The sequence below is a fragment of the Argiope bruennichi genome, chromosome X2 (genome assembly GCF_947563725.1).
Source record: "Argiope bruennichi chromosome X2, qqArgBrue1.1, whole genome shotgun sequence".
In the NCBI taxonomy this organism is placed as follows: Eukaryota; Metazoa; Arthropoda; class Arachnida; order Araneae; family Araneidae; genus Argiope; species Argiope bruennichi.
In genome coordinates, this window is record NC_079163.1 from 73,654,563 (window position 1) to 73,889,874 (window position 235,312).

The 235,312-nt window shown below is 29.6% G+C and overlaps 3 protein-coding genes across 5 annotated transcripts; all 3 read right to left on the reverse strand.

Moving 5' to 3' along the window:
* Positions 1–38,721: 38,721 nt before the first annotated feature.
* Positions 38,722–40,638, reverse strand: LOC129959800 (PE-PGRS family protein PE_PGRS30-like). The gene is made up of 3 exons (XM_056072691.1): positions 40,572–40,638; positions 39,887–40,462; positions 38,722–38,807 (listed from the first exon to the last, which is right to left on the reverse strand). The coding sequence occupies exons 1-3, from the start codon at positions 40,636–40,638 to the stop codon at positions 38,722–38,724; spliced, it is 729 nt and encodes a 242-aa protein (XP_055928666.1).
* Positions 40,639–53,480: 12,842 nt separating this feature from the next.
* LOC129961029 (major facilitator superfamily domain-containing protein 4A-like) lies at positions 53,481–158,194 on the reverse strand. 2 transcript variants are annotated; one of them, XM_056074822.1, is made up of 11 exons: positions 157,256–158,194; positions 85,496–85,691; positions 79,926–80,138; positions 77,378–77,468; positions 71,309–71,412; positions 69,172–69,264; positions 65,859–65,939; positions 63,038–63,185; positions 60,931–61,001; positions 59,296–59,413; positions 53,481–58,348 (listed from the first exon to the last, which is right to left on the reverse strand). In XM_056074822.1, the coding sequence occupies exons 1-11, from the start codon at positions 157,639–157,641 to the stop codon at positions 58,155–58,157; spliced, it is 1,695 nt and encodes a 564-aa protein (XP_055930797.1). In that variant the 5' UTR covers positions 157,642–158,194; the 3' UTR covers positions 53,481–58,154. The 2 variants fall into 2 exon arrangements, with proteins under 2 accessions (XP_055930797.1, XP_055930796.1); XM_056074821.1 differs by having other exon boundaries at positions 71,309–71,427.
* An 11,771-nt stretch (positions 158,195–169,965) lies between these two features.
* Positions 169,966–226,463, reverse strand: LOC129960259 (mitochondrial 10-formyltetrahydrofolate dehydrogenase-like). Of its 2 annotated transcripts, none has more exons than XM_056073538.1 (23): positions 226,238–226,463; positions 202,361–202,502; positions 199,287–199,521; positions 196,233–196,398; positions 195,590–195,694; positions 191,856–191,948; positions 189,909–190,043; positions 188,736–188,867; positions 188,487–188,572; positions 187,565–187,709; positions 186,950–187,069; positions 185,928–185,990; positions 185,035–185,099; positions 184,670–184,891; positions 184,380–184,573; positions 182,508–182,601; positions 182,306–182,405; positions 179,876–179,974; positions 176,846–176,919; positions 176,158–176,249; positions 174,348–174,453; positions 172,245–172,444; positions 169,966–170,195 (listed from the first exon to the last, which is right to left on the reverse strand). In XM_056073538.1, exons 1-23 carry the CDS (start codon positions 226,283–226,285, stop codon positions 170,140–170,142), a joined length of 2,772 nt encoding a protein of 923 aa, XP_055929513.1. In that variant the 5' UTR covers positions 226,286–226,463; the 3' UTR covers positions 169,966–170,139. The 2 variants fall into 2 exon arrangements, with proteins under 2 accessions (XP_055929513.1, XP_055929514.1); XM_056073539.1 differs by lacking the exon at positions 226,238–226,463 and adding an exon at positions 206,603–206,724.
* Between the last annotated feature and the right edge of the window lie 8,849 nt (positions 226,464–235,312).

Here is a 235,312-nt window from a genome sequence, read left to right on the forward strand (position 1 = left end):
TTTAGAATGTATTTCTACAATAATTTTTATTATTGTAATAAAATTCATTTCATTCCCAAGACTATCAAAATTTAACTAATCAAGAAAAGATGAATTTATTCTTTTGTCATTAATTTAAACTTGTTTTTTCTGTCACTCAACATTACGCGTTTGTTTGTATGCAATATAGTGATTACAAAAAAAAAAAAAAAGTATGACAGCAATAATATTATTTGATAATAATAATCTTTGAAAAAAAATGGAATATTATGTTTACAGTAGTAGCTGAAAAATCTACAAACGAGGTAAACAATTCCTTATGACATCTTGAAACAACACAATTTCTCGTACCCTTCAAGATATTTTATTTGTTCAATAAAAATGCTTAGGTAAATTAACACAGCCATATTCGAAATTTTGTTAAAATACCATTTTATCATTCAGATTTAGTATTTAAAACTTCAAAAAATACATTTGGAAATTATGAAATTTTCTTCTGAAGCATTAACCAAGGTTTCTTTTATTCGCAAAATAATTATTTTTCTTCAAAAGTAAAATTTTCTTTTAGTGCGAGTTGATTAGTGATGGCATTCAGGTATCTAATTTTAAGGATAAATATCCACGATGGTTATTTATTTTTCAATTAATTGTATTCATATAAAAAAAACTGTATGATCTTATATGCTAATGTTATAAAGAGGCAGAAAAAGTATAAATATAAAAGATAGAAAGGGATTGAAGCATATAATTTTTTTTATTTCATAAAATTTTTAAAAAATTAATAAAAAAACAAAGAATAACACATTATACATTTAACATACTTAATTTAAATTCTTTTTAGTTACAATGAATAATAATGAGGTAGACGATTTTTTAAAAAGTAATTTTAACTAAATAAAAAAGAAAGATTTTTTTATTTTTTTATTTAAAATGATATTGGAAACAAAAGTGAAAGATACTGTTTACAGTTTTTTTTTTTCTTCCAATTTTCAGGCTGTGGTTTAAGCATTAATAAGAATCATGTTTTAGAGGTAGAATTTGAATTTTGAGAGGAGTTGCATAGATTATCAGCTTTGATACAATACCTTGAGAATATATTATATCATATATTCCAATTGTAAATAATTGTGCTTTCTCTTTGTTCATTAAGTTTTTTTTTTTTTTTTTCCTGTCAAGTTATCTTTATCTCTTTAGAAGTTCCCAATTATATGGTACATATCCAAGTTCAACTGCTCTTTCATATGCTAAAAGATTTCTTTTTTCTTCTTTTGTGAATACAATGGTCCAGGAAGTTCTTTCAGTTGCATTTAAAATGTACAAAACTACTTTGATTTTTAAAATACTGGTTTCATACAAACTCCTTCCTCAAAACAATGATCAGAACATATTTTGTGATCCTTCTGACATTATTCATTCTCTGTCCATCCTTTTTTCTATAATGAATAAAATCTGTCTTCAGTTGATTGCCATCTATTTTCTTTTATTGATCCAATTGATATATGTAAGTTAAACCACTCAGACAGTTTTAACCTACTTGTGTCAGTAGTTTAAAATTTTTACTGAAGGTGAATTGAATCAATATTAAATTATTTTTGGAAATTAGCCTTTCTTTACGTTTTTGTAATGGGGACAATGGAAGTTGATTTAAAGTCTCCAAGTGACTAAAGTCATATTCTCCAAGTTATTAAATTCCTATTGAACAAATGAATTTGCAGATAATTTGATTCAGAGATTATGATTATTTTTATTATTGATTCTAAATTGTAAATAATTTTTTTCAATTTAACATAAACAGTGTTAAAATTCATTATTCCATTATAATTATTCATTACTTTAAAACAAAAAAAATTATTTTCCCATTTTATTTTTTCTTTATCCTCATAGAAATTGCCTTTTTTAATAATTTAGTCAAAACCTTAATTCTAAAAGATAAAGTAGGTATATAAACTATATAAGTTTTAAGGATTTTCATCATCCTTTATAATTTTTTTACACATTATCTCAGAACTATTCATCACTTAGTATTTATCCACTCATTTGAATCAGTTAAAACAATATTAGTATAGCATTTTTTAAGGTGGAGTAAATGTTTATTTTGTTAATGGTTTGGTTAATTAATATACATTTGTATAATACAATAATGAATGCTTGTGAAGCAAATCATTTTTATTTCATGAATTATTATTGAAAATCAAAATGAGAAGAAATTAAGCTTAAAAAAACTAAGAAAAAGAAAAATTTCTTGAGAAAATGTAAGTGTCGAATAAAATATGACTTAAATATTATGCAAAAATTAACAAATGATATTTAACAATTTAATTGAAAATTCTATTGACTAATTTAGAATACACTAATATTTTTATATTAAATTAAAAAATAATTTTTATTTTTTGAGATTAAAAATTACATTCCAAATTTTCTTTAAAAGTTTTAACTTCTGTGCATTATTATAAATGTAGAAAATTCAACATTTAGAACAAATTTATCCATGATATTAGAATTTTTAATACAAATTTTCTTTTAAAATATTATTACACCAATCGTATAATTAGAAATAATTTATTCTATTACCTTTTCAAATTTAGTTTGGCTACTTTCAATCAAAATTCTGATTTTTAGCATTAAAAGAAGAATTAAATTGCTGTATGCATAAATAAATGTATTGAAAAAGTACTTTTTAAAATCATGTAATATTAATCAGCTTATGCATATAATTTTTAATTCAATATAAATCTTATTTTAACAAAACAAAAATTAGTTTTTATTAAATAGAAAATATTGAATATTTTGATGATTCCTTTGAGGATTTTTGGTTATCATACTTTCTTAACAGAGAATAAGCCATATTTTATCAAAAACTTAGCTAAAATTATATATATATATCTTTACAATGCATATTTTTACAAGTATGAATTATTCAATTTGAAAACAAATTTTAAAGAGTTCATCATGCACATTATCAACATTAAAATAAAATAAAAAAAAAAAAAAGAATGGACAAAACTGCAAGAAAGAGATTACAGATTTTTACTATTGCAATTTTTAGACCACAAAATATAAATGCTTTATTGCTACTATAAATACTAGCAAATAACAAAATTTTATAAAAAATGTTTTAAATGTTCTATAACACTAATTTATTACTTAATTAGGTAAAAATATATATAATTTTTTAAAAGCATCATTTAAAAATTTTTTAGCTAATTTTTAAAAAACATTTAGCTTTGTACAACAACAAACAAACAAAATATGGGCATTAAAATTAATAGTATAAAAAAACTAAAATACTTTCCAATGAATACAGCAAATTGCAAGAAATAAAATTAAAACTACATCGAATTTGTATTCCAAATAAAGCATCATTTTTAGCTTCCATTAAGAATTTAAATGAAACTTGTAAATTCATTCCATTACTTTGTGAAAACTTTAAATTTCATTTAACAAACCAATAGAAGATAGAATTTAATTATGAGTTAACATATTAGTTTCTTGCCATTTAATTAATTATAAATAGAAGGCGCCTGTAGAAAATTCAGCTTTCCCAAGTTCCCACTGTACTCAGCCACAGTCAACATTAATTTCTAGTCAAAAATTAGATTCCTAAAACGTAATTATGAGCAAAAATAAATATATTATAACACGGTATTATTCTTTTATTAAAAAAGATCGTGCATAAATAAGGTCTGCCTTCATCATAGATCCAACCGACATTCGTCCACACTCCACCCTATACATTCCAAAAATGCGCTTCATTCTTGGCGGGTAAATAAATTTTCAAATTTTGGCGAAAAAAGCTTTTCCGTAAGCAACCATACATCGATTCCCCCATTTCCATCACTACCGGAATGAAATCCGTCCTCCAGTGCTGCTTCCCCCCACTGCTCCCCCTTTCAACTTCAAATGGGGGGTTCAAGCGTCCTCCGGTTAACGAGTCTCATTAACATCAACTTTCCATAACAAATTCCATAACATATCACTGTTGCCAATCTGAATTTGCAACTATTTACAAAATAATATTTATAATTATTAAAATACTCGTGAGTTACTTTTAAATGAAATATTTATAATTTATGTCGCAACATATACTCCCCTACCAGTAACGAACTTTACGTTTGAAAATAGGAAGTAGTTAAATTTTGAATCTCAATGGAGTCAATAATTCTACCAGTTCGAGATTGTCTTAAAGCTGATTTAAGATCAGGTTGAGATTCCTTGGTTTGAATCTTAGCTGGCTGTGGCGCAGGCGTACTCTTCACAGAAGTTGGAATTGTAAGCTTCTCTTCTTCGGGATTTTCTTGTGGTATTAGATATGCTGGTTTCAATCTGCCTATCGTTACAGTCACTTCTTTATTCCTTATCCTCAGAGTAAAATATATTTATGTACGGCTGATAACAAAATATGGGCCTTCATATGAGGGGTTCGAGAATGTTTAATTATATAAGTAATTAATTTACTAATTAGCATATAACTGAACATTTATTATTCACTTTTATTAATATTCTTTTTTTATAATATTATTACCAAGTGGAAGCACAAAACCGCTTTAAAATGAGAGCAAAAAAATTAAGAACTATATGAACAAGAACTGCTTCACAAAAACAGATTATAACCCTCTCATGGAAGAAACGAATCGGTAGCCGACATCGATGAGCTATCTCTCGCTTTTTTACTACTTAGCGAGAACCTTTTGGCGCCTATCCATAGTAAGATAAGAACCCTCCCAACATTCATAGTGTCATTTCTAGTGAAAAATTAGATTCATAAAACGTAATTACGAGCAAATGTAAATAAATCATGTCAAGATATTATCCTTTTATTAAGAAAGAACGAGCATAAATAAGGTCTGTCTTCTTCGTAGAACCGTTACTTCCTCTAACCGACAGTCGGTCATACCATGCATTACAAAAATGAACTTCATTCTTGTCGTGTAAATATTTTTTCATCTTTTGGCGCAAAAAGTTTTTCCGCAAGAAACCAAATATTTAGTGCGTCTTTCTCTCATTTCCATCACTACCAGCATGAAATTCGTCCTCTAGAGCTACTTCCTCCTCATCGCTTGTAATGCCTCCCCCCTTTGGACTTCTAGATAGGGGATTCAAGCATTCTCCGGTTAGTGAGTCTCATTAATCAAAGAATTCAACACTAATCCTCGGAATATTTTTTTCCATAATAATTAGCCTTTAACACTTTAACAAATTTATGCTCGCTCTTATTTAAATTTAAAAAAGTGTTGAAAACCATTTCTGAAGTTAAATATTTTTCTTACTTTGAAATCAAATTGTATTTCTTTAATTAATCTTGCAGCATTCCATACTCAAAATAATACCAACACTCAACACAAATTATCTAAAAATGTTAAATAACTTTATGGAACAAATATTGCAATTAACAAAACAATGATTTTACATTTAAAAGTTGTGATGAAAAAGCTTAATGTTCTCAACTTTTAGCAGATGCAACTAGATGATTCAGTACCTAAAAAAATAAACGCATTTTGATTAGGCTCACATTATGCAACATCAGCTTCTTTTTTATACAAAGTTCATTCAAAATACCGTTGTTTAACTATTGAGAATAAGTAATTCGTTTAAATTATTGTTATTTCGTGACTAATAATTTATAAAAAATCATTGATAAGCAATTTGTCTTCCTAATTTAAAGTTTATATTAAAAAACGGTTCTATTTACCCAGGTTTCTTTAAATGTCCAATTGGTTATGAAGAATTAATCCCGTATTATTTAAAATTTAATCACTTAAATTTTGACATGGTGACAATATTTTGATAACATGTGTTAGAATTATCTCTTTCTAAATATACAAAAGTGAAAAACAGAAAGAATCAATTAAAAAAACAGGCTAAATTTGAATTGTTAATATGAAATTAATTGACTAATTTTGATTCTTTCATGCGAAACCTGGTGGCAAATTACTCAGAATTACTTCAGAAGTCTATAATAATTATAAAAAAAGAATTAGGAATTAAAAAATAAATGCATTTATAAAAACTTAAAACTGAGCTGAGACATTTATAAAAATAAAATGCACATTTACCGAAGACAATAAGTTGTAACAAGCAGAAAATAATAAACTAAAACATGCATTTTTTGTTTTGTTTTTTTTGTTTCCCGAAGGATTGTTGGATTAAAAAAAATTTGAATATAAATGTTTTATCAGAATCGTTGAAAATATCAATGGTAGAAATATTTATCTATATGGTGAAAGTTAAAAATCACAACAGAAATAAACCTACATCCACGATCTGCTACAACTGTTCCAAATTTCCTCACTCAGCCAGAAACTGTCATGCCAAATCCAGATGCATCAAATTTGAAGGAAGCCACCCAACTAGAGAATACCCCACCGAAGAGAAAATCAACAACCCCACCAGTATCAACTGCAAGTCCCCTGAACACATAGCCGCATGGAAAGGAAGCCCAGCTATCCCAAGAAAACAATTAAATCCCTCCAACTCCACCAGAATCTCCTACGCGCAAGTTGCATCCCCTACAAAACCAGTCCACATCCAAGAAAGACCGATTGCATTTCCCTCCAGACCAGCATCTACCACCAACTAGCTAATCTATTCAAACACGGAAGTTATACATTTTTTATGCCCAAACAAAACACATATTCTAAATTAACTTATTCGAAATCTTTTTCAGTTCAAAATATAAATGAATAAAAATTTAATTTTTAAACGTATTTGCTTTTTTCTAAAGGAATCCCGAATAACATACGTCCAGGTTTTTACAAACCGAGTATTTCACATTCTTCTTTCGACTTAAGCCTCTTCCATTTTCGTACCAGTTTCGCCGTTTGCATCCATGTCATTGTTTCTGGACAAAAAAGAAAAAAAAAAAAAAAAAAAAAAAAAACGAAAACACAAAACTCAGAAGAGAATAGAAACAAAATAGCAAATCTAATTGAAAAAAAAAATAAGTAAATGCAATATATATATATATATATATATATATATATATATATATATATATATATATATATATTAAAATGCAAAAGAGTAAGCAAAACAAATAATATTATTCTCATCACATCTCATTTCAAATGCACAGAGCAAGACTCAACAAGATATATCGGTATGATTTTAGTTTGTTGTTCTGAAAGCTGTAACTGGAGACCCTACGATCGTTTATCTATTTCCCTGAGGTTTATAATCGATTTGTAATTGTACTCGATCTCAACAAATTTGCACACTCAGGTACAACATTTTCAGCTCCAATGTTTAGGTATTGGCTTGAGTCGTGGTTTCCAGCGTAATGCAAGCAATGAACATGTCTTGCAGTCCGAAGTTTGATCTGCAAATTTCTTTCTCGAAAAAAGTATGTAACTAATTTTCTCATGCATTTTGTAAAACGTAGTCATGCTAAATTTTACTTTTTTTTTTTTTTTTGAAAAATGATCTAAAAAACTTATATTTTTGAATTTTTGCATAAAAAGCATTGCAAAAAATCTTTGAAACTAAAGTATATCAGTTGAACAATAAAAATTATTTAAAAATTAGAAAAAAAAGACCATTTTTTTCAAACTAAAGCAATTAGTTCAGAGATTTATAACTGAAGAGATATATTATCTAGTTCATGATCTAAAAATAAGCTGTATGTCTATCCACTCTTTAAATATTAGGGTTGGACTGATAAATTATCTGAAACTTTTAATTCTTCTCGCAGTTTGAAGCATTAAAACCATAATAAATCTATCAAAATAGATGAATACTGAAATATTCAAAGAATAATGAATATTCTGTCAGAATATAATATAAATATTTGAAAATTCAACAGCAACTGAAGGATAAGAAAATTAATATATATACTGATGCTAGAATAATTTTTTGAAATTAAAAAAATTATTCATTTAAATCATCTATGATAAAAGTTTTGAAATAATTTCAACCCAACATTGGCTAGAAGATTCGAATAGCAGGAGCAGAGGATTTCGAGAATAACAATTTTCTCTCCATATTTCATAAAATTTCTATACTATCAAAAGACGATACACGCAATATACATGCTGATGTCTACAATTTTCAATCAAAATAAGAACTTAGGAATGTAGTGCAGGAAACCATAAAAATTAAATTACGCACACTGACTATCCAACATGTCGTCATTAATAAAAATTTTCTTTTGGACGGCGGGATGTCCATACCAAATTCAATTCTTCTAGCTCAAAACTTTTTCGAAACATCGTGTTCACAAATAGACAGACATGAGACCAAAAATGCGTTTATAAGATTCGAAAGCTTAGAAACATGAACGTCATCGAAATCTCAAATTCGATTAATTTACTTAATTATTTAACCCTCTCGATTCCAGCGGGGCGGTTTGGGGCGGTTTGAGAATTTACCCTATAACATTCACGTGGGGCGGTTTGGGGCGGCTGCTAGCCGTTTTAGGGGAGATGGGTATTAAAAGTGGCTATTCTACTGAACACTCCAGGAGGTCCTCGTTATCTTCGACAATCGCGGCTTTTTCACAGTAGTTTCCCCTGTGCCTTCGGGCGGTAGGGGTTGAGGAGGAATTCACTAAATAGGTTATTGGCGTTTATTTTGTATTTTAAAAGGGTTTTAGTTTCTATTTTCACGTGTTGTTAGCTCAAAATTGGAAAGATTTTATGGCCATTTATAAAAGAAATTTTCCACTGAAGTTCTTTGGTAACGATGAATGATATATAAGGATACCGACACGTTGTTTATTTTTCGGACAAGCGTCAGAAGACCTTTCCAATAGTAAGACTATTGTAATGATATAAAGACAAACCATTGCATTGTCAATGCGGCCTATTCACATCGCAGTTTTCTCACAAAATGGGTAGCGATACTTGTTACTATGGTAGGAAGTCGTTTTACACTGCATCTTATTCTTTCATCAAAGGACTGTCGGAAATTCTGAGACCGTGTACAAACTACCGCTTTTAAAATAGAATTAAAGACAAAAAAAAAAAAAAAAAAGATTTGGAGTATTCTTTATCGCCCTCTTCAAAGAATGAGATAATTTAAATAAATACTGAGTTCCTTTTTAGAATGCCATTCTGAAAATTTCTCTTCAGTTGTGAATTTCTACTCTTTATTTTATGTACTGTGAATCGGGTGTTTGGATTATCAGAGTAATTTTTCTATTGAAACGCTTATTATTTCTTCATTATGAGTAAAAGAAATCCTGAACACACTGAAGAAGAAATTAAAGCAATTTTACTTGATTCTGATGAAAGTGACAGTGATCTATCAGCGAAGATGATGGTTGGCCAAAAAATGATACTTTAGCTGATCTCTCGTTTATTCTAAGCAAATAAGCAGGAGATGAAACTAACGAGGGTCAGGTGAACGAGAGAGATAGAGATGAGGAGTCAAAAAATGTTATATAATATACATATTATCAAAAATTTGCAAATGATTCCCTCGTGTGTAAATTTGTGGAAATTTAATATGAAGCTTTTGTTCAAAAATTTATCTTGTCTTAACAATATTATAGAAAACTTCACATAACATTTTAAAATCAGAAATTCAGCTTGAAAAATTCAATATGACAGTTCATACTAAAAAAGTAATATTTATGATTAATGTAATTTTAAATGTGTTAAATCTTCATATTTAGTTTATGAAGAATGTAATGTTTTAGTAAAATGTTCAGGCTGAAAACTGAAGGAATGTATTTTTGAAATATATTTAGTTGAGTAATTTTCCCCCCGAATTTTATTTCATAAATTTTTGTGTTTCAGCATTAAATGAAGTTTTAAAAATATGTTATCTCATCTATCGAAACAATTCGATAGATGAGATATATAACGTTTGACGTAATATATTCCCTTGGTTAGAAAAAAATTTTAATAGTTATATTTTAAAAGATTAGTAAAAATGAGTGGCAAAATACAGATATTTTTGGAATTTATCTTTACTCTACATTCTTTTTCCATTATTTAATGTAAAAGCAAGAATGCGTAAGGTTTTGGAGAAAAAAAATGTGAAAACTTCTTTAAAAATTTAATTAAAGTTCTAAAATTTTTCTCTTAGTATCACTATAGAAAATGCAAAATAATACTTTATATTTAAAAATTCAATAAAGATAATCGTTTATACTAAAAAAAAAATGCTAAAGACAATAAAAAAAAAAAAAAAAAAAAAAAACAAATCTTCGCTGAGTGTTGAAAGAACATATTATTTTCGAAACATCTTTCAAAAAGAGTAATAACATTTTTTTTTTTTTATCCAACGATTGTTTTTATTTCGGTATTAAATGAAGATTTAAAACATTATCTTGTTTATCACTGAAAAGCATTGACATCTATACTATGTAAAAAAAATGTAGTAATTGCATTGATATATGTATAATGTATGTTTTACATTACTATGTAAATTTTTTTTTTACATGGTAATATATGACATATTATTTAATTTTGGCAACAAAAAAATATAAAAGCCTATTGAGAATTAAATGAATTATAAAGATGTTTTTGAAATTGCTAGTAAAGCCAGTTTTTATTTAAATGGTTTGGAAGCCTAACATGAAACTTACGAAAAAGAAAACAACTATTTTTTAAATTATAGAATAAATTTCAAATTTTTTGTAAAAAGAAAAATGCCCCGCAAAGATGGTGAGCGAAACACTTCACACTAAAAAATATAAATACATTAGAATAAAACTCTTAAGCGGATGGAAAATGAATCTCGTTGTCGAAAACCGCAAGGCAATTATTCAAGGTAGAGCGTCGACAGTTTTATTACTTCAGAGTGCGGGGGGTAACTGCCCCTCAGCTAGGACGAGTCCATGTCTTTCAGAGACACGCTGAGAAAGTCTGGATGTTAAAGGGAGTGCCACTTGAAAAGTGCTTGGATGTTAAAGAGTTAATTTTGAGGATTAATGTATATCTTCGTTACATACTTCGTATATGAGAAAGTAATAAGAAATAATTTTTCAGAAAACAGATAAAATATTATCCAACAGATTACTTTCAGTTTTTAAGTAATTATTTTTCAGTGATACTTTCATTCGCTAATTCGGAGAACATATTTAGAGAAACGAAAACGAATCATAATTAATGGTAAATGAATATTTTTTATAATAGTTTTATAGAAATTTTAATGAAAAATTTAATGGAATAATAGGTTTTTCAAAATTTTATGTGTAAAGTTTTTGATTTCTAACGTCAAAATTACAATACACAATTTAAATTTAAAATATAGTAGATTCAATAATTTATAAGAATAATTTTAAAATTTTCTTTTATGTAGCAAAAGGCTGGTCAACAGCGACTATTGATTCAACGGTTTGTAGGGCGTTTTCTTTTTTATATTCCTGTAAGCCATGATAAATCTTATTAAGTTCCGATTGAATATGAGGATAAATAATCAGAACTTTTTGTCATGTTGAGATATCGATAGTTATCTCCATGACGCGGAGAGTTGCTACACGAGGCAGCACAGAATTGCCGTGGTTAAGCGGACAAAGACCACCGCCTGAAGCAGCCGATGCTAACCAACCTAATATTTATAATGTACACTTCGTATAAATATTAACAGATATGCATTAAATTTTAATAGTGGTATCTAATTTTTCTTCTTTTAGAAACTGATTTAGTTTGCGTCGTAAATTCCTACAATTGAAAAAATTCATCAATAAAAGCAGTAATGCTCAGGAAGAATTACGGTTTGCACAGGAAGAATATTTGATTTTCTTTGTATATAATAAAAATAATAATAAAAGATTCTGATAGCAGATAAGAGAGGGCCTCACACGTCATGCTGACACATTTTATGTAAATCAAGCAAGCCATAAAACACCTGGCTGGAAATATATTCGTCATTCAATGAAGGTACACTAGAGTACAAAATTTTCAGCTCCATTGTTTAGGTATTGGCTTGAGTCGTGGCTTTTAGCTCAATGCAAGCAATGAACATGTATTGCAGCTCGAAGTATAATCTGCAAATTTCTTGCTCGAAAAAAGTATGCAACTGCTTTTCTCGTGCATTTTCTGGGTTTCCCAATCACGAAGCTTATTATTTCTAGATTGTAGATGTTGTTTTCTATTTTAATTAAATGGACTTGAAAAATTAGTATTAGTTTTTTTAGTGTTAAATTGCCTCAGTTTATTAACAGCTGCTACTCTGATACCATTCTTCTTTATTTATTTGGGAACTAGATATTTCACTGGTGCAAGGTGCGATAAGAGACCGAAGCGCCCTCATCACTTTAAATTGGAACTAGCCGCTTTAATAAGAGTACTATAATTTTATTAATGAATATTATAGCGAATATTTTAATTGGGGACTACAGCCTACGGTGCTTTTCTACCGTTTTTCATCCACAGAAATTAAATCTTCTTAAGCGATTTATTATAATATTAGCAAATTATGACAATTAAGACGAAGTGTGATGGGAGAAGGAAATCGATATTACATCGACAAAATTCCTCGAGAGTTCCTTTTATTTAAGATTTTTCGAGCTAAGATTTGTAAAAAGGGCCCAAAATTCTTATGAAGGAACAAAACAATAAATTAGTAAATAAAATAAATTAATTAAAATTTTAAAATATTATTTTTGCTTTTGTATATAAGATAATGAATTTTTGTTTTATTATAATGTTTACTGTTATAAATGTTTAAAGCATCATGGAAAAATGCGATACAGTATAAACTATTCTTTGAATATTTTTGCAGTCCTGTATTTTGAAAGATTATTTGATAAGCAATGCGAATTAGCTAGCCGATGGAATATTTGAGTAAGAAGAGCCAGAGAATGAATGCCTAAGATCTCATTACCTTATCTGAAGTAATACCAGATATTATTGAAAGCCTATCTTGTTATTAATTATGAACAAAGCAATCGATATATGGACTGTTTATTTTGAAAGTGATGCAAGTCCATAAAAAAGAAAGGAGATATCACATAATTTATGATTAATTTTACGATATTCTCTTTAAATTTTAACTTGATTTATATCTAGTATTTTAAAAACTGTCAATATATTTTCATTTTAATATTGGATAATAAAAGAAACTACGTAATAAAGGTGTTCGGAAACCAAACTAAACATAGAATCTTTCAGAATTTAAAATAGGTTTGCATCTACCAGATGCGGGGTACTTAAGTCAAAATAAGTTAAAAAGGTTTTTCAGACACATAATGTTTATTGACAAATGGACGACACAAACACAGATACACTTATAAAATCACAGGGCTACGCCGAGATCACAATCCGTACTGAATATATCACGCAACTCGCAGCCTGACGTCACAACATCCCCCCCCCCCTTGAGACTCAGAGTCTCAAGTACATAACAAACATTATTCAAGAGATCGAGTTTTTCAGGTGCTTTCACACATCTGCCAGAGGAGGTGTATTTTCTCATAATTACATCATCAGCAGGTGCTGATTTGTTTTGATTATGACACACATCATGAGAATTAGATTCCTCTCCAGTAGGTTCCTTATGAATAGGTTGATTTGAATAAATTTCTAAAGAATAAATTCGCTGTAATTCAATAATTTTCGCCAAAACCCAAAACGAGCGCTTTTTGTTATCATCACCTGCTAAAACTATTTCTCCAACCTGAGGACTACGCGAATGCTTTTCATTATGTTTTTGCACAAGTTGGTCAAGGTACTCCTTTCTAAAGCGCTGACGTAGGTCTTTCAACAAGTTGTTGCGATATTGTTTTCGTTTGTTGAGACATTTCGAACTTAGCTCTTCAATATCTTCAGTGTTTGAGCTTTTGTTTTCGATAAGGAACATACTAGGAGTAAGAGGAATCAATTCTTCTGCATTTTCTGAAACATAAGTTAACGGTCTACAATTGATAATGGATTCACAGTCACAAATTATGGTATACAGTTCATCATATGCTAAATTAGATTTTCCTAAGAGGCGTTTTAACAGATCTTTTAGAGTGCGAACCAGAATCGAAAACAGCGCGAATTAATTTCTGCTGACCTTGATTTCTAATGAAAATACAAAGCGTTTGCAAAAAGATAGTTTCGCTTTTGCTCATGTTAGAGAGGGAATTCTCAGATTTTGGAGCAACACATTTAGATTCATTATTTCTATCGCACATTAAATCAAAATGATGGCTATTACAATGTGAACAATTCAATTGATTTTTAATATTACAAAATTTGCTTATATGCCCATATTTTTTTAAACAAGAAAAGCATGCACCTTTTTTCTTTAATATTAATTTCTTATCATCTAAAGACATTTTCTTAGCTGAAAAACATTTCTCACTAAGGTGCGGTTTATCACAAAAAATACAGTTTTGAAGATTCTTACCTTGCATTTGAAGACTTACCAACGCTGAAGCGGTTGTTGATTCAATCGGTTGTAACTGTTGATTATGGATTCTATAATTATCCCTTCTACGACAGCCTGGCTGGGGTCCGAATCCAGCTCTAGCAAGGTTGATCATTTCTTCACCTTTTACTTCCTGGCTTATGAAGTTCATTAAGAACTCTAAAGTTTGTGGATCTTTAGTCTCTGACAGGCTACGTTGATTCTGGCTCCTTTCCCAGGCCAATAAGATTTCTTCAGGCAAACAGGACTCCACAAGTGGACACAGGAATTCGCTATATTTTTCCTGGGTACGTCCTAGGTTTTCTAGGGCGCGTATTTTCCCTTCCAATTCGTCATATAATGCTGGAAGGTCAGCCTGGGAACGTCCGGTGGCCGCATTCTTCACCACCATGAACAGCAAGTCTCTCACGTATATTTGAACCAGTAAGTCTTTCTGTCCGAATCTTTCTTTTAGCTGAGCGATGGCTTTTGGATAGTTTTCAGCTGTAGCCGGGAAGCTTTCCACAACACGGGCTGCCTTCGTTTTTGGTACAACAGCTTGCAGTAAATACTGAAATTTGTCTTCATTCGGAATGCTTGCATCCTCATCGATTTTCTTAAATTGACTCCAGAAGATTAGGTATTCTTTAGCGTCTCCACTAAACTTCTTTAGCTCATTTTTCGGGAGTTTGAATTTGCGTCTTTCAGGGGATTCGTTAGTACTAACTTCCATCAAGCCCATTTGTTCGACTTGAGAACAAAGCTCAGAATACGTATCCCGATATTCCCCAGCCGACAAAAAGTCTTCTTCGTGAGCCGTTTCGGCATCATCCAGTTCCAAGATTCGGTTCGTAAGTTCGGTTTGGCATGTTTCCAAACGATGAAATTTGTCGCTAATTTGCGACTTCAAAATCGCAAGCTTTTTCAGTACAGGTACTTCCTTCATAAGCTCTTCTTCAAGCTTTTTCGCACATACCGTAAACGAAGTACGATACGATTTTCGCTGTGTTTTCAACTGTGTCAAATCCATTGTCATGAAAAGCAGAAAAATTCAAATCAAAAGTACCCGGTCCTGTCACGGACGCATACCCCGCATCTGGTAGATACAAACCTATTTCAATTTCTGAAAGATTCTATGGTTAGTTTGGTTTCCGAACATAGAATCTATCAGAAATTAAAATAGGTTTGCATCTACCAGATGCGGGGTACTTAAGTGAAAATAAGTTAAAAAGGTTTTTCAGACACATAACGTTTATTGACAAATGGACGACACAAACACAGATACACTTATAAAAATCGCACGGCTTCGCCGAGATCACAATCCGTACTGAATATATCACGCAGCTCGCAGCCTGACGTCACAACATCACCGCCTGGTGGCGGTTACATTTGTTTTATTTCATGCATCGAAGATTATCATAGTTAATTTGGTTTGAAAAATGGATAATTTCATATTAACAATACAGGTAAGAAGAGCTAGTAAATCAATGTTATTTATAGCTTTCAAAACCAAAAATGATACAATATCTTATATGAAGTTGAACAATACATAACTATAATTAAAGGCAAATGCAAAGAGCTTAATATCATCTCACACCTACCCATTGAATGTGTTTATCAGCTTTCGAAGGGCACAAACACTAGCACATACGGCTTTAGCAATAAGATGTACACCAGTGGGTTTCTTCCTCGTGTAAGAAAAGCATTCGTAAGAATATGGCACATATTGGCATCATTTATAAACTCACTGATTTCACAATACCATTCTGGCTTATAATCAAGTTTCCAACAATAGAGCATTCCAAATTAAAATAAACCAAAACAGCATCATAAAGTTTGTCTCTAACACTTCGACTAGTGAACATTGAAATCTGGAGCACCAGGTGGAATATTCCCATAAATACTGAAAAGATCCATGCTATCATGTTCAGGAATGGACAGCCAAAAAAATCACATGTACAAAAAAATTTCTTGAAGACGATCTGACTTGGCAAAAAAGTAAAATACCTAGGACTAATTCCAGAAAATAATACTGTCTTTTGAAGGGCATATCAACAAGAGCAAAGAAAATTTGTGGGCTAAAATTCACCTCATTTCTCATCTCATTGGCAGACGTTCCTCATTTTCTCTAAAGGATAAAATGCTGCACATTTTAAAATCCGTCCCAACTTATCGCCTCAAATTTCGGGACTTGCTACAAAAACCAAATGAAACAAAATTTGAGTCTTGAAAAAAAAGTTATTTTGTATCATTATGAATGCTCCCTGGATCATTTAGAATCATATTTTACACGGATATCTTGAAACTGTAAAACTCCATGATCTCAACAAAAAACTATAAAGAAAATTTTTTATTTAACTCAAAACTCATGAAAATCTCTCAAACAAGAAATAACTCAACAATGCTCATTGCAATTGAAAGCATGCTTTTCTTTACTCCACTACTAAATGGACTTAATCATTAAAACATCCATAGATTCCTTAAAACACATCGAAAATTTTTTTCTCTTTTCTTATCAAATATGCAATCTCTTTCTCGTCTTACATGGCATACCAATGATATATTTCCTACTGTTTTTTTTTAATTTGCTATTTGCTACTTCAAATTGACTAAAAGTATCTAGGCACTGAGGTTCTTCACACATCTTATTTAAATAATGATGGTCGTTACTGTCGGAAAAAAATTATCTGCTTTATCTTTGAGTTGTTATCACCTCAGTATACATTAGACTCTTTATTTGAACTCTGTTTGAATCTTTTTTTCCCTATTTCTGGTTAGTATAAAGGATATGTACCATTTACCCAACCTTTTGGGTTCCACCACTCTTGATGACATTGAGCATTTGATCAATATTGAGACACCAAAATTTCTGCGATATAGACTATACAACTTGATGGAAAAGGAATTTTTTGAAGACGAGGAAAGGAAACGAAAGTTATTTAAGCGCATCAAGAACATTGCCTCAGAGACAACCAATTTTGAATTTTGTTTTTCAGCAGTTGGATGATATTCTTAAATATAATCGAAAACTACCTCTTAATCTTTTTATCATCATCTTCCTATCTGCCTTTAACTAATTTTAACTCTAACGAAGACATCTAATCTTTCATAACATCTTGAAAAAAATTAATGAAGTCCACAAAATTAGCTGTAATACTAAATCTGATAGGGAATTTATGCATGTTCATTACAAATTTGACAATGGCCTAGAAATGCTACTAAATATCTCAGCGAAGAATCCATCGAATTCTACATGGTACCATCTAGCGCTAAGAAACTAACATCGAACTTGATATTTGAAAAATAATGATAAAAGTTCTGCTTATAGAATTTCCTGCAAATGAATTAAAAGCAGAACTATGAGAAAGAAATATACAATTCGTGATTTTACAAAGCTTAAAAATTTCAAAGACAAACAAACAAACAAACAATGAATCATTTATGTACTTTTAAAAATTGTGAATAGTGCCAGTATTTACGAGAGGAAAACGATCGGCTTCATATTTTTTTAAAAATTAAATATGTCATAAAAACTGTAGGTCAATGTTTCTTTTGTCAGAAATTTTTCCACCAGAGCTGAGTATGTGAAATTTTATGAAGTGAAAATCATGATTTCAGCAATGTCCAAGTAAGGGAGCAAAAAATTTTATTCTCAAATGGGCCCACAACAGCGGATCACTGCCTCATTTAGAGGATGCTACAAATTCCACAAGCTTTAATTCCATCATTAGAGAGCAAGAAAATTTTGCATCACTGTTCATTAAAAAAAAAAAAAAAAAACTGAAGAAATACCTTTAATTAAATCCAAGAAGTGGTTGACATCCCAACACGCAAAATGTAGCGTTCAATCTATTTGACCATAAACTAAGAATCATTGCAAAGCCTGTCATTCCTTCACAAATTACTTAATAACATTACAATGCAGCCTAGCTTTAAGCATAATTCTGCAGGTGGAAAGCCTGAAGGGGTTCAAGATGACAACGTACATTTGCAGATCGGCCTACTTCTGAGATCTTTTAATAGCTTCTTCAACAAATATTTTTTGAGCTCCAAATTCTGATAATCATATAATCTCCCTATAATAGAATTCTGAAACTGCTCTGTTCATTGTACTATGTATCCCTCTAATTTTCTATTTGAATGTTAATTTAAAGTGTGATTGATTAAACTTCAATTAATACAAAAATTTTTCGGCTGAAACAAAACATGTTTTTTTTAAAAAAAAAAAAAAAAATGAAAACATAATAGTTCGGCATTAAAATCTTATGTGCGCTACAGAATTATTTTCATAAATTATTCATTATTTCAAAAAATTATTCAATAAAAAATATTTTGATTCATCATAAAATTCCGTTTTTAGTTTTGCTTTCAAAAGGATTTAATGACGTAAATAATAATATTTTTATTTGTTTCGGTCAATAAATATTCTTTAAAAAAATGTCTAACTTTTATTCAATCCTCTGGTCCTATGGAATCCTATTTTGGAAAATATTCTTGACGTTTCAGTTTTTAAATTAAAAACTAAAGTTTTCTATCTTCTACAATCAAACCGACCGAATTATGAAATTTTTAAAGTTACAATTTTAGAACAATTACCTTTTCAATAATTTTAGGGCAATCGCCTTGGGAAAATTCCGGGCACTGTTTGATGTATCTTCTTTGTGACGGTCGATAGAGTGGTCTAAAATCGAGCGTTTTAATAAGATTTTTATATTTATCAAATTTTCATTATTCGATCAGTTTTATTGGCAATTGGATGGATCTTTCTTTTTATTTAAACCTATTAGCCTTTGGCGACTAGATGGTTCTCTGAAAATATTGAACTATATTTAATTTTCTTTAAATCGTGTAGATATAACTTCATTTCCATGGTTCCGCTAAATTAACAGATATTTACCCTCCAGCTGCGTATCCTGCGATTTCCGCGGGTCGGCAATCAGTCCATTTTCTGGTGCATTTCACGTTTTTCGCAGTTTAGAATGTTTATTTTTACGATTACAGATTTTTATTGTATTATTTTATTATGGTGTAACATATAGTATCAATTCACTTTTTTGAAAAATATTTTAACTTATTTGTAAACATCGCATCTAAATGGTGATTTCAAAGAATTATTCAGCCAGAGGGTTAAAGTCGTGTTATTTTTAACGACTAATCCGTATGTTCTTTTATTGTTTGCAAGAACGTTTCTAATGGATATTTATGACATCATGGCGCTGTTGAAAACTACAATATCTATTTCATCTAGCTTTTAAAATTCGCGATATTGTGGCTTTATTTCTTTTTTAGTAAACATAATAGGTATTAAAGGTAACCTTATTCTTTTGCTTTCAGTAATGGAAAAAATAACGCTATCGTATAGTTGAAACAATGGAAACGGTTTGAACTTCAGGGAACAATGTGATCTATTGTTGGAAATTAGAAAACATTTTTTTTTTTAATAATATCCAAAATTCATAAAATATTCCAGTGATATTTGATAATCATTCATGTATCATTACAAAGACACTTTTTTAAATTTTGAAACGGCGTGAAATTTATTTTTGGGCGAAATATTTCCGAAAGTTATATCGGATAAATGCCGAAATTCGGCTTAATTTTTAATTTATTAGCATCGAATAAAAATTTTAAAAAATCGCTTTCAGTTGCATATTCCCGATCTTCAAGGTATACATGTGCCAAATTTGGTAGTTGTAGGAATATTTTATGAATACTACTGAATGAAACACACACACACGCACGCACGCACGCACGCACGCACACACGCACACACACAACTTAGATATATCCTCAATGATTTATTTATGTTAAGATATAAAAAATTTTAAGGCAAAGAAAGATATTAATGAATATGCTGTAAAGGGTTTACGATAATTTATTAAACACATTTAGTGTATTTATTATTCTAATAAATTAATTATAAACATGTTAATAAATGTATTTTTCCCCCCTTCCAGTTACACCTTTTTTAAAAGATACAATGAACATTAATCTTCTTAATTCTCTTTCTTATGATACAGTAGTATTATAAATTCTTAGTTATTATTTTTAAGTATGAAGGTAATCAAATACATAAAGAGCTTCTTTTTCCCCACTCTTTGGAAGCTAGTGGGCAAATTGTTTCTTATTAATATATAAATATATATGTAATGTAATTTTACAGATGTGTGATTGAAAAGAAGAAACTCATGGAATAAAATTCAATTTATGCACATCACAGAAAGCACATTTTGCACAAGGGGTGATCAATGATAAAAAAAGAGGGGAAAAAATATGTGCCTGTTTATATTATGACACAAGAGCAAAGTGACAGAAATTAGTTTCTTTAGTGACTTCATTAAAATATTCTGATAGGGATTTCTATTCCTTCCCTCAGAGTGTGGAAAGCTGCAATGGTCAGCAATTTTTAGAGTACATGTTAAAATGAATTTAAAAAAAAGTAGGATTTGGCTCAGGAAATAACAGAACATTTTGGGCTAATTTAAGAAAAAAATTAGGAAACTTATTAGAATTTAACTTGAAAGATATATATGATTTTATATACAATAATATGTGTTAGTACTAAGGTTATAATGAAAACAAATATGCAAAATATATAATCAAAAACTACAAAAGGTGATAAAAGACAAAAAAAAAAAGTATAGTAGAAAATTTATGAAAAACTTTATATCTTACAACATATAATGATTTGTACTTAAAGCTTAGCAGAAAACCACAAGGACAATGTGTCAAAATAAGAAAGAATCAGTAGCATTTTCAATATTTTAAAACTAGAAGCATACAATCAGACATATTTATAATTCATTTCTTTTTGTCTTTTATTATAATTAATGCAAATGATGCATAATAATATGTTTAAAAACTTGTACATGTTAAAAAGCAAATAGTAAAAAGAATTAATTGATAGCATGGAAAAGATAAATACTTCAGTTTTAAAAAGATGTAAAATTATTAAAAAAAATTAGGCATAAGTTTTAATTAACTTCCAATAATCTATATTGTAAATAGCCAACAGATACATTGCTTCTGTTATTAATAGATATGAAAAATATAATATGACAATAAAAACATAATCTTTCTATCAAATTAATCATCTGTGCTCATAATGAGTATTTCAAATATTTTAAATTCCCATACAAGATTTTGGGCTAATAATATTAAACATAGAAAAAAGAGCATAACACACCCACATACATATATGCAAAAAGAAAAATGCATGAAAAGAATTTTGTTCTATATCAGACCATGAATAATGGTTAACATATAACTAGTAAACAAATTATACAAAAAAAATTGAATATAGGTGTGAATGTCTTTTATTAGATAAACAGATAAAGTAGTAGCAAAAAAAAAAAAAAAAAAAAAAAAAACTGCACTTAGCTATATAATACTACCAATAATAAAACACACTTGTGATATTTTAAAAACTGATCTTTCTCTCAAAGAATAAATAATTTCTTATATAGTTTATTTTTTCAGATTTCTATTGGATGATGATCTATGTTATATATGTAATATGAAAAAAAAAAAAAAAAAAAAAAAAATCAGTTTAATTAGTTTTACTAATTTTGATAGAATTATATTATTTTCCTTAATATTCAGCAGAAGTTGTTTTAATATAATGGATTTTGCTAGGAAAGTTATTGGGAATTTAAAAATGAAATCTTAATGATCAGATATTACCAGTACATTTTTATATAAATATTTGCTTGGATTTTCATTTATCACATTACAACAGATATCACTTTACATGGTTTTTTTAATACACAATATTGGAATAACATGTCTTGAGTCACAAAATCATATAATCAAACCACAACAAAATTTTAAAAAATACATCACAAATTTTATATAAGAAATTCTTCCCCACTTCAGCTGAACTTATATTATTTTGTACATATCCAATTTCAATAATATTTTGAATACAACAATATAAAAAATGTTAGATACAAATTGAAGATTGTTCAGAATATAATTGCACAAATTTTACTGTTATTAATTTGTAGACTGCAATAAATGAAATGATTTCATTTTCTATAGAATCATTCACTTTGCTGACCCTGCACATCTTTTTTTAAACCTGACATGTAGAAAATTATATGAATAACATCCAAAAATATAAAAATTGCACTGCTCACAAGAGAAAGATTACTGCTCACATATTTGCAATTTTAAGTAATATGCTGTTACTTACCTTATGAGGGAAAAATCAAATTAATGTTAAGTAATGCAGCTTCTACTAAATACTATTTGATACAAATTTTTATGTATTCAGACAAGTTGACTGAAATCATCTTTTCTTTCAAACTAAACAAAATGTACATGAATTTTATTAATACTTCTACCACCAAAATGTTGTCAAAAGAATATAAAGATAATATTAGTATATAAAAGCACATATTTTACATATGCAGTAAAATAAATGCATAAGGATAAAAATGACTTTTTAATTTCTTATATTGGTAGTATCTTTTTTTATACAATCTTTAAAAATTATCTCTTTTAAAACCAAATTTTATTACAGAAGAAAATGTATATTATATGAAAAGAGTTGTGGAATTTCTACATGTTTTTTTCTATTCACTTCAATAAAGTCTCTTCTATTATGTGTGAATGACAATGTTCCTTAAATGTAGACATACAAGAAAAAGGTTTATTACAAATCTCACATTTGTAAATGCTTTTCCTTTGATGAGATTTTAGATGCTGTGTTAATCTTAAATTATTTGTACAACTCTTACCACAAACTGTGCATTCATAAGATTTTCCTTCTGAATGCAAACGCATGTGATGGTCTAACGAATATTTCACAGTGAATGCCCGTTTGCATTTATCACATTCGTAAGGTTTTTCGTTGGTATGTAAACACCGATGATTAGTTAAAACCAATTTCTTTGCAAATCTTTCGTTACATATTTCACATTCATAAGGTTTTTCATTTGTATGAGAATTAAAATGGGCCGTTTGAGCAAATCTTTTACCACATACATCACACTGATATGGCTTTTCATTTGTATGAAGACGATAATGAATTCTTGATCCTTCCTTGCCTGCAAAAGCCTTATGGCATTTTTCACAAACAAACGGTTTTTCATTAGTATGAGTACGATAATGCAGAATCATTTGTGACTTTTTTATAAATGCATAAGAGCAAATGTCACATTCATAGGGTTTTTCCTTGTTATGAATATGAGAATGCTCTTTTAAGAAGCATTTATAAGAAAAACTTTCTTGCAAATTTCACACTCGAAACGTTTTATCTTTGCGGTATCAGTGACTGAAAACACCTCAGAAATCTCAATTTTAGCTGCATCCATATCCATGGTGTTTTACATAAATAATCAGAAGAGTAAAAATTACAATAATCTTTATTCCCGCTCACTTCTTTCATTTACTTTTTCCTACTATTGTCCACAAACAAGGAGAGGATCAGAGGTTTCAGATCAGCTTTTGGTTAACGATCGCAGCTCCATCTCGATCCTGCAATTCTAAAACTACAAAAGACAACACGGTGGCATCACGTGGGTGACATATTGATGATGGCCGTATTCACCAACCGTAGTTAAACATCAGCTGATGATTAAATGCTGCCCAGCGGTCAAATCGGTATTCTCGAAACCAAACTGGTCGTCGATCCCCCCCCCCCCCCCCGTTTTGCACCATTTTTTGACCATCCGACAGCGGATGATCACATTCATATCAACTGTTTTTCGGACGCATTGCTGAAAAAAAATTAAAATCCTGTTTTGAAGAAATAAATATTATGTTTGCAATGTTTGGATTTTATCTAAAGTAATCTATTAAACATTCTTACTTTGAAAAGAAATCTAGAATTTTATTATCAGTACGTTGTTAATTATAGAATGATTTTTTAAAAAGTAAGATTGATCCATAAAAAAGTTTGAAAGTTTTATTTAGTTCTATAAAATTTTGCTGTTATGTTTTGTTTAAAATTAATTTAATTATCTATCACCAAAGTAAAGTTAATATTTCTGAATTATATAAGAAATTGGTCAAAAATTTTAGAGTTATATATCATCATTAAAAACTGATGTGTTATAAAGTTGTTGTATAACAACAAATCATGAACTATACATAAACAAAACATGAAGTTATATTGATTTATTCAAAACTTTAAAAAATATTAATATTATTTTATAGTACTGTATACTTCAGCTATAAAATTTATTAAATATTTATCATGCTTTCAGTATAATTTTTAGTTTATCATTAGTAAATTTTATCAATGCCCATTGTTTTGGAGACATAAATCAATTTGTCTGGTGATGGATTTACAGGATTGATTTTTGCGCTATAAAAACTTTCCTGTATGATCTGTTCCCATGGCTATCTTCAATTATAATTTTTCTGTCATTAATAAATAAGTTCTTAGAATTAAATATCATGTTACATCATAGTGCATTTCATTGATTAGTGTTTTAAAAAATTATATAGGTCATTTTATGGAAAACCAATTTCTGTACCAGCTTTATTATGTATTTTTCATTCCCAATTTTTATAAAATTGCAGGAATTTTTTATTTTCAACTTTGGTGCTACATGAATATTTTAGAAAAGCTGTTTCCTGTTATGTATTACAAAATCTATATACTGTATCAACATATAATAAATATATTGTATTTATTATGCTCTTTACTTTGGGAATTAGACTTTTTATTTGTTGCTTCAGAGGAAAAAATATGCTTACTATTTATATTTATAAAAATTTGAATATGCAAAAAAAAAAAAAAAAAAAAAAAAAAAAAGGAAAATGTCTGACATCTGACAAAGCAATTATGCTTGATTACAGATCACATAATTAAAAGCTTTTACAATGTAATGAGGAGACAAATTGAAAGAAACGAGTTTAAATTTAATATACCAAAAAGATAAAAATGCAACTCAAGTAAATGTACAGTCATTTACAAGTGAGAAAGATAATATAGGAAAAGTTAATTCATGTAAGTCATCTGAAATTCAAACTCTTGACCGTTGATTGTGAAATGTGACTTTCATTAAGATTAATGTTTAAACCATAATCTAAGAATCCCAAAAGAATTATTAGCAATTCTTTGATTTTAGTTTTCATTATCAGCTCTTTATCATTTTAAAACCAAGTTCAGCATTTTCTTTTTTTAATTTAGTTAAAATGTTTCATTTCTTTACAAAATCACCCATTATATTACTATTCTTTTAATCTTTGTCAACTAAAAGGATTAATAATTAAATTAAATTTTGTATGAAAAATACATAGTGGCATTTATTTTTTCTGGTTAATTATGTAAAAATTTTCATAAAATTAAAACTGTATAGCTGCTTATTTTTCCATATCTCATTTTTATGCTCAAATGCATATAAGACTATCCTATTACACACTAATACAGGCATTTTATATAATAAATTGAAAAATAAACTCATTACAAATAAATATCCATCACTATTACTATTGTTACTTACATTTCTATTTATTATTGTCTTTAAAACAGTTATTTTTTTACAGTACTTTCTCTTTCAATATAAGCAGCTTTTGTTGATATTTGAAACCCTTCAATTATCAATGTTGCATTGTTATTATGTATGAACCATTCACAAAACATTTTAATATGTATTAGGGTAGGAAAAATTTAATAAAAACCAAGTTTTATATGATGGTTTTGTTAATCATCACATAAAACTCATCACATTGTTGAATCAATATGTTCCAGTAAATTTATCTATATCTATACTTATAATAAAGCTCAATGTGTGTGTGTGTGTTGGCGCTCTACAGGCCAGACCGTTTGACATACAGCTACCAAATTTGATACATGTATACCTTGGAGGTTGGGAATGTGCACCTGGGGTTCCTTTTTTCGAATTTTTAATTAGAATTTTAATTATTAATTAAAAACTAACTTTTCCGCCAAAAAAATCTTCCATTTTCCCCACCGCCAACTTTTCCGCCAAAAAAATCTTCCATTTTCCCCACCGCCAAACGAGAAAGGCTTCAGTTTTTTTTTCTCCCAACAGTAATGAGGCTAAGGTTGAAATTTTTCGGCGGATTATTTCAATCGATTCTGTTTATTTTCTTAATGTTTGATGCATTTAAAATTAAACATTGTTAATTAATCGATCTTTCAGATTCATTCTGAAGTACTTTTGAATTAAAATAAAACAGAATAAAGGAAATTAAAAATTTCTAATCCACATAACGTTACCCCAACTGGCGTAGAAAGAATCACGTATTTGCGTTACGTAACCGGCGAAGAAAATTCACGCATGCGCATTCTGTTCTGATTGTTGCCATGACAACCGTTATCAATGGATGATTTAAATTATTTTTGGGTTAGTTGCATGCTTTTGTAAGTAAATTGTATTTATGTTAGTTATATATTTTTTGTATATGCTTATAGTTTTAAGTACATCATTTTTTAAGTAGTTTTTTTAAAACCTGTTTTCAACCGTTTATTTTAAATGATTCGTTTTATTTTCTTAGTGTTTGATGCATTTAAATTTAAACATTGTTAATTAATCGATCTGCTCATAATGAATCTAAGAAAATTTTGTTGACCAACTCTTGAGATATTACATAAATTAAAAAAGATATTCTTTAGTGCCCATAAAGTTTAAACGCTGAGTGACTCTATTTTCAGTAATCAGATTATAAAAAAAATGCTTTGTTTCAGTAAAAAATATTATTATATTAATTGAAGATTAATTCTTCCCACTTTAATTTAAAGCATAAATTCTACGGGTGCTAACAGAAAATGAGAGAGATACATATTACGTTATGACTGAAGGCCTTTATAATATTATGAATGAATTATATGATATTCAAAATTTGAAGTTTTAAAATATTTTGATGAAGAAGCTATTAAAGTAGAAATTGCATAAAATATTTAATTATTAAAATTTTAACGAACATTAAGATTGGCGAACCGGCTGGTCGCCAAAGGCGGCTAGTTTTCAATAAAGCTGAATTGCAAACATATTTGTATTTGGATTTAAAAGAATTCAGATAGAAATAGTACTCATTTATCCTAAATTTTCATAGCTATTATAGTATAAGGCCATGATCATTTGTTGTCTCTCAGAACATAATAATTGGGATCAGAATTTCATTCATAATTTTAAGTGTGCAAAGTTTGTCAAAAATATCAAAAGATATTTTATCATTATGAAATTCAGCAAATACATGTTTTATATATTTTTATAATTGCATATTACTTTTTTAAAAGGAAGTAATAAATTTCCATAGAGCTTAGTTACAACAATACAAATGCATGTGCAAAAGTTTTCAACAACAGATAAAATTCCCTACAATATTAATTAACAGTAATTTAAATTAAAAATATTGGAGGAAGATTTCTCTTCCTCCAATATTTTAAATGCAGGTTTCTTTTCATTTTCTAAATATTCTTGGTAAAACCAAGAGAATCAGTTTACTCAGTAGTTTGGAAGATGTAAAATTTATTATGAATTCATGAAATAATGATTCATGAAAAACATAGAAGATCTTGAGAATGAGCAAATATGAAACATTACTGTTTTGATAAGGATATGAAAAAGGTTTTAATGTTAAAACAAATCACACACACATAAAATAAGTGTGTTATTTTGCATTCAAATACTAAAGATTGAACAAAGAAATTTACTTTCTTGATAATAATAGAAATGGTTCAAGCAATCACATCTCATTTTTTGTTTAGTATCAATTATCATAATTCATTGCTTATTTATAATACATTTTTATTTCATTTCATCCAAAACAATAAATACTTTCAAGAGGGAGTCAAGCAAAAAATAGCTCTTATACAGAAAATTTTATATTATCATTGGGAGTATCAAGTTTCTTGAAGTAAACTTGAATTATTATTTTTTTTAGTACTCATTGTACAGTATTTTCATAAAGATCTGGATGTTTATTATTTATGAGGCATGCATTTATTTGATATAACTATATCGAATCTGAAGTAACCGCAATTAATATCACTCTCATTCAAATTTATCAGAACTATATATCTTCAAGTTAACAACTATTTACTTATTCAAGTAAATTTCAAAATTTTACAAAAGTTTTAGATATAAGATACTAATAAACTCTCTTCTCTTGCAGAGTAAAATTTAAAAGTATTTTAATATTATTTAAATTGACATATATAATTATTTGCTTTGTGTTAGTGGATATTGATTTTCATAAAAATTCTCCCATTTTCATTCACAGTTTTGAATGATTTTAAATTACATCTTTTAGCCGGAACTTCATATATGTGTGTGTGTGTGTGTGTGTGTGTGTGTGTGTGTAATGATATTTTAAAATCTAATTTAAACTTAATTTCCTAATTTTTAGCTCAATTTAGCCCATATTAACTTTATTCTAAAATATTCTCTTATTTCCTGATCCCATTCCATTTTTTCTATCTAATTAATTCAACAGAAGCTATGTAAAACTGCTAAATCTGCTAAAAGCCGAAGCGTTCTGCCCCTCCGAGTGAAGGGATAGAAAATTGACAGCCAAACAAATTCTTTTAAAAGATCTCTGCGTTTTCCTTGCCTGGTTCGGAGCGTGTAGAGAAAATCCCTATCGAAGTCTCATTGTATATAAGCACTGTGAAGAAATATATTCCCTATCAATATCTCATATTATACAAGACCAGGGATAAAGTTTTCATCAGCTTTTCCTCCTTTTCACTCTGTGTTGTGTTTGTGTTCGTCGCTTTTGCTTGTTCATAAATCGTGCCTTCCGGAATGAAATAAAACGATGTCAAAAAATCGAAAGTCTCTTCACTGTCTTCAAACTGCCTTCTGATTCAAAAATTATATATATAACCTCTATCTTTTTTTAGTAAATAATTGAAGAAAACTTTCTATTTATCATTTGTTGATAGATAAAATCGGATACGTGGGGGATAGGAGTCTCTTAGACGGTTTACCTTTTCTGTTATTAAATTCAATAATTATGGCTTTATATCCATTTAAGGGATATCGCATTTTTAATTTATTTGAAGCATTGAATGTTTACAGAAACCTCTAAGAAAAATTAAATATTTTACTGTTGAAGTGTGAATGCGAAATAAATCTGGTTTATGCACAGTGAAATAAGTAGCTCATTGCTTCCAGCAGTAGTCAATATTATCCACGGTTCAGGAGAGCTTCCGTTCCTTTACGGATATGCCATCTGACCATATACCATTTGAAGATATAAATCTGCCATTTGACCCATTGTAGGACTACTCGCGCCCAGAGACGTAGAGCGGGAGCTTTCCGTACATTGTCGGTAAAATAGACACCAAACAACCCCGGAAAACCACAATCGAAGGAAAGGGGGGGGGGACAAAATGTTACATACTTTAAACGCGCACGGAGTTCTTTGTGAAATGAGAACTCTCTGCTCGTGATCAACAAGCCCCGCAACAACAATGGTGGGAGGAGGGAATCTTTTCCTGGAACGTGCGTCAGTGTGTAAAATACTTTCCCTATGCATGACTTTCTTGTTCCTTAGCTTTAATTGGACAGATCGTATCAGTTGTTATTTTCTATCGTCATCCAGTTCCTGTAATCGAAATATCACCAATAAAATCATATCAAGGATTTGAATCATACCTCACTTTGAGAGGTATTGGTTACTGATATTTCTGACTATTTGATATTGCTTACATAATAACTGTTCGTAAAATATTCGTCATTCCTAATATATATCGACATGTGTTCCTTTTCCACCAAAAACCTATACTTTTTTGTTTTAAAGTTCTAGTATTGTCTTGGATTGATCCGATACTGAAACCGACAGACAAATTGTAAGAAGCATCAGTTACCGTTTTGTAAATCTATCCCGCACAAACACTAAGTGGAAACTGCCATACCCAGGAAAAGAGCAGTACGTATAGCCTTTGAATCTTCATATCGTTTGCCTGTAACTGTAATGTAGTTTTTTTTACATATATTTGCTAGTTCTTTTGCATCTAATAAGTGCTTGTAAATGTTCCATCATTACATAAAATATTTTTCAGTGAAAATTATGTGCATTGGCTAATAGCGCTTTTCAAACATAATATAATTTCAATGTTTGTCCAGAATTTGAAAATAATTTTATCAACACCAGAATCATTTGAAAAACTAAAAGGGATTTCATAGTGTGGTATCTGGCAACGCTTTGTATGAGCGATCCATCATTTATTAAAGTTGCGTTGGCAACAGTGGGAAAAGATAAATGAAAGAAGCGAGCAGAGATAAAGTTGTAGTTTTTAAGCTTTTGATTGAAATTTTATTTTATCTAAAATTTTTTTTATCTATCGTTTCGGAAAAAATTCCAAACTTGAAAAATGTGTTTCGTCTTGCAACTTTCAGAGAAACGACATCAGCTGAGAATATGTGTTACGTGTTCTTTGCCGCAGACATCACATAGCTTCTTTCTTCATTAGAGAACGGAAATCAAATCTCTCTTGTGGTCGACACTGGCTCCGATGTTTCCGTACTTCCCTCTAACATCTATCAAAAGAGAAATGCTTCCCAGCAAACAATTTTCGCTGCTCGTGATCAATAAGCCTCAATTTTTACTGCATTTCTAGAGCATGAACAGATAAGCTAATTTCTCATATTTATAAACAGCGAAATGAGGCAACATTTCTAATTTGTCATGTCTATACTCGATCAATAAACTAGTAAGTAAATTCTAATGATAATCAGAAAAATACATATAATCACAATTTAATAGTTCTCAGACGATGTAGATGTATGTACCATCTTAAGTTTAGACTACGAATATGCTAGCAATGTAATTTCTAAAAATATTTGGTAATAATAATAATAATAATAAATGAATTGGAAATACATAAATTTTATTCGCAAGTTTGATGTACAAAAACAGATGGTTTACAAGATTGTTACAATATAAAAAGTAGAATATGAATGCATTTGAAATAAGAATTCATAACAAGTATTCAAGTAAATTATTTTTTTGTTATTTTATGTAAAATGCTTAACAAGAATTCATACAGTTCATTAACAAAAATTCATTCAAAGCATTTTTTTTAAAAATAAACTGACCCTTCAGTTTTGAATTCTGTTAAATGTAAGAAACTCTTAAGAATTCATTAAGTAAGTCATTGCATAACTTATGTAGCGAATTTAATTTCAACGATTTTTTTCTCAATTTTATAATACAATTCAGAACGAATTTAAATATTGTATTTAATTATTTAAGAAAATATTTTTCCAAATAAACCTAAGAATTCTGAATAATCAACTGCTAAAAAGTTTCATTATTGTCGAAAAAGAAAATGCAACCAACACTAAGTTATTTAAACATTCATTCACAATTTTTCTAATAATGTTACGTTTTATTCACAAAAATCTATTTCCCGAATAAAGAATCTTCCAAATTTATTCACTTGCGATCAGGGAGGAATAAAGAAAGTTAATTTAACTTTAAATTCGAATGAAGATAAATCCCAATTAAAGACATTGAAATTTCTATGAAAAACTTAAAAAGAACCAGAGAAAAACTGCAATTCTCCAAATTCTGTATTTTTAAAGTATGACCAGCATTCTAAATCAGACATCTACACTCGTATCAATAAACTAGCAAATTCTAATAATTTTTTTTACTTAAAATTAATAGAAGGATTTTAGGTAAAGGATATAAATAAATAGCTTAATTAATCTTATTCATTTCTACTTTTCATTTGAGTCAATTCAGTATTCTTCTAACGACTTAGATGTATGCACCGTCTTAAACTAAAATTCGTAAACTGAATTTATAAATTACCCGAGACGTCTCCCATCAAATAATTTGTCAGAGGAGCAAATATTCAGAAATAAAATACAAAATTGAATTCAAATCACATAAAATTTTATTTGCATGTTTGATATACGAGAACTGGACATTTACAAGATTATTACAACATAAAAAAGTGCAACTTATATGCATGAATAATTCAGTACAGGTATCAAAACGGCAAAAGCTTATTACAATCAAAGAAATTGGCTTAAGAAGAATTCAGTTTCATAAGCAAAGCATTCGTTTAACATTAAATTAACATACTTCAGTTGGAATAGTTTATGCAGCATGAATTGCTATAACTAGGGAAAAAACATTTATGTAAGTTAATGCATTTGACAGAATTTCAATTGAAAATTCATTATAAAAATTTCAGTGCTTAATGTAACACAGAAAATGCGAAAGTTTAATATTCTATTAAATTAAGAGTTTTTCTTTAGCAAATTTATTATTACCGAAAAGCTGATAGTTCAGAACCCTAGACTTTCTCATGTTATTGGAAAAAGAAAAAGCGACTTGTCCTATATTTAGAATTTTTTAACATTCATCGCATCCATTCACTTTTACCTTCAACAAAAGAGACGTATATTCGAGTAGAATTTTATGCATATTATTTTATATTAATCATTAAAGAGCATCGTATTCTTTAAAAGCATACTGATCACCGTGGTGATCAAGCACGATGATCAAATACTTTCTGAGAATCAAAGTATATTTGGATTGACTGGCCGGCCGAGCCAATCAAAATATACTTTATCCGCTGATGCAAGCTTCTAATTTTATGTAAAGTCGAAGTAGCGAGATATTTAGAATTTTAAATTTACTATTAATCTTACTGTAACTATTACTATTTTATTTTAAAATTTAACATAAATAAAACTAATTTAAAAAATAAGTGCAAATGGATACAATGAACAGATTTAATATATCTACACAAAGACTCAAATTAATATCTATTGACATTATGTCTAAATTTTGATTCAGAAACAATTAATGCGATGCATTAAGAAATTCGCATATGAAAGGTAGTGTAAAGAAACTGGAAGTTTATTTTATAACAATTTTAAAATATTTAGTTTCAAAAGTCAAGTATCAAATTTATAATATTACCATAAAATATCTCTTCAAAATACAAAACTGTTTCATGTGCGTGAATACACGACTGACGATTAATATTTATTGAAAATATTCAAACAATGTAAGACAAACATGCATGCTAACAGTACGTTTTGATTTATCCTCCATACACAAGACATTTTTTAACAAGAGTTACTATTCGTGTATTTTAAATTATCCGAACATGCATATGACGGTTATTATAGTAAATTTCGTAATTTCAGAGTTTACTTTGAGACCAAAGTTTAAAATTTAGATATCTTGGAAAACACAACTGAAACTAAACAGAAAACGATATACATATGATAGTAAGCATAAAATAATTTTGCACATGTAAAACAAATATTTGAAAGGCGAATATCAGGATCATTATGAAATGCAAGATTCCTTAATATACTAGATTCATATACATATGGTCATAAGAACATATTGAATTATTTGATAACTCATTTTATAATCAGAAAGCGAGTTCTAGAAATGGACAAGATAATGAAATTGTTTTCACGAGCATTGACATTCAGTACAAAATGATACCAAAAGACTAATTTAAAAAAAATATGTAGATAAAATAAAAACAGATCAGCTGACAAAAAATACTTGCATTTTTAAAATTTTTTTCTATGGTAATCAGTGATTAAAAATAATCTTAAATTTTCTAATGGCGAAAAGATTCATTTTCCACTCACAATGATGAAGTAAGGCACTATGCAATTGAAATTTTTAATTTCATAATAGCAATTGCGATTCCTGTCTGTATTACTGAGTCAACGAAAGCTCTGACTATACAGAAATTTTGAAGCGAAATTTATCTGAAATGTAAATCAAACATTCAGTCTTGTTGGAAAGTTCGTTTAGATTACTAGCAAAATTAAATACACAACCAAATTTTAAGTAATCCATATTAAAAAAAGCATTTCTCCAATGCAGATTGTTTTTAAGATACTCATTTCTCAAAGATTAAAAAAAGTATTACATTTGAAGCGAATGAATGAAGACCAATATTTTAGAGCTGGTATAAGAATAAAAAAGTTTCTAGACAATTTTAAGATGAAATATTGATTGAATTTCTAAACACTTGTTTTGAATCTGATATTTTGCACACTTCAAGCTTTGCAAAGTTAGAAAAAAAATATAAATATTCAGTATCTTGCTCTTAGAATAGAATAAAACATTTCAAAGATGTATTGATATCCTCAAGTAATGTTGACTACATACATAATCACATTTCCACTGTGCAGACCATTTATGTATTCATTATTTTTTGGCAATATAAATTTAGTGAGAAGCCAAAAATGAATTTTACAAACTCAACTGCATAAATTGGATCTCCATTCATAGTTCCATTGAAAAGGCTCCGAATTGCAAGGCACCAAATGGTCTCTTGTGCCGTGATCACTTGAGTTAAAACACGTAGACAGCTGAAAGATTAAATCAAACTATCGAGAATGCCATTAAATGCCAGAATATAAATTACTAAATTTTGATCTTTAAACCCACTCCAATAATTCACTAATCTGAAAAATTTGTTTAATTGCTATGAATAGAAGCGGAATCTACATCTAGGATTTTCCCACCAACAGTTCGAATTATAAAAATGTAGCCATTTAAATACAATTATAAAATAATTCAGCATTTTTTTTATTATTCCAGAATCTTCCGAGATACGCGTGTTTTTATTCTCTATGAAGTCAGAAATGGCAAATAACGAATGCTTTAATAGCTTCCGATAGTCATTTAGATTTTAAAATACGGTAAATTTTGCCAGGCTCTCGAAACTTTTACAGAACCGCTTAAAAGCACCGAAACCTTATAGAGTGGAGAAAAAAAGAAAAGCCCGATGTTGAAAAATGAGCACAATTCCTTCCTAGAGATTACAAATGAATTTCTCAGATTGCCGTTTATATATTTGAAAATCAAATGAGATCGCCTTACTGATTATTATATGCAGGTAACTGCGATTAATAAAGGATTGAATATTTTAAATATCAACTGCAATGCGTTTGGTTTGGCCACAAAATTATGCAGAAACATTTTTTGCTCATTTTTCATAGGCACACGTCTGAAGAAGTTTGACCATACATTTCCCCCATTGACAAGAAAGCATACATAGGCCAATTCCATTCTTGGGCAATGAATTACTTCGACATCTATTTACAGAAATTGATCTTCCAGTATAACACGAACGGCAATTCGGTTCTTATGTTCAGAGCCAGCTAAAACTTCAAGGTTTCCAGGAAACTATGGTTTATGTGTTTGTGCTTTCAGAATACTTTCTAGAGGGTTCAAATAAAATAGTTTCCGAATATGCTATTCTGATAATTTTATTACAATGATTCAAGAACTTACCATGAGAATTTGATACTTCAAATTATCTTATGGAAATTGTGAATATTTATGCCTTGTATATGGAACCGAGGAAGCCGTATTGCTGATGGTGACGGCACACTTTTATCCAAGAAAAAATGCGCATCCATAATGGTCGTAAGTTGTCTGACTATGAATACCTAATGAAATAAGAACATTTTTATAGATCTAATTATTTCATAATCAAAAGTGTCTGAATACAGTTTTCAATTCGATGTGTCAGTAATCATAACCCATGCAACTTACCGATATCACTTCAGTATCATTTTTTCCGCCAATCCAGACATCTCCCATATTTAGAATTTGCGGCAGGAGGCGAAATGGTATTCACTCCACAGATGAGCGTTAAGCCGTTGTTCAATTAAATGGTCTCGAATGTATTCTGTGCAGAATGCGCTGCTCTAATATCAATTGCAAGATATTCTGCCTCTTTCGATTCATAAAAAGTTCCTCATGAGTAAACACGAAGAATTCCGTCAGAATACTTTCAGGTGTAAGTAAAGTAATTTAAATTGATATTATCTCCAAAGTTCTTGCTATTACTCTAAAAACTGAAATATTCTCACTCGTTTTTTCCGCTCATCTCTTGAAAACAGCGTAAGAAGTAATGTCCATGGTTCTCTCCCTACCTCAGACTGAGAAATCCACGTAATTCAGACTCGTCACTTAGAAGCCACTTTCCTGGAATATGCAGGGATTATAAGCATTTCTTTCACTTTCAATCCACTGTGCAGGTTATTTTTAAAATTCTGGTAATTCTTTTTCTTACAAAGTTGATATATTAAGCTTAGTCTAATATTTCAGGTTTTTTTAAAATCATCCAATAAATCTTTGATCAGTTAGTCGGATTCTAAAGGATCCCAATTCTAATATGCGTTTGTTGAAGCTCCATATTATCTATTATGCCATGATAACTTGCTTCAAAACCTTTCAACATCTGAAAAGAAATTAATTAGATTAGATATGAAATGTATCAAGTATACTATAAAATGAAAGAATATACATCTTACTTGTGCTCTTATCTACATCGAAAGTTCTAAAATCTGACAAGAATTTGCTTATAACTTCATTGACAGAAATTAAAGGTTTCCCGTTTTAATCAGGAAATTTTTAAGCCCACATCAGTTCATTTTTTCTTTTAAAAAATTAGCTATTAGCAATATTTAAAATACATTTGTGAAACAATTCATCTAAATATTTGGTTTAAAAAATACTCCAATCTTTTCCGAGAGCTATAAACTTATATAGGAAAATAAGTCGTGTATCTAATTTGTTAATTGACAGTTAAGCATAATTGCTGATTATACTTAATATAACAATAAATTTACTCGCTAAACTCTAGAATACTCTTTAAAGCGACCCACAAAATGCTTAGTGGTAAATTATATGAAATTTCATTTAAGGAACATTCTATTTTAATTTTGGATGATTGCATTTCAAATTTTATGGAATGTCATTTAGATGCTTGAGAAATAGAAAAATGAATTTGAGGATCTTACCAAGAAGCATGTTTATTAACTACAACTTATAAAGGATCGAAAAACATTTTTTAAAAAGAGTAATACATTTATTCATTCTAGAAAGCAAGTTTCCCCCCGGTCCATATAGACACAAAACAATTATCTTTAGTCATTTTTTTTGTCCTGTTACAGGTGCGTGTTGGAATAAGTGATTTGAGAGTTCCTGGCCCTGTACTATTCAAGTTATGATATGCAAATAACCATCATAGCATAACATGTCTTTCAATATCGGTAGTTCTTACGTTAGAGGTATTTCAAAAAGTTGCATATATTTCAATAAATGTTGACCAGAAATTGTGTTTCACTTCTCTTCGCAGCTCCCAGAAAGCTTACTTTCGAAACGAATCAAATACAATTGGTTTCTAAACTCCACGCCGCTTTATCAGTTTTATTAATATAATTTGCGAACTTACCGTATCTAAATTTCTTGTACTTGGATGTCATAAAAGAATACTTCCTCGCATCCAGCATTGGTGCGGATGAATAGCATGTACATGGAAATGAGAAAACAGTACTGGTGATTGAGGTCGTGCCTTTGTCAAATAAAACGACATGTACACAGGTAAGTCGAATGAAAAACTAATAAATAAAAAGTACATTTTTTAGCTCTAATTACCATTTATAAATTATTGCATCCAATCTCCATTTCAATATGACAATTATAAATAGTTTAACTTACCGATATTACTTCTGTACTGAACCGAGAGGAAGTCCCTTGGCCATCCAGATGGCTGCCATCAATACAATTTTTCCAAGAGCTGACAAGGCAGTCATTCCACATATGCGGAAGGCGTTGTTTCATTGCTACAACCAACATCTGAAGAGTCTACAGACAGCTGCTCTAATAACTGCAGGATTTGTTTCGTTGTTAATTTCTGTGAGGTTGCATTTCTTTTAAATGAGTGAAAAATCGGATGAATCCAAAATCTTCCTGGTACGAGTAAGGCAGCTTAATGATCTGTAGGGGTATTTTAATCCCAGAAACTTATCAAATTAAATATTCATTCTGCATATTTTCAAAAACGGCACAAGAAAACAATCCCTATGGCTCTTTCCTATTTCATTAGACTATACCAAGTAAAATCTACATAATTAGGGCACTTTCGTCACTTGAAAGCCACTTTTGTAGAATATTCAGAGATTATTTCTTCCTTATTCAATCAAAACACCAAATGTTCAGATTTCAATGCGTCTTAGCTTTTTTAATGTTTAAAAATATACGAATAGGCAGCTAGCAGTTTAGTGTTTAATTTTAAATGACGAATTAGAGATTATCCCACTCTTACTTTTTAAAATAAAAATTTGCCCTCTAACGGAACAACTTCCTTTGCCTTAAAGCTGCAACCAATTGTTTAAGCATTATGAGAAGAATAAGGTTTTTTTTTTTTTATGCATCTAAGGATAGAGAAATGCAACACGAAAATTACCCATTTTCATATACGTTCAAAATAGCTGCATTTAAAGACAATATCTCCAATGCTTAGTTCGATTACATTTCTAAACCTTTTCCTATCCCTGATCTAGCTGATTACTTCCTTTCATTCAACTCAAAAAAGGTAATTAGAAATTCATCCGTATTCAATACACGAGATCATTCAAACTTCTGTTTTCGAATTTTGATATGGAACAAATTAAATTATTTCAAATTTCTGGAGCTGTGGTTGTTGAAATAGACTCAGCTACTTTATTCAATAGAAATTATACTTTATTGCACCTCAAAAATATCTAGACACTTTAGGATTAATTGATACGCGAGCACGAATTTTTCCGTACGAGGCGCGATGTTGTAACCTTAAAAAGGGGAATAAATTCATATATAGAAAGAAAAAAACGGCATCCACAATAGGTTGAGGATTTTAATTTGAAGATTGAGGGGGGGGGGGAAACGGGGTTAGAAGAACGAAATGCTTCATAATTTAAGATTACGTATACGGAATTAATACTGTCCAAGAAGGCAAGAACCACGAGCTGAAATTTAAAAAATAAAAGACAGCTTTTAAACGAGATGTAGAAATTTTGGAATAAATTGTTTAATTTCCAATACACGAACAATTTCCTTTATTGTCTACGAATAAGTAAATGTAATTCGAAAAAGTATGCATTAGGCATTTCAAGAAGTTACATTTTTTTAACGAACCAATCGATTTTTATATCGAGCTCATTCCTAAAGAAAACGCAGCAAACTAAAGACTCTGGAAATCAAATATCTAATTTCACCGCAATATGAATTCGAATCTATTCTGTTCATCAGTATGTTAGCCAAGTGCCATCTGTCGGTCCTTATTATACCATGAAGAATTCGATTATTCCTTAAAATCATAATGTATTTTAATTGTCATTTTCAGCACGGTTCTGATTATGAGAGATTCTCCGAAATATCACAAAACGAACAGCATCGATTTATCTGCTATTATTCAATCCAGTTCCAGCTTATTCCTATGTAAAATGGAAACTTCAAACAAAAAGAATTATTCTGCCAGATATACATACATATCTGTCAAATTTATGGGATTCAAATCCAAAAAAGATTTTAAAAACTATGAGGAAAGACCTGGTTTAATGTTAAACCTATTTCGGAGTCACCTAATTCTGTTAAGCATTCTTCCCTTGTTCTACTTCAAAGCAACGTTTCAAGCTCATCGCCGCTTATATCCCTACTCTCTATCTAAATAATGGTTGTCAACGAGAAATTAAAGAGTTGAGAATAATTAGAATGAGCATATCCCTGTACAACACACAAAAGTAGCCCATTTTTCCCATTTCCTCAATGTGTACACACACACACACACACACACACACACACAGGCAGGCAGGCATAACCCACGCCTCCATCACCAACCTCAAAGCCACAACTCGCACACAGACATTACCCACGCCTCCACCACCAGCCTCAAAAACCACAGCTCGCACACAGGCATTACCCACGCCTCCATCACCAGCCTCAAAAACCACAGCTCGCACACAGGCATTACCCACGCCTCCATCACCAGCCTCAAAAACCACAGCTCGCACACAGGCATTACCCACGCCTCCATCACCAGCCTCAAAAACCACAGCTCGCACACAGGCATTACCCACGCCTCCATCACCAGCCTCAAAAACCACAGCTCGCACACAGGCATTACCCACGCCTCCATCACCAGCCTCAAAAACCACAGCTCGCACACAGGCATTACCCACGCCTCCATCACCAGCCTCAAAAACCACAGCTCGCACACAGGCATTACCCACGCCTCCATCACCAGCCTCAAAAACCACAGCTCGCACACAGGCATTACCCACGCCTCCATCACCAGCCTCAAAAACCACAGCTCGCACACAGGCATTACCCACGCCTCCATCACCAGCCTCAAAAACCACAGCTCGCACACAGGCATTACCCACGTCTCCAACATTAAGCCCCAAAACACAGCTCAAGCGCTCATTACCCACGCCGTCTGCTCTACCTCCAATTCACGATTCTCGTAAATATGCACACCGCCAACCCCATCCTCAGTTCATAATTCTCACACCTACAAACAAAATACCCAACTCGCAAAACTCGAAATTACGTACAATATCCGATATCACGATTAGTTAAGACAGCCATGTCTTGTCTAACCCATGGTAAAGTAGCATGCATACTTCCTCAGACATTGACAATTTTCAAATTCCACAAAGCTGTCACTCCATTCACTGCCTAATGAAACATTGCACAAATTAGACTTCACATCCACTCCAACTCCCAAAACCAAACACATTAATTTCATTCCGTGAATCATGCTCGTACATAAGAGGTCTTTCGTGATACACATCACTACGGAATTTTCTGATTCGCATAATGCATCTCAACCTGATACTAGAATGCATGTCAGTATCCTCATTGCTCCGCGAAGATCAAGTATTTTGCATTAAAATTAAAAACGGAATTTGAAAATACTGAATCCAGCGGTTTTTACTCTAGTTCTGATTAACAAGTTGAGTTGAAGCAGAATAGAAACAGAGCATGCGATTTGTTCAAAGTTTTTATAAGTCGTATACAAATATTACCAGTATTCTGTACCGCTTCCTCGGTCAATTTATGAATTTATTAAATTTTCTCAGAGTTGGGTGCCAAATTGCCCAAACCCGACATCCAGCAATTCTCGATCATGTTTCTGAACAATTCGATTCACTACGATCATTATATATTGCGAAGAAATAAAATTTTAGTTGAAGCGCTATTTGTATCGAATAACGCAAGAATGATTTGATTCTCAAATTTAAGAATACATACTTGGATGAACGATTCTGTCTGAAAGCATACCGTAATATCGCTAATTTCTTTCTTGGCATTTCTTTAATTCACCATTTCATATTTTCAATCTCAATATTTCAGATTTCTTCGTGTTCATATCAGATGGATGCAGAACTAATTTTCTAAATTCCAGTTAATAAAATTTTAAAATGTTAAGTTAGCATGGCGTTTCTGGCCGGAAATGGTTAAAAACATCGCGATTGGATTGTTCCGATAGTTTATGTAATAGCTTGTGCAAGAATTAGTGATTTAAGTAAATAAAGAGACAATAAATAATGAAGCTAGATAATGCTAATTAAATGGCACTCCTTAAAGGACAATTAAAATGTAGAAATACCAAATACAAAATAGATTTATTCCATTAATGTAGATTACACGAAGGACGTTAAAATAAGCCAAGATTAAGAATAATCACATAATATAGAAAAGCAAAGCAAAGCAAAAAAAAAAAAAAAAAAAAAAAAAAATGAAATTTGTTTATGACATTAAAAACCTAACAAAGAATTTTTTCAAAGAGCAAGAGAATGTTTAGGGTACTAATCGGCAACTTCAGTACGAAATATGGTTTCCAAATACGAATTAGCGAGGAGTAATTCAGGCTTAATTAAAAAATGACGCCGTTTAACATCCTTTAAAATGGATATTAAAATTAGAATGTCATTAATTTTCTTATATCCTTCTGTCCTCGCTTGATTCGATTTTCCGTTACCACTCTCTCATTAAGAACTAATCACTTCAAAAAAATTTCGTCATTCCGACTTCATCCAATTCACTTTACTATCAGGAAGAAAAATTGTTTATATACTGTATATTTTAATCTCGATCTCTGAAATGTTTGTATTTAGCACATGATTTCTCTATATAGTAAGGAAATTTCTTGATATATAGCGTAAAAAATTAGTAGGCCGTGATGCTTTTATTTTTAGTACCTGAACTAACAGTTTATTCCTTATCTTGTATTCGATAAAAACCAATATCAAGAATTAACTGCAAAACTAATTTTTATTCGAAACACAGATGCGCCTCTTGATTGAGTAGTTGAAGATATTTTAACTTAAACTTCCTTACTTTAAGAATTTGATTTTTAATTCCCAATACGAAATAGGCCATATTAATTCATGCAGAAGTTTGAATAACAGCCTGAAGTCAGAAATTTGTTTACTTTAGAATATACCGACTGAAATAAGTAAACGCTATTAGAAATTTCAAGAATAGTCAACGAGTTCGATTAAGTAGTCCTTATAACTTCGTAATATCCCGAAATAAAGCTACACTGGAACTTAATTGAATGGCTTTTGACAAAGTTACAATCAATATTTAGAGAACGAGCTGATTTCTAAATTAACAATCACGAAAATTAATGAAACCAAACTGTAGTTAAATTGAATTTGGAAAATTTCTTAAGCTTTTTAATAGATTATTGCATCAAAATATTCAACTCCCGTTTTTAGTTTGAGAGGATGCACTTATTGCCAGGTTATTATTGGTTTGAGATTTGTTTTTGAGCGGGTATTCGATTTCGATATATTCTAGACTGTGGGCCTTTAAAATGTTTTCGACACTTCGCAAATTCGTGGAAGATACTAAAATCTAAACTTCTAGTATTCTGAAGGAATAGGGAAGAATTCATAATCTCCGAATATTCGACACAAGTAACCTCCAAGTAGCTAGAGTACCACAATTATGTAGACATACCTGGTTAGTCCAATACGATGCGACAGCAGGAAATTCAGGAGAAAATATCGCCCTCCATCCAAAATCATCAACACTAATAATGGTGTTTTCTTTAACCATCTTGGAACCAATATTAAATTTTGAGTCGAAAAGTTGGAACACTCTTGCAATGGCGATAGCTTCAAAATATACAGTCGAACACATAAGGAGAGTTGCGCATAAAGAGGCAGGTGTCGCTTCCACATCGTAGTTGATATCTTTTTCGAGATGACCTGAAAGAGAAATTGTGGTTACCTTGGCGCAAGTTATAAATGATCAATTAAGAATTTTTTAGGAAATGGATTGCGTTATCCTACTTTATATTGATTTCTGCGGAAAGTTTTATGCTTAATGAATATTTCACGTCGCGAATGAGATTTGTGGGAATTATGGTCGTTCAGATAGGTTCTAATTTCTCATAATCTAGACAGCCAAAAATACTGTTAATAGAATTGACAGTAACAAAAATTCTATCCTTGAGTCGCTTTATAATCACAGGAATAATGTTTTTACGGCAACAGAACAAGAATTAGATGAACTGCGTCAAACAATGATACACCATCTACGCTGCAAAAGCAATAGAATATCATTAAAATATGTGAACGCCTCATTGTATAGCAGAACACACGAGCGTGCCTTAAAATTACAGCTCTATGCTTTTATTATCATTTTGGTTAAAATGAAGGAACGCACCTTATTCAGCTCTCATTACTGTTTCAATAGAAATATTGCGGCACAAGTATGTTTTAAATGTTTCATAAGGCACTGAAAGCCTTGCAAGTTTAAGGCTTTTCCTGTGGTAGTGCAGTAAGTTTATTCTTTATTATGCGAAAAATATAAAGTTGAAGTATTACCTACAATTATGAAACCATGTATAATCATATTTTAATCATTTTATTTCATAATAATCGCCTGTGATCCCCAGCTTTAAGGGTGTTCACAAGATGTTATGATAATGAAATTTAAATTCACATTTCACCACATGAAAGATTTCCAAAAGATATAACACGAAATTAAAAGTGTGCGCCAATTTTGCAAAATGTGCCATTAAAATTCAAATAAACTAGGAAGGCAAAAGTTGCGAGCCTATATTTTAAGTATAAACAAACCTAATTTTATGTTTCATGTAGCATTCATTGTTTAGCCCATTGTAGTAACAATGTTAATCAAGAATTTATAAGTATTGGCATTTGTTATGCATTTCAAGAAATGTTGGCGCGCCAGTCATTTGCCCCACGGCGCCAAAGCCATGTTTAAGCACCTGTTCTCAGTAACCCTTTTGACATTCATTATTTATGACTATTAAATCTTGCATTGTCGAAATTTATACGCTACACTTCGACAATATTAAGAAATCGTCCTTTCAAGACAAACTTGCCATCAATCGCGAGGGGTATTATGCTCAGAATATTACGCTCTTTAGACAAAGATTTGGACCCTAAGTGTCAATTTTGGCAAATAGTGATTTTCGGGAAATGGCATTACTCGAGAGAGATTCACTTTTACAAAATTTGATTTTTAAAAATTAAATTCCTACCAAAATTTATTTCTAGCAATAGAAAATTTTACTTGACAATTCCAGAAATTATGATAAAAAGCTAACTTCACAGAAATTTAGAAGTTAACTATTCAATGATGGTTCTATTTGTGTGCATTTAATTTATTCGAAATTTAAAATCGGTAACAATGTTTATACGCTGTAATAAAACTCGAGACTTTAATTACGCATTTCAGTCGCATGCTTTAGCCAATGTAAATCTACAATTTAAAAGGTAGAATTTTATTCATTAATTCTAAAGCATAACTTGCTTCCAAAGATTTAAACTGGCATTCATTCTGCAAATCAAATGACTAAGATACTTCGAGTAGAATGCGTTGACTAATGAAATAGGGCTAGATCGACGATTCAAGCTTAAAATATCATGCTATTACGAGATGTAAATTTGCCATATTATTTTAACAATTTTTAAATCCATTTCTTCATTGGGTATATAAACCATCCTATTAAATTCAAATGCAACTTCTCGGATGGTCTAATTTTCACTATACTATAACTTATTCTATTCCGATGCAAAAAAGAATCTTTAGCTTTCAACAATGTTTTGAGTCAATTAAATATTTAATGAAATAACGAAGAGATTTAAATTTCTGAATATAATCTATTGTTGAATATTAATGAAATAAAAGTTACCAAAATTTGGAAAAATTCCCTTGACTATTAAATTGGCATTAGAAATTTGTGTCGCAGTATTTTAAAAATTATTACAAAACCCACGAAATTAAGCTTTAATAAAATTCTCGTTAACATCTCAAAAATATCCAAGAAGTTACATTACCACCTTTAAAATTATATACGTGTCAAATTCAGTTGCATTAGATCAAATGGCCCGTCTTGTAGAATGTTAACACACATTCATCTTTATTATAAGTAGAGATGCAGAAATTAACAAGCAAATTTGAATTTTGGGATGTATCAAATCCTTAATACAAGAATTTATTTATTGTTTTATTGCGCGAAAACATACTTTATATTTAGAAAAGAAATGTTTATTAAAGAAATATTAAAAAAAGAAATGTTTTCGAAGTTCAAGAGACTTGAAATGAGCTTTAGCTAAGCTCCGGAGGATTTTACAATGCTCCTATTTTACACTTAAATTGAGTTACAATCAAATTTACAAAATATGTTTTACATTCGTTTAAATGAGTAAGTAAAAGAAAGAAGTCAAACTACCGAAATATCTGCAACACTATAAAGGTGCTTTTTAACACCAACAGAAATACTGAATCGAGCATTAAAACTAACAGTATCTTAGTCAAACGACGAAGTTTTGAGCTTTTTCATGTGTGCCATTTTCCGTAAAAAGAAATTTCTAAATGTTTCTATTATGTATATAGATGTTTAATTCACGTAGCCATATTTGTAAAATATATCGTGAACAATTCATTTTTGGCTAGACTTTCTTATGAATGAAGTCTGGTTCACAAGAACTGAAATGCTAGACTACTTTTGTCGCAATAAAATAATATCGTGGTTTTTCCAATTGAATTCTACAATAAATTTGACGAAAAGTGACTATGTGATACTATGTTTTATAGCAGGCCATTTACATAAAATTAATAATCAAGCTTCGAAATTTTCAAATGGTTCATTCATTCATCTAGTAAATGGATAGCGTCGTTTTTATAGTAATGGTTTATTCAATAACTGCATAAATTCTGCGACATACTCTATTTTCTAAAAAGTTGTTTGAAATAATTAAAATAACCTTTTTCGAAAAAAAGATTGCGAACGAATATTTCAGTAGAACAATTCTTTGAATCTTCGATACGTAAAAAAAATAATAATTACAGTTCATTTTTATACTTATGCGAACTAAAAACAACTAAGTGACTTACCCATTATTATTTAATTCAGTATGAGTCAGTATGAGTATTTTTTATTTCTACTTTGAATATAGCACCAAAGAGTTGAAGACAGCTAAAATATTCCATTCTTATTAAGTCTCAGAAGAAACATTAATAGTTTACACAATGTACCCAGTTTAACATAATTCGTTAAATGGAATCTAACGCACACAACAGTAAAATAAAACCGATCAATTCTTTGAGTTTTTATCAGTTTATTGGGATCTAGAAATTTCTTATAAACCATCCTCTTTTTCTAAAGATTCGTGCAAGGTGGCTGTTCAGCTAGCGCGTACGAAGGGGAGTACGAGATATTTTGTAAAGGTTGCTCACTTTTTGGAAAGGATTCAAAAATATTTATCCAAATTCGAACCCGAAACAAGCATACTCAATAAATATAAAAATTATTAAAAAAAAAAGCAATTATCACGAACAATTTAAAAATAAATCTATCGTCTTTCGTAGAAAATTAGGATAAGGTGAAACAAAGGTGCCCTATCATTCATTCAATCAGCAATTATAGGTTATTACTTTATATGCTATAAGCGGGATTTTCGTTTAAGAAGCATCAAAAACATTATGACGCAGTAGCATAGGAATCAATGAAGGTACACCATGATATTGTTTGGCTCCGAATCCCAGCTAATTCTTGCTGAAATACTCTGGTATAGCTCCTTTAGATACTGCAAATAGAGAGTTATGTTAAGGATTGAATGAAACCAGATTTTTAAATGAAACCACGACGATACGTGCTGCCATCTAATGGACAGATTTGTAATAAATTTTAAGGAGTGTTTTATGAATTGAGATTCGCATTTTCTTAATAATAAAAACCGTAGAGGACAAAGGGATAATTTTTCAGAAAGAGAAAGAAGTTCCTATCCATCAAAAATTTGTTTTGGTTTAGATTTATATGCATTATCATAAATTTAATGGTAAATTAACCTACTCAATGCTATTAATTATAGCATTAAAAGTAGAATGTAAGTTACCCGATATCAAGAAACCAGAAATCTGAAATTATTTATTTGGCTCTTTATGTATAGTCAATGTCAGTTATAAATTTGTACTGGAAGAGGATTAAAAAATGTTGCGTCTGCTTGTGAAAAATATTTTTCAGTTCAGCATTATTTACAGGATATAATTAAATATTGGTTATCATTAATTAGATAAAATGTTATAATGAAAAGAAATGCTTCTTAAAAAATCTCCCGAAGAAAGAAGGGAAATTCTAATAATTCAATTAAAAAAAAACGTGATTAAACTAAAGTTTAGGTAATTCTTCAAAAACAAAATAATCAATTGAATATTTATAAGTGAAAAGAAAATGTTTTAATTTGATAATAAATATTACACAACTATTCAAAGACAATGCAATTTCTCCCCCTCCTCCGATTTTTTTTTTTTTTTTTTGTATTTTTAAGGTAATTTATTTTTGTGCTTTCTTATAATTTATAAAGGCTTTCATGCAAAATTATTCAATTTAAAATGAAGTGCAATTTAAATTTTAGAACAATATTCTGAAAGCATTTTTAAATACTTTTTCTTTATCTGACATTATGATATTCAAGAATTCTGAGAAAATAAGTTGCCTTATAACTAAAAAACAAAACAAAAAAAAAAAACGTTTTTGTAATTATATTTTTCATGCATTTTTTTCACTATTTTATTTCAAAAGTGCTTTTAAATTTATATACTGATTTTTTTAAAATTTTTTTTTTTTACGAGAGGGAGATACTGAAACGAGCTCTCTTGAAAATGACCCGCAATTAATGTTATGTTGTTAAAATTTGCAGCTTAAAACTGCTTATATAAAGATTAAATAAAAATTTAAAAAAAAGTTCTGGTTTTGAAAGTGAGCTTGGTGAAAGAAAGGAAAATATTTGAATTTCCTCAGGATCCTAGAAGACTTTATCTGACCTTGCTAATATGGTATGAACGTTTGGACTACTGTGTATATTCATAAGTGTCTCTAAACATCTAAGTACGGTTCACAATCGTAAATGCTTAAGAACATTTGGGTATTATTTTTTAAGTCGGCAGTAAAATTTTAAATGTGACAGAAAGTATCCATACTTCACGTTTGAAGTATAGAAATAACATAAAAGCCCATTACGGTCTAGTTGAAAATAGAAAAACACAGTTAAAATGATAAAACTGATATTGATGTCAACCATTTTCCAAGATAAGAAATTTCATTGTTCTACGAAGATCATTTAGTCTTTTTTCAAATGTTGACTATCGATTTTTTTGTTTTTTGCTTATATCAAAAATCATTATAGAGTGGATATGCATATTATGTCTACGTTCCCTCTTCCTTTCAAAGTCTTTCCTTTTTCCTGAGTTTATTATAGAGTTCTAGATTTTGTAAAAAAATATATATAGATTCCTATATGACAGTAAAATTAAATTATAGTTCAAGGAGGAAAATAAATCATTCGATTATTTGGAATTAGTATTTTTTTCTTATCTCATTAGAATTTGAAAATAGTTCTGATGTCTTAAATCTTCAGCATATTCCTTTTTTTTAATCTTATTTTATTTATATTTATATAATATTAATAAGATATATAATATTAATATCTTATGCATAAAATATTAATCTCTTATTATAATATTCCAGTATATATAAATTTTGTTAAATAATATTCTGCTGATCTGAAATTCAAGGAACTGATTTTGTTTTGCCCTCAAATTTATCTATAACAAGCATTATTTTCAGTGTTACCTGCATATGAACTTGAAATCTTGACTTTATTGCATTTATCCATTATCGAACTTGTATATTGGAGGAGGTTAAAGAGGAAATACTAGATATATGTAAATAATTAATTTAATCTAGTGAAGCATAACTTTCCATGTTTCAATTATATCATTTGCAAATACATTCAAGATCCCATTTCAGATTGAACGGCAAGAATGCGTGCCTCAGATTTACCTAAATCGAATAGATGAATCGACGCTATCAGATCGCAGGAAAGACGAGAAGAAATGAACGGATTAAATAGATTAGCGAATTCTTTTATGGTTTGAGAAATAAGTTGAATCAGCTACGATTAATGAATCCAAAACTAAAAGAAAATCAGAGGGCATGATCTTTTTGAGACTTTCTCGCATATTATCTAATACCCCCCCCCCCCCCCCCCCCCCGCACAAATTATGAGCATTGGGTAAGGCCGCGAATGCCCTGCATGGCATTAGTGAATAATAGATACGAAATATAGATCTTTGAAGTGCATTTAGCACCTAGCATTTTTACTGAACCCATTGTACAAATACATATTTTGTACAATTTTGCCAACGTATTGAAACCAAAATTTGACACGGAATTGCAGCTATAGTCACAAGATCACAAATCAAATTTCATTCGTTTAAGTCATTGTTTACGAATGACTGCATTGACATGCATGCGAAATTACAGACCGATAGATGGTCAACCCTTTGACAGATTTGGTTCAAAATTTCATAAGAATCTATATTTTAGATATTAAATCTGTGATCTATCTAGCTTTTTGTGTTCATTTCTACTCGAACAGCTAGTCAGACAGATTTCCTATGAATGAATTTAGTTCAAAATTTGATAGAACTTTACATATTTAGTCGTTAAGTCCATATACCAAATTTCATTCATCTGCCTGAAAGCATTTTTGAGTTATCGCGTTCATAGACAGACATAATGCCAGAAAGGAGTTTTCTGAACCCAGAAAGGTCTGAAAAATAAAGATTAGGCAAAATTTCGAGTTTACGTTTATTATTATTATTATTACAATATTTTCTCCATAATTCGTATAAGAGAAAGTAAAAAGGAGACCAAGATTGTAGCAGATATCTGCGTTTGTAAAATGATTTACGAGATATTTGCATGTAGCGTTACTTCCTACAATAATATGCATACGAATCTTCACAAGCAATTTTAAAATATTGCTAAGTACTTTGTTCCAAGATTTGAAGTTATTATCAAAATTATGATAGTTTCACGTGATTGAAAAGTATTTATAGATCAAATTTTGTTTTGCAAGTACATCCTCTCTTTATCAATCATTGTTCATGAGATGACTTTAATGAGATGTGCGTATCTCAAAAATAAGTTCCTAAGCTCCTAAGTAGAAAATAATTGCCAGTGTCCTGGCATACGGTAGCACGTCTTCCCAGTGATCTGAGCGTCCCGGATCGGGTATGGTTGTTCTTCTTCTATGTTCTAGCTGTGAGGTGTGAATGTGCCCCCTCCCCTGCAAAAAGGGGTTGTGCAAGGGAATGTGACGCATGAAGTAGCTAAGTCGTACTCTTGGCCCTAGTTGGCGTTACTGAAAAAACGAGAGAAGCTCACTCGGCTTAAATCGCTGACAGATAACTGTCAGCGGGCTTGTAAAGTGCCGTAAGTCACAACACAACAACACAGGAAATAATTTGATCATATTATAAATGTGTCATGCTTGTTTTCTATCTTCATTTTTTCTATGACTTTCGATACCAATGAAACTTGAGTGTTTTTCCCATATTCGTTTAACCTCAATAGATGTTTCGTATTTTTGGATTAAAGTATTAATACTATCCTCAAAGAAGACGAAAATGGGTTTGCAAAGAATTAAAAAAAAATCATTGTAATCATTTTTAAATAATCTTCCTCTAATACGAAATGAATTTCACTACTTCTCTTTATTAAATATTTTCAGAATTGAAAATTGGCACAGGAATTTTAGAACAATTAATAACTCTCATGGTTGAAACCATCTTTTTTCGTTATCTTAAACTGATCTAACTTTAAAATAAATGTAATTTGCTAATAATTTAAAAGCGAATGAATTGGAAAAATTAATAAGTCGTAACTATTAGTAGGAATATTTCATATAGTTTGGAACATTAAATTGCTTTACAATATGATACAATCAGCATTTTTCTTGGTTGCATTAAGTGAATTATTTTGCAGGCGATTATTCACGAAATATAGATCTTTGAAATATGAAAGATATATTCCTCATCCATGAAACTATTTCATAGATGAGGAATTTGATAATAATAAATTTAGCAAGTAAATTGAATAAATTCGAAGTTGAAGGTAAATGTAAAATGTTTCAAAATCGGTGTTAATCAGTTCAATGGAAAAATTCATTTCAATGAAGGTTCATTTTTTGATATTTATGTGTACTTTCAATATTACAAAAATTTCGTTTAGATTAATACTTTTCTTTTACTTTGTCACTAATTTCATTTGTCACCTATTTCACCCATTACTGAATTTTTTTGAGTTCGAAATTCACCTATAAGTTAAACTTCTTATTTAGAATTGGAAACAGACATTTTTTTTTCAGTTTAGTTTTCAGATGAGGAGAATTAATCGAAATAAGGTGAAATGACAAGTTATAAAATCAATGGAAACCACAAAGATATGAAAAAAAAATGAAATATAATATTTTGTTGTAACATTTTCTTTAATGAATTAATGTATTATTTGTAAGAATATTATATTTATTTTAGTGTTGTTAATATACAATTTTAAAAGTCAAAATTTCAATGAAGAATAAAGAAAAGTCAAAAGTAAGTGAAAAATAGGGATTGGATTTTTACAACCATTTACTTATGCACAGCTTTTGGTCGTACACTGATTTCACAAAATGTTTTTATTTGAAAATCTTGTAATTTTTTTCTGAATTGAAGTTTTTTTTCTGAATTGAAGTATACATTTTTTTTTAGAAAACTCATTTTATATACACTAAGCGGCCACTTTATTATGATCACCTGACAGTTTTAGGAAAATGAGCTGCTGTTGCCGTTAGAGAGCGAGATAGCTACAAAAAGCGAATGCAAGACAAGTGAACCATGAATTGCACCGTTTTCCTTGCGAAGACATGGCAATAACCGTGACTTAGCTCAGCTTGAAGGCGAGATAATTGTAGGAGCTCGGACCGTCGAAGCCAGTATCAACAAAACAGTTGCACTTGTAAATTGTTCGAGAGCAGCATTAATGTGTACTGAGAATTGATTACCAAGCAGAAAACCGGGTCTCAAAGTCAAGTTTGTGGTCGTCACAGGTTACCGAATGCTTGAGCTGAAAGGAGTCTTGTCAGAGATGTTCAGTCCAATAGAAGAGCAACAGCACGTCAAATAGCGGGGAATCTCAATCAAGGAGCAATTTCGAACATCTCTGAACGAATTGTTTGTCGCACATTACACCTAAAGAATATGGGAGACGGTGACCTTTCAAAAGCCTCTACTGTCTGCCTTGAACAAGAGAAGACGTCTGTATTTCGCAAAGGATTTGACAGTAGATCACTGGAAAAGGACCTGATGAATTGCGTTTTCAATGATACTATGCAGATAACAGGGGGCGAATATATAGAAAACAGAACGAAAGCACGAACCCCAACTGCACTGCCACAACACTTTAAGCTGGTGGAGGCAATATTATGGTTCGGAGGATGCTTTCTTGGCATTGCAAGGGTCCATTGATTCCTTTGAAATAACATCTGAATGCCCAAAGGTGTCTAAGTGTTATTGCATATCAAGTACATTCTGTTATGTTAATGGTGTACGTTGCCAGGGAGGAATACTTCCAGCAAGACAATGCTCCTGGTCATAAATCTGGCATAGTTGTTAGATGGTTCGAAGAGCCTGACGGAGCGTTTATCTTGCTTCGTTGGCCCCCACAATAAGCAGATATCAATTCAATTGAGTATTGCAGCTGGATCCAGTACCATAAAATCTTACGGAATTGGAAAATCATCAGATATGGTCTCAAATTCCTCCTACCACCTATCAACAACTCATAGAATCCATGCTAAGAAGAATTCAAACAGTATTAAGGGCAAAAGGTAGCTCAACATTTTATTGAAGGGTGGTCATAACAATTTGGTAATTCAGTGTATAATAAAACTTAAAAAATACGAATTAGTATATAGGTATACTAAGATGGGTAAAACTCAATATAAGATTTATGATGAAATCACTGGTTGCTGGTTAGTTGGAATGAACTGCATGATTCATCAGTTAAAGAAAAAAATAAGAGGCAATGCACATCATAAGATTTATTCAACATTTTTGATTAATTTTATTTAACAAACACATTTCTCAAGTTTTATAAATTCACAGTTAATATCTAAACATTCTATTGATTAAACATCACATTTCTGACTTTAAGTTTTATTGCCATAGCTGAAACAGTTCTATCTATGGCATTAAAAAATTAAAAGAACTGTTCAATTATCAATTCATATTATTCAAACAATAAACAAAGCTTCATATTTGCACAAAAAAAAACAACAACAACACCAAGACTGAGCATTTAAAGCATTTATCACTTTTTTTAGCATTATCATATTACAACTTTAACAAATGATAGAAATACGGATTCAGTTTAAGTGTGCAGTTGACAAACATGCATAAACATTTTAAACTCAAAGAACACGATATCTGCCAAAGAGTTTTCTTTAACAAAGTATAATAATGAGTTTAACAATTGAATAATACTATAGACAATATGATTATACAACAAAGCGGTGCAAAAATGCAGTAGTTACACATAATCCTCTGTGGCATTATCTGAATCTATTTTATTTCAAAATTAATTACAATATAAAGAACTTCAGGCTTGGAAGATTTTTTATACTAATTAAAATTATTAGTATAAAACTTATTATTGATAAAAAAAATTCAATACTGTGCAATACAAAGTTCACTTAATATACAAGAATGACATTTTTCACATTTTCAATTTGATTAGATTTTTTGGAAGTTTACTTTTGATTAATTTAGAGACTGGACTTAAGATATAAATACTAAGCATTATTATATTCAAGACAAATATCAATTTCAATAAGAACTTGTACCGAATTCTTCAACATTTCTAACATTTAAATATTATTTCAGTAGTTAGTGGAATGCAATTTCAGAAGAGCACTTTAGACAAAATACATTGTACTTCTCAAAACCGTTGCTTAAAATTTCGAGTAATCATGATTCTTCCATTCACTATAGACAGATAGTTTTTTACAATTATGCTATTCAAAATACGCACTTGAGCCTAGTTGTAATTTACTAGGCATTTTTAGCTTTAAATGGATTGCATGGAATAACATTGCTGGGGCTACATTTGCTCCTGCAATCCTAATTATAAATAAAATGCTTGAGTTAGAACTTTTGAATTATTTTTTAAAATTTTCCATTTTGAATTATTATGCGAAAATACAATAATGAGAATTTTAAGTCGAATCTTTTTTAATGAGGAAAGTAAAAGTTTAAAGCAAATAACCGTAAGTAGAAATAACTCTCTTGTTTGCACAAGAATAATGCTTTGATGATTGGTGGTTCAATCCTTAAATGTGATAACATTTTTGAAATGTTTCTTTCATTTAAAATATTTGCTTTGTTACTGTAGAATTTCTTTAAAGATTTGAATAAAATTCTAAAAAATTCAAAATTTTGAAAAAATTTAAAGAATTTTTGTATAATTTGATTTAAATATTGAATAAAAAATAATTATCTTTAAATCAATGAATTTCCTCCCCCCCCTTTAAATTGATTTCAATGGAATCTCAAAGATTTAAAATAAATTAATTTCCTTCTCTGAAAATAAAAATAACATTCTATCAAGATAATGAACCTCTAAAGGTATAAAATTAACCAAATGAATGAGAATTAACATTACGTGTTCATTACTAAATAATGCAACTGTTTAACGAATCAAATCTTTGAAGATTCCTGTTTGATCGTCTGATAACATTTTTGGATATTTCCTATTTGCAAATTTATGTAGTATTTCTAACTTTTCTGTCATACTTATAAATATATGTTCTTAGAAATCTGAATTAACTTAAGAGTTTTAATTTTACATTAATTAATCTAATCAAGTCAATATATCTCCAATTTATGGCTTCTCTTGTCAAAAATTTACCAATCCTTCAAAAGAACGATATAAATGTGGTGTATCTAATTTTTGAATGTGACGTATTCTTGAAAGGAAGAAACAGTATTATAAATATCACATGAATACCATTTACAAAACTACATTCACACAATTTATGACATTCTAAATGCCAACACTTTGAAGAGATTTAAATGACTACGAAAGAGGGAAGGAGTTACTAGAGATGAAAGTTAACACATTTGGGCTCACTATACATTGCCTACGTGCAGAATTGTTTTTATCATACTGATTGCAAAACCTGTGTTAATGGTATGCATCACATTTCAAGTTTTAGTATTTTATGAGCTCCTTTATTTACATCTTCGGATATATACATATCCAAAAGAATTCTTTTCTCGTTACATTGAAAAAACAACAACCCTAAATTAGAATTTTTTTTTTTAACAATCTGGAAAAAAAACTCAGGTATAATAGTTCTCACTTTTAATTTCTTGCTTTTTCCTTTGCTTCGGTCTGGCTTAAGTAACATTACAGCTGTGGAAGGAGATGAATTAGTGCTTAAATTAAAAATAAATTATAAAAGATTACAAGATATCTTCTTGATCAGTCTTTGATATAAATCTTAAAATATTTTCTACAATAAACTCTTAAACTGATCGCATAATACTGTGCTTATAATCTCAGATAGATTATATTTAACTACGCGAAAAAATCTGTAATCTGAGGCAATTCCAGAAATATTATAGGTTTTAGATACATTTTAGAATTTTATACGTATGATATTTGGTTTAGATTTATGGCATGATATCTGATTATAGTCCAAAAAGAAAATGAGGCCTAAAATATAAAATAACGCAGAGCACGGTTATTTTTAAACGGGCGAATTTAAAACACGACCAGAAATTCAGATGTATTTAAAGCATCCTGAAACATATAAAAATGCAACTTAAATATAAATTAATCATTTGCGTCGGATACTTAGAAATAGTATTTACATGCATTTATATAATAGCAAAAAATGTTCTGTTATTTGAGATGTATATTATATGCTGTATGCGTGCGCTGTTTTAATTTTTTTCCTTCTTAAATTTTCATATTTTATATTTCTCAATATTGTCGATTTCTTCAAATCTAATTATGCACATTCTAGTTTCTTTAGTAAAAAGAACGAGGTCTTAATGTATTAAGCTAGAATGAGCTAAGAATGCTCTTTGTTCTGACATGTAGCTAGCTCTATTTTTATAAACAGCTTTCACAGCGAAAGTTTTTCTCCAATCCTAGACTCCATTTATACAAATTACGGGCTAAATATAGTTATCAGAGCCAATGTTTTTAAAAATTATTATTTTCTTGGTATTGGCATATTTATATCCCCCTAATTCACTTATATCTTTGTACCTGTTTGTATTACCATCGTTTTCAAATCTTTTTTCAGAAATTCCGTTTTATAAGTAAAAAGAGTTGGCTCTTAGTGTTTTAAATTAAAATGAATTCGAAATAAACACTGTTCAGCAAAGTAACTCGCTTTGTTTTTATAAAAGGCTTTTACAACGAATGCTTATTTTTCATCAATCCACGACTCCATCTCTACTGATCATGGACAGTAAATGTTTTTTTTTTTTAAATCTTCCACATGAATATAATATTATTTTCTTCTTTATCACATTATTTATTTCTAGAGTTTTAAAATAGCCCGTTTTACTATCGCACCCTATATTCATTAAATTGTTTTTTTTTCCGAGTCAGAAACAGAGTTAAGTAACATATTTTATTTGGATTTTAAATACTAAAATTAGTTTAATTTATATTTTTGATTCCACACCTGTACGTTTAAAGTTCTACATACCTTTACAATTAAAATAACTTACGAAAGCTACAAAAATCTGGATAAAGCTCAGATCGAACGAACATGCCTTTTTTTTTGCGTCATGGAAACGCTCTATAGCTCATTTTGTAATGTTTCTGTGTGGGAAATCAAATATGACTTAGCCTTTCATTATACATCATCTCAAGCTTATGATGGGATTAATTTCTCATTTTTCTTGCAAAAGAATTTGAAATAAAAGATAAACTGAAGCCACCGAAAAATAACATGCATCTCCAAGAATTCATTTCCATAATTTTACCTAATATTTGCCAAAATATTTGATAGCATGGTGGATTTGAGATTTTGATGAAACAGAAATTGTTTCAATATAATAAATTTTTTCTGCAACTGTAACAAGTATTAAAAGTTTTCTCTTTAACTTTTAACGAAATTATAAACTCTCAATGAATATAATATTATTTTGATCTCTCCATGTTCTCTCAAACTTTGAGAAAATTAAATGCTTTTCATTGATGACAGTCATAAAGCATTGAAACAATTAGTTGATATTTTTTGTAACAAATGACCCAGATTCTCCTTCTGAACCATATACTATAACATTTAAAGCTGCCATTTTCTTTAGTTAAAAGTTTTGCTAACGTTTGAAATTATTTACTAATGTTAAAAAAACGGTTCCAAGTTTCCAAAATTTTCAGATTTTAAATGTATTACTTAAGTAGTCGTTAAATGAAAAACCTCATTAATGTCTTTTCTCTGTTTCTGTATTAATCCTTCGTCTTTAAAGAATGTTAGATTTTCAGAAGAAGCGAGGGGTACACACAGATAAAATTTTCCGCCTTAACGTTCCATCTTCTCTTTATAATCAACAACAGAACACGAATTATCTTCGACCTTGCTAATGAAGTCAAAGTAGTTTCAATATTAAGTGCAAAAACACTGCAAATGAACACATATAAAAAATTGCAAAAAAAGTGTATGAAACCGTTGATTGAAAATCAAAGATGCCTTTCTATCGAATACGATGATACTTGAAATCAAGCCAATGCCTTAAATAGGTCATTGCTGCTGTTGCCTTTGGCTATTCGATTGCTCAGTGAAAGACGATTCTGCATATTGTTGATCCCCCAAACTGTTTTGGGATGTCTCACTTCTCATTCGAGAATAGTAGCGAACATGCTGAGTTGTCAGACTTGTATCTTCACCATCCGCTGCTGGAAATCGGTGTGAAGCAAATCCAAAAAGACCACCTCCTGCAAAAAGTTTGTAAGTAAAATTACAGAAAAGGGAATCGATACACAAAATTAAAATGTGTGAAATGATTATTATATTATGGATTGAAAAGATAATTTTTGCTATGAATGTATTTTTAATTTTATGCAATTGAATTAAACTATGAAAATAATTATTTCCTATGTAGTGCCAAACTTTGCATGCAAGGTGTTTTCAGGGTTAATGTGCAAATTTTACGAGTTGCTCAGTCCAACTAGGACGAACTTTTCACTTGATTAAGACGATATATCCGACCGGCAACTGTTAAAAAGTGCTATTCGCAGCTTGATGGAGTGCTCGAGGGAGTTTAACTCCCTAAGAAGACGCTTCAAGTTTCAGGAAAAGGGCGCGATAACATCAGCTCACGCACCTAAAAGGTCGAGAGTGTCTATCAGTTGATGGAAGGGGAAAGGGGCAGTGCTAAAGAGGAAGGCTGTACAGACCTGATGGATTCGTAATTGCGCATATGATGCTGCGAATGTCAATATACGTTCATGTTACTGCTGCACCGAGTTTCTATGTTTCCAAACACAAATTCTCTTTAGTAAAAATCTACCGTTTAACTAATTAAAGTTTTACACACCACTAGTATTAGTATGGCAGTTTAACTACTACCACACTAAAGACTTTTTCGATTTTTTGAGACACTCAATATGTAAATTACATAAAAAACGGTGTTCGCTTTTATTACCGGCTGATACTGGAAGAAAAGGAAGTGTCTTATTCATGGCAAGGTCTTTCGATAGAGCACGAGTTCCTGCTCACGCATTGTGACGGGTTCATCAGGGCTGATTAGGCAGTTAAAAATACAATATATGGAGTATTTGATGATAACCGTATTAGTATAAATGAAATGAATTCATTATTAAATTAGGAAGATCAAAGGATTTATGTGTGAAGATTATCTTAAACATAGTAATCATCTCACCTGTTGAACGAACGATAGTATGACCCACTATCCAGAGTGCCATGTAGATAATAAGAGATAAGAAGCAAAGTACAACTCCTGTAACTAAGAAAGTTATAGGGCCGGTCCTGTCAAATTCCTGCAAAATAATTAAAATTTACACAATTAAAATATTAAAATATTTTTGCTGTTTCTCAAAGATAAAAACTCCTATCTAAAGTTAAGTGATTTATGATATTTTTTAATATTAACGTTGTCCACTCCAATCGTGACTTAATAATTAATTTCTGAGCCGTTAAAGATAAGCTTATACTTCTAATTAGAAAAATGTTCCAACAGATGTACAGAATTATATTTTTTTGCTGTTTGAATCAATAAATTACTACTGAAAAAATTCGCAAGTCTACATTTTTATGCAGTATCTCGGTATTATTTGTCATATTTTATAAAATATTCTTGACACTCTTTCAAGCAAGTAAGGTCTGCATTCCTGGGAACGAAACTGATCGAATTATGTAATTTTGAATTTTACGATTGTAGATCATTTCAGTGGGAAAGATCCCTTAATCAAAGCACGGCATTTCACTGAGGTGGCCCTTAATTCGTCTAAAAATAATATTTTGAAGCTTCATTATTCGATTAGTTTTGGTAGAAAACTAAGGATTTTTTTAAAATTTCAAATATTAATATTTTAAATATACTCTACGAATTATAACTAAATAGGAATGGTTTTTTAAAGTAAATAATTTTTAAATTTTTATACAGTGAATGACAATTTAGGTTTCGTAATTTTTTCAGCAGTACATTTATTGACTCAAGATATATAAAATATAACTCCTTACACAATTTAGAGCATTTTTAAAATTGGACGTATATGTCTAATGATTTAGAAATTAGCCTCTAGCAATTTAATACTACGCATCTTAATAATTTAGTATTTTTTTTTTTTATAACGGTTAAGAAAATAACTATTCGACCATGATTAGAGGGAATACCCTGTATATAGTCTCATGTCCCCAAGAAATCTTTGAAAACTTTTATTTTAAATATCCTAGATGCACGAGGCAAACGGCATGGATTACAAAATCTTTAAAATGATTTGCTTCTCATGGACTAAGAATTGTGAGATGGTAAAGGATCCAAATGGCAAAATTTGCATTTTGATTTTTGACAATTATTGAAAAATAACTTTATGAAAAAAAAATCGTTCCGTTTCTGTTTTAATTTCTGTTCCTTTAACTTTTATAACGAAACACATATTTTTGATACTTGTTTAACTTAATGAGGGAAAAAAAATTAAATTATAGACCAAGTTTTCACCTGTTGCTTTAACATTCCGATATACAACGGGCACTATCATTCATTGAATTTTAAATGAGGAAACACTTTAGAATCTTTAATTTATCTGATTATTAATATTAAAACATACATATTATCCTGATTTAAATCAATATTGTATATGTTAAGATAAACTGCTTACAATTTTTTCAATAAAATAGAAGATCCAAATATTCGATTAGATCATCACGATGAGCTTCAGAAGTTAGGCCTTATTAGGACTCAACAAATAAATCTATTTAATTTTATGTAGAAAAAAAATATTGAACAGAAACATTTATTGTGAAAAGATGTTATATGTTGACAAATAATACTTACATGTCCTAGAATGACTGGCATGAACATTTCACCAAAAGCAGCTCCGAACACCAGGAAACTTGTAATCGTGGCTGAAAAGAAAATATATTGCTAGGTGGTGATGGTTATAGGTAGGTGATGTAAAATGTAATCAAAATTGAGAGAAAAAACTTTCTTCCATAAAACGAAAATTCTTCTTCAAGAAAGATATTTATTATTTCTAAAAGGTCTATTTCTAAAAGTCTTCCCAATAATTTTTAGGAAGCTGCAAAATAAATAAATTACTTAAATTATTGTTCATTTATGAAATTACATGAGCAACGGACTTCTTCATTTTTAGCCGTGATTTCCTGAGATAAAGAGATGAGATGTGAGATGAGGAAGTCGTACAAATTTCCACATTTCACCTGCGAAGTGACGCTTTATCCCAAAGATTTTAATTTATTCTAAACAAGATGGATGTTCAGCAAAATTCGATCCTTAATTTTCGACTCTATTATAATAAACCAGAAGCTCTGCCACTAGACCATGACGAAGTTAAGAACAATGCTCAGTAAAAAGTTACGCGCGAAAAAAAAAGCCACATTAAACCTGAATTATGCATCATTTATTTAACATCTTGGCTGTTGCTTAACTAGCCTGTGATTAACATTTATCTAATTAGTTTATATCTATTATCTAATGAGATGAATTTTTTCTCTGCAATAGTTGAGGTAGGGAAAGAGTTAATCTAATTAGATAGATGACCACAATCACTGGTGTAAATCATGGCAGCGAATATGTGGCATCACTGTCGAAGAAAGAACTTTTAAAGCAGGAGACTCTTATGCATAGATTGGGAAATTAAGTTTGAAATTGGACATGAAATATTAGTCGTATACATTTAGAATGCTCACACGTTAAAATATTAAACCTCAATTGCCAGTCATTTTACGAGAAAATTTCCTTAATCTTCTGGCATAGCAAAATGTCAGCCAGGAGGTTAGGGTTCGGTACTGCATTATTTTTTAAGTAAATAATTAACTATTTACAAATATTTTTTAAAATATTCATTATTTTTATCCATAAAATAATTGTTCATTCATACGATGATGAATCATGGGTAAAATTTAATTTTTTCATTGTTAAATAATTCTGAAAGCAACCTTTATTGCAATAAATAATAATTATAATTATCATTAAAATTAAAATGGTTAAAGTAATGAAGAAAATTTTCTTCTAAATTTCTGGAAACGGTTGGTACCAAGAATTGAATAGAGAGCAGCTGCTGATTAATTGAATATATAGGGAGGGAATCCAAAACTTGAAATTTGTTTGTTAACAAATTTCTTAGAAAAACATTGCTCTTGTGAACAAGTAGAATCGCCACTTATTAATTGTACAAGATACTGATGATTATAATTTTGGCTCTCGAATATAATAAAAAATTAATAAATGAAAAAAATTCGATCATTTAAGGTTGAAAAAACATTTACGAATCTTTTTATTGATGAGAGAAATAGCATTATTTCTCACAATTAATGTTGTTTTTAAAATTATTACTATATTTAAAAATTAAATTTTAATTATGATTCAAGTATCATACAAATGATCTTAGTCATTTTATGGATAAAATAGACTAATAATTTAGTTTAAATATTTGTAAATTTTAATTTAATATGAAAAATTCCTATGCGGAATAGAGCCCTCCTCAATTATGTGACAAGCAGCTACACTACCATACATACTTTTTCGCCGCAGACCAACAATTACAACATAGTAATGCATAAGCGATGACGAAAGTTTTAAAGTTATTGTTGATACTGGAATTGACTGATAATTGCTCTTTAGTATTTTAATTAATGAGCATCTTAAAGGTATACTATTAATAAACCAAGTCCCATCCCGGAATGAATTTTCTTCTCCGTGTGTGACTTGTGTGACAGACATCCGCACGAGCAATGGCTGCAGCTGCCTGCAATAACAGAATTTACACGCTAGACGTTTAAAAATGTGGAAGATAGCTTCATGCTTTTAATCAATAGCTATAATGTAGAAAGTTGCGAATTAAATTCCATCAGCTCGCCGTACATGAGAACGGTGCACTCATGAGAAGAAAGGAGAGACAATATTTTAATAAAAGACTTACGCGTGACTTTGATATATTCTTCAGTAAGTGACAGAGTGGTTGGGAATACTGAACTCATGAATAGGCCGATAATGATCGTTCCAAATACCAGTACACCTTTACTATGACTGAATGCCAACATGAACAGCATGCCTAGAGTACAACCAACCTAGAACAAAAATGTTATCAAAATTTGTATAAAAGCAGCAAATTATTTATATCAAAAATTTTGAAGTCGGTTTTTAGTTTTTACTGAAAATACATTAGTCAGCCACAAAACTATTATTGTAGAATGCCAGGAGACCCCACATCTGTTTACTTCTAAAGAACATCTCATTCTCATACTCGTATCCCTCCCACTTTTCCTCGGTGGATCGACAAATTTAACTCTTTCCGAGTCGGTGATCGCAAAAGAGGACACCAATTTTAAAATTTTCTATTAAAAAGACTATTGGCTTTAAAATTCCAAAAATTTCTGGAAAAATAGTATTTAGTTTCCTTTTAGAAAAACAGATGGCAGCATGAGCAATTTATCTTTTATGGCACTAATTTTATGTTACTCTCCCCCCCCATTTTTTGCCTCAAATTTAAGAATTTTTTTGACAATTTAAGAAATGAAATTTTATCAAAATCAATCACAATACCTTCGAGCTTTTAAACAATAATTTTGTTTAATCTTAAAATTAATTTAAGATCGAACCAAATTGGCTGATTCACAGGTATCTTCACTTGAGGACACCGCTGTCTAGGACGTGTGTTTCTTCGTTCGACTCTCTTCTGTGCCGCCACCTCTCTTCGTGTGAAAGGTGTAATTTTGCAGAGAAGGATGTGATGATTCTGCGTTCAGGGGGAGGGGTTTTATTTATCTTCGGATTCGAGAAAAAGAAACCCATGTGTGAAGCCAGAAAACATTTCACATTTAAGATTTACCTTTTTTTCTGGACTGTTACTTATGTTCACTGTCTGGACTGTTATGTTATGTTTTTATGTTACTTGTGTTCTGCTTTATGTTTTGCTACCTTTTTCTGCAACTATTTAGTTTTACATAGTCATAATTTTTTATTTAAACTTTTTTTATTATTATTATTATTATTCTTGCATTCAGCATGTAAAAATTGTACAGCGAAAGATTAAAAAAGAAAAAAATTCAACATATGCCCACCAAGTGTCCCCCTCGATAATATTCACTGAGCAGTATAAAAAAAATATGCACAAAACACGAACAATGTGCAAAACAATAATTTCCCATTATGTGTTAGACAAAAAGATACCCCCACATGCTTTGAGAAGTTTCATGCCAAATAATTTTATTTTTATTTGATATTTTTCACTTTGTTAATTAATGAAATTAATACTTAATTAATAAAATTTAATAGTAAATATTTATTTTTAGCATTTTATCTAACAAATTTTTATTCTTAGTTGAATTAAATTATAATAATCATTATTTTTTTAATTATTTATATTTATAAGATTTAGTTTAGAATTTTTGTAGTAACTATATTATATTTTGCATATTTAATATTTTAAATGTTTCAAATTACCTAAAACATGAATAAAAGTGTCTATAAACCTTAAATATTCATAATTACTGCTGTCGTCATAAGGAATTTACGCTATAATTTCGAAAGATTTTCCTACACAGAGATTTCTCTAGACAGGCGATGTCCTCTTTTGAGGATACCGCCTCCTACGAAAAGAGGCAAGTAAAATAATATTTTGATTGTAAAATCCATGTGTATACAGCCTATTAATCATATTCAACGTGTTTTTTCATTATATTTCAAAAATTTTAATGACTCGCTCCGGAAAGGGTTAACAAAAATTTTCCTTCGATATTCTTTGATATGGATTAATTGTCTCAGAGATTTTGTCGTTAGTTTCCTGTTACAACAAATCTTACTAAGAACGCATCTTCTGTTTGCGAGCGATGAACTGAATGAGTTATATATCTCATTTCAGAAGAAAAGATTTTTATCATGATAAATTCTATGAATCCATCCTATGACATATTTGCGATGCAAATATTTTTTATATAAATATCTACACACAGGTTTCAATAGAAAGTAAGGCTTGGGAAGGTGAATAATGTCTGTAATTTGAATTTATCTTTTAAAATCCTGATCAATAACCGAATCAGTGTAATCTTGAACTTTTATCATATTTAACTACATTATATATGATATAATTTAAAATAAATAGCTATGAAACAATCTTAACTGTTTATCGCTGTTCTGATAATTTTGAAATTTTCTCCTTTCAATAACACCAGCTCATACCACTATATAGTCACCCGTTACTGATGAACGATAGATTTTTTAACTGTGGAAAATATATCAGTTCGGAATCACACCGCCTTGCCTGAGCATACGGGGTAATCTGAATGATCCTTGTCGCAATAGCATAGGGGAGGGAACTAAGGATGAGTCTATAACAGAGGTTATAATATAATAGAGGCTATAATGTAACACTTCTGATAAGAGGTACCTTCTGTCATGAATGTAGAAATAACTCAACCCCACCGCCTTAATGCATCCATCTACGGAGCGAGAACTAATCACCATATTTATCAACGTGGAAAGTAAAGTTGCATAAGGAATAACTAATGCAGCTCATATTTTATTTTAATAATATTTTATATAGGCACCTAAACAGTGACAAATACAAAATGGCAACTTTCTAGAAAAAGAGATAAAATATTTAACACTCTTTTATTCAGTATGAAGTAACAACTTTCTGCGAGAAGTCTAAAAATGATTTCCTGAATCCTTATTAAAACTTAGTCCTAAAAATGTGCGTTAAGGAGCGGAAAAACAAAATTGATCCAAAATATTGTACTTACTATGTTACAACCAAGCATAAAGGCGGGAGCCAACCGAGTTGCCAAAACGATAGATAACAATCGGCCCATAGCAAACATTCCCTGTAATTAAATACAATTATCAATGGGATTTTCAATTTTATTGCATGTTTCACACATATCAAACCCTTAAAAAATACTATCATAACTAAAAAAAAAGAAAAAGGATTTTCTCTTAAATTTACAGCAAGTTTAAAGTAACGAAAAAAAAAACAAAAAAACATTGTCACATTATGCGTCCCAGCAAGTGTCGCAAACAAATTTGTAACTTAGGTAGATATAATTTCAGGCTTACTATTCATGAATTAAACTTAAAAAGGCTTTTTTTTTTTTTTTTTTTTTTTTTTTTAAGTTACGACAGCGTTCTTCAGGGAGGGAGGGAGGGAGAGAAGGTGGTATTCCAAGATACTGAAAGAGGAAAATTTGTTGAATGTATAATCATACAGCAATATGAATAGAATTTATTGTATTTATAAAAAGAATGATCTAAAGGGTAAAATTTATAAGTTTGGAAAAAAGATTTAAATCATAATTTGTAATTTTTAGAAAATTTTAAATTTCTTTACCATACGAAAAAAAAAAAAAATTAATTTTCCTATCTTTTCATATTTCATTATTTTTTTAATACTTCTTATTCTTTAAAATCGTTTGCATCACTATAATTATTCATATCATTTCATAATTTCAGTTATTTAATATTTAATCTGTTGGATACCGTTGCGATGTTACATACTGTTGACAAGTCTATAAAATAAATTTTATCTGCCAATTTTGTTTCTCTCAAATATCATTTTCACAAAATATCTGTAGCTGGGATCTTTATCATTATTTCCTCTTTTCATTTATTAAATAAATATTAATTAATAATTCATTAAATGATTAATTTTTAAAATAGATTCAATATGTTTTTCATTATTTTCCTTGTAATTTTCAATATTTAACATAAATAAAAATTCATTTAAAATTCATTTAAGGGTTTATTCAGTAAATCTATACAAGTCTGAATCGAGCAAGAATTTAAAATGCTTTTTTTTTATATATATTTTCGAGTTAAGTTTCAGGCTTGGATCATATAAAGAAAACCATTATTTAAATGAAATGATTGAAAATGCTTTTATGAAAAGTATTAAAATAAATTTCAAGTTTCCAAATTTGGATTTAAAAAATTTAACACTTTTTACCTTTTATTCATTTTTATTTCCAAATATTTTCTTATAAACCAGTGTAAAAGATAAATAGTTCGGCATAATCAGATTTATAAAATTTCTGCTTCTAAATCTGATTGGGTTAAACTTTGCCATGGATAATAAAAGAATAGTAACTCCTCTTAGCGTAGGTCTTGTGGGGTTTTAATTGCATAGAAGAATCTAACTTACAAGAAATATTCACACTTTAGCAGAAAAATAGAACAATTTTTACTGTGTAACAGAAAATTAAAATTCCAAGAAATGGCAAAATCACTGAGAATATTCGACTTATTAATCTAAATGTTGGAAAAAAAATGGTGAAAATCTACTTTTTCACAATTTTATTTTACAGGATGTTCCCCAGGTATGCAGCATCTAATATTTACAGATTCGGGTAGAACACGCCAAGGCAAGTATTCTGGTATATAACATGTAGGGGCCTCGATTATAGCGTCATAGTCTAATTACACGAAGAACATTCATTATGAATCCAACAGTTTGTTTCCAAATTACGATACATAAGACGATTGCACAACATGGAAGATTCTTTAGGTGACTATGCAAATTTGTGGCAACCATTGAGAGGGAATATGGTTTAGATGGTTTAAGGTGGTTTGATTTTCCAAACACGATGATTAATAAAATTAAATGTAGCGAAATTGATTTTAATTGGATCTATTTCAGTAACGAGGCGCACTTGCACCTCCAAGGATATGTTAACAAACAGAACTAGAGGTTCTGGGCCACTGAAAATCCTCATCATGCAACAGTTCGGCCACTGCACCTACTTAGGCTTACAGTTTGGTTTGCGTTATCTGCCGAAGACATCATTTGGTCAATTTTTTTAATCGAAAATGTCACCGGTGCAGCTTATTTTGACGGTGTAGTTCCATTCTTGCATGGTATAGACAAGATAAGCCATTATTGGTTTAAGCTAGGAGGCGCTAGACTTCAAAGCACTCAGCGAAACTTCGATCTCTTAGCGGAACATTTTCACGATAGATTTATCGGGTTGGACTCTATTGCGAAAACAGGAGTGGCCACCTTACTCTCCTGATCTTAACCCGCGTGACATTTTTTATGGGGAGATCTGAAAGACGCAGTGTATCACACAGCCCTCAACAAATTGAAACCGAGTTCAAGGAAATTGGAACAGATGTTTTACAGAAAACGATTGCGAACTTCGATTCCAGACTTCGTCATGTCATTTATTCGAATGACCGATATTTCGCCAATCTATTGTATTGAAAGTTCTCAATAAACATTTATTTTCAATTTTTTTTCTCTCTCATTTCTTGAAGTTTTCATAAAACAAGCTTCACAGTTTAATTATACTTTGATGCTATATTCGGAGACCCAACATATCTTATATCAAAGTACTCGTCTTGATTCCTCTATCCGAATATATAAATATTAGACACTGCATACCTTGTGGGACACCCTGTACTTGTTTTATGTTTGAAAAAGTGGAATTTTGTAAAGAAACAGGAGAAAATAATTGTTAAAAAAAATTCGACTTCTAAGAAAAGTAAGAAAAGCGCATTTGTAAAACCTGCTTTTTCATGATTTTATTGATGCAATTCTTTTATAAAGCTAAATTTTTGTTTTTATTCTTGCTGTAAGGCTTTAGGCGCAACAGATAATGTTGGTTAAGCTGCGCTAAGCGTATGATAGAAAATTATGAAATAAATATTGATAAACACATGGGAAAAAAAGCAAGAAAAGCTCCTAGATTCGGATTATCAAGTTAAAAGAATAAAAAAAAAATTGCTAAAATGAGAACTCACTTTTAAAAAATGAATGGGAAATGCCGGCCTTATCAACAATAAAAAAATATTTTTATTGAAAAAGCTTAATTTTCTTTATTAATTCAAAAGACGACTTAAAAAATGTTTTTAAAATAAAGTTTCTATTTCGTAAGAGAAACAATTGCTGTGCTAATATATTAGCAGAGAACCTATGATTGAAAAATTACCAACTGAAATGAAAACACTCTTTTAAAAACAAAATAAAATAAACCAAAATAACTTAAATTATGCAAAATATTTCTCTGTATTTTTAGAGAAAAATATTTATTATAAGTTACATAGCATACATTCGATACTCACCCAAAATAGAGCATTTAGGTAAGCTGCATTCGATTTCCGTAGACTCACTGGACCTTTCACAGCATATGAATATAAATATCCTCCATAGACAGCCTAGAAGCACGATCCAATGAATACATTTTGAGATATTATAAATCAGTTAAGCAGGGAAAAAAAAGGTATGTGTTGCATACGAGAGCTTAACTAAATTCGAAGTTTCTTTGTTCGTGCAAACACATTGTAATGTAACATAATGCTTAATCTCACGTGCTTTGATTTTTTAAAAACTCAATACAATTGCAAATTTTCAAAAACAATTTGAATGAGAAATTCGTTAAACTTTCTAAGCCTAAGTAAAAGCACCAGGTCAAATAGAGGGTGATGGGGATGAAATAATTGCTTTCGGAGAATAATAAGACCATCAAATTCAGTGTATTTTCAGATAAAAAAAAGGGGGGGGGGAAGGGTATGGAGAAAAAAAATGCCACTTCAAGATAAGCGGTGGCCAAGTGGTAAGCCTCCGGCTTAGGGGTCTGACAGTTCGAAGTTCATCTTTTTCGATTCAACTAAATAAGCGTAACTTTATCGTATTATAAAAAGCACGTATAAGGAACTTCTATTAAACAGGCTCTAATATCATTTGGATTGGCTTTTTCTGCTCTATAATTTAGCTAATAGGTAGATAATTCACAACCACTACACATTATAAAATTAAATTAATAAATAAATCACCAGGTTCTAAAGATTCTATTAAAGTAAAAAATCATTTTTTAAACTTTAAAAAGTAATTTTATTGAGTGTAAAGCTATTGGACCATAATGTTACGGAACTTCAATTCCACTAAGTCTGTAAAGTCACCGGATTCGCTTGTAGTGGTATATGGTGTGAAAACAATCAGCAGGCCTCAATAACGAACGACGACTTTTTAGTAATAATCGGTAGTAATAACGACCACAGCACACAAAACGGTCAGATAGAATTCAGAAGAAGGAGGGAATTCGAGTAGCTTCACTCTACGGCCACTCCAAACGCTTGCAATTCTCCACTGTCTCCTCGCTTTAGCTATATCCAACGGCTGACACATTACTACACGACTGGCTACGCCTTTTCAAGATTCGATGCTGCTTCCACAATAAATACAAGGTCTCGGCACACAGCTTAATTCAGCAATAGCTTGAGCTCCACGTAATGCTTGTTCTTCACTAGACTGATCTGCCGTATACACGACTGACTACTCCTCACACGACTTGACACTTGATTACGACTCGTTTCAGAACTACCACTGACTGCAGCTTGAAACTGCCGGCCTTTTATAGTTTCCGGGAGGCGGACCAAGGAGGTTCGGGACCAAGCAGGCGTATCTCTATTATTATTTGCTGAATTGCTAAAATTCTCGAAGTTTCCAGTATTATCTATTTTATCGCCAAGTCGCCAAATGGTCGCCAAGCTCTGAGAACACTCATTCGGCATCCGACCAGCATCCAACAGAGCTGATCGTAAAACGGTATTTCCAGTGATTAAACTAACCGTGCTAGGAAGCAACGGTACAGGTTTGTAACAATATCAATTGATCACTAGAAGAGTAAAGAGTCATAAAAGTTTAGTGTCTCATTGATTTAATAATAGATACTGGGATTTGGGTCCTATTCCACTGTTATATAAGAGAAACGGATGCACGTCATGGGTCAACGACTTCCACCTGTTGTGGTGAAAAAATTTGGAGAGGTTGTGATAGCTCAAATGTCACCCTCATCTTCTGACTGCTGTTCAAAAGTACGAGATCCGTTCCAAAACAGCTGTCCTTTGCTTCAAAATGGAAGGTTAATAAATGTAGTTAAACCCAAACTAAATGTTCCAACCATTTGTAATATCTTTTATGGGAAAGAATATTGTTTTGACAAATTTTCTTGAAATTATTAGATGTAGGTAACTTATCCGTTTGCCAATTTTAGTCACGAGTATGAAAAATATTCAATATTAGCTAAGTTTTGCTAAGTGAAATAAAAGAACCCAAGCATCACAAGTAGCAATATTTTAATAATTTTTTTTCAGAAATAATAAATTTGGTCACATTATTGTCAGACGTAGTGAGTTTTGTAAAACATATGCTAAATCAGCCACTGAAACATAAATATTTTAAATAAATAATTTCTCTTACCTGAAGACCGTCGTACAGGAACATTAAAGATGCGCACAGAAGAGTAATGACAATAGTCTGGAATTTCGATACTGGACTGGTATCGTATTTTTCTTCAAAGGGCTCTGGAGGCAAATCAGCTTCAGTAATAACAAAAACAAACGAAAAAAAGAGAAAGAGAGAGAGAAAGAAAGAGAAAGAAATTTCAGAAATACTGATTAAAAATCAATGAGTAATAATTTTTCATAATATAGTCTAAATAATGAATAAGTGGTTTAGAGGTTAACTTGCAGAGTTGTTAAATTTCATACGATATAATATTTTTTATTAGACATAATTTATTAAGTTAACAGGAATATTTAATCTGTCTTTATATGCTTTTATTTAACTTGACTTGTTTTATGTTCGTGAAAATGGAATTCAGGGATCGATTTTCCCCTTATTTCCTGAAATGTTTCATTTTTGAAATTTTGTACTCTCAGGCATTTGTGATGATAATACACTATTTTAATACTTTCAGAATTTAAGTATTAGTTAATAATATAAGTATTAGTTACTATATAAAATTAAATTTTGATTTCATTCTCCTGGTTCTACTTATTTTAAATTTGATAACGTCCTTTTTCAAGGATCCAAAATATTTTTTTAAAAAATGAGTTATAAAACAAAGGATAAAAAGTAGAAAATAATTATAGAAAAAAATTCTTATATTATTAATATATAAATTAAAGCTTGTGTTTTAAAATTACACTTATTAAATATATATATTCATTGTTTTATAAAATAAAGAAAATGATCAATTATAATTTATTCTTAAGATTTAATTATTAAAAAGATAATTTAGAAAAATGCTATTCTTTACAGAAATGAATATATATGGATTCATTCGTTGAAAATATTCGAAATGTAGTCCTTTTCTTCTTACGCAAGCAAAAACTTAATTTTCAAAATTTGAAACGGTTTAATAGAATTAAGTGTGGATCTATTGTAGTGATTCAACAACAAGTAAGCCAGATTATGAAACAGACAAATTAGGTAATTGCCTAAGAGTACAAGAACTTTTTTTGGGGGGGGAGGGGTACAATGCCTAGACATTTTTCTGCAATATTTTCAAAGTAGTTCAATTTTGTGCTTTCTTTTTGATAATAAAACAAAAACAATGCACGCATATTCTAATTGAAATCAAGAATCTTTTGTACTTCAGAGTTTATTCATGGTTTCAAACTCACCGTAAAAGATTTTTTTTTAAGTTGCCTGATTGGCTCACAAATTAACAATTTTGACATACTTTGTGCTTGAGAGTTTAAAATGCCTTAAAAAGCTCTGATTTTTTTTACCATTTTGTTTCAAATTATTTTTAAACATTAATTTGAAATCTTTCATATGTAAATATATTGAAACTTATTCTGGTGAAGGTGACCTGCAATTAATTGTTTAGCTATTTTTGTCTTTCATAATATTTATAACTTAAAATCTGCTTATATAGATAAATTAAAATAAATAAAAATATTTTATTTTTGAAGGAAAAAAAGAGGTCTCTTAAATTTATGTTGCTTCAGAATCCTTATACAACTTAATCCATTCCTGTAAATACGTAGAAGCATTTCTTCCTTTCCTATGTTCTTTAAAACTTGGGGCTATGGTTTTAAACTAGGAAATACTTTATTCCTAACTATTTGTTGCGAACTTCACTTCCAACGTCCAGTCAATATGAATATGGGGGAATTTCATCTCTATGTATATACTATGAGAGATTCTGTGAATGATTTATATCTTATCTCCCCTTTTCAAAAAAGTGACGAGGCTAATAACGTATAGACCCCATCGAAACATAAACGTTTATAAAAGAGCTTAAAGAATTCACCTTTCTCAGATGGTGTTGTCAGATCTCAAAAACATAAAGCTGTTTACTATTTTGCTTCGAAAAACCTTACTTGAGTTGGTTCCCGATTTTAAAAAGAATTGTGCAATCTCAGACACTTGAATAGAGTCATCAGAAGTTTTAAGAATCTAGGGAATAAAAGTTAAAGAAAAATTTAGTTTCCTCCTAAAATGCTATGAATTGATTCTTGAAATTTTGTACCCTCTGATTGTTCAATGACGACTAGCAAATGACATGCGACATGACAGATAAAAGCCCATTATGTTTCATCCTATTAAAAATGTTTTGAAAAGCACCAAATCGACCAAGAAATAAGTGAGTCCCAATTTTCAATTTCTTTCATGCCAGAATGAAAGTGCGATGATCAAACGGCGATTTCTTTGACAGAAAAGTGACTTACTATAGTGATAACTTCTACACACTCATATAGAAAAACACCTAACGATTCAGATGGCCATGACAAGTTTTCCAACTAATCAATAAATATTTCTAAAAATCTATACTAGAAGGGCTTTGAGAGAAATTTTTTGACGTGAAAACGTTACATGTATTTTTTTTTAAATCATTTCAATATAAATTGGGTTTTTGCAAAATATTTCTTTTAATTGTTATTAATTTTTTAAAACATTAAATGCATTAAAATTAATGTTAACTTTGAGCTACTCTATCACAATTTTTTTTTTAAAAAATTCTGTTTTATTTTAATACCTATTTTTTTTACCATTTTTTCATTTGTTTTCAAATAATGATTTAATATTGCCTAAGAGCCAGTATAAGTGAATCGCTCAAACAGGGACAAGAAAAGAAAAGCTCTTACGATTTAACGAAATATTCGACGACTGCAACGGTTTCAGGCTATCAGAAGTTAGCCAATATTTTTCCCTTTTTTATTTTTCATAGAAACTTCGGTGGAAATTATTCCGAGAAAAATTTACATCATCCTAAAATTAAAAATTTTTCCTTTTCAAGAAAATCCCCAATTTCCTTTTTATGCGATTTTTCTTTAAATTGTGATTAATTCTTCAGATCATTTAACGTAGATGATCTTGAAATGGGAAGCGTATAGATACTCCTTTGCAAGACAATGTTAAGACTTTGGACTATACTACAACTATTTTTTTTTATTTCTTTTTTTATTTCAATATTTATTTGAGGGAAAAACGCTTTGTATATTGTAATATTTTATACTGAAACAGTTTTTGAGTTCAAATATTGTGCATGAAAGGATATTACTCCCAAGTTACACCAGATATATCAACTAGTGAGAATTTATATAACATTTAACTGTTTGCACAGAACCTAGGTTATCATAATTAGAGATGTTCTACGTTCTGTCTTAATATATTAATATGAATAAAAAAACTTATATATTTGGAAATGGAAAGTGGACTTCCCCCCCCCTCCCCGAATCCTCAGTGCCTAATTCGGTAGTGAAAGGAAAAGGGACCGGTGAAAATAGAAAACTGCAACCAACAGCTCAGATAATGAAGGATATGAAACAGTTGTGAAGATCAATCCATCAAGAGCAAATTTTTAAAAAAATATTTTTTTACGTGTTCAAAGATAATATATTGAAATTATAAAAAACTTGAATCTCAAGATTTTTATTCATCTGCAACTTTCAGATTAGCTATTTACTGATTTTACCCCCCCCCCCATTTCTGGAATAAATTTATCTATCTGTGACGAAAATAACTTAAAAATAGAATTCACTAGACCAATTAACTTTGGTATATGGCTATAATTCCTAAATTATAGAATTATAACAAATTTTAGCTGAAACCCAAGAGCAGAGAGCCAGTTTGTCTGTCGATCCATGTGAGTGTGAACATGAAAATTTAAGAATGCTTTCAGCTATAAAAAAAGAAATTTGATATATGCTTTTATCACCAGAATTGCGAATGTGTTTCAAATTTTGAATCAAAACCGTCCAAGAATTGCCTGTCTCTCCATTCCTATATAAAATAAATCAAAAACATGAAAAGCTAGACGCAGACAATCTTTACTCCAAAACTGTATGGATGAAATTTTGACCTCAATCAGCCTATGGGAAAAAATATTGCTCCTAATTGCATTCTCGGTAATCTTCACTGTACGACGAAGCTAAACTCATGCAGAAGTCAAGGGGAATACACTCCGGCTTATTTTTTTTATTGAATTGTAGATAGATAGATGCATTTACACTGATGGCATTAATATTGTTGAGTCGTTTCAAATTTAAAAGATGAAAAGAAAAGCTGGATATTAAATCAACGATGAAAGAGATTATCTAAATGCTGGTACAAATATTTGTATTTTTATAAAAAAAAGCACGAAAAAATGTTGCATGAAATTTTTTTTCTAGACGTTAACACTTTTTTTTGTCGTTTCTTTCAGCATTATAGGCTGGAGTCATCTAATTTTTAGTTAACAAGTAGAGCTGATTTTAAAAATGTCTTGAATATTTCATTTCGAAAATACCTGACAAAATTGTTATGAACTTGAAAGGAAAAAGAAAAATGAAAACCTTCTGATACAGAAGATAAGTTGGGTGAGTCAGAATTAAATTGTCAGAACAGGACTAAGAAAAATGCGGTTTCACTTTATCTTATTTATTTTATATTATTTGAACAGAAAAATTACGGTATTAATAATCTACCATATAAAAGACGAACTGTAATGTTGTTGATACTTTAAAGATCGAAAAAATTCCAAATTAAATATATATGAATATGAATATAAAGAGATATATTTCAAAGAATTTTATTTTGCAACAAAGTGTATTAAATTTATACATACATAGGTTTATTTGATATACATAAGAAATTATTCAAAAATAGTTTAAAAATAGAAGCATTAAGCTATATTTCCCCTATTGATCATTGATAATTGGCGTGCAAATAAAAATCTTGTAATTTTAACTCAAAATTTAATTTTTTTTCTCTCAAAAGAGTGCTACATTTCTCTTGTATTAAAAGTAACTACACTTTTTCTATATAAAAAGTGATTGTATTTCTCTTGTATAAAATTATTGATTGACCACCTTCATACAAATTGATTGCCCTTCTGTTATATGTTTTCAAATATGATATTGAATAATCTGAAACAAATTAGTATACTCCAAGGAGTAAACTTTAAGTTTTCATGCCTAAATTTCTCCACAGCCTAAATAGATGGGTTTTTTTTAACTAAAAAATATAAAATTAAAAAAAATATTTATGAAATTTAAGTATCAAATTAAGAAGGTTACAAATGAAATATTTTTAATTTCTAAATTTAAAAATGGATAATTTATGGTGATATGTTAATTTTGAAGCAGTACTAATATATCATTTAATTAGCATTTATTAATGTCACCGAAAGCAAATATCAATTCCTCTTTATTGATCTTGTTTTGAAGAAAGATTTCCATTATGTTTCAATGTATTTTAATAAATGCCACCTTGGCGGAAAAACAAAAGTCTGCGCTATTTAATAATGCTTCATTGTAAAAATGTTCCGAGAAATATCCTCTTGTACCCTTGGTGTTATCTCTCATCAAAATTTCATTTTTACAAGAGCTACCTATAATCATTTTAATATTAAAAAAGTTGATGTTAAAATAGTTCTCGGTAGTCGTTGCTCTAAAATGGTTGTTGGTAGTCTTCTTGGTAAAATGATCATCGGTAGTCAAAGCTAAATGAGTCAATTCATTCTCACGGAATATATTTCAAATTTTGGTATTCATTATTCATCTTGCAGCAGGGGGACTCAAAGCACAGAAAAAAAGAAACGTGTTGTGAAGTGTTACGAAATTAGATTCATTTCAGTCATTGTAGTAAAATGGTTATCTGTAATCGTTGTGGTAAAACAGTAGTGATCAGTAGTCAAAGTGAAATACAGTCAATTTTTTGCTCACAGAATATGTTTCAAATTTTATTATTCATTGTTCAGCCTGTTGGTGGAATATTGACAGCTCAGTAAAAAGGAGTAAGCCATTAGTTCTACGAAATTACATTTGTCATGTGATTGGGCATCATGTGATTTGTTTCGATTGAATTTCCTATCTGAAAAACATGTTTTGTTGTCTGTGCTATAATATCGTCAGTAAAGTTTTTTATTGCTTTTTAGCCGATCATTCCAAGTCACATGCCTTATAAGTAAAAGTTCATTGGATCATAGAAAAAAGTCTCGTTATTTTTAAAACAACTTTATTTTTCGAGATAATCAATATTATTTTAAAACCTCACCTTGTTTATTTTGATTAACATCGCCTTTTCCAATCATTCTCAAATATACATCCTTCCCCAGTAAAGTAAGACTCAGAAGTGCCACAGGTATCTGAAAATGGGCAAAATAAAATCATACAAATCTATTAAAATATCTCTAAAATGATAGAATAAAAGAAACTGATTGTCTTATTTAGTTGTAAATAATCCCACTTTAATATTTTTTTTATCTCTCTATAATATAATTCTTCCATTCAAAGTTAAAAATCAGACATATGTTACCACAGTATTAGAAGAATAATTCAGTAAACAAACAAATATATTTATGACTGAGCTTTGCAAATTCAAAATTCTTTATGGTTCTGTTTCAATTTTTGAAGGACAGAGCTTTGAAGAATTGAAACAGATTCAGCGATTTGATTTCACTAAAAATCTACTGTTAGAACACATTAAATTCACCCGGATCAAATGTAGTGATATGGTGTTGAAGGCTGAGGGATTGTTATAACTGATCATAGTTCAAAAGTATAAGTTCACTATCACAGCATTTTCCACCCATCTTCAAAGTAGAAAATTTACCTAATTAAACACAATTAATCTTTAAAAGTATATATAGGTATAAATGTTTATAAAATTACTGATGGATATTTATACATCGATTGCCGACTGTCGTGCATAATAAGTTAAAAAACATCAGTTACCGACTGATGATCACCGAAATGCACGACAGACTTGATAAATCGCTTATGGATGATAGATAGAGTTAAAAGATTAAATTCAGTACTTGAAATATGCTGAAATTTATACTTATTTTAATTCTCAGATTAAGAAAAATCTTTCGAAAACTTTTTTGAATTCAACAACAACAGAAGAACAATAACGGGCTAAGAAACCTCGAGTTCGACAATTATTTTTTCTGCTAAAATTTTTAAGCTTTGAATTCATTTTATCTCATAATCTGTCTATACACTCATGTCTATAAATTAAGGATAATGCAAGTTCATGAAAAGAAAGAGTCAGAAGCAAAACAAATGTGACTTATTTGTAAAGCCTATTTATTAAACAAAAGGTAAAGAGCAAAAGAGATGCTATATGTTTGATATCATTAATAAAAATTGCGATTTTTTTTGCTCCCTGGAGCAAATAACAAAAAAAAAACCCCTATTTACAAAAAACAATATTACATGGATGGTTAATACATAGTATGTCTCCCAGATGATGCAATACAGTCCATACAATGCCTAGACAAGCTGAGTATCAAATTATTGATCTGATCTTGGGGAATATTACACCACTCATCAAGCAGTGATTTCCGAAGTTCTAGTAGATATGTAGGAGGTGGTTGACGGGCTGCAACTCGCCGGCCAAGCATGTCCCACACATGCTCTAATGGATTCAAGTCCGGAGAGAATGCTGGTAAGTCCACACGGGTGATATCCTCCGATCGAAAGCACTCGTTTACGATGTTTGCAAGGTGAGGAGGGCGTTGTCATCCATAAACACGAATTCTGCACCCATGGCGCCCCGAACAAACGTACATGTTGTTCCAGAATGATGTCCCGATAGATTTGGCCTCTCATGGTTCCAATTTGAACATGCAGGTCGTTTTCTGGAACCCAAAATAATTCCTCCCCAAACGAGCAATCCTGTACCACAGTAACGGTGTCGCTCAATGATGTTCTCTTGGTGGTAACGGGTACCTGGCGCTCCCCATATGAAAGTCTGGCGAGAATCAGACTGCAAGCTAAACCTGGACTCGTCGGAAAATATAACACAAGCCCACTGTTGCGGTGTCCACAATGCATGCTCTCTACTCCAGGCTAACCGCAGCCGACAGTAAGTTGCAGTAAGTGGAACATATCTGACAGGCCTACGATCACATATATCAATCTGCCCTAAGCGTCTGTACACGGTCTGCCTTGAAACTGTCGTACCAGTGGCTAAAGATATCTGACGAGACAAGGCTGATGCTGTGTTCCTTCGTGTTTTTTTTTTTTTTTTTGGCAGTAACTGCCAAATACTGGTCCTCATTCGGCGGCGACCTGTAACTCGGGGGGCGACCTTTACTGTAACGTCTATTCAAGTTACCATCATCTTGAAATCGCTGCCAAAGCCTGGAGATGACACTCTAGGAACACTCTTGGAATCGATGTGTTAGACCAAATAAGATTAGAATCACCACCATAATGAAAGTTTACATTGGTCAATTTATTTATGTCAAACAATGCCTTCTAGTATGCACATGTGATGTTTGTGCATGTATATTTTCATAAAAAATGAGCTGGAATATTCCAGCGTATTTCTTATATTCATAAAAGCATTTTCCAATATCTTCGTTAGAATCCTGACTTTAAACAGATAGCTTATAATGCGACTTTTGCATTTGAATGACAATTTTTCTAATTGTGCGAATCTACGTAATAGATTTTGTTTTTAATTGTGGCAATTTAAAAATGTTGAAAATTCGATTTGAAGTAAAAAATACTTCTTATATATTTTCCAATACATTTTTTTTTCAAACACTCCTAATTTTAGAAATAACTTTATCGAGTCTTTGTTATCAACTTACCATTAAAGCAGCCATAATAAAGAACACATTATCTATGTGAGTCATTTTTTTGGCTTCTTCTAAATTTTTGGCGGGAAGCGTCTCATTTTGTTCCAGGATGTGAACTGGCACGGAAGTATTGTCAATGAAAGGAGAACAGTCCTCACTCAGTAGAAAGGGTTGGGCAATCATGGGGCTGATGAAAGCTCCGGCTCCATAAAAGAAATGGAGGGCCTGAAAAAAATTACTTATATAATAGTGACAGATAAAAACAGACATACAAAAAAAGTGAATTAAGGATTTTTTTTTTATATCAAATCTGACTTGTTGTGTTCAACCAGTTGGTTAAAATTACTGCATTATTGCTCGGAGAAAGTAAAAAAAGCATTGTAAAGAAAGTAAGCAGAAGTTCATTAGAATACCAGATCTCGAGGGTATACATTTCAGATTAGGGAACACCAATAAAAGAAACTCAATGGAGTGAAACACATAATAAAAATTAACATTTAAATTTTTTTATTTTTTATTTGTTTCATGGTTATTAAGATGGAACTTAGTAATCATTCATTTCCCGACTTTCCAGATTTATGAATTTCTGCATATTTGTTGCGTTCTCTGTGACTATACTTTTTTAATATTTCTGAACTAAAATATTTTTAATAAAACTTTATTTTATATCTTATTTCTACTGATAATAAATTTAAAAAAATGATTTCAAGGATCCATGTTATTTGTAACAATGAATTATAAAGCAAGGAGCAAAAAGAAAAAAAATTAAATTAAAAATTTCTGAAATACATACATTGCAATATATGACTTTCTTCCGCTTCATTCTTTTCTTTATCTGTATTGTTTGAATCGAGATATATCATTATCCAAGCTATCTTAATTAATTGGGACAAGACCTGCTCTGGATAATCGATTATACAGGTAATTGAATGACTAACGTAAAATGGTTATTTCTTACGGAAAATATACTTTATTATTCAGTTAAACTTGCTTATAACGTTATGTTACGAATATCCAATATTACTTTCTTGCAATTTTAGTCTCATCTGTGAAAAGAGTTATTTATAGATATTCTTAATGGAAGCTGAATAGATATCTGGTCAATGACTCCCAGCCTTGATGACGGACTTGGTGACCATATGACGGAAAAAAATGAGGTTCTGGAAAATGAAGGATCTTTGTCGATATTTCTAACAGTTATCGAGATATGGTGATTCTTTGAGAAAATTTGATGTTTTTTTTAGAATACTATATAAGCAGATGTGTTCACAAAACGTCAATTTTCTGCTTAGAGTGTTGATCGCAGAGAGAACTTTGTAGTTGCTTGAGATGAGTCATTTTCTATTTAGCATTTGTTGTTAGTATCTACAAGTACTTTTTTGTGTGTCTTGACTGTGTTTAGTACCGGTGCTTTTGGTATTGTGCTTCGTGTTTTTTGAAGAATAAAAGGCAGTTATTCGTTACTCAGTTTATAGGACTTCTTGTACTGTACACTTACCGGTTGATTTCCAGAATGATTTCATGATTATTTAAATTATGCTGATAAAATTTTGTGTGCGTACTGCTGTATTAAAATATAGCTTCGTAAATACATCAGTCAAAGTCAATCGTTTCTCTGACCTTTTTACCAAGAAAGACTTTTTCTACGGATTTCTTATCTTTCCCCCACATCAAACCAATCGAATAAACGAAATTCGGAGAGTGGAATTCTGTTGTATTTCAATCGGTTTGATTCATGATTCATGCACATGATGCACATCAGTTGTCTTTTGCTAGTTTAATTTTGGAATTTAGTGCACTTTTTGAAGAAGAAGGGAAAAAAAAAAGGACCTGAAGACGACAGTTCATTTGGATGAGAGGAGATATTTTCATTTATATTTGTATATATCTGTAACGCCACGTGAATTCTCTGTTTTATATCATATTCTTTTTTAGAGTTCTCTTGAATGTCAGCTTGAAATGTTATGAAAGATTAATAACTCCAAGCCTTAAGAAATAGATAATAATATTCAATGAGTACTAGTATCAGAATTTTTCCTCATTTTTATATGAAAATCAGCAGAAAAATTTTAAAAAGAAGCGATCAATATTCAGTATTAATAAATGCTGTGAAATATTTAATATTCTACTTTACAAAGACCTGAAAAAAGATTTTTTTTTCCTTTAGCTTAGAAATTTTTTGGGATACATAGCAAGGTAACTTTCATAGAATTTAAATATATGAATTTTTATTATAACTAACTTTAAGATCCTTAAAGGTTCTTTTCCTGTCGCATTTTGATGAAATTTATTCGTGACAAAGGATTATTTTTTATTTAGTACAACATTTTTCTAGAAGAAAAATTAAAGATATTTTTCTCAAATAAAGCAAATAAGCTCCTAAGAATTCTTTGTTTTAAAATATTTATGCTAGTAGCGGTACGCATTTATTTGTAAAAATTTATAATGGCTGCCACCTTAAGCCCTTATTTAAACATTTAAAGAAAAAGAGGCATAAGCCTTTAAAATAAAAGAGGTTATTTGAGAGTTATAAAACTCATAGCATTAGGAAATAATTATGTATCTAGAATTACACTTTGTTGATGGAATAAAAAAAAAACACCAGTCTAGACAAATATTTCTAAGAGGATTATTGGCCTGATACTTAAAGAAGAAAAGTAAGCTCTCAAATTCAAGGAGGAATCATATTGACTCTAAGTAATTTAATCAGTAAATTTATATATTTTTCACTTTACAGTTTTGTACTAAAATACATTTTTAATAATTTGTTCAACAACTGTCGAAGCGTGCTAATTTCTTTATGCCGTGCTAACTACTTCTTTTTTCATTTTACCTGTATGACTATCATCGTGAATGAAATGAAATTTCGCAAATTTTGGCTTCGTTCTCAAATGCTTATTTGTCACTTTTTTTAAACTTTTTGTTCGTTTCCACAATTAGTCTTTATTATTTCCTTTTACAAAGCATCAGAACCTAACATTTTGCATAGGAAATTATTTTTGGGTATCTTTCGTGGAATTGTAAATAGTTAAATAAAATCTCATTTAATCTTAATCTCATTTTTCTTCTTTTCATTTTAATTGTTATAGGAATGCCTTTGGCGGCACATAAAGTTTTCTAATGAAAGCTCTGACATCTGTTTGTTTTTGTAATAGCGCTGTTTTGAAACATATTTTTGTTTTCTTTCAGTTATCCATCTGAATTATATATATCTGTTTACTAAACTCCGATCTTAAATGTAATTATAAATTTAGAGAGTGGGGTTTCTTTTTTGTATTAACGAATAATTTTCTTGTTGTCCTTGTTCTCAATATCTTTCTTGCCTTATCAATACAAAGAAGCATTATATTAGCAAACATATTTCTTTACTTTTCTAAGTGAAGGTTTTGATTCCCTTGAAATTTTTATAACTTTACTACCATTTTTATCTTATGTCTTTTTAATTGATATCTCAAAATGAAGCGAATGTTCATTTCCATGGTTCTAAAAAACTGTTCTTTATTATTCCTGCCATCTTTTTTAAAAAAATTCCTTCATAAACAAAAGAAACATTATTGAATATTTAAATGGGATAAAGTTAGTTTAATATTTGATAAATAATACAGCGGAAAAAAAATATCTTCTCTGAAACTCATTTTTAAAGATATTTAATTGCATATTTTGCTTTTTATTCATTTTTCACCTACAGAGCCAATTTTGATATATATCTATCGCCACTTCTATTCAAGCATTTGTCATCTTAGAAGACGCAATTTGTTTTCAAATAAATATTTTGTTTTGTCATGTTATTAATTATATAATGCAATGTTATTAATTATAATATACGTGCATATATTGCTATAACACGAAATATTGTTTGTAACTTTCACTCCAAAGTACTTGAATTACCAATATAAATTTTCAAAACAGATTAAAATGTGTTATAAAATTGAAAACACATAATCAGAGATACATTCTTTTAAATAAAATAAGAATTTTAAACCTCATAATAAAGTTAAAAAAATGATAATGCTATAAAATGCTTTGTAATAAATAAAAAAATTTAATTGTTCTGTTAGAAAATATATACATAAATATCGATGCAGTATCGTTCTATTAAGATAATTCAATAAATAAGAACGGAAAATATACATCAAATTATGGATTATAAACATTCTAAAGAATGTTATTAAGGTATATTTTTCTCCCAATAAGATTAATTTTATTCCGAAGCATCAGTCGAAATTCTAGCATCATTATGTTTCCTACTTACATTAAAGCAGGAGTGAAAAAAAAATCTAGAACATGTGAAATATTTACAGCAAATTTATCTCTCAATTTATGTTCCTGTTCTCTTCATCAAATTAAAGGTTTGTTAGTCATATCGTGGCATGAGTTTTTTTTTCAAAGCTCTTACGTACATTTGATAACTATAATTGGTACATTATAACTACAATTTGTAATTCCTCATTTCCTCCGACCATGGTAGTTTGGCGGCAGAATCTCTAGACTAGATTTGAATGAAAAAATGTCAGCCTGGTACATGTTAAATCGTTGGAAATCAATTGTCCTTTCGCTGGTGCAGTACAAATGATGAGAAAGGGAGCCGTTATTTCAGGTATTGTCGTCGTCATCTGAGTATGATTCATAGTTACTAATTGCATCTTTAGATACTCCAATTGTAGCTTCAGTAATGGGACATCAATCTAACTAAGCTACATTAAACTAAGCATATAATGCAGATTAGTTACCGTACAGTAAAACACATGTGGTTATAAAATAGCGCCACCGTCTATCTTATGCTGAATTGAAAGTAGTTTCGAAATTTCGATTCAAAATTTTCAAAAATGCGGTTTTAATAGTAGACTAAGCTCGTCAGCAAATTTTAATCTAATGAAAAAGCTCTCAGCTAAAAGCAACTCTTCATATATTTTACTCTATATGTGTTTCATTCAAAATCACGGCTTACTTTAATGTTTATTACACAAAATATTTATCCTTTCAAATTATTCTATGGAAAATCAAACAGGGATTTTCCTATCAGTTTATTCCAAGATAGTACATATTTCAATATTAAGCAACATTCCATTCTGTAAACATCTTTGATCAGTAATTTGGATTTAGATAAACAATATGACTGTAAATATTTTAATATTAGTTTTCCCATGTATATTTTTAGTGGACATTTTAATGGCAGCTTATTTTCAAAATTCCATCGCCGATAAGATCGTTTTAAGTAACCTTCTATTTGGTCTTAGATCATTAGCTATAGGGGCAGCATTTCAGCTTTATAATTTGCTATCAATATCTCGAAATACCAAAAAAAATATCGAGAAGAATTTTAATTACATTTTTAAAAGCTGAATGAGATTCAAATTAGTATCAATTTAGAATTTTGGCTCTTAAGAATGATGTTAGGTTTTGTCCATTATACCCTTAGACCTGCCTTCGTTTTGTATTCAATTATAAAATTTTCTGGAACTAATAATAAAATATTTGATTAATTTAAGAGTTAATTGTAATCAAACATGATTATGTAATTTACTTGAACTTTCTGCAAGTTCAATTAAAATCTGTTATAGAAATGCAACAGAAGAAATTACCTGTAAAAACGGTGATACATCTTTTCCATAAATTCGTATCATGGAGACGTTGGCTACGGTATCAATTGTCCCCATGAAGAAGCCCATCACAGCCAGTACTAATGTTAGAATCCAAAGTGCCTCACAGAAGGGAATGATGGCCATTGTAATACCCATCATAATGATACTGACGACAAGCAGAATATATGGATTAATCCTGAAATAAAAATTTGGTTTCATTAAGAATAACTGCTTTATTTGTAAAAAAAAATCATATTACATTTAAAACAATCAACCTTAAAATTGAAAGGCACAAAAAATTGATCCATCTTTGTGGAAACAAATTATGTTTAAAATATTCGGAAAGTAAGTACAAAAAAAAAAAAAAAAAAAAAAAGAAACTTTAAAAGGAGTTTTTCCCCACGCATTTTGATCTTTTTTTCCCCCAAATTCTAAATAAGCAGGCCATTTTTAATTAGCTTGTTAAAAATTTATAAATTCGCTTATACTTATACATCTATCTATTTTGAGAAAATGTGATAGTTTTTGCATTGGAGTTCGTTTGTTCTTTTTCAACGAATAATTTAAGTTTCTATCTTTATGGAGCCAATGGAATTCATAACTCTCTTCCTCCAACATTTAATTCTTTCGATTTGCTTCTTATTAATATCATCGTTCTAAAGTTTCTTTGTGCTAATTTGCTTCAGAAAATCCAACCTCAAAATTATTTATTCTATACTCATTATTTTCCCAAATTTATCTCCCAATGATAATTTTTAACTAAGAGAACAGAAAAAAAATTGAGGAGTATTTGAAAATTTTCTATGGGGTAAAGGGCAAAATTTAAGAAAGATACTGTTTACTTATTTGTTTGAAACACATTTTCTAGCAATTATATTGAACTTTTGTTACTATCATATTAAGATATTTGTTCGGGAACTATATTCATTAAGGGTAGTTTCCTTTTCTCAGTCTGTAATATGAAAAGTCTGCGTTTTTATCCTATTTGTTCTTCTTTCTGTTATGCCCCATTTTCTAATATGTAGCAATCAGTTCTTGTTATTTAAAAGCAAAAAAATAGCGACTTCTCGATATCGAACAAAGCAAATACATATACGAGCGAATTTTTGTTTTGTTAACGGCAGTCATTTGTCAGCCATTAACAAACAACTGCAACAGTCAATGCTGTTTATTTTAAAGTTTCAAATTTTGATGTCAACATAAAAGAAATCAATCCCGCAACTTGGATATTTAATTGGCATTTAATTTTTTCTTTTATTTCTCATTATTTCAAAATTAGATTGCAACTAGTTTATTAGAGAGCATTGATATCAAAAACTATCTTTTACGATTATTTGGAAATTTAAAACATTTTCAGATACACAGCCAGAAGAATAAATTTGAAACCAGAATCTCTTTTTTTCTTATTTATTCATTTCTCATCTTTTAAATAAATGTATATTCCAAACATATTTTCACTCTAATCAAATCTACAGATGTGAAAGCAATCATATGGTTTGATTTATTACAAACTGTTTTAGATCTGAATAAGTTGCTGTCTAATATTTATCTGATGTTTCCAAAAACACAAGATAAAAATGTTACAATGTACCTTTATCTTATTATCTAGACCAAACGAATGAATATTTAATTTTGAATCAAGATTTACGGATTCAAGATTTTGTCAAAATTCAATAGTCAAATCGTTAAACCTTGTTTTGCCTACTATCAAAATATATCTTCTTTAATTTATTTTAAAATATTTTCTTATAACTTTCTCTTTCACAATCATTTGATATGAGTTTTGATATTTGGTATTCAGCTTTTAATTTCCTTTGTCTCCTTTTCATAAAAGATAATTTCGAGTGGTATGGACACAAAATTACTTTTAATTAAATTATTTGCATTATTCGACTCCATCAATAAATATTTGCGCCTCAACTTTAAACTCATATAAATAATTGTTTAATTTAAAAATTAGTTATTACTTAAATAACTTTAAAAATAATTATTTTCAAAATTGGGAAAACACAGTCGACTTAGAACTGCCCCCAAATGCGCGACACGTGCCCAAACACGTGAACACGTGTGTACATTACACGTGTCCCAAAACTGCCAAAAACGGCCCAAACACGTGTGAAAAATAAAACGTGTCTTTGGAAGGAGCTCTTATGACAGATAGACTTACAGATAGACAGATAGAAATAGCACACGTTGCTTCTATTTTAAACAATATAGGTCAAATATATTTTCGTTTTTACTGATATGTGTTTGCGTATTTTTAAAAGTGATATTTATATTTATATATATTTTACAAATAAGCTATATATTTTAAACTTCGCTTTCAGATATTTTCCTTTCATCCACATTTTTTTTCTTTTATTTAAAAAAAAATTTACTCCTTCCTTTTTTGTTACCTTGCTCTCCCCTGGCTGAGAATCACTGTCTCAACTTAGCATTTTTATCTGAATGGAAGATGAAAAAAACTTTGCTTTTACTATACTAGCATTTAACTTTTTTTCAGGCCCGACATACGAATGCCAACTCCGGAGCAACACATACGGTCATCATCCATTATGCCTGCGGGAAATTTTAAATCCTAGTTGATACAGAAGCTCACACCCTAACGGGATTCGTACCTTATTGATCCGTTACGGTGATGACAAGGTCTGGGGTTGTCCCGAGGGGCAGGCAATGCACTCTGGATTAGAGTCTATTACCAATTGATGGGAGAGAGGGACGGATGTTGTGACTGCTCCACTAATGGATCCTGCAGGTCATGGTAGGTCCGACCTTCGTACGTCATAGTATACCAACCGTCCTATGGATAAATGAAGAGCACATCATAATGGCCGGACGCTGTAATAAGATTGCGTGGTTCTTTGATGCGTGCTCTATGACTCAGTACCATTGAGTTCGCACCACTGCTTGTATGAGAATGGATAACGATGGGTGGAGTGAAATGAGTCGGAGTCGAGCTTTTAGATTTAATTGAATCTGTGGGGGGAAGAATCGTCAATATTGCCTGAAGTCGAGGAATTAAATTACCGTTTGAGGGCTAACTCGATACTAGTTGAATTTCCAAAGTCAGTTTGATGAACTATATGTATTTTTCGGGATGTTAGGTTAACTAGTTTCTTGAAAGAAATACTTCAGTAATGGAATTTGCTTTTAAGAATATTAGCGATGTTTAAAATTTAATTGTTTCTAGAGGAAATAAAGATTCAGCAATTATCGGACCAAACCGGTTGAATGCTAACTCTAAATTGGTTAAATAATCAGTTAATCAAGATTCAGTTAATAAGCTTTTGAAAGAAATAGTTAACTTATAGAGTAGTTGTATATTCTCTTCGCCAAATTTAAGGTGATTTAGACTTATTTAGAAATAAATAATGAATGTTAGCAATATCTGAAACAAAGGAGTTAGATAAACGCATTTGAAAATTAGCTTTAAACTAGATAAATTTGAGGATTACCTGCTATGTTTATAAATAATTTAATTCTGAGTTTTGAGAATCTTTACGCAGTGGTGTATTATAACTTCAAAACTTTAAAAAAAAGCATTGATGGTCAAATATTTTTTTTTTTTTAGTTCTGACTATTTTGTTTCTTTACCATTATGTTTTAAAACTTGATACTGATACTACAGATGATTGTTCCTTTAACAATTTACAATACACATGATAATGATATATAATTAGATAATAATCTTATATATAATTAGATAATAACTTATCTAATTATATATAAGATTATTTGATTTTAATAGACATTCTGAAAACATATCAGCCATTTCTTGTGAATTTAATAACGAAATATTCGCTTGTCGCGTACGAAAATGAAAACTTAGTTCAAACAATTTAGATTTCAAAGCATAAAAATTTAAAGAATTTTGATGTTTTTATTACTTTTTAATTTACGATCTCCTGTTTTTATTAGCTAATCGAGCATTTTGAATAAGTTTCATGAAAGTAATTGTTAATGCCATTTTCTTTCCCGAACAAAAAAATTTTTCTCTTCCAAATTTTTTGCTGGACCCAATTCTCCGAGGCTTCTTCTTCTTCTTCTTTTTTTTTTTTTTTTTTTTTTTTTCCTTTTATCCGATCATTAAACACAATTTATGAAGGGGAGATGGAAAGCTAAAAAGACGTTTTAAAGATTCCATGTGTATCTCTCCGATCAAAAGCAATTCCAATTTAAAATTTATAGATTCTTATTTCCTCCTCTATTCATAGAACTAGTTCACGTTATCACGTTGAAAAGTTTACAGAAGATCGACATGTAACAAATGCATATTTTTAACGCGATAGTAGAAATGAAGGGGAAAAAACGTATATAAATTTCTATCTGTTTTTCACTATACATATAAAAAATTCCGAGTATTTCATTTTTGATGAATTTTGATGTTTAAGTCCTCCGTGGCAAAAAAAAAAAAAAAAAAAAAAAAAAATTTAGTATATCTGGGCACAATAATTCAAAAACAAAACGCAGTGAGCCAAATAGATAGAATTTGATATGTAGTCTTAGCTATAAAATTGAACTAATTATTTAACAATTACATCCGCAAAAAGGTAAGAAGTATTTTTAATAAATAGACATTTAATTTTCTTCTCTTAAATCGCATGGGCTTTATACCAAATAACACTATCTATAAAAGCGTTTTTTCAGATAAAATAGTGTATGTGCCCCAAAAACAAAGTTTTCTCTAATGGTGACAGTTGTAACTCTACTTCGGTTATTAGAAAGGAATCCTGTCAGATACATAAGCAAAGTTATGAGTATTTGAAATCAGTAGACTTTTCAATTTCCAGGTACAAAAGTGCCTTATTTCAAAAGAAGTTCATTGCAGTGAGCATTGTTTTGTATCAAGCCAACACCATGAAGCTACGGACGAATTCACCATATCCACAAAGATGCTTTTAACACAGATGTTGTCTTTTGGGAAATATTATTCACATTTTTAAAAATTTACTTCTTTTATTTATTTGCACACTGGCATTCTTCCAAGCAAAATCATTTCATTCATTTTAAATTATTGTGTTTTTATACGCTCATTGCAACTCCGTCTAGTGAAAATATTTATTCCATTTTCTGCAATAAATATTTTAATTACAGACTTATATATAAGAATATACAAGTCTGTAATTAAAAATAGGTTTCTAAAGAATCTAGAAAAGAGAACGGCATTACTGAACAATTAATTTTTAATTTTAAAACGGCGTTTTTTAAAAATGTTTCCGATGCATTATTGAACTGTCTTTTTGCCTCACACACACGCCTTCCTTTTTTTCAAATATGGCGAGGATCCAAAGACTATATTTAAATATTACATTACATGACTTTTCGAACTTTATCAGTTTTTTTTAAATAGAGATTCATTCTGATATATTGAATGAAAGCTGGACTAGATCGCTTTTGGCAAGGCAATAAATTAGAGTAATATGAAATCTTACGTTCAGATGATATAAGATATTTATTATACATTTCTATCATAAACGTAAAACTGCTTCAACATTTATGGCAAATTTAAACTGTTAACATTAAAAAAGTTTGAAATTAAGAAATTTTGAACCAGAAAAATCAATTTATTTTCTTAGAAAATTAAATTAATCTTCTTGTTTCAAAAATTTCACACTCTTGATCTCGTCTTTTTCTCCTTCAATAAAGTCTTGATGTGATTAAAAAGATTCATGTTTAAATCCACTAAAGTATGGATCATAAATAAATAATTTAGGAACACATTTTTCCAGCTTCTTTACAATTCAAATTATTAAGATGATATTTTTATACCTTACAGCATTAAATGAAGGAATTTTTATTTGTTATATCTGCATATTATGAATAAACTCTGCATCTGTTATTCTATTAAATCTGTATATGCAAATTGAATTAAATGTTTTATTTTATGAAAACAAGTATGAAGAAAATATTCAAAAAAGTGAATGAAATCACACAATTCTTTTATTTTTGACATATTTCACTCAAAAAAAAAAAAAAAAAAAAAAAAAAAACGAACTCTTGGATGTATTTTACAATAATTTTTTAAAATCAGTTTCCCTTTATTTTTTAGTGTGAAATGCCAATTTTTTGCATTAAATCCATGTAAGAATTGAGTTTTTAGCTTTTTTTCACACCCTAATTTGCAAATAAGTAAAATTAGAACATAAAATATGAAACAGTATTCTTAAATTTCTAATACTAATAAGTATTCAAGATCATCATAAGTTATGTCCCGAAAACTTTCCTAAAAGCCAAGCGCCAATCTCAGCGCTCCTGTAACAGGAACCTCATGCTTGTCCTTTTATATAATAACGATCCAGTTTCCCCAGCAATCCTATGAATGAAAGAGTATCGAATTGTGTGAGTTGGGAGCAATCTTTCTTCATTCTGTGCAGACAGTGCGTAAATGGTGACGCAGAGAAATCGATGCGCAGGACGCTGTCTTAGACCCCACCCTCAAACTTGGTCTTGCATCAAGAGACCCTGCCTACACTTTAAACAGAAATTATGCATTAGAATGTCGCAAAAGAATTTGTTTGTTTGTAAAGTTTAGGGAACGGCGAATCAAAATATTTTATGTCATTCCCTAGACAAAAATTTTGACAAGGCATTTTTTGACAATAACGTTTTATAGCAACAATCTCCAAAATAATAAAACACCTTGGAAGATCCTTCCAACAGTAAGCTTAGGAACTGTGCATTAAATTATTGATCAGAAATTGGAGAATGTTTTGGAGACAATGAGACGAGTCTAAAAATACTTAGTTTCGTCCTCTTCCTCTCATTAATTTTGAAAATCAATTGAGAGAAAAAGAATGAAATGACATGGTCGAGTTCCCAAAATGTAAGATGAGTATCTTTATTGGCTAAATTTAATGTACGGAAATTATATACGTTCAGTGTCTTGGGATCCAAGACCTACATTTAGTTGAATATTCTGTACAGTATCCTATTATTACAATGACTCCAATTTATAGTTGGAGGAATAAATTGGTACGTTTGAAGCTTCTATTCAAAAATCGTAATTAAAAAATAAAAAATTGGGATAAATTTTATAGTTTTATTTAATTTAAAACTACATTCCTACTATTTAAAAAAACACGTGACTGACTAACATTTTATAGAACGTTAATTTTTGAAAACGAGCATGGAAAATCAAGTGACATAAGAAGAATTGTAGCACTGAAATATCCCTAGTAGAAAACTGTAATTTAAAATAAAAGAAAAATTGCATGGAGAAATTGAGCTGTCTTTTATATTAAAAAGGAAATATTACTAATATAGTTATCCTATGCATTAAAAAAGAAAATATTACTCGAAGAATTTGAAATGTTTTATGTATTAAACGGGAGTTGCTACTTAATGAAATAGAGCTATCCATCATATAAAAGAGGTAATATTATTTAAAGAAATTAAAATATTCCACGCATTGTTATTGGATGACATTTCATAGCATTCCGTGTCAAGCTTAGTGTCTTTTAACCGTTGTAATCTGTTAGTACAGCTCGGTTTAAAATCAGTGCCCATTTAGCACATCCTGTTGCAGAATATTATACAATCCTGAGCAATATTATATTATATAAATTAATATTCAACAATATTATACAATATTGCGAATATTATTTAATATCATACAATATTGTACAACATATATGTGCTACTAGAGTGAAGCGTGGGTAAAATGCTCGATTCCGCAAAGAACTTCCGTCTATGCGAGTCTGGCGCACATTCAGTCTTTGATTTTTTTTTTATTATGTTAAATTTTCTCATGTTGGTGAGATAAGAAAGTTTAGTTTCTTTTTTGGAAGTCGTTTCACACTATCAAGCCAAGGCTCAAAATTAGAAGACGAATCATAACATAACTTCGTGTAACTTTAATATGGGAAGCTAAATTTTAGAAAAAATATATAAATACTGTAGAATCTAATTATCTGAACAACCATGAATAAAAAAATTCACCAAAAAAAACAACGCTGAAGTCTTTTTTTTTTTTTTTTTCAGTCTTTCCTGCAAGAATACATTTTGTTTGTCCATGCGAGCATTTAACTCTGTCATTCCACTATGAAAATCTATCTCTACGTGTTTAGTAAAATAGAACAGAAAGCAATGCTTTAAAATGAATTAGAAACTTCCATAAATAATACTTTACTTTCATAAAAAGTAGTGGTCAAATTTAAAAACAGATAGTAAACGACTTTTTTTCCCCCAGATGTATATGAATATAAGTGACCCGAAAAGAAAAATAGCTATTGATGGTGAAACTTCATTACGTCAGAGCGGAAGAAAAATAAAACCGAAATGCAATTAGGTTCACCTCTAATTTCCACTTCATACCACTACAGGTAATTATTATTTACTAGTAACGCAACCACTTTAAAGGAGAAACGCATGAAATGAAAATTTGTTTTCAAGAAGAGGAAAAAAGGCTATACAGGATAATAGAAAGGACTTTTTCTGCTATGAGGAGAACAAAAGACCCGCCCCCCCTATTTTTAGAGAAAATTTATGATACAACCACTAATCTTTTTCAAGTTTCTAGTTTCTATTTATCTTCTTTAAGCTTGTTCGCCATCAGTCAGACAAAATGTTGAAAGAATTTATAAACCCTTGTAAAAAATTACAAGCATATAATCTATTTATTTCATTCAGTATGCAAATGTTTCAAATTTCAGACCAGTATATTTTTCAGTAACGTAGAGCATTATGTTAAATAAAAAATTATGAGTTTATGAGTTCTTTGAGTTTAATTAGGAGTTTATTGATTTATAAGACAAGTTAGATAACTGGGTAATATAAAATGGACGATTTTTTGAGACTAGGTCTTATAAACAGATAAATAAAATACACAACAGCGACATAATATATCTTCTTTAAACATACGAAAAGACACTGCAAATAGAAAACAAACGCGATATTTTTCTAGAAGTATTTTTTAATATGGCATGCATCTGATTTATCAAAATGAGCGCAGTAATTTTGCTTTGTTAAAGCATTTATTAAATAAATTCCAGGTATTGAAATGGTATATTTTACCATTTCAATATTCGTATAAATAAAATGAGTCGTAACACAGATGTTTCTGATACACAAATTTCGAACACATCAAAATTTTTTGATCGCATTTGATTCTTTGTCTACATTGTTCTACATCACCAATGTAATTGTTGAATCTCATAAAAACATAAAACTACCTTCTGCATATTATACAATGGCGCATAAACTCTCCCGTCACCTCCCGTGGCCTTTCTAATTTTTCATATCTATCATTCTTTATTTGAAACTGTGATTGCTTTTTGATGGCGTTGCGCCTGTTTGACAACTATAGAAGAGCGCTCTCTATAAGCGGCAGCCACATTTCTTTGTTAACAACCGTCTTCATTGTCAACAGCCTCCAGTTAATCTTCCATACTCCATCACGCGAAGGGTGTCCCCCTCAAACCCACGTGGGGGCAGGGGTCCCCATTCTCGACAAGCGTAAATAAAAGAGCTGCTCTTTTTCCCTCCCTTCATAGGAGTGAATGTTCTAGTATCGTAACAGAAGATGACTTTGTCTTTCTATTGTTTTCCATGGAAATTAATTGCCTTAAAAATTAAAGAAGAATGTTCAAGGAAAATGTTAATTTCTTCAAGGAAGAATGTTCAAGGAAAAAAAAAAAAAGTTGTTAATTTCTTCAAGGTGATATTGATTAACATCTACTTTTTCCATATTCCGAGGTAACAGAAAACAATTATTATATATCATAAAGCATTCTAAATTTCAAATTTGTCTGCAATAAAAAAAAAACAGAAATGAAAATAGGATGGAAAAATGAAGCCGAATGAAAAAATAAAGACTGGAAACAAAGTGTGAAAGAAGAAATTAGTTCAAATCTAAAGATACAAAATTAAAACGTAACCAGAAAAATTTTAATTTTTATTTGCTATTATTATCTTATATTCTAAATATTAAAATATCTGTTGTGGTTAAAAACTATAATTTAAGAAGCTTCGTTCTATGTATAAAAATTAACTGTTAAAATTAAATCACTAATTATCCGATTGCTTTTAAACATCGCCGATACTACAATCGCTATTTGACATATCAAACATTAAATATCATAAACATTCGTGGCCCCGATACTTAAGTACTTATCTACTTAAGTGGTCAACCCTTACCCGATTAATACTTAAATACTTAAGTCCTTAATTACTACTGAAATCAATTCTGATTCACTTACAGGATTGTGGGAAAATGTGGAATTGCTTTTAGCGAAGACGAGTTGCGAATTACGTGTTTTCATATAATGAATGAAAGCAGTTCCTCGACTTAATCGCATAAAAATGATCTTCCCAAATTTCCTTGAAATTAGTATCCTAAAGGCTTTTATGACGTGCTTCTAAAAATATGATAAGTAATTATTGTTGGATGCAAACCTACGATAAATGGGTTTGCATTACATAAAATGACCATCTTAAATCATCTAGTTAACATTATACTCTTACCCAAAATGAAAGAAAAAGGAATTTGGACTTCCAATGAGGAAACAGAGGGAAAAAACCCTATTTGTTTTCTAATACAATGCCAGTAAAGAGTGGAAAGAGCAAATTATAGAGTTTGTCTTCCTAATCCAAAAAAGTGGGAGTTTAATTTGAAGATGGCGTATAGATGGTATGATAAAGGAACCGAATTTCAGTGTTCGCTTGTGCTTAAGAGAACTTCTGGTTATGTAATCATGTTACCAACCAAATGAAGTTAGCTTAATATCCCGTTTTCAACTAAGTCTTCCTACGATTAGAAATATATATATAATTTGCTAATATGTTTCTTACTTTTTCTCTCCATGAGAGATTTGTTGGTTCCTCATGCAGTATATTTATATCAGTTATACATTATTTCAAATAAAAGTGAAGGTTTTTGGCCTGAAAGAGCAGGGCAGAAATTTTAATTGCAAAAGGAGAAACTGTGTCTAGTCGCTGAAGATAGTTGAGAACCATCTGCTTAGCTCAAAATTGCATTTTTTTTCTTTGCATTTAAAAAAAAAATTACAGTCTATGGTTTCTTTTCGAGTCACATTCTTATCTGTTTCATTTTGATAAAAATAACACAAAATCAGACTGATCAGTTTCCTTTAATTAAATCAATGTTCCATTTTGAAAGTACACGAGGGATATTTTTAATAGAACTTTCACTTTCAAACCGTGGTCTGTTGACTTGAAATACACTTGAGATGACGTCCTCTCTCCAAACCTCTGCACTTCAAATGATTCAATGTGCATAAGGGTTGTATATATATGGTCCAAATGAGAGAGGAAAATAAAGTGAGTTCAATAAAGGGAGAGAGAGAGAGAGAGAGGTTTTCAGGCTTGTAAAATAGAATAAAACATTAATTCTACGGTTTCAATCGATTCTATGGAAATTATTTCCGTAACATATCAAAATACGAGTTAATAAATAAGAGATTTAAAGACATAAATCTACTGCAACAAAAAAATATTAATTAGATCACTGACAAAAAGAATTTAATCTCACAAGGAAGCCGTTCCTGACTATTCAATACTCGCTTTAAGAAAATTCTTTGAAATGCTTTTAGGATTTATTTTTTCAAATCTCAACGTATATCTGAATGGCTCGGCTATTGTAAATATACGAATCGATAAGCTTCTAATGGAAAAAAGTTGGGGTATATTTCTGTGTTGGCGTTTATTTCAGATGAAACGATTGGCGACTGTGTTTGCTCTTTCTTCTGTCTGGTGCCATCGCGTCTAGCACACAAATAAGAGAAAGAGGCGCATCCCAAAGGGTGCAAAGACTGCTTTTCCAACCAGTGTTAATCGAATAAGGGGAAGAGTGGTATAAGGAGCTGTTTCCCTTGAAGACATAAGCAGATTAAAAATGCGGGAGATCTCAGAGACTTTATCCAAAATGAAGTTATCTCATTCTACTTAATGTAACATTTTCAATGGCGTTTCTGCAGAGATATTTTATGTTGCATTCCGCGTTTTGTTTACATTTTTGGAGTGGTTTCTTTTTACTTTAACATTTTCTTCTTTTGTTAGCAGATTGTATGTTTGCTTCTTAATTGATTCAAGATTCCCTGGCTATTTAAGGCGACCGAGACTTATAGTATTTTCTTTACTTATCTTTACTTTATATTTATCTTTCTGTACTTTATAGTATGTTTCGTCTCCACTCTAAACTTTCAAGTTTTCATTTCCTTAATTTTAGACACATTTTTATTATTTTATTTCTGCATGATTCTTTATTAAATGGACTCGTAACATTCACAAAATAAAATTGTAATGGTAATAAAATAATTAACTTATTTCCAAACTGTTCTCTTTCTATTATATTTACTTCCTCTCATTTCTTAGATGAACACTGAAAGTTAAGTGGCACGTAAAAGAAACAAATTGGAAGTGCTTATATTGCGTTTAATTTCTAATGTAATGCTTCAAATAATTTGAAGATCCTTTGATTTTGCTTTGCTTTCTAGATATGTAAAAATATTCCATTTACTTTGTAAAAATTAGAGTTTTTTAAGTTTAAAAAAAGGGCATTATATTTTTAGTAATTTTTTTTCAAATAAACCAAAGTAATAGTCATATTTTACTTTTCACTTTTATTTTAGTTACTTTTACTATCTTTATTTTCATGAGAAAGAAAGAGAAAAAAAAATTAAAAAGAGAATAAAAGGGGACGCATATTGTAGTTATATTGCCAAAAACAGTCAAAAAAGAATCGAGTTAATGTAATTTCTGCAAAGGATAAAATCATGCGTGTCAATCTATGTCATAATAATGTCAGCGCACATTATATACCGATATGCACAATTTTTTTCCACGGGCGTATACAATTTTCACTCGATTTTTTTTTGATACCTTGCATTACTTTCTTCGATGCAAGTAAATCAGTATTGTTTTAACTATTCTATTCTTCGCCATATGGGAATAATATCTATTCTTTGAATAATTTCATAGAATGACTATTTTTATATATATTATCCTCCTTTAATTGAAGAATTTGTGAAAGTGTTTAATTCTTTAAGAGTTTAAAGTTATAATATTAGTCGAGTTTTTCCTTTTTCTAGATTAAAATTTTCGCGATGAGCTATTGGTGGAGGCTCCTCTTTGGTCACAATGATCGCAATAAATGAATAGGATTAAGAAGAACAGAAATGCGAGATCACCGTGTATGTGGGCCAAGTAAAATATAAATCTTGCGACGGGTATAAAATGCTTTTATACTAGTGTGGTCTCGGAAAGATTAGGCAACGAAATGCTGGATAAGGCGTTGTCTTTATCATCTGACCACAGATTAGAATTGCATTAATCTTGTTTAGCAGATCTTTCATGCAGTTTCAAAATGGTATGTTAATACAACACATCTACCATATCAAATCAGATGGGATTGTAGGATTCACTGGTTCAGTTTATGTTTCGATGCTTGAAGAATCTGCGAAGACGTTGATGTTCCAGACGCTATGTAACTAATTATCAATTATAAAAGTTTTTCCTTTCATAGTTAAAAACCTATAGATTTAGGGGTAAAAGAAATGGGTAGAACAAAAACATTTTTTACGAATAATCAACATTATGAAGATTCTGAAAATTTAATAAGCCATTAATTATTTTCATTAATTTTCATAGTAATTTACGGACTCTCTGCAATAATTAACAATAATGATATTCTGGACGAAAAGATGATTAATTGTGGACAAGAAACTAGACACTTAAGTACTCAAAACTCCAAGAAAGTATTACCAAAATGCGTGGATCTTATACAAAAATTTAATATAAAATCAACAATTAAAAAGTAGAAATCATTTTCATTGGTATTTCACAAATTTTACAAAAGGAAAACGTTGGATGAAAATACTTTTAAATCTCATTATCAAAAAAATGGATTAAAAAAAGAAAAGACAAAGAGAGAGAAAGAAACCCCAACGTTAGTTCTTTAAGCCTTTTGTAAAGAAGCTCGGTTAACGGATGGCTTTGAAAACTCATCACCAGTATGTTCAAGGATAAGGGCTGAATCCTTTTAAAGCTCTTAAAACGCCGGGATGGAGGGATAAAATAGAGCTGTCAAAGCGATTTTCCGAAAGGCATCCGAAGCCTGACTCAACCGCGCCTTTTCAGTCAATCCCACCATCCTCCCCCGTAAAAAATTTCAACGCAAAAACGAATGCATATCCAAACCGATAAGGCTGTTACAATCTGATGACGTGGCTTGGTTACTTCATTTCACTTCTGTCCTCCCCTTTCTCTTTTAGCGATGGGGAGGGTCCGTCATATATGAGCGCACCCGTGGAGACTGTTAATAGCCCGAGATGATACGGGGATCCATTCCCTTTCGTTAATTCTGATAAAACGTTTTTCAGCGTAGAACGGCTACTTCCTCATCCAATTCGTGGATCTCGGAAGTGTTCCGGGTGAGGATTGATAATGTAACACAAAAAATGATATAAGAAGTTATCTTTGAAAAAAATCTCATTCGTAGTCTAAAATTTTTAAAAAAAATATGATTTAGTTTTTCAAAATTATTTATTCTAATTTTTAAAAGTCACATTGTTTCAATAATGTCTGGGTTGTCACCATTTCAGCATTAAAAAAATGTGGTGAATTGTAAGGTTATAGGTATATTATTTGTACAAAATTAAACGGCATGCGAGATAAAAATGGGTTTTTCTAAATAATAAAATTATTTTCTTATTAAAAAAAATATTCATTTCAGGAATAGATCAAAATATAAAAAGTTCTAAAATTTTATGAGCGCTTTCTTCAAAAAGTAATTCCAAAAATAATTCACATTACAAGAATATTTTTTCTTTTAAATAATTATCTTCTATTTGAATAATAACGCTAAAATTTACTGAAAATATTAATTGTTCAATTGCTTAAAAAATCTTAATTTAAAAATATAATTTTCAAATTCTGTACATACTGTAGTAAATATAAGCAGATTATAATAAACTAATTATGCATGAACTATTGCAAAAATTATACCATTAGCAATTTCGGAACTTTTTGAAAATTTCGTCTTATAGCGGTATAAATATAGGATTTTAGTAAAATCATAATAATTTATACCCAAAAGTAATGCTGTCCTATTAAATTTTGTTAAAGTCAATTTTTAAAAACATATTACGGTATTTCTATACCACACTTCTTTTTTTAAAATTCGATCATAGTCAGATTCTTTTTTAAAATATTGAACACAGTCGGATACTTCAAATGAACCCCCTCTCACCCAAATGATGTTTTATATTTAAAAGTATTCTATTTAAATTTTTATTTATTTTGCTTGGAAAATTATTCATTGACATTGGATTTATTGTACTTCGCATTTCAAATGTTGAATATGATGCACATGGCATTCATACACACCGTTTTCAATAATTACCCCCTACTATATAAATTAAAATTATTTTTATCATTTTTAAATGTAGTTTTGCTACCAAATTTATTTTTCAATGCCATAGAAAAAAAAATTTCACCACATTTTTAAAAAAAAGTAAATTGCCGGAGTTCTTGAATCCAAAGGTTCTTACCCTCTAGTTATTACTACTGCTGAAGAAAAAAGTGATATTATACATATAGTTACCTAGTGAATCAAAAATTGAAACGGCTTAGGATTATGCCATTTTTTTTAAAGGAAATATCGTAACTCTGTTGGAAATCAGCTCTAGAGACGGCGTAATCCCCATGTTAAGAAGAAAATGCCTCGTCTGCATTTCCTGGGAGGGATAAGCAGGAGGGAAATAACTCAACTCCACCACATATATTGCGTAGTATATCTCTGAGAACAATTCCACTATTCATGACTTTTTGTAAGAAGAACAGAAAATATTCAATACTTATACTTTTAATAACAGGAAACTCAATTATCTTATGATGGAAGGGATAATTTTTCAGTATTGAATATTGTTAAGGGTCTCGAAAGTTCAATGTCAAGTTAAAAAAGAGTGAAGATAAATAACATCAAAGGAGCATAAATTACATTTATAATATAGGAATTACTTTAAGTTTCTTTCAATTTAATTATTTATCCATACTAAAAAAATTTACCATTAAAAATATTACACAAAATTAACTATATAGTACTTTAACCCTTTCTAGGGCCTTGGGAAGTATGCTTCCCACCAAATTTATCAATCTTTGTATGAAATTATGTAGGTTGGCATAAGTTCTGACAAATTTTTTTAGTAAGTCAGAAACTTAGATGCTTCAGTTCTTTATCTCAGACAAAATGATGTGCCTTGATTTGTTACTTAATTATTAATTAACCAAATTAATTAGTTAATTAAATTAAATTTATCTAATAAGCTAAATGAATCCCTTTTCTTATTCTAATTTCAAGTCTAAAAATATTTTAACATAATATGACTAGAAAAAAGTGGCCCTTTAAAGGGTTAAATCAGATGTATTACTTTTATCACTTTTCTTAATTTGCACGATATCTTTCAAAGGCTCATAATTTTAGGAATCTTTAAAAATTTGGTCATTTTTCATTTTTCATTTTTCAAAATTTATTCAATATTTTGCTCCATAATCCTTTTTGATATAATAAAAAAACAAAATAAAGTTCAAGGTATTGTAAAAAACCGTTTATTACCATTATATTAAAAAAATACATACCGCGCAAATGATTTTATAAATAAAGAGTAGCAGAACTAAAGAGTTAAAAGAGACTTAATTAAAAGCCCATAATTGCTAGTGATACCATCAAAAGTAAATAAAGTTTAAGACAAATAAAAAAAATGAAGAAATTTCAATAGGTAATAAAAAATGAATAACAATAATTAAATATTGCGTTTATTTCGGACTTTAAATTTTAGATGCTTTGTGTATAGGCTAGGATCGAGTTCTCGACGTTATCCTCTTTAACTCTAAGTAACAGCATTAATAAATTATGAGCTTGCAAAAGCATTCAAAAAGAACTAATTCACTTCCGATAAATTGCTTCAACCTACCTTGCTAAGTTCGTTTCAACTTCCTCGAAGAAATAAAAAGAGTTCAAAAACGAATTGAAGTTTATTGGTTGACTTTTTGTTTGTGTGCATTAGATTCCAAGTCACGTAGACATTTTGTACAGAAAGGATTTAGGAAATGCTGTTGTGGTACAGACGACAGTAAAGGGAATTTAGTTTCGAAGCTTTTTTTGTCAATAAAATTTTCAGCTTACAGGTTTAAGATTTTTCTGTTAACTAGAGACAAGATTAGTGAATGATATAAAAAAGAACTCCGATGATTTAATTTCTTTTTCCTTTATTTTCCATTTCCAACAGCCAATCTATTTTTATTTGTTATTTTTCTTACACATGTTTCTACTGCTTCGCCTACTTTTTAAAATTAGTTTTTTGCTTTAATTGGAAATCTTGTTATCTACTAGAAACTGAAACTGAACTTCCAGTAGAAGGCATGATTTTTTTATTTTTTTATCTTCTAACAAGAGACATGGTCTGTAATTACATGATATGCTTTTTTTGATATTTTATCCTTTTTTTCATGTGCATATATTTTTGCAACGTAATCTTTAACATATTAAACTTCCATAAAATCACAAAGCATTGCAGTTAAATATATAAAACTCTAAAAGTAATAGCAGCTTCTTATGATCATGTCCATTAATATGAAGTTTTCAGGAAAAGAAAAACATTTAAAGAAACTAAATTTAGAAGCATTTCAAAGATATAAAGGTAAGTCAGCCATCTAACTCTCCGACCCGCCACGAAGTCACACGGATTTAAACCATAAAAACTGAATGACCGGACAGCCGCAACAGTAACATTGGCGGGAACTGTGGTTGAGTCCTAATGGCCACCATCGGCCACGGTACAACCCTCCCCGAAGGAAGTATGTCCTGTCATCGATGGGAGGAGTCAGATCCCCCACCTATTAGTGTACCCTCCAGGGTGGCGAGATCCAACCACCATGCCGGAAGCATCTCATCCTCACTTCGAGGTTCCCCCTGGGGGGGGGTAAGATATAAAGGTAAAGGAAAATATTTTAATTCATGTTAAAAATCATATCAAGTTATGAACTCTAATTCAAAAATTGGTCATTGAATATTTCAGCTGCATTCAATTTATGTCTATGATTTCTAATAAAAATATAAATAAGTCATTGATTTCGAACAAAATAATTATCAAGCAATTCACAGTTTTATTCTGAAATAAAATTTCTGTAACAATTAATTAATAGTCCCACATTTGTTCAGGCTTCTACGTTCTACAATGAACGAACAAATGCCAAGTTCATTAATTAAACTGATTTATTTGGCCAATAAGAAAAAATTAACCATTTAGAAAGTTAAAACTTAAAAAACAAACTATTTGAACAAACTAATCAATCTATTAGCAGAACCTTCAAAAATTCAACATTTTTTTTTATAAAAATAATAAAAAACTACAAGTTTAAGATAAAATTATTTTTTCATGATAGAAAACTTTCCAATTCAAACTGCATTGTTATCTTTCTCTTTCAAGAATAAAACTTTCCGCAGCACAACGTCGCTTCATTCAAAATAAACTGCATTTCTTATCCCAATATTAGAAGTCAGAAAAGTTTAAAGTGTAAGTTAAGTTGATTATTCCGGATGTATTAGTTCCTAAGTTAAACATTTCTTCCTTGGATACTTACGCCATCGCCTGATGGCCTGAATCAACAAGAACACCTCCTTAGACTCTGGAGACCTTAGCAACCATTTCTAAGTAATCACATGTATTTACTCGAGAATACGGGATAAGGAAAGGCTTAGGAACTTTATTAAGTTGGATAGAAATAAAATCTTATTGGATGAGAAGATCGTGTTATATATAACAGACGTTAGAGCATTGCTTTTTGTGTGTGTCCTAGGTAACAGATTTTAACCCGTTTGTGCTCAAAGCAATACGGTCAATTTGCTTTCATCTGTTTTTCTCTTTGATATGTCGAGTGCTTTATTTAATAACATTTGATGGCAGATAGAATTGTTATATTCTAAATTGTTACTTAAATGTGATTCTTATATATTTATTCATATCAGATGATACTGTGCTTAATTTAGTTAAATGAAAATCCTGTTTTGAAGTTATACAAGTTTCATTTTAGGACGAATTTCATAATACTGGATTGGGGTCTGATAACTTACATTTAATCTCTAAAATTCCCCACCATATCAGCATTTTAGAGCGCATTCGATTCTCAGTCAATGCGTTAAGTATCTTTGCATTGGATCCAACATCGAACACCGGGTCCAGCATCAGAATCGGGTTTCCAACATCGAACCTTCGGTCTTGAAGGTGAAGCTGTACTACCAGGTCATCGTTACCCTTTTTAATACTTCAAAAAAAGTTATAATTACAATAATTGGAAAAATCGGATGCCGAACCAATTGAATTCTTTCCAACGGAGACTTAGAAATCACATAACGTTAACGAATTTTAAAAAAGATCGCAATGTATGCACAAATTGATTAGGCAAACATGAAGCATAGATTTATGCAAGCTAATCATTTTTTTTGCATAGTTCTAACCATTAGTATTAAACAGAATTAGTACGCCTCATATGTACTTACAAATAAATTATTCCATTAGTTATTTTATTTTTTAAATTCAAAGCAAATGGATAGATTTCTTTGGATTGATGTCCAATTTTCAACGTTACCTGCCCCAGATAGTTTTAAAGAACAATCGTGTAAAACAAAAACAAAAATGGTGCATATATAGTGGAAGTAGATTGAGACCACTCTGCCACTATCATTCACAGAAAAAAAATGAGTCTTAGTCTTAGATTTCCATAGAATTCGAAATATGGAATGTAAAACAGAACACAATAAAAGATATCCGCAATTTGAGTTCAGTGTAAAAGAATAAAAATAAAATAAATCTCTAGGAAACATTGTATCAACAATAGAAAAAATTTAATTCACAACACTAATATTTTTTAACATGAAATGACATACATAGAACTAAGAAATTATTTATGAAAATATCATTAGCCCTAGTTTTGTATTATGAATATTAGTTTCCATAAACAGAAATCTACAACAATGATAATTTATATTTTCTATAAATACCAAATTCGATAAAGTATTGAAAATGAAACTGTTCAGCAGAATTTTTTATTTGCTTTTTCAGAAAAGTCTCGTATGTTCAAAATTTCTCTAAATTCGCAAACCAATGTCTTTTTTGACATCTAGTATTCAATTTAATTTAGTTATATCAACGTCCCAACTGGAAGCAACATGAAGGTTATTTTGAGAAAGACCTTGTAATATCGAGCCTCAGTCAGATAAAGAGCTCGACATTGGAGCTGCCACTCCTCTTCTGGTTTCTGCATCACACCAGTGGGAGAACATTTGTTCCAAGAAGTCAGATTTTACGTTCTTAAAGCCGGTATACACGAAATTTTGTGTGTTAATTAATTGCTGTGAAGTCATATTTTCTCCAACAGAAGGAATTTTTTCGTATCATTTCCGATTTCAAGAGAGATTCAGTAAGCTAAATTCAAAGCAGAAGACACGATATGAACTGCGATCAAAAGAAAATGCGCGTTTTTATGAATGCTTCGGTTTTTTTTCACTTTTTTTGACTCTGTCTAGAACCGCCATTCTTCCCGTTAAAAGTAGCCTTCCAAGTCAATTTTCAAATTGAGAGCTGGTTAATTAATTTATTAAATTATCATCTCGGTTCGAAGAGGGACTAGAAAAATGAAGACAAAGTTCATCATTTTTTTCTTTTCTTAATTCAGATTGAAAAGATGGAGTGCTGATAATTGAGCTAAACACTCAAGCAATTTTCCAAAAATTTCAGAAAAACAGACGAATTTCGATTTGATTACATAGTTATCAGAAATAAATTTAAGAAATGGTTATGCTATTGGAATGGCGAAAAATGTAGCAATGATGTAAATAAATATATCAATCTAAAATCTCCAGGAAATTTATACTGCACTTTTTATTTTTAAATGGACGTATTTAAACAATATTATTAAAACAACGATAAGAAATAATACTTTTTTTTAAATATTACATGAGTAAACGTTTAATATCCTGATAAATTTTAATTAACTATAAATTTATTTTATGCTTTCCTTGAAATTTACTTTTCAAATATGATTTATTTTCAGCTTTTAAGAATCATCAAATAAATTTTGCTTTTTTTTATGTCGATCATTCTGTTATCAGTTTCAAAAAATAATAAAATCACGATAAGTTAAATATGATTTTTTGATCGTCATGATACATATACATATAATGAAACAGAGATATCAAGGCCGCTCGACAATATATATAAAGGGAGACTGCGGTTTGTTTCTAAAATAAAAAAAACCGCAGTAGCTGTTCATTAGTATTAGGAGTCTGCGATAGAATTGATTGCTTTCGCTTCTGAACTAATTATCAAGTACCATTAAATCAACATATGTATATCGTTTGTGCGTCATTTAACTTTGTATTATTTTCACATAAAAATTTCAGATATTTTAAAATTGAAAACTGACAAAATGAACTGATTTATCTTGATAAGGGTAAATTTGAACAAACGTGACTTAATTATCTTCTGACCAGACAGCCTATTATATTCTATATGTATGCATATCATTTACTGTATTATATCTTACTTTTGTGTAACATTTAGTCATCCTTGCGCATTAGAATTTGGTTTCTACACCGGCCAGCTACAGGCCTTACACTCAAACGTGTAGGCTGAGTTAGTAAGGGCGTTAAATAAAAAAAGAAACTAAAATCTTCGCACATTATTCTATCATGTTCTATATTAACGCAAATAATTAACAATCTTCAAATTTAGCCCACAATCAAATAATAACAAAGATGTTTTACAAGAATCGGCATTCAACTGTGTCTCCAAGGCAACAACAAAAATAAGAGCTATGTTGCTACTAAATTTTCATCTGGTTTTTGTGTATCATTTTGCGCTTTTAACCCATTCGTCTATTATGTTCTACACTAATATGAATTGCTAACTGGGCTATTATTTACCATATTATCAACTAATAGAGAACTCATTTCTCCCGGATGGATTCATTTAAATTATCACCTATTAAGGAAAAAGGAATAAAGCTTAGAAATTTTGGCAGTAAGTTCCTGTTCATAAAAGATACAACAACAAAACAAAAAGATTTTAAAAAACTCCCCCTATATAACAAAATTCTCTACAACGAAGACAATTAATAAGCTTTAGGTCATGTTTCGCTCTCGCGACCTAAACAGGTTTAAGAACTCATCAGATAAGAGCCATTTCATGTAAGGTATGTTTGTTTAGGGATAGGATATCTTGACGCATCTCTTGGATGATAACTTAACAATTTTCGCCTTTTAAGGTATATAAAAGCAACCAATCATGATTACAAAATTTTTTAACATATCTACAACAAATAAAGATTCGTTTGAAAAAAATTAGATTCATATTTATTCAATTTAATTCATTTTTTGAGAGAATAACAAATACTTAAAGTGAATAAAAATTGAAATAAACTTCAATATTTACTTGAGATATTATATTTTTTAATCTCAACAATTTAACTTACAATATCAATCATATTTTGAATTTGTTTAAGATTCATTTCAGCTTTAAGCACGAGTAATTTTCATATACTGATATTCTGACTTTTAGTCATAGGATTGATATTCTGTCTGTTGAAATAGTATTAAGGAACAGTTATTAAAAATAATACTTAATACTTTTTGCAAGTATTGCGGTGTATTAAATGAAATTTCACGCAATGAAATCTTATATATTCAGGGAATTTTGAATAATTTTTAAGTTCTATATTTATAAAATTTAAAAAAATTATCCTTCCTGATTAGGAGTAAAGCCTTTTTTTTTAAATATCTGACCTCCCTTTCCTAAACTCGATTTTTTGTCCAACTTTCTTAAATAACACACACACACACACACACACACACACACACACACACACACACACACACACACACACACACACACACACACACACACACACACACATATATATATAGTTTTTATCTGCCTTTATAAAATACAGTGCTTGATTTCGTTGAAATTAGTGACGTCTAAGGTGCAATACTTTTTTTTATAGTGCGATGCCTTTTAACACTTTCACCGCTACCGACGAGATATCTCGTCTTTCAGATACTCCCAATTCCAGGTTTCTGTTTGCTAAAATTTGTCTCTTATGCCAGTATAGATAGATTAAACTTTCTAATACATATCTGAAGAATTCCCTTACTTTTTTTCATTTATTTTTAGCCCCAAATTTTAACACGCAGAAACTTATAATTGGAAGTATCTGAAAGACGAGATATCTCGTCGATACCGTTGAAAGTGATAAATTGAGAGATATAAGCCACCTTGTTGCTTCTAACACGTGTTTTAAATTCCTTTTGCCATCTTGTAAAAAATAAATTTTAAAACATTCAAATCTAACTTAACCTCTTGTAATATAAAACATAAATTTTAAATACTATAAAATTTTAAAATATAATAAAGTATTTTAATTTATAAATGCAAGTAATTGTATCCAAAAGCAAATTCTAATTTCTTTATGAAGAAAATATTTTCCTCTGATATTTTTTTACAATTTGATTTTTTAAATCTTTTAGATTTTCAAATTTAATCCATTTTGAAAAAATTCGTAATGGGATTTGCAATCTAGTTTCAAAACTCCGACACCTCATCGATTAGCATAAATATACGAATAGGATGCATATTCTATAAATATGAATCACCTTAATTTTCCAATATCTAATGTATAAGTATAGGATTCAATGTCTGAAACCCCAGATTAAGAATGTTTAAATATCATCTGCGCAACACATGACATGTGATCAAAATGTGCATTTTTTAAGCATAAATTTACAAAAAAAAAAGTCATGTGTGGATAAATATAATGAAATTGAATTGCTACATTAATTCTAAATTTATGATTATACTTCTTATAATAGCTGACATCTCTAACAAATTTATGAATGAAATTTTAAATAATCTTAGAAGAGATATATGCCCATCTGTATATTTATAAGAATCAAAGAGTTTTGAAATTTCCTTCGAAAACTTTAATTTATGCGTTAGTATAAGATAAATGAACAATAAATTGAAAGGATTTTTATTTATAAATAATTAATGCCATCTTTGGATAATTCAAAAGGATCGTCGGAGTTAGTGGATGTTGAAAAGAAAGCGCACATAAGAAAGCACATATTTGATTTGATTGCACGAATCCGTAAAACAGTTTTTTCCTTCGAGTTCTATCTCTAATGAAGAAAACGGAAAGTAGTAATATATATCGTCGCTTAAAAAACAAAACCCGATTATTTTTGGCACAGTTTTTCAAATTTTACAAGATGAAGGTAAAATGGTATTTTACACTACAAATATTGAATATAAGGTATTTTTTTCCATATCTTAATTAGATGTGTGGTCTCATTTCAATGTCAGAAAAGACCGCCTTAATCGTTATTAATTGAAAAAATATATAATTATTTCTTTATTTCGTAAAAGTTGAGAAATCGTAGTAGATGCTGTTGTTTGTGTAATTATGACACTTGAAATTAAATTCTGAATTTCAAATAAATGCACAGAATTTAATCAACAGAAATTTGCATTTAACTTGTGATGTAAAATATTATTTATCATCTGTACTAAAAATCGCACTGGGAAATTCCTGCATCGGTTTCGTATTATTATATTTCGTACTTTGCGTATTTGCATTGCTCTTAAAATATAAACAAAATAAGAGAAAAATATATTATGTTCTATATTATATATTCTTTATATATTCTATATTATGTATTCTTTATTGCGTATAAAAAATAAGGGAAAGCATATTATGTTCTATATTATGTATTTCTTATTATGTATAAAAAGAATAAGGAGAAATATATTATGTTCTATATTATATATTTTATATTATGTATTCTTTATTATGCATAAAAAGAATATATATTTTATATTATGTCCTATTTTATGCATTCTTTATTGTTTATAAAAAGAATAAGGGGGAAGTATATTTTGTTATTATATTATATTTATTCTTTTAAGCAACTGGAAGAAGATGATGAATTTTCTTTCTCCTTGTCGTCTTTTTTTTTAGAATCTAAATTAACATGTCTTTCTAGAGGAGTCATTCTTCAAAAATCTAAGCATGACACATAATTTTTAATTCACTCTCAGCTATGATTTCACTTTTTTTTCTTACTGCAATGGATTTCAATCAATTCAAATCGGCGAGGTGTATCATGTGAATAAGAATTGTTTCACATCGTTTAATGGAATGCACAAACCTCTTATTCTTGCTTAATACTGAATTATGGAATACCTCATTCTCTGAATATATTCACAATTCTCTTTTATGACAGCTAAACTTCCTGGAATCAATTACTTCATTGTAACCGCGAATAATCTAATTAACAAATCACAAATAAAAAGTGTTTTAAACCATAGTGCCCTCTTACCAATCAATCGCTCTTATAACATTTCTCTGTGCATTTTTTAAAATACTTTGTACCAGAATCCACTCCAAATGATTTAACTCCGATTATCTTTCATAGAAAAGTTGTTTCCATTTTCTTGGTTCAGAAATTGTAATAAAAGAAATATTTCCAGCAGATGAAAGGGGAGATCTTTTCTAAATTCGTATTAATTTCACGCGAGTGGATGGGGAAAGGCGGATAGAATTATATTTATCGGATAACAGAGAACCCCCACGTTCTCTCATGTTTCTCTCCATAAACGGATTATGTTCTTTGCTTCTTATAGTCATTATCGGCGATGGGGGTCTGAAAATTGGATAAAACATATTTTTGAAGATTTAAAGAGGTTTATAAGAGTAAGTAAATTAGAATTCTAAATTTTGAGATTTGTTCAACGTTGCTTTTACTTTTCATCAATTTATGTGCGTGTGTGTGTGTGAGTGTGTGTGTGTGTGTGTGAGTGTGTGTGTGTGTGTGTGAGTGTGTGTGTGTGTGAGAGTGTGTGTGTGTGTGTGCTGACTTCGAAAAATATGAAAAAGCGAAAAGTTGTTATCAGAGTTTCCCGAAATGAGGCAATAGTAATACATTTATTTACCTCTAAGTAAGTCATTTGAATAAAAATAACTTAAGTGGTATTGTCGTTAATTTGGGTTTTATAGGAAAAGAGACAGATTTGGCTATGATGAGCCAAACATATTGTTGAATATGACTTTAAAATCAGTTTAAATTGTTTCAAATTCTGATTATTTTCAGTAAGAGAGAAAACGAAGTAGGTGCAGTGCCACAGCAAAAGTAAGTAGCGTTCGTGCAAGATGCGACTTTTTTCACTCAAAATTGAAATCAGGTTAAATGAAACTCAAGGCTAGGCAATTGTTTGTCTTTTAATAAATTTGGAATAAAAACTGATTTGAAATGCATCGATGCTTTATTTCCATTGCGCCCTCTGAGACGGATTCCAGGAGTATCTGTATTCATCCCCCCCCCCTCCCAGATCGCTATGCTCCTGAGCAGAAATATGATTGTTATCTTTCTTTTACTAATAATATAGATTTGTGTGTGCGTGTATTGGCGCTCTAAAGGATAGACCGTTAGACGTAAAGCTACCAAACTGGAATATGTATATTTAGAAGGTGGAAATAGGCATCTCAGAACATTTAAAAAAAGTTAATTAAAAATTATGCAAAATTTCGGCGGTTTTCTACAATAAATCTCGAAAATATTACAGAGCAAAAACAATTTTTGCACGATCTAAAATTAAAAATGTTAACAATATCAATTAATAAATTGTTCAAATTTTCTTGAAATTTAGCAATTTAAAAAGGTATTTTGCCTAATTTTCAATAACAGATTATATAGTTGTAATCAAATTCAAACTATTCATTAAATAATTAATCGCGTGATTTTCTTCCAGTGTGGAAAGTTAGGAAAGAGAGACTTTATTTCATAATTGTGTAGTCTACATGAAGAATAAAAAAGTGATGTTACAATACCTTGACCTATAGATTATCGGGATAATTACGTTTTTAATACAACTATGATGTCATGGGACTTGACTTCATTAGTATGGTTCATATATGCAATGAACAGAACAGATGTTAGGCTATTAAACCAATACGTATTTAATTTCTATCAAAATTTTATGCTTAAAAATATTTTGCTGGGGGAATATTAAGTTATGCAAAAGTAAACATGATTAAAAATTTCTAAAATTTCTGAACAATTAAAATTTAAACCAGCTGGACGTCAATAAGGACTAGTAAGCAAATAAATGTCTTTTAGAAAAGATGTAAAACAAAATATATTGAATTTTGGGTGGTTAGAACTTCTCACAACTCTAAAGTTCGTTTCATTTTACATCAAAGCATGAATAGAATTGGAGTAATTATTGAAATGCATATCATGGTTGATTAATTAGTTAAAATAAATGATATTTCCGATTTATTTACACTTTATGTGATTAAAACATGAGCATCCTTAAGAAAAGTGAATGAATACGAGTTGGCGCCCTAAATTATTTTTGTAGAAAACTTATAAAACGTCAGGTAAGGCAATTTCTGGTCGAAATTTATTTAAATATATGTGTATTTAAACAAATATTAAGCAGTTACAAGATGATCATTTTAAGTAGCAATTGCATTCAAGTCTGATTCAGAGAATTTTACTTATTGAGAATTGTGAACAGCATTAAAAATTCGTTTGCAAAAATGCTTTCTAATGAGTGACACAAGCATCTAAAAGTATAGAGAATTTTATTACGTATAATCTTTTCCCAGAATATCCTTAATAACGCTAAAGACAATTTATAAATAAATTAGACAAGTTTTATTGATCTTTGGAATTTGAAATAGCTTCCAAACCTGAAAACAAATCGTCGTGTGTGTGTGTGGTTTTTTTTTTTTTTTTTTTTTTTTTTTTTTTTTTTTTTATGATTTTGCTCAAGCATTCTAACTCTCACATGTATTTCAATAAGCATATCTGCATCTGCTTACAAACATATATCTGAGCTTAAAAGATCTTTTTTTTTTCTGCATATAAAAAAATTGTAAACATATTTAATGTAGACTAACAAATTAAAATGAAAGAATAATTTTCTATCTTTGATTAAGAGAATCTGAATACTCAACTAATTTTTTTTTAATTTCATTTTTAAATAACAGCAAAACGCCTTTAAAACTTGTAAGTGACGAATAAACGTTTATTTTAATTTTTTAAAAAAATATTTCTTATTTTTTTATGAAATAGACAGAATGTGCGGTCTACTCCCTGCCACCGCTAAACTGAGCATCATTGGTAAGTTTCGTGAAACAAGCAAACAAAAGGATTACTCAATTTTACTCTCGTATTAGAAATTATTCAAAACTTTTAGAAAAAGCAAATGTAAGGTGCCATTTTTATAAATAAATAATTTAATTGCTCCTGTAATAGTCGACCGATACAAAATCAAGCCATAGAAGCATAGACTAAATCGAATAAGGTTTGCTGTATATCTACGGTATTAATCATAAATGCTAAATATTTCAATTTGAGTACTTCAGTAATGTCTTTTATATATTATTAAAAATCTGTGTATTTCTCGCAAGAATTTCTTAAATGGGGGTTTATTTAGAATAATAATGGGATTGCCAGAACTTACTATGAATTTCATAAGCACTTTTGAACAAAGAGGGCTTAAAATATTTGAAAATATTATCAAAATTTTCTGAATAACTTTTAACATGCCCTTTTCTTATATACCATTAATTGGTACTTTTTAATTTACCTTTCATTTATTTTTAAATTTTGGGGGCCTTAGAGACAAAAAGCATTTTATGCAATGTTTTAGGTCCAGTTTTTTAAGAAGTGGATCAGCACCGATAGCAAATTCTCCAAGCAGAATACGGGAAATATGAAAAAATTATCAAGACTTGTTTTTATAAGATTTTCTTTTTGCTTTTTAACAAAAAGTTGACTTAATCAAAACATTTTATAGAAATTAATCTGTTATAAATAAAAATAAATAAAATGTTCTAAATTACGATTCTTCTACTGATGATCCATTGTTGCTTCATTTGTTCATCCTGTTTTCTTATTTATGTCCTCAAATTAATTTTCTCCCCCCCCCCCATAACTGATGGATAAAGTTTGAAAACTTCTAGTTTAGGGTAATTAATTTTTTGTCCCAATATTTTCTATCCCAAGCAATGATAAAACATAAAATGTTATATCTAATACATCATACAGCCGCATATGCTCTTAAGGCTCCCACTCTAAACCATTGGAAAGTAAGTTTCTTTGAGGCACGCATGTCCCAAATCTTTGAATGAGGACACCCTCTCCTCTTCATCTGCAGTGGTTGAGCGGGCCCCCTTTATGGCGCATGCGTTCGACGAGGGCGTGTCTTTTTTATCAGGGGTGGAGTTTGGTGTTTTCCGCAACACCATTTCTGGGATGAATGTTTGGAGTCCGTTTCGCACACTTTCTAATCAATAAGTTAACTACCATGACGGGGATGCCACTCGATCGGACATCCGAGCTGGACTTTCGCTCAGCCCCGATGAATATTGGTCAACGAAAACTATCATTTGAAGATCATTCAGAAAAATACGCTACGCACAGATCGATAGATTTATTTGTTTCAGCGCCGAAGCAAACGCGTCGGTTTACTTAATTCCATTATTATCAGTATTAGACAAATATTTAAGTTCTCTGCAAAGTCTGCTCTTTCTTTCGAAGCTTAAATCTTTCCATGCAGTTTTAAAAAAATTAGTTTCATGAACAGGAATTTCCAGCGGAAAAAGAGCGTTAATACAATAAGGAAATATTAACTTACAAATTAAAAGGTTTGAATGCATTGGGGCAATTGTTTTAATAGCTCTTTAAATTAGTGGGTGATTAATTTGGCTATTGCTCATTGAGCGAAATTATTCTTCCAAAAGTTACTCACAATTTTTCGATGAATTCTGTTCTGCTATTTAAGTTTGCTTGGCTTGTTGGCTTCAGTATAGTTTAACTTTGCTTAGCTTGTTGGCTTCAGTATAGTTTAAGTTTGCTTAGCTTGTTGGCTTCATTATTCAGCAAACGCCTTGTTTGATTTTATTCCGTTTGTAAACATCAGTACTAGACATATTTTTAGGCGATATTTGGGTTTTCCGTCTTTCTTTCAAAGTTTAAACCTTTCAGGGTGTTGTTTCAATTTATTCCTTTTTGAACAGAAATTTATTGAAAAAAACATAAATATATAAAAGAAATATAAATATATATTTAAAAGGATTTGTATGAAAAGTTTATTAGATTTATAGGCGATTAGGTTTTACTGAAAGAAATGATTTTCCGGTAAATTCTATAGTTGAATCAATTCATGCATATCAAATGCGCTAATTTGGAATCCACTGAGGAAGATAAAAGGATGTGAAAACATCCGCTCAGATGGTCTTGCGAAAAAATTAAAAAAAAATTATAAAGAATGAAGAAAGAATTAAAAAAAATTATAAAGTTAATGACAGTTTTATTCCCTGAAGGATTTTTGATGTAAACTTCATTCTTATAAATGTAGTTCTTCCATGAAACAAAACAAAAAATGCATTATTATTCCCAAATGCGATTTACTTAAATTAATTTATTTTATTGTTTTACGATAAACTTACTTCGAGAGAATCGTTACTATTTTTTCCATTATGCTGTTCTTTGAAGAAGGCATATTAATTTATTTTAAATTATGGATAAAAATATAACTCGCAGTAACAGAATAAAGAGGCATTTGCTGTTCAGTAGATCATCATAGTCCTTATTCTTGAGTCTCATTAAGATTACTCAAAGAGACTATTGTTGACTGGCACACCAAATGCTGCAGATTAGTGCTTTAAAAAAAGAGTTTATTTATAGCAACACATATAAATAAATACATGCTAAGCACACATTTTTTTTTGTTGTTGTTTCGTGATATAAGCTAAAAGGAAAGCTTCGTTAAATTAAGAAAGATTAAAATATAATATTAAAAACGTGAGAGGTTTTTCTGCATATACCAGGGCCGGATTAAACATTGTAGGGACTCTCATGTAATGCAAATCTGGGGACCGCTCCAAAATTTCAAAATTTAATATTTTTAGTGGGTTTTATTTTATCTCTATGCTAGTAGCTTTAAATAGCAAATTTTGACAAACTCGATTGCAAATCAGTTTCTAAAACGTTGATTTCAGTATATCAATACAAAAAAAATGTACAATTGAAATTTAAAAGCAGTTTTAAGTAAAATAGTAAATAAAAAGTAACAAAACTTTTCATAACAGTATTTAATAATAGAATCTGACATTTTTTTTTTAATCATAAAGCACAACATTTTTTTAGAATTACTATATAAGATAATAGAAACTTGCAAATAGTAATTAATTAGAAAGATTATTAGAATAATGTACCAAAATTAATTTAAACAATGATTGATTTTAAGTTGAATAAATTCTACTGTATGGCCTTTAAAATTAAAGGAAAACACAAAATAAATAACTTTTAAAATATCAAACATAAATAAAGGGGACTCTCGAACCCCTAAAGTTGTGAGGCACCTAGACAATTGTTTATTTTAACTGTTCAATAATTCGGCTCTACTTTATACGGCATGTATGAAGAAAGCAGTGAAAAACGATGTAGTTGTTAACAACCTCAATAAATACAGTTTACAGAAAAAAAAGAAACTATTTTTATAGAAAGGAAATGAAATGAAACTAACGAATTTGAATAGAAAAAAAATCAATGACAACTCAAATAATAGTTATACTGATTATGTCAATTTAAATAATTCTAAAGCTAACTGATAAACAGAAAGCACCACTTTTTGCGCAATGAAGCATTGTATTTAAAACTGAAGTTATTTAATTTCATAGATCTGTTTCTGTACCTTGAAAACAGGTACAAATGCGTTTCATGGAACTCACAGATGATGCCACTGCTTATAGCCCTCTGTATATTGCCGAATTAGCAGAGTAGTCATTATTCATAATATTTCGTTTTTATCTTTATTTTATTCACAGTTTCTTAAAAGTCGAAATTAAAATTCTTTTTGGATAAGTTTCCTTTCTTCACTAAGAATCTTTGCCATTGATCATGTATTTCTAAAACACCATGAGAAATCCAAATTGAGCGGGAATAATTTATTGGATACCAGAAAGTAGTCTCAAAATTCTCAGTTTTTCAAAATTCTAGTTTTTAAAAATCTTCAGGCATCAAAGGTGCAGGAAAATATTTAAACATGCAGTCATTAATTTATAGTCCTCTAAGAAATCATGTAGATAGCGACATTATCTGTGAAATAATTATCTCCGCTCTTCTTGCAGCAGGGGTATTGCGTTTTTTGTTATAAATGCAAGTGTTTAATCTATATCACAATATGCAATTCATTTGTCAACTTCAGAATAAGAAATAATAATAAGGAAGGTTAAGGTTATAATTAATAATAAATTTAATAAAAATAATTTGTTAAAGAACGATTTTTCATGTGCTGTTTAGTAGATTTTTTTTTATTTAATTAGTCTCCACTTCTTTGCCTTTAATTTATAATACATTACTTTAAATACAACAGAAACTTGGAATCCTTTTTTTTTTCTTCTCGAAGTCACTACCGAGTAGCGCAATTAGTAAGGAATGAAAATTAAACTAATCAATTAACTGATAATTTTGAAAATATTTATATAGTGTATTATCATCGAGAGCATACACTTCAAAATTAACCAGTTAGGAAGTAAGTATAAAATGTTTTCAAAATTACAAATTTGAGAAACGAAATAAGTTCAATTTATAATTTTATAAATTTTATAAAAATAGCAGTAATCTAGAATTAATTTTATACTTCCATTTATATATTTCCCTTTAAGAAGTCATGCATCCCTCTTATTGAGGTTCGATTTCTGACTTGATGCTAGACCACAGAATGACTTTTTCTTTAAAGAAAATAACTATTCCAAGTATTTTCATAGACGAATCTTTTTCGGATTTAGATATTTCAAACGGAACAAAATTTGCTAGCAAAAAAAATCCAGTCAAAAAGAATCAATTATCAAATTTATCAACAAAAAGAAGCAACTAAGAAGACGTAATGCTTTAAAACCTTGCACCGGTCACGTAAATTTAAACGTAAAGAAAAATTATTTCTTATTTTTTTTTTTTTTTTTTTTTTTTTGCTACAGTAATGAAATAGATATTTTAAGTTTTTCAGAGTAGGTTCTCCCAATTGATGCCCTATCGATGGCCAAAAGTTCAATGTCGTTTTCAACTCACGATTAATAATTGAGTAAATATTTTTCCTATCTTTAAAAATTTCTGTATGACTTGAAACGAAAAAAATAACCTAAAAGATTTTAGCCCCCTTTTAGAAGCCATATTTAGATAAAAAGAATAAAACCCATTAAATATCGTTCAAGTTTGGTTGTCAAATTGACACCACCTGTTCAATGGTCTTGAAGCTTTATTCCATTAATATCTTGTAGCTTAAATTCTATCTTCGGTGCGAAGATAGAAATTTGGAGCTACCGAATGCTTCACAATTTCTCTATCACTGTTTTTTCACTGCATTATCGAACAGGCAGGAATATTACAATTTGTGATATAAGGTTTACTATATAAATATAATAAAATTAATAAAGCACAAACAGTGAAAAGAAATAACGTTTATCATTTATTCGTTTATGCAGTAATTCAACATTATTTTTTTTTTACAAATTCTTATTAAATTTAGAATAATAAATAGCACCTAAAATTCCTAAACGTTTTAACGAATGAAACGTCAATAATTTTGGATCTGGAATGCTTATCAGCCACTTTTTATAACAATTTTCAATAAACAAATTTAAATATAGAAAATATTCTTCAAATCTATGAAACATTTTATCACATTATGATTACATTTAAAAGCGCAGTTTAATTGGATGAAGTTCATATGAATAAATTAAAACTGAAAATAACAACGGCAAAGATATTTATATGAATATTCTGTGAAATTTTGTGTTTTTATCCCCCTTTAATCCTATAATAAACAATCTGAAAATGATTCTGGATAGAAGGAAAGTCATTAAATTTAATAAGAAAAGACTTTTATAGATTACATAAATATAGAATATATTTTATGTTTATGTAATTGGTTCACAATGAGCTTATTAAAATACAATTAATGCTAGTCGTGCGATAGACAGTTGTCAGATATGCAGATAAAAAATATTAATTTTTATTCCTTTTTAGTGCCAAATAAAGATAAGAAGATAATATTTTGATGTGGGCTCAATTTTAATGGAATTGATTAGACGACGAGAAAATAAATCCAGATATTATATGAATTCAAATATATCCTAAATCATATCTTTTAGTACAGTGAAATATTTATAGATAAAATATCCTATATAAATAGACAGTTACCAGACACCCATGTCAAAAGTATAACCCAATAAATTACACAATTCCTTTCAAAAATAAACCAGACAAGACTACAAAAATTGGCAAAGGGTTTAAATTCAGTTTTATAATACATGAGATCAAAATAAATAAACCAGTCTAGACACCAAAAATTGACAGATGTTTTTTTTTTATATTGCAAGGTAGTACTTGAGACAAAGAAATATTTATACTTCCATTTATGTTTTTATTCGTTTTAAAAAGATATCAAAAGCGAACAGAATCTGGGAATTGCTTTCTATCTTAAAAGTGAATTCTGAAATATCTCTTACACGTAAGCATAAAAGAGAGCTTATCGAGAAACAATAAAAAATCGGATTATTATTTCTTTATCACTTCCGCCTTTTCATTTTTTTCCCCAGAAAACTTCGAGAATTCGAATCACGTGCGAGAAGAAGGAGAAGAAAAGTTACTAGAAAGAAAAAATCTGGCACTTCAAACTTATTCGAAAAGTTGTTAGAATTATTTAAAAAATAATGTAGATTTCCTGTAGATTTGAGAGTTTCTAAGCAGAGAAGTGAAAACAACATAACAATATTTTATTTATTTTAATCCCTATTTATCATTTAAGATTTCACAACCCATCTATAGTTAAAAATAGAACATTCTATCTAGAAGATTATTTAAGAAGTAACTTCTGTTTTATCTGCCTCAAATTGAAATATTATAGAAGGAAGAAAACCTCGAAAACATTATTATTGGAATTGAAAGATTGAAAATTCTTTGTAAACGTTTAAAAAGTTGAAGATAACTAGGTTCTATTATTTTACCACACAAACTTATCGAAATATAACGCTTAACAGGAATAGACACAATTAATATTTTCTCACTTACTAACTAGATTATACTGTTAAATTTAAACAAAGTTTTTCATAAAATTATGTTCTAATTAAAATGTAGACTGCAAAATGCATGGATTTTCATTGCCTTGTCATATTTTAAATAAGCATGCATTATCATGTTTTCATAAGCATTTCAATGGAAATAGTAAATTTTGTGTCCATTAACTCAAAATGTCAATAATGAAACGATTTTCTTTTCTTTAAGTCCCTATCTAAAACAATGGTAATGATTTTGACTTACAAAATCGAAGAACTGCTTTACAGAGGAGGAAGAATTGATAAAAATAAACCTATTGAAATCCGATATCTATCTTTTGGCAATAATATTTAATATTAAGATAGCTATTTTCAGCATTTTAATTTTTGGATCTAACATTTCATATCAGTTTCAAAAATGCCTCTTTCCAGGATTTTTATTTATATCAGAATAATATATTACATGCTTATTTTATTTTGAGAGCTTACATTTATATTTTGATTTCAAAAAAATTGTACCTTAAAAAATATGGCAATTTTATAGGTAGTCTATTTTTAAATTTAAATATTATCATGTCGCGGTTTACACATCCATAAATACAAACATACGCATATCACAATACAATTCATCAAAATGTAATATCAGTTAAAATCTTTTACTTAGAATATAATTTACTTATTTTTTGTTCCGTTTAAATAACAGAATTTCAAAAACATTTTGCTGGAAAAAAACTTCAAACAATTCATTTCTTTTTAAAACATCTGAGAATACAAAAGTATAGACTTAATGTTTCAAACTTTTTCATATATGTTTAAATTATCAATATACAGAAAAATTTACCTTAGTAAATTTATATTATATCAAGAAAATCAAATGCAATAGCATTCTCTTATCATTGAAATATTTTGAGATTATATCTTGATTCCACGATAGGCAGTCGCTTATAAAATGATTGATGGCCTTTTGAATATTCTTGAGAGATTGATAGTAAGCTATTCAAACCAGATCTTCCTCAGTTCATTTGTAATTTAGTTTATTTTATAATAGAAGTTCTCTAATGGATAACACAATTATAAAAATATTATTTAGTGATATTAATATATCCCATTAAAAATTATATTAAGTTGAGTTCTATCAACAGTTGAAATATATTATTAATATATTATGTATCAAAAAATTAAAAGGCTCTTACAAAATAAAAAACTAGTCACTAGACTCAAGTCTTTTGCTCTTCAACAGATTTTCAGGTACTGTCTCTTTGATTGAACTATTTATCTGGATTATCTCCTGTCAAATTTTTCATCGTTTCATGGAAAAGTAAATGCCTATTAAGACGCTTTGCGATTCCTAAGGGTCTTATGAAGATAAAAACTTAACTTCACATATTTCTATACCAATATTGCTTTATATTGATCGCATTTTTATTCATTTGAAATTTAAGGCTACATGCAAGCACATATTTTCTTTTTTAATAAATTTATATACAATATGATATAAATACACAAGAATTTTAAAGTTTTCTGCTTAAAAAGTTTTCCGTTGCAATTTTTTAATGGGTGTTATCCAACAGTTTTCTGAACTCCCGTAAAGTGTAATAATTAGTTTGGGAATTTGCTTGGAAAAGATTTGAATTAGTGACATTTTTATGACGATTAAAACAGTTCCAAGTTGATTTTGAATTAAATTACCTATTTAATTTATCTTTTTAAAAATGATATTTTTTGTCAAAGAATTATTTGTGTTCTTTATCAAGAATTATCACTATAAATTCTGGTAAAGGTATAAATTCTGCTGTAGGATGAATCATTAATTTTTCCTTGATTTCCATTAAATCAGTTCTAAAGTCAAAAAATTTGCTTCAGTTAGAAAGACTAAGCTTATTGTTGTTGTTGTTGTTTCCATCTAGAATCATTTCTAAAATTTAACATATCATTTTTGGTTTGCTATCGAGATGTCATTTACTTACAAAAATTTAAGATTATCTTTGAATCAAACTTTTTCTTTCTCTCTCTCTCTGCTTTATCTCGGAAATTCTGTATCTCTCTAATTTATTTAAATTTATATCTCAAAAATTACACCAGATGAAAACGCTCTGATTTCGAAAAGGTTTGACATTTCCCATCAAACCAAAGTACCAAAAAAAACCCAGCAAAACATTATGACAAATTTTAAAATTCCTTTCGATTCAATTAAGCCATCAGTTAGTCTCTAATACATGGACTGCAATATATTTGTTCTGTGTTCCCAAATAGAATGGATACCAGAAATTTTAGCAATAAAAAGCAAAAGTTAATATAAATTCAATGCAAATATAAGTTGGAAAAAATTAGCTTTATAACATCCCTCGTTTGATAGCTATTTGGTAGTCAATCAGCACCAAAATTGAAATGCAGGTCGATGCCAGGAAATCTATTCAGTGTCTCCAGATAGGGTGGAAGCCATCTAGTGAACAATGTTTTTGACATGGTGAATAAACACGGATGTCCCCATCTCCCGTTTGGTAACAAAGAGCAGGGACAAAACCTCGATGATAGATGACGCATTTGCCTCTCCCTCCGCTTTCATTCCTCAGCGTCACATCACTATCTCCCCCTCTGTTCCATCGATCTCAAAAGAAAAAGGATTTCATGTGGCTTTGCTCATCTATGGATTCCTTAAATTCAGTTTCATAATCAAGGCTCAAACTCCTTTTTGATAGATGGGAGACACGACGCTTTTCGTGTTGCGGCATCGGCCGAAGTGATGTATGAAGTTGTTGTGTTGCTTATGTCTGGCAAGAGGTTTTCAACGTGCGTCGTATTGGTTATTCATATAAAAAAATACATATTGCCAACTGTTGTAAAGTTTTATTGAATCGTATTTTTTTGTTAAGAATACATTTAACCCTTTGCACTCGGATGGTGTCTCTCACCCACCATTCAAGACGGTGCATCATTTTGACATTTTATTTATTTATGTTTTTTAATTTTAATTGTTGAAAGTACCTACAGAATGATAAAAAGATATGGATGCATTTCTTCAGGGAAATTCAACTTAAAACAGTTGTATGTATTTATATTTTGGTATGATAATCAAGTTCATGTATTAAGTGAATAATTATGCATTGAATTACCGTTTCCGGGTGGAAAGGGTTAAAAATGTTTAGAAATGACTGAACAGAGATAATATTTTTTTATACAAAAAAAAAATGTTTTTAAACCAGCTTTGTTTTAAAAATATAAAAGCAAGCGTAGTTACAGAAATGTCTCACTCATACTCTAGTAGGTAAATTTGATATCTTCATTACAAATCTTATTCGATTCTCTTTAAGAAGATGCAGAATTAAAACTGATTTTATCAATATTTCCTATATACCGCCATAAACCTATAACCAGAAAAGTGATTTATTTCTTTAGAGGTAAACTGAATGCGAACCAAGAAATACGGTTTTGAGCAAAATGCCTAAATTTAAAACTCTAAGTAGAAAATGTTTCATTTTATAGCAACCTAGTATTAAGCCTATGGAAAATCCCATTTTCTGACTTTTGTTTGCTAAAGAACTCTCATGCTCCTGCTATATTTCCGTCTCTTAGAAACTGAACACATATCCTCAGTGGCGGTAGGATGGCGTAGGAGGTATGGATGTTCCTTGCTCCCGTCTTGGGGAGCATCACGAAAAAAATTATTACATTTATGTCACTTTTGAAAGCCAAATATGATGAGAAGGCGAAAAACTGATATCACGTCCCAAGCACTATTTACACTAGCAGTGCTACAGATGACAAGAGGAGGAGAAGAAATCATATTTTCCCCCAGGAGTCATTTGCCTTCTCTATGCCACTGATTCTCATATATGTTATATCAATTTTGTGCCTTAATAGACTGGATGAATTTGAAAATATTCGAAGTATAATGCACTTTATTCTAACAGAAGCGTTTATTGAATATTTAGCAAAAAAAAAAAAAAAAAAAAAAGGAAGGAAGAGAAAAAATATAAAATTCCTTTGTTCTATTACAAAATTTCCTAAACATTACACAAAATTCTGCAACCATATAAAACGAAAAAATCTTATTTTCCCTCAGGAGTCATTTGCCTTCTCTATGCCACTGATTCTCATATACGTAATATCATTTTTGAACCTTAATAGACTAGATGAATTTGAAAATAATGAAATGAAGTACAATGCACTTTATTCTTATAGAAGCGTTTATTGAATTTTAAGCAAAAAAAAAAGAAGAAAAAAAAAGGGAAGGAAGGAAGGAAGAAAGGGGGAAAAATCTGGAATTCCTTTATCCTATTACAAAATTTCCTAAACATTGCAAAAAATTCTTCAACCATATAAAACGAAAAAAAAACATATTTTCCCTCAGGAGTCATTTGCCTTCTCTCTGCCACTGATTCTCATATACGTAATATCATATTTCTGCCTTAATAGACTAGATGAATTTGAAAATATTCGAAGAACAATGCACTTTATTCTAAGAGAAGCGTTTATTGAGTTTTAAACAAAAAAAAAAAAAAAAAAAAAGGAAGGGGGGGGGACCTAGAATTCCTTTATTCTATTACAAAATTTCCTAAACATTACAAAAAAATTTTTTTAACATATAAAGCTTTCAGGTTATAGATAATACCATTTCATTACAGACATTCTAACAGAAGGAGGGAAATGATTACTGTAGCTCAAGATCAAATTCTAAAATTTTCAGCTATGCATAATCATAAGGAATTATGCCATTTGTTAAATACCAGCCATTTGTAACTTTGCAGTATTTATTTAACAGACTTCTTCATCGACGAAATATCGCCCCCATTTTAGCAACCAATAATGCCCACTGTGTGATTTGTTTAATTAATCTGGTATTGTCTTATTTAGTGTATCTAATAAGAAATATTTTGGTTGTGGTTAACAAGAAAAATAAATAAATTATAAATATTATTTTAAAAATTGCACTTTTTAAAAAAAATGCACATTTTTGTTAGATTTTTCAATTTTATTTATTTTATATATTTTAATCTTGAGACCATTTGTTTCTCAAACATGCCTTTATGCTGCACAACTGGCAAGGAATCAATTAAAATTTAATTTGATTAATGAATAATGAATAATTAAGTTTTGAAAATATTAAATTAGTGTTTTATCATCAAGACAAACAAATGGCATCCAGGTACAAATTTTCAAGATGAAAAGGAAAATTCACCCATTTTACTTTTGCACTTTTTCCTTCTTATATTTCCAGAAATAAACTTGAGTTTATGTAAAAATTATAGAACTTGTTTTTGCGGTTCGCTTAAACTTATATTCGGTTTGTTCGGCCAATGTCAACTTTTGAATGCGACATAAAAACATAAGCGTTTTCTTCCAATTAAAATAAGAAATAAATGTCTTGATTACATAATTTTATTTTTTTATACAGCAATTCATGAAAAACTACGAACTAAATCAACATCAAGTACAATTTAACAGATTTGATAGTCAATTAAATAAAATTACAATTATAGCATGTTTAAAACACTAATTTAAATGAAAATACTGACTAGAATAGAACAGTACATTAAATTAAATGTTACTACCGGGTTTTTTCTAAATTTTATTTGAATGAAAGGTTTCTTAAAGAGAAAAAAAATTGTAATAGTTATTGTAATCGATACAAACCACCGAAAGCTAGTAAAATAGATATACTATAATCACAAGCTATCAAAAGCAATCAACCTACTAAATTTATTTCTTTTAAATGTTAATAAGCCTTCAAACGTTCTTTTTATTTGCACATAAAACTGCATAAGAAATTAATAATATATGGTATGATAATTTTCAGAATTTAATGGAAATTAATTTTGTTTCAAGCTTGCAGGCTGAACTTTTATACCAGGATTTGAAACAGATGAATATAATCAATACTGTTATCTTATTTATCTCAAAGTAAAATTCATATGCTTCATAAATTTATATAAAAAAGTTTGATATAATTTCTAAGAACATAATTGTCATTCATTATTATTTACAATATAAATAATTTTTAGCAAAATACGACAATAAAAAGAAATTAAACATTTCCCATCCTTTTTATTTGTAAAAAATATTCAAAACCGAGCAAGACATGTTCTAATAAGATATAATAATTAAATGTTAAATATGGTTACATAAAATTTTGTATTAAAACAAAGGATTTTTTTTATTTATCTGCAATAGAAAATATACAACAAGCGTTTTATGCTTTATATCTTTACGAAATTCTATTAGTTCCTATGCTTGAGGGTCAATGTTATTCTTGCAAGGAATTCTATAAAGCTCTATTATTTGTGAAGAGCCCAAAGGATTTTATGACCGAAAAGCACAAGAGTTTCGATTGTTCTTCCCCCTTTTTCTCTTTGCAAATATTAGATCAATAAATGTAGGAGAACTTAAACAGAAGCATAGTAAACTTCAAACGATTGGGATCCATTTTATTCTCGGAGGTGTTTTATTTTTTATTTTATTTTATTATTATTATTATTGCATCCGTTTTTCTGAAGTTATAAGTGAATACTTACTTAAGTTTTACTTGCATTGTCTTTGTCTTATATTAAATATGTTTCTCTTTAATATTTTATAATATTAATGTAAGTTTACTCTGTTAAAAGCATAGTTATTCAATGTTTAAATTAAATTTGAATCTTTTCCATCCTTTTATTATTTATTTAGTTAGTTGCTTTTTGTTATGAAATATTGTGATTTCGCAAATGAAATATATATATATATATATATATATATATATATCTGCAAGCTCCATAGAAAAAATAACTTAAACAAGTTAATGCGTCCTGTTGACTTTTTTCCCTTCTACTTTGGAAATTATTAAGAAATGGTTACATTATTATGGAATTGCTGTATTCCATAAATCGAATATAATTTAAATCGAGAAAAGGTCTGAAGTATTGACGATACACCAAAATCAGAAATAAAACAAGTTTATTTAGAATTCTGTACTCTCATTTATAAAAAAGAAGTCGTTTGAGCATAAGTATAAAAGTTAAAAGTTTCTGTGTATACCTTATGTACTGGTGTGGGCGTTCGTGAGGGTCTATATTCACAATAACTTTTGAAAAAAAAAAAACTCTTTAAATTTTAAAAAAAGACATAAAACCCTACTTAAGTTATTGTAATTCATTTAACAAAACTCAATATATTTCATTTTATTTTTTAACTCCACTCTTTTAAAAACTAATAATGTTTAATAATTTTTTATTCCTCACTATTTCCTTCATGATCTGGGAGAAAATGAATACTGTAAAAGATAAAAGAATTCGAAAGCGGTGCCAGGAAAAATAATTTGCAAACAAAATATACGGAAACGCATATATGTCTCTATTTTTTTAAATATCCTTAACGAAGACATATGGCTCACATTTCAAAAAGATATGCAAAAGAAAGGAAAGAAATTAGAAAGGATTTGAAGAAGCAAACAAATCCTTTCTAAAGTAAAATCTTGCCACAATGCCTTTAGAAAACACGAAAAATTACTTTCCTTATTGTTTGCCGCATTTCATAAAATAACTTTTGTTGGCTTTTTGTTTATGATGAGAAAAGAAAGAAAAACGTCGAGAACGGAAAAGTACTTTTGATTTGCAATATTATATGAAGCATTAATAAAGTGAACGGAAAAGTATTTTGGCTTTTCAATATTGTATGACGCATTAATGAAGTGAACGGAAAAGTAGTTTTGCTTTTCAATATTATATGACGCATTAATGAAATGACGCTTAATATTTAATCATGTAATTTTAATGCAAATAGAGACGTCAAATATCAACATTCGCTGAAACTTTCTTTGTACAAAACGACTCCCAAAAACACCTGCTAAATAATCTAAGGCACTATAATTAAAATATAATGCCGCATTTAGACCCTTGAATGCTGCATCTTACGTCAAAGAACTCTATCATCAAAAGAAGTTCAAATTTAAATAAAGTAAATTTTTTTATTTTTAAAAATTTCTTTTCTTTTTATAATTTGAGGATCTTGAATTTTTTAGCATTCATTTGAAGAACGCGAAAGGAAGAGAGAATGGGTGTTTTATAAAAATCTGCTGTGTGTTTTTTTATTAAATTCATATCTATTATTTATTCAACTTTATAGAACAGTTGATATTTAGAATTTTTGAGAACAATGCTGGACCACCTGTTTGAACATTTACAACTTGTAAAACGACATAGGATAATCATAGCTGATGTCAATCAGAATTATTAAAATTTCACAATTTATACTGTTTAACCCCATGAATGTTGCATCTTACATCAAAGAAAGCTATCGTCAAAAGAAGTTCAAATTTAAAAAACTCCATTAAAATGCATCGAAAAATGGCTTCATATCTTTCCTTACTTGCAAGGAAAGCATTTATCGAAATAGAACAGAAGAAAGAAGTTCCCACTAAACGTTTATAAGCTCATTATGCATTATGTAGAGTGGAAACCTTGTAAATACTTATTAGTGTAGTAATATAACTCTCGAATTTCATAATACTTGTAAGTTAATCATTAGAAATCTTCATTGATATGGTGTACGGTATTTATGGCGGTTTTAAAGATTGAAATCAAACTAGTTAGGAAGATAAGTATTCATTATAATACCTTAACCAAAAATATATATCTACACAGGTTATCATATAAAAATAATTTGTATACTTCTTATTTCAAATATAATGATTCTTTAGAGTTTTGGATTTAAATTAAGGTATGTTTCTGAGATATATAAATAAATTTTTTTGTGAAAGTCAATACAATAAAATTGGCACATAATAAAGTAGATATCATGAAAACTTCAGTTATCGAAATAATTTTAATTACTGAACATTTTTAGAATGTTCTTTTCGCTTGTAGTACAGAAAAAAGGATTTTTTCTCTTATATATATATATATTTAAGTACCCCTTGTGAAACTAATTACAAACGTATCCTCATTCCAATTAACAATCCATTTCGAAATTTGTAGGAAAAAGTATCGAAAGATTTCCGTTACTTAATTAAATCAATTACGGATGTTACGATTCGGGAATGTGTAATTAATGAATTGTCACTTTTCTGTTGAGTTGGGCATTCTGGATTGGATTTGTCAGTGAGAAAGAAGCAAGAAGAATTTTAATAAAGTGTTAAGACTCTGAAAAATAATAAAATAAAACTTCCTATTTTCATCAAGATAAATATTCATTTCTGTAAAAATATCGATTAGTTAAATGTGCCCGTTTCTTTAAAAATGGTTATTTTTTTTCCTTCTGAGATTTTAAGACGTCTGTTTCAATCGCAATAATTAATTATTAAATTTGGTTTCTGTAAAATTTCGCGTTTCGAAATCCTAATTTCCCCATCGTATATTTAAATTTAATGATTTTGTTGGGCTTTAGGAATCTGTCTAAAACTCTAATCTGCTTTTTGAATATAAGTGAACTTCACTACCTAGCTTTATTGCTTAGAAAAATTTCACTGGTTTTTTTTTTTAATAATCACATAATTGCATTTTTCAGTTAAATATTTGTATTGTAAAGTTTCGCGTTTTGACATCATAATTTCACCATCGTACATTTAAATTTAATGATTGTGTTGGGCTTTAAGAATCTGTCTAAAACTCTGATCTCTTTTTTGAATATAAGTGAATTTTACTACTTGGCCTTACTGCTTAGAAAAATTTCACAAGCTTTTTTTATCACTAAAATGCTTTTTTTCAGTTAAATATTATATACTTCATTTAACAAGTCTTCATTTTTTTTTCTCAATGTAATTGCTTATTAATATTTCTTTCTTTCTAAGACCGATTGTGTAAACACAAACGTGAAAAAAAATGTCACGATTGTTTTTATTTTATTTAATCCAACAAATAAAATGACAAAAAAGGAATTTATTTAATCGAATCGCCGTTGAAAATAGTTGTTAAGCAGCCGAAAATATAATAAAAATACCTTATTTTAAAGGAAAGGATGCAAAAGAAGCTCTTAGCAAAAATTGACGGGCATCATGAGTTGTCAAATATTTTGATAATTCAATTTAATTTGTTTTCGTTGTTAATGCATCTATTTGATTTCTATCTAGCCCTTTAGATGATTCATGAGATCACATTATTTAATCACATCCTATATCCGGTTATTTATCCTATCTGCGGCTAAATAACCGGCGCAATTTCTCCTCTCAACTCTCTTGTACAGCACTGAGAAATGCCGAAAGAAAAAAAAAAGGAAAAGGCATTTTTGACATTTTTTCAACCTCTTAAAACCTAAGTTGGATTCAGATTTATAATTTTTAGGAGAAAACCACATATTAAATTTCATTTATCTAAGTTTCGGGCTTTTTGAGTTGTCGTGTTCGCATATACACGAATATACAGATCAACAGACGGTCAATATATTGACGGATTTGGTTCAAATTGCATTCTTCCAGAACTTTGAATTTTTGAGTTGTCGTGTTCACAAACAGATAGACAAATGTCCATATAGAGCTGGACATAAGGAGAGAGAAACAAGATTCCCACTGCCCCAAATTTCTGAATCACACAAAATGTCTACCAAATTAGTTATATTTTTTGAATTATCGTATTCAGAAATAGGTAGAAAAAATTCTATAAATGTAGGGGGGGGGTCTTCTTTTTTTTGGGGGGGGGGCAGGACTTAGAACGTAATCGTTTGGATTTGAAACGTGAAGAGTCATCAAAATCTTAAGATCGAAGTTTTTGATAATTACAAAATTTTCTTTCTATATGCTTCGAATACAAGAAAATAAAATTCATATAAAATTCATGGACTTGGTACTTATGCAATTTTTTATTAAATAGAAGAAATGAAAGATGATTAGAAATATGAGTAAAAAACGCAACAAAACGCCGCAAAGCACTACAATTTTGTCTATACATACACCAAAAGAAAACAAAAGGGATTCAAACAGATAAGGCTATTATACCACTTGAGTGACTGAAATCGGAAGCAACGGATAATTTTAATGAACAATGATAACTTGAAACTAAAACTTCTAAGAGAACTGAAACAATAAGTGAAAGGCGAAGTCTTCTAGCAGATATTGCGCTGGCGCCGTCAGCATGTCGACTAAGCACAAGCCTGCAAGAGTGACAGCAAAGCACTTGGTTGCTTTTATATCAGTAATTAGAGCTAATGGAACAGCACTGACTTTCTGTTTTTCAAGAGAGCGAAGAAAATTAAAGATGGGTATGCTGCACGGTGTCGTCACAAAATGATAGAATGTGAAAGATTTATTTCCAAAAACTAGATAGAATTCTTTGTTTTCTCGTTCAAATTAAATTTTGCTGGATAATGACAGAGGAAGAAATTATTCTTAAATTTAATTACGAGGTTCTTTACTTTTCATCGACTTATTTAGTTAAGTACTAGTATATTGTGTTAAATTATCTATTATAATTTACTTGTTGTGCTACTTCTTCTTCAATTAGAAATATACAAATACATTGCTGGAGGAATAAATTATACAAATATTGGAATAAATTACACAAAAATTTGTAAATATTTGTCATATTAACGGACATTAATATATTCTTTGATTATTAAATATGAGTATGAAATAATTTTGGTGATAATGTCCGTATTCATTCTTTTTTATTTAATTTTTTATAAAGAATTTCATTCATTTTGAGTTTATTATTAATTTATATTTTTATATATTAGTGATAGGAAACCAAGCTTTTCGCCATCTATTTAGAAAACTGTATGAAGATATCTAGGAATTTATATTTTGTACAATATTGTATAAAAATGAATTGTGCATTTAAATCCATTTTAAACCAGCAATATATTATTACTTTTTGAATAAATAAATATATTTGAAAAAATATGATATTTCTTTAAATAAAATTTAAACTATATGTATCAACATTTTCATTCCTATAGCTTGACAATTGAATCAAAACAGGTGTCATTTCCGTTAAAATGAATTAAATGCCTTGAATTTTATTTGAAATCATTAGTAAATAGTAGAATCATTAATAAAAACTGTGAAAATCAGTTAACATTCATTTCCAATCATTCTGTTCCTGGAAGGGTTTGTCTTAATGTAAGTTCGTTAAAAATGGTCAAATAGACATAGAGTTTATATAAATGTTTTCATCTTACAATGAAAGGACGTTAAAACAAATGATGCGTCATATTTAAATTGAAGAAAAACAGCTGTTCATGTCAACAGATAATGGTGTATTCAGTAACATCAAAAAACCACGAGTAATGAAAAGAGGGGGGGAGGTAAACATTTAGCAAAACTGATTAAAAGTTGTTATTTGACGGCGTAATAATTCAATAACGAAATATTTCCTCACAAAATAATATTCCAGGATTTTTTTTCCAGAATTTTCTATTTTGAATCAAATAATTGCTCTTTTAAGGTATAAGGTGCGTTGTCAAAAATAAAAAATGATTTACGAAAAGAAAAAAAGAGAAACTGCTGTTAAGTTTGATGGATTCATAGACGACTAAGAGTTATTGTAACAAAATCTAAAAATATGTACAAAAATTCTTGCCTCGAAAGAAGCTCTCTTTAGACAAATACTCGAAAAGATTTATTGTTTTTAGATTATTTGTTTCAGCACTTGAGTACAACTTATAAATCTGATAACCGAGTATCTATCCTAGAATTCTGAAAAACTTTATTTAATTATAATTTTTATAAACTCCCTATTACAAAATATAAAAGTATGTATAAAAGTATGTAAATATATTCATATTGAGGAAAGCTTTCTTCGGTTACTCGATCGTATCATTTTTGAATCATTTGGCTGAGCATCTAAGCACCAATCATCACAATTAAATTGAAGAAAAATTAAATATCGTTGCAGAATTAGTCACAGATTTCTTAAATTCGAGATTAAATTCTGTTCATTCTTTTTGATTCAAGAGTTTAAAAACGCTAAATTATAGTAAGAATGAAAATGTGGATTAATTATCTCTATATGTTTGTTTGTTTCTTATGGCACTTGCCACTGACAAGCCCGCTGTTACGAAGACAGCGACTTAAGCCTGAGGGGGACGTCTCTTATTTTTTATAGCAGCGCCAACTAGGGCCAAGAGTACGACTTTGCCACTCACGCATCATTCATTCGCTTGCACAACCCCTTTTTACAGGAGGGCACATTCACACATCTCACAGATAGAACAACAGAAGAACAACCATGCCCAAACCGGGACTCGAACCCGGGACGCCCAGATCAGGGGGAAGACGAGCTACCCATATGCCAGGCACCTCTATATGTAAACTCACATAAACATATAAAGAGGAATATCTACTGTTCTTGTGTTGACCGGGAAAGAGTTAACCGGAAGAAAGTTAATGCTTATCTTTCTATTACTTTCATAAGCCTGAATGCAAACAAAAGGAATTAACAAGTTCTTAAGTACAAAGAAAGCAAAATCATAAAATTAATCCTTACAGAAATGAAACTTTTACTTTAACTGAGATTCAAAAGTTGAAAGTTTAGTTCTTTTTAAGAGAACTCGTACTTAAATTATCATTAAAAAATTTACACATTTCATAAATTTATAGTTTATTAAAAATTTTGTTAAAATTTTCTTTATTTAAATTTAAATTTTGAATTTTTATCTGTATTTTGCAGAATTGAATAATTTTGTAAGATTTATTCGCGACAAAATTTCTTGTTGCTTGCCCACGATTTCTCAGTTTCATCAAAAAATCTATTTAATTAAGATGATAATTGGTAGTTTCATTTCCATCTTCAAGATAGTAATATTTAATAGAGAATAGGAAGTAAACAAATGAAATTATTCTTTTTTTATGCTCCAAAGATTATAAGAGTTTTTGCTCTGATTAGAAATGCAATAATTACAAGGAAATAACTAAACTTCAGGACTTTTCAATGCATTTTATGAAGTATTACTATTATTTTATTATACTTTGATTGACATAATTGTCTATGAACTATAGTCTAAAGTATTTTCAGTTATCAATTGTTGGAATTTTAACTTACACTTTGTCTCTATGTAACAAATCTTTAATGATTAAAGGGTACTATTTCAAATCTTATTCTTAAATGTAATTAAAACATTATTAAAAATTTATAATAAAAGAATTCTAGGTTCATCGAATATCATGTAAAGACCTACTTGATATCTTTTTCATTGTGAAGAAAATAATCGAACAGATATCGAAAACAATAATTCGATTATTTCAGGACTTTATATAAACGATTTAAATAATTATAAAATACTATAGAATGATCAAGAATTTTCAAGAGATAGAAGATATCACACGAAAACTGTTTTTAGATTTTTTTTTCTTTTTATTGAACTCATATAGAAGTCTCATATTGAACTGACTTATGGGATGTATAAGAGTTACCTTAAATTTTGAACTTTTTTTTCTACTGCTGTAACGAGACATTTTATGAATGATGTAGATAAACAATTCAGTATAGCACCACCAAACAAAACGAATGAACTTTAAACAAAAATCACCTCACCTCATTGCAGAATGTGTTTACATAAGAATGAAAGTTTAAGTAAACAGTTTTAAAAAATGCTTTGCTAAAAGCCTCAGCGACTGGTTACTTCCACACTAAAACCCTCTTTAGCTCCTTTTTTTTTATTTTTTTTTATTGAAAACGTTTTCTATGTAAATATTTCAGGCACACAATCAATTTCATGAATTATTTGCATAGCTGTGATGAGATTCCCCCTCCCTCTACCATAATCCCCCATCGTCACGCTGTTTGGTACCCCAAGAGAATTTCGGCCGCTCTGAAAGCTGTCAACTCGAAACCAATCACTCCTTCCTCCCCTTTTTGGTGTCATCTCCCTCCCCCCGATGAAAGTAATTTCCGGCCGATCTTCCGCCCCACTCACCCATTTCTTTATGAGTCCTCTAGCCAAATGCAATAAAATCACACTAACTGTCGGAAGTACGATGACAATATAAATGTCGTGATCTACGGTAGAATCTGCAATGGGCTGATTATGAAATAAGAAGGGATATTGGAAATTTGGTCTTTATCACAAAATAAAACTGAGATTTAAGAGACCACATCGAGATACAAGAAAAAATTTACGTGGTTCCCTAAACGAAGGGAAGATGTTGAAGATTCGATCATCCTTGTCAAGAAAACTGCAAACGAAGAACTACAGAATTGTATCAAGATAATTTAACTTGATTCAACAGGGATATTACAAATTTCATGTTTCTCGGAGAGGAAACTGAAATCAAGAAACAATTGTTGAATCTTATCAAGGTATTTCCACATAGTTCTCAATGCTTGGTTATTTCACACATGTATTACTTTTATCGTGAAATCGATGTCCTATAGAGGTAAAAATTGTCATCCTGTCGATACTGCTACGTTCAGAGGTGGCGGGGTGGTCGGCTGTACGCAAGAAGAAGAAGAGGTAAAAATTGTCAAATTGTCATGGCCAGGAGCCATCTCCATTAGTTTCAAGGAGATGAATGTGGAATTAAATATAAGTGCCCGTTAGAAGAATTGCTGTAGCTAAATTGGGATGGTTTTCCTTCCATGTCACAAATGCAGGTTCACAGTTTTCTTTCTAGTATGGTACAAATACTGAAAATTTTTTCCCAAGTCTTCTAAAAAGAAGTTTAATTAAGCCGGGGACTAATTTGAAATTATTAGGTGCTTGCATGTATTTGAATCATCAATTGGTAAACATGTGGAGTATCTATTATAAACGACAATGGTTTTGGATTTTACCAATTTACTGTTACTTTATTGTTACCATTTTGAAAGTTTTCCATTTAGTATTATTGAGTTATTCAGTGTATAAAGACCCCAATCATGGAACGCTCTAAATTACATTTCCGACATTCATTACTTTTTTTTGTTTTATTTGAAGGAATCTGCTGTCGAAGCCCATCAGACACATTTAAAAACTTATGGTGTTGCTGCTCCGTCATATACCAATTGTCGGTTTTGGTTTCAACGATTTAAGAGTGGTGATTTCGATGTCAACGGCTAAGAACGTTCTGGAGAACCAAAAAAAAAATCGAAGATAATTAATTGCAAGACTTACTGGACAAAATGGGAAAAAGTTGTAGAAAATGATGGAGAATGTTTTGATTGATATATATTGTACCAATTTTTCTCAAAAAATGCCTTTTTAAAGTGAAAAAATGATCAAAATACATGCAAGCACCAAATATGTTCTTGTGGTTTCTCAAATTAAATTTGAGTGGACAAACAATGCCCTTGAATTTTTCTTGCCATAAATATTTAGACTTCTGGGTTTTTTCCAATCTTATGTTGGTTAAGCAAAAACATAGCACTACTGTATTCAGTAAGATTTTTCTTCTATAAAAGGCATCATGCGTTGAATTTTGCAAGAACCTAGAATAGAGTATTCTACCAGGTATGTGGGGTAAATACTTTATGAGGTTTAAAACAAAACTATATTTCCTTCTTGAAACTAATTTTACTGTTTATTTATGCTTGTAAAAATGTCTTAAGCTAAGACGAGACTCTTACTGATGGGACTGAGTTAGTAAGGCATAATGAAAACAAAGCAATTTTACAAGTGAAATGAAATGCTTTAATCTCAATATGAATTAATTATTTTAAGAATTTAAGATATAAAATGTTAAGCAATCAAAATATAAGGTTTCTATCAAAAATTTATAAAAATAATTTCATAAAATCAAAATGAATCAAACACTTTGCTTGTTTAATTTTTGTTTATTTTTATAGTCACATTCTCAATCGAACTTTGATAAACATTGCTTAAAATTCGATCTTCTCATCTATCTATGTCAAAACATTTTTGAAATTAACATTCGAGCATGACTTTGTATTATTTCTATCCTATGTTTTTTCTGTCACAAATAAGCCAATGTATAAATGATAAAAATACAATAAAATGTAAAAATCTTTTATTAGATAAATAATTTAATTCTCTAATAAATGAAAAAATACTTGACCTTATAAACAATTTACAAATATATTTAAATTAAACTCTTATACCTGGTATTTGAATTATCAATTTTTCAAAAACTTAAAGCAGTCATAAAACAATCCTTTTACAGTCTAATAAAGTTTCTCTTTAAGTACCAAACCAATTTCTATAAATTAGCAAGAAACAGTTTTAAAAAATGAAGAAGAGCTTTTTCTTTTTAAAACGCTCTTAGAGGTGATTTCTCACATCGTCATGGCAAAGACAATCAAGCCTTTCCTTCAAATTTATCCAAAATTTGATGCATACCTAAAATTTTGGTATGAAGATCCTATGCTAAAATTCATTTTTCAAGCTCCTTTCATTTTGGACTATCATGTTCTTATAAACAGTTCTTACATTCCCTTTAAGGGATCTGGTATAAAATCTGGTATATATCTACATTATGGGTGCCATGATCACATGCAAAATATCCTCCATTTAGCTTTTCACTTTCTTAGGTTATCTTGTTCATAACATGCACATGATCAAAGAGACCCGCCCAATTTCATAAGGATATTTTCCAAACGTAGTGATGTTTAGAATCTGGAGATTCTTAGAATTCTCAAGGTATATATTTTTTAATGATTTGAAATATTTTTTTTTTTAGTTCAATACTTTCAATTTTTTGCAAAATTTTTCCAAATGTAGAAAATGTAGATTTAGAATCAACATTTTATGAGAAATGTAGAATGTAGCTTTAGCTATCGTTCGAAATTTTGTCCGCTTTAAAATGGTGTTTGAACTTTTTAAGAAAGATTTTCTTAGGAAAACAAGAAAAATTTACAGAAAGAAATTATTATGCATGCCCAAAAGATAAATAAAAATAATTTTGCCATGCATATAATATACCATTTGGTATTTAACTTTTTTTCTGTTTTAATTTTAAACTTGAATGAAATTATACGATATAAAAATATATTTTTTTGTATGAGCATGGAATTTTAATTGCAGTTTTGTTAGTCCTCAATTTAGTGAAATAATGAAAATTTATGTTAAAGCTCATAACACTCATATGACCAAAATTCTTCACTTTCTGTTTTTTTTCCCCCTTATAAATTCAAGTGTAACCAAAGAGTCTTGCAAAAATAGCGTAAATATAATAGAATTTAAATTTTAATTATTTTGATACTTAATTTTTAATTTATTTGTTACTTAAAATATGTAAAAAAGAAAACTTTGCGTTGGATAAATCGTTTTATTGTTTTGAAAAAAGTGTTTTATAATTCCTTTTGAATGTGTGTGCGTATATATGATTTGATTATTTTGATACTTAATTTTTAATTTATTTGTTACTTAAAATGTGAAAAAGAAAACTTTGCGTTGGATAAATTGCTTTATTGTTTTGAAAAAAGTGTTTTATAATTCCTTTTGAATGTGTGTGCGTATATATGATTTGATTATTTTGATACTTAATTTTTAATTTATTTGTTACTTAAAATGTGAAAAAGAAAACTTTACGTTGGATAAATCGTTTTATTGTTTTGAAAAAAGTGTTTTATAATTCCTTTTGAATGTGTGTGCGTATATATGATTTGATTATTTTGATACTTAATTTTTAATTTATTTGTTACTTAAAATGTGAAAAAGAAAACTTTGCGTTGGATAAATTGCTTTATTGTTTTGAAAAAAGTGTTTTATAATTCCTTTTGAATGTGTGTGCGTATATATGATTTGATTATTTTGATACTTAATTTTTAATTTATTTGTTACTTAAAATGTGAAAAAGAAAACTTTACGTTGGATAAATCGTTTTATTGTTTTGAAAAAAGTGTTTTATAATTCCTTTTGAATGTGTGTGCGTATATATGATTTGATTATTTTGATACTTAATTTTTAATTTATTTGTTACTTAAAATGTGAAAAAGAAAACTTTGCGTTGGATAAATTGCTTTATTGTTTTGAAAAAAGTGTTTTATAATTCCTTTTGAATGTGTGTACGTATATAGGATTTGCATTCCTATACTACAGTTTTAATTTCTGAATGAACATCATTGTTCAAGCATCTATGCGCTATTTTCTTTGTTTCAGTATTTCCCAAATCTATTAGGTCATTTGAAGAACCCCATTTCTTAAAAAAAAAGCAGAATCGTTTCAATCCTTGTCCAATAAAATTCTTTCCGTTTCAGAAATAACTCTAATTAGTGATGGTTCAAGTTGAGAAAAACACTTATGTAGTAAGTAACATCAGAACTATTAAAGGTAATTTTGCTTGATTGTATGAAATTGGAGGACTTTTATTAAAAATATAAATGCATGTATATTCAGTTATTGGAGTTTCAAAAAAATTTCGTTCAGTTATTTCTAGGCAATGCCTCTTTTACCTTTTAAGACTATAATTGCAATACAATACATCTAGTTCTTATCTAGAATTCTATTTTTATTTTAGGATCATACTCAAGATTAATTAATTGCTATGTTAATATTCCAAGCAACTTACAGAATTGCTGTGAAACATAGCAGTTATCTTAATATAAATAAAACTCATTGTGGCCATGTATGTATATTTCACAAATTCTCCTAAGCAAAAGGGGAGAATTCAACCAAATTTCACACGCTTTTTTCATGTAAGGAAAGAGGAAATATACTTTTAACTCAGAGAAGTGAACTTTTTAAAGCTCAAAAATTAATTAAATATTCATTTAGATAGAAAGAACCAATTTTTTTTCCTTTTTTTATACTTTGAATTATTCTCCACTATTTTTGAAATTTCTCTCTATTTTCATATATTTTCTGTCATTGCTTTTATTGATTTGAAAATGGCAATTTAACCATGCTTAAAAGCAAATTTAAGTCGATCTGTCAAACTCAAACGAAGACAGTCTTTCTTATGCTTCGACATTTGTGAACAAAATTTGCAGGACTAATATAACAATTATTAATATCTTACTGAAAAATTAGCTATTTATGATTTTAAAAATAGTCTGATTTAATTGATATTCTAATTTTAATTTTTAAAAAAGACGTTTTACACTATAAAAGGATTTTGTATTTTATAATATTTTATTCAAAAGTTTTTTTTTATTAAAAAAATATTATATACATGAAAGGATTTTAATTCCGAACAAAGCTGGGTATATCCACTAGTTTCAATAAAAACTAGAAAAGTTATAAGGAACTCAATCCCGTAAAGAAGCAAAAAAAAAAAAAATGGAAAAATTAATATATATATATAACATTAGTTTGGTTGAAGCAGAGTGCAGATTTGAAAAGACGAGACATTATATTTTTAATTTCGTTTTATTCTCTCTTTAATATCCATCTCGGGAAAGCAATTTATTTACAAGCAGACGCAGCGCGGCACTAAAGCAGAAGTAAAGAAGTGCGAAACAAATGATCACTAGTCTTATATAACATAGGATTTCCGGCCACGCGCCCATGGAATACATATGTTGACCTTTGATAAGGGCAACGGCAATATCACTTTCATTTGAAACGTAGTACTGATGGTTCATTAGTTTTACAGAGGAATTAATTAAACCGAAAGTGGAATTGGATCTCGAAATAAGAGAAATAGAATGAAGTTTCTATGGACTAAATTAAGATAAAATCTTAAAATCTTGGAAATTAATTAAATTGAAATTAAACTAAAATGCATTTTGTTAATGAAAACAGAAAAGTGCTTTATACTTACGAGAGGCGTCAAGGATACACAGAAAAATTAATACATATGTACTGTTTTAATACTATAATGTATTATGTAATTACAAAAGCATAACTGTAAAACTACACCTTTTTGAAGAAATCAGTCATTTGTGTTTGCTTCTTGCTTTGGAAGCATTTTCTTTGCTTGGAAGCAAAAAAAAAAAAAAAAAAAAAAAAAAAAAACTTAGTGCGGCAGGATATATATATATATATATATATATATATATATATATATATATATATATATATATATATATATATATATATATATATATATATATATATATATATATATATATCACTATATCACGTCACTATATATATATATAGACACGTTCAAACCTGAGGAGAACAGTTTAAAAAATTCTCTGCGAGATGTATCTGATTAAGAACTTTGACATGTTCTTAAGGAACAATTAGGACGATGAAATCGGTGCAAGCTATTCATATCATTCAATGGCCTATGTCACGCAATATTTAGTTAAAAGCATTTATTTCACTTTCTCGTCCCTCAGCCCACTGTCTAAAGAAAAACAGCGTGAGCTGCTAAATCTATTGGCGTGCACATGGAACCAATAACAGAAAACGCATTAAAAGTTAGATATCGATTCTTTAATGGATTTGTTACGAACTTTAAGTTGTAAAGATCGATTCGCGATCGATGAAAAATGCATGATCAATACTTTTTGTTTGTTTGTTTTGGTCACAAAGCTTCCCTACATTCCTAATTCTTATTCAAGAACAAAATTATAAAAAATTAAAACTATTAATCTATAACTGTATATTTAACTCTATGCTCTATAACTGCATATTTAACTCTATGCTCTATAACTGTATATTTAACTCTACGCTCTAAAGTTTTCTTCCTGATTTCCTTTCCATTTTTTTAATTCAAATAACTTCCCTACATTCCTAATTCTTATTCAAGAACCAAATTATAAAAAATGAAAATTATTAATCTATAACTGTATATTTAACTCTATGCTCTATAACTGTATATTTAACTCTACTTTCTAAAGTTTCCTTCCTTATTTCCTTTCTATTTTTTTTATTCAAATAAAAGTTGACTTTGTATTGTCATTTTACAAACATACAGAAATTTTGGCCCATAATTTTTTAGTATACTTTTTTCAAGGCAAAACATCTTTGCAAAATATTCCTGTTTTGCTGTCGAAAATATTGATAATTGTTAAGAATTGACTAATTTAAACTAAAAAAATGAAATAATGTGACACAAATAAATTGCGGTGTGAAATCTATTATATATCTTTCAGCACTAAAAAAGACGTGAAACCACAACACGACATAAGATATTGCGAGGTTCGATTTTATGACAATTGCTATTCGACTACGATGTCACTGAAATTATTGCATTACTTGAGAATTGTGATCGAAATAAGGTTCTATTATTTGCTCTGAAATTTTTGATAATGTGTGCATTTATTATTGTTATTTTCGATAATGCTGTTTAGATTGCTTTAAATAAAATTAAATTTAAACCTGATAAGGAAAACTAAATCAGATAATATTAAGGTTCGATAAACAAAGCAAGCAGATTGGAAAATTTACTTACGGTTAATTCCAACATTTTGGAAAAACAGGATGTATATTTCTTTTCGAAGTTAGGTTTTAAAATAAAATCGGGAAAAAGAAATACATGAATTCCGTATTAAAAAAAAGAAAATATAAATAAATGAATACGAAAATGTATCTCTCTCAAGAGGACAAAATTTATTTACTCAAAATGTCTTTATTTTCTCTTTCTATCTATTCTACTTCTACTAAACTGTCTGGAAATTCCCGTTAAAGTTCAGATTCCTATTAAAATAGGCCACTTTTTTGTTTTAAGTTGAGATTAATTAATTTATTAATTAATCTCAATTAATTAATTCAATTTATCGTTAATAATGATAAATAACATTTAAGGGTTGTAAAAAAAGAAGGGGGGGATCATGAAAATGTATCCTCCCGAATAGAAAATGGGATATGAAAATGTTTAAGAAGTCTTGTATTAAACAAAATTTCCTTCATAAATTTTAAATTGTGGTTTTTCTATTATTTACTAAAGATTGTTTTTATATATAAAAAGTTTAATGACAAATTTATTACGTTGTAAAAAAAGCATCAAAAATTATTTGTTTTAATGTAGAATATTACAATGGTACATATTTGCAGTATTATTTGTGCTTAGATAATCTTCCAGCTTTAATGGTGGCGAGCTTCGTTATAATATAAATAATGCTAATAAATATAACAAGTACTTATATCTTCATCAAAGAAAATCATGAAGTTTATAGACAATGGAACCGTGTTTTAGGACCAAACTCTATCTTACAGGAGTCAATCAAAGGATTCCCTAATTTTACAGTTAAGTAACTGTGAATGGTATTTGTGAATAATTACATATTTCTTTATTAGAGAAAATCATGAAATGTATAAGTAGTGAAATAATGCTTTTAGATTAAAGTGCGTCTTATAGGGTGTCATTCAAAGGAACTTCTTCAATTTAAGATTAAATAATTTGTGAACGAAGATCGATAATAGAGAGAATCTGGTAATTTTATTTGGAAAGCCATAAAAATCTCACACAGTAGTTTTACATTTAGTTACATATGTTGCCTACTGGTGACTGTAATCCCATTAAAATCGGAGATGTGACGAGAAAGCGTGAGACCTCCTTCCCCCAACATTTTTTCCGAGCCTACATTTTGTTCATCAATCTACAAAATTTGGATTGATAAAATCGAATGTAATATTATAGTATGCTGTCAACGATGTTTATAGAAATAGAACTGGAGTGTAAAAAATAAATATATAAGAATAATTATTGGAAGAAAAATTTGCTACGTCAGCAAAATCGGCAAAACTATCGGCTACTCGGAGACATTTTCGACGCTCTTTCCTGTAAACTTCTTACTCGCATTCATCGAACTCGATTTTTACTCATTGGTTCCAAACATAGAAATTTTCAATAACCGTCGTATATTTATCTTTAGACCAAAATAATTTTTTGAATAGCATACGGGTGCTGAATACATCAAAATAAGAAAAGACTGGCTAACTTTCGGTCATTAATCTCAAGTTCGTAAATGACGGAAATAATCAGACTGTTCAGACTGGACGTAAGTTATAAATATAGATAGAAAATTAATCTGAGAATTAACAGACGGGTGGACAATATATTACAGGAATTATTGATATAGATGACACCAACTTGGAAAGGCGCTATAATTCGAAATATTGATGTAATAAAGATGAATGCTTGAAATCCAAAATCTCATCGCCGCTATCTTCCTCAGTTTCTTAAAAATTACACACATAATTTTCTTCTTCTTCATGAGCACAACAACACCTTGCAGACCTTGGCTGCCTCAACCACGCGCACTTTCCAGCGCTTTCTATCTCCCGCAACACCCTTCCAGTTCTTTATCCTCAAAACACTCTTTTCCACATCATCCAGCTATCTAGTTGGAGGTCTTCCTCTGGCCCGGGATCACATAGGATTTTAAAAGTGGACATTTTGAAGGCGCTGTTTTCAGGGCTTCTCCTGATAAGGCCGGGCCATCTTAATCTATTGCTCCGGATAACTAGTGTTATCTATGGTTGACTAAAGAGTTTGTATAATTCACAACTGAATCTAGTTCACCAGCATCCTCTCTCTAGTATTGGGCCAAAGATAGTTCTAAGGATCTTTCTCTCGAACATGTTCAGAGAACGCTGAGTGTCCAAGTTAAGAGTCCAAGTTTCACTTACATAGAGCAGAACACTCAGGTACTTTTAAATTCATAAAAATATATTGAAAGGATCCTATTTCCAATGACAATTGAAATTAGAATTATTGAACTGTAATTTGTAAGTAAATATAATTTTTCAATTGATTTTTTGATTAAAATAATGTTGAGATATTGTCTATAATGTGAATATATTTTGGTTAATTCAAAGAGAAAACCAGAAATTGTATTCATTTCTGAATTACTTTTAAATTTAAATACGCTAGGGTCAATGCACTTTCATTGATTGTAAAAGAATAAATTTAAATTCCTTTAATCACTCAAACGATTGCAAAAAATATTATAAGCGATTGGCCAGAACATAAATTTAAAGGTTGGAAATCCACTTTCAGTCAAATTTCAAAGTTTTTTTTTTTCCTTTCTTTCACCTTAAATTTTCCTATTATCACTTATAAATTTTAATTCTTGGAATTTGATATTTGCCGAATCAGACTAGCAATTGAACTAATATTTTGTCAATCATATGTTATCCTTACCTTCAATGCTTGCAGAAGAATTTTACTATACTTTCTCTACATCATTTTTAAAACAAGATTTTTGGAGAAGTTTGAAATTGCTTTATTACTGAAGTAAGTTACACCGTTGTTGAATTAGTTGTTATGAAAACTAAATCTCAAAATAATTGTAAATCAAGTTTTTTCAAAAACGTTGAAACATTTCTAAAGAGAATCTCAATTTGAAATTATGCGAAACAAATTATAATAATAAAAGCAATAAGATTTCAGATGCAGATACTGAAGTGTAACTCACAGATTCTGTAAAAATTCCAAATTTGAAAGATAAGTTTCAAATTTGTATAGAGTTCATTATTTATTTAGAATTATACAAATGTACTTGAAAAAGGAAAATATTATTATTCAGCTTTTTTAGAGACCCTACTGGCATACATTCCCACTGTTAAAAAATCAGCGTTTAACTGATTTTTCAGTACAAACAGGTGCTGGCATGCCGCCAACACCGCCCCTCAGATGTGTGCAACGAAAGAAGTTGGATGAATTTCAAATCAGTACAAGGTTATTTTATGGACATTCAACAATATCTATTTTCAATGTGTATTAATCAATAAATAGAAAAATCAATCACATTTTGCTTATAAGTTACTTAATATTATGTTTAAATTTACCAATAAATAGTTCAAGTCAATAAAAATTTGAGTATAATGCTGAATTGCCTATTACAAGAAATTAATTCTTGTGCTTTGAAAATTATGGTTGAAATATATTTATTCTTCTACAAATAGAACTTTCTCTTACTTCCCATGCCGACCCAACATAACATAAAGGTGTAAATCTTGGCAAGAAATGGAAGTAATGAAAATTTCATTTCCATTTCTTTTCCTTATTTTTCTGAAAAATATTTTTGAAATGTATCATATTTATTTATAATTTAATTTTGCATATTTTACATATTGTTTTTAAACTCGACTTCAAAGATTCTTTACAGTGAGGAATTCACCTAGCATATTTATCTCAAAAATCCTCAAGAATTAAAATTTTCCCACAAGACAATCATAATTTCCAGTAGGTCTAGTTCATTCTTTAACACCAATTTTATGATTTCATGTAAAAAAAACTGAAAAAGAAGAATAAATATTTATAAAAATACACTTGGAAATAGGTAATGTCTGCACATAAGTGCAAAGCAAAAACTTGAATAAAAGAAAGACACGTGTCTTTTTGTGTTGTAAAAGGCGAAAATTTCATATTTTCTGTACTTTAGTTTGTAGCAATTTGTGTATTGAATTTTCAACTAAGAAATCGTCATTCAGATAAATATTTTATAATATTTAATCAAACCTTTTTAAAAATTGGCATAAAATTTTATAAAATATAAAATACTTATTGAACAGAAAGAAACTGATCTCTAAAGAAAGGATTTACTTGCTTAAAAAAGCGAATTGAAATGCTATATCTTTTTCCCTGGCTATTCTATGTCTCTTGAGTTTTAAAACTGCAAATAAGTTAAATATTCTTATGGGCTTATATCAAATTTTGAAATAAAGGAATTTGTATGCAACTATGCAAATATTAACTTAAATAATTTCAGAAGCCAGTGTACTTTTTTAAACCTATAAATAATTGATATAATAGAATTCTTAATATTTATACAAGAAACAGTGAATTATTGAAAATATTTAAAAGAGGAAATCCCTATTTTAGTTGATAGAATATTCAGATTCAGATTATTGATTGTATTTGATATATTAAAGTTCAGCTAGCCAAATAAATTAATAAAGAGTAAAGCTCATATCTGTTAAGATGCTACAGTCTTTTCTGAAATAAAAAAAGAATGTGACCCCTAAGCATAATCATTTGCAAGATGATACGGCGTAGATGCCAGCATGCCATTAACTAAAACATGATTAAAATGCTTTGGGTCGCATATATTAACCATATAATGAGAAGATAAAGATAAAAAATTCTAATAAAATGTGATATTTGATTAAGATATGCATTGTCTTGGGAATAGCTGCACACATTCAAGTTATGTAGGAGACTGCTAAAAATGAACTTTTTCCAATATGACGTAGGCATCTCGGAATTAATGATCAAACTTCTTTGTTTTGTTATGCCTTCATTTGCCCGAGCAATTTATTATTGAAAACAGTGAAAGGAGAAAAAATTGTTTCGCCTGTTTATTTTATGTGTAGGAAAAAAAATGTGTCATAAAAATGTGTCATAATTGTGTCATAAAAATGTGCCAAAATGTCAATTTAGATTATGTTTCATAAAAGACCACTCATTTATAATTCCAATACAAAATACACATCTCATACTTTCCTTCACTTCCATATAATGAGGTTAGTGGATACCTTTCGGTTAAATAAATTGTTTTTAAAGAAATGATTATTTTAAATATTATTTCTGGCAATAAAATTCCTAGTAAATAATTATTTTAAAAGAAAAAAATCAGAAAAATAGGCATAAGAAAGAGATTGTTTAGAAAATTGTTTACAAAACTGAATAAATTGTCATTATACATTATATTTTTATTAAATAAACCGAAAATAAAATTTAAAATATTTAAACTTTCCATTCAGTAGTAGTAAAATTTATGCTATATAAAAGAACAAATAACAGAATTTCTCTATATTACTTTATTAACAGCAAATCCCAATAATTATATTTGTATCTATGAATGAATTTTTATGTCTACGGCAATGCATCATTTTATTAGTATCCAAAAAAATAGGCTTACAAAAAAAAAAAAGAAATCCTTGAAAGGTATGCCTCCTCAAGATATGTCTCCAATTTTGCCCATTTTGATTCGATATTGATACAGGCGAATTTCTACCGAGCATCACGATATCCATTTGACTAGAGCAGTGAAAATCAAAACTTCTAAAACGTGCATGAGACATTTTAAAGCTACAAATAACTGTAACGGTACATAATACCGCAATGTTCCTTGTCACGTTTTACGTGCGTGTATTAAATGATTCAAATAGGTTGTTATACAGGCTTGCTCACGCAACAAAAGTCCTATCGATTTTGTGTTCTAAACCTAGATACTGAAAGATAATTAACACACAAATTGTTATACAATTTATACTCAAGCTTCAGCAATCGTAAACTGTTTTTACTTAAATTCCTTATGCATTAAATGTGTGTTAGTGCATTTAAAGATGTCTTAAATCTGCCACATGTTATATTAAAGTTTTGAACTGCTTTCATACATAGTTATTCTTATTTTAAGATAAGTTTAAGTTCTTATTTGAAGTTATTAACAGACAATGAATCGTTATTCAAAGAATATGGTATTACTTAATTTCTGTAGAACTTTACTCTAGTATATTAAATCATTTTTCATTAATTAAAGCAAAGTTAATTAATGATAAAAATATGATGAATAATTTGTGAGTGATAACAAATTAATAAGTCCAACAAATCATGAAGAAGGTTGAAATGTTAATAAATTTTAAAATATCTAGATATATTTCATTACAATAACATGTAACTTACTTTAACTTAAATAACGATTATTTTATAAGATTTTCTTTGTCAGTTTGAGCATAGATCAAATTATCTAGAATCATTCATATCATATTTTGAATGCATTTTATACAAGTTTTATTGATTTTGTCTTGTTTTATGTTTGTATTGACTCTATAATAGGCCATTTTTCTCTCCTTAATTTGTGATAGAATAGAAAAATTTGGCATTCTGTATTATCGATGACATTGCAATATTTAAACTATTATCATTGGTTAAAATTATTACTTTTAGAACTTAACTATTAGTTAATCAGCTAATTTAATCGAATTTTGATTCGATACATGTGTTAATGTATCTTGTAGTGAATTTTGGAGAAAAAATTATTTTAAGATTCTATTTTATTTATATTAACGAATTAAAAATGAAAGGCTGAAAGTATAAAGTAGTTAAAATAAAAAATAATAAGAAAGAGTTTTTAAAAGACTGTTTCTATTGAATTTATTTATATTTTAAAGGATTTATTTCGTATCCATATTTACAAGAATTTTTTTTTCACTAAGAAAATTAATATTATTTTCTCAAGTACATTAATATTCTTTTTTACATCGAAGGTATAATGTCTTATTTTTTATTGTTTCGAAATTTTTAATAATAATATTCTCCATTCGAAATAATTTTAAGTGTGCGTTATTATCTTTTTATAGAGATTATTTCAACAATTAGATAATTAAGTCTTTGAACATTATATCATTAAAAAATACCTCCATTAACAAAAATTGCTACCTGCTGTAAGCTCTGCTATTCATTCAATTTTATTTGTTAGTCTAACACAATTTTCTAAGCGCTACTTTCTTCTAGCCATTAAAATTTCCATTATTATTATTTTTTTTTTTCGAATTTATTTTACTGCTGCTGGAATTTCTTCTATCAATTATTTTCATGCAATATTGAGTAAATTATTACTAAAATAATTATTCCAAGATTCTATTTTATTTATAATAACGAATAAAAATGAAAGTCTTAAAAGTGGAAAATAATTAAAATAAAAAGTAATAAGAACGAGTTTTTAAAAGACTGTTTTTATTGAATTTATTTATATTTCAAAGAAATTATTCCAGATACATATTTACGGGAATTTTTTTCTCTAAGAAAAAAGTACTTGGGAAAAATTATTTTCCCAAGTACATTACTATTCATTTTTACACCCAAGGAATAATGTCTTATATTTTATTGATTTTCATGCAATACTGAGTGAATTATTTTAATAAGAAATTATTAATATTTCAAACTTTCTACTACTTTTTCTACTTTAATGTGAACTTTTCTGTTCACATTAAATTATCTAAACCAGTTGTGTCTTTTTATATTAAATGAAAAGTCTTATAAAATGACATAATTTCTCTTCTTACAAAACACTCTTCAAGAAGCGCATTGCTTTTCTCTTTTCTTATCCTCTTTATATAATTCTATAATAGCACTGTGGAATTCCTTGTGCTAAAGAATTTCCTCAAGCATTCTAAGAATGCAATAAACACGATAAGGTAACATTTTAATCAACATTGCAACAATAAAAAGAATAGCGATTTAAAAATTACATTTCAATCTTACTCTCCTTCCCAATTTGCTTAATTATACTAACAGCTAAAAATAAATTGCTTAGTGGATGCGAAAGTAATTTAAATGGCAAATGACTTTTTTTCAAATTCTTGATAGAAAACATTGTCGCCTGAGAATTCAGATTCAATTTAACAATAATCCCATCTGAGATTTGATGCCTAATTTGTTGGGAATATTGAAGCTTTAGCTATCCGTCGCTTCAATTCAGAGTTGCTATGGAAACGTGAAACTAATTTTCCTAATATCTAGTGGCTTGTGTTATGTCATTACATTAAGACATCTTGAAAAGACTTTTGGGGGCTACAGAGGTGAATCGAATCACGTTTTTTTGCTTCGTTTCTCATGTCTTTCTTGTCAAACATGACTCTTTATTTTTTGGAATGCCAGACTAAGTATTTCATTTATTTTAATATAAACTATTATGTCATTTGAATTGATACTTGCAAACGGGTCTGATGTAGACATCTTGTTTTTATGGTCTTTATGTTTTTGGATCATCCAAAAGAAATTATTTCTTTGGAAATTCAGATATTCTTTATGCTTTAAGGTTTTCTTTGTCTGAGGATAAGTTATAAAAATTGAAAATATCAGTACTTTTTTTCGATGGGAAGACATTGCTTAGCATTTTACGCATAAATAGTTGCGCTACTTGAATAAATATTCTGAAATATTTCATAGTAAATTTAACTAAAAAATAAATCAATTTAAAAACTCAAATCAATCTCATTTGGCAATTAATATACTCCCCACTGAAAAAAAATTTTTTTTATTCTTTTTTTATCCTTTTAGCAATAGGATATATTTGAAATATGGAACTGGATCTTCCAAAGATACAATGCAAGTTACTGAATCATGAAAAGTTTTAGTATTTTTACCACCTTTCAATAATTTTATGTATAAAAATTTTCTTGCGATTTAGTTACATTTTATAGGCAAAGAATTATTATTCCCGCTCTATAATTTATATTTTATCGCAAATAGAATCTTACTTAAGACTTTATTTTATGATAAAGCTACACATTCAGCTGCTTTTCAGCAGTGAATTTGTATTATCTTTTTACATACCTGCAACTGATATTATTAATTAATTATTTTATTGTCATTTACGTTATGTGAAATTATTAGTAATTTATGTGAAATTATTTGACTCAAAAAATTCATATAAAGATGAAAATAGTACTTTCAGTATCAAAATACATTTTACAGGAAAATCTTGCAAATGAAATTAGAACTGAATTTAGAATAGAATTTTTTGAATTAGAATTAAAATTTAGGAACAAAGTCTGATTTTTCAAATTAGAATTTAATTTGAAAGAATAGTATTTTTTTTAATGTAACATTTTATTTTGAAAAATAACTTGGTCTTTTTTTAATTTGAATTATTTTTTTATGTCACATATTGTATTAGTTTTCTAGAACATCGGTGATGATTTTTTTCTAGGCATTTCAAATTACTGTGAGCTAAGAACTTCTAATAAATAGAGTGAGTTTCTAGATTTCCCGCAATGGATAATTATGGGAAAACTCTTGAAATGTTTTAATAATTTGAGTGAAAAAATGATGCCTAATTCGGCATTTTACAACTAAAGAACTCAATATTCAAAATTTGTAACATTTATTTGAGAAAAACGTAATTCAATGTTAATTTTAATGACTTTTCTTAAAACTTATTCTTATTTAGGATTTAGTATTATGCGACACAATGTATATTTTTGATTCAAGCAGAAATGGGATTTTTTATTTATTTATCCGTAAAATCAAACAATCTCTTTTCACAATCCGAGGAAATTAATTACGTTATTTGCGTTAAGGTGTTATTTACGAACAGTTTCGTGTTTTCTGACGAAAATCAACCATCTCTACAAATCATGTTCATCTTGCCATTAAAACCTATTAATTAAAAGCGAACAATTCTTTGAAATAATTTCAAAGGATCGATATATCAGTGAAACGCACCAATGCCGCATTTAAAACGAAGATAGAACGCTCACAAAAGGTGACTACAGGAAACGGAAAATTTGTCCGTTGCCCTTTGAATTCCTTTCGGGAACTTAATGAATTAACTGAAATTAAGTTTTCACTCCAGTTAGTTCCTTCAATAAAATGGAGCCGACTTTCGTTCTGCATGCATTTGCAACTTTCAAATGACTTTACAATGTCTGAATGGTTATAATTATTTTCAGATTAAAAAAAACTAAAATTTGAATGTTTATTTATGTTTATTCTACTTTAAAACAATTAAGCTATTTCGTTTCCACGTTCTGTTAATAAATTATGAAAGAATGCGTTTCAGTTCTCATTTGTGAGAATAAATTATAACTTTATGGGTAGTGGAATGAGAGTAGGACGAATTAATAAACATTAATGAAGGGAGGTTTAAATTATAAAGTAATGGTTGTTTCAGAAATTTTCGGCGCAATATTTTAACAGCGCATCATTTTTTTCGTGCAAAATAAATATCCAAGATATAAATATATATTCCAATTTTTCAATTTAAAATTTACTAGTGTGAAAAAGAATGAAATTTTGCGAATCTATAGCATATTAAAATTTAATATTTGCTTGAATCGATTATTATGCATTTTCAAACAGGGGTTATTATTTCTGTAGACTAAATTGAAAAATAATTTTTTAATGCAATATATTTAAACTGACAACGTAGATTCTTTATTATCAATATTATTATTTATGATCTACATGCAAGGTTATATTTGATTTACATAGCAATTGTGGTTGATTAATACTTTTTAAGCTTTATTCTAATCTATTTCTAGGCAAATGTGTCTCATCGATAAAAAGATGCTGAAGGTTACTTAGAATCTCAAATTCACAATTGTAAATAGAAATATGCCTTTTATAACTCATCTCCTGATGTAGATTATTGTAGTTTAGATGATGAGATGTTTTGATGATATAGTGTAGATGGTGATGATTATAGTTTAAGAAAAACAAAATTTGTAAAAGTATAACAGAAATGCTGAGTAATCTAATTCCATAAACTTGCATTATTATATTATACATTAATTCTGCATATATATCTTGAAAAAGTCTGTATTGGGAATTTTTTAATTCGTTTTGCCTATTATTTATAATAAATTTAGGTTCAATGGAATATAATGGGCTATATTGCTTTTTAGTTGTAGCCTAATTATCATTAATCTTTTCAGATTTAAATCAATTCATCTAGATAATTCAACAAAAATAGATTTTTAAATCATCATTTATGAAGACATTTCATCAAAATGCTTATTTTCACTTTCCTCGTCACAATTCAGAAAGGCAAATCTCTTTTTGATGTTTTTTCCTTTTAATTGATTCTAAAGTCTTGTTTTTTTACCAATATTTGGATTTTGGCTTCCTTCAGAATGTATGCTATAAATGATGAACTCTAACAAACTGGCTATTTCACGCAAAGAAAATGGGGAACGCTTTAGTGTTAGTAATCATGTGGAGTATTTAACATAATAATCCTTTATTAAGCTTACACACCTATGAAAAAGCCAATTAAATATATTAAACCGAAAGCTTCACACATTTTTTAAAATAAAAAATAATAAGCTCATAAATTCGGATCATTTAAAATGCGCCATAATTTCAAAAATTTAGTGTAATATAAACCGAAACTTAATTCAGAATCTAAAGATGAAATCAATATTCAAAGTTTCAGATGAAATTCTTTATTCAGATATACTAAACTTAGATCCTATTCTCACAAAACAAACACTTCTATTTCCATTTTCGGAAACTGCTACTTCGGATGTACTTTAATCACCTGCTAAAATTCATTATATTCTAGCTGGAGGCAGCTGTGCAAAAAAGGATGGATCAAGATTTTTTTTTTTTCAAATTATTTGCAGTAACACAAACAAAATTAATTGTTCTTTTAGCCGAAGGAAGAAGTAATTGGGATGGAAAAATATAATGTAAATATTACCCTAATCAAACATATAGAGGGAAAGAAAAGAACATTTAAATATTTTTTTACGGCTTCATAAAAGGATTTATCCCACGCGAATAAATATGAATATTTTTTTGCAAATCTGTAATTTTTGAAATGCAAATCTGGATCGTAATCTTAATATTTAGCATTTGCGTTTTTATTCGCATATTAACTTTTACATTTATTAGACATAAAATAATTGTAAATTCAATATAAAGAGAAATTCTAACATAGCGAAACCTGAAACATCCGTATACTTGCTAAGTAGTAAGAAAATTCATACATGAACTCTTTTCGCTTCGCTTAATTATTACCAAATATTTGACAAAAGAAAAAAAAATTCTGAATATAATTTTAGAAAATAAATTTTTAAAAATGGCACAAACACAGAATTCGATTTCATATTATTCAGCTGAAAATGAAAAAAATGAACTTAAAATGAAATGATTTCGAGAGTTTTTGATCAATTTTATTTAAAATTGCTTTAAAATTTTTTTAACAGAAACCAAATAGATTTATCAAAATATATAAGAAGTATTTTAACAAATAATGAATATCTTATTGGGAAAACAATAATGAATTTCTCTGGCATTTCATATCACAGACGTTACTACACTAGGAAAAAAAAATGTTCATTTGTAACTAAAGAAACTAAATTTTTGAAAAAATAGATTATTTAACAACGGTTCACTGGTTCACTTATTTTTAAGAAAACAAAATTTTGTGAGTAATTTTAATCTTAGCAACATATTGCTCCATATAAATTGATTTTTTTATATTACACAGTAGTATGAAATATCAAAACAAATATCTTAATTTGTGGCTTATTAAAAATTTTGATTGATATTTTTATAGGAAAATAAAAAGCTGATCAGTTCTTTAAGGACAAAATATAATTGTTGGCATTCTAAGCAAATCACATTTTAGTTTATTAATTCCGTGCCTTAATAGAAGTAAACGGATTAAATAAAGTTACAGTTCTTCAGAATTTTCAGTATTTTCAGTATTTAGTCAATTTTTTCAGTATTTGCTGATCACAAAAATCTTGGCCATTTTAAGAAAAATTTCTCAATGAAGCTTTTGTTTGCAATGAACGTTTGTTAAAATAATCTTTTCATATATTAGTTTTTTTTTTTTTTTTTAAACTGAAAGTTTTCAACTTAATTTGTTTCAAGTTTACTACATATTTATCAAAAATTTTGTTTTCAAAGATAAACGATGCATAATAATAAAAATAAATGTATATCAATGTTTTTATTCAATTCTATATTTTTTAATCTTAGTATAGGCTAATTATTCCCTTTTTTAAACGGTAAACACTTTTAAGAAAAAAGAATTAATGAACTCCTTACTGAAAATGTCTTAGCAAAATGGAGAGGAATATTTGGGTGGAATTTCTAAAGACAATTTTCTTTTTAAAAAAAATCTAGCTTTTTTCGGAAGTTTATTAAATCAGAAAGTTTCAAGAATAATCAGATTCTTCATCTAGCACATGAATGTCAAGAAATTTCTTTTAAAAAGTCCATGTTAACGTCTTGATTTCTCAATTTAAAAGAACGAAAACTCATGCAATACAAAAAATAAAAATTATTTCATATTTCATGTTAGTTTTTATTTTTATCATGTTGGATAAAATTTCTATTAAAAATAAAAGAAATTAATCTGAATAAATTTTTTAAATCTGTGTAATTAAAAATATAATCATAGCTTCCCAAATAAAAAAAACTAATATAAAATTGTAATTATTAACAAAGAACAATTTTTTTAGCTTTTAAAATTTTAAAAATTGTAGAATTTTAATACTTTCTCATAAGGTTTAGAATTTTATTTCTATGGTTCATAAAAAGAAAATGCTAACTATCTTTATTTTTTTATCCCTTATATAGCGAAATAAAATTTAGGTTTCTTACTCAAGCAAAAAACTATAAGAGTTTACTGACAAAATGCTATCAATTATCTCTTTTTCCTTTATTAACAAAAAATTTAAATGATGTTCCAGGAATCAGAAAATTTCAACCCAAGAAATTATTTATTTTATTAAATTACAATACTAATATATTTTGAAAAAATCTAAGAGGCTTCGATTCAAAAAATAGCTTAAAATACAAAAATATGTAACAGCATATAAAAAAACATAAATTTAAATATTTATTAAGGGAGATGTTTGCAAAGAATAATAAGATTAAAAAAAATATTTACGCAAAATCCAAAAGTAAAAATTAAAGAGAACCTCAATCGGCATTTGATGCATTTAAAATATATAATAGATGCTCGCTCAGTATTTTAATTCTTAATGCTACCCATGCATTACAAAAAAAGAACCTCAATATACTGTTTTTTCTAGCCAAATAATAAATTCAGATGAGCAAGATAATCTTTGATGTAAAATTTAGCACCTGAAAATGTCACTAAACGTTATTATTTTTTATAGAATTAAATAATATAAAAAATCAGAATATATTTTTTGAGAAGGAAATAGTTGCAACTCTATATAATTTTTAAAGACGCGAGTATCTTGCGGCTACTTAATTTGAAAAAAATATATATGTTTTGGTTTGTTAAATGTTATAAATCAACAATATAAGCAAAAATCAGCTAATTTTTTTTAATGTAAAATTACTATTTCATTCAAGTTTATTTTAACTCTATCAAATGTTTTAAAATCTATAAACTATTAATCGTTTCAACTATTTTAAGACTCGGCTAAATAAATCATAAGTTTTAAGCAAATTAACTTTTTAATGAAAAACCGTATATTATATGAATACGCAAAGAAAAAAATTCTCACCTTTGAACCAGGAATCCTCCACAAGCAGAACCGAGGAGAACAAACAGGGATTGGCTAAAGAACACCCAAGACATAGTGGCAAATACTGTATTGGTCTTGCAACCCAAGTCAAGAAGTGTTGGCCCAAGAAAGGCTACACACATGCCAAAGGACCAGAACACCGCACATAAAGTTCCAGTAACATGTTTATTGGTCCAAAGAAGATGGTAAAAATGTTCCTTTTTGGTTTGGATGAGTGCGCCAGCAGGTAACATGTTAAGGACACCCCCTATTTCTGGCTGAGGCCCCCCTTCTTCAGGAGCTGGTCCTTTCTGCTCATTTTCTGCATTCCCACTTTGAGGAGGATAACTCTCCGATTGGTAATTGGATTCTAAAGGCTGAGACATTTTAAACTTTTAAGAAGAAATTGGGAAACAAACAATTATTCATACATTCATTATTTTATACTAAAAGTTTCGATTCTTTATCAATCTTGAATAACTGGTGATAATTAAATATTCTGTTAAATACTGCGATGGCCGATAATCTCTCTTGAACAAATATATTATAAGAGAAGAATAAATTATTCCCACATATCTTAAGCACAGAAAACTTGTCCAAGGAATTCTTTTTATTTCACTGAAAGTTATCAAAATAGTTTTACTCGATTCCTAATAAAATCTCAACACAGTCCCACGCTTGCCATAAACTGAATTTATTGCTGGAAGTCTGAGCGAAAGAATTGGTAACTTTCTTCAATTTGTAACCGCGCAGTCTCACGCTGAGTCGGTAAAAGTCTTCTAACAACAATTAAGACGCCATCAAGTTACTAGAGAGGAAAAGAAGCAAAGAGAAGCGAGGAGTTGCTATGGAAAGTAATGCTGTCCCTCGCGTCGGGACACTGTGTCCGGCCGTTGTAAATCAGTTTCGCAACAGGAATCCGGGGCGTGTGGTCCTCGCTTTACCGGATGTCTTTTCGTGGAGCCCCCGCCGACCGTATCCAGATAAGGTGGGTTTTTTAGCGCAAATGTTACAGTTATTGGAATCGCGCCATCTGCTGGGAACTTACCAAATTGTTACTCCACTTGGGAGCCCCATTGGGAGGGGGAAAGGGTGCGATGGGAAGTGAATTCGAACAACAACGGTATAATGCGACGGAGGAGCTGGGTCTTTTTTTCTGTTTTTATATATAATAATTACGAGAGAAGTTATGTAAATTCTCTTGTAACTGATTAGATACCTTAGATAATTTCTAGTTCACACTTATTTGAATTTCTAGTTTCTAGTTAATAATTTCTAGTTCACACTTATTTCATGGCAGATTACCATATTAATTAGCTTATCTTCTTTTTATACATCTTTTACATCTTTTTATACATGTATATCTAAATCTTTAATTTTTTTTTAATTCAAAGATTTTCGTACATTATTAGACATACATTCAAAAAGATATAAACCACACATTTTTTGAAGTTCAGAGAGTACCTATTTTAGACTGAAAGTTTAAAATCTAGTAACTTTTCAAATATGAAAGTAAAAACTTATTTCGAATTAATCTATAATATCAGGAACGTGAAAATTTCTCTATCAGAAAAGTTTTAGAAATAAATATTAAAAAATTCAATGCATTGATAAAACGGAGGAAAAAAATTATCTGTCCAAATGAAGGAAACGCCGATTCTATAAGATATTTGTAATGAAAATTACTAAAATTTTATAACAGCAAATAAATCCTTGCTTTCTTCGTATAATTCTTAATTTTCTGATAAATCTTTTCATAAATTTAAATTTGTGCATGGATTTCTAGAACAATGCATCATGAAGAAATATATGAATTATTTCAACAGCATTTAAAAAGCTATTGAATCAAGAGAATTAGTACAATATTGAATATTTTTTCCAAATCTTCATAAGTGCTAATTAAATAAAATTTGAATTATTTTAAATAAGCTTTTCCAAAGGGGGCATATATTTTAAAATGAGTATAATATATAATAAAAGTAGTAAGAATTTCATATTATTCAGAGATTCATCATTGTATAACATCACTGAAAAAGGGGATTTAATGATTGGTTTTAATAATCACAGCAAATATCTTTCCTCGTCATTTTTTTTCGAAGCTAGAACTGAGTTAATTTTTGTTGAAATCACATGTACAGAAAGCTTCGTCGATGTAATTTTGAAATTTATTGAGCATTTTATTAGCAGAGAAAGATAGTGATATTTTGATGCACCATCAAATAATAACCATTAATTGCTTCATGATAAGCACAATTACGTTTGTCAAGTGACTTAGATTAATATAGATTTCCTTTTTTCCTTGAAATTCTTCAGGGTTTTTTTTTTCCATTTCTTTTCTAAGAAATTATTATATCGGCATTTAGCAGTTCATATTTATTCATTTGGTTACGTACAAAAATGAGATAACGCCTAATGTAACAGAATATAGCATTATCATGAGTTTTTATAGAATTTAATAAAATGCTTATCATTTTATTTTGCTCTATTTCTGAAATAGATTTATGAGTCTCTGCGTGCGTGTGGTAAATTGAAAATATCATTTTCTAACCACATGAATTCCAATTTAAATTTAAATTCTCCGTGTTACGACGTTCTGACTTTCCAATACTTTATGGCAACTAATCTTTACAACTTAAAATATCTCACTTAAAATTACAGTACCACGCGAAAAGTCACACGGCTATAATTAATGCTTGCTCAGTTAAATTTCGGTAAAATTTTCGCTTGAAATTATATGAACTCTGAATGCGCTCCCGTGCCTTCTTTTATTTTCACCTTACCGTGGTGTGATATCAGTTGAGTTCTCAGCCATGGATGCAACAAAAGCTTTTAAAATCTACTAAAAATTGAGCATTCCGCCAAAACATCAAGAAAAAGAAAGTTATGATTTAAAGAACACTATACGTACATTCTTACGATGAACTCAAAAGTACAGGGTGATTAGAATTAATAAATATCTATTCAGAGTTCTGTACTCAAAAATCTATTTGAGCAACATATATCGGTGATTATATACTTCAGAATACAAAGATACTGTCACATCACTGATTCTCCCACCCGCCCGAAGGTACACGGATAATAAATACTGAATGACCGGATCGCTGCTACAACAACATTGGTGGGAATTGTGGTTGAGTCCTAAGGACCATCACCGGCCATGGTACAACCCGTCATCGATGGTAGGAGCCAGATCCCGACCTATTTATATACCCTCCAGGGTGGCGAGATCCAACCACCATGCCGGAAGCATTTCATCCTCTTTTCAAGGTGCCCCCCAATGGGATATACAAAGATACCAAAGACCCCAAAAAATTTTAAAGAGTAATCAGTCTCTTGCAAAACTTTTTTTCCGTATAAAAAGAAATTTAAGTGGTATGGGAACGTAAGAGATATTACAAATAATGCTCTTAAATACTTAAATTCCAGTTCAATTTTCTTTCTGTAAAGAAAGAAATTTCAGGCAAAACACACACACTAATAACAGTATTAATTGAACGAATAGAAAACGACTACTAGCTCAAAAGATTCGCTTCCAGTTAATGTTTGGGTCAAGATTTTTCAGCAGTCCCTTCTTTATTTACAATATCACATCACAAAAAAGGCTATATGTCTTCATATAAAACCGAGACACCTTATTGTGCTACGATATACCATAACACTAAAATATTGGGATTTTTCTTTTGCCGCCAAATGAAAGGCCATTTTTCACTGCTTGCCGTGAAATGCCCGCCAACCTTCAATTCGGTGTTGGGTAATGGCTCATCAGTTTATTGATGTAAGTTTCTTTAGGCACGTGTGGAGAGGTGAAGTTAAGGCAGAAAAAAACACGAACTTGCATAGCTAACTGAGTTGAATAAAAAATAATTTGCAGTTTCAAAGCATTCAATAATTTAAAATAATCTCAAACAAATATTATTACGTCAAATTTAAAATTTTCTTTATTGTATGTAAAAAAAAAAATCAACTTGCTTGTTGACTATACATTTCATTTATCGTGTCTAATGATTTATATATCAACCTTTTTAGGATTTTCATTGAAAAGAAAGTCATATCTAGAGGCCTTCCATATTGTATCTTCCAAATCAAGGTTAACACTTAAAAGAGAATTCCCTATTTTACATTTTTTTAAATTATTTAATACTAAAATTAGTGATAAATATTTCATTATTCACCTAATTTAATCGCCAAAATATTCAATACTGAATATATACAAATTTTATTACAAAGAATAACTCTCATGTTCGTCCAAAGATTTCTCCGCCTTTTTTAAATCGCTTCATTTTTAGACAACAAATGAATAATCTTCGATCTCAGATTTCATACTAAAATAAAACCGATTGGAAAGTTTAAAAATCAATATTATATTAAATAAGATAAAATATATAAATCTTTCATATCAAATTTATATTACCCAATGTTATATTTCTAAAACAAATAAATATACAATAGATAATTCTAAATCATTTTGAAAACTTTTTTAAACTTGAATATTTTTCCTATTCTAGTTATCTTTATATTATATTTACTATGTTTATTAACTAAATCTATTCATTACACCACCTACGAGATCAAAACTTAAGTAGCAATAAACGTTTGGTTTATTTGAAATGTAATATTTATTACCTAGTATTAGCATAATAAAATTCGTAATGAATTTTTTTTTAATATTCATTTTTTAGTATGAGAAATAGATAATCTAATTATTCCATTTTAAATAGGAAATTTTTAATACCTCAAACTTCATAACAATATTAATGAGCGAGTATTTTTGAGAGTGCCCATTGATTTGCAAATTACATCAAACTTATGCTATTACTTTCAAAGCATAATTACATTACGAAATTATAATAGGACATGTTTTTAAATTGTTTGTTTGGAAATATCATGGCTAAAAATTTAATCAATAGTACGTGAAATTAATAATTAATGAGGTACATTAATAATTTAATTAACAATATGGATTCATATCTGTTTTAAAAACATTCCAGATTTTAATATATTTCTATAAGAAACTTAGGTGAAAGATATTGCAAACATGTAATGCTGATACTACAATCAATTTTTTAATCTGAATGAAATTTAATTGTGATTATTAAAAGAAAAACTCATCTGCAGATGTTTCAGAAGAATGAAATGCTCAATAAATAAAATAAAGATAAATAATGCTCAATAAATGTCATATTTAAAAAATAATAATTTTAATGTAGTTTTAGTTTAGTTTAGATATATTAACGTCCCGTTTTAAAGCAACACAAGTGCTATTTTGGGACGGCTCTCGTCATTTTGGTCAGATGACGAGGACGACACCTGAGCTGGCACCCCGCTCTCCACACCACACCACACCACACCACACCAGCTTTTAATATAGTGAAATGTCGATTAAATCTCTTTGCAATGAAAGTTCGACAAAGACTTGGAAACACAAATTTTTATACTTGATTAATGAAATAGCTTAAAATCCATACCATTATTATTAGGAACCTAAATTATAAATTTTGACTTAATTCTAATCTTGATTATTCATAAAGATATAAAACTAAACCTTATTAGATATTATTGTGTCGACACTTTGATAATCGACAATGTCTAAAGACCTGAGTAGAGTGAAAGTTTAATCCTGACACTTGAAATGAAGATCAATTTGACTTCTATTTTGAACATTCTTGACTTTAATGATATCTGTCACTTGTTTGCCCTTGACAGATAACATCATACCTCATATACTAAAGCAAAAGTTTCATTACCTCAGGGATGAATGCGTTCTCCAAGTACAGCATAAAATTGGCTTTACATTTCTTCATAAATTGTACTGTTTATCTTCTAGGTATTCCCTGTCAAAAAATGCGTGCTAAGCGATGAAAAATTAGGATTTGGATACTACCTCGGGGAGGAATACGTTCTCCAAGTGCAGCCATAAAACTATCTGTCCATTTTTTCAGAGATTGCTTTTTTTATTTTCTAGGTATTCCCTGTCAAAAAATGCGTGCTAAGCGAGGAAAAATTAGGATTTGGATATTCTAAGCATTATGATAACGGGAAAAAATGTAATTTCTGTATAAATGATGATTGGAAATAATAGTACTTGGAGATAAATATTTTCAGAACGTATGTAGGAAAAACCCGTTTAAAAATCTCATCTTTCTATTACTATCAAATGATCTACGTTGTTCTAGGATACGAATCGGCTTTATTAATTTCTATTAAAACACTAATAATACCATCGACAATTTATTTTCTTTATACTTTCACTTCAAAATATAACTTAGATAAACAAACAAAAAATAAAAGATTTTGTAAATCATCCTATGAGATATTTCAGGCTGGAATAAGAATTCGTTTAATGAAATTAAAATTTTAGACACTGTAATAAGAAACTTAAGTTCATCCAACGCACAGAAAAAAAAAGAAATACAAAATCTTTTAGATTAGAATATAATAGTTAATTGAAAAAACCTTATACCCGAAAGGATTTAATACAGAGGAAAGATAAGAGTATCATAAGGAACGGAGTTTTGAAGCCAGATCTGAATTTGCAAATAATTTTGATAATTTTAGGTTTCAAACTTGGCATGAAGAACTTGCGTTGAGGATGCTAGATTTACTCCACAAGAATCCGATTTGGTCAAATACAAGGTAATTATTACACTCGATTCAAATTCTAAAATATTTATCTTAGTAATTTATAAAAAAAGGAGGCCAAAAGTAATTTTCGAGTACGAAAAACCATAATAGGTACTTATAATTCCTCAAAGAAAAAACGCCATTCCATTCCTTTAATATTTTTATTATTCAAATTACTCACAGTTCTCGAAACAAAATTGAGCATAATTTCAAAATTGCTTGCATCATAGATTTAAATGTTAAATTTTCTGAAAACTGCAGTGTTCGTAGACTCGTAGACAACATAGATGACTAATTATAAGCAAAAATAAATACTTTATTTCATTTCTCTCCCCATTTTAGGAATAGAGTTTCCTATTTTGTCAGCCTATGCAAATTAGTTCCGAGTCCGTACAATGCAGGTCTCTCCAATAAAAATAAAAAAATGTTGCCCTAGTTCAATATATATATTTTTTTCTTTTAGCAGTTTATATCAATTCATAATATTTAAATTATTTCTTTATGTAATTTAAAATGGCTTGTCAACTTGATGTTGATTCTTTAGATACATTTTTTAGTAAAAGTGTAGATCTAAATATTTATTACTTTGTAGATACTTTGTTAATAAAAATCACAATACTTCTGATCTCCAAATCTTGCTATAGCTACATATAGCCATATCTAGCTCAGTTGCCCTAAAATCCACAATTCATTAATTCACCCACTCATCTCCAGATACGAACAAATCTAAAAATATTAACTTGACTTATGTAATAGTTTCTATGAGAGCACCTCAGAAAAAGGGATGAGAAACCACTGTGTAAGTAATCGGATTCTCTCTACTTTACAGGGCACAACAATGGATGCGTGTTTGCGTTGACAACATTCCAATGACGATCCATTTTTCCTACTTTAGGGTTTAGTCCAAAGACCGATGATGGTTGTTTTATATCTTACCTTAACCCTTATCGTGGCAAGATTGCTTTTTTGAAGAAAAGCAAAAAAATGTATATAGGTAGCTTCTTTACGCTATAAAAAACATCAAAAAATAAATAAAAAATCGTGATATGAAAATTTTGGAAAAACAAGATGTATACTATTCTATACATTGCTACACGTACAGTTATTATCGCATTTTTATAAAGTTGCGTGTATGGTATACTATACAAAATGAACATAAGGGTTAATACCATATTATTCACGGTGGACTGGTCATTCAGACACATCGGATAGCGGAATGCCATGGCAGTGTGAATATTATATGCTTACTTTATATATCGATCTTCTATATATTATACAAAAAACAGAGCATCCTGTATCAAACTCACATATTTTGTTAGTGAGTAAAATATAAAAGTAACCTGGCAGGACATACTTCACTATTACTTTCAAACTGCTCTACTCCATTTATATCACAAGTCTCTTTAATTTTCAAGATTAAAATCAAATTTTAGAACTCTAAAGGCAATGGTCCCTTATCATTTAAATCTTTCTCCCAGTTACGCTCCCTGAAAGTAAAAATCCCTTCTTTTATTAATAAATCCTTTCCTCAATAATATTCTTTGAAAGTCTTTTCATGTTTCAATATAAATATTCTTTAACTTTCCAACATCTAATAAATAGAAAAGGAATTCTACCGTCCTTTGAAGCTTCGTTTTAATCAAAGGTATTTAGAATCTTTAAATAAATCCTCTCCCCACAGTTCAAACTAAATTAATATTTATTTCAAGGCTGAGCTAAAGTCGTATTTCCTTCCTTGCATCTTGAAAGCACTTTTGCTCTCTCTTAAAAGTTTAGTCTTTGGAATAATTTTCAACTAAAATGTCTAGAAATGTCAATAAAGTTTGATAAGTTATGTTGCAATTCCATTAAGCATTGAAATGACTCCTACGCTTCCCTTAGAGAATATGGTAGTAGAAACAGTGGGAAAAAACTGCTATGTTAGTAGAAACAATGAGAAGAAACTGCTATGGTGGTAGAAATAGTTAAAAAAAAAACTGCTTCTTAAATCCTTTTTTTATTTCCTCTCAACTTATTTTGAAGTATTTTTATTTTTTCATTTATAATGGAAAAAAAATTTATATCTTACTTTATGAAGTCAATTCATAATCGCATGAAAAATTCCAAGAGCTACACGCCGATTTAATTTTGTAACCCGCAGCATGCCATGCATAGAAAAAAACATGAGAAGATTTATCCACAGTGTAAAATAACATGCAGCTAACTATAAAAAGACAAGAGCAATTATTGCTACTATACTGTGGCATTATGTATATTAACTTCATTAAGCTCAGACACTAACAAAAAGTTTTAACACAAGAATTCTTTTCTTTCATTTTAATCGATTTAAATCCAAAATTTTGCTTGAAACCTCTAAAATAAAATCCTCTTTATTTATTGTACTGCGTAACTGCTGACCGATATATCTAAAATTAAAGCAAAACTTAGTATTTCACTTGTTATTTTATTAGAATCTTTGATTCAGCTCACAATCTAACGACTTTTTTCCCATATAAGATTTTTAGTGCTTCATTTCTCCATTAGATGGCACTACAGAATCATGAAAACTTTTTGAAATTTCTGTTTTGAGAACTTCTCCAAGGTATTTACTTTTAGTACGATCGATTATGTTTAAAATTTCAACATCCATTACTTAAACTTTTAAAAGGGAGAGAAGGGGTTAGAAATCCAATAACGGGTCTTTCGATACGATAAATTTAACTTGTGTATTAAATTTCAAATAAACATAATTTTATCTTTTTATTTTTAACACATTATGAATTTGAAATAATTTTGTCTCATTTCATTCAAACTAAAGGCAAAATTTTTAAAACTTATTTTTCAAATAGTATTTCTATCCCAGGATTAGTGAATTGCAAAATTCAAATAATTCACTTGCATGAGACAAAAAAAAAAAAAAAAAAAAAAAAAAACCTAACAATAATGTTCAAACCAGCTTCATCAGAGAAGTTTGTTTGTAGAAACCCAGGTCAATAAATAATTTCAAAAGTAGTGATTTTCAAGATTCTGAGATATAAAAATTACAAAAAATAAAAAAAAACAACAACAATATTATTAAATCAATAATATCTTTTAGATTAAAAGTGTAAAAAGAATTGCTGTTAATCTCTTAATTATCTAATGAAAAGGATCAATTTTGAAAAGAAAAATTTTCAATCGTCGATTTCCGGTATTCTTAGAATTAGTGTCGCGTTTATTGAGAGGACTCTTTTCTTTTCTTCGAAACTGTCATTACTGCTAAAATCGTTGCGAATCACGACACTTTACAAGCCTGCTGACAGTTATCTATCCGCGATTTAAGCCGAGTGAGCGCCTCTTGTTTTTTCAGTAACGCCAACTAGGGCCAACAGTACGACTTAGCTACTCAAGCGTCACAACCTTTTCTACTTTCATCCACAGATCGTAAATTAGACCTGAATCAAAGAACGATCACCTTTGATCCAGTACTCCCAGAGGTATTGTCTCTAATTGAAGAATTTTGTGACTGCGACAGATTTATATGTGCACCAGCTACTATGTACACAGAGAATCTTCTGCCGGTGGGATTCGAACTCACAACCCAAGGGGTGCGAATCGTACGCCCTACCAACCAGGCTATACAGAAACGATGGTTTGCGGAATTCTTTTTTAGAGAAACCGTTACATGGTTATAGTTAGGAAACAAAAGTTTGCATTTAAATGTAATCCTCTAAATATTTTAACTAACGATTAACACTCGTTAAACCGAATCCTTAAATTATAGCTTTACATGGCATAATAACCAAACAACTAGTCAGATATTCATTTGTTAAAATTAAATTAATTTCGCATTGTTGTACTGAAAAAAAAGCGCTCTATTTTCATTATCAAAGCTTAAAATATCGTATTACAATATATAGAAAATGTTTCTTGGTAAGTAAATTGATCATTCTAAATCAGATCTGGAAAGTCTGTGTATTTCATTCAATCTTAAATGTCGACAGAAAATGCTTTTGCATATTATATATTTTCCACCTGATTCTAGTACTGATAAGTATGTGAAAATTTTTTTTAATGTTTTGAGTGGTTTAATTTTTATGAAAATATGTTTATATCTGGTAAATTTTATTTATCTACAAATGAAAACTTTATTGACGACAATTGTGTGACCCTCCCGTGAGAGAATTGTTCAATTTTATGCATCTTTATAATCTGAAACAATTTGAAGTCAATTTTTATTGTAATTTAATTATTGTTATACATCATATTTAATTGTGCATTGTACTTGATGCTTTTATGCATAAACCAACATGAATGTGAAATAATATTGTGCGTTCAATTCATTCTGAGCAGCTGATTCTTTTCAATTTTTGTATTCGCTATGAACGATAATTCGCTTATGAAGCTCGGAATGAAGGATGATCCATGCCTTCTCCTCGTCATCTGAATACAGTTCGAAGTTACGAAATCGTCCCCAAAATAGCTCTCCGGTATTTCAAAAAAAGACCTTAATAGAACTGGACTGTTGTTGTTTCTTACGGCACTTCCCACGGACAAGCCCGCTGTTACGAAGACAGCGATTTAAGCCGGCTGGGGAGCGTCTCTTGTTTTTATTGTAGCGCCAACTAGGGCCAAGAGCACGATTTTGCTACTCACGCATCACTCATGCGCTTGCACAACACCGTCTTACAGTAGGGCACATTCACATATCTCACAGATAGAACAACCACGCCCAAACCGGGACTCGAACCCAGGACAACCAGATCACGTGGTAGACGCGCTACCCCTGTGCTAGGACGCAGACATAATGGGACTAAAATAATGATATATTTATTTACTCAAAGCTGCAACTCTTAAAATTTACGATACAAAAAAAAACTGAATATTGATTCTTATACTTGTTGAACTTTTTATGAATTTACATTCCAATAACTATTAAATATTTTTAGAGTGTGTTTTATAATTTTAATTTTTTTCATCTTTTCACACTTGAAGGGTTTGCTGCAAAAAGGATGTAGCTCCAAACTAGGGGAATTTGGTGTTACTCGTACTATCATGTAGTAAAATAAAAACTTGTTCGTTTGGTGCCAGAAAGATGTAGCTCCAATTGTTAGTTCTCGAGTTACTCAAGAGATAGAGCTGTTTGTCTCATTAGTTTGTAACAATATAGAGGTAGCTCCTGGTTCTACCGCCATTTTCCCCCACCGGTCGTGCCCTCGGAAACACTGAAAAACGTACAAGGAAGAGTTTTTCAACCATGTGTGTATACTGGCATCATAGAGAAGACAAGTGAAAAGTTTGATGTTACTAAAGTTACCAAAGGAATGATTTTCAACTTCGTTGACCTATTAAAAGGTTTCTTCCTGAAAACTCCTTACATTTCTAAGAGTAGCAAAAGTATTTTATAACAAAATATAGAATATTTACTTATGAAAAATCCCAAATTAATAAAGGAAACTTATTTTGTAAAGAGAGTGTTTGACTACTCTGTAACAAGACAGTATGAATATTCAACATCCAAAACATTACTCCATTAATGTTAAACAAGATTCAGCCATCTTATTCCCACTCCCTTCCACTTAAAAACCCAAAATATAAAGATGTAATGGAACTAGCTTTTAAATACGTTCCACAAAATACTTACGATGGCCTACAACCCGACGACGCAGCAGATGAGCCCGACGTTACAGAGGGGGAATGTGATGATTAACAGGAATACAATTTTTTGTTTTTAAAGCCAAGTTGTATATATATTTTGTTAGTTTACTTTAAATAAAGTAATACTATAATAAGCTACATTTTTATTGTGAAATATTTTTCATAGAGGTAGACAGACTATCTATTTGGTTGCAAGAAAGATGTAGCTCCAACATCCCAACATGTGCCACGTTATCTGGAAAATACTGTCATAATATGTAGGAACAATTAAAAAGATTGATCAAAAGGAAAATCTTCACACAATTTAGAATTTGGAATTTTCAAACGTTTTTTACGGCTTTCTGAAAATTTGAATAATTGGAGCTACTTCCTTTTTGCAGCAAACCCTTCAATTATTCATTTTAAATAATAATCGCAAACAAAATGCAATAAATCATATTTCTAAAAATAAAATAAATGGCACAACTCACATATAAATATAAAAAAAAATATTTTACAAATATAATTACAAAATACAACAAAGCGCAACCCGTATGGTACAGGAAATGACGCATTTTCTCGATTCTGTCTTTTAATACGGAAAAGTCTTGGGTTTTAAAATCATCGCACGACTTTCATCTCAAATTTGTCAAAAAGTCTTCGTTGATTTAATACTCCATGGTTATACACTTTGTTCGTAAATATTCATTTAATGCTTCCTCTCCTGAAATAAAAATTGTCACTGTTTAGTAAAAGAATAGAAATATGAAAATAATTACACAACATTGATTTTCTAATTAGAAGCAATACAAAATTATGCAAAATTTAGCGTACAAACTGTGTAAGAGAAGAAGAAAGCATTAAAAAAAATTGTGAAAGTGGTCTTCCCGAAACTTTCTCGCATACTGCCTAATAAAGCTGTCATCTCCCCTCTCTCAGACACACAAATTGCAGATCTTTGGTGAGGCCGTGAACTCCAAGAGAATAACTAGAATTTTATTTTCAGAATCTCGTTCATGAACGTTTCGTGCTTCGTAATATAGTGAAGAAAACCGAGCATGCCTTTTGGAAGTTTTTTTTTGGCGGATTGAAACTAAATTTTGACACAGAATTTCAGTTTTAGAAACAAGATCACACTGAAAGTTTCATTTTTCCAAATTATTACGTATTTGAGTTGTCGCATGCATATGCATGCAATTGTGTGGATCGTCAACTCTTTGGTTAAAATTTGTCGCAGATCTACATTTTAGATCTTAAAACAGTTTTCCCTTTGGTATGGTGTGAAAGTTTGGAGAGGGAGTTAGCCAACTCAGGTGTCGTCCTCTTATCTGACCGTGGTTCAAAAAATACGAGGTCCGTCCCAAAATAGCCCTAGTGTTGCTTTAAAACGGGACGTTTACATAACTAAACTAAATTAAATCTTAAAACTGTGTTCTAAATTAAAATTATTTAGCTCATTGCGATTTGCAAATATGGAGTAATTATCGTGCACTCGGACAGACAGATAAACTTCCACTGAAAGGATTTCTTTCAAAAGTTGATAGGAATATACAAATTTGATGTTGAGACCATATACCAAATTTCATCCTTCTAGTTTTAAGCATTTTTGAATAATTGTACTCTCAGAAAGACATTCCCAAAGTGGATTTTTCAACCTTGGGGAGATCAGAAATGTGAAGTTCGTCAAAATCTCGGGATTGAATTTTTGGACAAGTACAGAACTTTCTCTTTTGACACTTCGTATACGCGAAAATAAAAAAGACCAAAATCACATAGCATAACAACGGTGTGGCGAAGAGGAAGCGATAAGGTGACATAGATGCATTGGATACCAGAGAGACCAAACATTAGTGATATTATTCCTTTTTCAAATCCAAATGTGATAAGGAGAGAAAATACTATATCCTTAATGCTAAGACTTTGTTCTAGATACCATTTACCTTTTCTTTGCCGCTGCACTCAGATGAGGCAAAGAGTATTCGAATATGCAAATATGCAAAGGCAGCAACAGAAGGAAACTCTTTATTTGGCGATACTTTACATTTGGATAATACATGAATACTTCCAGTATTAAGGTAACTGCTCAAGGTTCTTAGCATTCACAGTTCTACACGCTTCATAGCGTTGTCGCAATGGATTGGTGACTTTATGCGAAAATATCCGGCATTTGCAACGGCGGTGTAGAATTTTGAGGTGCTGTCAGCAAGCTCACATTCTTCGTAAACTGCTCCATGCGCATTTGGAGTTTTAAATGACTACGTTGGAGAATTGTATTCTCTAACTCATCCGTTTAGCGCTTACAGCCAGACTTTATTCATTTTGGCTTATTTTTATTTTTCCTACTTCCCCTAATATTCCCATGGGAATTCCTTAGATATAGGATGATACTTTGCCGTATAAGTAAACAGGCACTCACTTTCCTTGAGAGAGAGATATAATATTACTCTGCTGGGCCCATTGCCAATGGCAGATAGTCTCACTTTATGAGAGGCCGGAGCATGTGTTTTTCATAATGGAAGCTATTATGCATTGACCAATGAGTGCGAAATATTATCATTTGCGACGACCGAATTATTCAGTTTCAACGGATGCTAAAGGACAAGGGCAGATTTGGGGGTTATGTCTCCACAATTAGCGTGTTCACTGAATTGTGAAACACCTTGTAGTTAGTACCTCCGAGTCCTCAGGCACTCTAAATGATCTACTAAAATCTATTATAACATTAAACTATAGCAAAAGTAGTATAAAACAAAGCATTATACTATGTATTTACCTAAATCCTTTCCAAAACCAGATTGCTTGAAACCTCCAAATGGTGCGGCTACATCAGTTTTATTATAGCAATTGATGAAACAAGTGCCAGCATCAATTTTTTCACTCACGTACATGGCTTTTGAAAGATCTTTGGTGAATACCCCCGAGGCTAATCCGAACTCTGTCGCATTTGCACGTTTTAAGACACCATTGATATCTCTGAAATTCAAAGTAAAAGACGTTACATAAACAACGGCAAAAATCGAGGAACTTCATGTGTATGAGAAATTGGTTATGATGTTCAAAGCTTTACTTGAAAAAATTTCCAAAAATTAGAACCCATTATGCTGGGGCATTTAAATCTATTTTCATTATTCAGAATAAAAACAACTTTGCAGAGAATTTTCTTATGGAATTAAATATATATATATATATATATATATATATATATATATATATATATATATTAATGTACTTTATAGCTCTGGAAGCTATATTTAAAAAATACTGTAAAAATAAAAATAAAAAAATCTGTATCAGTATTGGTGCTGTTAGAGCAAGATGAAGGGGAGGAAATGTGATGCGTGATTTGCAAAAATATAAATTCAATCATCCCATTTATCAGAAGATTTATACATATCACATGTGAAAGCAAGGGAAGAATTTGAGATAAAAAAAATATCTCACAATATCTAATAATAAGAGAGAGTGTTATTCCCTCGACAATACCCTACATTTTGCATTAAAGAAATCAAATGTGCCATTTGACTTTTCTTCGTCCACCGAATATAAAATAAGTCACAAGTCGGCAGACAGTTTTGATATCAAAGTCACCTACCAAACTTTATTTAGCAAATTTATTGCGTTTTTTGAGTAGTCATGCTTATGTACACGCTAATAGATATCACAGAAACAGTCAATCCTTTGATGCATTCAGTTTAAAATTTGACACGGGTCTATAATTTATGTACAAAAAAAATCGCATACTAAAATTCATTCATTTAATTTGTTGCATTTTTAAGTTATTGTGTTCAAATACGCATAAATAAACATAAGGCCAAGCAGCTAATTCTTTGAAGGATTTAGTCTAAAATTTTACAGAGGTCTGTACTTCTGGTGATAAATCAATATACCAAATTTTACTCGTCTAGCTTGCTTTTCTTCTTCATGATTTTTAGTATTTATACACAAGGAAGGGTGGACTGAAAATTCCGAGGGCAAAATGTACCAAAATTTTGATACAAATCTGCATTTTTAATACTAAGACCGCATACTAAATTTTTCAGCAAAATACTCACAAATCGACAAAAAAAAGTTCGGGGGGAGGGAGAAATCAAGAAGATTTTTTTACAAAAAGATTAATAAAAATCTCAAGTTCAAATTTTTCATGCTTACAATACTTTCCCCTCATTTGCGAGAAAGTCAAAAAGATCCATTCGGATTTATCTTACAACTGTTGTTTGATAATGGAATTTTTCAATCGAAGTAGAAAATATTATTCCCTTAAGAGTTACGAGGGATGTATACTTTTATAAACATAATCTTATAACACATTATTAATATTAACATTTTATATATTTGAAGCCAGAAAAGTACAGAAATCACGCGATAACTCATAGACTGACTACTCCGACTAGCGCGAAGGTACACGGAAAAACTTGAATGACCCGACCGCAGCGACAGCAACTATGGCGGGAACTGTGAGTCCTGAGGGCCATCACAAGCCACGGTACAACCCTTCCCTAAGGAAGTACGTCCCGTCATCAATGGGAATTATCCCCCTCACCTGTTCGTGTACCCTCAAGGGTGGCGAGAACAAACCAACATACTGGAAGCTTCTCATCCTCAATTTTGAGGCTCCCCACCCCTCTCGGATGTTAGGGATGAAATAGCGCAATAAAATAAATTTTATGAGTTCACTTTGAATTTAGCTAAGTAAAATAAAATTTATTTAAAAAAGTTCTATATTTAAATGTATTTTACAAATTTAAATTGAGAGTTATTAGATCTTACTCCAATTTTAATCATTTTTATGGATAGTTTATCCACAGAATCATCAATAAATGGTTAAAACGAAAAGTTCTTTGCATAATTTCATAAAACATGCCATAATGATACACACCCATTTTTAAATTTGGAAATTATCATTATTGGTCCAAATGATTCTTCCTTTGCGATGTACATATGATCTTCAACGTCAGTAAAAATAGTGGGCTCCAAAAAATAACCTGAAATGAAATATTTTTTTTTAAAAAAACTAAACTATCTTTTTAAAAATTAAAATAATTATTTACAAAAAATATATGCATGTAACAATTTCAATTTATACACACACTTAAAACAATTATTGTCGAATCATAAAATTCAAACTTCGCTTTAACTTTAACTCCTGAGCAGTGCGCGGTTTTACCATGCTTTTCAGTCCACACGCGAGTAAGATATATGCTATCTCAAAAATAGGGTAAATTCCTTTGGATGCTATATAAGCTCTGAATGCATTTCTACGCTTCATTTTTTATGTTTTCTGTCTTCCTAATCGGAGTATATCTCCCTCTATTTATGGATTAAAAAATATCTGCTGAAAACTGATCTCTTTTTTTTAAAGATAAAAAACCAGCGGGAATGTTTTCCCCAAAACTTTCTCTCATACTCCATAATTTATGCTTTAGACGTAGAAGAGATCGTTCAATCGATTGAAATCAAAATATGACACAGAGATACAATTGTAGTCTCAAAATCCCATACCAAATTTGATATATTTAAGTCACTACGTTTTTGAGTTATTGCGTTTACATGTTTCTGAAAGTACAAATCGACAGACGTTCGACTTTTGATAAGTTATCTTTGTCACAGACAGACAGACGAACAAACAATTTTTTTTTCCAAAAATGTGTTTTTCGAACTCATTGAGGCCTAAAACGTGGAGATTCATCAAAATCCCGAGTTCGAATTTTTTTAAGATGACGATACTTTCTCTATGCTTCGTATACGAGAAAGTAAAAAAGCATTAACTATAATTTTAAGAACTCGTTGGTTGTTTTCTTAACCAGAATATGTTTAACTTACATGTAGCCTAAACATTTATACATGTAAATTCTAAAATAATAATAACTGTAATACATTTATATCACTATGTACAAACGATTCTAAATGTAATGTATACAATGTTTTCCAACAATTAATGGAATTCTCTCTCTTCGGTTTCCCGTATGCTTACACAGTAGGGCGGGTTTTGTATTTAACTTCAAAGTACAGTGAATTTGAACTTTTATCCATAGAGTCACTGAGTCCAAAATTTTATATAAAACTAAAGTTTTGGAGGCAAGACTACGAAAACAATTTTATTTATCTTGCTAGTATATTTTTGAGTTACTGTGTCCACATACACGCGTACACTTGAAGAGGCTGTTTGATGCATTTAGTTCAAAATGAGACACAGATTCATAATTTTGATATAAGGATCATGTGCAAAGATTTACTCATTTAATTTATTGAGTTTTTTAGTTTTTTCATATACTCACGAATGGACATATTGTCAGACAGCTGATTCTTTGATAGATTTAATCTAAATTCTGATACTGACCTGCATTTCTAGTTTTATAATCATAGGCTAAAATTAGCTTATTTAGTTTTTTCAATATTTAATTTTCCATATTTACAGATCGACATACAGACAGTCGCAGTTTCAGAAAATGCTTTTGTGAATTTTGAGAAATCTAGAGGGAAAATTTATCAAAATCTAGAGATCGATATTTCTATATTTTTTACACCAGACAATATAAAGGAAGATTGCTAATTAATATAAAAAAATTCAAACGCATTTCTATATTAATATAATTTTCTCCATTATTCAGCTGTTGAAATTCATTAGCTTATAATATATAGTTACAGATATTTCGCAATCAAAAGGATTTTTGCAATATAAACATTACCTGGCCTGTTTACTCTCTTGCCACCCAAAAGTAATTTTGCTTCTTCTTTAACACCTATGTCGCAGTATTCCAAAAGTTTATCTAAATGAGCCCTGAAAATAAAATAAAGTACTTTAAAACTGGAATTGAAAACATTCAAAGAAGTTGCAGTTTAAAGGATTACTATTTTATGATGATTTTTACTACAAACTGAAAAATAGTTTCAAAATTATACATTGATTCAATGAACTTATTATTCATTTTTACACGAGTTCTAAACTAATATATAACAAACATGATTTGTTACTGCAAAAATTGTTTTATTCCAATAAAAATGCATAATACTGCTATAAAAATATTTTTTATCAATTTTTGAATTTAATTGAATCTACAGAGTTCAGAATTATTAAATAGGAAGGAAAGAGCTACCGTAAAAAAAATGATGACATTTGTTTAAAAGAAGCTTAGTTTATTTAAGATTAATTGAATTATTCTAATGTCTCGTTTTGAAGCAAAATTAGAACTATTTTAGAACGGTCAGATGATTTTGGCCCATGGCCAGATGACGAGAACAAGACAAGAAGAGACAATTCCTCTTTAAACTTCCTCACCACCCTCGTATTTAAAAACAGAAGTATCATAATTGGAAATATTTAACTTGCTATCATTTACAGGAAAGTAAAAAAAAAAAAAAAAAAAAAAAAATTACTTGTGATTCTGAGGACCATGGTCAGTTGACCTATCAAGAGGATCTCCTATGTTCATTTTCTTTGTTTCACTTACCTATAAAAGAAGCAATTATTTATTTAAAAAATGTTAACAATTTTAAATGTTGACTTGTATTCTGAAATACATAAACCTTTTTAATTATTTGCCTTGAAATATACATTAACGTCAATATTAGGTGACCACTGAAATTCTTGACCCACTTTCTAATTTCAAAACCTGTAGTCATAAAAGTGGTGTCTAGGTACAGTAAAATAGCTATGCTTTATGCATTAAAACCTCTTATAGCACCGACCTAGGGGCAAACTGCGAAATTAGTGTTCTTGTCTCGAAAAGAGAAAAAAGATGAAGCAAAAAAAGATATTATGTAGGCATTAAACAGAACACATAAAATACAAGTTTATTTGTTTGAATTTCCGACACTTTTACGAAACGAAACGTGTTAGAAACAGAAGAAAAAAATTATCATTGATCATATTATTATTGATTAATTATTATTGATTTTTCCGTCAAAGTAAAATAAATGTTTGGGCCTTTGTTTGAATTTCAGGTTTCACACTTTTAGAACATCAGGTAGTACGCTAATACAAGTTTCAATAATATGTCGTCAAAGGCCCTGCTATATTGGCGAAGAGGTCGCTTTCACCTGCTATCTAGACGTCTCCACAGGAAAAAAGTCTTTTAGTGTCAGGTCGAGTGAGTGTGGAAGCCACTTTTCGAAACACCGTTTCCGATTATTTTTACTAGAATATCTCTGTTGGCTTTACTTTTTGATGTCTTGGTGGAGCCCTTTCATGTTAGAAGCATGCATTTTTCCAAAAGATAAAACATTCTCCTTTCGACTGTTCTCGTGATGTCACAATTTTAGAAATCACGAACAAGCTTATATATTAAACGTTTTGTTCCTAACTTTAATGCCTACAATTTTTTTTCCAGTTAGCATTTTCTATCCACGTGATCATAGTGAAAAGCAGCTGTGCATTACCATGATGCTAATCAATGATAATCGGAGAAATCGCCGCTTGTTATAATTCCTCATTTTATCTGCAATGGTTTTAATCATTCTATGATATTTATATAAATGCATAAATGTAAGCATTAACTCTTAACTAACCATAAGATTTTCACATATAAATCAAAATGCAGATGATAGATTTATGTCAATAAAATCTAAAAATCTTGTGTAAGGACAGTAGATTGCTAAGAGAGCATTCAATAAAAATGTCTATATAACACAAGCAACTATTGGAGGTCGAAGTCTACTCTGTAAGTATATACCCTTATAACCATAAATTTTCAAGAATATATCAAACACTTGTAAATCCATTTCCTATATTTTGTACAAACCAAAAGATTACTTGTTTTAATGTTATTGTTATTATTAGTTGAATTTTATTTAAAATTTTCTGAAATCTGGCGATTTCCATCCCTTAATGACAGATGTCTCAAGATTATTCAAATGACTTTCAATCAAAACAAATCAAAAGACTCGTAATTTCTTGTATCGCATTTTCTAATATATTTCAAACCTGGCTGAGCTAAAATCTTTGCTTTCTTGGTCTATTAGACAAATGATCCATGGAATTTTATTTTATTGTTCCCATATTTTGTTTTCTGTTGCTCATAAATAAACAAATTGTACTAAATACGGTATACATCGTATTTCGTCTATTTGTTATATATATTTTCGTATATTTCGCGCCACATTTCATTCTCTAAAATATATTATTAGAATCATTTTTAGCTTAATGACCTGGTTTATAAAAAGGATTGTTAACAGGCTTGAAATTTGAGTAAATTATATTTGATTGAATTACAAATATTCAATCTGTCATTCTATGTAAAATAAATAATTTTGAGGGAAATTTTACTGTATGTTTTTAATTAAAATTATGAATAAATTCATCGTTTACTTGTGAAAGAATTTGATGAGCCTTATCCTTTAGAAAGAAGCTACAGAGATTAGTTCAAACATTTAAAAAGGGGGATTTCGGGGATTCTGAGAGTAGTGGACAATAAACTCTCAGAAAGAACAAAAGAAATTCAAATTAAGGAACTGGAGATATTATGAACAGAAGATTCAAAATTACCAGCAGGTTTAAATGTTAATGAATGTTGGATGCAAATGAAGATCGTCCAAATAGTAAAAGTGAATCAACCAATACAGATGGGAAAATGAAGCTTTTTGATTTGCCAAGGATAACCAATCATAGTTGAATGTGACAAAAAATAATTAATAACCATGACCATCCAAAATATGACAGACAGATGCAAATTTCCCAATTTGAAGAGGGCTTGGGTACATTTCGCAGACCATGTTTAGCAAGTTTTCACAAGGAGTATTATTTGACCATCTGCATCTGTAGCTCCTTCGGATTACCTTTCCAAAAAGCATTGCCTTGCATAGTAACGCTTACATTTTTAAGAAGGCATAAAATAATTAATGAATTTTGGGCATGACCATCCAAAATATGACAGACAGATGCACATTTACCAATTTGAAGAGAGCTCAGGTACATTTCGCAGAACATGTTCAGCAAATATTTGGCAAGGTGTATTGTTTGACTATCTGAATCTGTAGCTTCTTAGGATTGCCATTTTATAAAGCATCGTCTAGCAGAGTAACGCTTTCATTTTTAAGAAGACAAAATTTTAGAGATAAAAAGATATAGATTGGAAGGAATGGGAATCCGTTTTTTTAATCCTGGAATCCACTTACAGTAAAAAAAAAAAAGCAGTCCAAGGACGTAGATTTTCAAGAAGCACACTTTGAATGAAATATTATCGATTATTCTATAAAAGTAAAATAGCTTTCATTACCAAAAGAGAGATGAAAATTTCGCAAAGGCCTAGTATATTTTATATGTTAGTTCGAAAATAAAAGGTTTCATCATCAAGCTTTTACAATCAATTTTAATCTTATTTATTTATAAAGGCTGGTGTGTACTCAAGATAGCTATTGCCCAAATAACAGCATAAAAATATCATAAAAGTGTTTAAAACTCATACTTACAACTTTCTCTACAAACGCATCATGAATGGATTCTTCGACAAATAATCTACCTGCAGCTATACAATTTTCACCCTTATTGAAAAAAACTCCACTCATACCCTGGAATAACAAACATCGGTTTAAGCTTATGGAAATTCGTGTATAAATAGTGTTATTACCACACATAAAATGGTAATACCAAATAAAAATGTTTCATAAAAAACAAGTGATATTTTTATTTAACACATAAAGGGAAAAGGATATGATTTTATTTGGTACTATCCCATAATAAAAATTATCAAAAATAATTTATCGAAATCTATTAGAAATATGCAGCATTAATAATTTGTAAATTATCTGCATTCCAAAAATTAGATTTATTTTTTATTTTACAGTATGTTCTAGTCGAGGCGGAATTACAAACTTATCATTTTTTAACTCCTTTGTTTTCATGTGTTAATACGTTAATCGCCCAAAACAAAAATTGTTAGGGCCTTTTGGGCCATGAGAGAAACAACTAATTCATTATACATATGCAATCATAAAAATAATTACATTTTAGTTACTGTCAAAATTATTTGTATGACATAACTCCAAAATAATGTTTTGACCGTGAAGCAACTGTATCTCACGTGACCTCCAAGAACAAAACAGTTAGGAAGTGTACATATTTCAAAACAAGAACGTGTCAGTTCTTGTTGTTTATTCGCAATTGTATTCTGTTAGCAGCACTGAAAAAGAGTAAAGTAATATACATGAAATTGTTCGCACCACAAATTTTAATTCTATGTATAATTTGAAATATTTTTGATGAAATGTGGATAGTTATGAGAAGGAAAAGCAACTCTTCAAAAAATTAATTAATTAATTTCATGCTTCCATGGAATTATTTAGTCATACAAGCCCAAACTAAGAGATTCGTCATCAAATAGCTCAGCAAATAGTGATAAGCCATTAATAAAAAAAGACAAAAACTTGCCATAAATATAAGACCAACCAGCATATTTTGTTATCTTAGCTATGCTTTACCAGTAATTATGCATTCATATAACCAGTATGAATCATCACTGAGCTTCTAATAAAAAAATCAAAAGATTTCACAAGAAGCATGTGTGATTCATTTGATCAGAATATATTACCTGTGAGACTCACTTGCTTCGTGTAGCGCTTAATGTATTAAAAATGTACTGAATGCTCTATTGTTGTTGCTTATACCCCTTGGATTGTACTCTAATTCAAACCAAGTAAGAGATTGGTGAAAGAGGGGTGCACAAGCTTCTGAGAGTAAGGACCCCTGAGCACCCGAGGTTAGAAGTCTGACTTTAGCTCATATGAAGATGACACTTAAACACTCGCTTGCACAACCACTTCTTACAGCGAGGGCTCTTTCAAACACATCTCAGATAGAACGCAGGGTAGAGAACAACCATGCCCGCACCAGAACTCAAACCTGGTGCGCCCAGGACAAGGGAAGACACTCTACCCCTAGACCAGGAAGTCGGCATTCGGCGCGCTTTAGGAATAAAAAACTTAACGCTTTGAAAAACCAATTCTTACATCAAATCATTATTTCCAAACTTCACATCACCAATTACATATACATCTCGTAATTTCAAGTCTACCATAAAATATTAAAGCATTTTTGTGTGTGTGTGTGCAAAAAAAAAAAAAAAATGCAACAGTAGAGCTTTCGAATCAAGGCACATAAAATGCAACATCTAATTCAATTTGAAACCCATTAAGCTTCTTTTATTTTCGTGTTTTTTAATTAGGTTCCACACTGCAAAAAGCGAAATAGCATATTAAATGACATGGGCGCTTATTTCTGTCATGTGTGTGGGGATTCACGTAAATTGACCCTCCCCCCTACAACCCCAACAGATTGGGGAACTTTTACAACAATTACCGCTTAAGCAATCTTTTATTCAGTGTATATTAACGAAAATTAGATTAATTTATTCTTCGTTATTGCTTATCCACTTCAGATGTACTAAAGATCTATTCGCAAATAGTAAAAGTTTATATCAATATGTCAAATCAAGAATAAAAATTATAAAAATGACAAATTTTAAAATTGCTAAAAGTAATAAATGGCATACTTTATACACCTTTTTTAATTTACGAAGCTAATAATGTGGTTTTGAAAGAAACAATTTTAAATCAGGGATATGACCTATTGAATAAGAAAGAAGTGGTACGAGTATTTCGTTAAAATTTTTAACTCAAGAGTAAATTGTTTAATAAATAAATAAGAATAAATTTTCGGTTTCCCTTTTGAATGAAATAAATTTATCTTTGAAATAAAACAAGGAACGAAAACTTTAATGCACTGATTATTTGAATTCTGCTTTTTTTTTTTTAAAATCAAATGCAAAACTACAACATTAAAAAAATGAAATACATTGCATTGAAATGAAAATGGAAATAAATGCTGAGAAAAATCCAAATTACTTGTCTAACAGCTTTATCAAGGTCACAATCAGAGAATATAATTAACGGAGATTTGCCACCCAATTCCAAGGAAACTTTTTTCAAATTGGAAGTAGCACAGCTGAAAATAAGAAGAAAATCAGTAAGATCTCTTTAGAATAAGATAGTGTTATAATATGCAATAAATCAAAAGCAAAGATTACCATATATATTCAAAGCTCACCTGTTCATGATTTGTTTTCCAATAGGTGTCGACCCAGTGAAACCAAGTTTCCTTATTAAAGGATGTTCGGCCATGGCTTGACCACATTCTCCGCCTGTAAAATAATAAAAAATATAAACATAAGCTAAACATCGCTAAAATGAACAAAAGAATAAGATTATGTAAATATGTAACCATGGATTTCTAGATAGTTTTATTTAATTCAGTACAACATGTCCGTCAGAATTTTATTAATTATTCTTAATATAGTAATGCATCGTTTTATACCACGACATTACGCAAACTCAAAGTTACCCCGTTCCAGAATTTTTCCTCCTACTTCGAATATTCCTGAATATGATACAAACTCAAAATTCTGAAATAAAAATAAATAATGGAAATTAATAAAAATTAGTCCGTTCTTTATCAAAATTCAGCAGAGAATAACTCCTGAAACTGATAAAATCACCAATGAAAAAGAGAACTTTGTTGATCTTGCTAGGAAATTACTTTTGTAACGTGGTCGTAATGATGTCAACGAGCTTTTGGATACTTATAGCAAAGAGCTGAGGGCCGCAGTGGGCTGGAAGTAAATTATCGACTTCAGCACCGGATGCCTTCAGGTTCGAGACCCGATTCCCCCGAATAAACGTTGTGTGGGCGGGTTTGGTACACGTTAAATCCGTCGGGGCCAAGCGTCCTATCGCTGGTGTGGCATGGAAGTTTGGAGAGGGAGTGCTAGCTGAGGTGCCATTCTCGTCATCTGGCCGTAGTTCAAAATTACGAGGTCCGTCCCAAAATAGCCACAGCATTGCTTTAAAACAATACATTAATATAACTAAACTAAAACATATCAAAGAGCTAACAGTCGTAAATATATATAGAGTGCTTCGGTAAACCGGTGCTTCAGACCGAAAGTCACCATCAAGATGGCAGTTGCAATCTAGAGTGACAGAATGTATCCGTGTCTTTGGAAAATGGTTAAAATTTTGGATGGAAGACTATAACGAAGATGATACGTTTTCTCCAACATGGAACCGCAGTGACTAGTAGTAAGGCTTCAGGTTTGGGAGGCTACAAGTTCGAAAATTGATCCTACCGAAGAACCGCCATGCAAGTGCGTCTGGTACACGCTCATTACGTAGCGGCCAAATACCCCTCCCCAAAGGCATGGTATGGAAGTTTGGAGAGTGGGAGGAGTTAGCTCAGATGCCGTTCTTCTTATCTGACCATGGTTTAAAATTACGAAATCCGTCCCCAAATAGCCCTTGACTAGCTATAAAACGAGATGTTTAAAAATTAACTCAAATAGCTCCAAATCATTGAAGAATAATAATCATCAATTATCTCTCGATACGTAGCCTATATGTTAATAATAAAAAAAAAGTTTGAATTTCTGAATTTATTTGAAATATTAACCACTCTTAAACTCTTCTCAGTATAAAAAAATAATATTTACTCATAAAAAAAGCACATTTTTGTCGATATGTTGCTAAATGAAATGCTGATAAAAAATATTTAAATAAATTTGCGATATTAATACTTGCAAAAAATGCATTAGCTGATAAACAAAAAAAAAAATACTATTCCATATATATATCTCAATTTTTCCTTTGACAGCAAAATTCCCAAAACAACTTGATAACAAAGAAATTATTTAATTTATCTCAAACCCGATAAGAAATTCAAAACCCAATAAAGTAGCTATTAACCTTTTAAAATTTAGTGAAAAACATCTAAAAATAACAACAAAATGGCAGTATCTGACTTCTGCGAAATTTGTTAAATTTTATATAAATCCAATAGAAGACGACTCAAGAATTGATAAGGAAGATGTTAGATTTACAAAGTTTTAATTTAATGGAATGTGATTGAAAAAAAACTATTATTTACCTCTTCCTGGTAAAATATTAATAACTCCAGCAGGAAATCCAGCATAAACACTAAGTTCGGCTAGTTTTAATGCTGTTAGAGGACAAACTTGAGCAGGTTTCAAGACCACGGTATTTCCAGCAGCTAAGCAAGCGGCCATTTTCCAAGAAACCATCATTAAAGGATAGTTCCAAGGAGTTATAATTCCGCACACGCTATAATGTATACATTTATCAATAATTTTTAAAGAGAAAAAATATATATTTTTTTTTCATTTAAGTCCTTCAATCAATAAATTCTTTTCTACCTACCCGATTGGTTCCTTCTTCGTGAATGTAAGATTCCTATTTGGACGAGCATTATTTATTGGAATGGTTGAACCTTGAATTTTATCACACCATCCTGCAAAATATCTCCAGGTATCTATGGACATACCAACATGAGTTTTCATAGCTAAAGTATATACTGCCCCTGAATCGATGCTCTCTAATGTTGCTAACTCTTCTTTGTGCTCTTCCATGAAATCAGCTAACCTAGAGTCATATAATCAGAGTTTTTAAAAAGTGGAAATGTGTGGTACATTTTACACATTTCATTAATTTTTGAACCAGAATTTCTCAGCAGATATATAAGAAATACAAATGTAAAATATTAATTTAAAAATAATTAAGCATACCTGTACATTAAACGAGCTCTATCTCGTGCGTTGATTTTCCCCCATTCTCCTTCTTCAAAAGCGTGCTGGAAAGTAGAAAAGATGATTTTTTTGTGTGTGTGTCCATACAAATTTATTATGTATTCTATAATAAATATCATTAAACCTATTACGTAGCTTACAAAAAAGCATCAATAATATCTAGCCATAATGTTTTCATCCAAAGTAGCTCACCCATACAAATTGATTTTTGACTGCAGAACAAAATATATACTTAACATACCGTAATAAACTGCCAAAACAGAAATTGGGATTTGCGCATCCGAAAATAACGCAGACCAAAGGGGCGAGCATATTTTTAACTCCACCCATCGTTATAGATTTCATTGGCCTTTTGTTTTATAGATAGGCTGAAGAATAATAAACCAATAGGGTAGTAAATGTCATAATTGGCATTTTCATTATTCAGTACTTCTCTTCCAGAAAACAAGAGTAAGTTGATTTATACTTTGATTTTTTTTTTTAATTTAGCAATGGAATTATTTCGGATACATACTTCTATATCCTATGCTATGAAGAATAAAATATAATAAGAAGTGGCATAGCAAGAGAGAAGACTCTTTGGAACATAATCTTTTTGTTATAGAATATTTTGTCTTGGAAGCGAGCGGAACGTCTATAATAATCTGTATAGAACACTAATACTAAATTCATACTACACTGTCCTTCTTGTGCTACTAAATGCTGTTAAATTCGTGCTAAAATGTTATTTTGTAGCTTTTGGTACTCTGTATGTCACTAATCCTTCCTTTTTGGTATTAGATCTCTTGAAATAATCAGTTGCATAAAATATCTCGTATTATTTATGAAAAACGAAATTCTAAGATATTTATTATAAACTTTTGTGCACTTACCTTGGCAGCTTTTACAGCTTTGTCAACATCTTCTTTAGATGCACACTGGACTTCACATATTAGCTAAGAAATAAAAATAGACTTTTAGTAAAAATTCAGTTTGCTTGCAAGTAAAAATTTAATCAGGTGCTTCAGTTCTAATAAATATAAAAAGTGTAAACATTCCCAAAATTTACTAACTGCATAAACATTTTTATGAATAATTTCATCCAGATATAAATTACCTTGAAATATCTGGAAATTAATTCAAAATGTCTATGAAAACGAAATATCAGTAACATGCAATTCTTTGAATAAAATTGGATATTTTTAAATATATTTTATTTCATTTATTTATTAAATAAGATGGATATATTTCTTTTCTATTATAAAGAATCATTAGCACACTTTTGACATGAAAATTCCAGGTACGTTTAGATAAAACAAACGTAATGCATGTTAAAGAAAGAGAGTGAAATGATCAAAGGTTTTTACATTAATCAATTTATAAAAAGAAATATTGATTGTCAATAATGTTATCTCTCTCCAGAGAAAGAGCTATTTTAAGCTTGTCAGTTTTTAAATAAAACTATTCCTAACGATATTTAATTAAATATGGAAATATAAATTAATATTTATCTTATCTTAAAACAAATATTTACATTTGCAGTGCCGGGTAGTACAAACTGTGATGAAATATAATGAAACGATTGAGAGTTTGAAGTGAAGTTTTGTAGCATTATTTCAAAGAACAAAGTATATTTTATCCAATATTTATTTCATGTTTCAAAAAATTATTTAAATAAATAATGCAGGTAATAAATTTAAATTTTAGGGAAATGCAATGTATCATGGAAACATGAAATAATGCTATATTCTGCAAAATATATAAAATAAAAAATATTGTCCTGCATGTTTATTAATATTTTTAAGTGATAGGCATATTTTTCAAGAATGAATTTATGGATAATATATGCAAAATTTCAACATTACTTTATGCATTAAATCAGAAATTATATAAATTAATAACTGATTCAGCTTACAGATTCATCCGTTGGATTAATCGATTTCAAAGTTTTTCCAGAAGAGGCATCGACAAATCGATTGTTAATAAACAGTTGCGTTGGAAACTTAATATCCATGTTGTTTACATGCATAGTCACCTGAAAAGAATCAAATATTTAAAGCAGTATTATTATAAATTATTTCACAATGCCTTTATCAAATAATTTCTAAAATACATTCTTATTTTATTGCAGAGCGTGAACATTTCATTTTCAGAAAAGCTTAAATTAAAAGTAAAAAGAGTTACTTAATTAACTTTAGTCTTCTAAAGCATATCTGTACTAAACATTATGCTAAAGATGTCTTTGTTTTTTAACAGATGTCGCATAAATCCATGTGAATGAGTTTAAGAGATAAAATAAAAATAATTTTAAAAAAATATTTTTAATTAAAAAAAAATTTTAAATAAAAAAATTAATGTATTAATTAATATCTCTAAAACAAAATTGTTTTTCTTCAGATCAAGGATGTAATAAGCAAGCAAATTTATTATTAAATTATTCTAAATTAATTGAAAATGTAGTGACAGCTCAGTGTTAGATTAAGTAGAAGTATGAATTATAATGTAGAAAACAAGTTAAAGAAACCCTTACAGCATTGAATTCCAGCTTTGGTGAAGCTGAACCACCTCTTTGCTTCAGAATAGCAACTCGTACAAATTCTTGAAATGAGGTTGCAACATAAACATCTTCATTTTCTAGCGATATTCCACATTTTTCTTTCAGTTCTTCAACTAAGCTTTAAAGGACCAATAATTACAATTGCGTCATTAAAAGCAGAAACACAGAATAGCAACTATGGTAAACCTTAAGATTTACTGATGAAACACAGGATAGTATTATTATTCTTAAATTCCGACCGTTGCATAGAATTGATGAAGAAATAATGCACTGTATCACTATGGAGAAGTTCAAATCTGAGGAGAGCTCAAGGTGAGGCATAAACTTATTTTCAAATCAAAAAGAAGAGAGCTCAAGGTGAGGCATAAACTTATTTTCAAATCAAAAAGAGGAGAAGCTCAAATATGAAGTATAAAATATTCAAATTAAAAATGCTAACAAGCAAAACAATTATCATATACAGTATAAATAACAGAACACGTTATACTTAAATTTTACCTGATAACTATACATGAATATTTTTTACCATTAATTGGGGAGTGAAAATCAATGGATCTTTCATTTTTTTTAAAAAATATAAGTTCCATATCCAAGGTTACAAGTTAAGTTAGTAGAAATAGAAACATAAAGTAAAATAAAACACTAAGAGCGTATAAAGGTATAAATCTAGTTTTTCAATCGTCCTATGTAAATTATTTCGACAGGAAAATATTGACAGTTAGAACCAATGAGCCATAACAAGTATGGCTAAAATTTCATTATAGCTGAAATACTATTCGTGGATTTTGATTCAGTACTGACCGATATCACGATAGTAATAATCGGTGTAATGGGTTTATATTTTATCTTTTTAAATATTTTCTACTTAAAACGGAAATAAAATATGGGAAATTACCGAGCCACGTCCATTGATCCAGCACCACTTTTAAAGAAGTCAGTAGAATCATCGACCTCCGTGCTAAGAATGCCTTCCCAGATTGCCTAAAACATTAACATGATATGAGTTAAAAACCAAGGAATAATCAAATATTCGTACATTTTAATTGTAAATGTTAAAGAAAAAAGCTGCTATTAATTTTAATGATTTGAGCACACCATTCAAGAGAATACATAAGATAAGGTATTAAAGTTAAGTATTTCTGACCTTTAAAGTGTTGGCAGTATTCACTTCTTCTTCAGACAAATCAAGCGCTTCTGCTTCCTCTTCAACAATTCCATATTTTGAAGCGTTTATGACACGACCTCCATCTTCAAGTTTAAGCTTTTTGACATTGACCTTAAATGAAAATAAAATCCAGTTTACTTTACAAAACGGGGCAATACCGTCAATCTTGAAACGCATCAGACCATATATAAATTTGGAGTTTCTATTTTTTTCGACCAATTTTGACTGTTGGATTAATTCAAACAAACATTCAAAGCAACATTTTATTTAATTATTAAATCCATATCTTTCAATAAATATTCCTAACAAGTTGCAAACAGAGTTCATTCAGTATTCAGAAATCAATAGAAAGAACGATATAAGGTTATTTTTTTTTATCATGAAACAGAATTTATTGGTAGCAGAGTGTGTAATTCAAATCACTAGAGGATTTTGCAGTTGTTCAAATGATATATTACAAAAAAAAAAAATATTGGTCAAAATAACAGATTTTATATGTTTATTGTATCATCCTCCATTAAGGAATTCAGCTGTTAAGCGAGGAATTAAGCACCATTTCTGACACTATGACAGAACCTGAGCAACAAATATGTGTCCTACAATTGTAAAACAAAGATGCGTGACTCCTCGCCTACCGTGCTCTTGATGCGCTCCAGATGTAAGCCGTTACTCCACCCAAAGTACCATTCTATACAACCTCTATCAATTGCAAAATCATCTGCAGTTGATAGAGGGTAGATAGATTGTGGTAGTGGATTAAATTGTAAATAACAAATTCCGGTACCAATTTCATCCTTTTCTGTGTAAATCTTTCTATCACATTCGTTTGCAAATCATTGATTTTTAAATTAGTTCCTGTCTTCTTAATCCCCTGTACTTGTGTTTCCAGTTTAAAGGTTGATCAGATTTAAATATCTAAAACTAGTAGCAAAGGAAACTCGTTATGAATATCAGACATATCTATAAACTGACGCCTCAATTTGAGATAACTCACTATATTACACAACTACAATATGCTACTAAATTCATGCTACAGTGTCCTTTTTTCATAACCATTCATGAAATAGCAGTTATTTCCCTTAATGAAAAAAGATTCGAAAGTATTGTTTGAAATATTATGAACTCATTCTGAGATTGAAAAGCATTACTCACATATTTCCCGTCTCTTCCATACAAAAGCAGACCTTCAGAATGAATAACAGCCGGGGAATCTAAGCCTTTAATTGAGCAAGTACGACCTTCGGGTACTGGATCATCCCATAACTGAGAACCGTACAAACGTACTAACTAGGGGAACAAAACAATATTTATCAAAAGCTTATCTTGAAGAATACCAACATCATGATAATATTAAAACTATATTCTTAAGCATTTATGGCTCCTTAAATAATTTTGATGAAATAATTAATAATTTTGATTTAGAATTGTGATGTGTAGAATTTTAATGTTTTTAAATAAAATTTTTCAAATGAATAAAAATATAATTATGAAGTTGAAAGAAATTTTTCATTATGATTGTAAAATAAATTCTATGTTAAAACAAGTGTCGAACCTGTTTTTGACCAAAAAAATTTGCTTATTATTAAAACTTTACTAGTTTCTTATAGTTTTAGTTAAAGCTTCATTTTTTATGAATGTTTTTAGATTGCAATCCAATATTCAGGAAAAATAATCTAGAGAAACAGAAACAATCATTATGCTAACAATGTTTTCGAATTGTGAGTAGTAAAAACACGTAAAGAATCGAACCAAAATGATAAATAGAATCAATAGCACTAATCAGATTTTTATTTTTAAATTTACTTTGACATATTTTTACCCCCTAGCTATAGTCGATAAAAACTAAAAATAAAATATGAGACAGTGTATCGTTGTGTTTTGTTAAATAATCATGTATATGATATCTATTGCCTTTTATAGTAATAAATATATGAGAACAAAATTTAGATTTTGATGTAATCGATATTACATTTTAAAGAACTATATTTAAAACATAAACTATTTAATTTTATAGGATATTTATATAACCAAAGAAGCGTAGAAACGCGCGTCATGCAACTATGATGCTGCCCTTTGCAACTTTTTACTCACTGTCAGTGCCAATGCCTAAAAGTGAGCAGATAAGTAAGAAAACACCTTTAAAAAATATCTTATTGATTTTTGTTAAATTTCTTTTAAAACTTATGCCATAATTAAAATATATGCAGAGCGATTCAGAATATCTTTTCAATAATTTACTAGATGGTCAGGCTTATACAGATTTTTATTTTTATTTATTTTTTTAAATTTTTAAATTTATTTTTATTTATTTATTTATTTTGCATATTGGAATATGCTGTCTTAAGCGTAATGTACAACTTCTTCTGAAATCTCTGTAATAATGAAGTAGCGAGAAAAGAACAGCATATCATGTTAAGGCAAATACCTTGGAGGAAAGCGATTTCCGAAAAAATTCCTTAAGGACATTTAATAGATTTTTTCGCTGAGTTGCAATAGACAACACTTAGTTCGGTGCTAGTAAACACCCATAATATCAGCCAGTGCTCGTAGAGTTTTAAACAAAAACAGTTCCCAAATATGCACAAAGACCACATCGTCTTTTGAAAATGTAACTTCGTCCATGGAAATTTCCAGGCCGGAAAATCAGTCTATACAACAGCTTGTTGCTTCTCTATCACAGCAACCCTTCCAGTAATTCTCGTTCCGTTTATAAAACCCTTGTTAGTATATTATTATTGCTTGGATTTGTATTCCTGGTATTTCCGCAAATTATCGGACAGTTATTTTGCATCACCTTGAGAACTTTTCAAAAACATAGAATGCCAAAATATGCTTATAAAAATTTAAAATATATTCAGAAATGAGTGATGAAATTACTCACTGTAGACAGATCAAGTTCAAAAAATACAAGAAAAAAACATAAGTTATCTATATATAATAATCTCTCCATAATAGATAACCATGATCCGACTGCAATGTTTCATGTTTTACGAATTTTCAGTTAATTAGAAACAAAAATTTAGAAATATCATGATTGTTTGCTTTGTTCCTTCAACCTGCATCCAATTTCTAGTCGGTCACTAATATATTAAAATATACCTGGTTATCAATGGTCGCACAAGCTCCAGGTACTTTATCCATTCCTCGAATAAAATTGTGTATTTCTGCAGCAGTAAGATCTTTGAACGGAACCTGAAAGAAATCATATTATAATCAAATTAAAAAAATGTAACAGAGCTGCAATTATGGTATAGATCTCGAGTTCGTGCATTCTTAATCATTCATTCATTAATATGAGCTGCATTAATATCAGCTAAATACAATCTTGTTGCATTCTGAAGGATCATGATTAACATTCTAGAAAAAATGGCGAATGAAGATGTCTGAACTGATACTAAGACAATTCTTTGCTTATTGTCTAAAAATATACAATAAGCTAATTGTATATTTACTATCTAAACATACGATTTGCTTATTGTCTAAATATAAAATAAGCTCATTGTATATTTACTGTTTAAACATACAATTTGTATATATTTACATTGCACATAGCATTTGCACATAGTTTATCATACCTATTAAACGTATATGAGCATTTAGCTCAATATTAAATAGTTTCCCGGAATGATTGGATTCACTCAATTACGTCCAAGAATTATTATAAATTAAAAAAAATTAAAATTACCTTGCGTCTTTGAAATAATTTGAACAATAAAACAAATATAATTCTAATGTGAGACAAGTTTAATTTTCAATTAATTTTGATATTATGGAAGCATGGTTAAGTATTTAAACATGCATAAATATACTATGAAGAAAAATGCAAATGTATAAAATAAAAGTGCACTGCAAAGCATGAAGAAATAACTGCTAAAATGTTTTTTCTACATTATTGTTAATCCTTGTAGAATGAATTACATTTTGAAATTTCCAATCCGAAATATTTGAAGAAAAATAAATTGAAAAATAATTCTTATACATCTATATAAAAGATATGAAGTGGTTCTATTGATAAAAGAACTTATTAACTTTTTTAATGCTTGTACATTTTAAGATGAGTAAAAGTTTATATCAGGAAGTCAGAATGATGTCTTAGAATTTTGTACTTTCATTCAATGGCTTAGAATTAAATAATATATTATAAATTCCATTAAAAGAATGTTAACTTTATTTCAATAAAATAATAAAGATTTCAAAGTCCCCGTTTTGTTTCTATTTACAGAAATATTCCGAATTAATTTTAGTTGGTGAAAATATATTGTTTTTTAAATTACCATTTATGTTTGATTGAGTTTTAAAATTAATGATCGGTTAATTCATTTTAATAAAAGTACAATCTATTTGTACTATACATCAATAATGAGATCTTTTTAGCCGAATAAACAGCAGCCCAAATCCTACATTCACTTTTTTTTTTCAAATTATTTATCTGTAGAAACTGAAATATAATTTCATTCTATCTAACCGATTATGACCTTATCATTCAGCAACATTATTTTATCTAACCTACATCACAACTTCCATTTCTCTTCTAAGCATTTGATTGAATATCAAATCGGAATAAGTACATTTTTCTTTTCAAGGTCAAGACGCAATTTGACAACAACCCTTGGTTGTAAAGACTCACTTTTCTGCAGTTTTCGGTTTATAATATAAGCTTCGCTTACATTTTAATTTCTCATTTATATAAAGTGATTCGATAGCCACCTATTAACGATCTCTTCTATTAGATTAATCAATTGTTTCGCCTTTTTACTCAGAAATTTTGATGATTTGATATATAAATGCAAAGAACTGAACCTTTCATTTCGATAGTATGAGCTTTCAATATTTTAACCTGTAGAATTTTTATTTTATTTTCGAAAATAAAAGTGGTTATTCGGTAGTTAAACTTCAAAAAAATGTAAAACTTTATTCAAAAGTGAAAGCAAATAGGTCCATTGCCTGCAGATAAAAGGAGAATATTGTAAGGGTAACCGAGTTGTTTACTTACATTTGCAAAAGTTAGATTTTTGGTGAACACAAATTTTTTGTTTACTCGAACTTTCAAAATTGCACGCCACTCTATTCGCTACGCATTTCTTTCTAAAATTTTGTTTGTTAGGAAACCTTGAGCCTTTCTGGTTGTCCGAAGTTTCAATTGAAGTAATAAATACATTCGATAGATATGTATCATAGTTCATTTTTCTTTATTCGATGGATGTTTACTTCCGGAATCAATTACAAAAGCTACTCAGATCAGACACTGAGGTGACAAAAGTCAAGGGTTTCGACATTTCGAGATCCACAGAGTCGAAATTATGTCGAGACTTAATAAGGCATAACTTCCCATCATGGACAACACAATGGCCGGCCGCATTCACGTAATTACCTAGAGCAGCGATGTGTGTTTAGTATTGTCAGTGTTAACATACAAGCAACCCTGCATTAAATAACCGCAGAAATCTATGTGGGACGTACGACGGACGAGTCCATTAGGACAGAGGTGCGTATTGAGCTATGGCAGCAGAAGACCTACTCGAGTGCTTTTACAAACAGCACAAAATGGCCTACAGTACCTCTCCTGGGCTCGTGACTATATCGGTTACACCGTAGAATACTAAAAACCGTGGTTTGGTCAGATGAGCTATGATTTCAGTTAGTAAGAGTTCAAGGTAGAGTTCGAGTGTGGTGCAGACTCCACGAAGCCATAGATCCAAGTTGTTAACAAAGCACTGTGAAAGCTGGTGGGGCTCCTTCAATAGCGTGGTCTGTTTTTACCTGGAATGATCTGAATGCTCTGGTTCAACTGAACTGATCATTGACTAAAAGTGGTTATGTTCAGCTACTTGAAAACCATTTAGAGCCAGCCATTCATGGACTTCATGCACCCAAACAACGATGGAATTTTTTGGGGTGACAATGCTCAATGTCATCACCGAGCCACAACTGTTCGTGATTGATTTGAAGAATATTATGGCTAATTCCAGTGAATGATTTGGCCACCTAGATCGCCCGGCATCCCATCGATCATACATGGGACATAATTGAGAGGTCAGTTCGTGCACAAAATCCTGCACCAGCAACACTTTCGTAATTATGGACATCTATAGAGACAGCATGACTCAATATTTCTGTAGGAGACTTCCAAAGACTTGTTGAGTCCAGGCCACATCGAGTTGTAGCATTTCGCTGGGGGGGAAAAGTTCCAACACGTTATTAGGAGGCATCCCATGACTTTTATCACCTCAGTGTATTTCTAATGCCAATATGTCTTCTGCATTCACACTGAAATTTTATTTCAATATTAAATCTATTATGACTTTTGTCACTGAATACTTTAGTTCATAAATATCGCATTGTTCTATTTTTGTCAGATGTAATTAAGGGCGTTTGTTCGGTATTTAAAGATACTGAATTTAAATACAAAAACGGTTGTTTTTATTTTGATTGCTATCTTATGAAGAATTCAGAGAGTACTGATTTCTGTTATAATTCCGAATGAAAGCAACATTATTAAAGAATGGACATTCTCTTGGACTAGAAAAATTATTAAATTACATAAAGAAAATAGGGCTCTGCAATTTAGAAACAAAAATTAAAGAAAAAGAAATGGTAAACGTTACATTAGTCCAGTATTGTATGAGTAAGATAAGCATTTATTTATGTAACTATTTTATTCTATCAAATGTTTTCGTTATCATATGAGAAAAAGCAACTAAGAATAAAAATTGCCAGTAAACAATTAGTATAACCATTTTCGATACAATACATTCAAAGAATTAAGTTCCATAAAAGAATATACATTTACAAGATCCTTACTTTGTAATCAAATAAGAGTAAGTATTTCATACCGTGCAAAGCTCAATTTTGTTAAGAGCTGGCTCATATGAAGCACCTTCTTCAGATTGCTTAATTTTTGGTGCGGTTCCATCAGCTACCATATTCACGGCTTCTGCCTAAAATTATTATTAACATTCAATCGATAGAAAAGGTAAGATGTATGAAATCAATAAACTTGTATACATAATTAAAGGTCAAAGTTCAAGGTCATCGTAAAATAGTCATTATAAATCGCATAAAAAGCAAACTGTACTAAATAATAGAATTATTCAAACTAACATTTTTGTTGAATCAGAAGAACTGAAAAGAAAACAGGCAAAAGCATGTGCAAATAAAATGCAATAATTGTGGAATATATATTTGTAAAGCATTGATAAATCTCATTTAGTAGAATAAAAATCAGCCTTTGAATTTCCTTTTCAGTACCGCAGTATAACAAAAATATTTCTCAATTATTAACAATCTTGAAGACATCTACTCAGTTGAAATTAATATATTAGATATTTCACTAGTTTTTCACATAAATCTGAGCTCTTTTCATGTCACATTTAGAAAAAAAATTAGAAAATATTTATTCGCTTAAGAGATTCGTAATTGAAGATCTTATATCTTTTAATCTTTTTTATATTAACAGCGTCATAAATGTCAACTTACCATGGCCTTAATGCCTTCGGGATACATGAACCTATTGTATAAACTGTCAACTGTGTCATTAGGATCAACATCACATTCCCTTTGAAGCAATATAGGTCCAGTATCTAATCCATCATCAGCCCAAAATATTGAAAATCCAGCCTTTTTATCTCCTTTAATTAGAGTCCTTTGAACGAAGAATAGAAAGCCATTAAGCAAATTTTATTTAAAGCAATGTAGTTTTAAAACTATAAAAACATCTACTTTTTAGCTAATACTTTTATTGTTAGCTAACTGTTTTTACAAATTAAAAAAAATATTTTTAAATTGTTAAAAAATTGAATGCAATTTGTGAAAACTTTCAATTACAATAAACTTAAATACTTAATTAATAGTAAAGAACATTTTCCATATAATTTCAATTGTTATAAAAGGGAAAAAAACTTATTCGACTAGTGAAATTCATTTGTTTTAGAGAATTTATGTAATAAAAAATTCATTTTGGTTTTACCAAATTTCTATGTTTTGTTCTTAATCATTCCTTAAGATATTCTTAAGAGTTATATCTGGTCATAGTTCAAATGCCCACATAACGATACGATATAGAAGTTTGAAGAGTTCGGTACTATCTTAGGTGATATGCTCGAAGGTGAACCATTATTCAAAATCAGGACAGATACTTCCGCTCTAGAACAGTAACTTGGAAATTGAAAATTAAAACTGGAAATCAATTAATCAATCCTTAATAGGATTTTTTCTTGAATTTTAAAAATAAGATGACTAGATAAATGATCTAAAGCAACAAATCATTTCGTAATAGAAATCTTAAGTTTATCAAAAGATGTCATTTGAATGCTTTTGTATTTAGTTGCTTGGTTTTAAAATAAGCTAAGAAGTTATTGAGGTAAATTTGCTATATTTTTCTTTAATTTTCATTTGGGAAAATTGCCAATTAGTTTTCTGTTAGGCTGTTTGAAAATAAATTAGTAAAATGAAAAATAAAGCAGTTGCATATTTTTAAAATCACATCTAGAAATCCATTATTCAATGTCTAGCCTGTAGAAAATACGGAAAATGAATGTCACTGGACAAATCAGGTCTTTTTCTAAACATTCTGGTCTAAAATTTTCCTTAAAAATATATGTGAATAATTCCCACTTTAAATCCAACTAGTTGGAAATACTTGTTTCATAATAGCAAGAAGCAAAATTCTTAGAAGCATTATCATATTCTAGAAACATTTATCACACAGAATCTTACATAAAGGCAATTGAATAAGAAAAGCTTGTAAATAATCAATTATGTTCCAAATGATATAGCAATACAATTCTGGAAAGCCTACAAATCAAACAAATATGGTGACAGATCAAACAAATATTGCGATGTAGTGCTTTTAGTATTTAAGTAGAACTTGCATGTAAATAAAAACAAATATTACGATATACGCATGGTAGATCTTATAAGATACTTAGTGGATCCGCTCCGTTGTTGTATAAAATAAATTTTCTGAAATATTCATTTGTCATGTTTGTATCACCACTGATAGTATTAAAAAGAATTTTTCTTCGAAATCCATTTCAAGATTACGGTTAAAAATAATTACACATCTAATAAGATAGAAAATATTTGTTTTTCTTGCTATGATGTCCCGTTTGTTGTCAAATGGTGGTACTCGATTCCATATCATCATGAAAGTGTCTTAATCATTAGAGGAATGCTCATCAGGTCCACAAATATGGTAAAATTATTTTAATTTTCGAAAACTTTTAAAAGTTATCCAGCCAGCACTTCAAGCTTCCACACAGGAACTTGAGAAAGATTTAAAATAAAATTCTATTGCAATTTTTGTAGTAGTAAGATTCATGTGAGAGAAAGATAATTAATTTCGCTATTTCCCTTTAACCATGAATCGTAATATTATTATATACTATATGCGCCATTAAATTAGTCAGTTTAACCCGTAACTGGAGTAAAGAACTCCAAGTAAAGAAAACTGAATTTCCTCACGCGGCTATAGATATGAAATCAAAATGACTCCATTGTTATTTTTTTCTTTTTTGTCTTTTGTAAACACCATTGGAATTTATTTTGGAAACACAATACATTCTGGAAATCATGTAGTTACCAAAACTATTTAAAATGTTATGATATTAAATGTTACTACACTTATGTTAATAACTGTTAGAATTTAACAAACAAAAATGAAGAATACAATATTTTTAAAAAATTATTTTAAGAATATTGCTTTATTCTTTTTACATTATTTGAATTGAAACCAGTTTCAGAGACATGGAGTCAATGACTCCATGAATAACATCAAAAACTTTGAAAAAGAATAACTCGGTTATACGCACGTGTTCATACTTAGACCTTTGCCAACATATTGCTAAAAGAAGAACTTGAAGATACTGAAATTATTGTATTCAAGGACAAAATACCACGTGATAATCAGAAGAACGCTGAGTCATTTTGACTCCCGTCTCCAGTTACGGGTAAATTAAGTTAAATTTAGCCACATTATAGACGCAATACGAGAGCTATTTTGGGAAGGATTTTGCAATTTTAAACTTGATCTGATGCAATTTTAAATTTTAAACCGTGATCTGATGGCGAAGGCGACACATGTACCGGCGTACCACCACTCCCCAAAATTGCATGCCACATCATTGGTAGAACGTTTAACCTTCGACGGATCTGAAGTGTTCCAGGTTGCATGTATGCAGGGGATCTTAGGTGGCATCGAGATTTTATGCCTCTGTTTCGAAGTCAAAGCTCTGCCAGAAGGGGCTGCATGACCCCTACTTCGTATGTTAAAAGATGAATAAATGAAGGTATTATAAATAAAACAAAGACCTATTTTCTGATTTATATAATAAATTTGTAAATATATCATTGTTAACTCATTGGTAGATTTTTTTGTATAATAAAAGGATGAAAAAAAGTGACTTACATTTCCAATTCGATAGACTCCGATAATTAATAGAAAAAAATTTTTAAGTTCAAGAGCTGCTTATTAGTAGAACGACAAATACCCATCTTCACAGATTTATATATTGAATGTAGAATAAGATTTACCAGCTGATAGAGGAAACTCCTCGGTGTTTTGGTAAAAGAGAAGGATGGTAGCATATTGACTGATGCTTCGGGTGATTGATGACTTCCATTGGGATAAACTGTGTACAAAAGGGTAAAACATTGAGATCTGCCTCCACGGATTTGTACTGGTCTATAACTTCTGGTATTGGTTGCCCTTTGGTTCTCCATCTCGGTATTTTAAAAACTGAAACTCCGTCTTCTCGTGCTACTGTCGCTATAAGGGGAAAAAAGAATATTTAATTATAAATAAAAGAATAATAAAAGGTAAATTCATAAGGAGTATTTATCGTTATGTCAATAAAAATTGGGTATAATTTTTTAATCAAAAATTAAATTTTTCCCTAATGAAGTAGCAAATCATTATGTGATCTATCCTAGACTATCAAAGACTTTTTGTAAGCAAATAGCTCCAGAATTAAGACCCATTGTCGAAAAGATCGCTAAACTTTCTTTCTTCCTAATATACCTCTACAGAACCGACAATTGATTATATATTCGTCGTCATCTCATCCTCATACTCGAAGTGGCTCTGTAGAGAGGGTATTATACTGCAGAAGAATTTCATAAAAATTTTAAAAGATTTTAATTGTTATATTTTTTATATAAATTTACTTAATTGTCTATTTAGAGTTATAAAAATCGGACAGAATAAATTTAGACAATAAATAAAAAATTCTCTTAGTTCCACAGCAAACTCTAAATTAGCAGCTCAAGAAAATCATAATGTCCTAATATAAAATTATATTGGCTTTCATTTTTTTTCCTTAAAGCAAACTAAATATCGATATTTGTCCATGCACACAACTGCTCTACTGAAACAACTTTTTTTTTTATCACTTCCACTTCTATATAACGATACATCAATCTAGTCCGCTCCCGATTTTGTATTAAAAACAACTGTGCCTAGATCTTTTTCTGGTGAGAGCCTGAATAGTTTATTTTAGTATTAGCAAAAAAGTTTGTAAAGGAGATAATACACATTCAATCTAATAATACCAAACAAATAATCTACTCTGGGACTTTGATACTAAGCTAATTTTCTAACAATATTCTTCAATAACAGATCTTGATGGAATAAACTACAAATAATAAGATCAATGTTTTTTACATTTAAGTGAATAAGAAAAGACTATGAATGAAAAATAAAACGGGATTTCATTGTTTATTTAGATGAAAACTAGCAACACTTAATTGTTCCATTTTCTTAATTAGGGATTGTCGGTTCGAATATTGTAAACATGGGAATACTGTAACTAATGATACATTGTCCAGTAATGTCTTTCACCGAAATATAAAATTTGCCTTTTCGCATTAACTTCAAACATAAAAATCCAAAGGATTAAATGGACCAGCCACATTATTAGAATGAACAGGGAGCGTACAGCGCAGAAAATATTCCTGGCCAAGCCTACTGGAACAAGAACTAGGAGCCGAGCCAACCTCAGATAGGTTGATTGCCTGGAAAGAGACTTCGCCACTTTAAGAGTGATTAACTTAAAGACCATGGCCAAGAAAAGAGAGGTCTGGAAGAAAATTCTTGAGAAGGCCAGAGCCCACCCGGGGCTGTCGTGCCACTGAGGAAGGAAGGATTTTCGCTTCATTTCCGAAGGATATTCAAAGCTCTGAAAGGAATATTATTAAACTGCTGGTGAATTGAGAGTCTTGGACAAACCTGAATAAATAAGTGGCGATATTTATTCTGAAGAAAAGTTCAAAGTGTTGCTGTTCCTCATTGCATATATACGAATCGCTTCTGAAACTACGCCTTCTTAAACGATCCCAGATGAAATCGTTCACTTGCAAATCCAGTTAGCGAAAACATTAACACCAACTGCTTCTGTCAGTTTCTTCAATAAATAAAATCAGTGCAGAAGATTATTGTCGAAATTGTACGAATCAATGCATTCAACTAAATTTTTTATCCTTATAAGTAATAAATGCTTAATTCTCCTACTTGGCATTTGCACATTATGTGCAGTTGGAAACATGAAACGTTTTTCATTCATAGACTGGGATTGTGGGGGAGTCGAAATGAGAATGTTAATGGAAAAATTTAAAAGACTTGATTCTAAGCAAACTATTTCTTTTCAGTCCTGTGCATATAAATTCTGTCCTGTCTTGGAAATATGAATATGGTTTTCAAGCAGTTGAGTGACCCATTCTTAACACTTAAATCAAGCAAATAAAAAATGATTCCCAAATGCCCCTTTGTAGAAAATGTATTACATTTTATTTGAGATGGAGATGCTTGTTAACCCCAAAAGTTGTATGCAACAAGTAACGCTCGCCTCATCCACTTACCTTTCCAACGTTTGGCTTCCAACCATGGATTTATTTCCTAACGTATATATTACGCATTAAATTTCATAGTTTGGTCTTGATCTTACTTTCCAATATAGCTTGTTTGAGGCATAATAGTTATGTAATGAGCTTTGATAAACTTTCTCAACTTTATGAATTATTTTTAAATAGATATCACAAGGAAAACTAATTACTTTAATATTTAAATAAAAAATAAACTTTTATCAAATTAAATATGCATTAATTTGTGTCAAGACAGATACTTTTAAGTTTTCTTTTTTTATTGCCATTTAAAGGGTGAAAATATATTACCACACAAAATGACTCGTTACCAGCAGTGTCCATGTTTTAGTTGGTAAAGCATCAACCATGTAATATATTCGTCTGCGGGCCTTAATAATCCAGTGTAAGAACTGGCATTTAATTCACCACTTTTATTACTTGCTTATGTACAAGATATTTCTTTAAAATTCTGAACAATTATTCTATCATATCCCGTAATTGTATAAATGCTCAGTCCCCCAAGTTGTAGGCAAGTTCTCTGCTCTTTTATGTAATAACTTATTTCGAGCTAATAAATCGATTTTATAGCTAAATTGCATTCTTCAATTCCTTGTATCTTCATAACAATATCCCCATCTTGATCTAGACGTGACGAAATTCATAAATATAATCTTAAAGAAAGCATGCTGCATTTTGTATAAATCATAGAAGAATTCGTATAATCTATTCATTGTAAATAAAATTTTTACCAAGAGGGTCTTCTCTTTTGCCTTTGTCTGGTACTGTAAAAACGCCGACAATTTTGTGTCCATCTTTCTTCAACAGTTTGTAGACACTGCTGGCGAATATACTCTGTCCAATAATTGCGATCTTCATGTCATATAGTCTGGCCTGTTTAAAAATAAAAGAAAAATAATCATGTAAATTTCAACTGTAAATTTAGAAAAAAGATGATGAAAAGCTGATTAACAAAGATGCTTATAAAAAAAAGAAAGAAAGAATATAGCAATTTTATTGACGCTTTATACCCTGATCGTTGTCATGAGTAATTTCTCAATGGAATTTGACAAACGTGATTTTTACATTGACTTGCATGATTCTTGCTTGCCTCGTGCAATGACACCGTATTATTTTCCTCTTATATAAATGCGCAGGCAGTTCCAAAATTAAAATAGCGCTTCACATTTGACGTGTATCACATGAATATTAAATGACTCCATTAAAATGTTGCTCCTTGAGCACTTGGATAACTTTAAATACTAGAAACTATGAATTTTATATTAACGACCTTATCTTGGATTAAATAAATCTTAGATACGATGTACAGGTCTAACTAATATCATTTTCTTAGGTCTGATTTGGCATTTAGGGATATTGATATTTTTATTAGTTATTAACTAATAATGCAGTCATTTCATTCAAATCCACACATTTATCCCCAAATTCTTCTGAAGAAATACAGCAGTGAAGTGAAATCATATGCTGCAGATAGCGTCTAATTTCACGTTGTCTTGTGCTTTGCTATGACGTCACGTTTTTCCTTTTTAACCTATAAGATGTTCCACAATTGCATTGGCCTCACTCATTTGATAATCATGAATTGTCAGCATAATTTAATAAATTCGTCTTTATTTGGAATGTTTATTTTTTGGAGTTTATTGCGGAATGATTCGGTATCGTTTTTAATGAAAATTTATAAATTATTTCCAAGTGAAATTTTAATTTAAAATTTAATGAATCCATAACACTTTTATTAATACATAAATGCCCTTAAACTAAAAGCGTGGTTGTTCAAAATTTAAATAACAATACTTTGATACCCATGGCTAATGTATATTTAACACTGCTGAAGTTATTAATTAGAAAATATCACTTAAACGAAAAAGATAGTTAAAAATGATATGGAGGATTAAAGCAGTAAAATTCTGCCATTTCTAAAATAGTCAAAAAATTTCATTTTTTTACGTAGATAAGCAAAAAGTTCGAAAGATATTCTTAATTCAAAAACACATTTTATAACATTTTTTAACACTACTAATTTTAGCTGTCATGTCAATAGTTTTAATATCATTATGTTCCAGTTAATTTAAAACTATATTTCGATGCACAGAAATGGGCATATTGCTATGCAAATAAGATATCTCACAAATATTGAAATAATCAAGAAGTTTCTTTCATTATAAATAATTGCGCTAATTTTGTAATTAACTACTTGGATGTCAAAATGCATAAATCTACAAGTAAAGAATTATTATTTGTCATAAATAGATTAAGATATTCTGTATAAAAAGTTATTGTGATCTTTAGCAAATCAGTGTTGTGGTAGATCACTAATTATTGAGGAGCTATAATTTTATTTTAAAACTTGACTAATTGCACTTTTAAATTTTGTATAAATTAAAAGAATATTACAAATTTTAAACCATAGAGTAAAAAATATAGGCTTTGCCCCCTCCTCGCTTTCGCTCGCCAACCACGAAATTTGTCCAGTAGTTTACGCTATATTCGTCAGTGTCAATTAGCAAGTTTTTAAATCCCACTGGCCATTCATTCAATGCTGGAATCTTGATCTTCCCATGATGAGAACATACATTTTCCTATCAACCTACTTCCGATTGTAAACTCAAAGCCCCAAAATGAGAATATTATTTGTGCATATCTCCCATATCTAAATATCGAATCAATTTTTCACATTTTGCCGCCAACTTAGCAGCTTCACGATCAGATTTTCTTTTCAAATTGCCAGATTCTCGTTTGGTCTTTTTTCGCATTTTTTTTTCTTCATCTGATGTCATTGGACGATCCATTACTATTTAAAAAAGCAATACAGGACTACCACACGTATTATTGAGGTAATTAGACGATTCCTAGCCTGGAGACAAAAGATAGGTGAAAGCATAGGTGATCGAAAAAGGTAAACAAACCTGAAAGCTACTCATTAATGTTCCCACAAATGGTATGTCTAAAAACAGAATTAGCAAATAATATCGTTTTAAACTCATTTGCTGTTAATTTGATGTTGATTAAAGCTTTACTTTTCATTTTTTTATTACCATTTCACTGTCAGTTGCAATATAAATACTTACTATGATGTGAAAAGGATTTTCATTAAATATTTCAAATAATACTGGCAAAAAAAACCTCAAATGTTATGGATCAGGTGACCCGCTATCTACTAATACAAAGCGAATAAAACGCTATATATATATATATATATACTAGCCGCCTTTGGCGACCAGCCGGTTCGCCAATCTTAATGTTCGTTAAAATTTTAATAATTAAATATTTTATGCAATTACTACTTTAATAGCTTCTTCATCAAAATATTTTAAAACTTCAAATTTTGATAGTCATATAATTCTGTCATAATATTATAAACGCCTTCAGTCATAACGTAATATGTATCTCTCTAATTTTCTGTTAGTTCCCGTAGAATTTATACTATAAATTAAAGTGGAAAGGATTAATCTGCAATTAATATAATAATATTTTTTACTGAAACAAAGTATTTTTTTGTAATATGATTACTGAAAGCAGTCACTGAGCGTTTAAACTTTATGGGCAGTAAAGAATATCTTTCCTAATTTATGTAATATTTCAAGAATTTCTCAACAAAATATTCTCAGATTCATTATGACCAGAACGATTAATTAACAATGTTTAATTTTAAATGCATCAAACACTAAGAAAATAAAACGAATCGTTTAAAATAATCGGTTGAAAACAAGTTAAAAAAAACTAAAAAAAAACGATTTACTTAAAACTATAAGCGTATACAAAAAATATATAACTAACATAAATGCAATTTAATTACAAAAACATGCAACGAACCTAAAAATAATTTAAATCATCCGTTGATAATGGTTGTCATGTCAACAATCAGAACACAATGCGCATGCGTGAATTTTCAACGCCAGTTACGGTAGTGCAAATGCGTGAGTTTTTCTACGCCAGTTGGGGTAACGCTATGCAGATTAGAAATTTGTAATTTCCTTTATTCTGTTTTATTTTAATTCAAAAGTACTTCAGAATGAATCTAAAAGATCGATTAATTAACAATGTTTTATTTTAAATACATCAAACATGAAGAAAATAAATAGAACCGTTTCAAATAATCAGCCGAAAAATCTTAAGCCTAGCCTCATGACTGTTGGGGAAAAAAACTGAAGCCGTACTCATTTGGCGGTGGGGAAAATGAAAAGATTTTTTTGACGGGAAAGTTAGTTTTTAATTAATAATTAAAATTCTAATTAAAAATTCAAAAAAAGGACTATCCTATCTTTTAAGTTAGATCAAACTGCACACGGTGTGCAAATTTGATTAAAATCGGTTAAGTAGTTTAGGAGTCCATCGCGGACAAACAACGTGACACGTAATTTATATATATATATATATATATATATATATATATATATATATATATATATATATATATATATATATATATATATATATATATATATATATATATATATATATATATATAAATTTTTTTTATTTGAAACTGAAATTTCCTTCAAACATTAAACTGAAGATATATGCTAATAAACAATTCCGAAAAATAATTTTTGGACATTTTCATCAAATTCGAACATAAAAATATAATTTATAAATGTGAATGTTAATATCATCGAGGGGTCATCATTAAATTTCGTGACCTTAGCATCGACCCATTCAACTTCGGTTCTATTCCATCCAGAAGCAGATATGCATTAATTGATATCTGCCTTTCAATCACTCAAAAATATAAGATAGTAGCAAAAGAAGTTTTGGAACAAAATTGGCTACCCAGCAATTCTCGCAAGTAAGCAGATTTGTAACACTAAAACTCACTTTCCAACACTAAAACTAGTTGCAAAAACTCCTTAAATATAATTAACTAGATATACGCGAATGCTCATAAATTCGTGACTCTATAACATTAATCCAATATTGCTTTCAAATTCAATTCTAATCCAACCAGAAGAAGACATACATTAATTGATATTTACCTTTCAGTAATTCAAAGAGATAAGACAGCAGCAAAAGAAGTCTTGAAAAGAAATCGATTCCCCCTCAAGTGCAATGAATTAACCGGAGCAATCCTTTTAAAAGGGATGGATCCATCAATTGTTCACGTGAAAGTTCACTTTCGCTATCTAGCAGATAATATTTATCAACAAAAAGTAAATATAGTGCATTCAGGAAGTCGAAAGAAAAAGAAGAGTTCCACGATTCTAGTGACGGATAAAGATGTATTAATATAATCAGAATATTTTACAGAATATCAGCACTTGATTATCACCAAATACTACTGTTTAATTTAAAGTGTGTTTTTTTTCACTATCTGTAAAGGATAAACATAAAATATCATTAAAAAGGAAGAATAAATGTTTGATTGAGTACTCGCTGTAATCTGCAATTCGAATTCAAATATTTAATCTAATATGTAATACATGAATATTCTCAAGGAAGTAAAATCTCGAGAATTAATTACAATAGAATTTCTATTCATTTTTATATTTTTTTAATTTGAATACATTATAAAGCATTTTGACTTATGAAAAGTTTACTCTGACCCATACTAGCTAAATGATATTTATAACTGCTTTTAATTCAGCTCCGTTCAGAGATTACAAATTTTGCTTTATTCTACGTGAGTCAAACTAGATTCCCCCCCCCCTCCGACGAAAATTTTAATTACAAATTTCAAATTCATCCACTAAACTTTTATCTTCAGAAATTTGAGAAATGCAATTCAACTATGAAAAATTCAGTTACGCATTTATGTGATTTTAGCAATAAATTCCTTAGGAATTCAATTTCAAAATCCAATTATACAAGTTACAAAATTATATTAACATGCCTGCGATTATTTTTTTTATAAGCGTATTATAGCCATTCAATGTTTCGCCTTTTTTTCAATGCATGTTCTATTCTTTCCGTAGTTTTTATTAAACACATTAGTAACGAATTCGATAGTAAAATATTTAAATCTTTTTCAGGACATCATTCGTGGAGTTTCGATACTCCTTTTGATCAATGTCGCTTACTGTAGAATAGAAATGAGGTCTCTCTCTGTATTTGTTGTCAGGAATAATCAACCTTAGGAAAGCACTTCAAAAAAGAAAAAGTCTAGGAATTGATGGCATTAACAACTGTTTAGTAAAAAAAAAAAAAAAAAAAAAAAAAAAAACCTTCTAAAACAAATTTTTGGCTTATTGATGCTGCAAAATCAATCATGAGGCAAAAACACTTCGAGAATGAAAAACTGAAATTGTCATCACCATCCATAAACCAGGAAAAAATATAATCAATCTACTTACAGACCTATCAACGCCTTCTCAGTTCCTAGCAATATCACTAAAAAAGTTGTCTTTGATACATTTAAAGAGCGTAACAAACAAATATCACCGCATCAATTTGCTGTTGGGAAAAATACATTAATCCTTGAGCTATTCATATGATTACCCGAAAGCATCAGTCAAGGATACAATTGACACCGGAACATTCTTCCAAGACATTCTCAAAACTGTTGACCGAATTTTGATTCATGGATTTTTCTAAAAGATTCTAAAATTGGAAAATCCTTGATGGATTAAATAAATTTATCTCACTTTTCCGACAGGAAATTCGTGATTAGAATAAAAAATTCTTATTTACTCTTAAAAATATTAATGTAGAATAGTTAGAAATAACAATAGTTCCAATTGGAGTCTGACTTGCTTCAATACTTGAATTAAAGACCTTCCAAAACATGAAGAACCAAACTTATGATACAACTTTATCATGCATTAAAATTCTACCAAGCATTCTTTCGAAATTACAAATAACGAAACTTATAACAAAAAAGTTAAAAAATGGCTAATTCAATGGAAAATCAAAATTAACGTAAGCAAATGGCAAGCAGGTTTCTCTCTCTCTCTCCCTCTCTCTCTTGGAAAAGAAATGTTCCATCTCCAAACTATACAGAAAAGTCATCCCTAAAGAAAAAAGTATTACTACCGTGATATAATCTTGGGCAAGCATCTCACATTTAAAAACCACTTTCAAAAAATGAATGGGAATTTCAAAACCACCAAAGGCAAACTTTTCTTTGTCATTGGTTCAGAGCCCGAAATACACTCAAGAAACAACAAATGATTAGTTTCCACAACAATGCCACAATCCCTTAGCTATGTATCACCCATCTGGGTCATTGTGGATCACATCGATATTGAAGGATTTTGACAATATGAGGTTGAAGCTCCCTCCTTTGTAAGCTCTTTTGATGACACGAAAATATGCATTATTTAATTTGAAAGCAATTCCTATATTGTTATTTTCCCTATCTATAGCGCTTCATTTCCCTCATTTGTGAATAGAATATTCTTTACATTGACAATGTATATATGCTATGCCATTTTTTAAATAGTTCTACACCACTCAACATGCTTGTTTTCATTTATTTATTTACATGTTGTTTTTTAATTCGAGCAAAATTTTTACAATTCTTCTTAAGTGTGCCTACACAGGATATTTAGCAAAAATTTCAGAATGCATTATTTCCCAAGAAAAGATTTGTCAGAAAATGTGTATAAGTATTTTTACCCTTATCTGCAAAAAATCCTATTCTAAAAGTGTTCTAGGATTTCAAATGCTTTTGTGTTATCTCTTGAAAAAAGAAAGTTGCTCTTATGAAGATACTAAAGAAATGGATTCATCTCGGGGTTTATTAGTGACAGGAATATATAATTCACGAAATGATATGTAAACCCTCGTGCACAGACATATTAGAATTTCCTGATCAATGACCTTGAAAGTTAATAAGAATAACAAATGTAACTCTGATAGATTCGAAGAAAATGGTCGAGAATATGTCTCTTGTAATAAGTTAATCATAAACATTTAGAGAATTGATGAAATCAGCAAAATTTCGATACTAGTACTGATAAACTGGCTGTACGACAGTCTTCTTGGTTTTACTCGGGTCTAAAACATTGGTGAGCTCGTTTCCCTTTAAAAGCACTCCAGAGAAATAGTCATACTTACATTCCATCTGAGGCTGATTCAGTTTTCATTGACAATGATCCCCCATACTACATTTGATTAAATCATTGCCATCTTTACTATTCAGTCAAGAATTCTCTCAACTATGTATTATCTCACTAGGAATCACAGCAACATCAGCATGCTAAAATGAATAATGTTGCCAATGAATAGATACATAATAAAGATAAGTTTGTAACATTATACCTTACTTTTCCTCAATAGGGAAATAAGGCATTCGTTTAATGGCATTTGGATGGGGGGAGGGGAGGGATTCTGAGCCCATCTACAGGCATCATAATTTCAAACGTTCATATTAGGTTAGAGCAAGAAACATTTTTGCGTTCTTATTGATGAAAGCATGACCGTAAAGCGGCAAGCTATTAGTAATATATTATAAATGAAATTACAAAGTTTGGTCCTTTTGCTGATGGCATATAATTATTATTAGCAATCACTTGAGGACTGGATAAATAGCAATGAGCAACTGATTAATAAGAAAGTGGCTTACGTAACAGCTAACTAGATTTTCAAATCTATCAGTGATCGAATATGTTGGAAGTGATATTGTCTTTATGTACTTTAAAGTTGTTTATTTTTCAAAAGAATAAAGGCGCGCACACAGTGTAATGGAGTATCGAATTCACGAACTTCCGATCCCAACGCCAAAGTCGAACTTTCCACCATATCAAATTTAAGGTAGCTTCAGTGTCATTGCAGCAAACGTAATTATTCATGGAAGCATCCTCTAGCAATCTCAAAGTCTTCCCAAATTAGTATTCATGTTTTAATCTTAAAATTAGATTGTCTAAATTCTAATCGTGAATAATCTAATCTACAAGGGGTGATCAAATGAAAAGGTACGGAACAACGCTGTGGGCATAAATGAAGATTTTATTCAAAGTATACTGCATAGGCCAAAGCACAACGAACCCATTGATTAACGAGCCGAAGGATTCCTTGTTTCCAGAATTCCTGTGGCCGTGACGGGACCAGTCCTTCACAGCGTCCTTGAATTCGCCGTCCGAGTTGAAGCGCTTTCCTTTCAGATGTTTTTTCAGGGGACCGAACACATGAAAATCGCAGGGCGACATATCCGGGCTGTAGGAAGGATGATCGAGCTGCTCCCACTTGAACTTCTCCAGTTCCACGTGTGTGACCCTGGAGACGTGTGGACGCGCGTTTTCATGGAGCAGAATCACACCCTCCGTGAGTAGTAAAATGTAACAAAGTGAACTTTCGACTACAATATTAATCAGTTTTCTTTACTTTTTTTAAAAATGTCATAATATTAAAAAAACACGGTAAAATTGGAAACAAACTGAAAAAATTAAGTAATTAATTTTTAATTAAGTAAAAAGTTAAATTAAGTAGTATAACTTTTCAAATTTAAGTAAAAAGTTAAAATTAAGTAAAAAGATGAAGATTTAAAATTAAGTAAAAAGTTATTTTTGCCGTGATTTCTGTCAGTTATAGAGAAAAATCACATCAAAATTTTAATAAAAAGAACATAAAAGTGATTTGTGAATATGACTTTAAACTTAAAGTAAAATTTTCTTTCACGATAAGAACACTCCGTCCCAGATTTACCAAGTTAAAAAGTGCTTATAGTAAATTTTTTGTTACTCATATCTTCTATTACCGCCAATAACACAAAATAAAACTTTTTTTTATTTCTTTCCATTTCTTATCTTTTTAAAAATATTTATTTTATTTATTTTCTTGCAGAAAAAAAATATTGATTTGAATTCAAAAAAAAAATGTTTTTGTTAAAGTTATCCTTAATAAAAGCATATTATTACTCTTGTTTTCAGTAAGCAGTAAATTTTGATATTCAACACATTTCCCCCCGGAGAGGGGGCACCTCGAAAAGATTATGAGATACTTCCGGCATGGTGGTTAGATCTCGCTACCCTGGAGGGTACATAAAGAGGTGGGAGTCTGGCTCCTCCCATCGATGACGGGACGTACTTCCTTCGGGAAAGGTTGTACTGTGGCCAATGATGGTAATTAGGAATCAACCACAGTTCCCACCAATGTTGCTGTTGCGGCGGTCCGATCATTCAGTATTTATTATCCGTGTGCCTTTGGGCGGGTTGGAGAGTCAGTGATATGACTATCCAATACATTTATAAGGTACAATAAAAAAGAATAAATATTATAAATAATTACCTACTTTTCGAAAATCCATTTTAAAATAAGATGTCTTCTAAAAAATTTATTAATTTATTTTATCTCCATTCATGCAACATAAATGCATGAGCTCAATCTTATTTTTATTCCATTGATAAAGCAACAGATGTATATAAACAAAACTGGAAAAACTTTTGAATAGTTATAGAGATTTTATTATACACTTTGATAACCAGATAAGAATAACACTTTGAATGATCATAAATCTGTTTCAAACTTTTATTTCGAAATATTATGAAATAACAAGAACACTTTCTAGTACACATTTTATTCAAATTATGAGATTGGTGTAAGTAAAGAAATAAATTTTATCAAAAACATTCCAATTTATACTTGAATTTTTAACAAGCTGAAAACAATTGAATGCACAGTTAATTGAACTAAAAATTTCTGTAATGAAATTATCTACAGTATTGAAGTTCTTTAATGCGAGCATATTACAGAGACATTTAAATTTATTCATTTATCAGGGGGATTCCCCGCTGCACACGACAAAAAAAATTTCTCTTTCAAATATTTTTAAGTTCATATCTTTACGAATCTGATATTTCAGCGATTATTTTCACATTATAAGAACGTGGATTGCTCAGTCTATGGGAGAAAATCAACTGCAAATATGAAAATAGAAAAAATAATTCTGTATTTAAATTCTTGGGTTATTTTGTAAAAATTTCGAGTTACGACAAAACTTTATCTGATGTAGTATTTCGAATTATAAAATTAAAGTCCATCTTAACTGTTTCAGCTTGTAAACAGTTCTAAGGAACACCAAAAGATGAGAGCTGCGAAACCATTAGCGGCTGGATAACTTATAATAAATGAATAAAAACATTGACGTCATTTGCTTTCAGCTGCAAAAATAAGACGGAAGTAGAAGTAAAGCATTTTATTTGCGTGTATCGATAGCATAATATCAACTGTACGCTTTCAAATTGAGTAATTCAACTCAGCTGATATACCATGATCTGCATACTTGTACGTCACCTGATGTTTTCATATGGTTGTCAGAAAAACCATAATTTCATAGTTCAAAGTTTTCTTCAGTATTTTGTTCAAATTATTTGGGTAATGTTGTTTCATTCAAAAACTAAATACTAGATACTAAATTTATATTGTTGTATTAAACCGTACATTCTAAGGGGCAAATAAATACTTAAAACAATTTAAACAAAAACTGGGTTTCGATTACAGTTACTTATTTACTGTGGTTACTTTCCTGAAAGATACTTAAAGAATATACATGAATATAGACTTGTTATATTTTTAAATGCTCTTTTTTAACTTGGGTTTTTTTCATGTTCGCAAAGAGATAATTTTCAGATCGATTTTTCACTCACTTTATGATTTGCTAAGGGGCTGGTATTTTACTCATTTGCGGGCCGCGGTGGCCTGGTGGTAAGGTCCCGGCTTCAGAACAGGGGGGTTTCAGGTTTGCGACCCGATTCCACTGTTGCACGTTAAATCCGTCCGGACCAAATGTCCTTCCGCTGGTGTGGTGTGAAGTGGGGGGTGCCAGCTCAGGTGTCGTCCTTGTCACCTGACCCCGGTTCAAAATTACGGGGTCCGTTCTAAAATAGCCCTAGTGTAGCTTTAAAACGGAACGTTAATATAACTAACATAAATTAAACTTTGCTCATTTGTGCGCTTTCAGCAACATTACTGCACCCTTTTCATGTTTTAAGAAATTAATTATCAATTTTTCATGACTTAGATTTAATTTTGATTTTAAAAACAGAGGGATAACCTGGCAGTAAGTATGTGATAAGAGACAAATCTAAAGATTCGAAAGTAGAAATTAATTGAAATAAAATAAAGAAATTACGTTATTTAGTAGACTAATAAAAATGTGTTTCTAAAAGCATTTAATTAAATTTACTTATGTATATAGTCTGTATAATTGTATGTATTTCATAATTAATAAATGTATTACTTTAACACTAAGTCCTCATTTTCGAAAGGTAACTCTTCGCTTTTTTTCTTCTTTTTTTTTACTAAATATATTTTATTTTAAGAGTATGCATTTCTTTTTCCCTTTTCTTCCATCATTTTAGAATGCCCAATTTGTGCCTATAATAGACTAAAGGTCTTTAGACGTAATATGAAGAAATATGGACATTTAAAGATCATTTTTTTCATTTTTAATTGCGACAAGCTTATGATTTCTGTGAAATTTATTTTATAAATTTAGCATTACCTTCTTTAACACGAATCAAACACTCATAATTCTAACATCACTAGTCCTTATGAAGATTAAAATGCAAAGATTGCAACCACAAAATTAGTTAAATCTGCTGTAAATGTTATTAGTAATTAAAAACTGTTTTTATAAAACCACCTTAAATAAGTATTTCAACATGTTTCCTTCTCAATTTTGCCATCAAAATCTAGAAATTTTCATCTAAATACCATTGCATGCTTTGATATGGGATTTCATTCCATCCTAGATTTTTAAAATTTTATAATTAGCATTAAATTTTGAATCTAATATATACAAATAAATTTTTGTTTGTTCGTATTTTATGCGCTACCGTACCGTTCATCCGATTGCGATAAAAATTTGCCAACTTATTTCGTGCACTTGCGCGAAGGTTATAGGCACAGTACAATTGTTATATCTAATATATAAAAATGAATTTTTGTTTGTTCGTATTTTATGCGCTACCGTACCGTTCATCCGATTGCGATAAAAATTTGCCAACTTATTGCTTTCACTTGCCTGAAGGTTATAAACATAGTACAATTACCGTATCTAAAGTAAAAAAATATAATAAATATTAATTCCATTTTTCTTTTATATATAATTCAATTTCAATGAATGTATCCATAGTCGGCAAGAAAATAAATATCTTATTTCTATCATTCCTAATTAAACAAGATATCTATTTCTAATTTCAAATGATATTTCTAAAATTATTTCTTATGCGGTAGCAACACGCCAGGAACCAGCTAGTATTTTATAAATGTAACATGAAAATATTATAATTTTTAAGGATATATATTTTTGTATATTTATTAAGAATTTCTGAAACTTATTTTGTAAAGCACGAAATTTCTTCGAAATAAAAAAGAATAATAATAATAAATAAAACATGTTTAGATTTAATGTCATTAATCCTGTTCAAGCAAAGTCCCTGAACAATTAAGGTAAGGCAGTGTAAATGCATAATGATTTCGTTAAAAGACCGTGACACCCAATTTTTCATAAGTAGGAACAATTGAATACTGCAAGATAGTCTATATATATCAATTAAAAATATATTTCTGAAATCAGGGAAAGCAATATGCAAACTAAAGAAAGTAAAACAAATTAAAAAAGCCATTTTTTTATCAATTCCAAACATTTACCTTCATGCTAAGTTCATACGACATTTGAAATACGTATAGCTTTAAAAATTTGAAGATTTCAATTAAATTAAAACAAAAACCAGCCAACGACGTAGAAGACATAAGCATTATGAATTATATCTTCTCCAATTACAATTAAAATTGTTCCAAAAGGCATAGACGAAATATCATTACAAAATAACTGTCAGAAAATCTCATGTTATTTTTCAGAAATCGAAAGAAAAATTTTTGAAAAGTCATTCCTCAAAATATATCATTTATCAAACAAACATGAGAAAACCGGTTAAGTTATCTAACAATGTTTCTTTTTAGAGATATGTTTGTAATCTTTGTAGGTCAAAAGATAAATAGTGTATGCTAAAGAGCAACGTCTTTCACCTTGAAAATATTCTGATAACTTCCTTAGTCCAATACTTATAAATATGTATGAGTGTAGCGAAGAAATCAAAGTTTAACTGATATAAATCTTCCGGTGATAAAAAATTTTGATTAAGCTTAAAAACAAACACTTAATCGCCAAATGGTATTTGAAAATTCTGTAGGCAAATGAAAGTACTTATGTTGAAAAAAGTTACTTATGTATGATACATTCCCTTGAAGATAAATACATGAGTTTTAGTACACTTCCATATCATGGAGAGTTTTAGGCTTTAATTCCTCACGCAGTAAATGGAACCAACTATATATTTGGATATCAGTCTTTTAGCCGATTGATAGGTATCTATTGCCGGCGTCCTGGCATAGGGGTACAGCGTCTTCCAAGTGATCTGGCGTCCTGGGTTCGAGTCCCGGTTTGGATATGGTTGTTCTTCCGTTGTTCTATCTGTGAGATGTGTGAATGTACCCTCCTGTAAAAAGAGGTTGTGCAAGCGAATGAGTGATGCGTGAGTAGCAAAGTCGTACTCTTGGCCCTGGTTGGCGCAAATATAAAAACAAGAGACGCTTCCCCACCGGCTTAAATCGCTATCTTCGTAACAGCGGGCTTGTAGATGGCAAGTGCCATAAGAAACAACAGCAACATGTAACTATTTGTAATTTCTCTCATGCGAAGTATAAAGTACTATAATTGCCAAAAAATTTAAACTCGACATTTTACGAATCTCCACGTTTTCGATCTCTCTGAATTACAAAAAAAAATAAAATGTTATTATGTTTGTCTATCTGCGATAAACATAACTTAAAAGTGCTGTGAGCTAAACGGATGAAATTCGGTATACGATCTTTACCCCAAGTATGTAGATTTCTATCAAATTTTCAGCAAGTTTAGATTCAGAGAAAGTCTATCTGTCCAGCTATTCGAATATAAGTTAACACGATAACTACAAAACGAAAAAAACTAGATGGATGAAATTCGGTTCATAAATTTAACATCTATAATTTAGACACCTATCATATTTTGAATGAAATTCAGCAAAGTATTTATCATCTGTCTGCCTGTACTTATAGAAACATGTAAACGCGATAACTCAAAAACGTAATGACATAGATATATCAAATATGGTATGTGATTTGGAGACTACAATTGTAGTCTGTGTCAAATTTTGGTTCAGTTCGGGTCTAAAACAGAAATTTGATTTTCGGATACTATTAACAGCATGGCAGGAATGAATCGCCAAAGGTCGCCAGATAGATTTAGTAAAAATACTAAATTCAAGCCAAAGGTTAATATTTCGTGACATGCAAGGCGTCCTCTGAGAAACACCTTTATTATAGATTTTGCGATAAAGTTTTGGGAGGACCACTTCCGTGGGTGTTATACTAAAGACCATATACTAAATTTTATTTAGCAAACTCGTTTCTTTTTTTAAGTTATCATGTTCAGATGATAGAAAGGCAGTTTACCCATTGGTGGATTCTGCCCGAAATTTACGCATATATACAATTTTTTTGTAAATATCAAACTTAAATTCATATCTCTGGCTTGTGATGTTTCTGTGTCATTGCTTTTACATATACACAACAGGATAGATAATCAAACAATCGACAGATTAGGTCCAAAATTTAATACAAATGTACAATTTGTGTTATCATTTTACAAACAAGCATAATACCAAAAATGCAAACATAATAATACCAAATGCACGGGGGAGGGGGAGATATGAATAGTGAAGACTCATCAGCATCTCAAGGTCGAATGTTTTGATGACTAAACTACTTTCTCTTTCTATGTTTATTATGTAAATGAGAAAGTGAAAGAGAAACTATGACAGTGACTGAAGATGTTAAAGAGTAAGGAATCATTGCACAATTTTCTAATCAAATATATACTTATACCCGAAAATGGTACTTGTAATATAATGCAAAGCAAAATGTGGTGATTGGTAGACTATAAACTTACCTATATTAGATTATAGCACTCCAAAATTTGTTTATTTACTTTTATATATTATGTGGTATTTAAAAGAACAACAGCAATAAGTTATACTAAAACTGGCTCTAAGATTACTCGCAAATGATCCATCGCAATATAACGCTACAAAATCTAGACTATTCATTCCCGCTTCAAATCGAACTTCAAACAGCCATTTTTACAAACTCGTATATATATATATATATATATATATATATATATATATATATATATATATATATATATTAGAAAATAGCTTTTTTTCAAAAGATCTCAATCAGAGTACATTGACTGTTAAATATCTCTGTCAAAGAATCTTTACATTGTCTTCTCTTGATATTATAAATATTTTATGTTAAAATTTAATGTCTAAGAACCTAGAATTTCCATATTTCTCCCATGGCCATTTACATGCAACCAGATTCAAGAGGAAAGGGGATTTTTACATATATACGCCAAACGCTGACACTAAAAGTATTTTTTATCTGGATCCTTTAAAAAATAATTAATTGGGTTGATGCCCCATACGGATTGAATATAAAAACTCTAAGACAAATAAGTATATTTGTTTCGCTTTTTCTTACATAAATATATAGAACAATTATAAAATTATTACATTATATCTTGAAATGCATAAAAATGTTGCCTTTTGATGTAAAAAGTAATGGATTTTTTTAAAAAAAATTTGCTACTCGGTGATCTCTAAAACTATTTGAAAAAGGCAGTTTAACAGAAACTGGGAAAGTTAAAACCATATTTATTAAGTAAAGAAGCAAAAATAAATGACCCAAACCAATTAACTCATACGATGATCTTTATCCAGTTTCGAAAATTCAACAAGTTTAGAAAAAATATCTTGTTGTGTGGAGCAAAATTTTCTTTAGAACGAGCAATTAATTTTCTTTAAAAAGCCCACAGTCTTTCAGGCTCTACAAAACTTCTAAGCCGCTGTACCACAACAAAAATAATCCCCCCGGTGGGACTGGAAAGAAAGCTGAATGACCAGCTAAGAAACCACTTCTCAAATAAAACGCATAAAGAAAATAAAAGAATTCTGCTGAAAAAAAAATGTTTTCTGAATGAAATTGCTGATAGTTTGCTTTCCGATTTCGAATGTCATCTTCTTGGGTCTAAAATAAAAAGAACATGAGGCGCAAAATAGGGTTTGCGCTTTCGTAATCGACAGCAAAAAGAAGTTCTCTTTGTTTTATATTTAGATGGTAGACAGGTAAGATTTGAAAAGTTTAAAAATTAAAATAACCAGAAAAAAAAAAGATACTTCATCTTTCTATTTTTGAAGTCTTGAAGGAACTAATACAAAAATCAATTTTATAATGATATTGACTATTTTTTATTTTTTTATAAATAGCTTGTTTCCGTGTTAAAAACTTTTGATTTCAATTGTTATTCCCTAATTAGTATAAACGAAAATTTACTTCCCCGTTTTGACATTTTCTCCTCTTCATAGCATTTTTTATCTGCATCCAGAGTTTCAGAGCATTTTTACTTATGTAAAAGTTTTATCACGATTTAAATTTCTTCTGGCTTGCACTATTCTTCTTCTGATCCTTTGAATATTTGTGAAGAAAAGTAATAGTATAATAATAATTATACTATTAATAATTATAATATGTCTTTATTTTATTATTTTAAGTCTGAACATTTATACATAGTTTTTCTTAGATATTCATTACTAAACAAATAAATAGTTAACTCAAACTTAACAGAATGCTTAAGACACCCATTAACCTTAGAGCAATAAATATCTTAAAAAAACTAGCTATATTATAAAAAAATCTGGGATTTTATTCAAAAATTTAAATGTTTCAACGAAAATTTTCAGCGTATATATATAAATACTAGCTCCTAAAGAAACTCCTTTACCATAATTTATCATTCATTTTTATAAAGCTTATTACAAATAACAGTAAATGTCCTATTCATAACAGAGTTACAAATATTCATTGTTTATTTAGTAAATTGATTTCTCACTTGCTGAAGTGCTCAATTTTCATTCTAAGAACAAAATATTAACCCCAAAACAGTAAATAAACCCTAGCACATCTCTACCGGCATTTATTCCATTTCATGGTATTGTTTATAGCTTTGAAGTTTTGGAGCAGAGCAGAAATTGAAAAAGAAATGTGGTTTATAAATATTTGTATACTTATAGAACCACAAGTGAAATATTTGATCTTTGTGGATTTCTTTTCCTAAACACACTCTTTCTTTAACTATTTAGTCAAAAATAAAGTGGAATCTTTCAAATGAAATAATAGTATTTCATTTCTAGAATTAGAAAAGAAACAAAGCTGTAAAAAAATTCATTCAGGGGACTTCAGTGGTAAATTTGTTAAGATTTTATAAATAAGAATTCTATTTCGTAAAACAACTGAATTAATCTAAATCCATTATTTGTTTCTGAAATAATAATTATATTGTATAGTAAATACACTCTTATAACGAATAAAGTTGGTTACTAATGAAATCTTAAATGTCAAATGTTTTCTGAATGTGCATCCCGCATAAGAGAAAGTTTAATTAAAACTGCAGAATAAGAGAAAGTTAATAAAAATTATGATAAATTAATTTAAAATTATCATATCTTAGCATGCCTAGTGCAAACTTATGCATTAAAAAAATTCTAATTAATTAGTGTACAGTAATTAGTCATAATCCGAGCCGAATTCTTTACTTTGCATTTTGGATACAGCATAAAAGAAATATATTTGCGGCCAACATGTTTAAATGATTTCTATTAATCAAAACTCAATGTAGGGCACCATCACAGACTAAAAAATTCTACATTTCATGATTATTGAGATTGTTTTACCTCGTAATATAATCTATAAATATATAAATTTCAGAATTTTAATGCAAAATTAATTTTAAGTATTTCATATTTTTTCCCGCTATCCAATATTTCACTCTAACGTTTTCAAATTATTCTTTTTCTTCTTTATATTTTCAAGAGTTAATTGAACTTTGTTCCGTCGTAATTTGTCCGATACCCTCGGAAATTGTTGAACCTTATTCCTTATCTTTCACTTTCTATATAAAATGTTTTTTTTACAACCGATTTATCTAATCACCGAAATCCCGATTCAAACCATGTTTTGCTCTTGTGAATCTTCTTCTCGCTATTTTTTGAGTAAATCATATCTATCTTTAGACTGACTTTTTTTGTTTTCTTTTGATTCCTTATCGTCTTTCGTCAAAATTTAATTTATTTTGATTATATTATAGATCATTGTCATTTTTTTCTTGATTAAAAAAAAAAAGAATTATATACCAGTGTTTAAAGAAAAACATAAAAAGGGAAGAGGAATGAAAAAATGAAAAGAAATAAAAGGAAAAATAAAATCTCAATCGACCAGTTTAAAAGCATTACGTTGGCCAATATTAAGTTTAATATATGGTGAAATCGACAAATTTAATACTTAATTATTTGCTCAGCTGGAAAATTATTTGTTTTCAAAACTTAAAGTTATATATTTTTTCTTCTACCTTCTCAGAATACATAACGGTAACAAAAATACTTTCATATGACATATCTAAATCATTATATTTTAAGTAGTTTGGTCTAAAAATAAACTTCTACAACCTGGTATAAATAAATCATATTGACATTTGTTACTTTCTGGTATATGAAGTGTGCAAAGAGAAAGTACTCCCTAAGTTTGAAAAGCACATTTTTGGAATTTATTATGCCTGTCTGTCTGCTTGTCTATCCACGAACACGATTACTGAAAAACGTTTTGAACTAGATGAATAAAATTTGGTATCTGGTCTATCAAATTGATAGATTTCTATCAAATTTTAAATGAAATTCATTCGCATGAAGTTTGTCTCTCTGTCCGTCTGAGTGTAAGGGAACACAGTAAATGCAATATGTAAAGAGCCAGATATACAGAAATAGGTACGTTTGACTGTCTTTCGGTGTGTACATTCGCATACATGCAAACGCAATGACTCAAAAATATAATGATTTTGATAAATGAAATTTGGTACACGGGCTTCTTACTAAGATTTTTGCTCTGTGAGATATTTTGGCTTCAATCGTTTGCAAAAGAAAACGCGTTGTCCAAAATACTACACGGTTTTCGTCACTATACTGAAAAAATACAAAACGTTGATGTGCTGGACTCTATAAAAGCATCTCACCAATCGTGGCTTTCACGGCCTTCCTAAATTCTGCAATTTTTATGCATGATGGAGGGGAGATGACACCTTTATTATACATACATACATACATACATACATACATACATATATATATATATATATATATATATATATATATATATATATATATATATATATATATATATATATATATATATATATATATATATATATATATATATATATATATACATATATATATATATATATTATCCAATTAAGTCTTTCTTTCTTTTTTCTTTTTGCTGTTCCAATAATCTGAATTTCTGAAAATAGAATGAAGGTACTCTGAGTACCCTGAATGGTTATCATGTTCATTTCTTAATAATTTACAGTTTCAAAATGAAACTGATACACAAAACGGCGGTGAAATAAAATTAACTCATAAATGTCATGAATGAAGTAGATGATGAATTTCTGAACCTAAACCATGCAGGGCCGGATAAAGCTTTTTAAGGCAAAGCGAATTCTTCTTAGACAAAGAGAATCTCGGGACTTCTTTCCCTCTCCAAACTTCAAAATCAGATATTTTTTACCGTTTTTGACTTAATCTTTATATAAATAGTTTTCAGTAGCAAATTTTGACAAACTAAAATTGCAAAATGCATAGAATCAGATCGCTTTCTAAAAAAATGGGCCGCGAAGGCCTGGTGGAGCTTCGGAATCGGAGGGTTTCAGATTCGAGACCCGTTTCCACCGAAGGACCGTCGTATAAGATAGTCGGGGCACGTTAAATCCGTCGGGGCCAAACGCCCTCCCGCTGGTGTGGTGTGAAAGCTTAGGGAGGGGGTGGCAGCTTAGGTGCCGTCGCGTTTAAAAATTACGAGGCCCATCCCGAGACAGCCCTAATGTTGCTTTCAAGCGGGACGTTAATATAACTAAACTAAACAAACTTTCTAAAAAATGATTCCAGTATATGCCGAAATTTTTAAAAAATAATAAACTACAGAAATTTAGAAAAAAATAGTTAAAAAATCACAGACCTTTTTTTAAAGCAATCTAAATAATATTTATTCATAGAATCGGATTTTTTTTTAATTATAAAGCACAACGTTTTTTTTTTAATTTATGAAATAGTATAATATAAAACTTGAATATGGTAATTAACTAAATCACTATTACTTCAGCAATGTTCCAAAATTAATTTATGCAATGCTTGATTTTAATTTGAATAAGTTTCATTGCGCAGCTCGATAATTAAATGAAAGAATAAAATTAAATAATTCTCAGAATATCTTTAAAAAATCGATGTCTCGGACTCTGTAAATTAGTGGGGCCTCTAAACAATTGCTTGCTTTTTTTAACTTATAATGCGGTCCTGAAACCGGTCCAAGTTTCACAATTCGATTTAATGCAAGACTAATATCTATTGCACTTCTCCTATCTAATTATATAAACAGTAGATTTTAGGCATTTAACAAGATTTTACTTTAATTTTTTTCTAATACTATAGCTTTAATTATCTCTAACTATTAAATTATTGGAATCAAAATTAAACGCGTTCAAAGAAAATTATTGAATGAATGAGAATAATCAAATTGTGATTCGAGGAAAAGGATTCTTTAAAGAAAAGCAATTTTCCCAAACAGTTGCGCGAACAAATTGATAGAGCCCTCACTAGATTCGAACAGAATTAAATGTTTGTATTCTCCAAATCAAGTGCAAATCCAGGATATGTTTATTAATGTTTTAGATGAAAATCAAAAATCTTCTTTTTTCTTTCAAATGTCAAGATATTTGGCATTCATGACAAAGGGATTTAAAATATATCCAAAAACCTTAGATTTCTTGATCCGACTGTGGATAAGTATACGTGTCTTGAAGTGTTAAAACAATTAGATGACTTATACTTTAAAAAACGCCATTTTGATACAACATAACCAAATACACAAATGCCATTTTGATATAAGTCTGTGTGAGACAAGCCTTAATTTTATGAAAAATGTATAATTCTTAAGGTGCATTTTAATGGTTAAATTAATGAATAGATTAAAGCTAAATACAACTACACCCATATAAAAAAAGAGAAGAGGATATGGTAGGATAAAAAAGATATTAATAGCATATTCTTGAACATTTATGTTCAATTAAACAATTTCTCAGCACAAAAATGAAATTCTTGGTTCTTAAAATTTAAAAATATATTGCGAATATGAAGAAATGTGTTTTCCTAACCTTTTGTTGAGGCTATTACTAAAAAAAAAGTTATAAAAATTTTAATAAACTTTTACATCATAATATTTTGTCGTCTTAAAAAGGTAAAGGTACAACAATTGATACGATGTAAAATAATTCGAGAAAAAAACATTGTTAACTTTCAGAATTGAGACGAGCTTCGTAGTTTGAATTTAGTTAGATTAAAATTCCGTTTTGAAGCTATATGAGGTCAGTTTTTAGAGGGACTTCGGAGTGTTGAACCTCGGTCAGCCGATGAAAACACATATTAAATAGCAACTTGTACCAATGTGAGAACATTTGATCACGGCAGTAGATGAAATACGTTCTAGAACCACGAACACCGTGGAACTGCTGAGAAATCAGATCTCTAAATCGGGATCTGATAACCTATACCTTATTTCCAGGCCACCACAGTCCTATGTTTGCTTAGTGATAATTTTTTTTTCGTTCATAAACACCCGTATATGAGTTTTTAGAAACATAAACAAACAACATCAATGTGCAATTACTCAACATAACTTTTTCCATCGATATAGCGAAAGTATATTAATCATCAAAAAAATTTTGAGATTTTGACAAATCTAAATTTTCAGACTTCCCTAAATCCGGAAAAGCACAATTCTGGAATTATGTCTTCTATGAACACGATAATTCACAAATGCTTTGGGCCAGATGGATGATATCTGGTATATAGGACCACATATGTAGATTTCAATGAAATTTTGAAAGGAATCCCTCCAGAGGAATTCTGGTTGTCCAAACTAATACGATAACTACAAAGCGTAAAGAGCTAGATAAATAAAATTTGGTACACAGATGTAGCATTTAAAATTCAGATTCGTATCAAGTTTTGAAAGAAATCTGTCATGTATGACCATCTGTCTATCTGTACTTTCGCATGCATGTCAATGCAATAACTCAAAAATGTAATGACTTTTGGTGTAATATTATGTCAATACAGTTGCAGTTTTCTGTCAAATTTTGGTTTGAATCTGTCAGAAAAAAGGCGTCCAAAATACAAATTCGCACTATAGATTCAATAAAAAATGCTTACTTCATGCCAAAGATCAATATTTCTTAATTATTATTTACTAGTGCCTTGCAAGACATTCGCAGCCTTACACGAGGTCCACAATTTTATGAGGGGAGATAACACCTTTTTAATATAACATCTTATAAAATATGCGAAAAAAATTTCCGGAGAGCACTCCCGCTGCTTTACATGTAGATTCACAAACATTATGAATTTTCAAACTATCCATTCGTTTAAACAAAAGAAAATTTCAACGCCGTTCTTTCAACTTTTTGAAAATCAAATATTATGAGAGTATAAAAATCTAAGAAAACATCTAAAGAACAATAGTAATACTATACTAATGTGCACAAAGTCAAATTGAAAATAACTTATTTAAATAAATTATAAATAAAAAATTGACTATTTTTGTCTTATTTATTCGTTTCCTTTTTGCTTCAATAAAGTTTCAAAAAATTATATATTTATTAATTTATACATGATTTATTAATATATGAAAGTAATCGAAAATTCATGTTTCAAAATGACTTCTTCATTAAATTAATGTACGCAATATTACTCCAAAAAATTTTTTTCGTAAAATAAATCATTATAAAATATTTAAAACTTAATTTTTTTTGGTGAAAATATCGTTACTGTTCAGTAGCAGCATAAATATAAAGTCATTTATCTTCGTATACTATTTTATGAATCCTGTATTTCTTGAATATAGACTTTTATAAATGCACATCAAGTAATAAACAAATATAATAGATTACATTAAAATTATTGTACTAAATAAATCTTATAAATTGATAAATATAATAAATAATATATAAAAGTTTTTATAAATACAACATTTTCCGGCATAGATTTGTATTGAAAAATATAAAAACAAAAGCATTTCCTTACACCTGTTTCAACACGAGGACAAATATACCAGAAATTTTTTATCCGCATGACACTTTTATTTATTTATTTATTTATTTTTGTCAAAACCTAATGAAATATGCAAATTAATTGATATACTTACTAAAGCAAGCATTTGGTTTTACAACCTAAACATTTTCAGAAAACACCAAAAAAAACGAAAAAAAAATGTGAAATTCTACAAATGAGTCACGAAAAACATTTTTCTTTTTCATTATAAGTAAATTAATTACTTAACTAATAAAATTTTTAATTAAAATTATGAAAGCATTTCACTAAACTTATCAAAATTACGAATTCATTCGATAGTAGCATAATAATTAACAGTCAAGTACAGTCATTGATGTATGAAGTAATATATATACAAAGAAAAAAAAAGTCACCCATTGTCATACACAATGATTTGCTATTTCAACACACGCTTACCTGAGTGGTTGTGAATTTCCTCACAAAGTTCGCCGCCCGGAAAATCATAGTGGATGGATGACCTTGAGCTTAGCAGTGGAGACTTGCCGGCAATTAATATGATTTGTGTACAAGGTCAAACTGTACTCACAACGATCCTACCTATATCTCTCTTCCCTACTAACTGACAGTATTATTACAAAACCGAACGCATTACGGAATGAAAACACTATTCGGGAAGCAGAACCAGAAAAATAAGCGAATAAACGTTGACGTGTAAGATCTTCTTTGTTTAAGTAGGTCAGTCAACTAGCACCTGGTCGAGAAGAATTCACGTCATACAACTGGGCCTCTCTAAATAAATGAAATTCATCATACCTAACGTAAATCAGATCTCTTGCGTCAATATGATATTTCACTAAATAAACAATATACTAGCTTCAATAACACAGAATTTCTGATAGTCATAATTAAAATTTTATAATAAAATATTGAAGAGCTAAATTTTATATAGCTACTCTTGTAACAAATTTACAGCAATAATTTTTATATACGGCTATATTTAATTGACCTAATGCTGCCATGTGTATATTAAACAAAATATTTCTCTATAACAATTCATAGAATTATTTCACAACAAAGATATGAAGGATAATGAGATTCGAATATCCATTATCACGATTAAAATGAGCAAATTTTAATTTTAAAAATACACCATTCTGCACTTTTAGTATTATATATTTATTAGTACTTGAAGAATTCTGTATACCACAACAAAATTCTTATTTGTCAATCAAAAATATAAAAAAAATATTTATATTTGATTTTGAGTTTCATAAATTGAATTTCTAATTTTTCCACAGATAAGAAAATAATTGACAACGATAGCTTAGAATAAAGTCAGCTTTAAAATTATAGGGTCGTGCATTCAATACCCGATTCCATTGAAAATTCGTAGTATACAAATGAGTATATAGTCCCTCTGTTGAGAGATCAAATCTTCTCACTTTGACGTGATGCTTAAATTTGGAGAATAACGTCAACAGTCCAAAACTGCGAAATCAAAATCTAAAGTCTTTCTCTGATTTCTAAAGGGAGCTTTAATTCTAATAGAGAGGGGGAAAATGAAAACACTTTATTTTATTGATAATTTCATTCTTTTCTAACCTTCCTATTACTATTTGAAATTCAAAGAGACGGAATGAAATGCTCCAGAAGAATAAAAAATAAGAGAAAAATTTCAAACACAAGTTCAGGCAAACTACAAATCCAAATCGCTTTTCTTTAGAAGACTCTATTGAGTGTTATATAAAAACCTGAAATTTATTAAAATGTTTGCAGCACTTCTCTATCCGCCGCAATAGTATATACCAGCATTTCTTCACCAAGTGTGTCGCATGCCATTATTTAATACCATTTTGAAACTCTTTCATTTTTAGAATTGTCAATACTAATAAATAAAAACAGTTTAGAAAATTATCTTGATTTCATGCATTTAATTGAATTTGAGAATATATTTTTAAGATATAATTCCGCTTAATTTATCATAAATTGGTGTTTCATCTTATTTATTTTGCAAATCTGGAGGCACAAATATATAAAAAAAAGAAAAAATACTACAACAAAAATAAAACAATAAAAATTGCAAAAATAAAAATAAATGAACAACATAAAAAGTAAGATACAGTAAAAGTCGGAAATAAATCTTTCACTATTCTTTTAAATTATTTATATTTATTTCAGTTTTGCAATGGATTTTCAAATCTTATCCACATTGATCTATTATAGCAGTTTGGGTGAAGACAGTATCTTTTCATTTAATTTTGTTCATTACTGTTTGGAGAAATTCTATATTCCTTTTTGCAATTCGCATCGATTTCCCCTGATTCAATTGTTTGCTAGAAAGATTATCTTTGATTAAAATATAGATCGTACAGTTGATTTACTATTTCGTGGAGTTGAAATATTCATTGAAAAACATTTCTGCTGATCTTTGGTACCTAAAATTTTAGTTTCCAGCATAAACTGAATAAAATAAAGGTCAATCTCTCAATAGCTTCACTCGCTATTCATTAATTCTTGGTGGCCTGGTGGTAAGGTCTCGGCTTGTGAGCCGTAAGGTTTCAGGTTCGAGACCCGATTCCACCGAAGAACAGTCGTGTAAAGGGGTCTGTTGCACGCTAAATCCGTCATGCCAAATGTCCTCCCGCTGGTGTGGTGTGGAGAGGGGGGTGCCAGCTCAGACGTCGTCCTCGTCATCTGACCACGGTTTAAAATTACGAGGTCCGTCCCAAAGTAGCCCTAGTGTTGCTTCAAACGGGACGTTAATATAATCAAACCAAACCAATTCCCCTGATGAGCAATTCATGGGTTGGCCACCTTGAGTTACCTACTGTTTTACTTTTTGTTTCTACCTTTATTATATGTTCAACGTTCTCAGATCGATCATTTATGTAGTTGATACTTTTCATATCATTATTTATATATTCGCTTCACTTTCATAATCAATGCAAACTATAATTCGAACATGTCACTCAAAAATCACTCATGTTCTCGCATGCTCCCTAATAACGGTGTTATCCACCCTACACATAAAAATTGTGGTCCTTATTGTTTGCCAACGGATTGTGAAACCCTCCGCGCCTTTGCGATTTTTTAGGATGGGTTTAATTCGACAAAATAGGGGTGAGAGGAAAGATGAAAGGAGAAGATGTTTACATTTAGCAATAAAATTAATTCCAGAAATGCGCACATCCTTCTGCGTCTCTCACCCCTTAGTGAGATAGAATCGTCGAAAAGTGATCGTAGTCAAGACCTTAAAAGCCGCGAGTGCTGAATTGTTTCTCAGCGTGCCCCACATGCACATTTTGCGTTACGCAATATAGTGAAAGAAACTAAGTATGCATTTTGGACGACGCCATTTTTTCACCCGAATGAAGCCAAAATTTCTCGCGGAACTAAATTTTTAGTAAGAAAATCGCATACCAAATTTCATTTATCTAAATTATTACGTTTATGAATTATCGCCTTTATATAGATGAGAATGAAAAGACCGACAGATGGTTACCCCGCTGACGGATTTGGTCAAAATTTGACACAGAACTACAAGTTAGATGCTAAAAGTTTGTACCAAATTTTATTTATCCAGCTCTTTATATTTTGTACTTATCACGATCATTTGCACTACTAGATAGATATAAACAAACTTCCACTCAATATATTTCGTTCAAAATCTGATACAAATCTACAAATTTGGCATTCAGACCGCATATCAAATTTCATCCGCTGACCCAAAGCGTATTTGAGTTATCGTATTCACAGATAGACAGACATAATTCTAAAAATGTGCTTTTTAAACTCATGGAATCTGAGTCAACATTTCGATAGCAATTTTTTGGGTGATTACAATACTTTCATTTTTTTATGCTTCATATACGAGAAAGTAAAAATTTCTAGATGGGTATGGATGTTAAGGACAATAATGTTTTTCTATGTGTGACAAAGAAAAGAATTTTACAATCATCCATCTCATCTCACATTAATATCTATTTCCCAGTGCTTTATGCTAGTAACTGAATGCATATTAATTAACTTACTGCAAATTTTCTACATTCATTTTTTGTTATTAGTACGGTTATAAAATATGTACTAAAATTTATGTATGATTTAAAATTATTCGAAAAGCAACACGTTATTCTGTAACTAAAATAATAAATTGAAAAATATTTTGAAGCAAATTAAACCTATAAATGAACTTTAGCTTTTATATAGGAACATCTTCGAGAAATATAAAAACTTGATTTTTAATATTAAAAGACACAGGTTAGTCAAATTTATAGCACTTATAAAAACTGAAATACGTGTTATATTTGTATGTTTTTATATGTGAAAAATTTTTATAGATGATTTTTTTTTATATACTGATTTTTAAGAAGAATATAAATAAAAGAATAAAAAGTTTTCATCAAATTTTTCTTTAATGATAACATTTGGTGTCTACAATATTAAATTGTAGAAAAAAGTTTTTTCAATAATAAATTATATAGAATTACGTATTTTGAATAGTTTCAATTTAAATCAAAATGCTCCAAGTACCAGAAGCATTCTTCAATGTTCAAACTCACACATTTTTAAAAAAGTATTTCGTAGTTTTCCTTTTTCCTTCTTTTACAAAGTTAGCATGTGATTCGTTTAAAATTTAGAAAACGTTTTTTTAAAAAAAGTGAGCTTTTCTCTTTTAAAAAATGAAAGAAAAAAAATATTGCATTAAGAAAATGAAACCTAGAGAGATTTTTATTCATTTTATTGTTACACTTTAGTTTCAAATATTTAAGCACAATATTAAATTGAAATATCTTCAAAAATTGATAGTATAATTGCGAAATGTATAGCAAAACTTGTCACTGGTTCTTAAATATCTGAAAATAATCACACACAATGTTCCATCAGATATGAACATTCATAAACTAGTTGCTAAGTTTAAATCACTGATTGAGGCACCTGTAAACTTACTCAGATAGAAAATTCAATTCTTTTTTTAAGTTGTTTCTGTTACTCATTCCTAAGAATTTCACAATAATCTGTTTTTGAGGAAAGTATTCAGATTTTTAATTTCTTTATTTTGAATGAGTGAATCTGATCTCGACAATTTCCTTGTTTCAAATATTTATTTTGGTCAAAATATATAATTTGAATGAGTAAAATATAATTTTAACAAATTTCTTCAATTAAAAATTATATTTTGATCATAAAAGCACGACTGCATTTCCAACATGGGCGATCAATTTTGATAATAAAAAGAGCAATGAAATCAATTCATATTCAAATATGTCTCACAATTTAATATTGGAATGTCCCGTGCAGGAATGAAAAGGACGTGACATCATAGCAAAACACAAAATAACGTGCAATTAAATGTTAGATGGAAAATGCAATTAGTTTTTTCATGTGCCTGATATTAAAAGAATTGACTTCTTTAAATAATCCACAGTTTAAAAGAGTCAATTCAGTAAACATGAACGACAACATGTTGAATTCAAAATCAAATAAACAAAAGAAACCTCAGACAAAGGAATACAAGCAAACAAACACGAAATTAGATTCTCGGAATTATAACATTTTTCTATTACTGTCACCAACCAGAGGATGAACCAAATAAATCTCTGAAAACTAATATATCCTCCTAAAAACCTTTCTTCACAGTCCAAATTAAATTCTTCAATAAATTTTCCTTCTTATCAGCAAGTAATAGAAAAATATACATGACGCAAATAAGTACAACTTGACATCTTCATCATAAAATTTATCTTAGTCACTTTCCCAAAGAAAAAAAAATATTAATTATAATTTTTTTTAAAAAAATAAAATGCAATTGTGTTAGTTAAATTAATTCAGTTTTTAAACTAATCGACTTTCATTTTGAAGCAAACTTCTTAATTTTAAACCAGATAAAGATGATTACATTTGAATCTATATTTTCATCCTAACCACTTTTGAAAATACAACGTCGCACCAACGTGAAATATTTAATAAACGATGGCCCCAGGTCCACGAACACAATTGGCTTTCGCTGGATACTTGTCTCGAAATGTGACCACCCGATTTTGAAACTGCAACCTACCAGGCTATATAGCCGAAAAAATGCGATAACTACTCATCTAAAAATATTTTGAAATTTGCTGTTTGTGATTAATATTAAATATTAATCAGGTATTATTAATATTTCAGATTTACGTAGTCTTCAAATCTGAAATGAGACAGCAATTCTGAAGTTTTTGCCATTTGGATTATCTTAGATATTTTTTTCTAGACTTTCGAATATTTAAAAAAAATTCCAGGACTAAACTGATTTAATTTAATACTGTTGTAATATGAGAAAATGTAATTAAAAAAATTAAAAATGTGTTTGGATTTTACAATCAAGGGAACATTTAAAAAGTATCTTCATTACTTAAAACACACACACACACATTACCAATAAAACTTTTCGAAAATATTTTAACTAAAAATATTGCTTGGTTTCAATATTTAAGGACAAACTTAAATCTTGTACTTGCGTTATTTATCGTACTTAATTGCATTACATTAGTAGCAAGAAAAACTGAAAATATTACTTCAAAGAAAAATAATTGCATAAATTCCATTTACATTCATATATCTAAACAGTCGGATTGGGAATAATAAATTTTACATTTATGAATTTAATTTGTAACACCTAGAACTGCGAATTTATTTTACATATTAATTTTAGAGGTCACATTTTATTTTGGACATTTATGTAAGTTCTGTCCATTTAAAAACAGGTATTGGATTTAAGATACTGGAGGTATTTAAGTGTGTCCAAGTGATTTTGATCTTGGATTTAATACTTGCTTTAACTTAAATACAAGTTTAAATATTAAATATTCTGTAGTTCGTTGCAGGTATCAGACTCTTCATTTTAAGGAATTGACGCTAGTAGACCTCCAACTCGTATTTATTTTATAACTTCTGTTCATTCAATTATTTAAAAAAAAAATCAATTTTTTTCCTTACTAACGCTGAAGGCACATGATAAAATTCACTCCTTTCTATATTTTTTTTAATAAAATTGGCCACTTTTGGATCCCGCCATGTACTATCAAGTAATATGACGTTTGTTTTATGTTCATTATTTTAATAGCAAAATTACACACAAAAGTAACTTAAAACTAAGATACATTCATCAATATTTCATTCTCTATAAGTTTAATCGTCTAAATTTAAAATAAAAGATATTCTATCGTTTCGAAAAAATTAAAATAAAAGATCTTCTGTCGTTTCGAGAAGTAACAAAAATATATGGCAACAACAGTTAGAAATCCTTGCCTGATATCCTATTTCTAGCAGGTCTCTTACAACATTTAAAAATTAAGTAAAACAGGCCATGTTCCACCAAATAGATTTCAAATTCCAGACTAATCATACGAATACCAATATTTTTTATTAAATCTTAATAATGCTTAACTAAAAATTTTTAATTACTTTTCATATAACATATATAGCACATTTCTCAAAGAAGAATATACACCAGAATAAATAGGACAGGATAGGATAGGAATAATAAATAGGATGGAAAGATAACAGTGAAATGATGCTCACTTTAAATTCTTAGCCAAAATAGCATGAGAAATTTATCATTGCTAGATTAAATTTAATTAAATAAAGTATAAATTTAAATACAGAAATAGTCTTTTTAATTTGAATAGATAGGAGGAAAGGAGGAAACAAAACAGTTTTATTAGAGAGGACCCTATGAGTTTTACAGCACAATTTTGTTTAAAAATAGATATTGTATTAAAGCAATAGTAATATTTATAAGCATTTAATAGCAATAGATATACGCACTTATTAATGATTTATAATATTGAAATCTTCAATAAAATTTGGTATTTCACTGAAAAGTAAGCTTTTTTCACATGAAAGAATTTAGAATTAAAATTAAAACAAAGTAGAATATTTCCTGAATGAGTTTCATTGAACTAATGCATTACTAAAAGAATTTTCAGGGAATGCATTTTTTTAATTAAAAATCTTATTTGATATAATTCAATTTATAGTATCAAATTCATCATAAAAAAATAAACATTTCTTCCCAAAAATTCATATTAAGTCACCTTTCTGCTACATAATTAAACTAAGACCAGCTATAATCATCCTTATTAGAAAATTTTCTCACAGTATTAGAGATACGCAAGTTAATTTCAGAAATGTTTCCTTAATTCTTTTTTTTTTTAATTTTAAATAACATTTACGAATACAGCTAAAAAATATAATTTCAGATGGCGTTTTCATTTCGTTTTATTGATAACTAGGTTCAGAAATCTTAAGGCACGTTAAAATTTTAATAATGAAATATTTTATGGAACTCCCATTTTAATTGCTTCTTCATTAAAATATTTTAAAACTTCAAATTTTAATAATCATATAATTCATTCATAATATTATAAAGGCCTTCAGCCATAACGTAATATGTATCTCTCTAATTTTCTGTTAGCTCCCGTAGAATTTATGCTTTAAATTAAAGTGAAAATGATTAAACTGCAATAAATATAATAATATTTTTTTTTACACTGAAACGAAGCATTTTTTTTAAATATGAGTACTGAAAACAGAGTCGCTGAGTATTTAAACCTTATGGGCACTATAGAATATTTTTCTTAATTTATATAATATCTCAAGAAGTTTTCAACAAAATTTTCTCAGATTCATCATGAACAGATCGATTAATTAACAATGTTTAGTTTTAAATGCATCAAACACTAAAAAATTGAACAGAATCGTTTGAAATAATCTGTCGAAAACATATTACGCCTGCAAAACCAAGTCCAAGTATCCGTTGAAAATAGTTGTCAACAATCAAAACACAATGCGCATGCGTGAATTTTCAACGCCAATTATGGTAACGCAAATGCGTGAATTTTCTACTCCAGTTAGGGTAACGCTATGCAGATTTGAAATTTTTAATTTCCTTTATTCTGTTTTATTTTAAATCAAAAGTACTTCAGAATGAATTTGAAAGATCGATTAATTAACAATTTTTAATTTTAAATGCATCAAACATTATGAAAATAAACAGAATCCTTTGAAATAATCTGCCGAAAATTTCTTAAGCCTATTCTCTTTAGTGTGGGAAAAAAAACTGAAGTCGAAAAGTCATTTGGCGGTGGAGAAATGAAAAGATTTTTTTGGCGGGAAAGTTAGTTTTTAATTAATAATTACAATTCTAATTAAAAATTTAAAAAAAAGGGGACCCCAAGTGCACATTCCCGACCTCCAAGGTATGCATGTGCCAAATTTGATAGCTGTAGGTCGAACAGTCTGGCCTGTAGAGCGCCAACACCCACACACACATTGAGCTTTATATATGTATAGATTTCATTTCCTGTTGCCAATTTTCTTGAGTGAGGAGCATTTGTCCCTCCCCCTAAATGTGAATATCGTGGGGAAAAAAAGAATAAATGAAAATTCAAGCATAAAAGTTTCAGAGAAATTGAAACATAAGAGTTTCAACATGGCAGCGCTTCTTTTAACAGCAAATAGAACGCTATTAATACTCATCTGCATCTCATAACTTTT

Excerpts from the sequence above, each read along its gene's own strand:
- LOC129959800 (XM_056072691.1), bottom strand. The coding sequence starts at position 40,638 with ATGCATGCTACTTTACCATGGGTTAGACAAGACATGGCTGTCTTAACT. Across the intron at positions 40,463-40,571 it reads TAATCGTGATATCGGATATT|GTAGAGCAGACGGCGTGGGT; the intron begins GTACGTAATTTC and ends CGTGAATTGGAG. Across the intron at positions 38,808-39,886 it reads GGCTGGTGGTGGAGGCGTGG|GTTACAACATCGCGCCTCGT; the intron begins GTAATGTCTGTG and ends CCCCTTTTTAAG.
- LOC129961029 (XM_056074821.1), bottom strand. The coding sequence starts at position 157,641 with ATGTCTCAGCCTTTAGAATCCAATTACCAATCGGAGAGTTATCCTCCT. Across the intron at positions 71,428-77,377 it reads TGTTAATCAAAATAAACAAG|CTGATTTGCCTCCAGAGCCC; the intron begins GTGAGGTTTTAA and ends TTATTACTGAAG. Across the intron at positions 61,002-63,037 it reads AGAATATATCAAAGTCACGC|CCACGATTACAAGTTTCCTG; the intron begins GTAAGTCTTTTA and ends TTTTCTTTTCAG.
- LOC129960259 (XM_056073538.1), bottom strand. The coding sequence starts at position 226,285 with ATGATTTTCCGGGCGGCGAACTTTGTGAGGAAATTCACAACCACTCAG. Across the intron at positions 187,070-187,564 it reads CAAAGCTGGAATTCAATGCT|GTGACTATGCATGTAAACAA; the intron begins GTAAGGGTTTCT and ends GATTCTTTTCAG. Across the intron at positions 176,920-179,875 it reads ATGCGTTTGTAGAGAAAGTT|GTAAGTGAAACAAAGAAAAT; the intron begins GTAAGTATGAGT and ends CTTCTTTTATAG.